Source organism: Scatophagus argus, chromosome 7 (assembly GCF_020382885.2).
Source record: "Scatophagus argus isolate fScaArg1 chromosome 7, fScaArg1.pri, whole genome shotgun sequence".
NCBI classification, from domain to species: domain Eukaryota; kingdom Metazoa; phylum Chordata; class Actinopteri; family Scatophagidae; genus Scatophagus; species Scatophagus argus.
The window spans coordinates 18,626,257-18,881,173 of NC_058499.1; the positions used below are offsets into that span (position 1 = coordinate 18,626,257).

The 254,917-nt window shown below is 40.4% G+C and overlaps 4 protein-coding genes and 1 long non-coding RNA gene across 12 annotated transcripts; 2 read left to right on the forward strand and 3 right to left on the reverse strand.

Annotated features, from left to right (window-relative positions):
- Positions 1–1,275: 1,275 nt before the first annotated feature.
- On the reverse strand, positions 1,276–155,720 carry tspan9a (tetraspanin 9a). 6 transcript variants are annotated; one of them, XM_046395299.1, is made up of 11 exons: positions 155,283–155,720; positions 136,687–136,744; positions 113,227–113,282; positions 110,847–110,912; positions 64,633–64,712; positions 19,517–19,708; positions 16,555–16,629; positions 7,174–7,275; positions 6,670–6,801; positions 5,331–5,414; positions 1,276–2,418 (listed from the first exon to the last, which is right to left on the reverse strand). In XM_046395299.1, exons 5-11 carry the CDS (start codon positions 64,693–64,695, stop codon positions 2,347–2,349), a joined length of 720 nt encoding a protein of 239 aa, XP_046251255.1. In that variant the 5' UTR covers positions 64,696–64,712; positions 110,847–110,912; positions 113,227–113,282; positions 136,687–136,744; positions 155,283–155,720; the 3' UTR covers positions 1,276–2,346. The 6 variants fall into 6 exon arrangements, with proteins under 6 accessions (XP_046251255.1, XP_046251257.1, XP_046251254.1 ...); XM_046395301.1 differs by lacking the exon at positions 113,227–113,282; XM_046395298.1 differs by lacking the exon at positions 110,847–110,912.
- Positions 155,721–200,120: 44,400 nt separating this feature from the next.
- LOC124061983 (protein arginine N-methyltransferase 8-B) lies at positions 200,121–223,095 on the forward strand. Its single transcript, XM_046394378.1, has 10 exons — positions 200,121–200,260; positions 203,935–204,180; positions 205,785–205,940; positions 210,373–210,436; positions 211,700–211,842; positions 213,546–213,633; positions 214,843–214,958; positions 217,805–217,955; positions 220,600–220,721; positions 221,218–223,095. The coding sequence occupies exons 1-10, from the start codon at positions 200,192–200,194 to the stop codon at positions 221,299–221,301; spliced, it is 1,239 nt and encodes a 412-aa protein (XP_046250334.1). The 5' UTR covers positions 200,121–200,191; the 3' UTR covers positions 221,302–223,095.
- A 148-nt stretch (positions 223,096–223,243) lies between these two features.
- cracr2aa (calcium release activated channel regulator 2Aa) lies at positions 223,244–238,437 on the reverse strand. Of its 3 annotated transcripts, XM_046394377.1 has the most exons (20): positions 238,304–238,418; positions 235,648–235,771; positions 235,477–235,578; positions 234,275–234,671; positions 232,652–232,763; positions 232,361–232,553; positions 231,184–231,330; positions 230,762–230,852; positions 230,554–230,649; positions 229,486–229,673; positions 228,943–229,014; positions 228,154–228,199; positions 227,957–228,030; positions 227,439–227,787; positions 227,066–227,198; positions 226,193–226,274; positions 225,662–225,776; positions 225,318–225,419; positions 224,829–224,905; positions 223,244–224,313 (listed from the first exon to the last, which is right to left on the reverse strand). In XM_046394377.1, exons 4-20 carry the CDS (start codon positions 234,482–234,484, stop codon positions 224,226–224,228), a joined length of 2,175 nt encoding a protein of 724 aa, XP_046250333.1. In that variant the 5' UTR covers positions 234,485–234,671; positions 235,477–235,578; positions 235,648–235,771; positions 238,304–238,418; the 3' UTR covers positions 223,244–224,225. The 3 variants fall into 3 exon arrangements, with proteins under 3 accessions (XP_046250333.1, XP_046250331.1, XP_046250332.1); XM_046394375.1 differs by lacking the exons at positions 235,477–235,578; positions 235,648–235,771 and having other exon boundaries at positions 238,304–238,437; XM_046394376.1 differs by lacking the exons at positions 235,477–235,578; positions 235,648–235,771; positions 238,304–238,418 and adding an exon at positions 237,828–237,964.
- LOC124061984 lies at positions 238,333–240,636 on the forward strand. The gene is made up of 3 exons (XR_006843847.1): positions 238,333–238,468; positions 238,999–239,063; positions 239,159–240,636. It is a non-coding gene; the product is annotated as an uncharacterized LOC124061984 (long non-coding RNA).
- A 12,528-nt stretch (positions 240,637–253,164) lies between these two features.
- Positions 253,165–254,257, reverse strand: LOC124062513. The gene is made up of 2 exons (XM_046395334.1): positions 253,932–254,257; positions 253,165–253,840 (listed from the first exon to the last, which is right to left on the reverse strand). Exons 1-2 carry the CDS (start codon positions 253,951–253,953, stop codon positions 253,218–253,220), a joined length of 645 nt encoding a protein of 214 aa, XP_046251290.1. The 5' UTR covers positions 253,954–254,257; the 3' UTR covers positions 253,165–253,217.
- Positions 254,258–254,917: the final 660 nt, after the last annotated feature.

The window sequence follows — 254,917 nt, forward strand, 5'->3', positions numbered from 1 at the left end:
GAAAGTAACTGAAAACACCTGTGTGGGTGGTGCAGGTCTTTCTCAATGGCACTGCGCACAGCTCCTAACGGTCACATTTATGCCATCTGAAAGAGACACTGTCTCATCAAATAGATAACTCACTGCTGATTGAAGGCAAAATAACATGCCTCCCGTGCAGAAAACAGCCAACTAGTAACGAAATGAAGCAACATGGCAGATAAGCCTAAATTACATGAGCAGTCATATATGTTTTAAATAAACTCCTGGAACAGTCAAATGTATCTGGCAAAGAAAAACGAAGTTGAACAAGAAAATTATTACTTAAACTGTTTCCATTAGTCAACAGACCAATTTTCAGGTTCAACACTGACCTGTTCTGCTTGCTGTAAAATGTTGACACAGTTTAACTGCAAAATGAAAGGTTATTACCGACACTTGGAGAGCATTTACATTCTGTTTTGTGAATGATGTGTGAGCTGATCTGGCTGAACTGTGGGCTTTTTTTAACCACCTGTCTGATCATTGGTTTCTGTTGTTGTTGAAATGTTGCAGCGATGACCTCTGCATTTACTTTGGTTAGTACGATGTCATCATAGTTGTTGATAACCAATCAGAACCAAATGATGGCCTCAAGTAAACTCATCCTCACATCCTCTCATATACTCACAGACATCATCAAGACTAGAGCAGACACACTGGAAGGCATTTTCTATAAGTTGCCATAGCAGATACAAAGTATTTTCAGTCTCAATGAGGCAGTCTGGTGCTCAGGCCTCCTGCAGCGAATCAGAAGTAAACAGACATGTCCTACAGGGCATGTTGCTATACCTATCTGTCTAAGCTTTGATCTGCCTACATTCCCACCGCCCCCTTCTTTGTGGCTGCAAGCTTACATAAAATGGGTGAAGTTGCAAAACTGAGGTGTCAGCTTGTGATGAACAGGAATGTCAGCAGAGGTATTGTGTGTACGTATGGAGTGTAAAGCTCATTGCTTTCTGACATGTGGGAAGAAAATTGGGGTGAAAAAAGAAAAATGGAGGCATGGGAGCCAACAGCAAAAGAGAGAAAGAATAAGGAGGGCAGAGCAAAGGGATGAGATCTCAAGAACACAGAAGAGAAAGTCTCTAGCTGCCTCCACTAACACAACTGATGACAGCAGAGAGTCAACATGTCTGCTCTGTTTTTGCCCTCATGCCCTTGCTTCTCTGCATTTCCATATGCAGTTTTTTTTCCTTCTTCTGCAGCTTGGACAATGTGATTAAACACACCAACAAAGCTACACACAGACACACATAAAATTCAATCTGTATTCTCAAAGCAGGAACTTCATCACCTTCTTCACTGGACAGTCCTGCAGTAACCCTAATAAACAGCCATTTTACACTACTTGTATTTTCTCACAGGTAAAAGGAATACTGCTGCTGTGTGTGTGTGTGTGTGTGTGTGTGTGTGTGTGCGTGTGGTTTATTTGCAGGCAGATTTGTGCAGTACAATTTATTATTCAGACAATACTGTGGAATTTTGAATAAAATAAATCCACTGTTGATGCTTCGTGCTTCCGTGACGTTCTTCCATCACACTCAATTTACCCAAATCTGTGCTGACAAATGAAAATAATATCAATCAAACAGCACCCCAACATGTCTCTGTCCCTCTGGAGCATCATCTCTCTCTCTCTCTCTCTCTCTCTCTCTCTCTCACACACACACACACACACACACACACACACACTGCATTCTGGGAGCTCAATGCACTAATCTGTTCATCCTACACATCCCACATGAGCGTCAACATACAAAAAAAAAAAAAAAAAAAAATGAAGACATTTTGACAACAATCAGTAAAGTAGAAAACTAGCATGCCGTGTTGGAACTTTTTTCATTTACAAGTGAAAAGGGGGCTTGATTTTAATCAACATGAGAAAAAAATATCAAAAAATTATCAGTTTCAAGTTCTCTTTGCCTCAGAGTGGGGTATGTGGGCATTAGGAAAGTAATTATTGTCTCATCCTTCCTTCCAGCAAATTGTTAGTTCAAGCAAAAAACAAAAACAAAAACAAAACAAAAAACAACAACAACAACAAAAAAAAAAACAATCTCAAGAGGAGAGACAACCAATGGGATTCTCTTCCTTGCCAAAAGTAGGTGTCCCTTCTCTTCCAGTTGTGTTACTCTTTGGCAAAATGAATGGTGAGAGGAGAGAGCACAACAGAGCGGGGACATAGTTGGAATCTGTACAGAATATCCTGGGAGGAGGGGAGGGGAGCAAAGGAGCTTGTAAAGTGGGGGGTGAAGGGGGGTTTAAATCAGAGTCTCATCCCATCAGGCAGTGGGGCTCCTCTCCATTGGGTGCCTCCTTTCAAGGCTAAGCGTCGTACTTCTTCCCCGTTCTGTGGATGTGGTGGAACAGCGTCATGGAGAAAGCCATGCCCAGAAGCTGTGGAGGAAACGAGAAGGAGATGAGTGAATTTGTGTCTGTATGTTTAGCATATATGTGTACATGTGTGTGTTTATGTATGATGTATGTGAGTCTCTGTGTGGTCTTTTTGATGTTGACGCCTTGGGCTGCAATGCGTTTTTGATGCACAATAAATCCTGCGGTGAAGCACGAGCACTCTCTTTTTCTCAGATGGCCTTCAAACGCAAGCTCTGGAATCTTTGTGATGGAAAAAAATGTACAGCATGCACAAGCATTAAGTCAATGAAGTAAATTGAGATGCCACTGAATCAAAGTAGCCAGCTATCGCTTTGAAGTTCCCATTACCCCTGATACTTCTACATCAAACACAGTCACAAGGCTGATCCTAAAACCATTATCTGGCAAAGTTTTCATGGCAGGGAAACTGGTAAGTATGGTGCATATTCTTTACTAAAAAGAAAACACGGACTTCCTGCAAACAGCCTCCCCTGGGGATTCCTACAGGATGTGATTAGCTTGGGAAAGCTGCTGATTCTATTGCTTTGGTTTCAGTCAAAACCTAATTCATAGGGCTGCTTGAGAGAAATGCTACCTTAAGCTGCTGTCAATCAAAACATGAAGTGTCATTTGAGGTAAACATCCACCTAAGAGGGATTTAGGACAAACAAAAAACAATCTTAGTGCTTCAAAACCAACCCAATTATTTACATGCGGCTCAAAGTTCTTGCTGTCAGCTTTATTCAGTCTGAGGCAGCATGACAGTCACTCCTACAAGACTCTTCAAAGCTCATTCATCATCCACATTTACATATAGCAGACATTTTTCAAAACCAACTTGGTATGTAGACTTTTGCCAAAGTGTGTCATATGTGCTGCCAGTCTAAATCATTCATAAGTCAAATCTCCACGCCTCTGACCATTATGTAATGCTGCAGAGTTGTGGGGCATCAAGTTTTTATGATGCTCATCACCGACATGTCATCCACCTTGCTTTCAATTTTGCTAATCTGACAGCTCAAGGCCTGCCTCTCCCACCTCTCACCTGAATGTGAGTGAGGAGTGTGTGCGTCTGTTTGTGTGCGCATAGATTTTGGGGGGGGGGGGGGTCATTAAAATGAATGTCAGCTGAGTCAGTGTTGTGGGGTTTCACTCAGAGCAACTTTATTAGTATCCAAACAGGGCTGTCTTTGTCATGTGCATGCTGTGTGTGTGTGTGTGTGTGTGTGTGTGTGTGTGTGTGTATGTATGTGTGTGAAGAAGAAATAGAAGAATGACTAAACAGGGAAGAGATAATGGCAGACAGAGAGAAGAGAGTCTGTGAGTTCGAATAAATGCATGTGAGCACATACGAACAGTGTGATCTTGTATTGAATACAGAGTGATCTGAAGTTGGCTAATATGCTGACTTTCCCTCAGTGAGACTGTGAACTTGCACTAAAGCTCAAGCACCTTCTCCCCCTAAGGACATTAGAAATGTGCAGAATCTTCAGCAGGGAGATTTTATAGTGAGACCACCTTATTCTGAGTGAACCATGGACTCATGGATTAGCAAACTAAACACTTGTCTTGCAAGAGCACAGACACAGTCAGGCCCGGGAGGGCAGGGAAAATAAAGCAAGAGGAAATGTTGAAAGCACGGAAAGTGAAATGGAAGAAGCAGAGCTCAGGTGATGGTACGTCGCATGGACACAAAGATTGGTCGTGTTTCCATCCACCTGTTTGCATGCAAATTTTCAATTTAAGCATGGAATTTGAGTGGAATGAGTCTCTTAACAGAAAATTAAAACCAGTGATATGCGGCAAAATTTTGTTTTTACGCTTGGCTGAGGTGGGAAAGCTGATCAAAACAAAATGTGACAAAGTGCGACAGAAAGAGACGTGCTGTGTAAATCATAACATAAAGGAAGCATATGAGTTCAAGCATATGAAAATATCAGATATTTGTGGAATGATAAAAAACTGTAACACTCCTCAAAGCAATAAGTAAAACAAACGTACATTTCCATCACATTTTCTGCATCGTTTCTGTGCATTTAAGGTTTGATGATATCTCATTGTGCCTAACTCTTCTTCTACATCTTAATGGCGTTCAGCACCACACATTTTATCTTAATGTGGCCAACTCTTAGTAGTTGTATATCAGTAGTGGATGTTTACCCTTTTATTACAATTTTCTTCTGCTGATTTTCAAAAAACAAAGGCTGCAAGGACAGCACGTTGAAGGTACACAGACAATAGAGTTATCTCTTAGTTTGTCTGTGCGAGAGTAGGATCTGAAGTAGAGAAGTGGAGCTGTCTGGAGTGGATAAACACTAAATGCAAAAACACTCCAGCAGTGAAATTTGTGCAAATGCAAGGAAAAAAAATACACTTTATTTTGTTCAGTCTAAAGACATTTTCAGGACACAACCTCCAAGTAAGTGGAACGACTGCTCAAAGACAGTAAGACACCCACTGTACAAAGAGGGACAGATGTAAAGCAGAGTTCAGGAGAAAAAAAAAAACGGTATCTTCGGAAGAATATCTATCACCTCAAGCCTACTGTGCCTTTAATCTGCGACTTTACACCTGCTCCTCTGTATTCACTGTCTTCTGATGGCTCCTTATACATGACTACAGCCTGCTTGGCATAAAGCCAGGTGGCTGTGATTCTCCCAGACAGGATCAGGTTGCGGAAGACAGTGACTTCAATATTTCAAGATGTGTGGGTGCCCAGAACGCCCACTGAGCACAGGCCTCACGACTTTCACAGTAGAAGATGGTAGCACAGAGGCCACTGGATGCACACGTTTTTTTAAATCCTGTTGCCAGACAGTCCGACATGAACAAATGCACCGAGACACAAAGCAAAAAGAAAACGGAGGGAAAATAGATTGGAGAGGAGCAAAAACATGGCTAAGGGAAGAACAATTTATCACTGAACCTCCTACCTGCACTACCAAGATGACCATGCCTATGGTTCCCAGCAGGTGCTTGTTGTCATCCAGCCATTCCTCCACTTTCTCAAAGCAGCCCTAAAACAGAACAAAAGCTTGTGAGGGTGCCACTTAAGAAATGTGCATTTTCAGTGTGGCAAAGGAGTCCTGTCACCATCCAGATCACACTTTCCAAGAAAAACATGCATCTTTCATATACAAGATATATACTCTGATGAATAAATTACCAGGCGATATGTAAAACAAATGAATTACCCATGAGTGATAACTTTTATGCAGACTTATCATCCATATGGAGAGACGTGTGCACTAGCTTTGAAATGTATTCCAGAGGTCATTCACTTGCAGAGGTAGGGTGAAGGACTTAATGCTGGTTTCAAATGCAAAGCGGTGCCCTTTCTTGAATGTGGATGCTAAGGCAACACGGAAGACTTAACTATATAGTGTGTGGCCGTCTCCTCTGGGCAGGATTAAACACAAGCTTTTAGTGCTGCACTTTCCCTACGGACCGGCTCAATGTCTGCCTATTCTCGTTTTGGCAATTATATTACAGCTTTTAATCCCCTACTTTGGACGTGCTAACAAACCCCATGCCAGACCAATAGCAGATTAGACTTGTAATTAGGTGAGATTGTTGAACATTGTCCTGCAAGGTTTTTGAGGAAAGGGGAGCTGTTGTTTCTTGCATAATGGAAATAAATCCAATGTGATCCAATTTTTTTGCAATTGGATTAAAATTTTAAAACAACTTTAAATACACACACAAAGACTTGTCAAAGAAACCACTGAACAGATGGACCAAAGCACAAAGGTCTATATAATTTATTATATCAGTCATCATCCTAAATCAACATAATTATTATTTCAAACCACATAAATCCAGACACAACAACATATAGATCTGGCTAATGATCCCACTAGAGTTACATCCACCCACCATGCCTTCTCCACAGGAGCAAGACACCCAGATCAAAAGACAACAAGGAGTAACAAATGCAACAATTCTTTGTAGCTGTTTTTTTTTTTTTCTCTGTGGTCATTTTGTTTGTAGCTGTGCTGTCTCGGCTTGGCTGTGTAACATATCTTAGTGTCTCAAAGTCATTTTGTATCTCCTTTTTTTCGTTTTGCATCTCCTTGTATTTGTTTTGAGTCTCTTTGTATCTTTTTACTTGACTTTCCAACAAGAAATGTTAACAGTCACAGAAGTTCTCTCCCCTAAGACAGGGCGCCTGTGCGACGCCGGTAGGCAGTGCAGTAATCCTTCCATGTTCATATCATATTGAGTATAAACAAATGTGTTTGTGCATTTACATTAGAGTCAATGGGAACTCACCCTGTTCCAGAACATGTTGGTGGAGTTACGTCCACAGTTCTGATAATGCTCCTGGCAGCAGCGGTCAGGAACTACCTTCTCCTTCAGGGCCTCATGCCAGTCGGTGTACGCTATCACACCGCAGCACTTCCACTGTCAAAGCCGCACACACACACACACACACACACACACACACACACACACACACACACACACACACACACACACACACACACATATATATCAAAAGCAAGATTAGTTAATGCTTCCTGTCAATCCAGGGAGACCTCAAACTAACTTTGGTGTAACAAGTATCTTAATGAGTCCCTTTGCTTGAGAGGACTGCAATAATGGAATGAAATGCACTTCAACAGCCACTTCTAACTTTTAATGTTGCATTAATGCCACAGCTACAAGCCAGGCAATACATTAGCAGGAATTTTAAGTTAAACTTTGCTTTTATCTTTCACTTCTGGTGTTGTGTTTGTAATAGTTGATGTAAAATATGTGGTAATTCCTGACTACCTCTGCCTGTATGATGTTCCAGGCATTTCGCAGGCCTATGTTGTTCTCTGAGTTGTAGAGAGCCAACCCATCCTTCAGATCCTGCTTGGCGTTCTCACTCACCTGGAAACAAAAAACACAACACCAACCTTGGTTAGAGACCTTGGTTTAAATAGATCAGTTCAACAAGAACCGTGAACTGAGTTATAGCATTAATTATAGTCTTTATGATGAAGTAGGAGGTTGAAGAGTGTTTGTAAGAGTGCATTCACATTATTCTGCTCTCTTCAACCGTGCAATATCTTTTTCACTCTGATGTAGATAGTGATGGCAGTGTACGTGACATGCAGTGAATTGCTTTTTCAAGAACTATGCATGATTGATCATGGATTACTTTTGCAATCTGTCCAATCATAACGAAAACAGCACATAGAAAGACAATTAGAAAGCAAAGCTACAGGTAGTCTTTTTTTCTTGTCATCTAAATATAACTCTGCAACAGTGACTTGGACTTTTGCATGATGACTACAGATCTAACACATGTCATGTGTTGAACCGCTCCACACACACACACACACACACATCTTCAACATGCCCTTGAGCAGAGCGAGCAAATCATTTTCTACTTGACTGAACCTCAACGATGTGCTCAGGGTTGTGCCATGTCTGATGGAGATTAATATCTCATTGGATGTGTTAATGAGATACAAAATCAGAGCTTTAGTTCTCCGGCAGTTCACTTTGCCTGTAGGGGTTTGCTAACTGCCAGGACAGATTGAGAGGGGCTTCAGATAAGGGGTAATTATTACTGGAAAAATGACACGCACTGCGAGAGCTATGCTGTACGTCTTCACAGGCAATACAAGTTATATCACAACAAAAGGAATGTACTTGCTTTAATATTTAGAGCTTCAGGCCTCAGACTGGGCCCAGGAAAAAAAATATATCTGCACACAATGAGAGAAGGGGCATCATGTCTGTCACAGCGTGACACAACAAGCTTTTCTCAGTTATCCACCAGTTTCTTTACTCAGAGAGGAAAGACTGATGTTCGGTTGTTTGGAAACTGCTCTGCAAGTCCCTCAGTTAAAGACATAACAGAAGAGGGAAAACTGCAGCAGCCTGTTAGATAATGTCAGCCTGCTTTCATGAAAGGAAAAGAAAAAAACTACAGTTTTAATATCACTTGACTAATTGCCAGAGCAGCTCATTGGAAACCTATATTCTGTACACTGAACTGTATATGAAAGACAGATCAAAACCTCCTTTGATCATACAGAAAAACAGATTAAGCTTTAAATTAAATGGTTCAGCAATTAAATGGTGGGAAAAAAAACTCCCCAACCCTTGTTTTCTAAGCTGCGGGCATAAGAAAACTATTTGCTGAATTAAACATAAAACTGAAACACAATACTTTTTTGATTAATTAAAGTTTCCCTGGCAATAAAATGCTTTAGTGATCATTAATCATGCACAACCCATTTAAAACATCCTCTAAATCCTTTGAAATAAGATTAGTATCAATTCAAATCACATTCTTCATTCTCGTTCTGTAACTTTGCTGATGCAGAGAAGCGAATCTGTGTATTGTACCTCGGGCTACAGGCCCTACCATATCTGTCCTTGTGGAGGGAAATGAGATGAAGAACAGCATCATCAGTCTCTGCCTTGTACTTTTTTTTCTATTCTCTGTCTTTTCCTCTCCATCTAGGCTATATGTGATGCTGCTCGCTCATTACTGACTCCTCATGCTAACACAGTCACTAGAGATTAGTAGGGGGGCCCCCCAATAAAAATCATCTTCTGAGTCTCCAGCAAGTCTCTGCACATCTTCCAGTTCATGTGTGGAAGCCTTTGTTACAGCCTGAAATGAAACTTAATGATCCAGATTTACCACTAACGAGAGTCAGACAAATGACTGCAGAACAAACAGGGATTTGATCATGCAACACTCTGCCCCATTTTCTTCTTGCAAAAGGAGCGCATACAAACATGCCTTTGTTGCATTACCCTATTTTTTCTAAAAAGGAAAACTAACTTCTTGACTGAAGCTCATGTTGCTGGTACTGGAGACCGTTCACAAATAAAACACTGTTCTTTGGCAGCATTTAACGACTGGTAGGCTTTCTCTACAAAGTTGCCACAGGACGTCAATGCAATACCTCAAGTGTGGCAAACTGACACACCACCCCTACCTGGAGACATTGCTCATATTTCTCATTAGGTAGATAAGCTTGTGGTTTCCTCTGGACTGAGTGAGTCCTTCCTCAGCAATACAGGACAACACATTTGTTATAGAAATCTAAATGGTTCAGCAGAGCCAGCTGGGTGAATGCACAAGAGTCACAGAGAGGGAGAAAACAGGAGGGGACGTGCAGGCATATGTGCTGACAGTTTGAACGCAGAAATAGGCTTTCTATCCTGACTGGTGTGTGTTGTCTGTTACTGTGTACAAAAGCAGAGGGAGTGGGTGCTTGATTGTCTGAAAAACACCTGTCTGTCTGTGCAGATTCTCAGTCATCAAGGTCAATTTGTGTAGAAGGGCTTAAGTTGAGGCAACTGGACTTCAGTTTAATGTGAAGGTTTACCTCTCATCCAAAAGGCTTCTTCAGTTCTAGTAAACTGGTCAGGAGTCCCAATTAAACCTACTGGCTCCATCTAGCCAGTAGGTTTAGTACCTGGCTGTCATTTGAGATAGACATGTACGAGTCTTGAGTAACTTGGTTAAATCACTTAGCTCCAAAAGATAACCAAGATTCACAACTCCCCCTGTTCATTAACCTGGATCTGTTGTGTCGTTGACTACACTTGCTGCTAATTATAATTATAAATTGTGCTGTTCATAATCACTTTATAATCTACCCCACTCCTTCTAAGTAGTTGTTAGCAAGAAACTGTTGTATAATAGCATAAACTAAATGGACAAGCAGTTGCTGCTATCTCATTTGTCATCAGGGGACTCAGGTATCCGATCGAGTTGAGTTAGAAAAACTTCCTGTCTGGCAATGTGGAAATGGAAACATGGCCAGGATGTGGGACTCACAGTGCCAAACAGACCCAGATCCACAGGACTCCTGACTGTAACCGAGAGCCAGTAAAATCTTGGTTACAGTCACGATGAGTCAATTAAGTGGCACTTAATTACATTTTTTCTGCATTACATGATTTTTCAAGTTAACCAAAGGTATTACAAGCATATTCATTGGTTCTATCTGATCCCAGCACAGAGACATTAATAAATCCAGGACAACCTTGTGTCAGAATTGTGCCCAAGACCTTGGGGACCAGGACTTGTCAGCATATAAAAATGGGGCCACGTTGCTTACCAGAGTACAAAGCCGTGACAGAGCTGATTGCCAATTCTCAGAAATCTAAAAGATCTGATGGTTGGTTGCTGTTTCAGTGTTGAATACACACTGCAAATCCACTTTTCCTGCCCAGACAGCAAATGTCACTTTCGTGCCCTGTACTTGATGAATTCCTGTAGTGTAGAACACATTTAGAGCTGTGTGAGCTAACCCAGTGTTGATTCCCTTGTTGGGGTTCAAGTCCCAAAGGAGTAGAAGTGTTTCAAAAGGAATATGAGCCCAATCAGCCACATGGCAGCACTGTAATTCAGGATCAAGAATGAAAATTTGGAAAGGTCATGTCTCTCACACAAGTCTGAATGATGCGGAATTTTACAACCTATGTCACTGTGCTCTACAGAAAGCCCTCAGAGTCCGCCATGATGCACTTTCTGTCATTTGATTTTATCTTCTAAACAGTAAATTGACATCTACTTTTTGGATTCTGACTCAGAAGATACATATTTTTATTATGAAAGGGTAAGATTGGATGAAAAACATGGCTGCCATCATCCAAAAAACTTTTGAGCATTTTGAAGCATTTGAGCTCAACTACCAAGCTCAGGGTGCCAAAAATGCCTCTGAACCTGCTCAAAAGAATTTTACAAAGTTGGGTGCGCATGCTCCGAGAGAAAGTATAGAGCAAAATCTATGTGTCATTTCGGTGTGAGTGGTTGTGGCCAATCGCATATTTGCCCATAACTCAAGATTGTGATCAGGAAATAAGTGTGCAGTTGGTCTTACGTCTTTGAACAGAATGAAACTTGCTGAAGTGACTTTGCTCAGCTTTGTGAAGCCTGAAACTCACTTGTTACTGTATTAATTTTGACTCATTGAGCTGCTGTCTTGTGCTGAGCTCAAATGAGCTTAAATTCAGAATAGCTGCTTATGGTTATATTATTTCTTCACTTATTCTCTTTTGCCTCTGAAGACAACTAGCTAACAACTGGTATCTCAGTGGGCAGTCTGAATTCATCACAAAACACAAGAAAGTACTACTTATTGCTTCATTTACAGTAGATGGTGTGTTGGGTGTATAAAAGAGCAATTAGCGTATTGGAGTTTTATTCAGTTTTATCCAACTGCTATTTATCACTTTGAGCAATTACATTCATCAAATGATGCCACACAGTCTCTGCAGTAGAACACAAACTATGCAGGTGGTTTACTAAACATAATACCACTCTGAGAACGAGAACGAGAACGTGCACGCTGGCACGAGAACAGAGCTTGGAGCTAAGCTGGAGCCAGCCATGCAGAACTAAAGGAGAAATGAGGCATTGACCAAAAAAGAACAGTGAAAAATCTCTTAATTTCACCCTTCACATTTTTTGAGGGTACATGGGGCAGCGGACACAAGCTGTAAACAAAACACCAACATGTTATCAGATGATAAGATGATGTGATTACAGTGTTGGCAAACAGTTGCCTATTTACATATTCAGCAACACTGTCACTTGAAATCGAGCAAACATAAGTGCAATATTTCTCTCCATCTAATGCTAATTTTGTCTCCACCAACTCTGGAGAGAAATATCTGGCTTTTTAGCTGCAAAATGCTCCACCACATTCACCAGCAATTCACTAACTTTGTCTGTCTGCCATTTGGCGCAAGGCATGCAGCATAAAGTGGGTTTTTAGAGGACGAATCAATACTCTAAAGTTGAAGGTTGGAAAACTATAAATGGAGAAGGAAAGAATTATACAACTCTGTAGAGCTGATGGGAACAACAGAGAAGAGTATAATCCTCAGTGGGTAGTCACCCTTTCCATATAAAAGTAGTCATGAGATGTCATGTTATGTTGTTATGTTATTATAGAAATATTGATTACAGCCACTTTAAACACTTCTTCCTTTAGTTATGCATTTATTGCCATCAATATGTTTTGTCTCAGCAAAATGTGGCTACATTTAGGTACATTTAAGTTATTTTGGTTGAAGTCTGCGTAAATTTTGGATGATGAGAAGATAAAATCAAATGACAGTCCTAGTACATTCACAAGTAATTAAGGTGCTGTACTTTCTAGAAAAGTGATTTACAATTTTCAGTTAAAGCAGGCTTCAGAATAATGGCAGTGCTGAAACTAGAAAACTGTACTAAAAGAGGACTCTCGGCAGACCACATTTCCGCTTGGCAGGACTATTTTTCAAATTTCTAATCCCTGTTGTACTCATCTCCCTCCTCTCATATTATCTTCAGTCTTTAAACGTAACTCATTCTCAAACAATGAGAAACAATTCAGAACAAATCGTTAAACAAATTTCAAGTTTCAGGTTTCTTCAAGTCAAAGAAAAAACGTCTTTCTGTACTGTCAGATCACAAACACTCAGTTGGCTTATCTCCAGTCAGCTGTACAACAGTAATAAAAAAGCGTTACATCAAAACAAACACTTAAATGATTGTCAGACATCTTCCATTATTAGCTGTTCAGACAAGGACAAGCTCCTGACAACCCAGCAAATCGTCTTTATTCACATATGATTTTATACACTCATAGTAAGGTACCTCTTCCAAAAGCATTCAGCTCTCTTATACTAATAATTTTGGGGGTCACATGTATACAGTCAAGGTACAATGGCTCCTAAGAACCGAAGCGAACAATATTTTGCTGTTGCTCTCATTGCAAAGCTCTGGACAAGTCCGTTAGCTAATTGTGTAATAAAAGATGTGAAGAGAAACAGCATCAGAGCCAGGGGTCCCCAGCAGCACATCATTAAACATGATACTTTATTCCCCCGTTTGTTCTGCAAGCCTGTGCCGGGTAGCCTGAGGCCTGGGCACTCAGCAGAACGAGGGGAAGGCCTCCACTACCTCTCTGTAATTGGTCTGGGAAAAACAAGACCAGCGATTGAACAGAAATCTGCCTGTAAACAAACGCAAAACATGGCTTGATGTGTCTCCTGTTTTGTTGGTAAAATAATTCAGTGAGGGCGGCGCAGTGGTGCAGTGGTTAGCACTCACAGCAAGAGGGTTCTGGGTTCGAGTCTGGGTCTGGGCCCTTCTGGGTTCTCCCTGTGCCTGCATGGGTTTTCTCTAGGTACTCCGGCTTCCTCCCACAGTCCCCAAAACATGAATGTTAGGTTAACTGGCCCCTAGGTGTGAGTGTGTGTCAGCCATTGGTGACCAGTCATTCGCAGGTGTACCCCGCTTCTCGCCCGTAGTCAGCCGCCCCCCTAACCCTGACGGATAAAGCGATATAGAAAATGGATGGAATGAATAAAATACATTTTTAAGTATATCTTCCTCACTTCTCTAATTAGGGCTGTGATATCTGCAGGACCTCTATGCTTTGGTTATTTGAGGCCTACCATGGAGTTCAGCTTGTTAATGGCATCATTTTAGATTCTTTTATGTTTACATTTAAGAGCAGAACTGTGATATGGCCAGTCAGGAAGATAGCCCTTGATTGGTCAACAAGTTGAGAACACGACACCTGACTGGTCAACATCAAGGCAGGCAGTAGATTACTAAAATTACCACAAACCACAAAAGTAACTGTGATGGCAGCTGAGGGTGATGGAAATGTTGAACAGTGAAGCAGAGCAGTGCAACTCCAGTGTGCTGGCTGCTCTGATGCTCTCTGCTCCTGTGATAACTGTCAGTAAAGTTCCTCCACTTCCTCCACTGCTGTCTGCTGCAATTGATTTTTTTGGCTGATAGTAGTATCAGCAGCTAAGCAGGAGAGATGCTCCATGGTGCGCTGGGATTTTATATGTGCAGGACACACACTTTTACTTTCTGAAATCTGATGGTTTCATATCACTGCTAACAGAGAAAGTCGTACCTAACAACTTCTCCAACACATCCTCCCTTCCTACCTTGCTTTAGATATCTCATCTCCCTTTGTCTCTCACCTGTGTCCACCTGCTTTCTTTTTGTCCCCCTTTCCCTACAACCCCTGTACAAATGCTGTGGTGGTTCCCTTTTCGGCTTGGCAGATTCTGCTTCCTGATTCTGAGCTAATAACAATCAATAGCGTTCAGCTCGGTGTGTCAGGTTGACGGAGGCACAATGAGGTCACAGCATTAAAGACGGATGAATGTAATCTGGTTTGTGGCCCAGCCATCTGCTGTAGTCAGCTGGTTGCTAACTGCAGGGCCAACCTTTATTATACAAAGGCCTCTACATGCCATTTAATCAGACAGCTTAAAACCACTGGGCTGTGGATAGAAAGAGGGAGTACCTACACACAGGCCATACCTGTAGGCAAGAATGCTGGGCTGAGGAGGAAGAGAGAGAGAGAAATTCTCCATTAAGAAGAAAGAGCAGTAACTCTTAAGCAGGATTAAACCGGTGGAAATGCAGAAGTAAGGGGAGGAATTAGGGCGATTACAGGAAAGCTGCAAAAAATGTGTTCCTCCAGCAAAACCAGATAGAATACGTTCTTTTCTTCACCGCATCTCGTAGACAGCTTGTCACCCAGAAGAACCAGAGTTCGCAGAGGCATCACTCATGACTTAAAGATGACCTATTTGAATGACTAAAATATCTGTTTTGCAAGCCTCTGTCAATGCACGTTTAAAAGCTGCCAACTACTGTAGGTCTTCCAGACTTGTTAATAAATGCCTTGTGATTAGAAGATCAAATAGGAGAAGTGAATTAGTCATTCCTCTGATCACAGCCTGTAGCAGGGGATGAGGAGAGCCTCATATGTCATACAAGATCTCACTGGAGAGAAGCAAGCAAAGGAAGAAAAGAAAGAAAACAGAGCAACATCCAAAGATCATGTGTGATGGACACCAATTGCCCTTCATCTAGCCTGACATTATTTAGCTAAAAACGCCATCTGAGTAATATCACCACACAATTTCCTCAAATTTGGAGGACCTCTCATTAACTGGCAGTCTGGAAATGCCATCTCCAATAACATATAATTTGCAGCGATGGCCTTTCTTTCCAATGACATTTGAAGACCAATAAAGGGAAATATATTTGGTAACGATCAGCATTATCTTGGTTTCACATCCCATTAGGTCTAAGCCAAGATAAACAAAATGTAATTTGACAAGAATGGAGAAACATGAAATACAGTTGCCATTCATTGGAACTAGTGTGAATGAGACTGACGTCCTACTAATGCAGACTCACTTGACTTCAGCCTTACTTTTCTTTCTCTTCCTGATTTCACAGGTGATGGGAAGGCGAAGCTGTGGAGTCAAGAAGCTCTCAATTTTAATTCCACTGGAGGGATCAGTTTTTCCCCAAAGTTAAGCTGGTAATATTTTGGAGATAAGACAGCAGACATATTTACTCGTGAAGGGTTGTGCCTCCGAGACCTGATCCACATCTGAGAAAGGATTGGCCGCTAAATGAATTCCTTTATCTGTCTGAGAGACTAAGTTTGAGAAATAACCTCAGAACAAAGGGAGAGAATTAGCCGATGTCTCGAGGGCCAGGCGACACAGAGACTTTGAATATATAAACAGATGAATCTATTAACAACGTGTCCTTGAAAACAGATAATCCTGTGGTCCTGCACAACACATTTGTGGAGCGATTTAATTGAACATGGAGAAGAATCTAGTCTGCTCACGGATACCAAGAATCTCCAGAGCTTTACATATCGTAACTGTTGTCACCATATAGACGTACACCTGACTCGAGCCTGTGCAGAGGTCATGGGAAATATGCTTGGGATCAATTACAGGGAGCCAACTGGTGGGGATTGGCCTGCATTTTTTGGTCTAACCTTTGACAGCTGGGTTAATGGTGGAACAAAATCATTAAAACTCCTGCACAAGAAGCAACCAAATATAAAAAGAAACTTGGATCCGCAGAAGCAACTGGAACATGAATATGTTTATCACACTAACACTTTTTACTCTTTTATTGCTTTGTGCGGTTGTGTGTGTGTGTGTGTGCGTGTGTGTGTGAGCTGTGTGAGTGAGCTCTGAAAACGTATGCCTCACAGGCTTGGAATTGTATGTACACACTATGGATAAGCTGTGGTGCAGTGACTGACTTCATAAAGAAAATGTTCCTGAGTTGAATGGAACAATAACAAACATAACTTGGAACATTCAGACATAACATGAGAAACAAAATTAACTTACCCTATCGGAGTACACGAAGAACAGGATGAGTAATATCAGCTCTGCCAGGAGAATTATCAGCAGGACAATGAAGAACTGTCAGACAGAGGTGTGAGAGCCTTGTTTAAAAAACTGCTATTGGCAATGTTCTAAATTCACCTTGGCATGCTGGTGAAAACGTGTTGAATATAAGTCTGAGACACTAGGCCTCTATTGTAGCAATTTGTGTCTGTGAGCCATTATACAACTGTAGATTATATACATGACAGCTTTATACATTTTATAATAAGCTCTGCATCTGTGATTTGTAGTCCTTTGACTCATACTTGACCCTAAAATTAAATATGTGGGCGCATGATTCCTTCTCTATGTGTGCATAGAAACATTAACAGTCAACTTGGGTTAAAAGAATAGTTCGACATTTTGTGAAATATGCTCATTTGCTCTCTGATGAGAGGAAGACTCTTGTATCTGTGTGGTAGATAGCATAGCTAAGTTTAGCATTAAGACAGAAAGCTATATATAAAAAAAAACCAACAAAAAACAAAATGCACCCACAACAGCTCTATAGCTCACTAATTGGCACATTATATCTTGTTTGTTTTATCTGTGCAAAACCCACAATATAAAAATGGCACATTGTGGTTTTATGCTGGGTTATGTGCTGGAATCGAGTCTCTGCTGGCTGAGTGTCAGCCTTGCTGATTGTGACAACAAGCCTCTAGGAAGCTACTTTGTCCGACCAAGGAATAGTCAGACATTTAAATGAACAAGATATAAGCTGGTAGACAGATTTTTTTGCCTTTGAACAGAGCCAGGTTTCCCCTCTTTCCTCTGTTCTAAGCTAAGCTAACTGGCTGCTGTTAGTAGCTTCATATTACAGGCATGAGAGTCAAATCGATCTTCTCGTCAAGTAAACAAATAAGTGCAATTTGTTAAATGTTGAACTATTCATTTAAGGTTACAGCCGGTCGATCTCAGTTTGTGAGCAGAATACATAGCAACCAGGATTTCCCATTAATAGAATAAAGCAACGTACAATGAAAAACAGTCAAACAGGATAAAGAAAGAGAAAAAGCAAGATGAAGGAGGACGTGGGAGTGACAGACGGAGGAAAGAAAGGAGGAATCCATGTGCTGAAGGGTTTGTGAACGTGTGAAAGGAGGGGAAGAGGGTTTTATACCTCCCTCGATTAATTTCCAACGCAGGCTTGCGTCTCATCTATTATTCTCCCTTCCCTACTTGACTCCTCTTCGACTCAGTATTTACCAAGCTCTTCTGTGCAGCATGGGAAGAAGAAGCCAAACCTAGATCTTAGAAAACCCCACTAATTCGCTCTCATTTGGGAGGTAGGGGGTAGGCTATTATTTGTGTCACGGCCCAAATGAAATAGTTCAGACAGTTTGCTGATATCTGGGTTGCCAGTTTAGTGTATCACTGTTGTGCCTTCACAGTTGGTTTGTCACATTTTCCTGGTGGTGAAAGTTTAAGGGACAGCTTCAGTACACTAAATTGGTGGTGCTCTGATGGCTCTGCGTGAAAATATGTGTGTATGTCTTCACATGCATACACAGCTTGTGGGCGTATGTTCTCATTTGCTGGCATTTCAAGGCTTTAAAGCACTGACATCTCAGCCAGATATTTCCGTGTTTCTCTCCCACTTTGTTTTTTTTTTTTTTTTTTTTTTGATTTGTCTCAGTAAACACTTTTTGGCAGCAAAAAAGAGAGACTGAAAATTTACTGCAAAGGCTGTCTAAGCTTTGAATATACCTAATCCAGAGAGAGCTGTCCACAGAGTAACTTCAGAGATAATATGTCAAGGTAGACGCTCAGATCTGTTTGCTCAGGAAGATCTAAACCCACTCTGATGTTTCCTCGTCCTGGATCCCTCCACGCCCCCTTCCATCCCCACCCTTGGGTTTACTAAGCCGGACCAACAAGAAAAACAACAGCAACAACTGGAGGATCCCTTTGCACTAAACAAAATCATTGTGGCCAAATATAAAATCCTGCTACACACAGATGTAGCAAGAGACATAATGAGAAACGTCTGAACTTGATTTTTCAGTCTCTCTTTTTCCTTATTCCAGCTGTCCTCCTCAACCCCTTCACCTCCTCCTTCCTGCACTCCATTCTCTAACTCTCTCTGCTTCACAGTTGTCAGGCAGGTGAAGGAAGCCATGTCGAACGCTGAGGATTTGGTGGGGCTTTTGACTGATGCAAGAGCTTCAAGGGATTGAGCTGTTTGTGATGTTAAGTACCCAGAGCCCTAACTTCTCTTCTCATTTAAAGTTAAGCTAAGTTTCTATACATGAAAGTTCTTTTTTTTTTTTTTTTAGCTCAGATCCATGAAAACCTCATTCCATTGGGTGAACTTTTATAATTAACTTGTCCTTAAGATAAAACAGTTGTACAACTTTGGGCAAACAGTGCAACGTCAAGACAGAGGAGTCTTTGTAACGAATAATAGAATATTCTCAGTGTGCTATGTACATGCAATAACTCAACCACGTTGGAGACACAAAAGGCCTCCTGACTGACAGCTCTTTCACTGGGCTGTGACCAAAGCCATGGAAATGACATGAGTGCGTTGGTGTTAATTTGCAGAAAGGGAGAATCCCACAGCTCTGCTCTAATTTTCTTTTGTGAGCCCCCGAGGTTTGATACAATGCACACTGAACTCCTCCTGTCAGTTGTCTACCTCCGCTGAGGTTCCGGCTGGAAAACAAATACAGATATGCTGCTGAATTCTCACTGGCCTGTGAACAGCATGTGTAGGAGTATAAACACATATGTGAGTGGCTGTCTCCACAAGACACTTCTGCCAATATTTGCATGGGTGATACAGGGGATGTGAGGGAAGAAAAAAAAAAACATCCAAAGAGAGAACAAGTAAGAGAAGAGCTCCATTTGTGCTTGGATAAATGTCTACGTGTGTCTTATGTAGAAAGGGTCATTGCATAGGTATTTAGATTTAACTCACGCTCAGAAGCAGGCACTTGTTCTCCTTGATGGCACCCAGGCAACCGAGAAAACCCGTTACCATGACGATGGCGCCGATGCCGATGACCATGTTGGCAGCTGACAGCGAGGGGAATGAGGGCGAGAAAGTGGCGAAGCTGCCCTGAGACACAGAGAGCCAGATGCCCACGCCTAGCAGCCCACAGCCACATAACTGCAAGGAAAAAGATAAGACAGATGACAAGGTGAGAAAACAAACAGCAAATAAGCCACTACTTTTTAAGGGCTGGCTACAAATATGATCAACAAGCAAGTCCCCCCCGACTCCCCACCCCTCGACAAACATTGCTCATACTGACAGACCTTCAAAAAGTAATCTACAGAGTAAGGTTAGCTCTGAATGAACACAAATCCCAACTCAAAAAGTCCAGTGCAACAGGCTCAGTTTCCCTCTGACTGCCTGGGGAATTGTCCATGCAGTCATCCATCACTAAACCCAGACAAGAGAGTTTACCCCAATTACAGCCATAATAAGCCAATAACAGCTCTGCAAGAGATTAGAGCAAAAAAAAAAATGGACTTAGGCCATGCTGGGGTTGCATGTTTGAGCTGATTATGTTAAATCCAGAACAAACACAGATGTAATTACTACCCTCCCCTAAAATGAAAACTTCCAAGCTTTCCAAAACTCCGTGCAGTAGACTTGAACTTCACCTAGAGGGAGCAATTCCATTATTCCTCCCTGCCACCATGCCAGGGTCCCACTGATGTGAGTGAGGTATGCAATGTGAGTCCATTGATACAAGAAAGTGTTTGTGAAAGGGTTCGAATAGAAAAGTGGAGTGTCCCACCTGCTGATGTGTTGGTCCATTTATCAAAGATAAGAGCCATGCAACACTCAATGAAATACAGGTGAGGAGTTAAGTGATGACATTTTTGCTGGCACCTAATAGAATGAAATACATAAGGCAAGCTTGCCATGCATAAAAAAAAAATCCCAAACGAGGTAAAATATGGAAAGGCGCCATGGTAAATCATCACGCCACCGCCATTTCTATCCTTCTATTCACATCACTACCCTCCTCATTTCTCATCTTTTCACTGCTGTTCCTTAACACTTTAATGCTTGTCAGCAATATGTGCATACAAACACATACTGAGGCACACATTCTTATGCAGTCCACACGCGTGCGCACGCACACACACACACACACAGTCATCAGGTAGGAATTATAAATAAATCAACAGTTTCCTTTTTCTCCTTCAAAATTAAATAATTAATTTACCACTAAGCACTAATTTTCTTGAGCTGACAAAGTTTAACTGACAAATAGCAGAACTGATAATAAACCTGCAAATGGGCTGCAGCAATTTCACAACAAACAGGTGTGGCTTCACTTTGACTAATGGCGCAAGGCCATCGATCAGCCCTGCTGAACTGCAGGCAAAGTGACTTAAAGCACATTACAAGCCCACCAAAAGGCTCTCTAGGAGATGTTAAGTGATGATGTGTAAGAGAAACTTTCCAGTTTCAGATGCAAGCCTGATGAGGCGGTGAGAGATGTCTCAGGTCTAATGAGTCCCACAGGATGAGTAGATACATAAACTGGGTTCAGTCAAACTCCTCTCAGACATTCTCATTAACCTGCGACCTTTGAGGCGTAAGATGTAACTTTGTGCAGGCTCACCTGATGAGAATGATTGAGCTTGTTTACAGAAACGCACTCAGGTGAATGAATGATACACATGCTCTTCTAAGGACCTCTAAGAAACCACTGGACTTAATTAAAAGTGAGAAACCAGGACGTCAATGATCCGGAATACACAAGACTGCTCAAATTCCAGCACTGCCTGGGGGGAGGGGTGAATCTGAGCAAGATCTGAGGGTGGAAAAAAAAGTCAAAAGTGAGGTATTTGCTGGGAGGCACCTGCTGGCCCTTTGTGCTTTCCTGATTAAAACAGGAGGCTAAAACACCTTTTGAAAATGCTGCTAAAGGTCATGTCCCTATGCAGAGTGGCTAATATATGGAATCATGGTTGGCACTCAGATCAGATTATAAAGAGTGTTAGGAAGGCAGCAGGAGAAGAACAGTAAGCTTAAGAGGCCAGATAGATGGTGTAGATTTACAGCTAGTGAGGGGAGCACTGGGAGGTTTAAGAGTCCAGGTGGGGAGGGATACAGTGACTTAATTGTGTTTAATGCCCAGTGAAGGGAGCTTGTCCAAGTGTGTCGCTCTCTTAAGTGACTATAAAACCACCCAACCCCCTGCTCAGTCTGTCTGATCTGGGCCTACCAGACTAATCTCAGCCCTGCTTCTACTACCACTATGACTACTACAACAACAAGCTGTTGTCAGACCTCGGTGTCAGTGCCACAGGAAATACCCTGATGTAAGCTCTGATCTCTTTGCTTAGCTGACCTTGATGTGTGCATCTGAGCTTGACCTCAAGCCTGTCCGCTGAGCTCCTTATCTACTTTTAATTGTTGGTTGGTCGTATTGGTTGTGATATCCCATCTGTGGGGGGAAGACCAAGGAGTCCGCAAACATTGGACAGGCGTGTAAACAGTCACAGAGAAGGCCTGCTATTCAGGCAGTAATTGTTATCACATCAATCAAAATGGGAGATGCTGCAGGGGTATGATTAACATTTGGGTTGAAGGAATAAATTGGCCTATTACCATACGTTCTAGGGATGTGGAAATATAAAAATAACAGCTTGCAGAATAATGTTTCCACTCACTTGTGGTGTGACTGATGCAATGCAAGTCAGTACACCAACTGACGGAATTACTTTTTCTGATCTAAGATCAGCACTCACGCTTATATGATCTGCTAGCCACCTTACACAATGTAGAGCCATACAAAGAACACTACCATGGGGGGTCACTATATATGCTTTATGACTGAGTGTGATATACACCAATTGTCTGTGCAGATAGAAACAACCAGCATGCACAGGGCTGTTACTCTCCTTCATGATGCATGTATACAACTTTGCAAGCTTTGGACACACTTTTAAACAACTGCGGTTGACACGTGACAGCTTGCCACATCCACAACTGTTTCACTTTTAACAAGCTTCAATGAAAGACTGAATCTTTTAGCGCTCTAGATATTTTTAGTCTCGTTGATATTTGCATGCATACATGCAGAGCAGAGATGCTTCCCTCCTATTTTATCGTTGTGAAGGTCACTTTCGTATTTGAGGCTGAATGGAACATATCTTCCTGCTGTGATAATGAAAACAGTCTTTGCAGTCTGGAATACTAAACTCTCCACTCTTACCACTGAATAGAGTTCATAAAGTTAACAGTACTTCTGACAGGAGGGGAGGATGCTGGGTATGTGTAATTGTGGTTGATACACAGGATTTTTTTGATAGATGAAAAGGAATGAGAGCAGACTGAGAGAATATGTGACCTGTAGTTTGAGAGCACCTCCATGACAAGACAGAATTGCGTCTCGTGTCGAAATGTCATTAGTAGAAAAAGTGATACTGGGAGCCCAGTAGAGAGAAGTGAGGTAGAGCAACATTAACTTTCTGTTGGAGGAAATTGAAGGACATGAGATGTGTCTCTGTCTTGCTGGATGAATGGGCCTCTACTGTTTGTGGCACCTGTAACAAGCTCAGAGTGAAAATAATTGCAATAACACTGTGTGAAGCAACTGTGAGGACACTTTCCAAACAGGAAGGAGAGGTGAAAGGGGTCAGCCATAAGGTGTGTGAAAGATAGAAAGTGAATTGAAGCCAGAAAGATTGGATGCACACGTGAGGTGTGTATAAGAGGAAGAGAGAAGAAGCTTAGAGGGACAGAAGAAAAAGAAAATAGAGGCTGACCCTTCATCCGAGTGGCTGGCTCAGAGAATTATCAGTTGCTGTGATAACTGGATCAGTGACACGAAGCCACCTGACACAGGGCACCGTTTCAGTCTCCCTACGAGGAAAAGGGCTCTGAGAGTGGAATGGGCAGTGTGTTTGCGTGTGGAGGTGGGGGTGAGGGTGAGGGGTGTCACATCCTGTTGTAAAGAATGACAGCTTTTGTCAAATTACTGCTGTCCTCTGTGGCTGCACTCATCACACATCACTCTATGCTCCTGTGAACGATTCTGTAAAGTTTGAGTGAGTGATGAGTGTGTGTGTGTGTGTGTGTGTGTGTGTGCGTGGCTGTGAGCAAACTGAAAGTGCACGTTGAGCAAATTATTGATCTTTTTCATAGGAAAAAAAAAATCCTCTGTAGATATTTGCTGTGCCATAATGAAAACCAACCCTTTCTTTAAGTAATTAGGAAGTACTTCTACCATTACAGCACAATAACACATAAAACTGGGGAAAATGCCGACGTAACTGCACTGCTTGAGGATGAAGCCACTTCACTTTATGATCCCCCCTGCCCTTTACTGAAACGCCTTTTTTTTATTGGGAAAAAAAAAAAACTTACAGCACATTGATTTTGCACTGAAATGAAGACGGAGGATATTCACCTCAGATAAAATTTTTCATTTCTCACCATGAGACCTCAAGCCTGTGATTCATGTTAACCATACAAGCAGTTACCATATAAGCAGTAAATAGCCGGCCAACTGCGAGAGGGAAACCGAATCACAGAACGACATGCATAAGAAAACAACAAACAGCAGTGGAAAAAAAAAAACAAAACTAAAAGTAAAGACAAGCTATTTGTGTTTTCTACCCAGCAAGGGGAAAAGGTCTTCTCTGAGGCATGCTGTGAAAGAAAAAGGAGTCATTTTGAGAGTTGGCTCTCCAGAGAGAGAGTTTGTGTGTGCCAGTCAAAGATTTCTTTAGCATTTATATAATATATAATATCTAAAGTATTTTTACTGTCTTTATCCTCCATGGTGGCCACACAAAAGCAAACAAAACAAAAACTCAGACACAGAAGAGCAGCTTATTTCTTATTTTTCAGATTATTGCTGTTTTTTTTTTACTGGGTTGTTCTTTGAGTCATCTTGTCCTTTTTCACAAACCTTAAGAAACCTTCTTCTTTAATTATTTTATCATTACTAGCCAATTCCAGGAAAAAGAGCATTTTCATCTTTTTCTTATTAAAGTTCAGTCTCCCAACACAGAAGCTGATAGCTGTATTTGCTCACACACAGTTCTCTAAGAGGAGTGATTCAATATAGACATCAATAGAGGCAATTTATGAATAAAAAAAAAGACTTGTCGGGATGGACATTTCTCAATAAAGAACGTTGTTATAGATGGAAATTAATCAATAACCCTTCCACTCTGAGACCCATGTGTTTCACTGCATCCCTTTGCACAATATTTCGTTTCAGATTTGCCCTACTCTTTCATTTGCACTACTCTTTCATTTTCACAATACTGCAATACTGCTGTAAATATCGCCATCCCTGCCACTGTTTATATGTTTTTTATCCTGGTTGTTTTAATATTTATATAGTGTTGTTTTATATTTATAGTATTATGTATTTTGTAGGTTATTGGGCTTATACCGGGACCAGGGAAACTAATTCGTTCCACCTCATGTTTCTACATGTGTGAAATGACAATAAAGCTCCTTGAATCCTTGAATATTTATCCCGACGATGGCAGACAAGTGAAGCTGTACATATAAAGCTTTCCAATAAAACTCACCAGCGCTCTCTATGCAGACTTCCTATGGGCATCCTAGTTATTCCCCAGTGAATAGTGTACAGCCAATGTGAGTTGTATAACAAGTAAATTATTCACACCGTCTGTAATAGTGGCTTAGGGAAACAGTGCTTTCAGGCTCAGAATAAACACTGCATGAATTCAAAGGGCTGGGACAGATGTGGAGCGTAAGATTAAAAAACTATATCTGCCTGGTTAAAATTTCATTCACCCACTGGAGTCCTGGTGGATTCACACAATGCGAGAGATTAGCTAGAAAATCACTCTGACTGATAGACCAACCGATAACACAGCATGCCACTTTCGACAAACACTTTTATTTGGGGACAACTGAGCTTTTATGGGGTCAAGTACATTGACTTTCAGCATCATACACACATGGCACAGACAAAAAGATTTCTCTTGCCAATTCTCTGATTTGTTTTCATAGAGGTGGAGGAGTTCCCAACTGTCCATCACATGCTTAGTCAAGCATCTACACTGGTGCAGTTCTGTAGTGGTTCTGGTTGAGTGCCTTAGTTGGACACTTTGGGGAGGGACCGTTGATTACCCTGTTTAGGGGTCTTCGGTGATGCACATTATCAATGATGCAAGACTTGATATGTCTCCCTCCCTTTCCATCTCTCTCTCTCTCTCTCTCTCTCTTTTTTGAGAAGAGCTGAAAAGCCTCTTTAGCACAAAGTGACTCTAAATCAATCGCGCCAGAAAGGATTAAAGACAGACAAGCGTTTCTGTGCCTGTCCAGACCTATCCCTGCTGTCTTCACTGACACATCCACACTCTTTCACACCTGACAGCAGCCTCTACTCTTGGAGGACATGACACAAAAAGAGAGAAAGGAAGGACAATGGCAAGAGAAATGCTATTAGACATCCATGACTAATTCTGCTGTTGGATCTCTACCATCCCAACAAGACTCTTCAATCAGCCTAAGAACCTACTGGCACTTCAATTATGCATTGCGAACAAGTAGGAGAGCACCAGGAAGGAGAAAGTCATCCCATGATTGGGGCCAGACAGCGAGGATGCTCAGCTTGTCAAAGTCAGTCAGAGAGAGTGAGAGCGTGGATGGAGACTGGAAGAGATGCAGAGGGAAATGGGGCCTGCAAGCCAAGTGCGGAGTACAAAGCACAGAGCCAAAGACCAAAGCCCTGGTCCAAATACAGACAAACACTGCCACAGGAGAGCAAAGCTCCTTTACCTCTTCAAGCTTGGGATGCGGGATGGCTGCAGGGATGGCAGCCGCCCTGTCTTACCAATATCTTTTCCTAGTCAGCTCAGAACCAATACCTCAGTTCTTCAAAAACATGAAGGATTATAAAAATCCCAGTGATGTTCTAATGAGGACAATGAGATATAAATACATAAACGGAGCTGATAACAGAGGGAGACGTTCCCGCACTAGGCCCTAATTAAATGTGAATATTGCAGCTTGCTGTTGACATCAAAGGTACTTATAAAGCTATCTTACAAGGCATTTGAGCACAATAAAAAGTCAAAGTGTTAAAATAAAATAAATATATAAAAACAAATATCTATTTACATGAAGCCAGTGCCTTTTCATGACTGCCTGTTTTCCTCTACATAAACTACCTCGTCTGTAGAGGCACACAAACATTTGTCTCGTATATAAATATATATATCTCACTCTGGACTGCCAGTGTAGCCATGCTGAAAATCCTCAGAGGGAGGCAGACCATTGGACAGTCTACCACTGAGTTTCACCAGTTGAAGGGCTTAATGAGTATGCTGGCTCAGCTGTGGTAGAGCATGGCCAGAGACTTGTGTAGAGCCTTGACTAGTTTCCTGCATAGTACCTGGAGCACAGGACCAAAGGGCTCAAGGAAATGGGAAATCCCAAATGTATTATATAGAGGCTATAGTGTGCTGTAAGTAAAAAGTGGAAGCCAGAGTGTTGACCTCAGCACATTTCTCTGCTGCTTGTCACCCCCTGCAGCATCAAAATGAACTCAAGCTCAGTGTCACTGTGCAGGGCAACACCTATATGGACTTCTATGAAGGCATCTGCTGCAGAGAGTAGCATATGCTTGATACACCCACATCTCTCCACTTGCATCCCGGTTTCAAAAACACAAATATAACAACCTCCACTAACAAAAACAATTGCAGCATCATTTATTTTTCCTAACAGGCATAGGGACTTTGTGGGATGAGCTAAGGTGACCTCGTCGATATGTTGCAGTCTGAGCAAAACACGTCATTACAAATGTATTTCAAGTGTCTGACAATTGCTGGCCTAAAATGATGTGAAAAGCAACCCTAGGATTTCTCCCTGCAAAGGAGAGAAGCATTCAGGCAACAGAACCACATTGTTATGGTTTTATTTACAGACTGCCTGACCTTGTGGAACAACAGACAGGCTGCTGGGTTCACTGTGAGCTGTTAGGGGAGAAAGGTGATATTAAGTGTGCATGTACGTGTGCATGCAGATGTGTGTGTGTGTGTGTGTGCTTGTGTAGGATGGTTTATTATCTCATATAATTTTGAAAAAGCAGGAAGGGGGCACATGACCTTGCTACAGGGCCAGTCTAAGTACTGCACAACCCACCAAGATCTGACCCCCTGCCGCACTTGGAACACAATATCCATTAGAGACACTGGCGCAAGCACATGGTCTAACATTTCACCACAATGTGATGAAGGCTTATCCACGCTCCTAATGAACAGGAAGGATTTAATTTGCCAAAGGGTGTGGTGGCTGGAACCCAAAATGAATATGAGGGGGTGAAGCGAAGCCTTGCAAAAACGATTCGTGTCTATTCACTATTTGTGCTTTCAGATGGTTTGCAGAGGGGTGGAACAAATTTTTTAACAAAGTCATAAGAGTAAAATTGTGAACATCTAAGCATATGTTTATTCCTGGAGCAGCGGTATTGTGAATGGAAACACTCCTGTTATGCAATGCGAGGCATTATGCATCCCTGGAGGCACAGAAGGAAGATGAAGATGCAAAATATGCACATCAGCTTAAGTGAAAACCAGAGCGCCAGGCGGATGCCTAGCAAGAAAAGAAAAGAAAAAGATTGAAAGACATATAATCAATAGTCACTCTGCTTGCCATGCCAGAGGGTACATGACTCTTTCCCTGCACTTATTGCGTAAAGGGTTTTTAATACCCTTTCTCCTCATATAGTAAATTATTCACCACATTTTTAAAGACAGAACTAAGGGAGACACTGTAGAGGGAGAGGTTAGCTCATGTTATTACACCCTTTCTTATGAGGTGATAAAGTAGCCTGACTGAGGCTTTCATTATTGGACCCGTCCCTTGTCCCCTCATTTCTCCCCCTGTTGCTTCTTTTCATGCTGTAAGAAACAGTTCTTTTTTTACTCTTTTCTACCCAAGCATGGTGCAGCACACCCTATAATTCTTGGCATAATTCATGCGGCATTATGACAGAAAAAAATGAATATTTTTCAAACTGGTATAAAGGAATTCTACAGAACACAGCATCTCCCTCCTTGTTTTCTCTTCCCTCAAGTGTCGAGTTTACAACAGCCCAAATCCTGAAAAAGTGACCCTATTCCATGGCTGGGTGCCAAACAACTGACTTCATTTTGGAGATAATGAACTTGGTGTGTGAGAGAACACAGAGTGAAAACAAGACCTTACATTAACCAATACAGAGAGCCATTCTGTATTCATGGAGGTGTGCCTGTGGGCACCGCTTGAATGTTGATGATGCTCTGCCTGCATCTGATCCTATTCCAGAGGGGAACAGGGTGGAACTGATTCTATTTCACCTTTGGCATGGCAACCAGAGCACCTGAGTCTTGTCTGAAGGCTAAAACCCTGCTCATCCATCATTATGAAAACCTTCAACTGATTCGAGACTGACAGGTAAAAAGAAAAAAGCGATTGACGCATGACAGATCCTTGACAGTTGTAGCATTAACAGAAATGACATTCTTGAAATCCTGAAAAAAATGTAAAAAGAAAAAAAAAAAAAAAGAAAAAAAGTCAGACATGTAAGTTTTATGTGCTTTAAATTTCATCCTCCTGCCACATGGTGTCCCAGTCAGCGTCCCCTGTGGTTGTCTCCCTCTACACCTCTCTCGAAGTGAGAATTAGGAGGTATTTTGTGGTTCTCGGGCTCAGTGAGGATATGAAACTTTTCATGGTGGGCTTCCTGAAGAAATGACCTTAAGTCAGCGCTTGAGAGAAGTAAAATCTTTCTGACAGTTTCCACTCAACACATACATACACACACTCATGCCACAAACCAGTGTGAACATAACACAACAATCTCCCACTCCACCACCAACAAATACACACACTAGCTTTTGATGGTGTAAAGGTCAGATTTTAGTGGCAGTTTGATGGCACAGAAAAGCTTCCTTGACTGGCTCTGGCCCTGGTCCTCTCTTTTCCTATCAACCCCTGAACGGCTCATTGAAGGCGCCTTTACAGTTGACATGCTAATTAGTGCAGAAAGCAAATGGACTGTGTAACTACTCTTTTCTGGTCAGCCAACCCCTGAATTCCCATCAACCTCTCATCTCCACTGGACCGCACAAAGGGACATATCACTAAATAATAGAAGGGCATCAATCCCTGTATTAATATTGTGATACAATCACAGATGTATTATTCACTGCAACACACCTCGTGCTGTAAGAGGAGCTGAGGACAGAGAAAAATCATGGAGAAGGAGATTAAATGAGGCTTCATTCAGGCTGTAGTGCTGCACTGAGGAGGCTGTAATACGACTCCATCTGTGACCTCCACTGGACAGTCATCAAGCCACATCACCCCCCTCAACTCCACCCTGAGTAAATGCTGAGTAAGTACATAAAAGATATGTGGTTGTAAGCACCAATAAAATAAAACTAAACTGCTCTTTAGAAACAACAGAGTATTCTTGTTTTCAGAGGACATAGTGTCTAGCGTGGATGACAAAGTGAAAAGGAACATTCTGATCAATGCCCATTCAATGTTGGAATAAATCAACACTCTGGACTAGATCTGCATTAAAGTCTGTCAGAGGTAAAACAAAAAAATACCCTATGAACTTTCCTCGAGCTTGTCATAGTAACCCTTTCAACATCATATATCATATACATCCTGAGTGAGTGTGTGAAAGATAAGGAGCCTGCTTCATGCCAGAGCAATCCGATAAGTCTTGGTCAGCTGGTGGAGAGCAGGGTGGGGTTTCAGGTGTTTCAGTTGGTGCTCTAATGTACACACTATGTGCAACAACAGTAAAGCCACACACTCTGCTGACTCCCCACACCCCACGTTTGAATTTTTTAATCACACTTGTCTAAAAAAATTCCCTGTAGTGATGGTTAATCTGAAATGAAAAGTCATGAACAGTCTTTCAATGACAACTTAAATCACCTTATTTTATAGTACTGATACTGGGAGTACTGGTCTCTTATTTTTGCCATTGCTGTATATGTTTCTCACATTTCATTGGAGTTTTTTGTTTAGTCAAACAAAAAAAGAACATACTTTTTGCATTCATCATAATCCTTGAAGCACTGTATTAAAATCAGACATTTCTATTCACCAAAAGCTTTTGTCACTTATCAATGTATGACCAGGCTTTGAGTTTCAGAATGAATAACTACAAACTGTATTTCCCAAAAGTTTCTTTGTTTAAAATCTAATGAATCACAAGCCGTTATCACAGGTCCAGATTTCTCCAGCTAGAATCTGAGACTTCCACATCCACATTTTCATTAGATCCTGCTTTGACTACTGTAACTCACTTTATTACTGTATCACTCAGTACAAGCTGGCTTAACTTCAGCAGGTTCAAAATGCTGCAGCAAGACTACTCACAAAATCCAGTCAAAATGTTCACATAAAGCCTATTTTAGCATCCCTTTACTGGTTACCTGTGTGTTTAAGAATGGATTTGAAATTTTCTGATGATAACTTTTAAAGCGAGTCTGGGGCTGGTACCTGATTATATCACCAGTTTACCAACCCCTTACGAGTCTGACTGCAGACTGAGATCCACTGGCAGAGGCCTCTTATGGAATGACCTGCCAGGGGAAATCAGGCAGGCTAGTTCTCATTCTGCTTTCAATTCTCCTGTAAAATTACATTGAAAAAAAAAAAAAATCTTTTAAGGTCGCTCTCCTGAATTGTTAATCTTATTATTACTGTATAAATTCTGCTTTTTATTTGGTCATTTCTCTTGTTTTTATGTCTTTGTAATCCACCTTGTACCTCGTTTTTAAAAAGTGCGATGGAATGTCTTCCCAGCGAAAAGAGACCCTTCATTAAAAAATCATGAGCTCAATCACAGTAGACCATATTGTTAAAATCAATGTATACTGTGGACTGAATAATTTAAATTTCACAGTTTAACATGCACAAGGCCATGTGTGTGCAAATGTGCTGATTGCATGTGTGTGTGTATTTCACTTTCCAGTTGCCACTAGTGACCTCCAGTCAGAGCTTTCTAGCGCCTGCAGTGGGGGCTGCTCTGTCATCAGACACGAGTTCAAAGACAAAGCTAACAGGGAGATTAGTTTCAACAGAATATTGTGTGTAATTTCTGTACGTGATTGCCACACCAACACACTGGCTGTTAGCCTGGTCTCGAGCCAAAGCGTGAGTCACACCCTGGAAAGAGTTGTTGAGGGCCCTCAAATATGAAATATGTCAATCCTAAGAGCCTTTAACTGTTCCTCTTCTAATTCTGTTTGAATACCTCAATAACAACATAATCACAGAACCACTTGTAAGGAAGACTGTTTAAAATCAAGTCAGGAAAAAGGCTAGAACCAGGTTTAGAAAAGAAGCAGTGGGATCAAACATTTTCAATACAAACTCATCAAATATGGAAAAGTTTCAATCAAGTCCTAGACACGGTATCCCAATTTTGTCTCTAAAATTCCCTTTTATCTATATTTATAGCACATACTGCAAAGCAAGAGAAATACACTTTCATTTACTAGTTGAAAGTTGATTATTCAAGCAAAGGGGGTTTTTCGAGATAAGACGCCACGAGATTAGATGAGATGATTTTGTTTACTCAGCTTCAAAAGTTGTGATGAACACAGGGTGAGCGACTCTCGTGTGGGTAAAAGCATGACGGCAAATGGGATTTCACACAGGCGGACAAACCTCAACAAATACAAAAACAAAAAAAAAAACCAAAAAACAAAAAACAAAAAAAAGCAAACATAAAAACTAACAAACAAAAAAAAGCCAAAAACATGATTATGGGGTAACATGACAAGATACAAATCCTTTACAAATGTCTCATTTGCCTCAAATCAGTTTTCTATCCTGTGTGTGTGAGAGAGATAGAGAGAAACAACACCAATACCAATGAAATGGAAAAAAGTTCTAGTTTAGAGTTTTTTTTCCTTTGGATTATAGACGCAATCTTTGCCTAAACTGAACCTTGTTGAGTGACAGGGCTGCTGAACAGGAAAGTGCCATTCCTATAGTGTATTTCTCATGCTCTCAGAACCTCCACCCCTTTCATTTTCTGGTGTTGGGCCTGTAGCGTTGGTATGCAGAGGTGAGGGTTCACGTAGGAGAATTTCAGGAGAGGTCATTTTTAAGTGTTACTTCTCATGTAGGAGCATGGCAGCTAATCTTCAGATCAATTTACTGTTTATTCTCTACTCTTTGTGCATGTGTGTGTGTCTGAATGTGCAAAAATCCCTTTCAGCCCCTCCTGCTTCCTAGAATAGAGAGATGTATGTCACTATCAGAGTGTGTTACATGCCTCTCTGGCTGCTTTTGTTAACAGTGTCCTCGTGGGAACACAGTGGCCCCCCTGGATAATTTAGAGACCTGCCAAGCACGCCTGTGGTCCAGGTCAGTGTTAAGGGGCAAAGCTGGGTCAGGTCCCCGGAAAGGAAAATGACACAAGTAAGCAAAAACTTACCATATTGTTTCCTGTCAAGTAAAGTTCTTCTTGTGCAATGACATCCAGTCATTTAAATGCAAAGTGAACGGGGAGGAGAAGCTGCAGGCTGTAGGTTTTATGTGGGAGTTGACAGCTGACGGGCTCATCATTTGTTGAGAGTCCCTTCAGAATAGCAGTTATAAATAAATACCTGGAGTACAGCCTGTGAGTTTGGAGGAGTTGGGAAACAGTTATTTTCTCCTCACATCCAAAAAAGGTACATTGAGCTCTAAGAGATGCTAACCTATGTTATTAAACTGAGTCAGACAAAGAGGTTAGTAAGATTTGTTTAAGGAATGCAGTGTTCACAGGGGCGTTCAAAGGACATGTTGACTGCTGCAATACTTGGTTTTCCACCTTGATTTTCAAAAGGGGTTATTTCCAAGGATCCGCTACCATTAAATCTATCTCGGCTAAGGTAGCAAGGACACAACCATATGGAAATGAAAGGAGACATAAGCTAAACTACAGAGAGCAACTAAACAGATGTAGTAATTATCCCAGATGTCAACTGGGCAGCCATCTTGCATTAAACCTCAAAATGTATTTAAAAAGTTGGTGTGGATACACTTCAGTAAAGTTTCATAATTAGGTTGGTTGTATTGTTTTAATAAAATGGCTTTGAGCTGTGTTGTCTTAATTATCTGATATTTCTTCAGCCAGACACTGTAAAGAGAGTGGGTAGAAGGCTTTTGTCAGGCAGCAGATCAACATCTATACAAAGGGGGAACATTTATAATTAAATTGTACAATAAAACCAGAATACATAAAGAAACTTTTTATTGTGTCCTTGAATGTAGTTTTGAAAATCTAATGAATTAGAAGTTATGTTGATATGAATATTCATGATGGATATATTATCACATTTTGGAGGGAGGCTGGCTTCCCTCAAGTAGTTTATTTCTCTCACAATCATTGTGGTTACAGTTTAAATTTTTGGTTGCATTGATTACATTAAAATCACAGTGGTAATGTACTTAATCAAAACTAACTCTAAGTGAAAGACTGAAAAGGAGGCAGGCTGATTACAAGCAGCAAACGTTTTACAATTTTTTTAAGAACAGTTGCTTTATGCTTTTCTTCACTGATTATCTTCTTAAATTTCAAGTAGACTTGCTTGCATTGCTACCAAAAGCGGCCTAATGATGACTGTCTGCATTTGTCACATCAACGGGATCGGGAGAAAAGTAATGGTTCTAATAAGGAAAAGGTAAGGATGATCACAGTGGTAGTTTTTGGTTGTAGTTGAAGAGCAAAGAAATTAGCATGTGAAAATTGAGCTGAGCCATGTCGTCTGCCTCTATCCAGTATAGTTGGCTGTTTGCCAGCGTTTCAACAGGAGGACCTGAAGTGCCACTCATCACAGAGAGCATTAGGTCTACATGCCGGGTCAGTAAAACCACAAGTCCCTCTGGCCCATATAATGCAGTAAGGTCAGCTGAAGTCCAACCAGCCGCTTAGCTGATTGAGGTGGTTATATATAGATAGCACTGGCAAGCTAACTCATACAAGGGACCAGACTGAGGCTCTGTCACAAGGCCTGCCGTGATTTAGTGCAAGATCTTTATTCTAAAACCAGCCAATGGCGTAATGGGGCCACCCTTTTCCATGATACAAACCAGAACAACATTTCCCTTGTGGCTTAAAGGGATAAAGTGAATCAATTCAGTATAAATGGCGAATTATGAGAAATTAATTGTGGATGCACTAGGGGAGGGAAGTGGAGAGTTTAAGAGACAGATCTCAAAAGCAGGGCAGTAGGGGGCATGACCAGGAGGTTTCTGTGATCCAAAGGGAGCATGCCTGTGGGATTCAGGGTACATGATCTGAATAGCCCAGTATTTTGGAAGATGTTAATGTGAGTGAGGCTATGCAGTGTATGTGAGCAGAGGGTTTTCAGTGGAGAGGGGCTGTGTGACCACCTTTCCAATGCCACAGGCAAAGTGAATATTACTCAGACCAAGGCAGCAAAGTGATATTCTGGATTTGTACATGTTCTTATCCCTGTCATCAAAATGTATTGACTGATGGCAGAAGCGGCAATCACAAAATGCAGAAATTGAAAAAAAAAAAAATTAAATCAAGTCAGGAAGGTAACTCAATAACATATGTTGCAGAGTAACATATCTCTCTATCTTCCTAATGTCAGCTTAGGTTAGCCACCATAAGCTGATGGTCATACCAGATGAAGGAAGGATGTGGCAACAAAGTTGGAACAGGGATTGGTTTAGATGAATTTAACTTTTCAAATGTGTGTACAGAACAGCAGATGTCCAGTCATAGTGACACAAACTGATCAACAATCCTCTGAGCATGTTTCCTCTGAACGTCTACCACATATTTGACACGCTCTGTCCTCTTTACACAATATAACCAACTTTACTTTTCGTTCTCTCTGGTCCTGACTCAGAAAGACCCTCAAAGACTGGGTCTGCTTTATAATTGGTTGTCACATACTGTTAACACAATCCCTCAACAGATTTGGAATTCTTCAAGAAAATGTTAAATCAGCAACTCTGTAAAGTGATGATGTTTCACACACCTCTCTTTTAGCCCCAAAACCTATTTTGTTAATTCAGAATTTGGCTTGTCTGCCATTTTGAAGCTAATGTTGGTGGAACCATTTTCAGTTTTTTTGGTGCTTATGTTGTGTTGGTATTTCTTTGTTGTGTTTTTCCTATGTTAAAGCATCTTAATAACATTAATAATTAATGTCACTGTAATTTGCTCAGTATATAATCTCCGGTGCTAATTTACAACTAATTTTTGTCCAGCTGGTATATTGGCTGTTGAGGACAAATAAATACACAAGCCACAAATATTTCAGTGGTCAAATGCATATGAATAATATGAAATGAAACTTCCTTACGTTTTCAATTTGACCACACCTTTAAAGTTTTCAAATCAAACTACGATCAAATGAAAAGTGTGTAGTTAATCTTTTATTAATGTTCTATGGTTAATGTAGTCATTAAAATTAACATAAAACACTTGATTTGATCTCTCATTTTTTCTGCATAAAACAACCCAGATATGTTATATGCACCATAATTAAAATGTTATGGATGTAGAAGTTCATAAAAAAAAGTTCATGAAAAGTTCCTTTTATGAATACATGAAAGTTAGACGTGAAAAAAAAAGATGTGTACCTTTTAATGCACGTAAGCACTCTTGATTTTCTCTGTCCTGAAGTGGAAAAAATGTTTTTAGGCTCACATAATGTGACAAGATGATGCACTGACATTGTGCAAAAGTTTTAGGCAGGTGTGAAAAAATGCTGTAAACTAAGAATGCTTTCAAAAATGGAAGTGTTAATAGTTTATTTTCATCAATTAACAAAATGCAGTGAATGAACAGAAGAAAAATCTAAAATCAAATTAATATTTGGTGTGACCACCCTTTGCCTTCTTAACAGCATCAGTTCTTCTCGGTACACTTGCAGTTTTTGAAGGAACTTGGCAGGTAGTTCCAAACATCTTGGAGACCTAACCACAGATCTTCTGTAGGCGTCCTCAGATCCCTCTGTCTCTTCATGTAATCCCAGACAGACTCGATGATGTTGAGATCAGGGCTCTGTGGGGGCCATACCATCACTTACAGGACTTCTTGTTCTTCTTTACACTGAAGATGGTTCTTAATGACATTGGCTGTATGTCTGGGGTTGTTGTCCTGCTGCAGAATAAATTTGGTGTCAGTCATACGCCTCCCTGATGGTATTGCATGATGGATAAGTATCTGCCTGTATTTCTCAGCATTGAGGACACCATTAATCCTGACCAAATTTCCAACTCCATTTGCAGAAATGCAGCCCCAAACTTGCAAGGAACCTCCACCATGCTTCACTGTTGCCTGCAGACACTCATTAATGTCCCGCTCTCCAGCCCTTCGGTGAACAAACTGCCTTCTACAGCCATATATTTCAGTTTTTGACTCATCACTCCAGAGCACCTGCTGCCATTTTTCTGCACCCCAGTTTCTGTGTTTTTGTGCATATTTGAGTTGCTTGGCCTTGTTTTCATGTTGGAGGTATGGCTTTTTGGCTGCAACTCTTCCCTGAAGACCACTTGTGCCCAGGCTTCTCTGGACAGTAGATAGGTGTACCTGGGTCCCACTGGTTTGTGCCAGTTCTGAGCTGATAGCCCTGTTGGACATCTTACGATTTTGAAGGGAAATAAGATTGATGCGTTTTTCATCTGCTGCTCTAAGTTTCCTTGGCCGACCACTGTGTCTACGATCCTCAACGTTGCCCGTTTCTTTGTGCTTCTTCAAAAGAGCTTGAACAGCACATCTTGAAACCCCAGTCTGCTTTGAAATCTTTGTGTGGGCGAGACCTTGGTGATGCAGTATAAAGACCTTGTGTCTTGTTGCTGTCTTGTCATGGCGTTTCTGTTTCTGTTAATGACTGTGTTTCAACCTACATATGAAATTGATGATCATTAGCACCTGTTTGGTATAATTGGTTGATCATACACCTGACTACAATCTATAATCTGCTTAAAACTGTTAAAACAGTACTATATATATATATATATATATATATATGTACTGCACTTAAGTCACAAGGGAATCAGAAGGGGATTCTTGTTTCTTTCTGACTGATGGGCTTCCTTATAATAAAAATGGAAAGACATCATTAAGCTTGATCTTCAGACTCCAGGCACACACTCATCACTTGTAAATGAGTGTGGAAAAGAAACTCCATTCATGCATAACTCATGAAAATGAAAACAGAAACAGAGGAACTAGTGAAGACTTTAGACAGGCTGTAATTGTTTTCTCAGCCATTCAAATAAAGCAAGAATCAGCCATGGATGAGAAGACACCAAACATCTCTAACATTAATTTTTAAGTCCATTACACACGATATGCTGAACCACAATGGGCACAAACACAGAGACGCAAAACTTTGTTAAGTGTGTAAAATGGATAAATAGACATCTAGATAATCAATGAAGGAATAATATAGCAAATGTGTGTGAGGGTCATGTAAACTGTATACTGCAGAAGGACTTACAAAGCAACAGAGGAAGTGGAGGAGAGGTGTATTTCTCTAAATGTCAGGGCTGATTAATTAGATTACTTGACATCTGTCATCCATGCTGCTCATAGTTAGCTTAGTAAACAGACTTCCAGTAGTAATCCCTGTTAGCTGAGCACAAATAGGAGGGCTAAAGGAAATGAAGACCTTCATGGCAGCAAGCCAAAAGATTGTGTAGATGTGACTCGAGAATTTAGACAGACTGAATGAATGGACCTCTTACACTGACACTGATCGCCACTAATTAAAAGCTAAGACTTTACCTTAGATTTTTAATTTGAATTGAGCATAACTGGGTATGCCTCATGGAGAAAAAAGTGAAAGGCTCTGACCTTTTTTTATTCCTTTCATCTGATGTTTAGAGCAGCATTCAGGCTTTGTGTCCACATCCTCCCTGGATAAGTCCTTAAGTGTGAGTGCTACTGGAAGGCAAATCAGGGTATTACTGTACATGACAAAGTGGTTGAAAACCCTCTGTGAATAACTACTTTTATATGTCAGTTGACTGATAGGGCAAAAGGCAGCCTTTTATGTTGTGAAGGTTTCACATGTGGCAGATGGCCTCTAGTCAGAATGAATAAAGATGAGAAAGAGAGTGAAGTTTCAGTGAGGGGGAGGAAAACTCAATTGATTTGTTTTGAAAAGAAAGGTTCCATCTGAAGGCCAGAGAGTACATTTTTGTAATTATGCCTTTTCTGTTAGCTTCTCACAAAATGTGCATTTCCAGACAGCTAATTTCTCAATAAAACTTTTAAGTAAGCAAAACACATTTTTAACGTGATCAAAATAGAACAAATTAAATGACCTTTTCCCATGTTCTCTGGGATCTCTGACACCAAAATTCAAAAAGTCAGAGATCCTGGCATGATGAATCTTTTATTTGTTGTCTTTTCAAACCAAATACCAAACCTACTCTGCTCTCTCCACAGAAACATGCACAGAAAAATGTTTAATCGTTACAAAGCAAAAGCATAGAGCACAAAACAATCTCAAAACGGCACAATGAGAATGCTAATTTTACAAAGAAGAGCTGATCTGCTGTACTTTGCTCAGCAAGAAACATAAGAACTGGAGCTGAAAGACTGCAGAGGAAACGACTGATTTGACCTCTTTGGTAAATTATGAAAAAATAATGCTTAATTAAGTTGAGTGCTTCTACGCTATTTTCCCCAGCAGCCTCACCCTGCTTTCCTTTATCCCAAGTCACAAAATCACTTCTCTAAAGGCAATAATCACATCATTCTGCAGAGCTCTCCATTATGATCCTCCTCGAAAGGTTAAACTGCATCCCCTGTGTCACCTCACGAGAGGGCTTCAATAATGATGGAGCAGGCCTTTCAAATTATCTGATCGTCTCTGTGGTCTTGGCGTGGCCAATCCCATGTAATCTAGCATGAACTCAACACGGGCAGAAAGGCTTTTAAATCAGTGCCCCGTTGACTAAGTGGGAGAAAGACAGAAAAGTCAAAAGAGACAATAAAAGAGTCGGAAAGAAATAAAACTGTGTGCCTGAGGTTTAGAGTGATGTCACAAAGAGGTCTCATTAAATCAGATCAATATGAGATTGGCTGTTTGTTTTTTCACCAAAAACACAGCAAGACAGAAATGGAAACTGCCTTCTAAGTTTTTTTTTTAAAAATTGCCAGAACATTACTGCTCATTTTACTGGGAGCTGTTTTACACCCGTTAAAATACAAGAAGCTAAGTAAATGTTTGCTAATACAGCTGAAAGCATATTTAAAAGAAACATCAAATTATCAACATCTGCAGTGGGAAAGATATTGCTGAATTAATTGTTATCCTTAAACATCATCCTTATGCATTACTGGCGTTGTCTTTTGAGCAGTTTCATTTAATTCCTTCAAAGTGAACAATGAAACATAAATATAACAGTACTGTTCCAGTAGTGTTAAAAAAAAAACTCAAAACATAATAAATTTAGCACACAGAAATCTAGTGCACCATAAAGCAACAAATGTTTCAAGGAAATAAAGAGCAGATCTGCGTGCACAACACATGCCACATACGCCTTCACTTTCATTCCTGCTGAGCTGCTGAGCGAATGAATGCTGTGATGTTTTGTCAGTGCGTGCAGAATTTAACCCCTGACTCGTGCTCCCTTCAGCTCCATTAAAACAAAGATTTCCTGAGGCTCTATCACTGAGTTAGCCTGGCAAAACAGTGTTAACCCTGTAGCCTGTTTGAGCAAAGGCAACAGCACAGAGGAGGGATACTGAAGAGTGCTGAAAACTGATTTCAATAAACTGCAGCCCAACTTCATTTCTGGAGACTATAGATAAAAGTAAAGAAAACACATTTGTAAATGTGTGCTGTCTCAGTGGACATTGTTCTGTAAAAAAAAAAGCTAAAAAACTCCAATCTTCATCACAAGAAAGAGGTTTTCAAATTGGATTTGTGTGGTGCAATTCCTGAGGGCAGAGGACAGAGATTACACAGTGAGAAGTACTTAACATGGGTAACTACTGTGGAATGTGAGCACTATTGTGGCGCTTTAGCGTGTATGCGGATGATGAGGCTTAATGTTGCTTCCTGGGCAAACCAGGCAGGAAGCCGCTGCTTATGGACTCGACAGAAATTCCTGCTCAGAGAAGATAATTTTGTGTGTATCACAGTATGTCGTTGAGGTGTGAGGAGTGCATTCGAGGGTAGCACCTTATTTGACACTGCCAGTCAGTAATGGGTCATTTCATAAAAGTACCGCAAGAAACTGCAAAAAGACACAGAACCACTGAAGCTGCTTAGAAGTTGATATTTCTTTGTCTGTAAAAGTTTGGCAGGTTGTTGTGTGGCAAAAATGTGTGTGAGGCAGAATCTTTAAAACGGGTTTACAACATTCATGCATATTTATTACTGCTGCTATGCATCTCTGCATCTGTGCTCCTTCTCTCACTCCCCACCCCCCTCTTCCTCTTTCTCTATCTATCTTTCCCTCTCTCTCTCTCTCTCTCTCAAACCAACCGGTCAAGGCAGATGGCTGCCCATCTTGAACCAGGGTCTGCTCCGAGGTTTCTGCCTTCTAAAAGGCAGTTTTTCCTCGCCACTGTTGCCAAGTGCTTGCTCAAGGGGGAATGTTGGGATCTCTGTATTACAACTTAATTAAAGAGTTTGGTCTAGACCTGCTCTAATTGGAAAGTGTCATGAGATAACTTTTGTTGTGAATTGGTGCTATATAAATAAACTGAACTGAATTAAATTGAAAATGCGCACTAGCATGAAAATGAATCACTAAAGGTGATAAAGAATGGCTTTAATTATGTGATGTAGCAGAGGATTAATGCTGTCACATTGGTCACTGAGTGAGCTGTGATATTTGCTTTTAAAGCACACTCCTCACCATTTTCTTATGCAGAGGGTCTTGTATCGTTTCACTGGACAGAGGCTAACAATGCGACAGCTGATTTGAATTAAGGAACCGATTCTCATTACCCTTTGGAAATGGGTTAATTGCAGCGACCTTTGCTATAGTGTCAAATGCGGCAAGAGGAGCTCTATTCTGTGGCTGATAACTATGCAACCAGAGCTGGTCAGAAAAAAGGCCTTTCAAAATGTGAATTGATATATGCATATGACCTTAAGGAAATGTAGTTGACAGTCAAAATGCTCATCTTGTGTCAGAGATAGATAGATTTCCAAGGTGGGATGTCTGTGGTAGCCCCTTTGTGCTGCAGGTTAACTGGCTTTTTTGCCCCTGTGTGGATGTCAGGGAGCAGTCACAGTGACGGAGATCAGGTCCTCCCAATGTGAGGCTGGATGTATTAGAAGAAATGGGAGCCCTCATGATTGACGAGTTGCTCCACTTCATCCATCAGGCCTGGCACACAGAGGCCTGATGCTGCCATATCCCTCCCATGTGGCCTGGACTGCTACAACCCTGAGCTATATTTGCTAGCTGACATTAATGCCTTGCTCTTCCCTGACTCTCTCTACCCCTTCCCCCCTTCTTCCATGACGCTGCAAATATACAGCTATCCTATCCTGCACTATTCATTTCAGTGGCTTCTATGCATCTGATGACTTCCCAAATTCTAGGAAGTAAGAGCAATTTAATGCATTAACAGCTATGGTAGCCCTCACTTTCCTCCAGGGGGTTCACACATCATGCACATACAGCACATTTGCAAAGAGACAGATGCACACAAGAACATATTTAACACATAGGCTAAGAAGTAAAGCTGGGTCTATACCATCATTTGATTTCCTCTCAGACAATAATTACAAGTGCAAAGCTAGCATTATGCAGAGGATATAAACATAGAAAACAAACGTTTTACAGTTCCAGTTCGGGCATTCATTTAATTTTCAAATCTTCCACTATTTGTGGGGCTCTGTAAAACCTGTCATTTTTATCCAGAAGTAATTAACTTTGCAACACAGAAATAAGGAAGCCACCGGGGTTTGTGGATGTTGATGAAAAACCGAAAACAATAAAATGTGAAAAAGAAAAGGGGAGAAGAATACAGAGGGGAGAAACACCCATAGTGTTGGGGTCATGGAATTTGTTTTATGAGAGCTGTCTGGCCTGTTTACTTGCCTATTCTGTCTTTTTCTTCATTAGAGTGTACTTGGGTATTGATCCATGCTATAATTTTAATTAAAACCCATATGTAAGCAAGGCATAGAGCAGCAGCACAAAGAGTGCTTTCCTCCATTTTTAAAACCGGGGAGAGGCAAAAGAACTTCTTCACAGTGGGGAGTCATGAATAAAAGGAGAAAAAAAAACAAAAAACAAATGCTGCTCTAAATTCAGGTCAGGACTAAAGAAGCTGCAGTGTACACAGCTCACCTTGAACCTGTAATTGAAAGGAAAAAAAAAACTGACCTAAGTGTGTTGAAAAAACTATGAGAACCTCAGCACGTTCACTAACATTTCACACAAAAAAATACAGAAAATTACACACCATGAATTTATACATGGCTGTGCTGCATGCTATGTTATGAACTGGACTAACAGCGAGTTACTAGGTCTTAAGTGATATTTTATGGATTGACATTAAGAACCACACAGCTTTAAAAACCAGCTTTGGCATGCTCACACTTCTCATATTTAGTGAAAGCTCCAATTAAGTGCAACATGAGCAACATTCAGCCAAGCAACAGGAAAAGGTCCACTATGGGGAACCTTGCATAATTCTAGTGCACAATTTCCCTGTTTAAATCCTCCTGCATCATCTTAATGTGGTGTAATTAATGAGGACAACTCTGCCCTAGCTAATTGAAAATCTGCAGAGTCAGTCTCCCAATGGAAGTGGAAGAGGGGGGGGGGTATCTCTATCCTTAAATGAACTCAACTAAAAATCCCCTGCAGTATATGTGGAAAGCTTCTCCTTTAAATTTGTCACAACCTGAAAAATATCGTCTCTTAGGGTTTTTTTTCAAATCCAATTTGAGATGGCATCTCCTGCCTCAGGCCTGGTGTTTGGGTCGTACCTCACACACTGACTGCTTAGAGAGAAAGACAGGCAATTATGATTTTTTTGAAGGAAGATGAAGGGTTGGATAAAAATACCACATGGGATAAATTAAACCTTGTGACTACTATCAGGAAAAACTGCTCAGATGGCCACGTCAGTTTGTCCGTTCTAATTGTACACACTGTCCAGCCGATAGACGTGCGCTACCTTTCTTTCCACTCGTCTTCAGTGCTGTCAACCGAGCTGGTAATTTGGCTGATGAGTGTCAATGCATCTTAAGAGACACGTGAAACAAGCAGGCCATGAAAAAATGGGTTTAAAAATAATAAAAATTACTGCTTCTCCATCCCAGAGTGTAAACTCTGTGCTTTGGAATTTTTCTAACAATTTTGCTGACACAAAATCACACAAACTAATAATGGATTTATTTTTAACTTCATTCATTTCTACTTCACAAGGCTTTTAAGCTTCCCTTGCTTGGCACTCGTTCAAAATGAGGCATTTTGGTTTGAATGTGTTATGACAAGAATGCGGATAAATGCATTTAATGATCAAATAATGGATTCATTCCAAGTATGTGCACACAGCTGAACAAGAAACCTCAACCTGAAAATTTAGACAAATGCAATAAAAGAAAATCCAATTCAGTGGGAGTAGAATACTGAAATGTATTGCGACCATCACACTATCCATTAGTCGCATGCCCCGTCATTTCTTCTTGACTTATACAGTCATTACAGGAGTGAAACACTCCATTTGGCATTGTTGTGCACACTTAATTTTCCTCTTGATTGAGCCTGCCTATTAGTGCTTTCCAACCCCAATATGGCACACTGGGGATAGAGGCATTGCTGAAGAAAATGTACAAAAAATAAGACTGCATGTTGGAGCCAGCAAAGCCTCTGGGGCCGCGCAACCACTTCAGCTTGCAGTTAATTAACGCTATGTTTGAAATGATTTTGGTTCTCTTTGTGGGAGGAAACTTTATGGTTATGAATAAAACATGCCGTTTACCTTATCATGATTATATGAGGACTGACTGAGGCCAAGTGGTGTTGCAGCAGGCGGCTCTTCTTTCATTTCTGCCTCTCTGCTGCAGATGCATGCACATTAGGATTCTGCCGGATAACTGCAGGTAGGGATTCAGAAACAGTACGCTTGTCTGCCTGCATGCCAAACTCCGAGCAGGCAGTGTGGCCAGATGAAGAATAACCTGCTGTTATCCAACAGTCACTCTAATCCCTGAATCCACAACATTCAGCTGTTAGGTGCTGGTAAATGATAAGGCACCAGAGGAAATAACCATTTTCAGCTATATCATCTCTCTCTCTCTGCTGCTATTAGACAAGCAAGACTTCAAAATAAGACAAAATCACACCTAAATTGGCAACTTTTGGCTTATTTCTGCTGCACAGCCTTGAAATATTCCCACACATCTTGTATACTTTATCATGCCGAGTCAAGAGGCGTTGTGATTTAGATACCAGGAAGAAGATTCAGCTGCTATGTCAGACTGTAGGCTGAACTGAGGCTAGAGATGATGCAGACTACTATAGCAGATGTGAAGGAAACACAGAAAGCAAGAAAGAATGCAAGAAGGGAAGAAAGTGTCTCAACATGCAAATAATAATTGGTCAGATGTGGTTTGTGTGCAAGTTCTCTTCATCATTACTGTGGTGGTTTGGTTTTTCTTATAATGAGATCCTCTGTAATCAGTACCAGATAAGTTCCTTTGGGACACAACAATGAGAATTATATGGTTGGACTAGCCACAGAGGATGAAAATGGAAATCACAGCTGATGAATCAACAGGCAGCCATCACCCCCATTGTGCATTTGTTAGACATCATTAAAATTAAAACACACAAAACACACCAAAATCTAGCACTACTAATCTGTGCATCAGACCCAGCCACCCCGCCTGGCTCTGTTCTCATCCTTTGATTACTTACATACTAGTATCACATATTTTCACTGTTGAGTATGCATTTAGAAACACACACACACACACACACACACACACGCACCACAGATGATGCTGTGCTTATAAAAGAATCTGTGTCAACATGTCAGGACTCTATTGCACTCCGTGGCAGCCTGATCACAGCTGTACAGTGCAGATAATTGGGTTGTAATTAGATGGGAACACAACATAGAAGGTCATGTAACGGTAAAGTGAGAGCATCGCAGCTGGACACACTGGAGCTGTTCTGCATGGTTTCCTATCAAGAATAGCTGCACACTAAACACACCAAAAACATACACAGATGTATGAATGCATACACACACACAAATAGATCCTTCTGTTAGTGGGCTGAGTCGCTTTGACACATCACTGCATTCGGTTTCCACATCCTGCCCAAAGGGAAGGGTGGCATCTTGCCAAGCTGCTCACTTCTGAAATATTAAGGCTAAAACCCATTGTATGTTGCTAATTCGAGAAAGTTCTGAAAAGGAACACCAAGGGAAGGTAAGAATTATATTCCCATATTTTTTTCATACTCCAAGTTCTTTTCCTTTCATCTGTGCACAGAAATGATAACATAGCTCATTATTGAGATTAAATAAAATAAACACAACTAACCCTATCAACATCCAAACTCTCATTATCCTGCCTTATCAACAGGGGGAAAAAGATGAGCTTGTCTCAGTAAACATGACTCCATACACATTTACATATTCTCAGATGTATGAAGTCATACTGTAAGTGTCAAAGAATGGCCATGGCTTGTAAACAACTTTGGGCAAGAATGTAGGCTGCCGATCTGAGGCACTTTCAATTTAAATTATGTGGTGCAGAGAAGCCCTGCAGCCATTTAACCCAGCTGTCTGATTGCTACGTAATCTAAAGCGTGTGAAATATAAACATTTCCTTGTTGTTTTGCCAGTCTCATCTGGAAATAAACAGGTCATTATTAATAACCTTTACTGCTCCTGTAAAAAGAGGTGAGGGCATAAAAAGAGTAAATAAAAAACAGAAAGAGTAAATAAAAAAACCAACCCCCCCAAAGAAAAACCCAAAAGTGTGAAAATTACCCATTTACCAGAACTTTTTTCTTTCTCTCACCTGCACTGACAGAATTCTCACTTCTCTGCTATCTGTCTGCATGGCTACAAATAATTAATGATCGTGCTTTTCACCGCAGGTTAACTACCACTACAGGAAACTGATGCATGCCTGGAGTGCTCTGTTTTTATTTTTAAACTTTGTGTTCATCATAATATTTCATTATACTTGGTCCCTCTGGAGTGATGAGGCTGCAAGAACAAGCAAAGCAGATGCCTGGTGGTGGATATCTCTCCGTTTTGCTTATTCACAAGAAAACGGATAAATAAAAGGTGATTTATATTCCGGACAATGATAAGGTAAAGCCTCTTAACAGCTCCTGCTCTCAGTGAGAGATAACCAGAGGCTGCATGTGAAGAGCATCCCTTCTGGTGCAAAAATGTTGGCTGCCTAGGAAACTCGCTGATCTGTGAAGCACCACTCTCGAGAAGAATGATCAATACACTCCCATCTTACTATTTTCTCTGTGAAGCTCAAAGACATCACTATCCGCTGCACCGACACAGAGGAGGTGTGAAGCGAAGGCGGATAGCGGTGGGTGGTGAAGGTGGTCAATTCAATTATCCCTCTGTCAGAGCGCATTTTCTATTCTAGACAGCCTGCAAACTCCAGAGGAAAACGGAATGTCAAATACTTTGGACTGCTTTAAATATTTCTCTGTCTCAATCACGTCATCGTCTTCATCGAAATCTACTGTCATGTGAATTTAGAGTGACATTAATCTAATTTTGATTAAATGGCTGTCAAAATCAAAATTTCAAGAGCTGTAAAGTGTCAACAATGCTTTTCTCTCTGGAAAGTTAATAGGGTGTTTGTTTGCAGGCATCATGCTTTGATTTATGCCTTCACTTATGTCTCTGTTGGTGTCTGACTCACTGGATGACATGGAGGGCTGTGCTGTGTGATAACAGCAAATGCTGTGAAGCAGGCAGGGTAAGGCATGTTAGCTAAAACCACAGGATGACTGAGTCAGAGAGAAAGACGTTTGGATCGGTGACATGACCCAGACTCTATGTCTCTGTGAGGAAATGTCAGGGGCACATGAAATCCTAGACACAGACAAACTATAGGTGTTGATCATCAAATATAAAAGTGCACGGGTCTCATTTATGAGCTTCTGATCTACAAAAACTAACTCTGACACATGCACACAAACATTTTGGATAGAGAGAAAATTGGTGACACCGGAGTTGTGGAGCACACTGCAGCAAAAGCCAGTGACAGCTCTGACACAAACATTACACTAAACAAATTGTGTTCAGCTATTCAACTTCCATTTGCAAAAGGTATCCTGGGTGAGGATACTACTGATTGTCGCAATCGCTCTTTCAAGGTGTGAAGCAGTCAGTCTGATTGCTGTAAATATAAATATTGTGATGACACTTGTGCCCAATTCTAACCTCCGTCTCAGCCATTCATAAGTTGCTTTGCATTGACCCTTTATGGTTGAATGAGGGAGAAACATATGCACACATACACTTAATAAGTCAGTGGGAAAAAACTGTCAAGCTTATCAGGCTAATTTCCATCTGGCAATTACTTTGAGGAGAGCGAAGCATTAATGTTAAAGCAATAGCTGTGACACTGCATATCTGATGTTTAGTTGGGATGTTATAAAAAAATATAGAAGATGCAAACTATTACACTTATCTGCAGCTGCATTTTTCAACTCTGACTGGCTAAATATTTACTGAATATGAAAAACATGCCACCAAATGAGAAAATGAAACCAGATATGTGAGGTACAAAAAGATGTTTAAAGAGTTTTTAAATGATTTAAGATGAATCTTTAATATCTCATCCAGCTGAGAAATGATCTCATGAGAAAAACATGAGAGGGTGTGTCTGTTGAATAAGAGTTATAAATTAACATCAAAGAGGAATGTGTGTTGTTAAACAACACTTGGACTTTGGTGAAAGCACGGATGGTGGTTTCCCAAATTAATACATTTTTTTTCATTACATGCAGACACTCAACTCCAATCTCACTGACAAATGGGGTGGAAAAAGTCACACAGAGGTAATAATAATAATTCTGACAAATATGATGTTGATGTTTGTCGTTTTTCAAGCAGATGCTAATCCAGTCCAGGTTCTCTGTATCCCATTACGGCGAGGTCAGTTGTGGTTAACCAATAATGTAGTGCACATCAGAGTGGAATACAGGGATATACAAAGCAGAGGGCTGACTGGTAATACATCTGACCGAGAAGGAGGCCGCTGTAAACAATATTTTCCAATGACTCCCCCCCAACACACACATGCGCACACACACACATTTATATTGTAAACACCTTTCTCCGGTCTACTCCTCCTTCTACTCGCTTCATACATGAACAGCTCATCATCCCCTGCAGGCCTTTCTGCTACACTAGTTATCAGTTTTGGCTACATTGCATATTGCATTCAGACTGCATTCATGCTTCATGTGGCCCAGATAAACAACATGTGACATTTTTGGCTCAAATTCTAATGAAAGGCAGAAGGATGACACAAGGCGTTGCATGCTACATGCATACATGATGAGTTTTGATTTAATGTGCGGCTAAATCTCAGAAACATTGTTTAGGTTGTACTGTTTAGTTCTACATGGTTGAACGTACAGCTGTGGGTAGAGCTGCAACTCACAATTATTTTCATTATGGAATGTATTCTGGATTTATTGTTTTATTATCGTAAGAGAGAATTTTTGAAGTTTTTACTTGGATTGTGACTTCATCAAAATAGTTAGTACAGTATTTGAAGTTTCTTTTGATTAAGTACAAAACCAGCTAATCACTGCGGCTCCATTACAACAACATTTTCAAGAGCCTGCAGTCATGCCAGAAGATCAGAGTACTAATGGACAGCGGTGCACTGAGCTTAATGTTAACTTTATCATGCAAACATTGTGTAATATTTAACAATGTCGACCCTTCATCATCTTAGTTACGCGTGTTACCATGCATGGATTTCCTAAATAGCGGTAAACAAGGAGCTACTGGGGCTGGTAGAAATATCATTAGTTTTGTAGGTTTTTGGTCATAAATAACAAATTCAATTTTGACCTGATGGTGGCACTAGATGAACAATTGGGATCACCAAAATGGCTAGAACTGATCCTGATGGGGACATAAATGTGTCATAGCAATCTATTCAAGAGTAGTTGTGATATTTTAGACTTTCCCAAAGTGGTGGACCACCAACAGACAGATGCTGCTGTTCAAAAGTAAACAGGATTTTCATAGTCCTGCTGATTAAGATCTTTAGTCTCTCATGGTTTAATATAAAAATCTCTACACTGTGATTTTTTTTTTTGTGTTATTAATTATGCAACTCTAATTTACTGATTTTGAAGTGATGAGAAGGCAAGTAAATATACAGTTGACACAACATGGATGAATAAAATTTGCATTTAGATAGATTTTCAAACATGTCTTTTAAAGACGCTGTGGCTATTTGAATATTGCATTTCTACAGTACAAGATGATCTTCAAGACGGGAAAATACAATTCACTGAGCCTGGGTGAGTTTGTGTGTGTGTGTGCAGTAACATGAGTGTGTGCATTTGTGATTGTCTGTCTCCTCGTTAGAATGAAGTTTGGCCCTGAAAATTTGCCACCTATTTACAGTCAAGCTGCAGCAAATCCAAAAACTTCCGAGGTACAGTCTGATCTTTCACCTACAGAACACTGTCAAAAGACATACCACAAAGCAATCACACTGCAAACAATCATACACTGAGAAATAGCAGTGGTGGCAAGGAGGTGTTGATCCAGTGATTACAGAGCTAACAGGAAGAGGGAGGAAGACAAATGCAGCACATGCCACAGCACTAAAACAATATTTTGTCTTGCTTAATCCTCAGTCTTGAAGCAGCATGTGTACTGAGCAGAGAAAGTGAAGTTAACATTCCAAGAACAAAGCAGACGTTCACTGAAAGCAAAGAACGCCTTCCTACTTCCTAATCACAGCAGTCAGGAAACAAAAAGATCCCATCTGCAGCTGCGGGTGGAACTTAATTGAGGAAACAAATCTCCTTCACTCCTTCACTTCGGTCGGCACGAAATAAAAGTCTCCACCTAAAATTGTTTATTTGACTGCCCTGACCTCTCACTTTTCATTTCCAGCGTAATGGAACGTCTGTGGTGGGAAGAGTGTGCAGAAACGTGGATAATATCAGAAGATTTGCCACCACTGTTGAGTCTGGTCCTGCTACGGCGTACGACCGCTGGAGCTGATAACCTCGGCTGCTGCATGCGGGATGGCGCATAAAATATCAGTTTGCTCTTCGTGCTATTAATACCCAACCAGCAACCCGCGCTCTAGTAGACTTTGACAGATTAAGAAACGGTCTACTTTGAGTCACAGCGGCAAAGTGGTTTTTGCAAAGCTTTAAAATCTGTGGCAAAATGTAACCTTTACAAGAAACTATTACATAGAGATGGTGTTTGGCAAAGATGTTCTGATGGCGACATGACATTTTAAGAGTATGAGTTTTCACCTTTTTTCACTGAGTTTTGTTACATTATTAGAATGACAAAAAAAAGGTTTGCGCAAAACTTACTGTCTAACAGTTAGAAAAATGAGGATGGAACTGGCGGGGTGAAATTATATTAAAATGGTGTGAAATCACTGGAAAGTAGAGACACATTAAACATGTACACTTTGTGTTAAATATAATTGGACTCGTTAGTTGCTACGACTCAGCTTTATCTGTGCTTTGTTGCCTCACTATATCCAGGCAATGTAAAAGAAACAGTAAAAAGTCCTTTGAAAGTCGATGAAAAACACTCAAATCTCAGGAGTAGCGGGGAGAGATTGAACCACACTGTTTCCCCTCATAAATCAAAGCACATCACAGACATCCACCAGCCACTGCTGCAACAGGTGTCTCGCTCCTCCCTCATTGCTCCTCCTATTCTTCTGCTTTAGCATGCAAATAACACTCCTCAGAGTGGGCTTGTTTACCAAGGAATGTCTCTAGATTACACACACATTTAAACAAGTGCTGTGCAGAGCATCTCTCAAGTAGGCCACCCTCAGATGGATCCAGATACAATGAGTGTATAGGGAGTACTGCTCGCTGCAAGGCAGAGGTGATAAACATTCTGCTCGATCCTACGCACTTCCCCTGCGATTGCCAAAGTGACAGGAACATTTTCAAGAGGAAGACTATCTGTCTGTCCACCTGTCCAACTACGGTAACAACATCAGAGGTGTCAGCTCATTTAATTCGGTCCGTGGCTCCCTGCTGTCTTGACGCGCTCCTAGCATGCCCATCACCGGTCTGCCTTGTCCTTTAATTGTCCTCAAACCTGGGACGTAGGTCTGGATAATGGTGGAGTGACAAGACTGCTGTACTCCACGTGTACCACACAGGTGATGCCCCATCATTTTGTCACAGTGTCACCACAGGACAGCAGCCAGCAGATAGTAGGCCTATCTCGTTTAGACAGGAACAAATGAGGCAGACGATAGAACTAAAGCTGATCTGTGCCATCAGGACTTATCACTGTGTCCAGAGGCCATTTCAAACTGAGGAGGTCTGCAGATTATACTACCTGTTTCTGTGTGGGTGTGTGTTTTATATGTAATGTTTTATATATGTTTTAGAAACATTGCCTGAAAGCATACATCAGTTTATACTCCATTTATTTTCTATTTCTATGAGATAATGTCAAGGAGCATGAGGAAAGGGTATGATTGGTACAGCTGCCGGTGGGGGCCATTTGTTCCTTTTGTGCTACTTGAATTACCCCCTGTGTGCCCACATGTGACTGGCTATCTTCAGTATAATGAGTTAGTGTTTATGACATAGAGAAAGCTGACTCAGAGGGAGCGTTGTTAGGGGTATCTATTGTGTAGTAACAGGTCTGTCAGTGAGAACCCGTGGGTAATCAGCATGACAAAGGGGCAGAATAAGATGAGGGCATTCTGATCGATAGAGTTCACCATTGATCTCTAATAGCCATTTGTCACCTCAATTTGACTTTCTTTACCTGATCTCACTTTACCTCATTGTTTGTTAGTTGCTTATCATACATGAACTGACTTGTGACATTAATTCGCTTGTAGAGCCCCCATAGTCCTTTGTCAGCTTAAACGACACATTTCTTGGATCAGTCCCCAAAAGAACAGCCACATGCCAACTTATGCTAACTGGAAGATGACAGGAAATGAATTAATAACAAGTACTGAGAAAGAAAAGAACAACTCAGTAAAGGATGTTTTTCTTTAAAAGATCACAGCGTGATAGCCTGTTGTAAAAAACTGTATAATCAGAACAAGTGGTTTATGCAGTAGATTAAAACCATGGTATGCAGTCTGAACCCATTATTTAGAACTTAGATCACCCAGTTTATCCATGCTGCTTGTTACCAGAACAAACAAAGGTCAATTTCACTGTGTCTCTGAGCTTTAACCACTTATTTTACCTGTGACTATAAAAATATAGGTCACATTACTGGTGAGGTTAAGACAAAGATCTAAAGTGTATAAGAAAAACATACCACACTGTGATAAAAAGGGCAACCTACTTTTTCATCTTTCTCCCATCATTCACTCTCTCTTAAAACCCATTTTGTTTGGTGTGCCGTACTGATAATCTTTCACTAAAAAGAACAATGAGAGATCAGCAAATCAAAATGAAATGCACCAGAATGACTACAATAAATGTTTAGATGCACAGTCAGCTAGGCTAGTAGGTGAGCTCTGTCTGTGACTGACAGTACTAAAGCAAAGCCATTAATTGCACTCCTATGCATGTAGGGGAGTACAAACAGCAAATGCAGCATTTCAGTGCACACAAATTCAAAGCCATGAGTATGAATATACATGGGCTACACTTTCCTGACCTTGACTGCCTTCTTAGTACACTGGAAGTCAAGTGGATGCATTATGCAGACACGCAAAAATGTTGACAGCAAACTGCAGGCAGCTCTATGATTATACTCTCCTGCAAGGCCTCCGTGCACACCATCTTCATGAGCACAAGAGCTGTGAATCTCTGCGGACACACCAGCCTGCATCTGAGATGGACTCTGACATAATGAGGATCTGGATCCCTGCAGCTGCACTCTCTGTCTTTCTGTAACCAGCACTGATGCAGAGTGAAACTACTTCAGAGCATATTGATGTTTTGTTTTTCATTCTTACCAGAGCACATCCTCTGCAAATAAATGTGTCTTTGAATGAAGTTATTCTTCGTCTCACCAATGCAAATGGAAACTGCTGATCACAAAGGAACTCTACTGGTGATAAAGCTGACTGCCCACCAGAGTTAACACGAAAAACAGCCAGATTCCATAGCCAGAATGCATTCTAAGGCGATATTGCCTCTGCAGCTAAACCAGGCTAATAAAGCCATTATGTTGTAGGCCAGCATGAAATGTGATTGCTTTTGAGGAAGATTTCTCACTATAATCACAGCCAGAGCCCCTTATGACTTATCCACATTAAAACTTTGCTCATTTTAATGTTAAAAATGAGAAAGATAGGGTCTAAGCAAAGGCCAGGTTACCTTATTTGTCGGAAATGTTGTAATTACTTACTTGTGGTTTCACCTATCACACATGTGAGCCGCAGAAAAGACTTATTGACCCTGCCAGCCCATTTTGGTTAAAAAAAAAAAAAGCAAGACTGCAGAAACATTTATCATCTCTCTAATAGACTATGGAAGAATTAAAGGCAGTCCATGCTCCAGGACAGGATTTTTTCCCCCCTCACATCTCTTTTGCAAGGTAAGCTCTTCAATGAAAAATGAATTACAAGGGGAGGAAGCTGTTGAAGATGGGAGAACGTTTTCCAACTAAAGCAAACAGAGACATGCTTTTATGTGCCAATTACTGGGCTCTCAATAACATCGATGGAGTCTAGCAAACATACATTTCATTCTTCATGTGAGATGAGGGCTTGTCTTTATTACATGAGACCCCTGTTCAAGCTAAAGAAGTCACTGATTCTGTTGCTTACATAAAAAGTAGCCACAATTTCAAATACAGCACATGGACCATGCATATACAGGTGTATGCTGTGAAATATTTAGAGGCACACTCTGGCTGAATTATCTATGAACAAATAAAAGAAGGAGGTCTATTCATTAATCTCACAAAGCCCAGCACACCATTACAGAATTTTAAATCCCACACGTTATGGACGAATAATGCAGAAAATGAACCTAAGCAAATCAGGCAGGGAAATTCAGAGCTGTTGAAAGGGAAACGCGACTTACTTATTTAGTGAGAGTTTAATTCTGCTTTCTGACTGCTTCTCTCTAGGTACACCTGTGCTTATTTTTCATCTGTTCATCCATCCATCCATTTTCTATACCGCTTATCCGTCAGGGTCGCGGGGGAGCTGGAGCCTATCCCAGCTGACTACGGGCGAGAGGCAGGGTACACCCTGGACTGGTCACCAGTCAATCGCAGGGCCAACACACAAAGACAGACAACCACACACTCTCACACTCACACCTAGGGGCAATTTAGAGTAGCCAATTAACCTAATGTGCATGTTTTTGGTATTGTGGGAGGAAGTTTCTGCAGATCTATAATATGGGTATATTGCTGATGTCAGTCACTCCAGAAGTGATATCTGACTAAAACTTCACACAGGCACAACATCCTGCATTTGGCAATGGCAGCATTTTATGTCAACATTTTATAATTGCAGACAGTGGCTACAGACACAGTCCAAGCAGTGGTTGTGTACAGGGTTTTTTTATGTAAAAGCTTTGGGCTGCCTAGAAGTCAATAATGGATGAAATAAATAAATAAACTGGCAAAAGGGGAGCTTCTTAATATCCTTAATGATTCAGAGAAGATCACAGCATTGTGGAAACATTAGGACCATGTTGTGATGACAGATTTAAAACCTTTAACCTTCACGCACAGCTCTTAAAGAGCTCAGTTCAAATGGGAAGGATGTTCTGATATCAGCAAACATCTTGTTATTTCAAGGCAAATTGATCTCTTAACTCTTAAGGTAAATAATTTATTCTTTTGAGATACCGGAAAGTACATATTGCCATTGAGCGTGTAGGTTATTTGGCTTACTGGTGAGTAGCAGCCGGGTTCAGAACTGGGCTTAGACCCAATGCAGAGCTCCTGTATGAGGGACAGATGTATCTGTGACCACAAGAACAAGACACTAAATCTGATCTGATCATTCCATGATGAAAACACATACTTATTGGTGTGCTGCAAATTATGGGTTAATAAGTGACAATTCACCAAAGAGAGACACGTCATTTAACCGAAGAAGAAGTCAGAACATAAACCCAAACTATTCTCTTGTTTGCTGTTTTGCTAAAATGAAACAGACCAAATGGAGAAAAACAAATTACATGATATGGATATCAGGGAGGGAGGGAAGGAGGGAGGGAGGGAGGTGGGACTCACCTCTCTGGGAGCTGTCATCAAACATCAATGTGTTCACCTCTCTTGCTCATGGGAAGAGGTCCCTTCCCTCCCTCCCTGCCTTCATGCTTCGCTTCTTCCCACCCAGGAAAAGGACAGCATTTTGGGTCTGCCAGTCTGTCCTCTCAGGAGGGGGCTGGGGAGAAGAATCTGGCCAAATCCATCTGTCCCAGTTTACTTGTGAACTCTGCTCAAGAATAGGCTGTGCAAGAGCTAACATGAAATAGTAGATAAGTGTGTGAAATGGAAGGGCCATTAATGGGCTGACCCCACACGTGCCACTGTGTGTCCTTTTGATGAAATGATCAGCAGACAAAACACAGAGATGGAGATTTCTCTTTCCACACACACTGATGAGTGTATACACAGGCAGAGGGTGTGTGTTAGTAATTACTCTCACTCACTATGGATAAATGTGAACATTCATTGAGGGTGCTGATGATCCCATAATCGATTCCTCAAATTAGACTCCTTTCCATAACCCCAATCTGCCCACACTGCGCTCCAGCCTGACTCACTCTTTTGTATTCTGCTGCCATCCCAAGTCACCCATTACTGAAGCCTGGGTGGCTTAATAAGAGAAATGGAGACATCTGTGCAGAAAAAAAAAATCACGACTGACGGAGACAGCAAACATGGTGAGTGAGGGGGGTCTTGATCTTTAATTATGAACTCCTTACAATAGTAAATGGACAAAATAAATTAGTATTTGGTCTTCAATGTTTAGGTGGGTGGTGTGTGTCAAAGAACATCCACACGATTGCCAGAACCCAAGGTTTCCTTGCAGAACACTGCATTGTGAACAGATGATTAATGTTATTCACTTCACCTGTCCGAGGTATTAATGATGTGGCTGATTGGTGTAGATGGCCAAAGTTTCAGTCATAGGATGTTGCATTGTTTAAGAGAAGATGTTACATTATAGCAGTAGTTTGGTGCATCATTTAAGAGACTCATATTCTGGGACAGAAGGAATTTCCAACACATATGTGAACACCCTGATCAGTCATCATCTAAGGTGAGTACTTGCAATCACTGACAACTTGAGAGCGCAGCTCTTACATTTCTCACAAGCAATAAAACTGTCAAAACCTCTCTAAAAAGTAAGACGTGAAACATCCTTCTGTGCCCTAGATAGAATACCAAATTGACGGAACAAGGCTGCTTCTACATGCTTCCGTTTTATATTAGATTTTTTTTATGCTGCAGGCAACTGGACGGCTTCAGATGTCCAGTTCTAAAGACAAATAAAACCCTCATATATTCTGAAACAGAACAGATAGCCTACACACAGCAAATGCTCTTTCATGGCAGACAATACGGCTGACAATTGCAAATTGGTGCAAAATACACAACAAGCAGAACCATTTGCTTTTGTTGAGTGTTGTGACTCGGGCAAAGTCAAGGGGGCAGTTTAAACCATGGCTGTGATAAGGAAGAAGAAGAATTTTCATGCACAAAGGACCTCCCTATTAGGTTTACACATTCTGTCTGCCACTCACTTATCTTGCTACTGTAACAGCAGAGAATCTTGACTCGTTACTGCATCTTCCTCTTCAGGGAGAATATTAGAGATGGTTGTGAGCACACCTCATGCACATCAAATAGCAGTCGAGCTCAAATTGGATCAGACATAACGAGAGCACTGCAACAAACTCCTGTGATGAAGATCTGGGTTTTCGTCTGAAGACAACAAAGTAGGCATCCATTTCAAATCACAACAAACAGTCAAATATGTTGGCTGATGGTCTGAATTGTACAGTAAATTCCATGTAGTATCTGAAGTCGTTCCATTAAAAAAAAAAGCAGCAAAAACATGCCAGGCATTCACAGACGATCATTTAGTCAGCATATGTGCTGATGCATTCTATCTAGAAAGCTACAATATGTTGCATTTTCCGGCTGAGTTATAAAGCAGCAGTAATCTGCAGTGCTTCAGCTAAATAAATCAATACATGCTCTAATGTTTAAGGCATAAATCTGTCTCTCGTTTGTCATGGCTAACGATGTGGTCGAGAATGTGCCTCATTGCATGTTGGGGCTTTACTGGAGATGTGATCTGAGCTCATTACCATTCAGGAGGTGAGTTCCTGACCCAAATTCAACATGACACATGTAAAATACAAATATTCAAAGACAATCTGCTGCTCATGTGTTGTATGTATTGCGATGTGGTTGCTTAGTGTGTCCTGGGTCTCTAAATGTTGTTTAGGAAGGGGAAGGACATGTGGAAACAAGCTATCAAGGATGCTATGTGGGTTGTTTGAGTGGGTTCATGGTGGGAAAAGAATCAAAGCCAATTGAATCAATTGAGGTAGTGGCCCTGGGGAAATGGGTCTTAGAGTCGGTCAGCGATCCCGCTGATAACCTCTGGAGAACTTGTGGAACTGGATGCAGGACATTAAAGCTTGTGATGGACTCAACTGCAGCTTTAAAAGATGTGTAGTACTTACAGGGAAACAGACTTTTCACGTTACTGTTTCACTAAGAAATTAAAACCTGTGCGTTGCTAAAACAACTATTTGAAACACAGTGTGTGCACAATTTAAGGATGTGCTGTAAGTTTGTATATACATCTCATATGCTGTAAATTAAACATGAGCAGGGTAATCTAAAAGGAATTTCATTTAATGATATTCTCTAAGCCTCCTCAGCAGAGCCTGGAGGTGGACACTGACTGGGAAACATTGATTTCACTGTAATTTAGCCTTTAGGTGTCAGGAAAAATGCTGAGTAGCTGAACTAGCAAACTAACATTCCACATTAATTCACTGCTAAGTTGTAGATTAGCATTGATTGGTCTTCCTGGGGTGAAAAGAGAATATGGGGATAGATAGTGGTTTGTAGTCACTCCTTCAGCACAAGGACACGCCTAGCACTGATGCATTTTTTATCCATAACACTGCAATCTCCAATATGTTTTGCTGCACCAAAACTGAATAAAACATTCTGTGGACCACAAATTGAAATAAAGTGGGAAATTTCTGCAGCACTGGTAAAAGGCTAACAAAGCAGTATTAAGGGAATGTGCATTCAGAGATATTTGTCACAGACACACACTGCAACAGGATTTCAAAAGCCTGAGATGACCAAATCACAGTGTGTCTGTTGTATTGACTCGCAGCTATACTGGATCCCTACAAGTCCATAGGCACGACAAAGTGTCACTGCATGATATGTGAAATGTTCTAAGTGAGCTGAAAAGCAGGAATGATTGCACTCAATCAATTCGAAAAAAAATGAAGTCCATTATGAAATATGAAATCATCATCAGCTGTGAGGGTGAACAGAAAGGATTGTTTGTGTGCATTAAATGAATGTCTTCCTTAGGCTGTTCAGATATAGACAAAATGCTATAAAGAACTGATAGGACCTTTTTGATCAATAACCCAACTACATGTCCTGTGAGAAAACGTTCTGATTTTCAGCAATATAAATACATTATTGGCCACACAATGCTGATGCACTATTGCCCGAGGCACACAATGTGGCACATAGTCTTTACAAAAGATCCTGCTTATGTACGCAGAACTAACGACACTCATCTTGTTCTTCTCTCTACTCTGAACTCCTTTGGCCTATATTTAGAGGAGCAAGATCTCAAAATCTCTGTGTTTTGCATGCAAAGGAAAAACAAAAGAGAAAAATCTTGGGGTTGGTGTACAATTTATCTTGATGGGATATTTGACTATCTGACAACATGATGACAATAACAGAAGCCACTAGTGTAATTCCTTTACTGGGTGGCTGTTATTTCATCTGTTTTTCAGGTTGTTCGCCTGTCAGTATGCATCAGTACCACACAGCTGACTCGGTAGCAACTGGGTTAAACTGCACCTGTAGCCCTGTTGCTTCATGTTAACTTAGTAACAAGCATAGAACCTACATGTCAACTGATAATTTTTTACACTTTACACTACATTCTAATGTTTTGAGGAACGTTCATTTGATCTCCACCTTGGTAAGTTATTAACTCACTGAAATAAAAGGTTTGCAGTTTTCAGCTTTTCAAGGGGATTCACAAAACCAAACAACTGATTAAGTCTGAAGCACACCCCATTCACCCTCCAAGTGTGATGAGTGATGGGGTGGGAGACTTTAAAGCACCATCTATCTGCTGAGCCCAAGTGAAAAAACACACCTCCAATTCTCCTGCTCTATTACCACGACCCCCTAGAGTGAAACACAGCAGCTCAGTATCCCAGCTGATCTGCAACATAAGCTAATGAGCTCAGCGGCGCTAAACAACACAGCTGGGAAAATCGAAACAGCCAAAGAGAGACGTGTAAATTAGAGTGATATCCCCAGACAATTTGCAGGACAAAGGCAGGCATATGGAGATATTTACCAAGGAGTTAGTCAATCAAAATCAAAATCAAGGTCTTTGGTTAAAATGCATATAAATATTGATGTTCTCTGTATAAAAGTTGCAGAAATATTAAAAGCTCTCAGGCTATACAGTCTATCTACTATAAATTTCATGAAACCTGAGCAAATTGTATTAATACTTGATATGGATGACACAATCTGCGACTGGTATATTGACCATTGATTAATTCCTCTGCCCATCATATCATAGCTAGAGGCATATAATGATGGTGGACAGACCGGCTGAGGTTGATGCTTCATTACAAGCCGATTCAACAGCCAGCCTTTCACGATAGACTGATGGAATTAAATGCATGTGGCAGCACAGCACATACAGCTTGTTTCATCATTGGGCAGAGCACATTCAACCTTCATCTATTTTCCTGTGCCCCAATCCTTGTTTCATCTGCCAGTGGCAGTTCAGTTGTACCTCTTGTGAAAAAGAGGAAGGAGAAGATGAAGAAGCAGAAGAAGAAGAAGAAGAGAGAAACGCTTGTTATAAAACATGCTCTCTTGAGCCATAAAAGATGACTGGACTTCTTAAGTGCCAATATGGAGAATGAAAAACAAGCAAATTGGTTGAATAACTTTGACTGAGATCCCTGTGGAAAGGGACAGCTTGTGTGAAATGCTTTTTGGAATTCAGCTCAACCAGACAGAGACATACACTTCTTACAAACCACCTTGAGTCAATAGCTGTAGTCTTTGTAGCATCAGAGCAAGGGTACATTTGAAACCTTAGATGTCAAATTCAGTGATTAAATCAATAGAGAAACTAATCTTCTGTTGCCTCGGACCAAATGGTTTGTAAATCCTGCAGCAATCCCCTAAGTAAGCACAGGAATTCATGAATGCTGAACACATTTGTTTTTTTCTCCTCTAAAAAAGGAGCTTTGATACTATCACCCTTCTTGTACTTGTAGGACAAGACTGCTGAGTTGACACTTTTCTTTTCAATATGAATATCAAATGATGTTTAGCTTTTGATATGGCACGATAACAGTACAGGTGAGATGGGCTCATTTAGCTACTGTACAACAAAAGAAATAAACTTGTGTGTGATGCCGCATCTTTCTGTTGTGTTTTCAGGTTTACTTTCAAAGGTGTTCAGTGTCATAAATAAGTGCAGCAGCGGACAATAAAATGAATCTTGAATGGAAGAGTTTAACAGTGGAGACTGCGAGTACGCAGGACACACTGCAGAGTAAGAGGCTGAAATGCACCAACACCAGCACTGATATGCTCACAATGCTGACACCAATAGGAGTTACATTAATCAGGCTGGTCCAACAGCCACCATGTCTTTGAGAGAGCACAACAGATCCACCTCACTGCTAAACCACAGATTGTCACAGCACAAAAGCCTTTTGCTCGGATGATTGTTGGCTTTATCACAGAGCTGTCCGAAGGAGCCGTGCTCTCAATCCTAGCTCCGCACCACCCAATACTGCTCTAATCTGCCTGAAACTCCCCCGACAGCTCAGACTCTTCTAATCCCTCATAAGAAAGAGGAGCCAGATGGTCATGAACAACTGCTGGGGGGCTTGAAGATGAGCGCATGTATGGTGATGCCTGGAGTGCCTGCCCCTGTTTACCTTGTGCTTCAAGTTACCACCGTAAGCTCGTAGAGTGGATGGTGTGTGGGTGGTGAGTGCACTTTCAAGGAGACTGTGTTGGTGTGTGCAGCGAGTGTGCTCATGCGTGTGCACAAAGTCAGAAAGAAGAGACCCCTGCCGTACCTGGTGTCGAGTTACTGCAGCACACCATTGCCCCTTTGGTCCTCATATGGATGTCAAAGCTTCAGACGCAAACCTCCCTACCAGCTGCAGTAACCTTGTGATTCCTGGAGTGTCAGAGGTAGAGAAGCACAGTCCCAGGGGTGTCAAGATACAACATGTCTTTCACCCTCCCGTGCTAGACCCCAGAGTGCTCAGGCACCCTGTCCTGACCCCTCACTGACGAAAGAACCCTTTATCCTCAGCTCCAGGCGCACTGCTGCCCCAGAATCCACCATGCTAGTCAGCCAGCCGCCGAAGAGCCTTGAGCTGTCACATGCTGATGGACAGCCCCACCAGCCACATGCTGCATCCTAACCCCTCATCATCCCACTCTTTTCCCATGTGACATTGATTAAACTGTCATTAAGATGATCAAGAGGTTGGAGGAAAACAAGAGTCTCAACCTGGGGGAATAGGAGGGAATATGTATGGTGGGTGTTCATTAAGTAAACATTACTAGAGTAAAAATTCAATTATTGCACAGCAGGGGATGCGCTGCACTGGGGAAAGTCCACTTAAGATCCCTATACCCACACACACATATACATTTACACGCATGATGACAGCGAAAGTCTTTAAATCTCAGACTAAAGGCAGAGTTTCTGCACACTCTCAGGATGCATTTCTATGGAGGCCAACAAGAGGCTCCACATGAATCAGAGGCCACGAGCCTTGAAATCCAAATCCTCTTTTTCCACCTCCTTATTAGCTGTGTTGGTTATTGGTGGCAGGGTTTTGCCACTGAAAAGGGTTAAGCACAAACTGAGCTGAAAAGAACCAGAGAAGTAAACGGCTTCACACAGATTCCCCTGTGACTGACCCTCAAGAAGATAACAGATAACAATGTCCTTGTGACCTCTGCCAAAGATTGACCTATAACAGCACTTTATTGGGTGGACCGTGACTATGATCAGGGTCTGGGATAGCTTAGAACATGTGGTTTTCTTTTAACATTATGAGAACAGGTGCTGGTCACATTTTCAATGTGTTGATGATGTGCTGCCTTAAATTCCTGGTTCAAACAAGCCTGAGGCCATGAAGACATACAGTATCACTGACTCCAAAAAAGAGGTGCTCACCTCAGGGTAAGTCAATGTCTGCATTAATTAATCTGACATCAGCTAAGCACTTTCTAACCCTTTCAACCTCTTATAAAAACATTTCCTCAACATGAGGCACAGGGAAAAGCCCCTGAGCCATTTGTATGTCTTTGCCAATCACTCTCTCCCTGGTCTCTCGATGGACAGGCTAATGATATGAGAATGGTACGGAGATATTGCCCTGAAGCAGCAGAGAAGTCCACAGCCTCTGACCTGAGCCTGGCTACTGGCAGTGATGTTAGTTTTACTATATAGAGCAGATAATGGGGATAGAGCTCGGTTTGTGTGGTGCATGTATATGAGTGTGTGTTTTCAGTGCTGGCCCGCTCACAGCTGGGCTCGACCTAATGCCCACTCCTCCAGTGTGCCCCACTTAGAAGGGATCACCATCCAGTGACATGGTGGGCTGGGGTTGGTCCCCAGTGTTGGGATGTTTTTACGCTTCACGCTTCGCTGCACCCACACAAAAGACTTGGCCTCATAACCCATAAGCCCTTTAATCTGTTCTGTAAACATTCAAGGGATGCCCACTTTTACAACAAATACCCATGGATGGGTACACAGCAGGGGTTGCCACATGCTGGCCAGGTTTATCATGGTGTTTGTGAGTAAATTTGGCATGGACGGCATTATGACTTTTCTGTTGTTATTACCATAATTACTATAAACACAGATGATTACACAAATTTTTAATTATACAAATTGACCCAAATGTGTTCTGGTGCAGAAATTCTGAACTTTACCTAGAATCTTCATCATTGTGGATTACAGCTTTATCCAACAGCAAAGACATTGCATTAAAAGAGCAAAAACTAAAATGCAGCACATAAATCTGATCACCTCCTTGAGGGTCACTTGAACCCACGTGACTATTTCAACTCATACTCCCTCGGTGGATATTGCATTACACTTCAATCTAAGTGTACTGTAGAGACATTTACTCTTCGCTGGCATGCCAAAAGCAGCATCTCAACTCCATGCTCACTGTAAATCATATGACCATCTGAATGAGTGAACGTAATGAACTCATGTCCTCCCCACCCCTCAGCAGTCACATACAAAAGGAGACCTGGTGCATTGCCACTGACTCTGTCATGACATCCAGGAATAGTAACATGCACAGAGAGCACAGGCATAAGCAACCTGATGTAATAATTAGAAACCCATGATTGCACTGACAACCATCACTTTGGCATAATATTTCCAAAAAAATAAACTTATCACACTGAGCCGTCACATTTGTTATCACGGATGTGGATAATTGATGACTGATGGTGATTACTGCAGTTACTAAAGCCAGACTGACACTGTCAACATCAACCTTTAAGCTGTATCTGCACATATGTATATGTACGTATGATGCATGATGATGACGTATGATGGGAAAAACATTCACAAAATGATAAAACCACTTACCCAGAAGATGAGATTGAAGATGAACATCATATACTTCAAGCAGCAGAGGCAGCCTCTTGCCATGTTGCACTTCTTGAATTCTAAAAGGAACACAAAGGATAGATCCAGGTAAAAGACTACGTATTTGCTGCCTTTGGGTGAGCTGTACTTGCTGTTGGTCTTGTTTCCTGTGCTGGCGTCAGCCGGCGCTCCAGTCTGTCCCTGCTGTGCGTTTTTGCGCGGCCCCGTGGAGCCGTAGAATGCGCCGGCAGTGAAGCCGCGGCCGCCAAAAGGGCGGCCAGATGTGGAGGCTTGAGCAAAGTCAGAGTCACGGCTATCTACAGAAGGGCTACGGTGAATGGCTGACTCCTCACTGCTGGACTTCTCCATGCTCTAAGGCTTCAGGTGCTGATGAAAGGCTCCTTGACGCACAGTCTACCATAGTCTCAAAGATGACAGGACAGGACAACTCAGGCTCCAAATCTCCACTGCTTCACCGAAGCAAAAGCACAAAAAAAAAAAACCAAACAAACAAACAAAAGAACAAAAAAAGAAATAAAAAGCCTCACAGAAACACAACTACATCCACCTTAAAGCACACAGTTTACAGAGAAAGTCTTCAGTATAGAAGCGAACAGAACTGCACTGTCCAGGCACCTCTGCCAGGTTCAAGTATCTTCTGTTGGCTGCTGCTGTCTTGCTGTGGTAGTCCTGAAGAAGCTGTGCAGAGGGGTCCTGTAAGGAGCATTACTCTTGCCTCACTGTCTCTCCAGGAAGAACTTACAGTACCCCTTCTATCCCCTCTGGTAATAGCACTCTCCTCCTGTGTTTCTTATTGCTATGCCAGGCTGCTCCAGAGGGAGAAAGACCCCAGTGAGCCTCAGCTGCTCCACTTGCACGTTCTCCTGCTGACCCGGTAACTTTTCTCGTTTCCACGCTCTCCTCTCCTCTTTCCACCGCTCTGCTCCTTCTCTGTCCTCCACTCGTCAACGTGCTCTGATGCACTCTCTTTTCCCTCACTCACATCTCTCTCTCTGCCTCCTTCTGAGTGTGCCTGTCTTCTCTAGTGTACCATTCTGTGCTCAGCGGCTCAGTCCTCCGCACTGCCTGTGCTGTGCTCTCCCAATAGCAGCTCTCTGACTGATATGCTATTATCGGAAGACGCAACTAACGGGCATTCCCTATCTCCCAACAAGAGCACTGCTCTCATCCCTCATCTCTCTCTCTCTCTCTCTCTTTCCCTCAGCCCCTCCCCACTGCTGAACAGACAGCCAATGCAGCTGCTGCAGCCAGACTCAGGCTCCTCCCCTCTGCTCCCTGTGTCTTTAATAGGCCCACCTTGGTGTGTGCTTTGGCTATACGTGTTCAGCAATTTCATCTTTGATGTCAGGGGAATTAAAAGGCCAGAGATGAATTAAAAAATATCAAGTAAACAAACAAACCAAAAAAACGAACTGTCAAGGTAATTGTAGATGGGTAAAGGGTTGTGTGTGGAGTAGGAGGGTTGGGTTGTGTGTGAGATACAAATCGCTGACAGACACTTTTGCATGCGTAGACCTTTCACTGTCAGTCTGCTGTCTGCTGATGAGGGATGTGATTTCACACATGCTCATGTAGTTTCTCACAGTTTTAATTTGCAGTCTGTAAGTTAACTGATAAATGCTACCAAAGATAAAACACAGTTAACTCTGATGGCTTTGATGGCTTATTTTATATTTCTGAAAACCAGCCTGAAACATTAGGCAATCATCACTGCAGTGATTATTGAATCTGATGTGGGTGGAGTGATAGTACTGAGCTGCATCTTGGTAATGCTGTTCCTCTGTGTTATTCATCACTGCACTGCCCACAACCATGTAAGGGGACCCAATTAACTGGCAGAGTCCATGCTTTGGAATTATGGCACCATCTGAAGCTTGGAAAGGGGATAGTGGCTTTAATATGCTGAACACTGTCCGACGCAAAGCCAGGGTCAAACACTGACTAGCCCTGCTGATTCACACACCAAGCTGTCAAGATATTATACAGCTTTGATTTTAAATTTACCAAGCTCTCCAAACAGACCAAAGGCTAAATGGTAAAAGTCCAGGTAGTGACTGTGAGGGTGGCCATTGTCACATTTCAATAGATGACACTTGGATTAAATTAAAATAAATTGAATTAATTAAGTGATTTTGCTGCCTCCCAGACTCAGCTTTCTTCAGGACTGTCAAGCTAAAACAGGTGCACTGCGGGTCTACTCATTGTTCTGCTGTGGTAATGGTCTTCTGTCAGCTGAGTGCCAGCTATGGCTCAGGCTCCAAACAGATGGAGGGAGAGTTTCAACTGAATGGTCTTAAAGGTAAATCCAGTAATACCCAATCGACATAGACAAGCAAATCCAGCCCTCTTGAGTTTCACCATTGTAGAGGAAATAACAGCCTCAAGGAAATGTCTGTATTGTTTGTTGGACTGCACAGAAAATAAGATTTCTACAGTTGCTTCAGCACCCTTCTGATTATGATAGCTTTACAAAATACTAAAATCTTTGCATATTAAATATTATTTACTCCTGGATCTCGCTGCATTGATTTAAAAAGAACTGTTGATACCCATCTCATGTCTGTACAAATACAGAGAAATACAGGACTAGAGCCAGTAGCTGCTTAGCTTAGCACAAGAACTGGAAACAGGTAGAAATTGCACCTCATATCTAACTCTCCACAAGAATACCAATAGATGTATGAAGCAGTTGCTATCGAGAGGTCATCACTTCAAGTACAAGTTCTGTTATAATTGTCTTATAAAGAGATAGTAGATACTACGTGTTACAGACACTGCCAAGAAGAAATTCCAATGATACAATATATCTCTCATGAGCTCTGATTATAAGTATTTCTGTGTTGAATTGAGTATTTCTGCTGTCAGGAGAAAACCACATATTTCTACATTTTCAGCTTTTCAGCAGCTAATAAAACATGTGCCCATTTTTCATCTTGACCAAGCATTTTAAAAGGTTTATATGTGGCTCTTAAAAGCTTTTGTTTGCTGAAAGATGACAGAAGGTTCACAATCTCACACACTGAAGAAACAGACTTTGATGTGACAGCAGTAGTTTAACAGATCACAAAGCCTTGCGTGTCCTTAAGCACACGATTCAGAGATGTACTATCTGTGTAAGGCAGAAACTCCAAATGATTAAGGCAAATTCATCATTAATACAAATGCCAAAGGTAGACATGTCATATTACAAAAATAGCTATTCACAAGTGACAAGTGACAAGGTTTCCCATCACCAGCTTTGTGAAACTATGTGAAAAGTTGCAAGTACTGTCAGAATCCAGGCACTTTCTATCCAGTGAGCTTTCAGGCCCTTAACTCTAAATTCAATACAATCTACGTCAGTGCTGTCCTCTCTGAGAGTTGCACACATTTATCAGAGCTCGGTGGGGCTCTTAGCGTGCATGTTGGTGATTCCTCAAGTATCCCCAAGGACACAGCCGAGCCTATTCCCTCCAGAGCCATGCGCAGATCCATCCATCGACTCAGAGCAACGGAACTCTGAGCACCTGCTTTAGTTTGAGGGGGTAAAGTGAGAGAGCAAGATACAAAGACAAGACTCAGGAGAAAAGGACGTATGTAGGATGAAACAGAGGAGGTAAGGCTCAGAGAGAGGAGGAAAAATATGCAGTGCAGTACAGCAGACCAGAGGAGAAAGCCTGGGCTGACATGCAAGGGGGTGAGTGGGATGAGATTGTATTCAAACATTCTCTATGATGCGGAGTTAATATGACAGCTCCTTCAACATGAGTACGTTGCAAACACAGACAACACAGAATACAGAGGGAACCAAGGCCCAGAACTCCCCACAAAATGGTAATGGAATGTAAATACTTAACCCCAAACCTGTCTTAGGATACTGGGACTATAAACTAATAATAAGTGATGCCAACTAATGTCTCAATTACAGGAGAAGTTAAGATTAGTAATTTAAAAAAAGACTATAAATACATTATGCACTTCATACTCTCACTTGGTTTGCCCAAGTGAGAAACAATCTTGAAATCAAAGTTATGTCAAATCAAATCAAAGTTTGATGCTCTGCTACCTTTTTTTTTATTTTTAAAAAGAATCAACTTTATTGACAGGATATATATTTTTACATACACACACTGAATTCGTCTTCTGCATTTGACCCATCCTTAGTTGAACACACACACGCAACACCCGGCAAATTACATGCAGTGAAACACACACAGGAGCAGTGGGCAGCGTCAAGCGCCCGGAGAGCATATTAGGGGGTTAAGTGCCTTGCTCAAGGGCACATCAGCCAGCTAATAATCACTCCACCACACCCAAATATTTCCTGCCCGCCTGGTGGGGGAATCGAACCGGTGACCCTCCGATCACAAGCCGCTTCTCCAACCTCTAGGCCATGGCTGCCCCCGAACATTGCTCGTCCCTGGGTATTTCAAAGCCATCCCCTCCACTCAGGTCTTACACCTTTAACATAACTTCTATAATCTTCTTCTCTGAAACTTTTCCTGTCACAACTTCTCACAGGGACACCGGTGAGCTATTCACATGCTCCATTTAAGTCACATAATTAAAAGAATATATCTAAAACAGTTAAGTGTTGAATGTCACATCACTTTATTCAGTTAAATTAAAGTAAGACTGAAATAGTTCAACCAGCCTAAGTCAAAAAATCTGATCTTACACGAACAATGTGACTTATGGAATATCAAGCCTGTGGCCAAGAACTTGATTTTTGACCTTCAAGAGACAGGTTAAAAGAGATATGCTGTCCCGCTTTCTTCAACTTAGAAATATATTAAAAAATGAAGTCATTTTTATCTCATCCTAATGCATGCTTTTACTTCATCATGTCTAGACTACTGCAACTCTGTATACCTATTTCAGTCAAAATCAATCTCACATCTCCAGCTCGTTCAAAATGATGCAGCTTGAATTTCAAGGGGTACTAAATGTAGGGAACACATGACTTCTGTATTAGCAGGTCTGCACTGGCTACCAGTGCCTATAATGACGTGGAATTAGTTAACTGAGCCTTGAATGTTTAATAGATTATTATATTTCTTTGTTATGACATCTGTGGGAAATGAAAAATTTAATTAAACTCACCTAAACCTCACCTTATTTACTTCAGTGAGTAAATAAAGATGCTTCACTTGATGAATACACCTCAGAACTTGCTGATTCAGTTTTTACAAGACAAATTTTATGCTGCTGGAAAACACAATAAACAAACACTGTAAAATAAAAAAAAATATACTCTTTACGATTATCATTTCAAGCCTCGCATTACCACTGTACGTGAGAAAGTATCTGGCAGGGTAGTGACTTTACAGTGAAATGTTGTTTATTTTATTGGTTATTTAAAATGATTTATAGCAACTTTAATTTTGGCTTTATCTAATTTTATATTTCATATCTTTATCACCATATAGCTTTTAGTAACATGACACACTTTCATAAAACTGGGGACATGCAAGAAACAGACTTAAAAAGGGAATGGTCAGCACTGAAGCAGCAGTGACAATGACAAGCTGAGTTTAAGGTCCTCGTATGGGTTATCCCATAAGAATACAGGATCCTACATTTCCCATAATGCAACTTAATTTCACACTTTTGTTTGACATTCCATGACCGATAAACACCCTTCAGACTACATGTAAACTTTCAGCTTTAAGTTCCCAAGCTCAGGCGCAGACACCCTTGATGACAACGCGAGTACATCATCAGGGTTATTTTCTCACACTTAAGGTTCCTGCAGAGGCACAGAAGACATCACACCAATGTTTTTCAGCAGCTGAGTAGCACTTCTCAAAACAAGTATAATGACCTTCATATGTAAAATTGGTGGAATGCTTACTTAATGAAATGAGAGAGCACACCACATCCAATAAATGTGTAAATCTGGTAACAACGAACCATTTTGTCACAGGATGAACACTGTGGGACTTTATTGGCTGATTATACCCTTTCATCGCTGTTAAACTAGAAGCCACAACTGGAATTCTTCATCTTCATCACAGTCCAGTTTACAGAAATAACATGTTGTTTACAACAAAACATTTCTTTTCAGAAAACACTATAATTACATACATAGTAAATCTTATGATTTAAATACAATCTGCTCATCATTGACTTCAGTGAGTATATACCACAGAAGATAGAATGTACATGGAAAGAGCTAAAAAATAAATAAATAAATAAATAAAAAGGAAACCCACTCATATAGTGCTTTGTATTATGAACTGAAGTATGCTTTTGACCAAATGAGCTCTTGGTGCACTTTATCTGTGAAGCCTGGAAAAAATGACAGAGTAGTTTGTTTGCACAAAAGCAGGGTTGGTGTGAGGGATGTTTTGTTGGGGGGGATAAAATGACACATGGAAGCGTCTGGTATGATGGGTGTATCATTGTGTAAATGCATATATCTTTTTTAAGCTTTGGGTCATTTCTTAAAAAGTTTGTTTTGACAGATTTTGTTCCTCGATGCTTGCTTTTCTCAGATTTTATTTATGCTAAAATGAATATATTTTCTGTTGCTTGTTGGCTATTTCAAGACTTAAGACTCAGGTTACTTGTACCAATATTTGTCTTTTTTTGACATTTTATAGAGTGCATGGTTAGTCTTTAAATAAAGGAGTAATTGATAGATTTATCCATCATGAAATCATTAAATATATCCTCCCTTGTTTATGATACTCATTTTACCCCAGCGCCACTGATATAAGACCAGCTGAGAGTATTAAACATGAACATATGAGATGCAGGAGTGATCACCTGAGTCACAAACAAGCGTCTGGATATGAAAACATTTGAAGGTGGAGATGATCTAAAGTAAATTACACTGAATTAGTTTTAACATTTGACTAGTATGATAAGGAAATCTCCTCCCCGGATGAAATCTTTGGTATTTGTGAACTCAATTCAATCAAGTTTTCTTTTTAGTTCGATGCATAAAAGTTCTTTTCATTCACCTTCACGGTTCCAAAACCTTGGGAGATGCCTCGAGGAGGAATAAAAATTTAGAACCACTATTTTTAGCTGAATTAATGAACACAATCACGTCTTTCATGGGGAAAATATCAGTATTTTGTCGGATGTCTTTGAAATCCTGCCACTAAATGTCTCACCAATTTACTGACTGAAATTTAATAATGACAATCACAGCCAGTCACAAGTTTATCTCACACATGACAGCATCCCAAAAATAAAACACTGGCTCCATTTAAATTCCCACTGAAGAAACTTTAAGAAAATGTTATGTGTCTTTAAAATTTACATTATTATGTAAGGGTATAAGTAATTCAAGCATTAAAAAAAATAGGGGGCATTGCTTTTTATAAAAATGAAAAGAATGTCTACCAGATAATTACTTGCTAATTTGTCTTTGCTCATATTACACAAGGAATTAGTGCTGCACAGCTCTGACCAGTCGATCTGAAACCGTATCAGCCATGCAGACATACAGTTTAAGACATGCAAGAGCACATGATCCTGGTGTGAATGGAGGATCAAGGTCTGAGCATAAGGGGAGGATTAAAACCACAAAGGGTTTCATCCCACCAAAGAAGTCACCCCCAGTGACCCTTAGATCCCCTGAATGTTTGGTCGAATCTGTTGATGTGGACGCAAACGGATGCCACTGGCAACATAACATGTCCTATGTGGACCTTGTGGAACTTGAGCAGTAAAGGGGCAAACCAAGCAAAACAATAAGTGAAGGACATGTTTGCACTAACTCCTGGTCAAAGAATATGATGTCAAGATGTGTTAACAAACTATATGTCAGCCTCATCTTCCAAATCAAATTAAAATCTGATGTCAATCTGATGTGATATTTATGGTTCCATCTTGCCCTTTTATGATGCTCTGAATATTACCGTCTGAGATGAGGCTGCCCAGACAGTGCCGCCATTCTTCAGTCACTCTCGGATGATTTGCAATGGAAAAGTCAATAAAGGTGTCTGGAAAGGGTGTTAATTAGGAATTTATGACATCACGCTCCCCCTGAAGATCTAGTTGTGATAGCATGCGAGGGCTCCAGATAACGACACTAAAGCTGAAAAAGATCAAGCAATGTTTCTTAAAGCCAAATGCTTCAAACACTGACCACGTTTGGCATGATTAAGTTAGTGCGGACTGAGCATTTACAAAGCTAGACACTTTTTCCCCAGACATACAGTACATCTTGTGTTAACAGTCTTCTGTTTGTTTGTTCTTTCAAGTGGGAGAACCTTCGACAGTCACTGTGTGACAAGTGAGCCTACTGCTGAGAAACACTTGTTTTTGCTCTTATCAGGGTTTGAGTGAAAAAGCATCATTTATGATCAGTCCACACACTCTCAGACAGACACAGAGGTTCACTCAGGGCACCCACACTACACAGTCACACGCCCGTAGAAAATTAAATACACATAAAGGCCAAAAGCCCCAGTAGTCAGTCCAGCAGCCAAGCTCCAATCTAAACTTAATTCCCTCAGGCATGTCTATCAGAGCTGCGGGAGATAAGGTAGGACACCAGAGACAGACGGGGTTTTACCAGTAAAGTAAGTATACTAAGACTAAGCAATACTACATTAGCATTTAGATCAGAAAGTGTCTCTCACCATTGAAATGCAACATAGTATCACAGTGCAGTAAAGTCTAACTCAATAAAGGCTGTCGCAGAGAGGTCAAATGCCTGTGATGTCTGAAGCAGTATGATATATGAATCCCAGAACAGCCTCACACGCAAATCAAGAGTGGCACAGTGTTCTGATAATGTTGATCAAAGGAGTGGAAGAGCTAAATCCACTCATGTCCTGAGGTTTATTTAATATTTAAGAGAACCATAATCAAGTGAATAAAGATGGTATGTCAGAAATGTGAATCATATCCAGTAGACCAGGAACGTATGGTGCGAGCTGCTGAATTCAGGGCTCAGTCATCGACTGGCTGTGTGCGTGTGTGTGTGTGTGTGCGTAGTTGTAGTATTTTCAAAAGCTGATACATTAATGCAGATATACAGATTAAGATATAATGAAATCTTTGGCAGATATGAGGGAAAATCATTATGAACATCAAATTATCATCTACTATCTTTCAGCAAAATCATATTGTACTGACATGAATATAAGGGTCAACTACTGTCCAATCTAAATAGCAATTTGTAATTAATCATATTATATACAAGGAATGAGCTCTCATGCAACACATACATAGTTCTTTGCTTTCAGTTACATGGCTGTATATGTAATTTCCAATACAATTGCTTTATCAGGAAATATACTGACACTGGAAAATATCTTTACTCATTGGGTATGTACAAAAAAAATGCTAGATAATAGAAAAACATGCTAATTGAATCATGCAATCAGAGGTGACAGTTAACAGCTTTTGCCATATGCTGACAGGAACAACACATTCAATGTGCAAGAGGGGTACTTAGGTGGGATCACACATATAATAATTAGAATCAGAATCAGCTTTATTTGCCAAGTATGTGTGACCATGCAAGGAATTTGACTCCGGATTTTTCTGTCTCCTGTGCACCATAAAAAATACAAAATAACAAATAATAGTAATAAAAAATAAAAAGTATTTACAAGAAAAAAAAACAAGATATAAATATATGTACATAAGCTATGTCGGTAATTCCTGCTATGCTTGAGCCACTGTACCGAAATTTCGTTCGCACATATTGCTAGGCCATGTGCTGCTGTATAGGTTACTGAACCCAACCAATGATAAAGAGAGAAAAAGAAAGCACGTGGAGGAACAGAAATATATGGTGGTTGGATCTATTTGTTCTGGAACCCTTAAGCCATGTGAGTGAGCCTGTGTTCATGTGGTGCCTCACAAGCAATCCAACACATACTAAATCTCCTCCTGTGCTTCAGGAAAACAGGTTATAGGACATGCTGGAGTGCTAAAGGACAAAAATGCCCCCTGGGTACTAAATGGGTTGGACAGGGCAAGATGAAACATTCCAAAAAGCAAGGAGCAGGAAAAAGATACACAGAACGGCCATTAGAGACAATCAGTCATGCAGCATGTGGTGTTTTCTGAACTTATAGAAGTCCCTGTGTCTCCTTCATGTGGCAGTAAAAGATGCCCTTTTGCACCATGTCTGCTCAGCATGGCTGTGGATGGTCTGACTGTATGTTGTCTGTGGCAAATCAGTCAAAAGCTCAATCTTCATCTATCCATGTATGGGGATTAAAGGGTCAGTCTCTCCAGGGAGGTAGGTCACATCACGGTTTCATTTCTGGTTTCTAACCCACAAGAGGATGGAGAACAGCTGGCACATCGTACAGCATCATCATGTGCAGTCCATCCCACAGAAGTGCTAAGCAGATGAGCACGTTGTCTCTCTTAAGGACCGTTAAAGAAGATGCTGACACAGCCATGAGGGGTCAGATGTGGTTCATCAATATTTTAGTTGGCTGCTGCTGAAACGCAAACAAAGGAGGGATGGGTCGCACTGCAGTGCTGAAGATAGAGAGAGTTGACAAGCTGTGAGAAGAAAGATGGAGCATGGAGTGGCAAAGTATCCCTCCTGGCTCCTGGCTGTGGATTCAAAGGCAAGGATGGATTAAAGGTACAACAGAATGCCTGAGGAGTTTTACCATTATGTGCACCACAAAGACATCTCATCTCCATCTTTCAGACTGTTGTATCTACCTCAGGGGTATTGATCACTGCATGATCTCGAGCTGCCTGTGACATATACCATTTTCCCATTAACATAATCTCATCGTAAAACACTATTTGTACACCCACGTAAGACAAGAAAGAGAGACGGAAAGAGGTGGGTGGGGAGGGAAACTGAATCAAAAAAAAAAAAAAAAAAAGATGCAAAAAGCAAACAAAATATGATCCAACCAAACCTGCAGAGAGATGGCCCACAAGAGCTCAGCTCCAATCTGACCAGCTGGGCAGCACCTCCCCACAATATGGCGAAAACTGACTAATGTCAATGTGTGTGTGTGTGCGTTTGAACTAGGGGACATGGGGTCTGGCCCCTGGCACAGACACTGTCAATATGGCTGTGGTCATTCATGAGTAGCTGTTCTGTCACTGTCATCCAGAGAGAGTCGGGGTAACAGACCAGCAAACAGTTATGTCACAGAGGAGAAGAGAGGAGAGGAGAGATGAAGGTAGCAGAATGTGGCACAATGCCCTGGATACCTTCACTTTTTACAGGAACTGCCCTGCTACGGATTAATGCCCTCCTCTAACGAAGCAGCTGCCATGTCATTGTGTGTGTGTGCATGTGTGTGCATGTGTGTGTGTGTGTGTGTGTGTGTGGGGGGGGGGGGTCCTCTATATGAATCAACAATTGCTGTTAAAGCAACAGATGAAGCCTCACAAAACAACACTCGTAAAACATACAATGTCTGCACACTTGTCTGATTTCCATAAAAAAATAAGTTCCCTCTGTAGTCTAAGAGGAAGAACATCGCTGTGATAGCTTCTGTCTACACAGACCAGAATATGATACAGCAAGAAGAACAAACTAGAGATGATGGATATTTTATGTAAACAATACAAAGCAATGCACACAGCCTCTTCCCCTCTGCAGCAAACAGCAGATGTCTACAGAGCTGCACAAATGGTGTGGAACAAGCCACGAACCTCTTTAGTAACCTGCTGAACACTGAAACACACAGCCTGACCGTCTTAAAAGCACAACGTTACGTGCCAACACAGCATCCCAACATATGTTTCTGTATGAGAACATTCTACTACATAAATAATGTAGCAGATGAATACGAAATAGAAAAACAGTTATCAACCCACAGAGTTACACGAAGGACATCCACATAGATAAGATATATAATTACAAAGACGGACACCAAGACCGACCAACCCATAATATAAACACTGATAGAGTAGAGCACATTCCCTGTGAAATCCCATACAGGGTTATAGGTTCCCCAAGCAGAAAATGGATTTTGTAGCCCTCCAGCAACATAACACAGACAGCATTAATAAAACAATTTAATTCTAGTGTTTAGTAAAGTAATCTATTACTGCAGCCTACCAAAAACATCTGTTACACGCTTTGAAAGAGAGCACATGCTCAGCTGCCAAATATTCTTAATTAAAGTCTACAGACAGCAAGTCTCCTCAGAGTCCGAGCTGAAATTAGCTCTGGCTACTTTTCTGATTTCACCTACTTACACATTTTGTGCTGATGGCTCCCAATTCTGCAAATTCCCTTTGAGGACTGATGATTATAAATCGACTCAATATTCTCACACCCCATGCCATGCTTTTGGCAGCATGATTCTGGAACAAAATTGCCTGTAGATGATTTAAGCGAAAATAATTTTTGTTTCAACACAAATCCCAAAACATAATGAAGAAGGCAAAAGCAATTTATGCAGGGCATTAATGAGTTGAACATTATTCATTGTGTCCTTATACATATAAAAATACACTATGCAAATAAACAGCATAAATGAACGTATTTTCTCTGAGGAGAGGACTGAATATGAATTTTAATAAGATTACTATGACATGGCCCAAAAACTTCAGAGGTGGAGGGGCCACTGAGAAGGAAATATGATCCACTCTGCCACTCAGTCATCAATTTTACATCAGTCTCAAGAGCACAAGGTCTCCCTTAAAATGATTTAAAGCCAGAAAATAGCTTTCCTCTGACCTACCACCAATGGCAATGGATAATAATATCAGCTTCTCCTCCAGAGTGTTGAAATCATAATCTGCACATATCAAAAAGTAACATCATCTCATATAATGGGACGCTTTGCATGGAAAACAGCTTACTAAGGGAAACTACTTATTGCCGGAGAGTCTGCACATTATAGGTTTAATCTCACACCAGGTGCTTTTTATATACCTGCGAAGATGTGTTAAGATACACCCAGTTCCATGCACATCTGAACACACTTGCAACATTATCACTTCCCCGAGACACCAGAAATAGTTGCTTGTTAAGCAAGTCTGAGCCAAGCTACATATGTTCAATTTCTCTTGCAGTTTCAGCCAGGTAAAAACTAATACTCTGCAGCTGTTGTAGAGGGGTGACAGCAGACCTTATGTAAAGACTCCACCACTCTCAAAGCAGGGCTCTACTGTTACACACTCACAGCACAGCAGGAACAGAGGAGAACTTAAATTCTATATCTCATGATAAGAAGCGTAGCCTGTCTGCAGAGTTACGCTTAATGCAGTAACTCTCACTGCTCGCTGGTTTTCAGCATACACTATTCAGTGACTGTATATTGTATGCAGTGACTTTGCCCCCCCCCCCCTCCGTACACACACACACACACACACACACACACAGTCTGTCCATATTCACAAACTGACTTTCAGCTGACTGAGAATGCAGCCTCAGTAACTTCTTCACTCCAGTAATTCACATGTAAAAAAAACATTTTCCTTAGAGAAACAAGACACCAAGTCCAAGTTTAGTCAACAGTAGCAGTGAGCTTATCATCATGCACATCTACCAATAATACTGCATTTGCAGCTCAGTGGGTGTTTCCAGAGTATAATGGTGAGAATAAGGAAAAAAATGATGAACAAGATTCCCACCAATCAAAGTGTCATGTATGAAACAAATCTCTCTCACATCATTGTCACAGCGTGGCCTTCATATTAACTTGCTAAGTGCACTCATGTTCACTCTGTGCATCTGTGTGTGGCCTTGTTTTTGCATGGAGGCTTAGTTGTGGTCTATACACCAGCGTAAAACATGGAATGTGGAAAAAACAGATCAGTCACTCCTAATTAGGTTCATCAGTTTTATTTCCTGTTGAGTGTGTGCTCGGCTCCCGTCTGTCTCCGCTGTGGTATTCCTGCCACATCACAGGTGGAGGCAAAGAGCAACTGCACAGAATATAAAAGCAGTAGAAACCATTAGGGGGAAGGGAACTGTCCTTCATATTTAGTCTTTTAACATAATACACAGCCATCATCCATTTTAACAAGCCTGCACCTCACATAGTGACAAGTGAACACCGGTCTGTGATGGCTGAAGGGTCTGTCAGATTAACAAATTCTGTAAGCGTTCAGAGTACAGGGAGTGGAAGACCTTTTTGAATTGTCCTGATTTCTCGGCTAAGGCAACACAAAAAATCATAATTTAGCATTCCTGTTAAAACCACAGGCTGTTCACACATATAAGGAAGCAGTACCAGCATTATGACTCATGCCAGTTTATAAAGAGGCAGCAGAACAAATAGGAGTGGAGTTAAAGGTCTTGCTGTTGTTTATTTAAAATACATTTCTGGGACCAGGGACAGCATATACATGACTTTCAACAATTATACTTCATTCTCTCAGGCTCCGTGCTGCATCCACATTAATATTCATAATATCTGCTCAAATTTCATACTGCAATTCATTACACCCAAGCATTTTTTACTCAAGGTGACTGCGGAGGGGAGGGAACGTGCAAACATATATTTGAGGGTAATGTTTGAGCAAATATTCACCACACAACACTTCCAGCCTTCTGCTGCAACGTAGTGCTAAATGAAATTAAATCTGTTGTTACTGCTCATGCTGGTAAACATAATGCTTCATACTTTATGTATCCCTAAACACCAAAGTTAAGGAATTGAAAAGCACTGGGAATGGCTTCACTCCTGCACTGGTATTGTGAGTATTACTGCCATGCGTTCTAATTATGATTTGTTTATCATTATTAGCCTCGTTAATAGACACTATTTTTGCCTTCAATCACCATTGTTTTTGCTCAATGTCTTTTTTACATGTGTGTGTGTGTGTGTGTGCGTCGTTGTTGTTGCTGCAATGGTTTCAGCTATTTCCAAGAAATCATCAAAAGGCAGCGTCTGTGAACTGTAATTGTCTCCACAAATCACAGTAAAGCTGACACATTCAGGCTAGGTGCTTTAATGGATATGTGATGCACGCTATTAAAAAAACCTCTGGGCTCATATTTATAATGCTACCTTAGAACAGAAGAACTGAAATCAGTGTTTGGATGATGTGGCTGTATTTACACCACTGTAAGATCCTGATTTGTGTCCAGGTCTTGGTGAGACACTCAGAGGTTTGACTGTCACCACCACAATGACACAATGGCCCACGTGTCAACATTTGTGAAAGCCTGGAAATCAGGGTGAGAGGTCTATCCTGTGTGATCCACAGCTGCCTGCAGCTTTACATCCCACACTTTCATTCTGAATTCTGGCAGGCCTCTTGGCTAAATCCCACCCCTCTGACCCCAAATATCACCATGATATTTCTGCCTATTGATGCATCTTTCCAAACACTGACTGATTTTAAGGAGCTATAGTATGTAGTATGAGGAACACACCAAACTGAGCAAATTGAATTTAGTTCCAAAATGTGTTGACAAGGAGTTGGAACAGAGAGCAGAGCCTAATAATGTCTTCCATCTGAAGTGGGTCTGACACACCAATCACAACACTGTTATGCTAAAGGCATCTGGGATAATGAAATGTCTTCATGGAGTGCTTGTGGGTTGTTTTTTATCCATCCATCCATCCATCTTCTATACCGCTTATCCGTCAGGGTCGCGGGGAAGCTGGAGCCTATCCCAGCTGACTATGGGCGAGAGGCGGGGTTCACCCTGGACTGGTTGTGTTGGCCCAATTGCAGGGCCAACACACAAAGACAGACAACCACACACTCACACTCTCACACCTAGGGGCAATGTAGAGTAGTCAATTAACCTAATGTGCATGTTTTTGGTATTGTGGGAGGAAGCCGGAGTACCCGGAGAAAACCCACGCAGGCACAGGGAGAACATGCAAACTCCACATAGAAGGGCGCAGACCGGGATTCAAACCTGAAACCCTCTTGCTATGAGGCGACAGTGCTAGTTGTTTTTTTATTGATTTATTTATTTGTCAGAAACGAATGTTGAAATAACCAAGAACATTGTGGGAGTCCAGAGTCATCTATTGTATGTAACAGAATGCAGCCAGCATAATTAGTAAGTATGCTTCAGTTTGTTACACAGATTGCATTTTCCAATTTGGAAAATAAGGTTGGGGTTGGATTTCGTCCATATGGAACTTCCAGAGGGACAAACATAGCTGCAGGGCATAGTTACTTTGCTTAGTAAAACAAATGTGGAAGATACTCAGTGTGAAACTTATTTGATACAACTCATAATGAGAGACGTAGGAACGGGATTATGTTGTAAATATGTTGCAATTCAAAGCACAAAGCACTAGCAGTGGATTTGGAAAACAACAAGATAATCACTTGTGACTTACTGTTTACTCTATTTGGAAATACAGTAGGCTATGTACAACTAACAAACATTAGAAAACATAAAATCATACACACCTGCCCATTTAAAAATGTAACTTACACTATATAGACAAAGTATCCACACACCTCTTTATGGGACTGTTTCTCAGAGGTTGGCCTGGGCCCCTCACTTCCAGTGAAGGGAAATCTTAATGTTTCAGCATACCAAGACATGTTGGACAATGCTATGCTTCCAACTTTGTGGCAACAGTTTGGGGAAGGCCCTTTTCTATTCCAGCATGACTGTGCCCCAGTGCACAAAGCAAAGTCCATAAAGACATGGATGGATGAGTTTGGTGTGGAAGAACTTGACTGGCCCACACAGAGCCCTGACCTCAACCCCATCCAACACCTTTGGGATGAACTGGAACGGACACTGTGAGCCAGGCTTCTTTGTCCAACCTCACAAATGCTCTACTATGAATGGGCAAAAATTCCCACAGAAAACCTTCCCAGAAGAGTGGAAGCTGTTATAGCTGCAAAGCCGTCTATGTTTTGAGGCAATGTCATGTCCCTATTTGTGTGGTCAGGAGCCCTAATATTTTTGACTATATGGTGTAGCCATGCTCGCACAAGCACACACAGCACAATGTGACAACTTAGGGGCGGATTAGTCTGTCTGTGCTGATATTTTGTGGTCTGGGTCTGCATAACCACAGCACAAATGCAGGGTGTTTAGCGAGCCATAAGGAATGATTTGTTAGTTTTGAACAGCTGTTAGAAAAGACAAGTGCTCCTAAATAACCAACACTAAATGAAAGAAAAAAAAGCCTTTTGATCTGTACAGGCACTTACAGCTGTAAATACTTACAGAAATGAACAAAACAAGTGTGAGATTTTAAAGCAACTGCTGGTTTGAGCTGCCTGATGCTGGTCATTTTTCATCTAAGATATAATTATGAACAGTTACACCATAATTTAGTTGTAATTAGGTACATTATATTTTGCATGGCGAGGTTGATTATGTGAATGATGTCAGTCCTTCACATGCATTACACATGAAGGCAAATGAACTTTTAGCATAACTCATTACTTACTGCTATTAGCAGGCTGATACACAATGGCCTTTCAGGAGTGTTAAATGAACTACAAATGAATGAGAGAAGCCCTCACTATTTTATGTTCTCTTTGACATCTGATAGCTATGAGGACATCGGGGCTAAAGGTAAACATTTGAAGCAGGATGAACCCAAATGATCTCTGCGAACTAAGAGGGATCACCGCTTGTGTCATCTCTGGAGATTGAGCCCTAGTCCACATGGTAGGATTAATGCAGGGGTTTGAGCTGAGTGCCCGCTGGACTATGCCTTTCCCTGATAAGAGAAATCTGAGCACAGCACACAGCACATGCAGAGCCAGATAGAGTTGTGATTACAGCGTGGACAGGAGCTCTCTGCCAGGATCTTCATTTAGCTGGCCTTCACCATCCATGCATCCACGCTTAACGCAGCCTTGAGTGCACATTCAGGCCCAGGCCCAGGGGATACTCATTTCAACGCTGGCACACAGATCTCTGGCCCATCCAAGACCCAGGTATCAACAATTTTAGAAGGGCAAATGCAAGATGACAGAATAATATAGTTCCACTCTTGTGAAACAATACTGCAATGCAGTTTTCTATACAGTTCTGTGGTATTTCCCACAATATACCCAACCACCACACTAGTGAATCACAGTCTAAAATGAGACATAGTTTTTGTCATGCATGAAAGAAAGACTATTGAATATTGCAAAATGTAATCTGAATTTAGACTGTCCAGTTTTTCACCAAAAAAGCATGTCAAGAAAACGGTAGGCTCCAGACAGAATAGAAACTGTCATTTCCCATTTTTAAAATTTTATGATGTTGTCTTAAATATACCATGGCTGAGGATATAAATAATCTTCCCCCAGCCACCAGAGTCTACATTGCAGAAAGGACTGTGCAGCACATGAGGTGGACATATTGCCCTGAAGTGGCCTCATTTCTTTGACAATTTGTCTTTTACATATTCGTTTGACACTCGTACACACTACCACACAGTGTGATATTAGGCCAGTGGTAACAGCATATCACTAAGTTAGGCACCTATCAGCTGGCGACTTTTTCACCTGCTGATTCCCAGTACTTTTTGGGGTAGTTTTAATGCATACTTTACTCTTGAAAAAAATCATTACTTTTACTGCTTGTTACATTTGGATATATTCATCATGGAACATTCTGTTAAGAGGCAGGTGGCAAGCTGATCCCACAGGGGTGTATACTGCGAAGCAAGCTCGGAATAGGCAGAAAAAGCTAAAACCCCACTCAGAAAAAAGCAGTATCATGACAGTGGTTATCAGCTCAGGCTTTCTGTTCAGCCTCTGTGTGCATACACACTAAAAGGGAGGTTTGGTGCATCACTTAAGTCTAACTTCAAAACTAAAAAGGCAGATCGCGTGCCGCCTGCTTCAGTCAAGAGCAACAGCCTGCTGTAATAGAAAATTGACTGTGGAATATGTGGAAATCAATTTGGAATTTCACTGATTTCATATTATCTGTGATAATTACCAATAGACTAATCAATTTTTAATCAGTCTTTTGGCAGCAATAGCAGCAGTGTAAAACAAGGAATCTCCTCATACTTTCAAATTAATATTATTGTCTTAATGTAGTTCTGAAATTCAGCCAAACAATTTTAGGTTTGGGTAGGACAGTTAGAAGAAAGGGACCTATGGGGAACACAACAGAATATGGTTGCTTACCTTCCGATCATGGCTGTCCAAAAATACCAATCCGTACAAATTCAGGTCACTGTATAGCTTAAATATTCCTTCCTTTTTGTTTGTGTTTTTTTTACATTTTTTTTTTAAAAATCACATGGTTATTTTGAATGTTTGGGATAAAGTGAAGGATTAAATGTTCCTTTGTGTGCTAAGAAAATTCTCCTATCCCTTAAGCTAAATCAGCTATTTAAGATCCCTCCTGGATTAGCTGGAAAATCCAGAAAATCCAGAAAGAGAGAGTTGTTTATTTCTGAGCTCATGACAAGTTGACTTTTTAGAGAAACATGGTTCTCACAGGGCAGCCACAGATATGATGATCTTATAGAATGTGATGCACTGTTGTAAATTACAAACAATGAGCCCAACCTGAAACATCTACTGTTGTAAAAAGCAATGCATACATTAAGGCAACAGAAATATTAGTTTTTGAATGTTTTGAATGCAGGACCTTTACTTGATGTCGAGTATATTCACAGTATGGTGTTAGTACCTTTGTTTAAGCATAGCTGCCTTCATGTGAAGAAATCAGGCCTCTCCTCACCATGAGGTGGAGTCCAGACAAAGACAGAGCAAAGCACAGGTAAATGTCATCAACATTTCAATGTTTCTTACTTTCTTCGGCAAGAACACATAAGAATTACTATATGCCTGCGTGATGGGATTTAATGTTACTTGGACTTGTTTACCGTAAACTGATATTCTCCAGTCACTGACTGTTTATACCAGGGCTGGGCAATTAATTTCTATGTGCGTCCATACATGCGTTTATACATATATAATAAAAACGCCAGGCTTTTCACAGTTGTATACACAGTTGTATTTCATGCACAACATAAATACTTGTTCATTTGTGTTTATGACTGATATACCGTGGGACGGACAGGGATGCCCAAAGGGCCGTAACATGCCCAGGTCTGGTTATACAGCTGTCCCTGTGTCTGAAAACAACTGAATTTTTTTTTTTCACCACTCTCTGACTTTCGTATCTGCATGTGCTGATTCTGTCACTCATGGCTCTTATCTCATTGGTTGCGCCTTTAAAGGTCAGCGATAACCGAGGTTAAAGCTGAAGTAAGTCGAACTCTCAGCAGCAGTTTTACGTGCCACACCAAGAGTAGCACTTCACTGAGCTGGACATCCAGCTGTCCCGTTCCATCACTTTGCATCTCCATCTTCCTTCCTTAGAATATCATCCAGCCGCTCCTGAATAAAGCATCACATGGCTAGTTAAAATAGACAACTCCCCTTGAATATGTGTCTTAGATGGATGCAACAATTTTGTGACTTTCCTCTGTGTTACCCATGGGTTTCTGAAGTGCTGCCATTCTCACTTTTCTCGCTATCTCGCAGTGACTTTGGTGATATGAGGTTCAGAAGAGGGGTCATTTGAGGAAGCTCTTTTACTGGAGAATGAATGATATGAGCTCCATAAATCTGTGATGGCTTGGGTGGGAAATGGAAAATAAGGAAATTGAATTTGTAATGCGCTTATCATCACTTTAAAGACAAGTCACATAGATGCTTTGTTGATGGCATCTACTGCTATTTAAATCACACAACAACACCACAGGAAGCAGTACCTACTTCCAAACAGAAAACTACAAAGGAAAGGCAATGGCAACTTTTTGCAACTAGCCAGTAAATTCACAGTTCATAATGAGTTACAAACAGGGAAAAAAAAGATTTTCAGTCATGGACCCTTAAAATGCCTAAAACAAACAGGCCTTGTGGTTATAGTCAACCACTCTGCAGATTTGTGCCAGTGAAGAAGAGGGCCGTAACTGTGCTGGATGAGGAACAGCGCTCTTGTTGATGAGGAACAGTTTTTTTCCTCGACAGATTAAAGGAGTGTGTGGCTGCGACCCTGCACTGTGATACAGGTTAAGTGGATGGTTGTCAGACATGCTCACTGAGGCCAACACAGCAGCCGACATCGCTGGCATTCGATGCTCCTCTCTCCTGATTCCTGCTTCCATGTCCTTTGTGCTTTCCCAGCTCTCCTTCCTTCTCTCATCCCTGTAACGTTCTGAATAACCCAATTTAATCCCCAAAATATATCATCCAATTTCACTGTCTTTTTCATCTCTTCCAAATGCTTCCAGCATCCCAATTTCTCTCCTGACATCCCTCTTTCCCCCTCCATTCAGCTCTGTTGGTGTCCTCTCTGCTTGGAGATGAAAGATGGTGGTCCTGCTGTCTGTTGGCTTGAAAGAGGCTGCTAATGTGAAAAGTGAATGTACAACACTGCAAGATCTGAGTCACTATGATTTAAATTTAATGATTCATTATTCTGTGGTGCCATAGCGCCACTCATTTTAATTATTCTTATGTGAATTACTTGTAAACAAATAGTATGTCATGCTGTGAACAGTATGCAAATGCATGTAAGAGAGGAACAAAGAATGTGCCTGCTTGTGACTCTTGTGTATACTATATATATGTATATTTTACTCTTTTACTTTTCTTATTGAACTGCTCTATGCTCACAGATTTGCATGTGCATCCACGTGGATTTTCTTTTTTTGTCTGCCTGTGCCTGAAAGGTCCCATACTGTCACATTTGTGAGGCTCACTTTGCCTGCCTCGTGTGTACTCTGTACACAAAAAACTCTTGCCTTTCCCTGCACCACAGCGAGTCACGCATGCTTTCTGCCATCTCTGCAGCAAAAGAATAACAATCACAATGGATGCACAGCCACAGGAAGAAAAAAAAAATAAACCATTTGGCACATCACAGGACTTCAACACCTCCATACAATTCCCTGGGAACAATGAAGCCCTAAGGGTTAGAGGGTAGGAGGATGCGATGGAGGATGCTACCCCCTCACACTCGTGTGATTTCCAGCTACTGGTTTTAAGGTGTTGCTTCGCATCAGAGCCACATGTTCAACATCTACCATTATGTCTTGCATAGCCGCTGCAGACTTTTTTGGCTGTTGTGATTTAATTACCAAGGTTTCTTTCAGTTCTGAGGTGGCAGCTTGTCAAGTGACTCCAAGGTGAGATTAACAGTAATTCTCCAGTTCCTCACCTATTAGAATGGAGCACTGCCGTAAATTTTATTCAAAGGAGAAACATGTTTACATTTGAGAAATTCCTGTGGGGGTGTTTTTATTTGTCGAAGAGACATTGGAATGCTGAATGAAGAGAGAAAATAACTCCTGAGTTGTGCACACATGCAGCGACACACACAACACCAGACCTCCTTCACCTACTAATGTTTATAACAGCACCTGTTCCCTGGCCTGCACAGTTTGCACACAGTACATTAGTACATCAATGAAAAATGATTGGTCATGCTTCCAGCCTGTCATGTCACTCAAGAGGCTGCAGAGCATACAGACATTTACACAAGCACAAACATTAACACACAGACTGTGTTTCACTTCTTGCCAAAATGCCATTTTTGCACATTTGCATATCTCTATCCTCACTGAACAATGACTATGGCACAAACGTGCTGTGAATACAAAGACATGTTAATATCTGGGTTAAGAACTAAGCTCTCTTGACAAGGGATCTACAAGGCTTGGAAATTTGATACAGTGAAAGGGCTTATGGCGAAATCTCATTTTTTTCCCCTCTACTGCACACACTGCTACCACTTAATGTACTCTCCTTTTGCTTCCCCCCGTCTTCATTACAAATTCAGCAATAAAATGCAAGACCAAATTGCAAAGATGCTGTATGCATGCCAGTGTGTGTGTATGTGTGTGTGTGTGTGATATGAGCCCACTAAAGACTCTTTCATGAGACTGGAGTCAGCACTCACACAGAGTCCAGTCTGACATCCCTGCTACACAGAATTACACAGAATTACATAAGTACAAAACAAAGTTTCAGTCTCACTTTTCAAAGCAGTTTGAGACAATTGATTGCCCACTTTCTCTCTCTCTCTCTCTCTCTCTCCCTCCCTCTGACTTTTAGAAAAGATTCATAAGCAGATACTGTTTTAAGACCATGAAGTAAAAAAATAAACTGTACCCATAATAGAAGCAAATGCCTGCTCACCAAAGCTGATTTCAGAAGATTCCAAGCAAGCTATGGTTGGGAGCCTGCACCAGCTGTGCAACATTCTATATTAACTCCTGTTGAAAGTCAAAGATGCAACACTTGCTTGTCATAGGATGTACTTATGACAGAGCGCGGGCAACAGCTCAAGGGTGGGTAGTCAAAAGAGTACGAAAAGTCAATATGAAGGGTAATCATGTTCTTATAGGTGGTGACAAATAAGAAGCGACAGTAGCCTCAGGGCTGGTGTGACACCAGGACATAGACCTGAAGAGACAGGACATACTGCAGCACATCCTCCCAGAAGTTTGCCAGCTGGAAAGGTTACCTAAGTCCATGTGCATTTACAGACATGGAAAGAGACATGACACACATCCATATATGCCCATTGCACACATTCAAATATGCACGTGTGAGGTCCCGTTAGTCTCAGCTAGGATGGGACTACTGAGATTTTTTTCTCTCCCACAAGCCGTAAGAGCAGGAACATCTATTCTCCCTGATGGCAAAATGGTTTTACATAACATGATGACTGATAGCTTGTGACATAAGGGGCAGTGTAATTGTAACACTTTGTATCGCAGACTTGGAAAGGCCTGATGGCACTGGTGCTAAAATTTCCTCTGTGGTCATTTCGGGGCAGGGGCTGATCCACTTAACCGGGCTGGCACAATCACAAGGTAGGACGTGGAGCAAAGCAACTTGGGAAGGAGCTTTTAGGAAACAGAAATGTGCTTTCACAGCTATTACACATCCCTCCCTCCCCTCTGCTCTCCCCCATGACATTGCAGTGCTTTATGCTTGCAGGGGCAGGGCTGGGTGGATGGACAGATTCACTACAGTTCTGTCTAAGAGCCAGATCTCATCTATAGGCCCATTACTCTGAACGATGTGAGCTGCAATGTAAAATAAGTCCTGCAGTCAGCAAGGATAACCCAGGCCAGTCCACATGCTGTGTAATCGCTGAAATATTAGGAGGCTGAACTGGCTATTTATGAAATTACATAGCAACAATGAAATCATAGAAACGAAAAAAGATGACTGGCTGTTCCCCACAGATTCTGAAAGAGCAATGGCCAACAGGGAAACTTTACAACTCTGCTGACCAGTGCTATAACTTCATCACATCACTTCATCACAGAAAGCCAGAGAGTGTCAAAGGCCTGGCTTTACTTTGCTGTGGTCCAGGCAAAAAGTGATGGCAAGGAGGAGGTCTACCTGGAGCCAAAAAAATCTTTAAAAACTTCAAAGTTGTGAGTCAAGACAACCCCAGCTGGCTATACACTTTACTCAGTGTCTCAGTGACTCTTTTACTTTAAGATGATACACTGTCCAGAGAGCAAACATCTTCCTTGCTTTTGCCCTGGCTCTGTCCTTTCAGGAGGCACTACAAATGGACCTTGGGGAAAACTTGGGACATGGATTCTTAAACAAATTAGATTGCAAAGCAAAGAAAAAAAAAAAAAAAGCAGCAACAACTTTGGGGTGTCCTGGGGACAGAGTACGTGGTAGACATCTTTTCTATCTTGTCAAATTAAAAAGAGGATAAATTCTCTTTGGGCTTTTGTTTAATCAATCACCGGTTCTAATTAAACAAGTTACTAAGATGCAGCCAAGACTTTTGTTTTATGTCTTTCTCTCTGTCTAACCCTAATCCTCTCCCTCCATCCCTCAAGTCTGTTTAAATGCCTAAAAACATGGCACAGGGCCCTGTACACAATTTAATTATGCAGGGCATAAAATTTTAGTGGGGGGGGGGGTCACAGGTATTTCACAGAATTTCATTGATTCCCACATAATTTATATTGTATATAAATGTGTTTATTTAATTTTGCAGTTTTGTTCCCATACAGCACAAACAGTCAAATGCAACTCCTCCCTCCCACACCCACAGCATTGGGAAAATTCAGAATACAGTACCAGAAATTCAGAAGTGAAAATAAAAACAAACATACACACTCTGTGCAGGAATCCCAGTGAGAGGAAAGAAAAACATACTGTGTGTGTGTTTGTGAATGTGTCTATAAGTTCATATTCTATAGGATTCTATGACTTTAGTTACCACTGCCCTCTGGAACAACTGTTCATGTCTTCAGACCAAAAAGGTGACTGAGTTTCACAGTAAACCTTTCATGGTTCACTGAGAAACTGAGAAACGTAATACACCAATCTGCTGTGGGTAGGCGGTGAATCTGACGTGTCTTAAACATATGGACCAGGTCAGCAGGTGACACATCAGTTACATCTCTTGTGCCAGGAAATATCCTTGCTAGTCTAGCATTAGTATAATAAGCACAGCGTAGGATCTCGACTTGTATACGTTTCTGGCATATATTAAGGATGAGCGAAGCAACCTCAGTATAGTCCTCCATGTCCTGTTCATCAGCTCCATCTCTAAATCCTGCTCCCTTCAGGTTGTTACGCACTTTGGCCTTAATGTAATCTATTTTCGTGTAAATAATCAAAATAAATAATGCAAGAAGAATAGAAGAATGCAATCTATTTCAGAGTACAAATTCTGGAAATTACTTTAGTAGAAGTCCTAAATGGGAAGGAAAACAAAACAAAACAAAAAAAAACACCAAAATCCAGGCAAACTGAATCTTTCAGACAAGTCTGAAAATGACGAGAAAGTTCCTCTGTGCTCTACGGATCATCAACAGTTATGAGTCCCTCATTAAACCAGGTTTGAAAGGCGAGATCAGTACACAGTTGTTTAAACGGGTGAGTACAACATACTGGTGAATGAAAGGATAGTAGGATAGTCTGTTAAGTGCTAACTGAATTGTTTCCAAATCATTATATTGTGTTTGTAAGTGGGCATGGATCTCACAACTAAGCATACAGTCTGAACATACTCAGGAATAAACAGACTGCTGGGAAGATGACATTCTCTAGATTGGCCCAGTAGGGAAGCTTCTGCATATTGCCATCCCCAACAAATATTTCCAGCAATGTATAGTAATGTTTAGTCAACATTTGCATCAGTGCAGAGTGCAGGTGGACTGGCCAGAGCGCTGCATCAGATGGACTGACTTCCACTCTGGTCAACACACTTGGTGCACTGTCTCTCCTTCTCTCTACAAAGCTACAAGCCCCCTCTACAGCCGTAGCATTTCTCACTGGCATGTTTCAAGAATACCAACTTAAAAGTAAGCAAACCTCTGGCTAAAACAAAAACCTAACATTAAAACACCAGAACCTGAAAGCACTAACATCAGACACATCAAGAGCTACCATAATTAGAAAAGTCTGTCAGAAGTGTCCAAAAGCCTCACGCATAAGTAAGTAAAAGTAAGAAAACAAGATTAACATGAAAATGTTGAGGAACTCTGAAACTGTAGATGGAAGAAGATGCACCATTTATGGAGATATGCAGTTTCTGGCCAAAAAGACAATAATACTATTTAAATAAATAATTTTGGAAATCATTCCCTTGCATTCTGCTCCTCTGGCAACAGCACTGAGGCCTTTCCTTGTCTTGCGCTGTGTGCAATCTGTCACTAGATGTGGCATGTGGGGCAGCAGGAGGATGCTGTTCGCCAGAGGAGTGACAATTCAGTCACAGTCAATTTCTGTGGTTAAATTGATGCTCTTGCTCCACAACAATGTGAATCCACTATATAAATGATAATTATTTAAAAAACATACATTTTTTTATTCTATTTTACTAAAGATTTCTCTATCTACCTTTTATATGGCTTTTAGTGATCTTTCTGTTACTGCTACTGGCACAAGAACTTCTGTCAATTTGATGCTGATTTCAGGCCATGGCCCTCCGGACAGCATTTCCAACTGCAGTTTTACAGCGTTAAGATAGAGGCAAACTGAGAACAAAGTTCAGTGTACAGTGGGTTCAGCACATGGCTGAACAGCAAATGTTCTGGCTGGACTTCTTGTTGGTTTGTTTCTCCTAAATCCAGCAATGCAAAAGCCCCCAAACAACACAAGATTAACAATTTACAGCCTGAAGGTAGCTCAAGCATCAAGCGGCCCAGTCAGTTTACACATCAGTCAGCCAACAAACCAACTGCTGCTTGTTAATGTTTGTCATGGTGGAGCAACACAGACCAACCCTCACTCAGTGAACCAAAGAGCCAGAAAATCATCTTCCTCTGATGCATGCTGACAACACTCAAGCATGCTTTTCATACATAATCGAACATTCATTGTTTATTGAAACACGTATTTAGCAATAATTCATAACGAGAATTAATTATCGGTTGTGGATGTGACACCATCTGCTTCCACGCACAGTTGGTTAGTTACATGTTCTCATCGCTCAACTTTTCTCTGTTTAAACCACTGATTCAGTTCCATTCTGTTGATTCTCCGGCTTATACATTTTTACCATTTCAAATCACACTTTATCATACCTTTCCTATCTTAATGACTAAGTAAATCTTTCAATTTCATTACAGTGCTTTTTCACTGTGTTGCATTGTTTTTCTCCTAGCAAGGCACTGGAAGGTGGCAGTACTGAAGGCAGCCTGAGTTTCAGAGGTACACAGTAGTAGTTGCCCTGCTTGGCTAGCGGCTGTGGTGCTGTGTGAAACCTGTCCAGTTGTGGGACCTCACCCAGGTTGAATACTCTATCCAGCAATGCATAAACAGAGGCTGTGGACCAGCTCCCTGGGCACTTTGGCACCCCTACAATCCTAACATTATGCCTCAGTGCAGGGTCAGTGCCAGTGACCCACTCTGATGTCACTGTATTTAAATACTTCTTTGGGTCAGCTTTGGCCACATTAAAGCTTATAATACAATCATTGCCCTTTCATTCTCGAAAATGGCCCTGGTCTGGTATCTGCAAAGTCCTTTGGCAGGAAGGAAGTTATTTGGCCCTTATTAGCCACGTGTTGAGAACTAGACTCACAGGGGATGAAGCAGGACTTCTGCAGACTTCCCACTGACCATGAGCCTGTGATGGAGCAGGGGAACCAGACCTTGAAGCTGAGGAAGTGGTGTTTTATCCCTTTGGGCTGACACGACTCATTAAATTATACAGATGGTCAAGCAATGAAATCCTTTTATACCTAAAGAAAATGCCTCAATATACACATATTTATTTCAAAAAGGTTTGATGTTATGATTATATAAACATTAAAAGCATAGCAAGTATTCCTTTTTGTATAGGAAGAATAAGGATTTAAGATATTATGGGATGTGGGGTTTTCATTTCATTCATTTGTCGAAAATGTTACCTGATGAACTTTGGCAACTAATAGTTCAGAGGGGACCAACAGCAGCTCAGTTTAGCTTGAGACTGAAATTTTGTTCTCAGTCTGCAGAGCCATATACATAACATACAACAACACATTTGAAAATGACAAGGTTCCTTTTGGCCTTTTGGCTCCATTATTTTTTTTATACAATATGAAAAGCAGCACACACAGACTTGAAAAGTGCCAGTTTGACAATCTATTGCAGAAACTGCATACCTTTCATTTGGATTTTGGTTTCATCACTTTTCCCAGAATGTAACGGTCTCACATCAGTGCCTGCATTACAGTACAGTCTGCTTGCTGTCAGTCACCTGACACCCACAGGGAGAAAGTGTGGGTCTCTGCCAGGACTTAATCCCTCAGAAAAATAACACCTTACATTCTTATTGTTATGTGCTTGTCTTCGCAGTTAGACACTGTCCATACAGTCCATATTGCAAAGGCAAAAAAATAATACATGATGATTGCTAATTGATTGCTTTTCCTCATTGTGTGGTTTATGGGCAAACTGTCATTCATGTTCTACTATTAATAAGCACCATATCACCTGAGCATATTTTCTCGTTGCACATCAAAGTCCTCTTGGAGCTATGATTACAGCACCTTGTGTATTTGCCGTAAACACACTGAAACTTCCAGCAAAAGCCTTTTTATTTACACATTACTTTTACATAGTATGTTGTACTGCTTTGCCTTTTTATACTGATGACAATTATATTGATTTAAAGAGCAGACGAATGTAATTGCTCATATTAAAAGAGGGTAGAATGTGGCCATTGACACCTGGACCGATGATATTTGGAGCCATTCAGGCCCATAACATTTGCCATATTCAAAGGCTCAGGAGCACATTGTTAACTCACTTTGCATTAGTTTGTGGGAAAGACTAGCATTCCATGACTGGCTAATGTGTCTGACTCACAGACATCCACAGAAACGTATTGTGTCTTCCATGACATTGCTCTGTCTGGCCTGCACTGAATTAAGTTTCACTTTTTGTTTGTTTCAGAGGCTTCTGACATACAGTCTGGTCTTTACAAGTGAAACACATGATCAGCTGAATTGATGTCAGATGACTGATGTAGCCAGTCAAGAAAATTTCCCTTTGCTGCTTAAACTGTCTTTACACCTTAGCCTTAATAGTTCTGTCAATCCAGTATAGTCAAATACAACCAAAACACATCAGTGTCAGACCTTTCTGACCACACTGTTGTCAATGCACAATGCATGTGTCAAGGCACAAGATTCGCGTTTATTTTGAAGCAATTTAAAAAATATATATATACTAATTATCATCAGAGGTGCCTTTGTGTTTGAAAAGGTAAATCAGAGCCCCTGACCACAATCTGACATCTTCATAAACCACACAAAAACACACAAGCTCCCCACAGAGCAGAGAAACACTGGCTAAGAATTACTATGCAAATAGAATGCAATGTTCCTCCCTTTTTATGTAGTTAACTTGGCTGTTTATGTAACTGTACCATATCCACTTTGAAAGAGAGTCCACTCTCTCATGTGGATCAATTATTCGGGATAATCACCAGCCTGAAAACAGTTCAAACTATATAGAAGACCTTTTAATATCTAGACTGATCAAAAGAAAGAGTAAATACCAGCATGGAGCCTAATTCTGTAACTGCTGTCAAAGTAGTCCTGGAAAAGAAAAGAAAAAATAAACGCTGATATGACAACTTTGAAAAGTTTTAAAATCTCATAGACACAAAAGATACACTAGACATAGAAACAGACATGTGAAGAACACACAGCTGATGACAAAATCAAAGAAACAAAAAAATGAAGAGCAGGCAACGTTACAAAGCTATCTATCAGGACATCTCATCAATTTGCTTCACCTCCATCTCCACTGAGGAAGGAGACGACAGCTGAAAGCAAAAGCATGGGCAGAGGGAGGTGAGGTCAGAGGTTCAAGAATGCCCATGGTCTCGATGTCGGGGAGCTAAAGAGTGACTAAAATGAGCTTCAGCTACTTTTTTTTTGTCCAACTCTCAGCACATCAACACTGAGTGAAGCAGAAACTGGATGACTTTTTGAGGGTATATTCATGTCAGTCCTGAGTCACCCATTTAGAATGACACATTTTAGAAGATTGAGTTTTCCCCTTAAAGTTAGTCCCCTGAGAAATGCTGTGGGCCAATTGTGGATTCATCCCTCGCCACGACTGCAGCATTGGGTAAGAATGAATGAGAAAATAGAGAAAAGGAAACACACAAACACACAAGTAGTGGTGTATGGAATACAAAATGAACGGAGGCACCAGAAAAAGCAATTTTTGATATATCTGGCTTGCACATCTTTGTGGGGGAAGCAAACTGTGTTTGAATGAGAAAAAGAGAGCAACTGAGAGAGCAAAAAAAAGGGAGACACAAAGGGTTGGACAAAATCTCACGAGACAACAATCGTACTTCCAAATATTAGGTACAGCAGGAGATCCTCTCATGTGAAAAGGGTAGCTGATGATACAGACTGATCTGATTTTACTAACATGATCAGAGAAAAAAAGGGTGCATTTAGCTAATGAAACCTCTCAACATGGTGGAGCATTACTCTAATGAAACAGCCCTGTCCTGAATACTGGTTGTCTGATTCTGCAACAAAACAATTGAGAGAAGCTCTCCCAAAACGCTGCCGCAAGCCTTGCTATCTGCATCTGAGTCAGCCAATGAGGGTAGCTCTGTCTGATATAAACTACAGAGCAGTAACTGATTGGCTGACCGCTGAGGAGACTGGCGGCAGGCCTGCTGAGAGCCCTGAGAGGAGAGCTGGTGTCTGTGTGTGTGTGGCAGTTGTGTAAGTTCAGTGTGGCATGGTGCTGGTAGGTGGTCGAGATGAACACTGTGTAGAATGATAAGACCTCAAGCTCTGTACACTGAGCGTCCGTGTTACAGACAGACAAGTAAGTGAAGTAGCAGATACTCTTATGGCAGAGAAACACACACACACACACACACACACACACACACATTGGGCCTCATGTAAAACCAAACGTAGAAGTGATCTGTTTTTACGCACATACCAGTAAACTTGACACAATCACCAATTTTCTCATTCTTAACATTTTCTCTAATTAATTCACTCTGAATTAAGAAGTGTGATGTCTTCAAGGGGCCCTGCACTCCTGGTTACAGCAACAGACAGTAAATGTACAGTTAGCTTGATTACAATTACAAAGTTCTATGGATTTGAACATTGTTGTAAACAATTGGGACAATGTAAGTACGCAACTCAAAATACAAAACACATAATTAAAGATTAGACAACCTTAGACATTTCAGTTTAGAAATATTACATATTATATCTTTAAATTTAACGATGATGTACAACATCACTAAAGCAGCTCTTTCATCTGAACAACATGTTGTTAATGAAATCAAGTCAAAATAAAAAATAACTTCATTCACTTTACCATAATCACGCTTTATGAAATTGCTTTTTATAGGTATATTTTGACACGCCAATTTCCACAGTTTCAAAAATTACAACAAAAATATTCTCGATCCAACAGCTGCTTCAGGGTCTTTACAGAAGTCGCTGCATATAATCATTCTCTGTTGCACCTGACAGTGTAACCTCATGCTGAATAATCTGTCATTTGTAAGTGCATGAGCACAATGTTTTTTAGCAACTCATTTCACTCAGACTGTTCCCTCTTTATTTGTGACACAGCATGGTGCTGCTCTAATGACACGCTGTTGGCAGCTGTATTAATATTCTTTACAGTGACAACTGAAACTGCTAAATTTGTTATACTTTGGTCTGCTGTTTTATGACAGCCGGACTTGAAGATCCACAGTGCAAAATTCCTCTTTTTACTCCAAGTAACTTTGAACCCCAGAAATGGGACAGATCAGGCATTGTTACATTTTGGGAGAGTCAGTATATGTTAATGATCTCATATGCATCTCCTTGCGAATAGGTGGCTTTTATTAGGTTGAAACAAGTAATCCAGTTTAGGCAGTTAAGTTAGGCAGTTTGCGTTACATCCAACATGTAACGCAAACAGGAAGCAACTCCACAGGAAATAATAAGAGAGATTCAGACTAAGAACATTAAAATGGTCTTACAAGAGCTCCAACACTCTAAATTATACAATTATATTTTTCTATAATTGCTTCTTTCTTTCTCTGCCCTCTCTGCTGCTGCAGCTCATGTCTCTCATGCCTCAATATTTTCTCTAAAAATCTGTCCATGGTTTGCTGTGATTCTGAATAACACAAATGGGAAAAAAAAAATCAATCCAAAAACATCTGTGCAAACCCGCACAAGTGCTTCAAACTTACTATCACTGAACACAATGCAAATAAAATATCTGTGCAACCCTTGTTGACATGCATCAGCAAAGTGAATGAAACTACCTCCTGTCTAATGGGCTGAACTACCACCAAATATGCAGGCAATGAACCTGTGTTAATGAAAAGGTATTATCAGCATTCTCCATTTAAACAGCACAGGCCAAATCAATTTGGAGCATTTTATACCATATGCCCCAGGCTTTGTATTTAATCCAGCACCACAGCCGCTGCACCCTGTGCTTGCTGCAGTTATTCAGCTGCTTGTACCTCTATGGGCTATTTGGTGGGCTGACAACAGTCACAGCAGAGTTATGGAAGGTATTCTGTAATCTCCAGAGAGAAAACAAGATCCCATGAAGCATACAAATGACATGAGAGAGAATAATCTGTTTTTGTAAAGAACTCATGCTCAGTGATTTTTAAAGAGCTCCGTTCTCCATGGGAGGTGAAGGACTTTCTGTGTTAAGACATCAGTTCATAAAACATTAGTTTCAGTCAAGATATCTCAGCGGTACAGGAGAGGAGACAACAACAAAGTGATCTCAGACGTGCTGCACACACAGATTTGTTTCATGTGTGGAAGCCAGACCCATCTGAGCCAGCTGGACACAACTGAGGCTCGCCACTGATTTCAAACTGTTGGGCCAATCTAAAAGTCAAACGCACACACTCCTTAAATGGTCGTCTGTTGAAATTATACCCCAATACTGCATCCACAATAGTTTTTCACATAAGACAGTTAAGCATCTTTAGCACGTGTCTGTGCGTGTGCCTGATCCCTGTAAACATAGCACAAATCATACACAGGTGTGGCCGTCACTGCCTGTTACTGTGTGCATGTATATGAGGGCCTGGTAGAACACTCTAACAGAGGAGACATGACTCTCATCAAGATGTCTGGCTGAGCAGTGCCAAGACCACACCAAGCCTTGACCAAAGCCACTGAGCAGAGGACATAAATCACTGTTTAGTCAGTCCAGGGACAGACACAGACAGTCTCCACCTGCTGTCACACTACCCAGAACTCCCCTCACAATTGCCCACAGCTTTACATACAGACACAGTTCAACGCACACACACACACACACACACACACACACACGTATGTGCGGTACATTCACACACATACACGATGCTGTGTTCATGAAGGATCTGGCACTGTCCACCTAATAAAAAAAAGAAAAAGAGGTTTATGGACCTAATGCAGATGTCAAGGGCATTGTAGTTTTGATTTACGGCGGCCCTGTAGCCGGATTGTGATGTATTGCAGAGGTGCAGCATTTTACATTGTGATGAATACTGCAGGGTGTGGGACCAGATAAATTCTGAGGACACTTTAGTGTGTGCTGCATGCCAGGTGCTCAGCTTCGAAGGTTGCCAAGGAGAAACCAAACCATTATACATAGAAATACTAGCAGCTATTTTCTTGTTGTTTTTCTTTTATGCATTTGTTCGCAAGCCACAAGATAAACATTAACATCTTTTAAAAAAGGAGCAAACAATTGGAGGAGGACTTCTCACAACGGAGTAATATGAAGGAAGAAAATAATAGGTCCACCTGGAAGACAGGAATACATGACCTGAAAACAATTGCACACTAATGAAAAAGGAAAAAAAGCAGATATCACAATGGATTTCTAGTGGCCAACTGGAGTTTCACTTCCAATGCATGTGGCAGCTCATAGAAAATGGAGCACACACACGCTCCTAACTAAAATAAAAAGTCTACAATTTCCAATTGGTTTTCCCTCTTCTGCCTCTCTTTCATTTCTCATCGCACTTTTATCCCTGCACTCCACCCTTTCATCTCTCCCCTTTCTGTCTTCCTCTATCAGCTCTACGGGGATACGAACACAAACAAATGTGTCGGTATGCATGATGCTTTGACCAGGCACAGGAGGCGAAGGAAGAACCTTGATGTGATGTGCACCGCAGAGATACAACAGTGGGCGCGCCTCATAAATCTAAATAACTACACAGTCCTATTTTAGAACGTATGCATGTGTAAGGAGAGTAAAACAAATGACTGACACTGATTGTGCTGCATGGAAATCTGTTTACATAACATCATGAATCAAACATCCCAGGTAAAGTGAGGCTGCAGTGAACTGCAAGCACCCATTTCTCCTGATATATGTGCTCGGTAATGTACAGCTGCTTGTAGTCTGCTTATGCGGCAGAAGGCTTGTCATCAGAAGGAGATGATAACTGTGCTTCCAGTTTAATGTCATAACATGTGGTAATCCTCTTAAGGCTGGGATAATAGATGATCTCCAGATAAAGGGAGCCTTGCAAGGGACGAGAAAAGCTCACTGCACCTTATCATCACTCTCACTCTAATAGGGGCAACTGCCTCAACAAAGAAATGACACATAAAACATTAGTACACATGTTCTGTGAGAATGTGCACATAGTATAGCAGGTGACCCCACTCCAAAGCTTATTCTTCAGTTCAATTCAAATCATTTATACAATGTCAAGAAGGTCTAGAATGTACTTTAGTCTTTAATATAGAGAGACCCAACTGTCACCCATGAGCAAGCACTTGGTGACAGTGGTGAGGAAAAGCTGCCTTTTAGAAAACAGAAACCTATATCTTCCCATTCATAAACAGAGTGTGTGAATCCCTCACGGTGCTGAAAGGGCCTGGCAAACACCTAAGCCTGGTGCTCAGGAGAGAACCTCGCCGTGTGGATCTACATCTGGCCCCAGAATCTCATGCATGACTCACATTTCTGGCACCTTCAGCAACTCATGATAGCAATATGAAGAGTGTACATATTTCAACTTCAACACAATTGCAGTCTCGTTCCCCCGGGAATTTTGTCAATGTTGGAGAATTGCACACCCTGTGATTTATGGCTGAGCCACTGCCATAAGTACTGTCCCTTTATGAAGTGGAGAGTGTGAAAGTGACGGGCGGGGGTCGGTGTACGAGACTGTTTCAAGTTTGAATTTCATGGAGAGGAGCCGGTCTTGGGCATGCAACAAATACGGCCTTTCTTAGGTTAGGTAGAGTTTACCAAACTTCACATGACTATAAGCAAGTTGCAATATGTTCAAAGAGGACATCATTTTTTCTTTTCTGCAAACAACAACTGTTCAGATGCAGTAGCTACTTTTGCAGTGGCTGTGTTCTTTATCCAACCTTAAAGATACAGTTGCAATGTCTGTAAAATATATAAGGCAAGAATTCAAAACATGTTTGCACTGACAATTCAATTTTCAAAATCATTTAGTATGACTGACGGAAGGGTTGACCCATGGAGATTTCAGGGTGACTACGCTCAGCCAAGCTAACACAAACAGCAACCAGGTCAGACTCCCTTTGTCACGGACTTTTTTATTCTGAGGTGAAAGGTTGCCTCTGATCTCCGTTGATCCTTGGCATTAGTGGCAATATTAAAAGGCATGACTGAAAACAACCCATCTGTCTGTCTGTATGTAGACCTCTGGGATTCAGAGTGTGATTGTTTCAAATTTACCAGCCCCCAACATCTACCCCAATACAAACACAGACACACACACACACACACACACACACACACACAAACTCCAATCCAGTGAAAGATTAAAGCAGCCACAGACCTATATCACTACATAATCCTTTATTTATAAGAATTTCAGCATGTCAGATCACAATAGTGTCAACATCCTTTCCAGGAAAGCATTTCAAAAAAAGAATCAAAGAGATTATATCAGTTATTATTCTGATCGGAATATTACATTTAGATATACAACGGTGATACAGGCAAGATTGTGCCAGCAATAAGATAAAGATACGAGGATTGTCTCTATTGTCAGAGGATTAGCATGTAGGTGAGCATACAATCCGAGTGACTGTAATGGGTACGTGGAGTAAAGCTCATGATGCAGACTTGATTCCAACAGTTACACTATTTACAGCAAACAGATGTGAATGAGACTTTATAGGCTGAGTTTTAGTGGGAATCAGGAATTAAGCTGAATGGATGAAAGATGTTTGTAATCATCACATGTTCAGATATACACCAGGAGGCACAGACGCATACACACAAACACACACATGCACAGACACGCCATTAGGGCTTCACAGAGGGCACCTCTACAGAAAAAATACCCTGGATCACTGGGGGTTGAAATCTCACATTAATCCTTACTCACCCCTCCAGCCCTGCACATTAAACACCAGTCTGCTACACACACACACACACACACACATAACAGCACACAGCAACTCCATGATGGCTGCCCTATCATCTCACCATGGCGACACACAGATCTGTTTGGACATCATGCAGAATCATAACCTGCCCCACCTGCTATTACACACAGTCGTGTTTCCATTACTTCACAGGACATAACGGTTTGCTTTATCCTGCCCAAGCCCCACCCCCCGAAAAAAAAAAAAACCCAGCCTACATTTTAAGCAAAGATGTAAAGATATTTAATGTCCTCTTACTTCTGTTTCCAAGCTTCACATAACCTAGTTGACTAACAGATCTGTGTTATGTGAAGATAGCAACAGACTGATGTAGCCAACTAGATGGCTATTCTGATGGAACAAATTACTTCCGTAGGTGACGAGCTGTAAAGAACAGAATGTGAGATCTTTAATGAAATATTTAGCTTTATTTTTTTTTTTTTAATGGTGAAAATGGAGAAATGTAAGGTTTATTTCAAAACTGGCTATAGTTTATATGTCCTTTCACAACTAAAGAAAAAATGTAGCAATTATGATTTTTTTTTATCATGATTGTGATTCAATAAGATTATGATATTATTTTTTGGCCAGACTGTCCAACCCTGATGTTTTTAATGTAGTTATTTTAAGTTGAGTTTATGTTTCAAAAACACTCCTGCCCATGTGCAAAAATAAACATTTTTTTCAATAGTGCATTGAAAATACAACTACAGTAACTCATAGTACAATAAATGTATTGTAATTTTTATTAGTTCCCATATTTTGCCATTCACATTAATAATTAAAGACCCTGGTTCAATTTATGGGTACCTTAGACTTTATTATTTATTTATTTATTTTGCAAGACTTTTAAGTAACTAACAACATATTTATCTATTCACATACCAGAGAGGGTTCAGAAGAAACTAGGCCACAGCAGTTTAAAGCAAAGCTGTGAATTTTAGCAAAAGTGTTTTACTCTCTCAGAGATTTGCATTACATTTTTGGTTAGATCTTTGGAGGAAAAACAAACAATTGGCTGTCAGTTTACCAGTCTACCATCATCGTTTGAGACTGAAATAGGTAGGAATTGTGTGAGGAATTCTAAAGACTTTGGTGATGCCTGACTTTTCCTTTAGCATCAGGTCCAAACTTTAGTTTGCCCAATTCTCTGGCTTATGACTGAACACCTGCAAAACTGTCATTATGAAAAGTTTACATGCTAAACCAAAACGGTCAGTGGTAAAAACTGTAGCTGCTCTGTATGCTGTGCCAGTCATCTGATTCCTAACCTGGATGACCCGAGTTCTCCGCCTGATGGTTTACTGTGCGTCACAGCCTTCTGTTTGCTTGTCTGTGCATAAAAGAAATGTTTATGGGCTGTCCCCCCTTTGCCCCTCGGTCTTGTTTGTCTCTCCTGTCTGCTGTTGCAGAATCTGATGCTGACCAAACAAACACTTTAATCCAACAAAACCTGCCTGTTCCTAGCACTTTAAGGTTTTATATCTGTCATTATGTTGGAGAGGTCATTTTGAGACCGTGTTATACTACAAGAAAAACGAATTAAAGCTGAAAGCATCCAGCTGAAAAAAATAATAATAATAAATAAATAAATAAATAAATAAAATTGCCTTTATGGTCCAAAACCCAAAGATATGAAATTTACAAGCAACATATCCTCTCATTTGAGAATGTGGGACTAGAGAATGTTTTTTTTTTTCATTTATAAATGCTTTTGTTACTTTAAGGGTTTTTTAACTGATAATGATAATAATCGTGTAATTCTGTGGAATTTTGTGGTCATGGTGCCATTGAAACCCAGTTCTATTCTCAAGACTGCACTGCACTCTGCTATATCACCAATAAATTTAGACAAGCTTACAAAATTACTTACACATGAGATAAAGGATTGCATGAGCAGATTAGCACTCACCATTACAGTTTGAAAACACCGTTTCTTAATTATCTCCACTGAGAATCAAGAACTGGATCAACACACAAGAGGACTAAATGGGGAGAAAACACTGTAACAGTTAGCATGGCAAACAGGTTGCAGTCCAACATAGGATATGCTTTCATATGAACGATTAGAGGGTTTAATTTCCTTTAAGTTTGCAGCTCGGCTCATTTTTTTTTCCATTGTGCTGATGGGACCTTCAGTTCCAGTACACATTATAGGTTGGATCTTGATGTGTTATTTTTCGTAAGAGAAGGTGAATGCACATTAAACTTTAGGTGAAAGAACTTCACTCTTTGACTTCAAATTGAAATCATTTAGTTTCAAATACTTTTCTATTTTCTCAATACTAATGGACTGGTGTGCTTTCTCCCCCTTCATTCTTATTCTGCTTCTGAAATTCCTGAAAAATGAAGCTGCATTATAAACACTGGTCTCCGTTCCCGACAGGAGCATATTTTTCATCGCAAATCGCACTTTTACGAGCAAACGCATGACGAAAACGAATTGATGTGTGAAAATTGACATTTTTAAAGCGAAGTTTGCTGAGTAATTTAAAAGTGATAAGTTGTATTGTGCTCTTCAATCGATATTCATGCATTTCTGTGACAAATAAGATTATGTGTGCCATCTTTGTTGATCCCTCAGTGGTTATTGAAGCTCTCACAAAAGGCTCCCGCTCATCTCAGCCTTGTTTTCGGTCAATACCTCCCTGCAAGAGATGGTGTTGATTCGGTAACCTGATGTGTAAAATGAGTTATCTGCCTCCAAAGGAAGCAACCTTTTGTTATCAGTGTTTACTTCACAAAACCACATGCTGTATTATTACCAGACATATATAAGACATTTTTCATTTTAGCAAATTAGATGATTAGCTGAAACAGTGGGGAGCATGAATAATAGGCTCAAGAAAAATGGATTGTAAATTCCAGTCGGAGGAAACATAAAGATATAGAAATACGACCTGCACGTGATTATAGGCATGCAGCCTAGTATGCATAAAGTCATAATAACATAAAGTGTTATTACGGCGGGACATATAGAGCAGGAATTTATTAAGTTAGAGTTTACAGCCACATCCATCATTGGAGATGTACAGCGCAAATCATTTACACAAGAAATAGAAAACAGTGACTCATAAGAAACGCCTTCATTTTCCAAACCTAACTGAAAGTGAATTGAACCTATTTATGCAGTATTAATGTAAAATCCGTTAATGAAAAAGTCCCACTTTATAAATGGTTGATAACGCAACATTTAAAAACTCATGATGGTACATACTACTAGGAAACAGGAATGATTTTTACTGAAATTATCACAGTAGTTCAGGCAGTGCCTCCAGCAGCACAAAGGTTTTCAGCTAGTGTTTTAACTAGGAGCACAAGATAGAATTTCTGAATGTGGCATTAATGGGATGTCATGACAATTAATCAAGTGACAAGGTTTATAGGTAATAATTTGTTTAAAAAAATATTTTTGTTCTGAGTAACATATAAGTTTGAGCTGTTGTATAAGGGATTTTTTGCAACCCTGTTTCAGGACAGCTAGCAAAAGTGACATGTGACTTTTAGGTGGAACTATAATAACATACCCCCTTTAGACAGTAATTAACATTTATCAGCATCTGTGGTTTCCCAAGTCTACCACAAAAGGCCTTTGTGTCAGTGCACCAACAGCTCATTTATGCATTAGCTGGGAGAAAAAGGCAACAGACAAACAAATACAAATGGGCCTCTGTCTATCCATTATCGACAGTCCTACTTTACGAGTCTCGGTAGCACCCACACTCCGAGGTTGGTGTCATGAAACGTTTAAACTGAAACCACACAGAGACCCATCAGCATGTTAAATGTGTGGTGGGAACAGATTTAGAAGATTTAGGGTGATGGAATAATGACTGTGAAGGAGCATAGCGGAGCTGAGTCACGCAAGACTGGTTGTAGCAACCTTGGATTTCATCAATACAATCAGCTGTGTCTATATCTATACAAAACAACACGGGGGCTTGTTGCCTTCAGACAACTTAAAATCAAAATCAATCTAAGTTATGATTACAATGAATGGATTTTTATTTTTACCAGAGGCCTGTGAATGAATACCTTAACAGAGGGAGCCTGAAAAAATGACACTTAAACAAAGAAATAAAATGAAGAATGACTTTAGGTTGTATGAGGGAATAAAGAGCACTGAAATAAGCTAATTTCAGTCTTTATCTTAGAAAGAGACACTGCAACCTTTGAAGACATTTACAGTCATTGTGAGTGTAGTTGCGATACCTTCCACACATGATTAAGGTTTATTATTTTTCCCTGGAGTTGTGCACACGTGTGTATAGATTATATACAAGGTTGTTTATGTGCGTGTAATTTAGTTGATGTGGAAAAGTGTTTTATGCCGTCTGAGTGGTGTGTAATTGTGTTGTCACTGAGGTGCGGAGAGAGATGTGGGGAAAGACCAGAGACCCAGTGAGGAGTGTGTGTGTGTGTGTGTGGGGGGGGGGGCAAAGTACATGGGTGGCCATGGAGGTGAAAAGGTCAGTGCTGAGTGTTCAGCCATGGGTCCTAAAAGAGTATCTGTTTGCCTCAATCAACAAAGACCTTGTAGGAGTAAATGGAGGGCAGCTGTACCGCTCAAGAGGTAAAGCACAACCACAAACACACGTACATGCACGCACGCTTTATCTTTCAGCTCTTATTTCATGATTTCAGCATCTTTCTATCTTTCTTTGCTCTCTGCCTGCCCCTCCTCTCTCGAGCTCTCTGAGCGGGATTTGTGATCCAAGATCGGTGCGGCTGTAATGCCCTTCTCAGTAGACTGACAGATGATACAGCCTGCCCTTTGGGCTCCAGTCGGAATGGCTACAGATCAATACCCAAGCTGGCTGTCTGTCAGCATACACACAAACATGAATACATGCTCGCAAACAGCACATGCACACTATCCGCACACACACACACACACACGAAAGGCGTTCACGTGCAAGGCTAACATCAAAGCCCATCTGAGCCAGCTGGTATTTTCCGGAACAGGACCTGGATGCGTGTAACACAGCAGGAGGGGACATTCCTGAGATAGTTCCCAGCCTAGAAGAGCAGCATGACTGGAGGATGACGGAGCTGAGGAATTCTGCTCACAGACTCCTCTGGCTCCGCCAGGCAAAGTTACTGTCTGACCACACAAAGGAACAGGTTAAAGAAATAATCAAAAGGTTGAAATGTTTGTGTGTGTGTATGGGAGAATTTGTGTGGGGTCATTTGTCAGTGATGCCTTATTTTGCTCTGGTGCGAGCTGTGGGTGGCTGCCTTAGCTGAGCATGTGCAATGAGAGTTTAGATTTAAGAAGATTAAAGCAAGGATTCATTCACTAGTCCATTTGTTTTCTGATCATATAGCATTCTCACTTATTGCACAAGTATGATTGTGTATTACAATGGGTTTATCTTATTTTTGTCAAAGAAATTTAGAAATAATTAATTACACAGTGGATGTTACTTGATAACAGTAATGAGTTAATTTTTTTTGTTTAGACAGAATAGCATTTGGGGATTTATTAGAGACTGAATAAAAGGTTAAGATGGCCGATTTTTGTTATAAGGCTCTGATGAGCTCCTCGACATCAGTCTCCACTCAGGCACGAAGAGGCAGAATAATAATGGCCCTCCTGGTTCACAGAAAATCCTTCCTGTGTACTTTACTAAAAAACTGCCATGAAAAGCAAATGTGAAATGTGTGTCAGGTACAACCTGAAGAAAATGTTCATATTTCTATTTTTTGCATTCACATTCATTTAGAGAAACAGATCATTGTATTGCAATAACAGTTTCACATCCATCCAGTTGTACAGCTGTATTATTTCTTTTGTCAGTGAGAAGTGTTGTGGGTGAAGTAATTTACTGTCAAATGAAGGTTCTCAAACCCAAGCCGAACCGCTCATCCTTTCCAAATATACAATGCCTCTCTCTGTCCGCTTCCACAATCTTTCCAAACAGCCCCAATGCAAGCTGACCTATGCTAATAAACCGTGTCCTAGAGGGAGCCCGAATTGCCATCTTTCCATCACGTATTGCGTCACCAGTCCTTGCTACATAAATAAAAATGAGCAATGTATAAATAATGCAACCACAGATTAGATACTCAGTGAATAACACTGACACCCCCACACTCAACTTGTCTGCACCTCCTTCGCCCAAGCAGACAGTAATTTATTGTCTCTCACTGCCATGGCAGAGTCAATCAATAGCCAATTAAAGACAGACATATAAAGTCTCCAGTGGCCACAAGTGCATGTGGTGCTGTTTGGCTTGGGAAATAAACATGTAAATGCTCCACTGGTGGAATAACATCAGACAGTATCTGCCACTAAGCACAACAGGAGGGATATCAATAACACCATCCATACATATACACAAGCCGACACTCTGTCAATATGTTAACCTCCCTGTACTGTCCTCCAAGGCCACCGGTGGTCAGAGAGGCTGGAGGGTTATGAGACATACTGGTATGTGTCCTTGTCCGTCAATATAACTGAATGAACTGCTGCTTGAAAAGCAGAATGATTATTCACTGTACTGTAGGTACTGTAGAACATAAGGAATATGGGTGTAAAGCAACATGCACACTGCCAAACAACCCTGTTTCCAAATGCTCTGTTGTTGTTTTTTGCCTAACTGCACATTTAATCACATTGAACACTAACCTCATAGGCCTAATTATCATAGGCTCTTTTTCTCACACAGTTGTTTTTCTGCTACACAGAAACACTCTAAAACCTTCCATGGTGAGAAGAGGACAAGAAGGATACAGGTGGTGCCAGAAATGTAGAGTCAATCTCTGACTGTTGGAAAGAGTTCTTAAAAAAACGGAACCACAGAAAAGCTGGAGATGTCAGAGCAGAGGAAATACTGTCAACAACAAACAAATGAAAATGCAATTGTTTCCCTGGAGAAAACACTGGAAACACGGTAGATGTGGATGCTATTATCTGATTTCGCAATGTCTTGAGTTGCTATTAAAATAATACAGACACTTTGATATGCAAACAGGGCTGGGAAGTGCCCCTTCAATTAAATACAAATGATCATAAAAATAATTACTTTTTAATCCTTTATTCACAATAATAATCTTAGTTAAAGATTAGAATAATATGGAATTTGCATTATCTCATTGCTATATTTGAGCAATACAGAAGACTAATTTAATTTAAAATGTTGTTTGATCTGCTACAAAAGAGTGTAGAGTGTCTAATCCGCTGCCACTGCTTAATTAAAGCAGGAAGTCAATAACAAGATAGTATGATTATATGTATTGGTCCTTCAAGGAAAATACATTTGATCTTAAAAAAAAAAAAAGAAGGATTTACTGAGGCTTAAGGCTACTTAAAACCTTTAAAGTGCTGGTGTAGCTCAGATGCATCTGCATCCGGGACCTGGCAGAAGAGAATTCTAACTACATTTACTCAAAGACGTAGAATTTTAATGTACTTTTCATTTTTCTGTTGGCTGTAGTTACTTTGTAAATTGCAGCTACAATTTTAAAATCTTAATAATACATCAGTGTATCAATAATTAAATTGATTCATTTTACAAATTAATGTACTCTAAAAGTGTTCACTCTGATTTATGAGTACTTTCACTTTAGATACTTGAAGTGCATTAGGTAATTATATTGATATTAGTATAGGTATAGTATCTTTACATTGTGGTATTGCAAAGTAAAGCAGTGACTTCCACACAGAAATTCTTGTGACGATATGGATAGGGAAAGATAGTGAAGTAGCTCAGTTAATTTTTAAAAATAGAAATAATGACTTTTAAAGCAGCAACAGTAACAGCAGTAACACTTCAATACCTACTGTGACTGAAGGTGTAAGAAAATGAACTGGCAAGTGAACAGAGAAGTGTAGAATTATTGGTTAAAAGTAATGGATAAACGGCTGAAAGGTCTAGCTTCTGCCACTAGTAAATCAAAAGCAGACATCACCTAATCAGCATAAACAATGACAGATCAACTGTCTGAAAAAATGTAATTGGAAAAATATCTTTAAAAAATATAAATATAAAAATATCTATCAAGAACATCTGCTTTAAAATCTAAATCTAAAATCTAATCTTTAATGATCGTTGTAACAAAAGAAAAAGAACTAATTCACCTGATAGGCCTGAATATCCTGTTGGGAACAACTGAAGTGAAGATGTAAAGAATGGTTTAGAAAGAAGTATCATACTGGTAATGCGCTCTCTCACACACAGTACATACACAAATATACACTATATGGGCAAAAGTAATGGGACACACTTCTTTATTATTGAATTCAGAATGACATGAGGCTGTTTTTAAGGGGTTGGGCTGGGCCCCTTACTTACAGTGAAGGAAACTCTTAATGCTTCAACATACCAAGACATGTTGGACAATGCTATGCTTCCAACTTTGTGGCAACAGTTTGGGGAAGGTCCTTTTCTATTCCAGCATGACTGAGCCCCAGTGCACAAAGCAAATTTCCCTTTGGGGATAAATAAAGGAATTTTGATTCTGAAAGTCCATAAAGACATGGTTGAATGAGTTTGGTGTGAAAGAATGTGACTTGCCAGAACAGAGCCCTGACTTCAGCTCCATCAAACACCTTTAGGATGAACTGGAATGGAGATTGCAAGCCAGGCCTTTTCGCCCAACATCAGTGTCAGACCTCATTTTTGCTCTACTGCATGAATGGGTAGAAGTTGCCACAGAAACACAAACACACCAAAAACTCTGTCCCAATACTTTTGTCTATAAAGTGTATACACTCTCTCGACTGCACAGCCTTGTACTGGATGCTTCAGTTTCTGGGCAACAGACATGCACTGTGGGAGCAATAGCATGCTGTGCAACATGCAAAACCTTGACCCCTTCAATTCAAAACTGCTGTGCATAATCTCCTGCAGCGATACTTTACACCTCAATACAGGGCCTCCTGAAAACTCATCCCCTTGCATGAATAGCATTGCAGTCCTGCTTACTCTCTGCCCATCACTCTCTCTCTCTCTCTCTACATTCCTCATTCTACTGACTCTGCCACCACAGGCGCCATCGAAAAGCCTGACAGTTCAGCCCTGCTTTGATCTCAAGGCACAGGTTATCTGTTACCTGGCTAATTTTAGTTAGCCCCTTTAAGCTTCGCTTCACTTTGAAGAGGTAGGTATCGTGCAGCAGGGAGTTGTGGGCGGTTATTAGAGTGGCCCCCACACTTTCAGGAAGACAGATTCACCCTCACGGCTCCATGAAGGCCTACTGTAATCTGGACAAGATTATCCACTGCTACATCTGTTTCCTGATCAGCTTGGCGTGTACAGCAATCACTGGGGCAATAACTTGGTCTAAAAGTAAAGAAATGTTTTAATGTAGGCTGAAAATCCAAGGTAGCACGTTGAACAACTGGAGTAATATACATGAGATGTTCCAGGAGGAGTGCTGTTGAATCCTCCTGGGAAATTGGTGGCTCACAATTTCTTTTCTGCATTGTAGCAACAAATGGAGGAGTGGTAGGTCAGGAGAAAGCAGATATCTTACCTTTCCTAAAAGGATGAGAAGTAAGAAGAGAGACTTTCTGCAGCTCAGGCTTGAGAGGTCAAAAGTCTGCAAAAATAAGCAGCAAGCAAGTAAGTCCTCCTGTCTGACTGTGAAACCTTGGGTTCGAAATCTAATTTTTACATTTACTTACTGTTATTTAAATAATCTATCATTTATTAAACCAGTCAGCCATTGAGCATTTTCCTACAAGTTTGTATTCCCCTCCTCCTGTATACCCAGTCCCATGAATTTTAATGTCATAAACAAGAAACAAGCTTATTCAGACAATAAAACAGGAATATAAAAACTTGTATCTGAACAGACTGGAGTTCTTATTAAAATTTGAAGAGCATCCACAATGCAACCTCTGGCAAACTGTGTTTACAGCACGTTACACGGCAGTACACTAAAGTTGTCTCCCTGTGATTTTACAGGACGGTCGGCCAGCTGGCCTGAATTTCTCTGAAGACAATAAAGCCCTGCAGCAGAAAGCCAAGTTACAAGGAAGCATGCGGCAACATGTCGAGGCGAATGGGTGAGTCTTGAAAGCAAATGCGCCTGACTGTTTCTCACATATGTTGCAGTGCACATATGCAATTCTCTTTCTTTATCTTTCAATGCTGACTTTATCGAGAGCACCGCTGAGATCAAACACCCAAGTGCACAAAGAACTGCGCAGACAGCCAAGGCAAGGTACACAGAATATCAGAGTGTTACACTTGCTCTCAAGTATGAATGATGGTTCTCCAGGAGCACCTTCAGATGAGACGAGCAGGAGGTGTCTGCAGGCTGATTTAGCGCCTCAATCTCTTACAAGAGGGGTCACTTTTCCCCCCGCAGGATGACTTATTAGGGCACAACCGTTGCTTTCATTTCCATTTTCTGTGAGGAATGGTGGCTAAAGTTTCCCTCGATCTGCCGTAGAGGCTGTTGCATAAGCCCACCGAAGGACAATAGCAACTGCCACTGCCAAGAGGGCTATTTCTGTATGGCAATGTCATGTTCTCTACAAGGATAGTGATGGTAGTTCAATATGTCTTCAATTTCCAGCACAATCTAGTGAAAGGCTTGTCTTTCTTAGATTTGAGAAGACCTGAAATGTTCATATATATGCAGGAGGAAGTCTGAGCTGGAGGACATTGCAAAGTCAGTGTCCATTCAAGGATACTGTCTGAGTTTTCTGAGCCTGATTGTTAGGGATCCATGAGCATGCACACTGTATCCTACCACCAAGTGTGAACTTAAACGCGCTAGTCAGAATTATCTACCTAGCCCTACAATTTTTTCCACACCTTTTTAGAATTTCTCGTCATCATAAACACATTTATTGTCTGAAGGACTTAAAGGTGAGGATGGGAGAGAATAAATTGGCTTTAGGGTTTTCAATTTCTATCAGAAAATCAAAGGATGCAACCAGACAAAGAGTGAAAAGCACTGTGTGGCTGGGTGGGGAGGCACAACAGGAGAAAGGAACAAACAGACGGTAAATGCGGGGGAACAATGGTTGTGTGTGAGCGTAAGGACTGATAGATTATCAGGAAACAGAGAAAAAACAAGAAGAAGAGAAAAAAAATAGAGTGATCAATGGAGCGAGAATGTGCCACCCGCTGTACAGAATGAATCCAGAACAAACCAAGGAGTGACACAGCAGGCAAAAACAAGACAGTATGTTCCTTCCATTAGTAGCCAGAATTAATTGGGGCTTCATTGACGCTCTGTGTAACAAGACAAATGTAATTACGTTACATCATTACGAGCTTGCCTCATACCTATTCCCTAGGGCACTATGGACAGCCAACTGGACAGTAAAACCTAAACAGTGGCCATGAAAGAAAACAAGATGGCTGTCAGCATTCATTTAGCAGCACGATGGAACAATATTTCCACAGTAAGTCATGCTCAGCGGATGCATGTTGGTTTCTGGTCATCAGGCATCAAACAGCAGAGTTAGAAATGGTCCTACAGCTATAAACAGACTGTAATTTGGACTGAGATGTAATCACTCACTTCCAAGCTATATTTTCCATCTGTGGCCCCTTAACCTGTTTATACAGCACATGGAGCATGTGTGTAGGAGTGCATGTGCTCAGATGTATGCTGCAACCATGATGATGGCTAGTAATCCTGACAGGCATACATGCATTTGAACAGCATTCTTTAACCCTTTGATGTTCACTCCAAGAAAAAAACAATGTAAAAATTATTTTTGTATTTTTTCATGTTATGTTATTTTATTTATCATTATTATTATTATTATTATTATTAGCATAGCATACCTTGACTGAATGAGAGAGATGGCTCAATAAGGCTTTTTTCAATGAGATATAGTGACTCAAAATGACAGTCAAAGGGTTAAGATCCGACAAGGGAAAAAACTGACCTTTGTATTTCAGCACACACAGTCTTCTGTTTGCAAGGCTGAGACAAATCAAGAATCTAAAAAAAAAAAAAAGATCAAGTTTTCAACTCAGGGGAACACTTTAGGCACTCCAAGTATCCATTTTTGACAGAAGAAAAGTACAATATGTGGCCTTGCAATGAGGACTGTGAAAACAAATAACCTTGTTTTAATAAGAAAGAAGGGGGAGAGGCAGAGAAAAGCCGCTGCTGTGCTGCGTGTGGTAACGAGGTATCATCTGTCTCATGGGAGAGAGCAGAGTCCTGCAGCTGCGGTGTGCGCTGAGCTAACACAGCTGTGAATGAGGCGGTGTTGGCCAGCGTTGGCACACATCAGCAAGTCAGCTGAGAACAGCTGGATTTCCAGCAAGCGTTCACAAAACACAGTGCTACTGGAGGTAATACTTGGCTCTGGATAATGTTAATGTAAAAGGTACATTTAAACAACGTACACAGTCACAAAAACTAACAACAGTTGGCCGACAGTGTTAAGGCTATGCTGTTGACTTAATTGATTGGACTGATTTCAGTAGTTCTTTAGGAAGAGATGCCAAAAAGTCCATTTACTGAGCAGACTGTTTAGGGTTTTTTTGTGGCCATTACTGTGCTTCCATGAATAATGCCATCCTAGGTTTAACACCCTGTAAGGATTAACAGGGTAACAACATACAGCAGAAAGCGTTCCATCCATTCCACGCTCAATCTGCTTTTGCACAATTGAATAAATTGAGACCCTACAATCCTTAATCTTTTATTGCATGTGCAGTTTGGGAAGGGACAGCGAAATTGAAATGACAGGATGTGGAACGAAACACATCCAAGTACAATGAAGGTATCACTCCTTCATTTTACAGAGCTGACAGGTCATTGATTGTTCCTTGGCTAAGCCTTGAGGTTCAAGTCCATGTGTCACAGCCGTGCATGTGTGTATCTGTGTGTGAAGGCAGGTGTAAGAAATCTACTGTGTATTGCAGTTGCCATGCTGCTGACTCTGCTGCGTTAACACGGCCCTTGGGGTAATCCAAAAGTCAATCATCTATAGAAGTGACTCTGGATAAGTTTCCCCTCCTTCCCCTCCAATTACTTTAATCAGATTAATCACTGCTCCTGTATCAATCAGTTGGATGGTCATCGTTACAGTCAAGATAAAAACAGTCATCTCATGCTACTCGCTTATAGAACTCTTCTAGAGAAACTTCCAAACTACCTCACTTCTCTTCTGTCATTTAAAACTGATAACCACAGGACATGGTCACCTACCTCTAACTTTAGATATCCTTTATGTTTGCACAAATGTTGGCAGATCTGCATTCAGTTATCATGCACCTTTTAAATGGAACGAGCTATAAACTCCACTCAAACTGAAATTGCACTCAAGCTAGAAACTTGTATTCCCCTTGGTTGTTTTAAATCTCTGCTTTCTGATATTTCCAATGATTTGTGTAATTGTTTTAATCACCTCTTTGCTGTTTGGTGTTTGCTGATTGTGTTCCTGTAATTTCTTTTATTTTTTGTCCGCAGGCCTCTCTTTGAAAAGTGGTCTTATTCTGACTACCTGATAAAAAATGATTAAATAAATCAATCAGTCCTTCTCTCACTAGTTTTTATTGTAAGTATTAAAAAGGATTATAATTTTCCTGTAATTACTCTTTCATATCATATCCTTTATCCTGTTTTTAACACTATTTTAACACTATTTATTTAGGCTTATTTTTATGAGTTGAAGAGTTGTTTGTTTTTTGATGTGAGCTGCTGGATATCTGCATTTTCTATGTATGTATCTATCTAGCTATCTATTTTTGCAAATAGTTATATTCAAGCACAAAGCAAAAGTACAGTTCATTATTTGCAGAATAACTAGATTTAATGGCACTATTGACCCATATACCACAATATGACTGAAATCTGTGTACTTGCAGCTTCATCATGCTATCACCCATTACCAGTGAGCATTACACAACTTCACAACTTTCCCAGGCTTTCATTGTCCTTGTCTCTTCTCACTGGAAACAAGTTGCTGGCACCAAATTCAGAATAAGCAAATATTTACAAAAATTACTGAATTGAAGTTTGAACATTACATATATTGTCTTTGTCCAGGGCTCAACTGTGTATATGGTGAAAAAGACTAACAAATTATCACATTCCGTTTTCTTGGCCTTTGCTTTCTTTTTATGCTTTACACAGCGTTCCAACTTTTTTGGACTTAGGGTTGTACTATAAGTCCTGTCCACAGGTGACTGGCCTTGGTATAGTATATCAAACCTAAGCAAAATTTTAATATCAAGTACACTCTCTGTAACCTTGTGGATGTTCTAACAGAAGGAATTTAATATACTGCAGTCCCAAGAATATGATGAGTAATATTCAAAAAACCCCACCATCTCCAGCAAGTTTTCTTTCCTGAGCTATAATAGGTGGGTTCCATGTAAATACATTATGTTGTTTCTCTCTCTCTAACTTTTTAACAAGACTAGGGATTCTGTTGATATTAAGGGAAGGTACACAAATTTGGTTCATTCAAAGGCTGTGCAGCACCTCCTTTGTCACTTGTATAGCAAATGAAAAGCCTTCTCAGCAAAAACATATCAGTAACACACTTCAGTGATTCTTTCAAAATGGACCTTAGTACTGTGAGAGTGACGTGGAAGCTCTGAAGGATGGTTCTGTCTCACACAAAGGAGAGAGCCAGTGAAGATACTGAAAACAGCGAGATGCTTGTGTTATCTTTCGTTTAAATCACTAGTAATCAAATTGGGTAGATTTGTTCAATATGAAAAATACAAAACCAATAACGTAAAAGTACCTCAGACCTGTCTTATATACTGCTCCTCTAGTATTATTTTCAATCCACCTCCTGTCATGTCTTTAATTTCTTTTGAGGGTGGAGAGCATCTAAAAGACTGGAGCTTCTCCTTGTAGCTTGAAGCAGTACACTGTTAATTTATGTCTACTTTTCCCATTGCTGTATGCCCATACATCTCTTGGTAAGAGCTGTGTAAGTTCATTTGAAGTCCCATTTGTAGGTAATTAGAAGCATCAAAATCAAAATGTTACTTCAGGGGGTTCTCCAACAAAGTTGTTGTAGTGGTGCCATCTTCCATGCACCTTCCAAGTCTGCCTTGTCCTTTTCAGTTGCTTAGTTTTTAAGTTAGTATGAATGTGAGTTTCACCTTCTTTAAATCTGTTGTTGATTTCATTTATTTCTTCCTTTAGGTCATTCAATTGATGTTGATTGGCTACTCTAAATCTTGTGAGTTCCCAAAAAATGTCTCAAGGCTAAGCCTGGTGTGTTCTGGATCTAGACCACCATTAGTATTAACATGAACTGAGGTGGGGTTTGTTCAATTGATTTCCTCTTATACGGGTCAATGGGACTTCTTCTATTGTCCCTGTGTCATCATAGTTTGCCCTTTTCTTTCAATATGCAACAGATACAATAAATGATTGGCTTTGGGGTTTCTTTCAAATGGTTTTAGTGAATGGTGTGTGTTCTATGCTGCTTTTTGTTTTGTTTTGTTTTTTCTTACCAGGAAGTCAGTCAGTCAGCCTAACATCACTCCCTCCCTGCATCTTCTTCTTTGTCCATGACAAAGTTTGTCAGACCTGAAGCCTCTAAGTGCTGTCTTGGCATAATCCTTCGCTATAACGGCAAAGGGGATAACGCTTCACGTTCCAAATCCTCGACAGCTGCGTCGGTGAGATCGAAATCTCTGCCCCCCCATCTCTTTACATTGTTGTCGTGCCTCGGTCTCACCCAGTTTCATCTCTTCACCCCATCGTTCACAGTAGGATAGGGCACGAAGGACATGACGCCTCTGCCCAGGAATGCTGGAAAGGAGCCAAAACAGATCCTGTTCCATGGAGCGTACAAGCAGCATGGATGCTTGAGGAAGCATGTTCTTCAGTGCAATGCACATACATACAAGTACACACACACGTTTCTTCTGGCACCACAGGGATTTGAAAATGAAAAACGGAAACAGAGGGATCTTGGCCTGAAGCAGACGGCTTATCTTTTGCTATACTTTACACTACTGCATTTTCAGCCCAGTATGGAAACTACATGACTTCCATCAGTCTGCATAACTAAGGTTCAGGTACTTATCAGAGTGAATGGCTATGTAATTCAAGACTGTGGGCGGCTTGGCCAGGCTCTGATTGCAGGCAGATGTGTATGGAAATCAAGTTGGGGGGCTGCTGGAGAGTTACTGTTGGCTCCGACAGTGAGCTAAACTGTGTGGCATTGCTGAGTGATGAGATACAAGCCAGGAGGTTCCTGCAGAGGCTGTATTATAAGGGGCTGGACAGAATTAAATGGGCATTTTAACCGCACAATTACTTTCTACACGGAATGTGAAAACGCTGGCAGCATAGCTACAGTACAGAGCATCTTTAAATGGCAATAGAACAGAGAGTTTGGGCTGTCAGTGTGATTGCAATAATGGCGTTGTTTCTATTTAGTTTGCTACTACATGTTTGAATTTCTAATCTCTGTCTTCATGTGCAGTACGTAGGAAGCAGGCATTGGTTTCAACAGTTCATTAATTTACCTTGAGCCACAATTTATCAGCTCTTCTTAATAGTCAGTTAAAATGACTATAGTGCCTTGACACTTTCATTCGCTGTGTATTGAGACGTTGCCTCTATCACTGGACACACACACACACACACTTATACACACACACACGTACAAGTACACAATCGCTATAAGAAAGGGTTCAGGGGTCAGCTGTGGGCCATGGTTCATTGTGTGCTGGTGAGTTATGACAGCTCTGCTCCATCTCATCAGCCTGATTGTCGACCCATACAGCACCATTTATCTGTGAAAGCTTGGCAGTTGAACACACAAAGCCATGGGGGGACAAATCACCACCACAGCTATGCGTCTTTGCCACTCATGCTTCTAAGCAGCCACTGTAGAATAGACGGATACTGAGCTGATGGGCCCATGACAAATTATATTAATATAGCCCATGAGAGTAATATTAATAAGATTGGTCTTTTTTCTGTATGTGAGGTGTGTGTGTGTGTGTGTGTGTGTGTGTGTGCGACATTGCAGAATTCAGAATATATGTGGGCTTCTTCAGACGGCCAAGAACTGAAGATGGATGGGGCCACAGGAGCCTGATTAAAAATAAAACGAGCCAATTAAAAACTTCCTTTCAAGAAAGATTTCCTCATAAAAAGCACAAGACACAAACAAGGACAAGGAATAAAACTTAATTGAACAGAGATTTTTATGGTTAACTGGCTTGACAAACTGGTTAAACACACTTCACAACTTTATCTTGTAAGAAAACAATAACCTTTTCTGTTTATAAGATAATGCTTGCCCTCCAAAACAATCTTATGCTTCCAGCAGAATATCCAGGGCTGCGGAACAGATGGTTATCAGTTTGTGAGACATGTGGCACAGAGTGAACCATGTTAGCAGAAGAGGGAGATACTGTATGAAGGCCCTCAGGCAGGCTTGTTGTGATTATCGACGATTAGCCTCTCAATGGGAAAAGAAAGGAAAACAAATCTCCAAACATTAAGAACGGCCTGTACACCCTACAGCAAGGTTGTGCTTTGTCATCAAGACAGAAAGAGCTGCTTAAGTGCTAAATGCTTTCCATTCTCCCTTTGTTGACACTCAGGGTGTACAGAAAAAAGAAATCCAATTAAATTGCCTTGCAACGTTACTGCTTTCTGAAGCTTATTTGTGTTGACACATTGTCAGAAAGGATTACGATCTTACAGCTTATGGTTTTCTTATGTGTCTCCACATTTAGAAGTAAAATATTAGCCACACCTTCTGTGCTCAAAACCAAGGTATGTCAGGGTCAGTGAATTGTGCTGTAAACTCTGAGGAAAAACCCTCTGCAAGGTAGGTATGTTTTCTAAAATGAGATATTGGAAGAAATTTTTTTTGTTTGTTTGTTTTCAGGCATTCCCCTTTTTCTTAATTCTCCATGGTCTCTGTGTCTGAGATGTGTTTGTATGTGGGAGTTAAATAAACAGATGGATCCAGAATGCAAAATCAAATCACAAAGAAGCAGAAAAAGGATACCAAGCTATGACAAGTGAAATAGAAAAACTTATTATAACAATTGAAATGTCTTGTGTAATGACATGATGTCCAAATCCATAAATCCCATTCTGTGGAGTCATTTGTGTGGAACACACATCTGTGCATGTCAGATATATATGCCACACACTCATTCCACATGTATCTTGAGTTAATTAACAACCCAGTGCTATTGACTGAATTCAGTAACAATACAAATGTATTATAAATGCAGACCTGCTCTCCCAGGTGTGGGTGTGTGTGTTTGTGTGTGTGCGCGCACAGGAAGGCAGGGTGTGGGGGGAGGGGATGTGCAAATGAGAGAGTGTAACTATTGATCCATGTTAGCTCCTCCACAGCTGCAAGTTGTTCCAAACCACTGTCACGTTTTTAATGTCAAATGCCAATTCAGCCCACGCAACGTTAGCTGACATTGCTTTTATTTTCACAATTTATTGCCAACTGTGAAGCACCAAACATCCCGTCCTATAAGACCCAGCATACACTCCTCAGGCTGTGGTCCTACCCAGAAATTGCATCACTGGTTGTCAGCTCCATGTTTCCCTGACACTAAGGCACATGATGTGTGCAAAAGGACAATTAGACTACTCTAGGTGTATACTGCTTGCATTAAAGAAGTCTTAAGATAGGTCAAAACACTTAAGCAATTTATAGCAGAAAATGCCAAGAAGATTCCTTTTAAATGCCAGTTCTATTGATCCTCACACACTGCTGCATCTAAAGACCGAAGCCTGCAGATTTCTCGAAGGTCGGATGAATCCCAAAAGTACTCAAATCTTTCCCTGCGGCCCTGCTTCAACAACTAATCTTCTCCATACTGATATCCCCTGTGGCCCTGGCCAACCGTGACTCTAATGCACAAGAGAAGGTTTAGAGTCTCGGGGGAGTCACAAGAGCAGATTATCACCTCAGCCAGTAGATAAACAGCGGTCACCATGTAGACTCATCACCAGGGGTTTGGAATGGACCCAGATCTGAGGTCCGTGGTGTGTGTTCCTACGTGCCTGCATCCACCGTGTAGATACGTTTTTCCTGTATTTACTACACAAGCCATGCCAGATTGGCCTGGCAGTCTCTAGCTGTTGATCCTCTGTCCTCGTCCAGGAGGAATTTCCTTGCTGATCCACCATGCAATCAGAGGCATCTGCAGTGTCCACTTTGCCAGAATTCTTCCACCCCCCCCCCCCCCCCGGACGCACACAGACACGCTACAGCATCTGTTAGGACCCACCCATGCCAGGGAGAGGTGCAGCTGTGCACCCATCAAGCCACACACACACACACACACACAAATTTTTGAAAACACACTCAACAGACACCACTGTGCACAGAGGGATTGGGAAGTGAGCAAGTGCTCCAGTGCTACTGGGGTGAACTGTCATCATGCATGACCTAACAAAATCCATCTCATCAGTGACAAAGGCATATCATCACCAGTCGGCAAAGTTCACAGTCTTCTGCTTTGCTGAGTTCAGGACTTCAAAGGCTGCCTGAGATTCCAAAGAATCTGAGACATTTGAGGTATGATTGATTTCATTTGCCTCAGTTACACTTTTGAATGAGCCTATTCACTTACAGTTTTTTTTTTTGATGCAACACATAAACAGTTTTCATGGGAAAGGAAAAGACAAAAAAATATCCATCTTGTTCCTTCCCTGCTAAACATGCAGAGCCTCTGCCCATGCCCTGCCTTCTCTGGCAGCAGGATAAAGTGAGTGGAAAACGGATGATCAGATTGTAAAAGGACGATGAAAAACACATCGGTTTTATATAAGAATGTGGCTCATATCTTTCAGGCAAATTTTTAGTCTCTGTCTGCTCTAAGCAATGCCACACGGGATTTATACAAAGCTGATAAAACTCTATTATTTCATTTCTTTCCCCTCATTTTAAACGATGGTAATAGACAAGCTGGTAGTACAGTTATAGAAAATTAAAGCGGGGGCCCAATGAGCAGGGAGTACTATGATAATTGTGGATAGGGAACAGTGAGCAGCAGATGAAATATGTGCTTAGAAAACATAATTAGCAAAAAAATGGTTGTCATACAGTCATGTCCCTTTACAGTAGAGAGAAGAAAAACACAGTAGGGATGTCAAATTCAGACATAACAGCCTAAAACAGTTCAATAGTTTCTCCTCTTAATGCCCTACACATCTTGAGAGGGGATTATGTGCACAGATCACCTATAAAATGGCCTTTGACACAGTTTCACAGTAGTACTAAAGGGCGTGGACAAAGTGTAGGGGAAAGACAACTCACACTGATCGCTATTTCACCCACATTACTTTGGTCCACAGAGTGTAGTTATGTCATTGTGCAGATGAAATCCTTGTGGTGCATAGCTCCGTTTAATGCTTAATAACTGCCTTATGTGCACATAACAGAACTATGCTTAAATTGAACTTGTACCATTAAATTTATAATAACAAATTATTAATTAAAAAATATTATTATTATTTTTTTTTTTTTACAGTTAATCTACTGAAATATGAATTATCCATCCATCCATTTTCTATACCGCTTCTCTGTCAGGGTAAAAATTTTTTTTTATAAAACTCTTAACTTAAATTTGACCTTTCCTGGTAACTAAGGCATGAGCTCAGTACACAAACAAGTTTAAGAATTAAAATTCAGGTATTCAAAAGTCCTGTTTAAAGCCTAACTTGGATTTGGCTGTTTATGGATGCATCACTTCTGTGAAGCACAGGATTCCTTGCCAAGTGCTACATATAGGTGTGGGAAGCTAACAGGTGTATGTGGAGGTGCATGTGTGGGTTGGGAGGGCAAACCTAGTAGTCATTAATTAACACAAACCATGTAAAAGGAAGTAGAATTAAAGAGCTTGAATAACAGACAGAGCAGAAATAATGCTATATGGTGTAGGGATTCTAATGCTCGAAACATATTATGAGCCAGTGAGTTGAAAAGAATCTGGTGTATTACTGATGTTAGTAGTGGAAGGGAATCTGTGGTTAATCTTTTAACGCTGGTTTCTAATAATATTGTACCAATATGTGAATGGAAGGTGAACCAAGAAGGAAGCATAAGATTTCTGAAAGTCATGTCAGAGTGATGATAATATCTACATGTTTTGGACAATATTTGATAAATAAGTAAAAATAAGACAAGGTACAATATCAGCAGATTGCATTCCTAAAAGTAAAGGCAAAATAAAGAGAAAGACAGTGCCATGGTGGTTTGAACAATGCAAAGTAGCAGCGAGAAAAAGAAACAACGCTTTTAAACTAGTGAAAAGAGTAATTGCCGGCACATAATTCAGTACAAACAGGCTCAGGCAGTGAGATACTTGAGAAAAACTGCAACTCAAATGGGAACACCAGTCAGGTAGCAGAAGAGTGTGTGATAATTAAAAAGATAGGCGGTAACCAGAAAGGAAAAGGCTGACTTTATGTAAACACTTTCGTTATGGCACACAGTTCCAATAATTTGTCTGAGGAGAGAAGAAAGGGCAGAAAGATGACTAAATCTGGAAACATGGAGGCACTAAAGATGATCGAGGATGAACAAAATGCCCCATTTAGAAAGAGAGAATTAATGAAGGCACTGGATTAAACTAGGAAGACTGCGCCAGGAAAAGATGAAGTAAGTTACATCACATTGAAACATTTAGGCATGGGGGAACTGAAGAAGTTGTTGCTCTTATTTAATGAAGGGTGAAAAGAAGGAAGAATCCTAATGAACTGGAAGGAATCAATAATTATTCTGATAAGGAATCCTGTGGGCAAGTGCAGCTGTCTGGACGCACAATAATGTGTTCCAAAGTGCGATCGTGCCACGTTTGTGAATGTCTGTGTGTCTGTGGACATTCTGGCAATGTTCTCAAGTCCCCTGCAGGTGTTTAATCCCCCACTGGTCCCCACCAGCTGAGGCAGGGGCCACGAGGCTCGTCGCCGCTCATCCTCCAGGCCATGCTAAGCAGGAAAGAAAATGCTGCCAACCCCAGGTGTCAGGCATCCGCTCGGCACTGTGTCAGCAGACATGGGAGAATGTGAGAGGAAAGATGAAGTGCATGCAGACAAGAGTGAAGGATTTAAGAGGGAGGGGATTCAAGAGAGAGAGAGAGAGCAAATAGATGTTAAAAACAGCACAAAACAGGAGGAAGTAAGGTGAGACATAGGCCCAGAGAGATTTAAGAAAGAGAAGAAACCCAAGGTAAGTGGTGGTGAAGCAAAGGAAAAAAAGAGAGATGTGTAAAAGAATGGTAAAAGTATATGTGACCTTTGACAAGTAATAAGTTGCACTATGCACCAAAGCCAGCTCCAGAGGGTTTTCACAGATCTGGTCAGACATTTTATGTGTGCCCTCTCTCAGCAAACACAGACACAGTCACATTCACTGCAGCCTCCACTGGGACTATCGTGGGTCTGTAAGTCTTCCATTACAAATGGATGGCCGGACTTCATATAAATTCACAGTACACCAGCAAGCTAGACTTAACAAGAGAATCTGGAGTCAGGTAGCACAGCAAAGACACTGGGAACATCTGTCATTTTCATTTGAAGCTCCGTGTTTGTGTGTACGGAGGAACAACTTTTGCATGATAAATTGCAGACACACATGCAACATCAGCTTTCTGTCATTTGTTTATCTTTTTTTTTTCTCTCAAAACATCCTGGCATTATTTAGGTTTGCAGCTGATAAGGGCTGAAATGAAATATAGCTTTAGGAAGCCTTTCCTGGCAGAGACATTAATACTGGAGTCACCGCTGGATGGATCCATGGGTGGTGTAATGGTATACTTCAAAACTGAAAATTGAACATTGAAAAATCTGTGTGTGTGTTTATATACATATACACACTGGGATTCACTGGACAATACAGAAAGGAAGGAGACACAGAAGAACAAGAGGGGAACCTATTCCAGTAAACTTGGAAGATAAGACCATATACAAGGTCAGGTGACTGAAAGCTACAGCGCTTGATGATGAGTGTTGAGCAGTCATCCAGAGAGCAAGAGAGAGATTCATTCACTTCTGCAACTGCCCTTTGACAGAGAGAAAACCAGTTCTCAGGCATGTCTGCACATCATCACACAACCCCTCCTGCACCCTCTGCCTCTTTCACTCTGACCTCATCTTTTCATGATCCATTTGCAAAAGGAATAACAGGCTACAACAGTTACGCAGAGATCATGCCCATCAAGTCTTCTGTCTTAATGCTCCCCATCTCTGCGGTTCTTATTTATCACGGCATTGACAGACACGGTGTGAAACAGAGATATCTGGATCCTCTCCCTTTTGTGGCTAAATCATGTTGCAGGTGGGACAGGTTCTTTCCCGTGGCTTTGATCATCCCTCGAGGACTGACAGAGTGACTGATGGGCCCAAGTCAGTCCCACTGCCTATTCATCTCCCCATGAGATGAGCAAGACAGGAGAGACAGAGAAAGTAGGCAGAAAAGCTGGTTGCACCAATGCCATGATAAATCCAAGACTGTAAGCATTTTTAGTTTTTGCATGCGAGAGCCTGGAAAGAAGGAGGTGGCTTGCAGCAAAGGATTTTTAATGACACGCTTCATGTGCCCCGCTAATTATGATATTGCCATGTTAGCCTTTTTTGAGCTACTCCATGTAATGAGAGAGGGAGATGGAGAGACAGAGGAAGAGACAAGCCACGGGTACGGCACACTATGTGTGAGTGTCATTCTAGTCTATCACTCAGCAAGGGGTAGTGATGAATTAGGCGCCTTGCTGTCTCCCTGGCACCTGGCCACTGTTTGTCCTTTAGGTGTCCTGGTGACCAAAATGTGCCTATGAGCTCCAAGGGGGCTCTTGTGGGGGTGTAGACACACGTTGCTCTGCAGTACTGCAACATATGTCTGTGACTGGGATGACTATTCAATCTCCAGCTGTGCATGTTTGTGTACATGTGTTAAGTCATTCTTATTTATATAGCCCAATATCACAAATCACAAGCATGCAACCCCTCTGTCCTTGGTCACCAGGTGTGTTTGTGAGGTGGTTTCTGAGTGTTTTTCTCATCTGAAAGGATTCAGTCCTAAGTCAAGTCTCACCTTCATCACTCTCTCATGTATCCTGCAAATTCTCTAGGGTTACTTGGGGAAATACCTAATGGAGTTGTTAAGGAACGGAAATAAATGAATGCAAAGTTGACTTGCAGAGACAAGAAATCTTCTCAGAGGACTAGAGTTTGGCCAGGAACAAGCTATTAGGAACTGCTCAAAGGCAATTCAGTACAGAACTCAGAGCATAAATCACAAAGTGATGGAAATCCATTAAAATGCCATACAATTCAAGCCCCAGATGGTAGACAATTGTATTGAAATATACCCACAGCACGGAACATGTGTGTTTTCTGAAGGAGGATCCCTCTGTATTTGTTGTGGGTGTTGCTAATGGAGTTATGGCATTCTGTGAGTGACAGAGATGAAAGACGTGGCGGATACACGATGACAGAAGGTGCACACTGAATAAAGGCTGACTAAAAGTGTCAGGATCAGTCCTATCCCTCATCGCTCACAATCCACTTTCTCAACGCTACTCTTCACAAAATGCCAGGTCTCTACTTCCACACCTGAGTGCTTAGCTTTAATGCATATTAATTCACTGTCTGGCACTGACACACAGGCAAAGATTTAGGACCAAACTGTTAAAAACAAGGGGAAGTTTTGCATCCCTGAGTATGACAAGATTGTACTTTAGTTGATAATAACAACAAATTTCAATCGGTGGCTCGGTCATAGTTACGGCATTGTTGTGTTGCTGATCAGTCATTCCTGTAATAAAAGTGATTTATCATAAAATCAAGCGGAGGTTGGACCAAAATGTTTGTTGAAGATGATGCTGTCTGTCTATAATTCTGTGGCATCTGTTACTAATACTCAGCAAGAGTGGTTTGAAGCATGCTGGCTATGTGAACTTAACTTTCATTAAGATAATGAACAGCACTGCACTACAAACCCTGACCATTAAGTACTGCAGTCTGTGAGAGCATCAGTGACCACCCGGGCACTGACCAGCTGGGCCTCGCAACGAGGAGATGGAGAGAGCTGGAGATAGCTATAAAAAGCACCTCACACACCTGTGACTTCAGAGCTTTACACACCGGAGTCCACAGTCTGGTTGAGAATGTCTTGACAATGAGGTATTAGAGGAACTGGTCTGTCTTGTGTAGTCATGGCAGGAAAAAAAGCAGAAACGCAGCAGCTGATGATGAGCTATGCAATCTCAGCTTCTGCAACAGGTTTTAAGACAGTGGGATCACTCAGATGGCCAAGGAAGCAACTGGACCTGCCAGTGTTAGGGTTAAAAATAAACCTTACGACGATGTAACATTCTTGTACCGTCATCAAAACACATTACATTACTGAGAGCTGATTAGTCGTCATAGAAGCAGCAGACAGCCTACACTATGTTTAAAAACAACGCATCTCACTGGTGGTGATCAAATGAATGAGCAGCTACTCTTAACAGAAAGTCCCTGTTGGAAACGGATGCATAAAAGCAACAAAACTGAATAGTAGAGACCAGTGCTGATGAGCCTGAGGAGAAAGACTAAAAGCTCTGGTTCAATTAATAATATCTTGGCTGCCAAGGCTGAGATAAAAGAAAATCGGTGACATGGAGGCATAACGTGTTGCTAGTTATAACATGATGTTTACAATGTGTGTGTAATTTGCACGTCTGTTTTGATAATATTTGCATCAGTGTGAAAACATTGGCTTTATACTTGTGTTTTTTTGATGCTTCATGTTTTATAACGCAGAAGAATTGAATAGCGTTATAGACTCTGACACATCAACAGTACTCTGTGTTCTCTGCAAAAATCTGCCCTGATTTTGCCTCCACTAAAGATGAAAACTGATTTTAACTGCTATGCAATTGTCACCAAATGGAATTTATTTAAACTAAAACTTTTTTCCTCAGTGCATTGTTCATTTTTGTCAAAACGTAAGGTTTATTGCAAAAGTGACATTTATTTCCTGAGGGGCAAAGCTTTTTTTTTTTTCTTCTTCTTTCCGTGGATTATTAAAAAAGCCAAATAATAGGAAAATATTTTCAAAAACTTTCTGTACAATTTTGCTTTCACCCCCAAAACTCAAATAAGATAGGAAAAAAATTAGAACTTTTGACTGAACATGCTATGGCTGTAATTAAATTGTGTGGCGAATTTTGGGGTTACTTTAGCCCACCCATATACTGTACACCCATACACATGTAATGAAGCCAAAGATGCCAAGTGTTTTCATCATCTGTTCATCACAAAACAGGATTACAGGACATTACACACATGACCATGTACTATAACAAAATTCATGTGGAATTCAGATTTACTATCTACTTTATTTCCTCAAGCAAATTCGTAATCACAAGAATTTGCCAATTCAAATGAAAATTAGACTGCCAACAGCCAAACCCAGGTATTGTTCTGGGCTGTCAGAAAGATTTGAAATTAAAATTCAGGCTAAGGAGGCAAAGACTCTCTCCTGCCAAAGACAAATAAGAACCAAAGAAAAAGAACTAAAGCCTGCTGTTGACAATGCATTAAATCATACAACAAGCAGAGTGTCTCATCCAAATCCAGCCATTTCAAAGTCTGTATCCTTTGCTCTTTCAGCGAAAGAAAAGTGAGGAACATTTGGTGAACAATGAATTACTTTTTATAGCCAAAGTGCTGTCTGCTTTGAATGGCTAAATCATTTGTGCCACCAACTGCACAGATGGTCTGCACAGTCTTTGTTATTCAGTCCTCATCAGAGAAAATACAGCTATACCATAAACCTGCGATTATATGCAACAGGCATTACAGTCTGCAAATGGTTAGTAAAAAAGAAAATCATGTGAATAATTGACTGCAAATGGAAACAGTTGAGACCAAGGTAACTGACTCAAGGGACTTGATAATAAAATGGTCAGATGTTCTATAGGTTTAGGAGAAAGTAGGAAATAGCAAAAAATGATTAATGTTGGATTGTTTAGATGCCAGCTCTGTGTAATAAGACCCATTACAGAGGGAAATATTATCGCCTGCTGTGCTACTTGATCTTCAGCAAAGCAATTTAAGTTCAACTGTCAAGATAAATGATCATAAAAATACACAAACTGGTGAGGAACAAACCTCTCCGAGCTAATTAAGAGTTGTTGTTTTGTTTTTGTTTTTTTTGTTGTTTACAGCATCAGTGGGGTACAAGCTTTGACTGCTGCAAAGAGCTGCATCACAGATGTTTTTAACTTCTTAGTTTGAATGGATAAAAAAACGCACCACAATATGACATGAGATATTCACACACACCTTAATCTGGTCTAACGCTTTGACAAAGACAGGGAATGACAATAGGCTTTTATTTTGGCTCACCTAAACAGTGAGCTTCACATTAGTATCATACCTATCAAAATAAGCTCCTTTATCGGTGACAGCATCAGAAAGGACGTGAAGCCTTTTTTTTAGTGACAAAACATCAGAAGAATAGGTAATCATTTCAAAGTGCAGAACAACAGATTTCCATGAACTTGGATGCACTTCAAAGTCACGATGCCCTCTTTTGATCTTCATCTGATATTGCTTAAGGAGGTATTAATAATGAGTCAAGAAGGGGGGAGGCAGCAGGGCTCAGACAGGACTCATCGCAGAGGGAGGAATGTGTGATGTATTTAAGGACAAAACCAAAGACATTGAGAGACATCATATCTGAAAAAAATAGCTTTATTGGAGCTTAACTGGCTGAATGACTGACGATACAGACACATCTGTAAATTTTTGATTATCGTGAACAATCTATTCTATCATAGAACATCAGTTTATGACATGCGCTATTGCTTTTGAAATCCAATAGCTGCACAAGCCAACAGATGCTCTCCTAACAGAGCCTGGAAATAAAGTGCGGCTGACTTCTCCCACCCTACCCCCGCTGCCATCACACTGCAAGACACATCTCATCATTTGGCCATTACATCTGCTCAGGTATGGAAAGGAGGTGATTCATACTGTGATTGCAGCAATGCCCTCCATGACTCTTCCAGAACAGCAGAGATGGCCAGAAATCGGTAGTCGCTGAAGGTTCCAGAGCTGTGCACAGCCCCTCCCCAGTCCTGCTTGTGGCTGTGGCTAAATTTACTCCCCCCTCCCCAAGCATCCAGGCACATCACGTATTCTATTACTGTTCAGCGTCCCAGCATACAGATAGTCATGTGAAAGCCGGCCACAAGCCTCCCTGGCTGGCAGTGCCCTTCCTGCCCCTGCATTCAGTCCAGTTAATGCCATTCGTCTCTACCCAGCTGCCCAATCGCTCTCTCGCACTTTCTCTGTCTCTTTATGTCCACTCTTCCTCAGTCATTCACGCCTCCTTCTATGGCTTGAATCCCCCACTCTCAACCTCATTCCCCTCCAATTACAGCTCCTCTCATCCCGAGAGCAGGGGTCACCGGTGGACGAGCTTAGGACTGAGACTGACGGCAGGTAACAGAGAGGGAAGAATGAACCCAGGCCAAATGAGGATCAATACGGAGACAGGGCTGAAGGGTGGCTCCTGTTATGGACAGGGAGGTGGTGGAGGATCGGGGGGTGAAGAAATGCCACTGCTGCTACATCAGGTCAAATCACATGTTTGATATCCCAGTACATCTCCTCCATTAGTGGAGTGCTTTCAGCAGAGTGACACAAGGCTAGAATATACACTTTCGTGATGGTTCACAGGCATGAGGATAAGGTGCCATCTTCCCCCGTTTAAAAAAAAAAAAAAAAATCATTCTCTTGACTAACCAAGCGGTAGGCTGACGTCGCAAGGCTTCTCCTGCATGCCACTCATAAGCTCTTACTTAGCCATGTATGAGAATGCTAGTCGTTGGGCCTGAAATAGACTGACACGCATCAATGAGGGCAATGAAGTCATTAGCTATTCCTATTGAACAGCCAGCTCACACTGACTGAGCAATACACAGGGGTAAGCACAGTTTTCTGATGCCAGATTATGCAAATTACATTAACAGGTTCAATCCGTTGCCAGGCTGAAATGCAATGGAAGGAAAAGATTTAAAAAAAAAAAAAAACAGACAGACAGAGAGAGAGAGAGAGAGAGAGAGAGAAAGAGAGAGAGAGAGAGAGAGAGAGAGCGCAACGGGGAAAAAAATAGTGAAAGAGATTTTGTGCAGAGAAAAACAGCCTGAGCTTTGCACCATGCAGTCTTTCTGCAGAGCTGACCATAATGCATGCTGCAAACTCCTCTCCTACCCATCCAAGCAGTCTATGACATCTTCACTCCCTCGTGTGCACACACTTCAGGGTCACACTGACCTCTAGTGGCAACAACAAGAACACAGGGCTTACAACAGCAGGTCATGACAGAGATCATTTGTTCTTAAAGTAATTTTGTCAGAAAATTGATTTTAAGTCAGTGACGCTTGTCTTGTACCTCTCAGGTGATGTGGATAAATGGCCTCGGGGAACAGCTTGTTTTAACATCATGTGAACTGCCATCTCAACCTTCCTGCTTTCCAATTATCCACTAAGTGAACAATCCCTCTCTGTTCCTCCCTCACTGTCTCTCCTTTGTCTCTCCCCTCCCCTCCAAGATACCTTTGGAAATTTTCGATTTGAACACTATTGATTCTGTGGGTCATATCTGCCGCAAAACCCTGACAGGACTTAGGACCACTCTATTTGGCAGGGGGATAAAAGTGTGACCTCTCCTTGCTGTAGTTTCATGGTCTGTGCATGTTGCTGATTGCAGTGGTAGATATTTCTAAACAACTTAAGAGCCTCATGGGTTGGATAATGTCTTAAATCGAATTTCTCCGGAGAGACTGTTCATGAGATAAAACATTCTTTATCAAACTCAAACTGCAAACTGTTTTAACTCTCCACTTATGCCTGTATCAAAGTGCAGCGCTACTACACATTTGATCCGAAAGACAGCAGGTATGTATAAAAATCTGTTAGCGTGCAGTAATCTTGTGGAAGAAATAACTGTACACTGAAAGGCAGAAGTAATGATGCTGTTATTAAATGCTATGTTGCTCAAAGTTCACTAGATGGCGCACAGTGCAAAGAAACATGTTCATTAGTGCTCTTGTTCCTTCAACAATAATATTAATAATATTCTAACATACAGCTAATATTCCCAAATATTACAGTAATCAGTTATCTTCTAGTTTATGTCTTGACACTAAATATTTAATTGAGCAAAATAATATGCAGAGGGTGCAGCATACGGTATTTCACTCCAGCCCTTTGACTAGCACACGTCAACTTGGCTGCCACAGATACGTGATGAGGTTGTCATGGTACCCTGGTTGAAGCACGCTCTCCCCGACTCAGCTTGCTTCCTGCACCACTACCATAAAAGCAAACAGAAAATGTGGGCATAATTATGTCAGAATGGGAGTCCTGATCTGAGGCAAAGTTCTAGATGTTTTATGTGAAGCATGTCCCCGACTGCTTTCTCTGTATCCATGTGTAACTTACATAGGACTGTTATTTACATGACAGTTTCCTTATTTATCTGTGCAAAACGTACTTAAACATACAACACAGGATGCAGAGATTTCTGCTGTATGCTCTCTCTAATGTCAGCCTCACTTAGGATTGTTTCATTACTTGCAAGATGACTATATAACTGGGATATACGACTATGATATATGATTGCTACAACGTTAACAATCTAGCATGAATATTAATCCTCTTGTTCTCTCTCCTGTCCACATTCAGTGAGATGAAGAGGGAGAGGGTATGGAAATGCTCGTAGGCAAAGTTAAGAGCCCTCCACTAGCCACTAAAACGTCACTTGTCCGTGACTCTGGATGCCTTAATATGCTATTCAGGCCCTTACAGGAGACCGAGCCTAAAGGTTGAATAAGCAATAAGTGGCACATGAGCAGTGAGAGAAAGTTTTGAGAGGAAGAGTTTGGTTGAGGTACCGCTTTTAGCTCACTTGATTCTACAGGCAATGAATGAAGACCAATCATTACGATGAGGGCTGGCAGGTGCTGCAGTGATGTTATGCAAGCAACGAATTAATGAATTAAAAAAAAAAACAAAAAACAAAGCTTTGGAACAGTTTTAGAGAATGTACTGCATTGTGTAGAACTTGTTTCCTCAATTTTAATACATCCTTTTCACCTTTTCTTATACATTTTATATTTTCTTTTATCACTTGTGCTTTAGGTCACTAAGCTCTCCCTAAATGGCTTTTGAAACACATGACCACAAATACTAATTTCAGCTGGAATCAAAGAAGCAGAGGAGATGTCATGAGCAAACTATTTCTGTTGGTGAGGAAGACAAAGAAAATAAGCCTGAGTAGGTGTAGCAGATTAATACCTGCTCATCTATGTTGATTTGGAAACCTCATTAGACACACCTGAAGATATGGAATATATAAACACTACATTTTATCATCATCCAGAGCCACTGTAAATATTTCAAAGTGTGTTGACAAGATGCCAAGAAGTTTTAAAAGCTAACAGAGCAAAGTGGCTTACTTATCATCTTAATATCAACAAACTCTCAAATTTATTAAAATGAAGACCCAGTTAGATACATCCTTCTGTTCAAGGTGGGCATATTCAATACTTTGAGTTTCTACATGCCAAATATATTCCAGCTGGGAGGTCGACACACCTTAGACAATTACCTCTGAAGAGCAGTTTAAAACCATAGTAACACTTCTGACATTGAACCACAACAGATCTAAACATGTACCGCTAATTCCAAGGACTTTCAGATATCAAACCACAATACTATCTTACCAACAGGCTTTGTGTACCTTTTGTATAGCGAAACAAAACAAAAAAAAAGGTCAGACATCCCTTATAGTTTGATTAAAGGCCAGGATCGTCTTTGAACCCATTTGACCTGCCAGAACAGCGCTGTTGTGTTGTGGGTTGTTAACCCAGCCATCAGATGGTGCAGCTGGGGAGCCATGCTGTGAGGCGCAGTGAAGCAAAGCCTTGATGTTTTTACAGAAAGAACATCACTGGTGCTGTGAAATACAGTGCCCTTTTCCCTCTCCTTCAACCTCCACTTCCTTCATCCTCCCCCGTCCCCCTACTCCCCCTTTTCACTCTCAGTTTACTGTGTACTTGAGTGGTGTTGACTGAAACATCCCCCAACACTTTCCATTTGAGCCAAACCCATCACTCCTCAAACTGAAATCCAGAAGACAGCCTCACTAATGTCAGACTCAAGAGTTCATGTTCGAATAGAAGAAGAAGAAAAAAAAAGTTTCAAATAAAATAAATAATTGAGCCAAATAGTTTTGCAGGCTTGTGATTAAAAGGAATGGAGGCCAGCAGAACTTGCGCACCACTTCGGGGAAACAGCTCAGACTAGCTGTGTTAAAAGTCTTCAATCATTCACCTCTACTCTCCTACTTTCTGTATTTTCAAACCAAATATAACAGCAAAGAACTGAAGCTGACTGAAACAAAAACAGGGGAGGATAAATGTGGTGAAAGTAAATCAGAATGTGACTGACAGCAGCTGTGCACCGTTCCAATCACCTACTGATCACCTTCATCAATTTCATTAAAAGTAAAATCACTTTAATGTACTACAGCAATGATTCCAACAACACTGGGATGCTGTGTAAAATGTAAATAAAACAGAATGTGACATTATATATTATTTTTCTATATCTATATTTATTTTTATTTTCATAAATATCTGCTTATTCTGAATTTGATGTCAGCAACAGGTTTCATAAAAGCTGGGATCAAAAGACTGGGAAAGTTGTGTACTGCTCAGAAAACACCTGTTTGGAACATTTCACAGGTAAACAGGTTGATTGGTAACAGGGGATAGGATCACGATTCAGCATGAAACTGTCGAAAAGACCAGAGGATCACAAGAAGCACAACTATGCACACACATACACAACTGAAGGTGCACACTTTGAAATCCAGCTAAAGTATCAGAAGTGGTTTCAGTTAAGTATTCAGCTGGCAGGATAAAAATAAAAAGGATTTCCCTTATTAGAGCAATTCACAATTTGAAGAAATTCATCCTGAACGTGAAGACCAGACTATTAATTCTTGTCCTTGTTGTACCCAACCTACCGGAATGAAAATGGTGAGCAGAATCTAAAAGTCAAAGTGATTAAGTTTAACAAAAAAAAGCTTCTCCTCAAGCTGAACATCTACACAGCCTCAAGAGGATTTACGACGACAACCTTGGACTATTAATTTCCCCTCTTTCCCCTCCAGAAAAGGCCTGTCAGGACCAACCAGTCTCCATGGACGACCTCCTTTATTACCCAGAGCCAACTGAGGGCCCAGATGTTCCTGCGACATTGAACAGAAATAGAAAGTGCAACAGTCTGCTGTTGGAACAGCTAAAAACTTTATACACTACTGTAACAATATCCCAATTAAAACATAAATGAACAAATAACGACTGCGGGCCCCACAATGCCTACCAGAGGTCGCTGCGCGGTCCACTACCGTCACTGGCCATGTGAAACCAAAGCTGCCGAGCCTGATTACAATCGAAGCATTTGACCCAAACTCAGAACATTTAAAGAACACAGAGTTTTTGGAGCAAAGGACCCTTAGAGACTGCACTGCTGCTTACTGCTGACAAGAAGCTTTCGTCCTGAACATCATGACCCAGAACAGCTTTCACACTTTGTGCTGGCTGGCACCTGGTAGTGCCTGTTTTACAAGGATAGTCAGGATCCAGAGTGCTTCATATTCATGTTAGTACACCTCATTCAGCCTTAGGATGGCAGCAGGAAAAGAGGTTGGCAGCTTCTTTCATTTTCCCTCTTTAGCCATCATACCCAGCGTGAATCAACAGAAATAACCTGCAGGACACACCAGTTATGCTTCAGACTGAAATGTGACTGTTAATACACCCGTTTCAGTAGTTCTGATGTCGATTCAGGTTTATGATGCGTTTTGCGGATATGATGTGGAAGGTGAAAAAACTTTGTTTGGGCCAGACAGTTCAGATTATCTTCCTCATACGATCTTCAGTGCAATTCAGTGAATAAGGTATCTATTTTAAGAGTGCAATCCAGATTAGGTTTTATTGATGGAGCAAAGAACAACAAAACCAAGTTGGCACCCAGACAGCATCTGACTTGATTTGAAAAGAAATTCACACTTATGTTACCCTACAGACATTGTTTCTTTTTTCTCTCAACACATCACTCCCATCACTCCTCCTGTGTCACAGCGTCAGCTACATTGTTGTATGTGAGTTTACATACCTTTTGATTACACACATATTGCTCACATCCTCCAGATAAACATTCACCTCAATGCAGTACTGGAATGTATTATATTATAGGTGTTTCTGTTATTTTGTCTGCATCACTGATAAGATGTAGAAAAGGTGTTACCTAGCCTAGCTGATGTTTGCTAAAGTCTACTTGGTACTTTCCCTCTGATACACATTATTAATGGGCTCTTTGTGACTGGCCATGCAATCAAATAACTGCCGCTGTTGTTGGAGGTACATGTCTCAAAGCCTCCAACATTGAGCCAATCAATGGTGTCCATTGATTGTCTGATGGTTGATCCTTGCAAGTTACTGTTGTAAAAACCAGTCAAATGTATATTTTAACCAGTGGCTCAGCTGAAGTTCAGGGTCAGATTTTGATAACACATGGAACAACTGCTGCTTGGCTGAATCAAAAAACTTTATATCCTGCACCTTTCAGTTGTTGTTGCTGATGTGTGCTTCCAAACAAGTATGTTCCTCTGCAAGCAAAGATACTGCTTAAAGCTGAACTGCACTGATCACACAATGTACATAAACAGATGCTCAGACACAAGTAGCTTAACAGTGTGACTTTGCGGCTGTGCCATTTAGAAATTAACACTCCGTCTTTGACACATACATTAGCTTGCTGAAATATAAGTGATCTGCTTTTCCATGTGTGTCTGCAGCCCTCACAGTCCAGGATTATTTAAAATTTTGTGTGAGTGTGTGTGTGTATATGTGTGTGCACAAGGGCCGATTTCCCGTAGTCACTCACCCCAAGGTTTGAAAGTAGGCGGACAGGAAGCAGACCCATGCCAGAACAGCAAGTCAGCCCTGAACAATCTGTAATTTAGTCCCAGGAACGTGTTTCCTGGAAGTTCTATTGTATACTCACTTACAACACCCCCAAGCAAACTGGGAAATACCCACACCTCCCCACTGTAGTAGACTTGGTCCACCCTGTCTCCTCCTTAATATGTCTTTCCTGAGTGTAATGACTCGAAGCTTATTCATGAACACATTCATGCTTCATTCCCATAAACATGTGCCTCAAAGGATCAGAGTTTCATGAACATCACTTGAGAGAAATCTTTTGCAAACAGTCACTTAGCAGTGATTACACTTTGTCAGGGTACAGTACAGTATTAGGCTATCCAAGAGGGGTGGAACATGGTGTAATTTCTCACCCGCTCAGATGTGAGATGGAAACAGAGGCCGTTGGCTCTCCTGGTCGTCTGCGACAGCCTGTCCAACAGAGGAAGAAAAACAGGGGGTGAGAACAATTCCTCAAATTAAATCAACAGCTAACAGTACAAATTCACAGAATGATAATGGTGTACACACATAAAAAATGGGGTGTTAAAGAGTTGATGTTTGAAGAAGAAAAGCTCCATGACAGTTATATACAGTTTGGTGAGCTTGTGAAAGACAGAGTGGCAAAGTGTAACAGTGAATTCATCTCAACACAACAGCAGCTCTGACCCCCAAAAAACTGCAAGTGATTAATATGGACAATTGCGTGAGTATGTGTACACCTTTATTGCTATTATAAACACACCTATTAAACATAATGCTACAGCACAGCACAGGAATAACACGCAAAGCTTGATGACCATGCACAGCCTCCTCCTGCATATGCAGATTCAGCATCTGCACAAATCATTGCCACTGAACATGTATACTTAAAGAGACAGAAAAATAACAGCCCATGCTACTACACTTCCCAACCTCTTCTGACCAATGTGGATTTAACTGTCATAAGTCCAACTGCCTGATAATCAACATCGCAAGACATTTATTTTAGGCATGCTAGATGAATAAATCACTGTGGTTTTCATGCATTAGATGACTTATAAATAAATAAATAGATAAATAGCAGCATAGTATGCACATGAATCAGGGGCTACATGGAGACTGCAGGCTGACAGTGCAGACAAGACCTGAATCTCTCCTATGAGCTCACACTAAACCACAGACCACAGGCCACTGTCCGACAGGCTGTGCACCAGAAAGCCACTCTGTTGGCTTTCCTGGGGAACTCTCTTCTGTTAGATGTCAGCTTGTACAAGACAAGAGCCAGCCGCCTCTGAAGCTGCCGAGCATTTCTACAACCTGCAGGCCTTCCACTTGCTGCTTTCATTGAATTTCTAGTCAGGCAGGCATGCCACCACAAAGCCAGGGTAGGTGCTCCACTTAACATTTTACTGTCTATTTCTGCTGTAAGACAGATGACTGGAAAGAATTACAGAAAGACAAAAAATAAAAGAAAGAGGAAGAAGGAGGAAGGACAAGGGGAAATATCCAAAAATATGAGCAAAGGCAGGGAAAAAGCTGAACAAAGCAAATGTTAGCTGGAGACGCTGCATTTATTTGCTCAGTTTTCCCTATGCTTGTCACCACAAGCTTGCAGTCCAGGTCATAAGGCCATGAGCTGACATTTCCTTCCACATTTTCAATCTTCCATTTGTGAAAAGAAAATGTTTTCTTTTCCTCAAAAACAAAGAGGGAATTACCCTCCACTTCTTTTGTTTTCAGAGGCAGTACTTAGAACTGTGAGAACCACATCTAATCTAAAAGCTGTGAGCCATTTCATTAGGGGCCACAGGGCGAAAATTGATCCAAGATCTCAGTTACTGTTCAAGCCAACAAAACGTGACTCTACAATGCAACACCACAACACGCCAGGCTGATATTTTCTCTTTTAAAAGTCAACCTTGTCGGTGAATTAATGCTCTGTCACACATATCTGATATTGAGGACTTAAGTATCAAAGGAAAAGATGTGTGCAGTCAAACATCTGAAGCAGCCACTTCACATGATGACAAGAAAAAGAAGAAAAACCTACCTTAAGGCCATGTACTGTAAGTGTTCTCTTGATGCAAGTTTGGCATTCACAAGGAAGTGCGCGATGTGCTAAGAACGACCCTGGCAGTCACGTCTGCTGAGCTACTGTACATCTCATCTCAAGGATCACCGAGTCATGTCAAAACTTGCTATAATTACACCACCTGCAAATCGCAGAGAAGCTCCTTAGCCACCTGGAAATCAACTACCACTGACTATTGAATGTTTCACGGAACATCTGACATAACAGTCGGGTATGGGGATGCATGTGAAGTTGAAGTGATTTCATAATGCTAACAGTACTCAGAATCTCTCAGCTCTCAGCATAAATGGGTACACTAGGCAGGTCTGTGGGGTATCCCTTAGAGGTTTGAGCTCTTGGAAAAAGACGAGAGCGTGAGAAGCTCCAGCGTTATATTCTTAGTATTGCCTAGTCTCATTCCCCCCCCACATTCAGTCTGTTTTTCCGGCTTTGCACATCAATCTTCCATTTTTCAATTTCTCTGAGAAACTGTAATCTTCCAGTAAGATTTCTCAATGTAAAACACACCAATGTATAATGTGAGAAAGTAAAAACTCACTGATGACTTTGAAGATCAAATTGTATATTGATTTATCTTTGTTACTTATTCAGATTCATTTTGTGGGAGACACATGCACTAGAGCTATTAATCATTAAACACAAACACAAAACATCTTCTGATAGCAGCTTCTGCTTTTACCTTATTTGTCTTACTTGATTATAAATTGAGTATTTCATTGTTCATAACATTTGAGTAGGCTTTAGAAAACTGTGATTTCTACATTTTTTAGTTTCTAACATTTTATTGCCAAAGAAATTGATTAATCAAGAAAATAATCATCAGACTAATCAGTAAGTACAATAATACTTGGCCACAGTGCTAACACATATACTGATCAGGTCAAATTGGTAAAATAGTGATACAATAAAAAACAGAAATGATGGGAAAACATAATGACATCTCCTTTTAGACACTATTCCTTTTCCTCCATTTAGCCGACTGTAAGTACATGCAATTAGAATAATTCTGATCTGGGCCTTTCGGGCTGTGGTATTGTGGTCACACCAGATCAGTGGGGAAAACATCCGCCTGCCTACACCATTCTTCCCCCTGTGTAACTACTGTTCTGCAGCTGCTGTGTTTATTTTTTTATTTACCCCATCTACCAAACTATCTACATGTGAGCCTGCCAGAATCCCTGTGTCCTTTGGCCTTCCTGCCCATTTGAGGTCATTAGGAGTGAAATTTTAGCCTGAGAAAGCACTGCAGTGTGGCCAGACTGAGCCAGACAGCCCTGCAGCCTCGGGAGCAGTTCACGTTCCAAACAGGAAGACTGAATCAGGCGAGATAAAACTCTATTTATATTTGCCCAGGCAGGCATCCTGATCACATCGTCAAACATGATCACAGTTTGGGCTACTGTGTGCCGTAGGTAATGTCATGGATAATAGCTATAAATGTAACGTGATATAACTGTATTCGCAACAGTGTTCAAAATCAATTGCAAAGTATGTGATGTACTAAATAAAAAGGAAACACAAAACACTGACTGACAGTTAGACAACAGTTAGAGCTTTTCTTTTCTCCTAAATAGCCAGGCATTCCATTTTAATGACACACTATCATCTCCAAGAGAAGTGTCCTGGACACGCACGGCTTTGGACACGCGCCAACACAAATGTGGTGGTGATCAATCACTAAAAGGATCTGGTATCTTTAAGGACAAACATGAGTGGCATACAACTTACATCAATTACTCGGAACTTTCTATAAATAATTGATCTTGATGCCGAGAGTGCAACTTCAAAAATAAGATCACTAACTTTAGCAACTGCAATTGTATCTCAGAACATATGGTGTTTTAGATCACATGCTGCAGAGGCTCTACTTACACACTCAGCCTGTCTAATACAGACATGAGTATGTCAGGAGGAAGAGAGGAAAAAAAAACAAAAAACAAGATGGGGTCACAGCAGGTCAGGCTGTTGAACAGGAAATACCTAATTGATGCCCAAAGCCACTCATGACCTCTGTAAGCAAGAACGTCTTGTCAGACCCCAAGGCAGACTGATGGTGATGGTGACGCAGCTCGGTCCATCTGAACTCCTCACCGTAAAAACACTTTGTCATAACGGTGAGTCATTCAGTGTTATACTGGCTTGCTGTGACACTACAAAGTTTCTATCAAGGCCTTCAGGGTGCGACTTCTGTTCAATAAGGTGCAAGCACAGCCCACAGAGGACTTTCCCACAGCTGTTAGTGATCAACACACACCCCCTCAAGCACTTAGTGGCTGGTCTAGACTTTAGTATAGTAATTTAACATCTATTTAAAAATCCCCCAAGTGGTCGTGCAAATGGGGGCAAGAATGACGTTGTGTTTGTATGTGCATTTTAGAAACATAAGAAAAACATGACCTGACAGCTTCTTGTAGTTTAACCTGGAATTGAAGTGAAAAAGGCACGCAATTAATATACCATTTAAACTGTGCAGAACAGATCAGTCAGCAAGAGAGGGGGTGAAATCTAAAGGTATTAACAAATTAACAGCTAAACCAGGATAAAAAAGAAAACCTGACAGACACAGTACTATAACATCGTGAATGTCAACGAGTTCTGCTTTGCATCTTTGCGCATTCTGCATCTTTCTTTCCGCAATTTTGTTAATATGAACTTTTCATTAGCCTATTATGCCTTAATCTCAAGTAGAAACACAACTTGATGACTCAATGAACCCATGACTCAACAATTTGAAAACATACAACCAAATTGTTTCAAGTGTTCGAAACTCAAAGATGAAATATTCTAGTTTATGATGATTATTAACAGCTTTTCAAAGTGATATTTATAATTAAAACAGCAAAATGTAAATGCGTCTTGTTGCAGTCTGTAACATTCAGAAACAGCAAACACAAACTAACACACAACGACTATGGGGATAAAACATAGCAGAGCAATCACTGACGCATTGAGAATTTGCATTGGTAGTAGAAATAAGATACTTCTATAAGACCTTCTCACTGCTTTTTTCATTATCATGATCTATCGTCTGTATGATGCTCAATATCACCCATGTAATAAAACAGTAGCTACTATAAAAAATCAATATCATATGTAGAGGGTTAATTTCCAGTATCATTATTAAAAGAAAAATAAAACTAAACAGAAAAGAGTCCATCCATTTTCTATACTGCTTATCAGTCAGGGTCGCGGGGGGCTCAAGCCTATCCCAGCTGACTATGGGCGAGAGGTGGGGTACACCCTGAACTGGTCGCCAATCACTCTCACACTCACACCTGGGGGCAACGTAGAGTAACCAATTAACCTAATGTGCATTGTAGGAGGAAGCTGGAGTACCCGGAGAAAACCCACACAGGCACAGGGAGACTCCACACAGAAGGGCCCAGACCGGGATTCGAACCTGGAAGCCTCTTGCTCTGAGGCGACAGCACTAACCACTGCACCATCGTGCCGCCCCAGAAAAGAGCCTTAATGAAAAAAACGTGTTTGGATAAAATAATAAGCATAATAAAAAACACAAAAAATCCCATAATTCCTTTGAGAAAACAGCAAATAAACAGCAGTCACAGTTTGTTGGCTGCAAAAATCATTCTTCAAAATCACCTAAATAACAGCTAATAGACCCTGACTGATATACAGCACAGGAAAAGTAGACAAAGGTTTATGACATCCATATAGTGCATAAACCTGGAAGAAAAAAGTACATTGTTTTGAAAAAATACAGAGCAGTGCTTGGTATAAGTGAAATGCTATGAAGTGCCATATGGATTCTGGTGTGTTTAATAAACCAGTAAAAATATAAGACTGGAACTGATGATGTCTCAGAGTACAGTACATGTTGACTTGATGTATGATAGATACACACAATCACACAAGTGTGAATGCAATGAGCATGTGAATCAGGCAGCTGCATATATTGAAGAATGAGCCTGGGCAGTGAATGGAAACATGTACAAATACAGTGATGAGACATACTGATTTAGTAGGACACGAACAATTAACCAGAGTCAAGAGGAGCCAAATCTTGAGTCAAATCCTACTTAATGGGTGATCACAGTACACTCATTACCCAGGTTGGTCAGGGATGTTGTTGAAAAGCTCCCACTAACACAGTGACTTGACCACAAACCCAATCATCAGAACAAACGTCAGTCTGCAGTGGAAACTGGGTTCAACGGGAGAGCTATTGTGCAAAACCTGGACATGATTCAGCACAGTACTGTGTCTTTTAAGACATCAGTTATGTCCTTTGACTGTTTACAGGAGTTATTACAGTTTGATTGTGAAATAGTAGTTAGTGAAAACATCTGTAAACAATGTACATTCACTTAAACAAACTGTATCCTGTCTTGCCAAAGCTGGATTCAAACACCAGAAATGTTGCCGGGATCCAGACCCCTAAATCCAAGCACTCCACCAAGCTAAGTTGAAGATGGAAACAGAGTGTAACAAGTTGACTATTCAGTCTGATTGAGTGAAGTTTGGAAGGATCATTGTGTGTTCTGTGCAAGTACTGCTCACACTCCTGCAATCGTTATCTATTCTCAGGCTTCATGGTCATAATCAAAGTAAAATATCTCTGATATACAATTATACAGGCTTGCCTGACAATTTCATGCTTATGGGCAATCCCCAAAAACTCAAACGCAGAGAGCAGCATTCAGATTCAGTTTATATTCTTCAAAGTGCTGCAGTATCTTGGACTGTGCATAATTACATCTTCCTGGGAAGAAAACTTGAATAATATACTGCAAGAAAGATGTTAAGGTTACAAAATACAGCATTCTGTCAAGTGCTGCACTGAGACACCAATCAAAGCCAGACAGTGGTGGGCAGATGTCATCCCACATGGGATGTATCAGTCATAACTTGGACTCCCCAGCTGAAAGCTTCAGTCATTAAGCTCAGTCTACTAAGTGTGCTCAGTCAGAAACATAAGACACCACTCTCTACCACGCTAAAATAACAGAACTTATGGAAAAATGTCTAACTTTCACATAGTTCAGGCACAAACCAGTGCCACTCTGTGTGACCTATCACGGCTGCCATTTCGTATTCTCTCCAAAAAGGTTAATACAAATCTAAAAATCTCAGCTTAACTTCAGCAAGTGTCCTCAGACCCACAATGACTACATTCACACAGTTCATTGGTATCCCATTTGTAGCCCCAATAGTAACCCTGAAAACTGCTTTCTGAGTTAGATGAGTGTAGGCCAGTCTATTAAGCATGCATGCTTGGGGTCCATCTAATTTGCATGTTAAATGCAATCTCTCAAAATATGTGAATGGAGATGTCAAACAAGCTCAAGGTGGGGGCAGAGAGCCTGCCAGCAGTATTTGTTGAGAAGGTAAAGAGAGAAGAAGGGAGGAGGTCCATGGGTCAGACAGACTTCATCATTTAAACAATGCCAAGCACTTTTGTGGGCCTGGATTGGAGAAATAATAATAAAAAAAAAACGCCTGTGTGCATCATATGTCCTCCAGCAATGCCAGTGTCCTATAGGTGTGGGTAACTCTAGCCTTTCAGTGGAATTTTGTATGGATTTACATAGGATGTCCAGAACCCAGGTATTCAGATTACAATCACATACAACAAAGGAAATCAGAAACGGCTACCGGTTGCTGTAATTATTATTTTGACAGCCTCTTGTGGCACAAATTGTGTGATGGGAGTCTGAACAGACAGAGATTACCATATAAATATTTTTGTATCAAATCACTATTTAAAAAACAAAACAAAACAGTCCAATACTTTTCTTAATCATAGTCTTTTGTGGACACTACGACTCATTTTACATAGTCCCACGGGCCATGGACATATTAAGGATATATAATTCGTCTGAAAATTGCTCAGTGGCAAATAAAGCAAAAGAAAGTTCTACCTTCCATGTATAAAATTACCCAGATTTTCTGCAAAGCTTTCTGAATTGTGCTGAGCACAGAGCAACTGACTTGAACGGGGTTAAAGCGAATTTAATTGTGCAGCTCTTCTTGACTTTACAAATATGATCGGACCGAGTCGATCAAATTCTGCGTGAAATGAGCCATTTCGTAGGAGTTGTGAAGAAAAAAAGAAAAGTTTTATAGCTCCTTCTTTCACAGTGTGAGCTAATAGTAAAAAGTCTATTTGGGCCAGTGTGCATTTGGCCTTTATGTCAAAATGGCTTCAAAGCCTGGACATGTTTCTGGGGATTTCGCTGCAATGAAGAACAGCATCCCAGTAAAACTGTCCTGACCTGCAGCGAACAAAATTGGAATCATTAGATCATTTCATCACACTTAGATAATCAGCATGCAAAACATTTCACTATTCAGACTCGGGTTTCTCAACAGTGGCAGTGATGGCCATTTGCTGCCCATTTGCAGCCAACAGTGTGCAGTGCAAAACTTTGCACAGTGCAGGTTGCAACAATATGCACTAAAATGTTGTTTTATTGAGAGAAGGTTGTATTGTTTGCCAAGCCAACCATTTATAACCATCCTGGGTAACTGAGCATGAAAAAGATGTTCTGAATGTCCTTGGCAAAAAGGCACAAGGCTCAAGTAGACTTTAACAGGTTGACAGTTTTGATTCCACACACAGGCAGTCATTTCCATTCCCCTCAATACAACAGCACACTGAAAGCTTGTCTTGCTTGAGCATTAGAGGTGCAATTTGCTGTGCTGTGTCTGCTATGTATGCAATATCCCTGCAAGCTTGGCTGGCGAATCTCATTTTGTAACAACAATGTAGAGAAAGTGCCAGTTATTCAACACAATGCTCTGATTCATTGCCCTCAATTGAAAGGCTTCACTACTTCTCAAAAAAGCATTCATTCTCAGATTGGAATGCATTCCAACCTGTAAAACAAAATAGGATATCCACTTCTTCATTTTGAGCTTCAACATGAAATCAACATAGCCTGTACACAATTGAAAAGGCCGCAATGTATGCATAACTATTGAAATTTGGTATTCCCATATAGTGAGAGCATAAAACTATGAAGGACATTTCAGGGGTTTACCAGGTGTCCATGCCTCAGGGGATGGACTTATGTGTGGGTGAAGCAGGTTAATACAAAATGTTAATCTTGGAGTTACTGAGGGCAATGGGTGCATACAGCCCACTTGCAGCTGAAGGACATAGTCTCTTAAATGCTCATTTACAAAATGATGGTAAGGCTTATTGGAGATTTAAAATAATCTACCTGACATTCAATCACATGAAATAAATTTCTTTTCAAAGGCTAGCTTCAGTCACTTGACTCTGTGACATTAATGGCTCTATCGTCAACATTCAAAACCCAGTTACACATACCAGAATATACAGATGAATCAAAATCAGTCAGGAGGTATGCAATTAGGCCAGGAACTAGAAAATCCCTGAACTGTCTGACTTGTTATGCAGTTAATGGACCACAGGAAATTCTTCATTCTTCTTATATAAATATGAGATGTTTTGAATAGATTTTGTGTAAATACAAATAACATAGCAGGAAATTGGAGAACCAATGTAGCTACCCTGAAATAACAGGACGTGGATAAATAAAGACTGAGATTAATCTTGGAGAAATGTATTCAGTCCCTAATGTTTTGTTTTTTTCGTTGTTTTATTTTTGCTTTGTTTTTCGTGTAGAAAATGTCAAAACATGTCAAATGTAATGACAAGGTGAAAATATCATACCTATCAAACACCCACACCAAGCCCCGTTCTTTGACGTTAAAAGGTTAAACTGTCACCTGCTCTTTGGGGCATCATACTTGTCAAAGTGTGTCTTGTGTCTCTGAGGTGAGAGGCTACACAAAGAGCAAGCTCAGGAATAACTTCACCAAAGAATCTGTTCGCAGCCTTCCACCGGCTAAATAAACATGTCACTCATCACACCCTCAGATGCTTTTACTTTCACTTTTTCATGTTATCACATTCTCTGTTTCGTACATGTAATCTTTTTGCGTCTCTTCTTAAAAAGCACATTGCTGAGTCCAACTAACTGATATCTAGGGGTTATACAAGGACATCCACTTTCAGCTGAGCAAGTCAGAGAAAAACAGGAGCACATCAGCAAGTCAGAGAGTCTACACCCACGCTGGCGGCTCTGATCTTAGACAAATTTGAGCTAAAAGTTAAAATGCTGATGTCAAGCAGGTATAGTGCTTACCACAGTCACCATTTTTGTTTAATTTGTTTGCATGTTAATAATTGATAATTAGCCCAAAGCACAAAATAGAGATGAAGTTGATGGGAATGTCAGTAGTTTTGCAGGAATGTGGCCATAAATTGAAGTACTGAGCAAATTAAAGCGGTGTCCTGATGTTGGCGCTAGACCAAAAGTCATGCAAGTCACCAAAGAACTTATCTTCTTGGCACCGTGGATCTATGTGTCACATTTCATGGGAATCTATCCAATAGCTGTTAAGATACTTCACTAACAACAAACAATATCAAATTCCTTCTGGAGCTACAGGGGATTAATGTCAAGACGATCAACATCCCTTTTGTTTGTTTGTTTGCTTGTTTTGTTTTGGGTTTTTTTGCTAACATGGCAAAAAACAAACAAAAACATACTAATAGTATGAGTAAGATAAAGTCTGTTTAAAGAAGAGCCTTAATGGGTGGATGATTGTCACAATGCTGGTTACTTGTCACAGGAAGTCAACTGGCAAAAAAGGTCCAGAAGCATGTATGATTTCCACACAGGTTCAGCTTGCCACAGCATGACTGAATACAAATCTAAATGAAACTCAAGCTCAAATGGCCCATGAGACAGAAGCCTATAATCCCCTGATGGTACAGAGCAGCCAGAGAAAAAAGGCAGCCCTCAGTGTTGAGGGCAGTGAAATAACCACATCCAATATATTTTATGTCCATCTGTGATCTTTAAATTCATGATTAAAACGGAACATTTGGCAAACGCTTTCCTCAGTGTTCAGTGTTGTGGCAGATTCATATGCAGAGGTTATGGCAAATGTTTTTACCACAAACTTGAGCTGAGATCAGACATTTAATGAAGGAATTCAGTCCAGTGCTAATGTAGTGCTTGTTATGGCTTTTGCAAGCAAAAAAACATTATTTATTGGTCTACTAAGTCTGTGCATGCATTGAGCTTAACCGCATTATTGGAATTTATGGTTTCTTCATTTTAATAAAGCAAATGTGTCATAAATAACTGGGTAAGATTTCCATTTTAATGATGACTTAAAGTAGTTTACACACAATGGCCAAAAACTTGAATCAGGCATGTTTTAGAGTGATTATAATTTCAGATTCTGCACTCTTCTCCACAATAACTAACTGAATGGAGCCTACCCAAATTCACTGCATGTGGGACAGGAAGGAGTAGTATTCCCACAAATAAGCTGCGTAAATGCAACAACTTCCAGACCTGTTTAATAACAAGTCAAAATGCTGGGTCTCAAAACAGCATGCCGCCGCTGGACTGGCTAATGAGCATCTAAAGCAGGGAGGATCATGTTTATGGAGTTCGATTGCCATGGTGAGGTCAGTCCAAGTGGCACCAGGCTCTGTCGTGACTCACAAAGGTGCTTTTGATTGGAGCACTGGCATGAGGCAGGAGGAGAGCCTGCTCTGCCTTGCCAATGAGGCTCACTTGTGTACAATTAATTACAGTCGGTTGAAAACTGGTAACGAATTACTCTTTTGAAGAGTTTTTTTTTTTTTTTTAATTATATCAACAAGCATTGCGGAGACAAGACAAGACAAGACAGGAGAGGCCACCCCTGAAGTTGTGCCAAGAATAAGAAATGTGCCATTGACTTTTTTTTTTTCTTCTCTTTTCTCTCTTGGTCTCGCGGAGGACATTTGGTTATTGCAACGCACTTGGAGTGTTTCTCCAAGAGCAATCCATTGATGTCAACTTACAACAACAGGTTTAAACAGGTTGGTTGATGGGGTTATTTATTAAGTAAAACAAATGTAACACTATTGGTGAAAAAAATGAAATGCATTGTTTTTCCTGAATGGTACATTGTAAATTGCATGGCATACTGTCAAAGGTGAGCTTTTCATCACACAGACGCATTCGCATTCTGGCCTCTGCACTTTCAGCACCGACTAACCAGGAAAGTGAATGTACTGAAGCATGCTGGGAGGTACAAACAAAGGTGTGGCGGTAATTTTGTTGTCAAGGATTACTGGTTTTCTTACTGATGTCGATGGGTGGCCGAACAGGTAGGTCTTTTCAGCAGCCTTTAATTTGATGGGTTAAGTTCAAGTTGTTATTTTATTTTTTTTTTTTAATTTTCCATCATGGCGCCCTTTCTTACCAGCAAGTCTCAAAGGAGAGAAAACTATTTATCCAAATGTCTGTGATTTTGCACCCACCAGAATGGGTGGGTATTTTAAACAGCATGATGCAAAACAGCCACATTGTAAGTCATCAGAATAAAGACAGCCCTGACCCACGGGATATTTTATTTCTCATCACTTCAGAACTATCATTCCCTCAGACTGTTGTGTCTGTAGCAGCCAGGTCCCAAATGTTGTTCTTGAAGCTTCATAATTTTGTACTAGAACAGTGAGAATCCCATAGTTTGCTAAAGTATCAGTCAGCCAATAGTGAGCTATCACAAATATATTGATATATATTGGTTAAGATGTATATGTTGTCTGATACTTGCCCAGAAGAAAACTTGTTTTCTGGTTCACGTGTCCTGGAAGATTTCCTGGACAAATGGGGGAAATTACATTCAAATATGTTTAAAAGCAATTCATAGAGTCTGCTGATGCTGTGCAGCAACCAACCTAAAGGGTCCAAATTTGACAGCCTGGGGATGAAACTCAGCAAGCAATGATCCTTCTCCTTTAACACAATTTCACTTGTGCCTGGTTCACACAGAAAGCAAAAGGAAATTTTCAACTCGCTGTAAGCTGTTTGTGTCCAGCATAGCCTCCCACTAAACTCACCTGACTCTAGCTCTTTGCCACCAGATGTTTTTGTCCCCTCCTCTCTGTACATTTCCCCTCTAGTCAGGAGTCCACAAGGAACATGAGAGAATACAGTATATGCTGCAGATAGGCTGAGAAAATAAGTCCACTTTTTAATAACATATGTTTAAAAAAAGTAACCTGTGAGCTCTCTGGACAGATAGGTTGTTTATTACCCCAGAAGCCCCAGCTCTGCCAGCGGCTCTCTCCGCTAAAACTTGTCTCCGAGCCCCCGTGACAGACCAATTTATTTATCGGCCCCAAAAATCATTGCTTGATAACATGCAGCTGAATGTGCAGTTTGTTGACATGTCTCATTACAGTCAAAAGAAATGCTGACCACCTATATAAATGTCATTCAACATTAAAATAAAAAGGATGCCATTCGTCCTTGGTGTTATACATGAAATCTCATGGATTCAATATTTAGTGCCTTGAAACTCAGATCTCTTGTGAATTTCCATTTCAGAACAGTCCATTGTATACAAAAGAGCATTGTGCTGAAACAGGAATAGAGGAGCAGATTTTTATGGCTATGATTGATGCCATCCTCTGTCACAAGTAATAATAGTGCAATCCTTCCAAAACCAAAACAAGCCCTTCACCACTGCAGTGCAAATGCTTCTGGCTACAAAATTACAAAAAAATACACGCCAACCCTACTCCTCAACACTGAGGCACACAAACAGGCACACGAAAAGGAACATTAGTCTATAACGAAAGTCCTGTAATAAGAAGTACGTTTATGAACTGTGGACCTTTGTCAAACAGCTGTTTGTTGTTAATATAAAAATCATGTTTATGTGGTATTTGCTGCAGTCTGTACCAAATAAGCATAATCCCTAACGTCTAGAGGATATGATTTGTAATGCTTTCTTTATAATGACACGTTAGGACACTTTAAGCTCTTATAATTCTGATAATATTCCGATGAACTGTTTAGCACTAGTCTAATTCAACTTTAAAATAATTCACATTTCTTATGTGAAACAAATGTGTCTGTGATGACAATTTGATGTGAAAATGTGATGAAAAATTTCTGAATTGTTAACAGCTTAGACTTTTCCCAGAATATGACATCATTTGCACTCAATAAACTGTCATACTTTTACATTGCAGTTACAATTAAAATGCTGTTGTATAGTATTTGTCACATAATGCATGATCAAAGTCCTACTTATAGTCACTGGAGCCATCTCTCACACATAAATGGTCAAAATGGTCTGGCAGGATAATGAGATTCATCATACACATGAGGAGTATTTTTAACAAGCCTCAAGAGTCATATACAGTATGTCTCCAGTCAGCAGAAATGGAAACTGCTCCCAAATTTGAAGCAAATAATGACAAATAAAATCAACACCATACCATCAAACATAATTTATGATTACAGCAATGTGAGCCATTGCATTCAAAATGAAACTTTACACTACAGCTCTCCTCCATGGCAGTCACACCATGACTTATGACTCATGGTATGGACATGCACCATTTCTAAAAGAATTTATGAGATTCAACAGAAATGTCATTAAAATGTCATTAATTGCAGCCAGGTGCTCACTTTCTCCTCTCATTTCAAAAAAGCATGCAGTCCTGCAAAACCTCAAAGAATATAAATCATGCAAAAGACAGAGATAGATGAAAATTTGGAGGAAAGTTGGGATTTCATTTTGAGCTCCAGCCTTCACCATTACTCAACATCTGCATAAGGTTGTGGTGAAGAGAAATGTGTTCTGTTCTGCCACCAGCCACTTCTACTGAAAGCACAAATGACACAGTGCAACATCATCTGATGAGATGGCAGGAAACGCTCATCACAAGTGAAGTTTATGTATATCATAACACAAAAGACAAATAGCCATATCCTTGCTTACCCAAAGATGGAAATATTACATGCTATTATGTTTCAGTATTTGCTTCATATCGCATGCTAATAAGGTATTTAATTAATGAAAGATTATAAGCTTCTTGCAGTTTTTTGTAAAGTATAGGTTAATTTTTTGAACACTTGTGTATTATGCATATTTTTAGACTTTGGTATTCCAAGTTGTATTTTCATTAATATGTGTTGAGGTGACATGTATTTCATGTGTTTTGCATTTCCTCTTTTACACATGTACTGTCTGTCTTTTTTGGCTTGTGGCATGTCTTACAGTGAATGAACATTTGTGTGTTTTAATGGCATGCCATGTCAAAGACAAATTTCCACATGAATGGACAATAAAGTTTTCATCTGCATTTGTGTTCACATCTTCCTTAACATTTCCTCCACTACCATCATCAGTTGAAAATTTCTTAAGTCCAATAGTTGATGACTGAAAACTAAGGACATAAATAATGACCTGTTGACCTTGCATTTATTGCTATTTAGCAAACATTAGCATGCTAAAATGTCAAACTAGGATAGTGAACATGCTGCCCAGTACAGTAAACCTGCTGAACATCAAAATGTTAGCTGAAAGCTGTGCCTATTGTCAGTACAGCCTGGCACAGTCACTAGCATGACTGTAGACAGGGGTTATCAACTATATTAGTCCAGGGGTCAGGATTTTTTTAAGCAGGCAGTGTGTGGGCCGGACTTTGAAAATAAAGATATTAATTAAATAATTCATCAAATACAGAACTGGAGAATAATCTGATTCTGTGGAGTGAGTGAACTATGATTAACAGGCTTTGAGTTAGTAAGGTAATCAATGATCACTTTCTGGATGAACTGGGCCAAAATAAAATAATAAATAAAATGTTCATCAAATGATCTTATATTTCTTCTTCTGAACTCTCTAATAAGCCACGATAAAATCTTAATAATTTGAACTAATTATTTCCCCATATGTGAGTATGTTATCTATTGCCGAATAATGGGATGTTTTTGGTATAATCTCCATTATTATTTGTTGCTATGTATTAATGTTTTTTATCATTGAAACAAAAGACACTAAATAAATTCTAATTACATTTTTCCCAGCATCAAATTTGCAAGCAGCATTAACACATTACATCATGTTAGAAATACTTGGCATGTGAGACTCTCTCTATATCTGCCACTGGTGGATCCTAAGATCAGATCAGATCAGATTTTTAAAAAAAAATCTCACACATCAGCATAGTAACACAGACAAAGACAACTGACACAGGCTATTGCTGCACAGGCTGTCAGGGGATGAAGCCCAGCCTGCTAAAGACAACAAGTCTGACGCTACAAATCCCTCTGTGCGCTGACACAAAACCATATGATACAGTGTGATAGCAGAGCAGATAACACCAGTCAAGACCTCACTTCCAGGTGTCCGTTTACTGCACATCTGACCTACGGATAACATGTGCTGACTTTATGGCAGTGAAATTCAATAACTGCACAAGGTACAGCGTGATGAGTTCAATCTAAGTAGGCAGACCCACTGCGTTCTGTTAGAGGCTCTGGTTTTAATAAAGTTTTACAGATCAACTCTCCCAAAGCGTGTTTCGGCAATGACGCGCACGAACAAAATGCTTGAAATTATCCAATATGGCAGGAACAAAAGACTCCCACAGAAAATTTAGATGAAACATGACGGGCCCCCTCTGGCTGGCACCACAGACTCAGGCAAAAAAGTCTGTTTTGGTAAGAGAAATCCGCTGCACATTCAGACAGAGCAGGCAGGATCCTGGCTCTGAAAGAGACAACAACGACCTGCCATTCACATAGCAAGGTCAAAATATAGGTACAGAATGTGCTGCTCACAGTGAATGTATTTGGGTACAAGTTAGATATCTCATCTGCATCTCGCATATCTTGAGTAAGGCACACATAAAAATGGGTAGACTCGCCCATAACCCTGAAATAAGCACTATTTACAGGCTTCTCTGACACAAGATGCAAAGTCAGAGTGAGTCATGGCACCCACTACTCGGTAGCATGGAACCAGCAATATCTCACACAGACAAAGACAGCGAAGCAGAGCTTTGCTCTTCCTGTTGCTGATTGGCCCAGAGGGAAGTGATTAAAGTGGCAGAAAAGAGGGAGGGAGACAAGAGAGAAATAAATGTTGATATAGCAGCACAGCTCACCCATTGTGAGGCCTGGCGGAATGAGATCTGCCCAGCACGGACCGTCCTGCCCCCCTCGTCCCATAGAATAGGAACTTTCATGAAGGGACAGAACAGAAAGCTGAGCCCTGTGGCGACTGTGTGGGACACAGAAAGCTGAGGAAGTAAACACAGTCGGAGGCTCACATTGCTGCTTTTGTTTACCACAGCAGAGAATCAGCCAGAGCTTCCCACAGGGAAACCTTGTGACAAAGGTTATGATTGTTGCTGATTCAAAACAGTCATAGATAAAGTTAACTGTTGACAGTAACCTTTGATGTCAGTGTCTGTATGACATTTTCTTGGTGTAAACTGAGGCCTTACTGAAGAGCTTCACAAAATGAGTGTACAAACCACTCATTTTTTTTTTCTCCTTTGATGGTAGTTTTTCTGGTGGGTCTGGCAGGCGCATGTGACTGTGGAATGAATCCAGCATTTAATATCTAGTTCACTTCAAGCACTCTTTTGTAATTAAGTAGATTATTGTAGATTTATATGATGAGAGCAGAAAAAGACACATTTAACCCTCCAAAGTTTTAAGAAAATAACTGAGTGCAATTAAATACGAAATGTACACATTTCTTCCCAGCAGTGGGTCATGATGAGGGAGCAATGACCCCATGCCATGAGACAAAATGGAATGTGGGGTCAAGACCTCATTTTTCTCCCGTACACCAGAACAGACATGATCCCACAGCATACCATCACATGAGGTAAAAAGCTGCTGTTATGGTATGGCCTTCTGTGATGGTTCTAGGAGGTATATGACTTTCCTAAAATATGCACTGTGGGAGAGATATTCAATTTTAACTAAAGCATGTGATAAACTCTGGACAGATGGTTATTTCCTCTGCCATAATGATTAATCAAGATCATAATGATTAATCAAATAAACCAAGAAAAAAAAGTAACAAATGTCGTGCCATTGCACCTTATTTAACCTAACCAGGCCTGAATTTGCAACTTTTTTTAAAGACAAAAATGGTGGTCAGCACGCACAGGTTTCTCCACACCTGTCAAATTCATCAATAAAGACGATGCACGGTTAAGTTTTCGCTTCTCTCTTTCAATCACCACTCTGCTTTACAGAAGCTATTAAACACAGAGAGGAAACTGAACTCGGGATTACAGACAATTAATGGCATTATTCATTTCCTACATGATGCTAAGTCACAAACAAACACAATCATGGTGATTGGGCTCATCAGAGTGTCTGTGCTGTCTGTCCAACGCTGAAAAGAAGAGACAACCAGTGATGAGCATGCATATTGTTGATCGAGGTGGGTGCAGCGTTCACGGATCAGAGCAGCATCTCATTCAGCTGATGCTGGTTTAGATATTCAGTTTGCTGGATGTTTAATTTACACCACATATGACAGGAACAGAGCAACTTCGCTTGCTTTTCTTTTTTTAGAAAAAGAAGGGCTTTATATTCATGAAACCTCATTTTTGTCACTCTTTAAGCTCATAGTCAAAAACGTTTTGGCATATAACAAAGTCCTGAATCCCTGCCAAAACCAGTCAGTAGTCGTGTTAAAGGTAATATTACAGGCCTAACAGGAGTTCGTTAAAGGTATTAAAAACACTCAAAGGGAACTTCTACAGACACTTACAGCAACATTATAGCAATATTCCCACAGTCGTTAAAGAATACCTTAACGCCACTACAAAGCGGTTGCCACACTCGCCTTTGTGCAAGCACATTGTATTGTGGTCGTTTCATTTGAACACACCAAGTCACGTAGATGTAAATTATTAAAAAAAAAAAAAAAAAAGCAAAGCTCGCTAAAAGCACGTCATCAGTGGATACATCATAAAGTTGGACGTAATAAACTACGATGTCATCACGTTACGCTGAATATGAGCTAGAAACAAACACAACAACCTCAAAGAACACCGTGTCTTACCTGATAAACCTCCTTTACGGTTCAGCGTCCGCAACCTGTCAGACGACAGCAAACCCTGGAAGAGACGAATCACTGCCAAGCAACTTAAACACAGCAAGTCCAGCCCAAACTTTCCACTCGGGACTGTTCAGCGTGTCATCCCACCGCCGTGCCGCAGATAAACCGTCAGGGATTGTGCTGCTTTCCTTTCAAAGACAAAACAAAACAAAACAAAACAAAACAGGATCCTTCTTCACCACAACTTTCGGCGTCGGCTATGTGTCTCTCCTGATGATGATTTGGGAAGAGAGTTTCGGGTTGGTTTGGGAGGAAATGAAGTTTGAGGAAGAAGAAGGAGCTCTTACTGACTCCTACAGGCGCGTTACAGCCCCTGTTCTTTATTTGAGAACTACAGGGCCTGGGGAGCACAAAAAACTTCAACCTCTTTGATTTATTGAGACTATAGTCTCAGAGGTCGAAATTAATTTTATTAATTTGGCAATTTGGCAAAATCGACAGCTGACCACAGGGACCAAGGGATGTAAAAACTTTAAACATTAAGTCATTTCCTAGTTAACACATTTTTAAAAAGTACAAATGCAGCCAGCACACAGTCTGTTTTAGTGTGATTAAAAGCTGTCAGTGTGTGGTTGGGATAAATCTTGAACAGATATGATGAGCTTTAAATCTATCATTTAAACAGAATTTTAGCTTTTTCCTTCAGCCATCGGGTTTATTTTTCTCTCTGCCATGTGTGCCATTGATGGATGAAAGTAAGTGAAGAGTATCAGAAAGTAAATGTAAAGGCCTTAACGCCAGCATGTTGGCCCAAAATGTTCCTCTGGGTAACATGTTTCAGCTGTGGCGAAGAGATGCACATAAACACACTCTGTTTGAGCAAAGTTATTTTGGCCACAGTAGAGTACAGGAGAAAAAAAAAAGTAGAGAAATGTGACACAAGTTCAACACTCTGCATGACTATTTTAAATCTGTAACCATTAAAATCCAGTTTTTGTTTGCATGTGCCTTTGTGAGCCCATTGGAGCTACAGGCCCTGGACAGGCGTGATCATAATCAGATCAGAAACAGAACTGCTGCAATCTTCAGGTGCTCTTCAAAATCATGTCATTATTATTATTATTATCATTATTATTAATAATAATAATAGGAGAAAGCCTACAGTAGGGAAACTTGAACTCATCATTTGTTTTGAGTGTCTGTGCTTTCCCCCTCAGACTGTTCTGGTTGCACTGCCGTTACTGTTGCTGACACAAATTAAAAAGACATAATCATTAAACTGCACATGCTGGTTCCCTGATGGATGGGATCATTTGAGCAGAAAACAGACCTGATGTGTTTAAACTCTGTGTAATGACAGTGCACTTAAAAGCTCTTCTCTGTACTGACCCCTGAGACTGCTGTTTTTTAAGGTTAATATTTCTACATTTGTTTTCTTTCTAGTGTAGAAACACTTGAGAAGTTCAATACCAACTCTGTACATGTCTGCTAAATGCATGGTATATAATCTTGGCTCTTTTAACAAAAATAATAAAAACTAAGATGTAATTTGGCAATGTCGTGAAGAAGCGTGGCATCATGGGGATTGTTGTTTGTATTCTATCAACAACAATTACCACTAAAACTGTAACTGATGTGACTGAAACATTCACACACAAGAAAATGTATAGTAGTTTCATTCATGTTAAAATGTAAGAATGTGTCAGGTTTAGTCAAGCTTGCTGACTTCCTTTCGCATTTTCCCGTCACAGCGACAGGCCGCCAAATAAAATGCCTCATTAATTTGAACAAAAGTTTGGATTTTTCCCTGTTTGAACATTGTTGGAAACATTTGGGATGCTGTAACTACATAATTTAACAAAGGTCTAGTCGGTTTTACACAATTTAGTGCAGAAATGTTACATATTGTATCTTTATATAGATACAGCCAGCAGCTGTTTAGTTTAGCTTAGCATAGCAAAGCCACCTACCAGAACCTCTAAGGCTCAGTATCACTTTCTTGTTTAATCCACATTAAAACTGACATGTAAAAGCAACAACTTGCAAAACTGTCATTTTTGCAGGCTCATCAAGCCAAAACCTGGCAGAGAGTCCTTTAAATGCTTAGGTTTTTGTTTTATTTATTTTTTAATCCATTGTATAATTGACTTTCATCTGGGAATTCATCATCTGACATTAGATGACTTGGGATTCACTGGAGCTTACTTCCCACCTGCGTTTGGCCAAGAATTCTTTGGAATCAGGAATGACAATCCTTGGAGTTATGCATCATTCATTTCCTTGTCATTTCCTGTGGTGAGTGAGAGGAGATGAGTGTCACATGGCAGTGTCTCAGATGGCTGTCCAGGAGAAAAAAAAACCTTCCCTAACTGTACATCTTGATATAATCACTAATTTGCATCGCAGCAGGGGCCGTAATATGAATCTAGTTTGACCTCCCCTCTCAGCAGCAGTAATATATACAGCATGGGAGAGCAGACCAGGTGGAGCATGCTGGGTTAATGACTTGATAGCTGGCATGGGATGCACCTGGAAGAGAGCCAGATCTGCACTAATTACAGTACCTGCACGCCCATGATAATCAGTGAAGCCTGTCGCACATTTGGCTCTCACATGAACACACACCGCATTGCATGCTGGGAAAAAAAGTGCATTCAGACTCCTAAGCAAACAGAGATTTGCTCTGCTCACCTTTTGAGGGGTGATTTCTCTTCAGCCATCATGAGAATCTGGCAAATGGCATTAGTCATTCACCACTGCAGTAATGAAAAAATGCACAGTGAAATTTCCTAAATATGTATGATATTATATTAAGTTAAGATGTGTATTCATTCTTCCCTGAGTGTGGAGTGTTAGATGGAAAACATCTTGAGCAGTTATAAGATATTACAACCATTAGGGAACCTGTCATCATGCTTAGATTTTAAGTGACAGATTTTATACTCAGCAGCTGCCCATTTAGAAAACACTTTTATCCAAAAAGTCTTGTCATTAATGTGATTTAATGACATATTTTTCAGTTTGTCTATCCTCATGAGACCTTGAGTCCTCTGTGTCATTCTCTGTTCTCTTCGTGTCACATCGTGTTTAAATCTGTTGATGACAGGGTTGAGCGAATACTTGGTTGAAATGAGTCTCTAGTGCAGATAATGGACTTTTTATGAGTATGAGTATCATCTGAGTAAGATGTGACAATATCTGTACTCATGATGAAGTATGAGATGTGTTTTTGTCATTATGTCCACATCTGGGCCTTTGTCCTCATCTCTTACTGTACATTACTGATAGGTTTTTGTTTAGTAGATCACATTTAATCTTCAGCTGATGAAGGCCACAGTGACTAATTCAACAAATGTACTTTAACGGTCTTAATCAGAGCCAATTAGGTATAGCTCATTAATTTAAAGCCTGTCTCAAATCAGAGTGTATTTGTTGTTGTAGCTGTCGGGCCCTCTGTGTGCACTGGTGGCTGGAACAGGTGTGAGGTGTTCCTCCTTCCAGCTTGGCCAGAGCACAGACAGGAGTGACGACCTTGAACAAACTGAACTCCTCTCGACTATTGGTTTTGCTTCTGTTTTGGGGAACCAGGCTGCCTTCTAAAAGGTTGAAAAGCATTTGACTTTTATGAATTATAGCTATGAAGGTTATGTATTAGATTAATGCTCAGTGTGCCTGAGGCAAGCACTGGAGAACTGATACCCTTGATTGTTTTTTCTAAAGGTCAAAAAACAAATGCTTCATGATCCTGGTACAGGGAGTAGTAGGGAGTAGGGAGTTAAAATACATATATGCCCCAGTGATTGTCCAGTTTATTTTATTGTTTCATTTTGTAGAACTTTCATTAAAAAAAATTAATAAATAAGGTTTACCCAATATTACCCACATTGCAACTCACCGGCCAACAGCTCCATCAGACATTCGGGTGTGTTGTGCTAGCTCGAGCTGCTAGCCTGCAGGCAGAGATGAACAGCAGACTGCAGAAGTCTGGTAAACTCACTTATTTCCAATATTGCTCCCCCAAATTTTTAGCATTTTCAGTCCTCTTGCCTTCTGCCCCAACTGATACTGACTCAAGTGACATCAGCTGAGGCTTTTTATTTCCAGTTTGTGCAGCATCTTCTGTCACTACAAAATGCTTAATACAACATTTTCCAATATGCTGTAGCATTTGCCAAAACATGAACACATGACTTGTAAAATTGGTGTATTTCCCCTTTATTGTTATTACCACATGCTTCAGTAAAAAAAAAACAAAAAAACCTATAATTTCCAAATAGTTTGACATGATATTGTGTGACTGGCAGAAGATCAAAGTCACAGTGAAACCTTGTTATTAATTATTCACGAAGCTTGTGTCACTATTGTATCTCAGCTGTCCAAACTGATGCTCTTCAAACAACATGGCTGTAGATGCAGCTCCCTATCTTGCACCTCGCACAACAAAGAGCTGTCAGCCCTCTCTGGTCACTGCAGGGTGGCGTGCAAATCAATGGGTCAATAGTCAATCAGTTCTCCAGTGCTGAAGATTTCCTGCAGCGACTAATAGAAGATAGACACAGAATCACATCTGGGCTCAGGACACATTAGGTCTCCATCACAGCATGTGGTAATGAGCATCCCAGCAGTGTCATTGTCTGAGAAATGAACTTGGGGACAAATAATTCCAGATACATCAGTTTCTCAACCAGCCATGAAGATCTCACACAGAGGAATACAAAATGTCAACTCATAAAAATACTAGAGCTCAGTTTTCTTTCATTATGTTTTGTTTTTTTTAAATGCTTGACTTCCTTTGTGTTCATATGTCAGTGCTTACCTCTGTGGGAGTGTCCTGGGGACCAAAGGCCTCTGGCTTTGCCTCAGTAGTTAAACCCTCACACTAACTGTTGATTGCTGGGTGGAAAGGGGCTTTGGATTTATGATTCAAAATCTCAACAGGGACTTCGCCATGGCAGCTCATATAATATCCTAAATAGCTTTGCTCATATTAGATTACATGCTGCATTTCCCTGGTTTTAACATCCAGCAGTTTGTGAACAACGAGGTTCTATACGCTTGCAGTTGACACTCCCTCTGTGGGAAGCTACTTTAAAACCTATTACGGTAATACACATCATTTATTCTGGTCACCACAACCCTGAGGAAAATGAAAATGGACCCTATATGTCTTTGGGCTTTAAAACACATGTAACTGACATTAAAACTGTAATACAGACAGTGAATTCTGACATACAGCAGCTGACAGTTTAACATTAAACCATTAAGTATAACAAGCACAAAAAATTTTCTCAATTCTTCCTGAATACATTCTGTGCCACCACTCAAAATGAAAGACTACTTCATTCATTTTGCAGCTGTTACAGAATGAGGGTTATTATGTTTCAGGAGGCGTGCTAATTTAAATAGAAAAGAAAATGTGAACAAAATGAATTTATTTCCTATGGCTTTCCGCATTAGCTTAACTCCATTAAGCAGCATTTTTCTATGACGGTAGCTGCTTTGTTATGCTGGGTTTTTTATTTTATTTTATTTAATATCTACTGTAGAAATCATGTCCATTTTGGACAATTTCACAATTCAAGACTGACCTCCTATTCCAGTGCAGTTTTCCCTTCATGAACCAAAATTAAAAGTACAATTGTGAAGGTCAAGTTGACAGTCTGTAGCACCACAAACTTTCAGGTAGGAGACTAAAGTTTGCTTTCCATCACAGACCTGAAATGAACTTTTGTGTTTTTATTAATCTTAATCAGGACATCCATTTCTCTAAATTAAGTATAGTCAAATCAAATCGACTTAGCAGTATACCTTTCATAATCACAATCTTTCTTTAACTGTAGCTGTGCCTTGGTTGACATGCATTGTTTCAAAACTGTTGGAATTAAATGCAGTCTGGGGTTCTGTAGAACCATGAAGTGATCAGAAATAAAGTTTATTTACATTCTGCCCTCCTGCTCCTGAGTTATGGTGCTGAATGATGGACAGAAAACATGGTGTCCTTTTGACATTTCAGATGTACAACATCATCACTTCTTCATTTCATCCTGTTAGATATTTGTGTGAAATGTATTCATGCAAATGAATTAATCAGTTCATCATTGTGTCCAAATGGATGTTTGTGCCAAATTTAAAGACAACCTTACATAGCATCCATACGATATTGCATTCACAAAAATGGACGGACAGACAACTCAGCAACACAATGTCTCCTTCCACGGCTGTAGCTGGTGTGGAGGCATAAAAATATGATTGTGACGAAAGAACACAGGAAAGTGGATGCTGCTCGATGTGAAAACAGTTACAGCCTTTGATGACAGACCCTGTTAAGTTGTCATGGTATTTTCTTATTGCTGTGAGTGTGGTTTACAGTCTACTCTCTGTTCTCTAAAACAGGAATCCCTTAATGAAGCAGGAATGTGACAAAAGAAAAACAATTTACCTGCTTTAGACATCCATCTACTGATCACCTCCACTTTAAAGCCTTGCAGCTAAGACGTTCTTCCTTGAAAATAACACACAAAATCGATTCAGGCTGAATTAAATGCGTATTTTGTGGCAGAGCCCGATTAGGGGTAACAGGCTTTTCCCTTGAGAAAAGCTAGATAAACCAACATTAAACACCTGCGAGCGAAAGGTGGGGAGCTGAGTTTGCTTAACAGTAGTTCTCTGCAGGCTATCAAAGAGTGGTAAGACACTACCCTGCACACTGCAATAACAGAGTTGAAACCTCTGTAAATACTTAATTTTCTGACCTTCTGACAGGGATACAGAACAGGCAGTCAAGACTTTTTGTTCTGCTTATTACTGAGGTGATTTCACAGCCGCGGCGGCTTCATGGGTTATTGGCACGCTGAAACACAGCAGAGTGAAACTGACAGACTGTGACTGAGTTTAAACAGAGGGAAAGGCAGCATCTATTTCTCAACAATGTGAATGAAGTGTATGAATCTGCCAGTGGTGTAAGCGACACTGAGAGAGTTTCCAGCCCTCAGGGTGTGATCATCAAAAGCAATTTTGCTGAGAATAAAGTCTCCAGTTGACGACAAATGACACAAGCTTCAAATATATTTACATATTTACATATAAATCATCTGCGAACGCTGCTTTTCATGCTGTACAACAGATGAAGCTGATTAAACGTCGTATAGATAACAGAGACTCAAAAACAACAAATCAATAAAGTGACACAAAAGAGTTAATTACCCAAATGATTGGGATTTGTTTCTAAGCTTGTCGACTTCCAAAAGAGACAGCGGAAGGTTAGTCAGCTAAACCTTATGGCTCCCTTGAATTGAAGCTCCCTGGTGCTAAGCCCAGTGATTTTTTTCCTGTTACTGTAAATCTGACTCCATGTATTTTCTGAGGAACACACCGGGAATTCCATATAAAATCTGATTCTGCAGTGAAAGCCAGGGTTCTCTATAAAATAATGCGGGCGGGTGACCAGGGAGACTTTTTATGGTATGAAAGCTTGCACATTATAGTTACTATGGGAACTGAAACTCTGTGGTCATTCCAGTGGAGCAGTAATTAGTTGTTGAGAAAGGGAAGCTAGAGGGAAAAGTAAAAATAATGAACATACACAAGAAGTGAGCTGCATATGTGTTCATGTGTTAGAACAATCATGGCTCGAGGTCAGGTTTAAGGGCGAGCCTGCCCTTCCCACTGCGGGGCTATATGACAGATGCACAGTTGCAGTTTACACTCCACTGTTCGTTTACTGTGTTCTCATGATTGTCTCAGATCTGTTTTCTTTCTTAAATGTCCACATACAGTCTAATCTAACCACAGGGAGAACTGGGACTGGGAGAAGTGCCCATTGCCATAATGAGGGGAATTTAATTTTTCTCACAAAATGCTCTGAAATGCAGCAGAACTTACTCGCTAAACAAAACGCCAAACCAAAACTTTTCAAGTCTGACAAGACAGTAAAACTGAGAGCCTCATAATTATGACATCATATTCAAACTAAGCTCGCAGGCAGAAATTTAACTCTCCAGATGATTATTTAGCAACATTATCACCACACTGCGATCCCTTCGTGTTGCGAACAGTGATAATGCAAATGCTGTCTGGGGAGCATTAAGGGTCCCTCACGGCTGACATCATTAAAGTGCTGCCTGGATGTCCCTCTGTGTGTGGGGCCCCTCTGAGAGTGTGTGTGCATGATAAGGAGCATCTGGAGCACCAGGGTTGTACCTTGGTAGCCATGCTCAACTAATCACCTTGTGTAAACATACAGTAGTGTATATGTAAGCTGTAATGAGTCTGTTGCTACAGCCTGAGGATGGCAGCAAACATTCTCCTCGTCTTTGATACAGATGGCATGGCTAGATAATAAGCTGTCAGAGCCTCAAGGGCTTTGGCTGTTTAGATCCAGATCTCACATAGCCAAGTACTGGGATGTCCACAGCCAGAAAGCTCATCTGTGGAAAAAAAGAGTGATGTACTACGACTTTTAGGAAACAATGACGTAATATATGCCTTGTCCAGATCAGTAGTTAGTAGTTGATAACAGGCTCAAGTTTTTAGGGTATAACAAATCATTTGCTCTCAACTTCTATTATCAGAAAAGGTGTCTTAAAAATGTATTAACCTCTGCACAGGATTAGCAAAATGTAGTATCACTAAGAAAAGGATTTAACACTAAACCCTTTCTCCACATAGCTTGGTGGTCTAACATAGTCTTTGGCTGTTTTAACCTGTGCATATGTATGTCTGTAACTGCTGGTTCGAGAAATGCAGGAGCTCTTGTGGCTCTCTGCCTTGCTTGCAGTTTCTTGAAAACTGTCACCCAAACATCCTCACACTCAACACTGCACCTTCTATGGCCTTTGGCAATGCACCCCCCGAGTTAGAAGTTGACTGGATGATTGGAACTACAGACAGAGACAGACAGACAGAAATGGCTTCAATTTTGGTTAGGTATTAGAACACAGACAGGCTCCTAATAACATTAGAATGGGAGAAATACAATACACTGTGATAGGACCTAAGGAGATATTGATTTAATGACACATTAGGAATATGGGTTACTCAACTAAAAATCTTATTAGGTTTAAAGACAGAAGAACTGGGGAGTAAAATTATTTCGCTTTAAGTCATTATGTCATTAAGATATATTGCTGCAGGTCATCGAGCTGATTTCAGTTACATACAAGCGCATAACAGAAGGACTAGCAAGTCTGAAATGTTTTGTCGAGAGTTGAAATGAAAGAGGAATGATTTTTCTGGTGTTGGGAGGTGGAACTATAAAACAAAATAACAGTCATTATTATTGACTTTTTTTTTTAAACTTTTCCAAAGCATTAGTCATTCACAACAGCTATGTGAGCTTCTCTTCTCATTTTCTGTGCTGTGCTTTCATTTGTAGATTATGCGATTCAGTAAACACTTGCTTTAGATTGCAGTCAGCTAGCAAGGCTATTGGATTACTACCTCCCAGCAACAGGAAAGTAATTTCCCACAGTTTATCAATAATAGATATACCATTGTCTCCTGTCTCCTACCTGTCTGCAAGACAATTGCTCTTTTATGGAGCAGTTAATGATCTAACGGAGGAGGATAAATTTCACTGGATGGCGCAAAACAGTTAATAAGCTATGACAGCATTCTGCGTTTTGGCCTCGCTGACTCCACATTACCTCAGTGGCCAGCAATGTCAGTGGCTTGCTATTGGTCAACACCAAGAGTTTGCAGGCCCAAGGTCACCCAAGTTAAACTTGGGATAAACTGAAATTAAGTGAATGTGCTGCAAAAGTGTGACCTTCAGACTTTTTCTGACATAAGCAAGAATGATTTCTGTTGAACTTGACCAAAGTACGAGTCATTACAGCCTAAACGCAACTGCAACAAAAAGATCACCGTGACGTACAGTGCCAGGGCAGTGTGTCACTGTAGAGCTGACCTGCTATGCTCTTGCAATGTTTTGCAATATCAAAATAACAAAACACAAACAGCCAACTATAACATCAGAGCTCCTTCATTCCTCTGGATTTCCCCTTTATAATGACAAGTACATTTCACTGAAGGTCAGTTCTTTTGCACTTCCCTCCTTTTCGAGGCAGATGGGAAATCATTTTTTCTAAAACTTGGCAATAGCACAAACTCAGGTGAAAGTGTGCTGCTCCAGCTGCATGTCAGAGCAATCAGGAAATATAAAAGGAGTAGGAATGATACATTGTTAGAGCAGTATACTGAGCTGAGGAGGGCTTTAATAATGGATCATCTCCTCTCACCCCACCTAAAAACAGTCTAGGTCCACACCATAACGAACTGACAGTTCTGTAATGGGCTGGTTTCTCCAGTAAAGTGAAAGTGTCCTTGTCAGGCATGTTGAGTCCCAAGGAACAAATATACTAAACCCCCAAGGGAAATACACTGCATTCTGAAATTTTGGCAAGCGTGAACGATGTCTCTTTTGAAGTTGAATTACTGTTTCTTGTTGAATTACTGCTTCTCTGAGCCTTGTAACCTAGGAAACCAGAAAAATCAGTGACATGGCATGATTTAAGTACAATTTCAATCACTGTGATCAATTCTGAACTTTGCAGCTATTAACATTGAATAAATTTTAATTTTCAGATAGTTACTGGATGAACTGGTCAGATAGCCTGGATATTTTCAGCTAATTACTCCTGTAAAAACTTCTTCTAGTTTCACTGTCTTACTCTGAAGATTTTCTGTTTTTCAACACAAATGGAATATGTGTAATTTTAATTAGGCAATCAATCTTTCACATACTCATGTAATAATTTCCTTTGATGGCCGGAGTAAGCCATATAAAACAGGGAGATCTTGGGTTTAATATTTCACTCAGTAAAGATATTCAAGATCTATAGAGAGCTACAACAATGTGATAGACAATATGTTACTGTGAGACAGAGTTTCAGATTCAGATTGTATTTCCAGTGGAGACATGACGCTCCCCCTCCCCCTCCCTCCGTCACCACACACTGTGTGTCACCATGCCCCTGCTGTCTCTCTCTTTTCTCTCACTCTAACCCTAACTGTGACTTCTCCTCATCCCTTTATTTTCTGTATGGGTTTGGTCTCATTTCCTTTCTGGTCCTCTTTCATTTCCTCTGCAGCTGTCCCTCAGACTCAAGTTACCAGCTTCACCTTGGCCACATTTAAATCCCATATTTTAGTCCTGTCTGCGCACCGTGGTAGTTGATTTGGACATCCAGTTTCACGCAAATATCAAACACACTTAAAATTAAACTTTTAGCATCTTTTCAGTTATTCAGTTATAAAAATAAATCAAGCCTCACTGTCATAATTTCAAAACTTCGTCACAGGCATGTGGTTACTGAAAGTTAAACTACACTTTCCAACTTGTCACTGGCCATGGTATAATCCAAATGGACATCTGTAGTATATTGTCAATCTTCCAGAAATATTTGAAGTAACTTGGTGTTTGATCATTTTATGTCAAAATGAAAATGAAAAGCACCCGTCAAATCTTCTGACAAACAAAGAAAATAAAAAATCAGTCAGTGATGTTTGGATATTTAAAATTCACTTCTGCTGTAATGTTTCACATATATATTAAGCATGTTGCACTATTTTTATCAATCAAAAATTAACTTAAAAGTGCATCAAATTAAATGTCTTCTCTCTGTAGATTGGTATGTAAAACCTTGGTGGTGCAGTGAAGGCTTGTGATTATCTGCATGGTCACAAGCACTAATCACTCCTTTGTTCACCTTCACCTTGTTCATCAAGTGTCAACACCGAGCGACTGGCTGATTGCACACGTAATTAACAGTTACATACATATGTCAAACTCTTTTGCTCTTTCGCACCTTTTCTGCTCCTGCAAGGGTAAACTGGATGTTGATTTTGAGCAGAAGTGGACCCCGGTGTAAGACACTATAATCACATGTAACTCAGTCAAATGTGTTGGCCATGATTATATGATACATGTGAGTTTTCAACTTAATTTAGAGGAAAGTCAAGTGTATTGTTATGAAATAATGAAGTGTATGTGTGGAAGTTTGTGTGTGTCAGTATGCTACAATTGTGGAAATGTGATTTCCTCTCTGGTATATGTTAACCTTTCTTCACTGCTAATTAGTGCATAAAAGAAAAGAAAAGTGAGAAAAACATTTGTATAAGCAGGACAATGAGGCTAATTGAGCAACCGGGTGAGCACAGTTTTCACCTCAGGACACAACAGATGTCAGCTGGATTCAAATCAAGACACTTCTGGCACAAGAACGAGGACCTGTGAGAAGATCTGGATTTATGCTGGCTGGATTGTGATGCACACAGAGTATTTACTTTGCAAAAGACCACAGTGTGCCTCTAAATTAGCCAGTGGTACAGAGATGTAGAAATCTGAGATACTGATTGCCATTAAGAGCTAAAGTGGACTGTCACTATTTTCAAGCAGTAAAGCAAACTCATTTACAAATACAGTTTTAAGAAATAAATAAATAAAATGAAATACAGATTATCTAAAATAGATTGTATTTGGAACTAATCCAGGTCTAAAATTATAGCTCTCTATAGCTACTAATCAGTTGATTTACTGTGAATTTTATATTAAATTTTCAATTGCAATCACTGCCTAAACAGACCTTTCTCAAAGAGTAAGAGTAATGAGAGTGTGATACAAGAAACAATGTCCCAGAGTGTAAACCCGTGGGATTCGTGACGTAAAGGCATAAGAGTCACTATTCTTCACTGTCTAACAAAGCTCTATTTATATGTCCTTTCAGGTGACAACGTCATCAATCACTGCTATGAGTAAATGGATCTCATTCATCAAAAAGTGATGAGTCCATGAAAAAGCATCACACATATGTTAAAACTACAAGTGTAATATTGGCATGCCAATATTTACCAGTTTGTTAGCAGCAACAGACACAAACAAACACACACGATGAACAGTGAAATTTATACCACTGAATAAAAATTGCATTCAGTCACATCACTATGCACATACCAAATAACCTCTGTTCTCCAGCTGTATACTTGTTTCCTTGCTCTTGCTGTTGTTCTGAGTAGGTTCCAGTTAATGGTGTTACATACAGAGAGTAGAGCATGATGTTTTCTCTTACATTAATATCTGCCTGAAGGGAAGAAAGTTTAACAAGACTTTTGTGTTTTCTGGTTGCCTATTAACCTTCCTATTCATTTGGTTCTTTTCATCGCTGCCCTAGTGCATGCAAGTCCAGAAACAGAGGTGAGCTTCCATTACTTTACCCTTTACTATGGATGCCCTCGTTGACAGCAAGGAGAGCCTTGTCAAATTATGGGTCTCTGTCAGTGGAATTCCTACATCCACGACAACAAGCTCTTGAATAAATCTAATCAAACCCAGTTTGATCTCATAAATTATCTTTTTGGAACCTTGTATAGCAGAGCATAATAGTTATAATAGCAATAAAATACAACACAAAACAACAACAATTCTCTCATGCTCAACCAGTAAATGTGGAACTGCTACTGAGTACATGAAGTGGGAGACGAAAAGTGGCGTTTTACTTATTAAAGTCTTTAAACTTCAATTAAGGAGTCTAATTATCTGATCCTTCTGGAGTAGGATTAATGGAGCTGTTCAGCTCCCATCTGCTGGTGACAGCGATGTTGTGTGTATGTGTGTGTGTGTGTGTGTGATAAAGGTGATTTTGGAAAGACAGAGCCAAGCAGAGGAGAAGCAGAATTTGCAGGCCTCCCTTCCCCCACAGCTCTAGTCACCACACTGACATGTGGATACCATCAACAGAAGACATTTTAGAGACATTTCAACATTATCAAGAAGTCCCACAAACAAACCTGCAAAAACTCAAACTAGCATTTTCATCAGTTAATCTATTTCTTACTTTCCCTTTGTCATTCACATGAGCTATTGGCCCTTAGGAATATGAGCTGATTGACAAGTTCTTTCACATTTAAATAGAGCATTTAGTCCGACTGAGCAATAGAGTGGCCTTTAAATGGATCCATACGAGCTGAAGAGTTTTGGTAACCAACAACAGGGACACCAGCCATAGCACAAACTCTCTACATCAGTCTGATTAGTCACTGAGGAGGATGGAACCATCATTTTGTACCTAAGCACCTTCAGTTGGAATGAGGCCACACTGCTCACCTTCGTGGAACAAAATATAAGGTTCTAAGTGAATGTTAGGAGAGAATAATTCAAATATTTAATGGTGATACGTTCATCTAGTCATACTGTCAAAGGTTTGTTGAAGGAGTGGATCATATCACCTACATGTATGCAAATTTCTCAATATGTAAAGTGAGCGAAATATGGGGGTTTAGAGGTAATACTATATTAGAGGTAATACTATAGAATAATAATACAATAATGCAATACTACTACTACTAATAATAATTACAACAGAGTCCACACAAAAACTCTGCGGGCATATCTCAGCCTGTAGAATGGCCAGAAAGATCAATCATGGTTCACCAATGAGCATACAGGGGTCACCATTCAGTCACTTACAACACTGACTGTATTGCTCAGTTGCAGTAAGTATAAGCTCATTTCACTGGCTGGTGTTGCTATGAAACTTGGCACTCCTTCTGCAGACTCACCAATGAACAGAACATTACACAACATTAGAACATGTCTCGATCGACATCACATTCTGCACTGTACTACATTCCGTTACGAGGAAGGTGGTGGTCTCACCTGACTTGCCAAATGATTCTTGAATTAACCATGTCATGTTCTTTGAAGGGAGAACATGTAAAAACAAAATGTTGTAGGTTACCGTGGTGAGTTGCATGCTGGAACAATTTCTTGGCTAGGCGAGTTTGAGTCACTGCCAAACAAAATAAAGAAAATAACGTATTAATTAGTGCGTCTCAGAGGTACTGGTAGGCAGATTTCATTTTTTAAATTTATTTTTATTTTTTTCACTTTGGATACTGCCAGGCTACTTGTTTCTCTTTGTTTCAAGTCTTTACGCTAAACTAAGCTAATTACCTGCTGGCTGGATCTTCACATTTAGCCTGCAGACATGAGAGTGGTGCTGATCATCTCATCTAACTCCAAAGCGTGTAAGTGCATTTCCCCACAATTATTCCTTGAAAATGGAATCCAAACAGTACAGTAACTTAAAACCACCTGAAAATAATGTCTTTGCTGATCTGCAGCAGTTTTCACCTTAATGCAGTGATGTAGAGGATCCAGCCACATCACTGTTGGGTGTGGTCACTGGAGCAAAAGAACACATTTCTGCCTGTTGTGTCAGATGTGAAACAAGCCTGAAACCTTCAATCAGCGAGAGCAGCAAAACAGCTTTTCAGCCTGATATTAAATTACTCTTTAAGCCAGACAATTAAACTTGATTCAATTAGTAAGGACTTCTTTACAAAAGCGATCCATTGAATATAACTTACAGGCACCGGGATTGACTAAAGGTCCATTTGGATTTAAGGAGCAGTCAAGTAAAGATCTTATCATACAGCATGTTCCACTAGTTTTATGTGAGCCTTCTTAGATCATTCTGGGGCCACTGTGACTTTGAAAATGATAAATAAACAGTAAATAAACTGTGTTCTTTTAATCATGATGCCTTTTTTCTGTCTGTATCCTATTGGACCCTCCTGTGTTGTGTCATGTTTCTTGTTTGCCTAGGGTGACAGTCCTGTCAACTGCTCTGCTGGCAGCAAGACGTGATTGTGGTCCATTTTTCTTAACTTCATTAGCAGTGTGTCTGATGTGTGAGCTGATGTGAATGATGATATTACCTTATACCTTGAATAAACTACTGCAATCCATCTTCAAAAGCACCTCATCTTTAGAGGGCAAACAGACAACTGACAGCAGGAGTGTATCTTCAATCAGTCAATGTATTGACGCCCAGAAACCCTCCGTATAGTACACCACACAAAGTAGTTCAGGAGTGGTTATGTGAGTTTTACTTTAGAATCAAATCAGTTTCTTCAGCTTTGTTTAAACCTGTGGAGTGTAATTTGATAGAATTAACTGGGCAGAGCTTGTAAGTGGTTCCAGGGAGGGAAACAGGGGGAGTGTTTTGACCTGGCCTTGTGATATACCTTAAATAGGCTTGAACAGGGTCCAAGGGCCAAACCATTGAAATGATGATCAAAGACATGGGTCACACCTATTAATGACTGGCTGTGTGGCCAAAGGCTGTACTCCAATGAATACGGTATCCTATACAGTCTAGTCATGCATCAACATGACTGGACATGACACTAAATTTGCCTCTACTACACTGTTTTGGTAAAAGCTGCACTGATGTGGTGACTGTAGAGAAGCAAGGTACATATGTGTGTCAGCATTGCTTTAGCTAACCAGCCTGTGGTATCCAGCAGTGTAGTCTGATGGATTGTATCTGCAATGTCACGGCTCTACAGCCAAACCAGGCTGCCCCACAGCTAATGGCTGAAGTCCAGATGGCTGAGGATTTTGTATTATTGGAATGTCCTTGAAATCATTTGGGACTGTAAAGATACATTTACGCAAAACATTACTGATCATGCTCATTAACTGTTCTTCATTAGCTTATAGCTTATATCATTTAACTGCATTGTTATGTATTAAAAGAATATACAACTAAAATGTAAATGAAAGAGTTGTTTGGATTGGTTTACTTATATTGGATAACCCTAAATCTTTTAAATCTGAAGGTTTGCAAACATACTGAAATAGGTCTAGAGTTCTGAAACATGATCAGTTGAGTAGCACAACAATAACATTTGTCATTCATAGTTCAACCTTTCTACATTTGGGCACATAAATATACAATGATATGTTCAAGATTAGTCCTTTAAACTCCTCACAGAGTCTGTCCTTCACTATGCTACTGTGAGCGAGAGCAGGAAAAGATCAGGTGAACTCATAGTTACCTCACTATTTAACTTTTGTGATCAAAGAAATAGACACTTCCCTTTAAACATTTAACACACGGCATATAAAGGAAAAGAATGTTCCTTTATGAGGAAAACCCATTCTCCGCTCCAGTTTTGACTGTTCATGTGTGTGAGCAGCAGTAAAACCCGGCTGTGTTAATGACTACCACCCCTGTGTGGACTGTAAATGCTGGGGGGCCAGCAGGTTTGACAGCCTGTGCTGACAGAACTGCAGCTCTAGTCTCTTGTAACAAAGCCTGCTGGACCCAGAGTTGTTTTGTCTGCTCTCTGCATCCATGTTTTACCGTCTCTTACTCTGTTAAGGTCCCTACAATGTCTAGTCCCTCTTTCCCTGCACTGGTATTTAAAATCTGTCTCTTCAGCATACAGTGTGCAACCTTTCTTTGTCTTTGTGCTTCTCTTTTTTTTCTTTCTCAAAAACATTTGCTGTCTCTTATCAACCACACAGAGAAATCTGCTCTCTCTCAGTCGTAATGCTATGAGACAGTCTCAGTTTTCTCATTTCCTGACATGAATGCTAATGACTGCTGTGTGCAGAAGCTTAGGAAAACAACCTTAAAACAGCACATGTTTCCAGAAATCACTTCACTTTCTATTGTGATTTGGTCCTTAAATTAAAAAGTGTTACTGACAGGCAATGTGACTTTGCTACATAGAGAGGGTGGGGTCAAATCTGCCAATTTCAAGTGGTCTGACTCATATCACCAGGGTAATAACACAAGCTATAGGGCAAAATTGCTGCTTAGAGACACAAGTGTCACTAAATTCTCAAGCAGAGGCCTTTGTCTGTTCTGTGGGATCACTATAGCATCAACCAAGTCTAAGGGTCTAAGTTCAAACTGAAACATGGAAATCTTGTTTTTGCATTTCCTTAATCCAGCAGTGTTAAAGGCATTTTTAGGCATTTTTTAAATTAATGTTTCCATCTGACTCCTACCCTAAAAATATTACCAGAAAGTAATTTAACACACAGGGAATCTTTTATTAATAAAATGAAAAAAAAAAAAGAAAAAACGGAATGAATTTAGAAGCCAACGTAAAACATCTGTGTTTTTTCACGAGTGTTTGCTGTAGACCACTGCTTCATATCAGTTTAATGAAATTGTGCAGGCTATGTGAGAGATCAAGGCAGCTCTGAGAGCAAAAAATAGAGCACTCAAAATGCAAGGGTAATCATATCATATCAGTGATAAATTACTTCACAAACAGGAAAAGGGGAAAAGTCCTTAATGGGCTGAACAGAAGTTCAGGTCTGTTAGACAACAAAATAGTGTTACAGCCCCTGAATCTCTTTTTTAAAGAAATAAAAAGGAGTTTCCTGAGGAGATGTGAGAGGCTGCGTGGCTCTGCTGAACTTATGGCCAACTACCTACTGCTGCACTTTCACCACGTATGTGTTTATGTGTATGAACATGACCCTGTGTATGCATACACGTGTGGCACAGTATTCACTCCAGTATACATTTCTTCATTTGTTATTGCGTCTGTACAACCTTGTCAAGAATACACTGAAGACTTGCTGTTAAGACAAGATTTCCTGTTCCCACTGCTATAATCTGCACTGAAGACGTTATGCGTATTATATGCCCTTTGGGTGCAGAGTTTGTTTTTATTGCCACTTCACCACATACCTTAAAAGTGCAAGATGATAGAACAAGACAAATCTACAGCATGGTGGCTGCTCTGTGAGGCAGTACAGCAGTGCTTTTATCTAATGAGCTAATGCTAGCCTCACGTTGCCAACATCTCACAATGACAATGTTAACACCCTAAGGGGGTTCACCAACTTAGTCTATCATGTCAGCAAATATCACAAAAACCAGACTATGGCACAAAAGTTAAAACTCGAGGATAATGCTAATGATAATTAATTTCAACCTGGAAAAAAGCGGTGGAAGGGCAGACCAACACGGTCATCACTGTATAGAGCCATGCATCTAGCATGGCTAAAAGTCTTTTTCAACACCATAATAACTTATATAAATATCTCATTAGTGCACATTACTGGAAATGCAAGTGACCCTTACAATTTTTACCATGTACAGAGAGTGTCAGGAGTTCTTCTGCAAAGTGTACACGGTCATCCTTATTAGGCTTTGACTTAACTTGACTGTTCAAAGACACAAGCTGCGCATATAAATGGAATGACACATGCTCATAATTCTGCACCTATACACACATAAAGGCGTTGTTTACACATGGGGCCTCCCAGACTGATGCTGATGAGGCATAATGTAAATAAATTATGAAGCCATTAAACAGCACCATATGATCAACAATATTTGAGCTCACTGCTGTGAACAATAATTTAGACACACTGTATAAATACATATGGGATCACTGCATATGATCGAGCACATAAGTGTTAGCAGTGAAGCTCATTAGAGAAAAGGGTGAAGCTTAAAGATACATGTGAAACATGGAAGCAGATTTCCTCATGATTGGTGCTCTCTGGTTTCATGATCCTGCTCCATAATAAAGACGCTTCATTTACTTTAAAAGAACTGCTCCCTCAAGCTGGCTAAATAGGAAAGTCTGTGGAATACATTTAAGGATCACAGTGCTTTAAAGACACAGCTTTGAGCTCCAGAGATGTCTACAGCATATCACTGAGCTGATAAATATTTCATTCAACTCATTTATTGAACTCTTGCTTTTGAGGCACATGAATAGAGTTTCATCATCAAATTTATTCTGTTTTTAAAGTAACAACTTTAGTCATGTTCTTCTGACAAATGATGTTCTTCCAGATGTTACAATAACTATCAGTTGTATACACAAACAAGACTGGCACGGTTGCTTTCTGACTTAAACATTTGCATACACTATTCTCTTATGCTAGTATGTGTTACAGTGAATCTTACAGTGAGTTTTTGAGTTGCAAGTAAACTGTGTATTATTGAGCAGAACTGTAAAAATATTAATCATGGTATGTTGGGAATTTACATTGCCCAAATTTCAATCTAATTTATGGTATTTTAAGCAGCAGTCAATTCACTGTAGGAACTTCAGTGCCCATAAAGTTCCAACACGATGTGAGGGAAGAAATGAAAACAACGAGAAACATGGGGGAGTCAGCCATCAGTGGATCAGGGGAAATAGAAAGAGATGGCTAGGAAAGAGGCAGGTGGAGACAGTAATAGACCAGAGGGTGCTGGGAGAGGCTGGGAGAGGCTGGCAGGGATGCTTGGCATTGCAGCCTCTTGTATGCAGTTGCCCTTGCAGTGACCCACTGGAGCCTTAACTGCTAAATTTATCAAGCAGCTGAATGATGATATGGATGCCCAAGTTTCTACTCATAATATTCATAGTAATACTCAGTCCTTTTAGCAAGAAACACTCGCTCTGAGCAAACATGAAAAATAAATTATTTGTATCTTGCTCATTCAGGAAGAAGAGAGGTTGTGGTCAATTTATATTCAAGACATCACCAAAAAAACTTACAACCCTAACATAGGTCAGTCCACCGCTTTGGTCAAGACTTAAATATCTCAGCAACCACTGGATGGATGACCATGAAACGTGATGGAGACATATGTAGTGCCTGAAGGATAAATCCTCCAACATTTTATTCAGTACCACTGTGAGGCTGACATTTGTGGTTTTAAGTGAAATTTCTATTTGAGAGATTACTATCAAATCTGGTAAGCCACATATGTCCCCTCAGGATGAACAGTAAGAACTTTGGTGACCCCTGAATGTTTAATTAAGCTGTTCCAGTGTCCACGCACAAGTTTGTGTAGTTTGTACGGTTAGTTTTTCCTGTGCTTTAGTGGGTGCACCTTTGCCATTCCAGAACCATGTGTTTATTCATAAAGCTTTTTGTAACATAGAAAACATTTCATCTATGGCTGACAAATCGCTATAAATAATGCAGCTTCTCCAACAGCATCTGAAGAATCCGACATTAAATAGTGAACTCAAATCCGTCCAAGCTGCCCTGCTCTGGATAACAGCTCCCATCAATGCTTTGAATTCCCCCAGTACTGATATCAGGGGGCACATTAATACACAACACTATGAATGGAGATGCATATCATACTGTAGACAAAGTTGTTTCTGACATGGCGAGCAACGGCAGACTGAACCTGCTTCTTCAGTCAGGGCATCTAAAACCCAAAGTTCCACTGCTAGATTCCTCCTCATCTCTGTATACTTTCATTTTTAGAGATTTAACAAACCTTTGAAAGTATCTCGGCATGAAAACTGCTTTCTGGATTTTGTGGATTTCAGCAGCAACTCAAATATGTAATTGAATGTGAATCCAGGTTATGAATGCATGTTTCAAGAGCCATGTGGAAATGCGGAGCAGATGGTCTCATTTTCCACTGTTTGTTGTTCATAAAATTTCCAACACTACTTGCGTAGAAATGGCACCAATTACACACTTCTTCAGATAACCTTTGAGAAAACCACAGAGAAGCAGCCAACCAGCACACAGGAAATTAAACAGCCTATAAACCAGCAGTCCGACATCAATTGTACATGTTCTCATTAGATTTGAGTGAAATGCCACGTATAAACTCAAAGGGGAACACGGTTTATTATATAAATCAAATGGGTATGACAAGAGGAGTGTGTACAAATTCAGGTATATCTGTGTGTGTGTATCAGATGGAAGATCTGATCTGTGAAAAAAAAGTGAAGAGTCTCTTTATAAATAATAACTATTGACAGAAGTGTACAATACACTGCTTGTCTGCCACTGTAAACAAAACAAGCCCATCTTCCTGCTGAGCCACACTGAATGACACATAGCACTGTCATTAACAAAGTGAATGGGACCAGAGATCCAGACCGCTAGATCACCCACTGAGCCAGACAATGAGAACACAATCTGTATGAAAAGCAAATGGATAGGACACCAAGGAGAGGGAAACTGAGACAGGAGTGGCAATGAGAATGGAACCAGAGTGGATAGAGGACAGATTTAATCACAGTGGATTTCCACTTGGTGACCAGGTGGTGCCAGAGAGCACAGGGATGGCTTGCTGATCGGTTCTGTTGTGACTGTGACTGAAAACTGTTGGAAAACTATACTTCTACTGCTTTTTTTTTTTTTTTAGTTTACTGCTACATAAGGACTGGTTTTTGAGAACAATATTAGGCATACCGATGCTGAACGACCGCTTTATCTGTGGGAAGGTCATTGTTCTAAGGCCAGTGATTGTAAAAGCTCTCTTTCATTGAGCTTATTCAGACTGTGGTGACCCCCTGTTCACTTGGCAGCCTTTAAACTGGCCTTACACCACACCAACCTGAGAGTTCACTGTTCTTCCAGACCTCCATTCAACCCTGCTTTTCCAGTGATGTTTCTGTGTCCGCCAGTCATTCTCTTCATCTAATTTAAACCCATTTTGACCATGATGTCAGTTCCATAGGCAGCTCGCTGGAGGGCTTGCTGCTTGTCCAACAGAACACAACATTATCCAGACCAGTGGGACATACATAATAACAGGAAAGACACTTTTTTGGGCAGCTTTTGGCATTTAGAAAATGTAAACAAATGAAATGACACATAGAGACAGCAAATTAGATTTTGTCAGATTTTTCACCTTTTAAGTACTGCAGCTGAACACTTGCTGAGATGTACGAACACTTCCACTTACAAACAGACTGCAGGAGCACTCAAGATCCTGAACTTTTATCTTTTTCTACTTCAGCACAAACTGACAATTTACACACAGCAAGTGAGACAGAAGAACTTTTCCGTCCTTTCTTTTCTGCATTAAACCGTTTACACCTTCATCTTTATACGCCCACATTTTAGATGTGGGTTGATTATGGGCAAAATAAAATAGAGCGTCCATGGTTACAGAAAGGAAGGATAAAACAAGATGTCAACAGCCATTGTAGTCTGACTAAAGCACATGCTGTAATAATATCCACAGATGGAGTAAGTCAGTGTTTCTTGGCTGAGTGAGGGAGAAACATGAATTGCATTTTACAGTATTAATTCTGCCAAACACTCTGAAGTGCTGAGTGATAAGCTGACAGAGTTGAGTCTCTTACTGGCAGGAACAAAAAGAAAATAAAATATTAACATGACAGCAGTTCACTTGATAATGATTTTACTGCATTACCAGCAGTGGCAGAGACACTCATAAGCACTACTTTGGGGTCATAATTGTATTCCCTTGATGTATTATAGTCAACATTTACTCTCCTTTAGGCTCTGTTTTGGTCTTAACTAACTCCTTGGAAATATTAAGTTGTTTAGCAACTAGATGCTCCACAATTTAGTTGATGAGAAGTTTAGGCTTAGGCTTGAGGAGTGATGATTCATTCAGGTTAGGGTAAGAAAATGAGGGTAAGCCAATCACGGGAGAAGGCTATCCAAGGGGGAAATAAAAGATCAAAATATTACCCCGGCTTCATCCTCCACCTCAGTCGGAGAGGATGCTGATGGTGACAGAAGAAGCTGTCTCTTCAACTCCAACTTAGAATTAAGACATCAACCATGATGAGAACTTTTTAATAATAGGACACTGTAAATGACGTTAATAACATATGTCAGATGTCAGGGTTCGACGTTACCATTTGCCTGTTTGTGTATGTCAGGAGAGAAACAGTCATGCATTGAGGGAACTAATTTCTCAGCAGGGGATTTAAGGCAGAGTGTCTGGCTCTGAAATTAGCTGCAAACAGTCCAAGTGGACAGGTCTTGTATTCAAAAGATAAAACACAACATTTGAATGTGCCATTCCATGCAGTGAGCACACAAATACTTATGAAAGTAAGTATTTATCAAGTATTTTTCAAGTAAGTAGAATTTTTCATCCAGGGCTTTTACTTGTAACAGTATTATATTATATTATATTATATTTCTAATAAATTTCCCTTGTGGTTGAAAATCAACCCTGATGCTTCCTGTAGAGATGATAGAGACACTTTGAGAAATGTTTGTGTTTCTTTCAGGTTCATTAGAGCGTGAGGCCGCCTGTTGTTTGTGCAGATCCAGCTCGTGACACTTTGACGGGTTACCGGATTGTGTTTGCGGGCAGTGGACCACATTATTATGTGCTCTGATTGTAACTGGGAACACTTACTGTGAGCAGCTCTTTTTCCTGATTTTTCCCTGCCTCACCCCTGTTAAGAGCTAAACGCACTGCTGTGGTCATACAACATAAAAGTGAACTGAGTCATTCAAACACATACGTGATGAAAATCGGTGGCTGGGTTTGCAAAACTGGCACTAAATACAAGTCCTGTCACTGACCAAGCACGCCAAGTTAAGTCATTGTGAGTTGAATTTTGGTTATGAAGCCCGGCTGCGGAGGGCAGGAAACAGGCACTTGAATCAGCAGACTGGAACTCTCTCCTTTCACCCTGACTAGAAAACTAGACTTTGTCTTAACTGTATTGTAAAAGCCTGTATGATAGATGTTGAGGAAGCATTAAAGTTCACTTGATACCAGAGTAAATTTCCCTTGACCGCTCCATGTTTCAAGTAGAAACCCTTTTAAAGTATTATTTCACTCATGTCACAAGTCCTAGATGAGGATCATTCCAATTTTAAGACCCACCGGAGCTCCAGGATGAAGAGCATGTCTGCTGATAATGCGTTTTCAGTGCTGGTGTGCCAGAAGATCCAGTCCAAATCAAGTCCATATAAGCCACAAAGAGCCAAAATGGCTGACTGGGGCCTGGTTGCTAATTATGCTGTGACAACCTCGGAAAAGTAACAGGCAGATTGTGTTGTGGTGTGAATGACAAGCTTGCATGAGCCAAGGTATATCTATATATATAGATAGTGTATATATATATATATATAGTGTTCTATAGCTAATAATGTCTGGTCTCATAGCTCTGAATATCTGCCAAAGATGTTCTTCTATGTTTCAGTGATGAGAATCAGTCATATGTATACTCACCTAACAAAGATTAAGCAGTGAAGAGAGAGATATCCTAATCCTAATCCTATTTTTCCTGCTGGTTGAAGAGATCAGTTTGAAAAATGCTTTTCTGGCCCAAAAGATGGAAGATAACAGATCTCACAACTTTTTTGTCAGGTCAATTTACCACAGTTCAGACATAACATCAACTGCAGCACAATGCTGGGCAAAATTAGAATTCAGCTTCAACAAGAGAGGACAAATAAAACTCTGGATGCTCAGATGGAGTCATTGCAGCAGAGAAGAGAAGAAGAAGAAGCAGAGAAGCAATCAGCACAAGAACTGGCTGTAAGCAAACACAGTGTATTCTCTCATCGTGTGTGTTATCTGTCTCCACATTTTAATGACATGTCTTGTGTTAGCTGTATCCTTTGCTTCATTACTCCTTTTATCTCCATCAAGCTCATTCTTCTCCTCCTTCATACTGCCCCTCACCTTTTCCATCCCTTTATCTTTAACTCAATCCCCCCCCCCACCTTAACACCCCTAAGCCCTCTTCTCCCTCTTGTACCATCTCAAACTAATGGAGCACATTACAGGTTTACTAAAAATAGCCCTGCTGCAAAGTCAATTCATTTTTTCTTTCCATCTTTCTCTCTTTCTCCCTTCCTAATGCACCTATTTTTTCTCTCTTCCGTACCTCCCTCAGGAGGGAAATGAGTAACGGGGAGAAGGCTTGTCAGCTCATTTATCAGCTGGCGGTGTGCGTGCAGTGCTCTGTGCTATCAGGGCTGAGCGGCTGAGGCTTTGAGACCGAGCGCCTGAAAGCGGCTCCCTGGCTGTCTGTCTGTCGTGGCTCTTGCTCTATGGCCGTGAAGTTGGGGCACAGGGAAAAAAATGAATGAGTCGTCAGTGTTTATGGGGAGCTGTAGGAACCTTGGACATCACCTATTGGTCGGGCCAGGGGTCTTAAATCTCTGGGCAAAGCTGGTGGCTGAAAACACAGCTAACAGAATATATCACAAGGTGAGAATGGATGAGTGATGGTGCAGGAGAAAAGCTTCAGGCAGAAGCATGAGTAAGGAAAGATAACATAGAATCTATCCAATCCTCTGGGGGGAAAATATCAAAAAAAATAAAATGAGATCCTGGAAAGCACATAGTTTTCCTGGAGAATGTGAAATATCAGCAATTAATGTGGTGAACGCCGCAATATCGTAAAGACCAAGCCTCTGCTATAAGGGCCATGAGAGCTCAGTGCTGTACAGCTCAACTCACACAAACATATCAGCATCAGTGGTGGAAAATAAGAAAGAGCTTACAAATACTAGTTATTTTTCATACTAAAAACATATGCTATGATGTGATGCAGAACTAATCTACCTAATAAACAGAGCAACTCAAACTGGCTTAACAGACTGTAACATGAAAATGCTCTTAGATTTATACTACTTGTTCGTGACAACCACAGAATAATATGATGTTCAATAATTCTGTAATTACATATCACTATGAAAGAATTCATTCAGCAAAATGAGTTTTTTTTTATGAAAACATTTTGCTGATAATACTTGTGTACTTTTAATTAAATAACATTCTGAATTCAGGACTTTCACTTGTAATAGACTATTTTCAGATTGTGGTATTTCTACTTTTACTTTAGAAGATGAGTACGGGTGAGTACTTCCACCATTCAAAAACATGCTGCAGTATAAGAAAATGTAACCAAATGCAGATGTAGGATGATCAAGCATGTTTGAGTTTGGAGATGAGCTAATGAACTTTCTCTGTCTGATTGTCTACACGAGTCCCAAATGGTGGTTATGTAAAACAGGCTCTACAAACATTCCTTGAGGACATCAAAGAAGAATTAGTGACAAATGATAGGATAGTTTAAGATGAAATGAACCCCAGAATCTGATATGCTGTCAGTGCTCCACACACGGCCCAGAAGCCACAGGAAAGTTTGAACTCAGGAAAGCAAAGAAGAAAGAGACAGGCTCAGCTACATCCAATCGAATGTGTATTAACTGTTATGATAGGCTTTGTTGGTACTAAGAGAAACTGTAAAATTTTGATTTAACATGTTGGTTTCATTTTTGGTGCAGAAACAATAAGAACTGAACCAACATTCCAAAGGGAATGTCCTTTTGAGATGGGACCAGAACGTGCATGTTTTGATTTTGTTTTACGATATCGTTTTTCCTGTGCATCTAACGTACTCCTCTGCAAATACACATAGAGCTATCTATCTACGATATTAGCATACTTACCAGTTACAGCATTTACACTTACATTCAATCTAATGTTTACTCACTTGATTACTAATTGTGTAATATGTTCTTCATTAGACTGGCGACCAGTCCAGGGTGAACCCTGCCTCTCGCCCGTAGTCAGCTGGGATAGGCTCCAGCTCCCCCGCGACCCTGACGGATAAGCGCTATAGAAAATGGATGGATGGATGGATGTTCTTCATTAAATTATAACGAATCATAAATAATAAATTGACAATTAACTCCTTTCAAAAGCAGTGGGACTTGTGCATTAAAATGCTGTGCCATACTTTTTTCCCCAACTCTTTTTTAACAGCAGCTGTTTTTTCTTCTGTACATATTATACGCTTTTCTTCCTCGTAGCTGTTCCTCATTGCATGTAAAGTATATGGCATGTGTCTTCTCCATTTCACAATCTATCAACACGTGATCGACCTTGTGGACTGACTGAATCAAGTGCATTCATCTGAATTACTTACACCTTTCTTGACCTACTTGCATCATATCAGCCTGGATTGGCTAACGTGAAACAGATGAAGCCAGGATGCATGACTAGACTAGGTCGAGCCTTGCATTTTCTGCTATCCTGGATTTCTGAATTCTACTTTTGTAAAACAGTCCTCTGGGTGATAGAAACATGTTGTTGTTTTCCTTACAATATCCACTCCTGGCCACTGATGCAAGTAAAGCACATGGTTAAGGTTAGAGAAAGAAAAGAAAAGCTCTGTTTATTTAACACTGAAAAAGTCATCACTTTTATTGATGCCTGAATCACCACAGGGGAACAGATTATTATTTCAATATTTACCCAACAAGGGAGCTACAGCTTTTATGTGGTTCAAGAATGTTGTCTAACTTCACTGGGAAAAAAAATATTGCCAAACATACTCCAAAGACCAACTAGGTTTCCTCTAAATGAAGGCTACAGAAGTATACCCAAGTTTTATTAAACTGTGATTATCCTTTTTGAAGTAGCTACAAAGATTTTTTTTTTTTTTCTGAATTGATGAGTTGTGCCAAAACATGTGAAACAATGCTAACCACTTAGAAGCAAAGCATCCTTTGATGAGTGTGAGAAACCTAACAAGAGAGGAAAAATTGTTAGAAAAGCTAAATTAAAACTTCTTTCCAGTGCCAAAAATTCATGGCTGAAATACCACCAAGGCTGAAGAAGCGACAGCGGCAGCAGCAGAGGTTAATGATGCTAATCACTGAGTGATGGCTGACTCATTACAACTGTCATCCCAGTGCCTCTAATGAGGCTGCAAGTATCTCACACCCTTCGTATAGTCACACAGTGCCAACAGAAATGGATGCACACACACACACGCACACACACCAGCACACATACATGCAAATGTTCTGGGCAGCAATACTCCAGCACAGTCCAGCACATTAACTTCTGTCCTGGGTCAGTAGAAGAAAGAGTTTCTGTTTTATTGCACACAACACTGGTGGCTCTGTCCGAGCACGTAGCTGTTCGTGGCAACAAAATATGGTTAAACAGATCTGTTCATGTTGAAAGTACAGTTACACACACGTACTTTCTATTTTTACATTTCAATATATTCAGATTAATTAGAGGAGGAAAGGACTGAAAACTCCTGGAAATAGCTTTATGCAGAGGATGGAAATTGGATTCCCACTCGCTCCTGATGGTGAACATTAAAAAGCACTTTCTTGTAAGATAGAAGCTGACCATTATTACTATGTGAAATTGTTCAGTCATGACTGAGCATTACCACAGTTTAAGTCTGGTGCAATGTTAAATGTTGGTTGATTGTTGGCAGCATTCAATGTTGTAGTGATTGATAAACAACCTGCTTTTCTTTCCTCTGTGCACTGTGAAATTATTATTGTTTTTGTTTATTTTTTTCTAGGATGTAGCTATAAAAACATCTTTGTTTAGACTATGTAAAATAAACTGACTGCATCACTGACTGTTCCCTGCTGACTTTGCTGTGAAATCAGCCTGTGATGGTGCTACTCTGGCTAACAAACATGATTGTTGCAGCAAATGAGCTGCTGTCATTCCTTCACTTACTATTGATGGATTTGTTCAACTTAGCAAAAGTAATCGGAACAGCAGCCTTAAAAGCAAGGGAAAATGTGTACGTTTGTGTCAGTGTGTGTGTGCGTGTGTGTGAGAGCCTTGGAGGAGAGCATCTGCAGTGCCCTGACTGTTCCTCTTGGCAAACGGCGGCTGCGTCCTGTGAAACGATGCATCAACATGGAGTTGACACAGTGAACATTGCGTTCACCACCACCAGGCCCAGCGAGCCACCTGCTCCTTCTTACCCAGTGGCACCTGGCAGATGCTGCAGTGGCCAAAAGGCTGCAGAGCTAGTATCACAATGAGCAGATGTAATGAAAAAGGATGAAAAATATTCATGGTCTAAACATTTCAAGACAAGACAATTTTATTTGCATATCTCATTTTTACAGGGAGTTTGTCTCAAAGGGCTTTACATAACATCACAGCAACATCCTCTGCCCTTCGACCCTCACATTTCAGAAGCATTTTGAAGAGCAGGCATTTAAAGGGATAGTTTGCCATTTTGGGAAGTAATTGTATAGACAAACGTATTTGAACATGTGCTGTTGGACTGGCCCTCTTACCACCAATGAAGTCAAGTCTTAATGGCTCAGCATGCCAACACATTTTGGACAATGCTATACTTCCAACTTTGTGGCAACAGTTTGGGGAAGGCCCTTTTCTTTTCCAGCATGACTGTGGCCCAGTGGAAAAGGCAAAGTCCATAAATGGCATAATGGCTGGCTGCAGGTCTGCATGGAATTCACTTTCTTCAAACAAGGCATGAGAAGGTGCTATGAACATGTGTTGCATTTTATGTGGTATTAAAGAGATCTGTGCTGAGTTTAACTTGGTGAAAAAACATGTTCATATTTGACAGCTATATGAGAGATGTCAAACTTCAAATTCAGTTCTTGGGGAATATATATGTTTTACTAAATAATGATTCAAAGAAGGAAAAAGTACAAAATGAAACAACGGTATCCTGAATCTCACTAAAGGATACCTCACTTCTTCAGCTGTGTACAGTATTAGCTTAACACTGAGCACTGAGCTCAAACAATGTTACCAATTTCTGAAATATTCAATGTCCATTTTCCCCAACACAAAGGTCTACCCTACACCTGGTGTGAGTTAGGATCTGTTTCCCCAAACCACAGAATGAATTCCAATGCTGCTTCAAAGCTTTTTCCTGAGCTTTAATCAAGTTAAAAACAAAGTGCTTTATCCTCAGCGGGTAGCAAGGGAAGTGGAAGCACTCAGTCTGAGCTCTTTGACTGAGAAATCACAAGCTCACCATGCATCATCCCTTTTCCCCACTCACTTTCAAGCAGAGTTAAACCTGATTAGAGATGATTGGTAAGATTGGTTAGGAGCCACTGATGGAGAAAGAGCTCTAGGAGCTCATCTCTTCCCCGTCAGCACCACTTTCCAATTAACTTGTGAGAACCTGTGTGTGTGCGTGTGTGTGTCGTGGGGTGGGGAGGGGTGCTATGAGGCTGATTCGAACTTCATTATTCAACAACATTTATTTTATTTAAACTTAAAGGTAGGGTTTTGTCTGTTTGTGTTTGCATCCATGTTACAGGAAAAAACCATGTTTGTGTGTATCTTTTATGTCTACAATACATGCAATGGCAGGCTAAATCCAAATGGCAATTTGGAAAAGAATATTGGGTGTGTTGATTCACTGCTTTAAACATTTAGGAAATCACGTATCAGCCTGTTCTTGGGTTTACCGAGGCACTAAGAGGAGGTACAGTCTGATCATCTAATACCCGCTGTACAGCTGTCACATGAAAGACTTGGATTAAATAAACCAGTGAGAAGTAGGATCACTTTACCTTCCTTTTATATAAAGAAAAAAAAGAAAGATTGCTCTTCAAACAAAATAGGTACAGTGACGCATATAAGAATCATGCATTCGTCAGACTTGCAGACTTGCAGAATTAGTATGAAACCCTTGACTGTGTCCAATCTGAAGTAGTGCAGTTATCTACAATAGGTTACTAATATGTTTCAGTCTTCATTTTGGCTAGTTTTCTGTTGTGTGTTGGAAGATGAAAGAGATAAAATTTTGCTATATGGAAAAATGCAAAACAATAAACAACTAGATCAGAATTTGTGTGTTACATGTTGTTTTTCTACAAGGTCGACAACAAACCATTGCTAAATGACCGGGAAGTTAGAAACATCTTGGTGTTCCTGTCCATTTTTAAGTCAAGGAGATTGAGTATCCTCAACGTCCTTATCATTTAACCTCCAAAGTCCCTAGTCTGTGAAGGACCAAAAACTCTAAAACTGTCACCAGAGGAGAAAATATCAGCTTATTTTTAGCTGGTTGAGGTCAGGTATCCTTGGTCCTACCACCACTGATTCACAGAGCGTACTTGTCTTTTATGAGAACATTTATCTGGGAATATTGTGGCCTTTATCGCTGAAGCTCACAATGCCAAGATCAGATTTAAGAGCCATGGAGTGGCATCTTGATGCCTCAAGATGAATGATCCACTTTCATGTGAACCTTTTACATGTCCGAGAGCCGCGCCTTCCACCACAATGAACAGACCGAAATGCTGAGATGTCTATTCTGAATGATGCTGTTAAAAACTGATGACTCTGTTCAAATAAGCATACAGAGAAAAACACAAAAGCTACAATACTGAAAATAGATTTTGTTTCTGCTGAAAAGCGAACTTTAGTATCTCTGACAGTGATTCCTCATTTTCAATCAATGCCTACATAACAAGACTTTGTCTGTCTGGACTTTTATCACTGAAATCTGTATCAATGAAGTCTGAACAAAATGACAGAAGCAAAGCCCCAAGCCTCGTTAGACTGATGCAGGACTCCAGCAGACAGTCAGACCTCAGCCTTCATCAATGCCCTCTGAGGCCTTGCGTCTGTACTTCTGATCCCCCTGATCTGAATGTCAAATCCATAATAAGGTTGGCTGTCCATCATCCTCTGTCATCTGCAGTTGTCAAAGTCACAAAGATAGCAGCCAGGTAGCTCTTATCTTGCTAAGGCACAGCTGGGCCCAGATAGACAGCCACCACCTTCACTTTCTCCACGGGCGAACAGAGAACCGTCAATACACACATCAGTGATGCTGTCGCTAGCCGGGATTCATAATCTGTACTGTAAATACGTCCGTTGAAGTTTGGAGGGTTTCAGTCAAATTATGAATTTTATTAACTCATATCTAGATGTTTTCAATTCACAAAAAACCAAGAAAAAACATTCAGAATGTGTAACTGCTTTTCTTCAGGGAATGAAATAGAACAAGTGATAGAGTTATCTTATCAGTGTCTTTGCTTTTCCTTTGTACTTTAGTGAATTGTAACTATTTGCAATGAGTGATGTATCACAACTCGTAAGCACAGCATTTCTGGCAAACCCACTGTGCACTACCAAGTGCACTATATAGACTAAGCATCTACCAAGTTATGTGTACTTGAGCTAAATAATAAAATATTTCTCCAAAAAGTTGGAGGAGACCAAAACAGAGTGTTACTCTGACAATCTGCCATTTGTCTTTGTTTACTGGTGAATTTTAAGTGAGCTGGACTTTCTTAAAATGTGCCGGTCTGGGAGTAGATGCAGGAGGGGAGAGAAAAGTAAGTAATGGCCGAACCGCTCAGGCGACATGAACAGAGTGTGGGGGCTGCGTCACTGTGGCTTACATTGCATGTAAGATATACACACACACACACACACATATATATATATACAGAGAGAGAGAGAGCACTGAAAAAATAATGCATCTCACCTGATGATTTTTTTCATTTCTTTGACATATTTTGCAAATATATATTACAATGATACTGAAACTGCAGTGATGCTGGTAAGATGTTGATTTGACTGTCCAAGTGTCATGTTCTATTCCTGGTGGAAACTGCATGTGTGACTCTTTGGTTGCAAGTGCTGCATGTCATTGCAGAGATGCAACATAGTTGTTGAAATGACAATGAAAGATTACCCTCATCCCTCAAGCATTTCAGTTCAAAGTCTCTTTATGTCTATTTGTTAACCCATATCAGCTGAAAACAAGCATACAAGCAGACATGAGCGGTGTTCGCCTCATCACACATTCGAGTTGACGACGCTGTGGGCATAGAGCAAATTGTGCATACTTTGTATTACTGTAAAGTAATTAAAATTAATTGTGTCTCCACCGGCTACAACATTAAAGTGCTTTTAAGCTGTTGTATTGGCAATTTTATTATTATTTTTTTTAATTTGCAACAACAAAGATGCATTAATGACATACAGATGAAAAGGTACAGGAATATTAAAACATCCATCCATCCATGTTCTACCGCTTATCTGTCAGGGTTACAGGGGGGCTAGAGCCTATCCCAGCTTACTACAGGGGAAAGGTGGGGTTCAACCTGAACTGGTCGCCAGTCAGTCACAGGGCTGACACACAAAGACAAACTACCACACGCACTCACACACTCACACCTAGGGGCAATTAACCTAATGTGCATGTTTTTGGTATTGTGGGAGGAAGCCGGAGTACCCGGAGAAAACCCACACAGGAACAGCGAGAACATGCAGACTCCACAGAGAAGGGCCCAGACTGGGATTCGAACCTGGAACCCTCTGGCTATGTTTGCTAACCACTGCACCACCGTGCTGTCCAACTTAAAAACAGGTGAGAGAAGAGGAGTGGTGAATGACTGTTGTAGGGAAACAAGCAGTTCTGTGTTTGAGCCAGAACTGCCCTGCATGAGGCAGCTGGTCTTCATGCCTTTCAAAACTGGAAAGTAGTTAATAGTTCCTTGTGTGTTTTCTTACAAGAGATTGTAATAGAGACACAATATAACCATGTGTTGCCAAATCAGCCAGGAATAAATCTTAAGAAATCCAACTTTAAGCAGAGGATTTAAATGCTTCCTAAATCAGTTCCTTTCAAAGCTTAGTGAAAAGTGAGTTAATTTGTGTAATGTGCACATTCTTTCTTTTTTTTTCTTCAATCCTATACTTGTTAATGTCACCCCCTTTTATAGTGACCTATTCTCCCTGATGTTCAACCTCTTAATCCTTATCCTGTCTTCACCCAGGCTCTCTCCAGTCCACACTGAGCCCCTGAGACACTGACAATAATTAATCCAGTCACATAGGAATGCAGTTATTGCTGATGGAAAGAAACAGTTGTGTCCGCATTTTCAGGCAGTCTCAATCAATCTGTCATGTTCCACAGATGTGAGAAAGTAATGAATATGAATCGGTGCTCCAGAATGAATGAGTTTTCAGGTTTTATATTTGGCAGAATGCCCTCAGGAGGATGTCACCTGCAATGAGCCGTTTTATAGCCTTTCTCATTGCTGAATACCAAAGGGGGCCAATTGGCTGTTAAAGCTTGATGGATGTGTATATACATTGTTGGAGGTTTCACACCATATTGTCAGGGTGATAATCTCAGTCTAAATTAAAGGTGATTAACTTATCTCTCTTACATCAGCTCAGATGAGCCATCACATGTTAAAACTCAGACTGGGCACTTGTGACATACACACTGACCAAGTTTCCAGTTACTCACTAAGTAATGGTTATGTGATCATAAAAACCTGTAAGCGTAATTCACCCAAGAAGCATTTAAAGCAGACTGAAATTTGACTGACAAGCATTCTGGCAACATGATGAAATAATGTAAATATGTCCATTTCTCCAACAAACATACCTATACCTTTAATCCTCCAGTAATACATTGCTAAGCATTGCGCTTACTTACTGATTTTCTTAGTACAGCAACAATGGCAGCTGAAGTTCACACTTCAATTACACTAAAATTAGCAATTGTTCTTTGTCTCATTAAAGTCATTCTGGATACAATCACGCTTTTTGCATGAATATCATACGGACAAAAATGTTGTATGACTTCTACTACTTGAGTCTGCACAATCTGTATTAAACTGTTATTTAACTTTTATCCCTGTGTCAGTGTTGTGGAATTCAGTATTTTGGGGTCCACAGTCAATTTTAGTAATTTAACAATAGATACTGAAAATACAAGCTTTTATCAGGCCACTGACTAGAAGCTGTTTGTAATAATTTCTTCCTTTGTTTAAGTTGTTACATTTAAGGGGAACTGAGTCTTGAAAGTATAACACCAATGTACTACAGCCTAGTGCTAAATGACTCCACGAGGAGAAATACCAAACATGGTGAATGTCTGCAGCACATCGTAGTCTGGGTTTGGGGCTCAGAGGGATTCATACACAGTTACACACACACACACACATAATAGTGCCACACCAGATTACATATACATGGCCGTGCAATCATGCACGTTGCTAGTCATCAAGCATTCATTTTTATTCTTTTGACAAATGCGATATGTGAGATCTGGTCGAGATCATAGCCAAACACAATTTTGGCACATTTTACATCATTCTGGGTCCAGTCACTTTATAATGAAATGGAGATCAGTGATGATAGAGCTAACAAGCAAACAGCTGTGACAGAGCCACACTTGCACATATACACACATACAAATGTGGACAGCTTTCATTGAAAACAAGTGAGCGATAAGAGCTTCATTATGAAGGCTCACAATAAATAACAGGTCAGTGTACAGAGGGAGTTGTTCTACCTGATAGATTAAAAGCATATTGAAGAGGCTTTCTATTTCAGATATGAGGACTGACTTTTGCAGCACCCATTTCATCCAGTCATTGGAAAACAATGAAATGGTTATCATGGCAAAACCATACAGCATGAGTGCCAGTTGAGTGACAGTATCTCTCAGTCTCTCAACCCACCCCAACCACTGTTTATACGGGCAATCGTTTGTATCTGTTGGACACATTATTGCCTCAGCATTTGAAAGATCCGAGCTAATTCAGTACAGTCCATGTAACAAATCAACATGCACAAATATAACAATTTTATTAATTCCAAAAGCCAAATGAGGTATAATTCTGCTGATTTCCACTGGATGTATTAGTGTGTACCAGTGTGTGTTTTGGGATTGGTTTACAGCTGAGTGTGGTGCAGCTGACATGAAAGCCATGTCAAGCTGAATTGCCCTCACAACACCGCCATGTGCTCTGAAATGGACTTAACTCCTAACCCCTGTGAAAAGGAAAGTTGAAGCTGGACGAAAAACTGTTTAGTTTATACTTTCCAGTCCTCAAATGTGGTTGTGAGATTTCTGACTACTGGACTACAGGGCCAAAATGAATTTCAATCACATGATATATTAAGCTAAAGAGAGAGAGAAAATTTTACATCCAAGAGGAAGCCATGTTTTGGTACATCAGGGCTGTTTGAGCAGAAGGAGACCACAGAAGCCAGCACAGTGAAGAGGACTAAACTGTTTGGCAATGCCTCCCCCAATCAGAAGAGGCAGGAAGATGTGGCTGGAGAAAACACCTCAGAGGCACACACACACAAAAAACTGAACTGAGAATAATCTGTCAAGGTTCATGTGTTCCACAAGAAAGTCCAGATTTTTGTGATTAAAGAGGGTTCTCACTCATGGAAAGATGTATATTACAGGTCAACTATATAGCAGGAATTTGTAGTTACTTTAGAAATTGGTACCTTATGGAAAACTGAAAACAGGACTGTATTTTAATATTGTGTTAAAGCCACTAGCATGCAGTGAGTCCAGTGCCTTCCAGAGCATTGCCAGGCCACTCCTTCCCTCTATGGATATTTTCCCAGGCTGGAGACCATTTTAGCACACATGTTGGCATTTATCATCTCTTGTTCGTTTTCAATTTTTTCATTGATTTCATTTTGTTTTTTTTTTTTTAGCTTATCTTGGAGTTGTATCATGCTAGTGTGTAGGAATCACAAAAAACAAATGGCACAACTTTCACCATTGTATCTGATTCTAAAGCTTTATATTCAGATTAATAAGAGTTATACTAAATATCCAATACCAACATTACATCATTAAATTAGTGTTAATACACGGCCATTTTAATGTCAGCTTTTCCCTATAGTTAGTGATAAAACAATATGGCAGACAACACACAATGTGTTTTTTGCTGTGGAAATTTGCAGCTGGAGGCAGAGTGATATTTTAATACAGAGCAGATACAAGTTCAATGTCATTCATATACGTGTACCAAAAATCCCTTAAGTTGCCCTTTCACTGATGTATGGCAAACCCAAAGTAAGGTCAGAAGGACAAGCAGAAAGTTAATCCTCCTATCTTGTGTGCGCTCAGCTGTTTAGTATTCTCAGTTAGTGACCAGTTGAAAAGTTTAGTTAGCACCTTGTCATTGTCGGCCCGTCGGGGAATTGATACAAGTTTTCCGTCTTCCTAAAATATCTGTGCAGCATTAAAGTGAACCAGTGGGCCTGTTGGTGGGTTCTACTGTGGCCCATTTCTGTGCAAGTACTGCTTGGGTCATTAAATATGGATCCCCTCCCTAGAGAGTATCACAACTGCAGGAAGTTGTGAGAGAGAGGAAAACAGGAGGTAAAGAAGAAAGAGAGTATGAGCTGAGTGCGAGAAAACTGCAACAAGGAGCAAATATTTAACCCACTGTTCCCCAGAAACATTTTGATACCAGTGAGACACTGTAGTTGCTCTAATCATCTGTATTTACCATAAACTTTGCTTTGTGGATTTTATTTATCTCTCTTATAAGGACAGACTAGATATATGGCCTCACAGTCCAAGGTTACATCACATATTGTTTTATTTTTATGTTTGTAGACTCTGTTTCCAATTTTCTTTCCTTGGTTCCTAGCAAAGCACTTTGATTATTTGTCAAGTGGCCTGATATTGACCTAAAGTAAGTGACACTTAAATGATAAAGGACAGTTAAGTGTTAGTGCCAGTAGTGATGAAAAAAGGCATGATTCAAGAGTATTTTCTTCACTCCGACAGTGTCAAGATGCCACATGAAGGTCCTCCCTCCCTCAAAATCTGTTATACCTATAGACCCTGGAATTGTTGTGCTAAAAGATGTAGGTCATGCCCCTAATGCCCTCCTACATGGCTGTAACATCTCACCTCATCGCTCAGCATGACCTCAATTTCTCACAGAGTGGTTGTGAAAAAGGCCAAAAACAATGACTGGAGCAGTTTCACCAAGACTAACTTTTTAGCATCTATTTCTCATCATTGATTTTATTTTTTAAAAAAAATACCATATGGCCATTGCATTTCGTCTATGGTGGGAGCACACATTTTCATCTTACATCTTACAATATGTCTGTAAAATGTTTAACATTTAACTTGCCCAGTACATTGCTGGCCAGGGAACAGCAGTGTCAGGCACAGAAATTTCAGGATATGTAGATGACAAAATTGATACCAGTTTCACATGTTTGCTTTCAATACATAATCCATGATGAGGCCTAATTCAGCACAAAGACAGGAAGTGGATCTCGGCCTAAGTCTTGGTTTGATAGTCAGTAGTCATTGTAGGTTCTAATTCCCTGCAATAATGGTAAGAATCTAAATTTCTGCATATGTTAACAATATTTACTGTATAATTCTCTCTCTCTCTCTCTCTCTCTCTCTATGTGGGTGTGTGTGTGTGTGTTTCCAACTGTCTATTATACAGTTAGTTAAATCATCATAAAAATCCTTAGTCTATTGTTATATAATCTTTAAATCAAATGAACATCGTGCATCTGCTGTTATATTTTCATGTTGTCAGTCGTTTGACAGCAGCAGGTTTGTTTCTTTAATCTTCAGAGTCATGTTGAGCAAGAAAACTTGTCAATTTGCCATGTATCTTCCAGTCATATAAAAGAGGCAAAAACAAAGAATGAAAAGGACAAAAAGATACTGGAAAGAGAAGAAACTTTTGTGTGGGCATGTGTGTGTGATAAGTTAGAACTGATTTGCCATATTTGTGTGAGCCTGTCTGCTGGTATGCGAACACTGACTGTATGTGCCTGACTTTTCTGTTTCCTGTTCCCATGTGAATCTATTCAAACTTACCTCATCAAAGTCAGAACATGTGACAGTCAGTTAATTCATCCGGCTCCATTTGATGCATTTCCTATGCAGAGAGCTATCCCACTGAGTGCTTGGTGAAAAAGCTGATGATGAGATGGAAACACAAGGCTTTGTCTTTGAAAAAATAAATAAATAAAAAAAAACACTTGTAATGTGGGCAAAAGTCTGTGAAAGTATGATGCATGTAATCTGCCAAGTTTTCTGGCTCTGAATTACAAAAATAAACCAGCATATTGTTCGTACTCACAATGCCTCCAGCTTTGATCAATGAATTCTGTTCGGAATGACTGATGTGGTTATCACTTTATGGTTCCTCACATTGATTTGATCTCATCCTCATTAAGTAGGCATGTGAGCTGTCATGTAACTTCCACCATGGTACCCAGTGTGGCAACAGTCCAATAACAAAGTCTACATCAGCTTCTGCAAACCTCAAACATCGCCATGACGCATTTAAATGCCAGTGTAAACAAGGTTTATCATCAGAAGCCAAACACTGTAACCAATGCATGACTGCAGGGTATCTAACAAACCAGCTAAAAACACTCTCATACAATCAGGCAACATTTAAGCCACAACACACAGAAAGCGCTTAATAAGGTTCTCATTTGAACTTTGATCTGTCAGTCATCTCATCAGACACCGTGTTGCAGAAGGCATGAATAACGGCTACATCCGTTCTTATCCTCAGCTTCATTTCCCAACACTGCGGTCTAATCAAGACGGAATTAAAAAAAAGAGCCAAACAGCACAGCCACTGCAACAAAAACAGCAACAGCGTTTTAGTGTAGTGGATGTGAGCTTTTTCAGTGTTATAAGGCTCACCACTGAATGTTCAGTATTTGTTCTAACGCAGCTGTAACTGACAGCAAATGCTGGAGATGATAGCTGCGCTGGTCTTCAAGGGAAGCAAATTTGAAAAAGACACTATCTGGTCTGCTATTCCTTTGTTTCTTATCAGTGTGTTTGAGAGAACACGTGTGTGTGTGTGTGTGTGTGTGTGTGTGTGTGTGTGTGTGTGTGACAAATCGTAACAAGAAAACTATCAGCAACTGGGCCGATTGTTTTTTGGACCTCATGGTGGGAAAACAACACCCTGATGACTAGCAATAATGAGGTTCCAGGTTTGCCTGCCTCTCTAAGGTCAATGATGCACCTGGGTACCTGTCTGACTGTGTGCCCAGCTGTCTGACGTCTGATGCAAACATATATTCTTTGACTGTTATGTGTGTCTCTTTGCACTTGGTCATTCTTCAAAACCACTTCTAGTTACCTAAATATCTTACCTTACCTTATATAATTATCTTGCCATGACTTATCCTCTGCCAGCAGCCCAGCATTATGTGTGTTAAAATGTTAAAACAGGTGTAGTTTTATGACAGCCATGACATTCTATCAATCTTCTCATCTAACTCTCAACATTTTATTTTTTTCATTTTCCATAGCTGCTTCGAAACAGAGTTTGATGAGCTACTATGATTTTGGATAACACAGTTATTAGTTTGTACAACTTCACATGTACCATTCTGGAAGACCAAATAAAACAGCATTTTCAAAGTCACTGTTGAAAATAAGAAACCATATGCACAGTATTAAATTAGGTTGGATGAAGGCTGTTTATGTGGGGGAAACAAGGTACCCTCGTACAGTAGCATGATAAACACGCAGTGGAAATTTGCATCTAAGTCCCAAACCAAATCAACAAGCAGTTTGAAGACCATGATTTTCCTTATAGAGAATGAATAGGCTGGCTCACATTAAATTAATATGTGGAAAGCATAGACAGCACAGCGTCTCCTTCTCCCTCTGTGATGGAGATACATTTGTGAGGACTCTGGTTGTCATGAGGCTGCTTTGTTTGCTTGATTTTAGGGATTTTTGTATTATTAATCACCTGGTCAAATATTTCTGAGCTTTCAGAAACAATCGTAATTGTGACTTTGATGTTGACATGAAGACTAGACGTCTGAAGCTGTTAAAACATGACCTCTGATATGGCATGAATGTAGCATTATGTTGCCACAGTAAGAGTTTCCTGTTCTCCTCCGTTCTATGTTGTTCATTTCTGAAAACACGGACAAACTCTAAGGAGCAACTTGGCATAAAATTTGATAAGGTTCTTGCTTTGTCTCTTTCTCTTTTTGCTTTCCTCTATTTATTATAGAGTACATATATACTTACATATATCCTGACAACATGTTCTTTAGCTTTTTAGTTGGCTACTCAATAACAATGAGCACTGATATCCCCTCGTCGCAAAAAGATAGGGGACTTTTGAAATAATAAAAAGCTAATTGATATCTAAACGCTATTTTTTCAGTCTGCAAGTTTATGTGGTGCTTTTGCATTGTAAGGACATTATTAACTGGATATAACTGGATGTATCAGACATATAGGAACCCGGCTGGCAAAGAGAGGTAAAAATAAAATATGAACGAAAAAAAACCAAGCAACCCAACCTTTCAAGCTTTGCATATTTGAATTTTTCTGCCAAGCTAGGCAAACATCAGCCCTCTGGTTCTCTATCAAAATGCCTCTGTCACATTAGAAATGTTAGTTTGTACAGAAAATCTGCTTCACCTTCAATCAGTGCCACAAGTCATATCATATGTGCTCTCAGAAAACTGACAAGAAACATGTGAAACAGCAGTAACAGTCCCTGCTAAAGATGAGCAGATACTGAACACAGGAGAGAAGGTTGGTGGGCAGATGAAATTCAATTTGAATATTTATTAAATTTGACTTCTGTTGAGCTGAATGAATAAGTAAAGCAGCAAATACAAGAGTGCTATTCCTTTTACAACTGCCTAAGCAGAATAATAAACTGTAAGCACATAATTAAACAACATCTGACAGTTGTTCCTGTAGCCCCCACTGTACACTGAAGTTAATGAAGTCCAAGCCATTTGCTGCCTTCTTTCTTTAACCTCCGAATGTTTGTAAGTGTGGTACTGCAATTCAGAAAGTTCATGTTAAAATGAAAGAGGCAGTGCTGCCTAATTAGGCTTCACAAGGCTGTAGTGTCCTCTCTCTCTCGTTCTCTTGCTCTCTCTCTCTCACACACACACACACACACGTACACACAGCATAAAAACGCATCCCTCCACTACATCAGAGAGGTGGAAGCAATTATTGTAACTCTGGACAATAGACTGTTGCCATTGATCTTAGCTTTGCTCTTTTATCAGAAAAAAACTAACAAGGTATTTTCAGCAGCAATCAGCCGTGCAATGATAAAAGACCACAAGATACACATCAGAGGGAGGCAAAATGAGGTAATTGAAGTGATTTCGGTGCATTTCAGATTCTGATCCACTCACTGTGAGAGTGAAGAGGAGCAGCAACCCAGTGAGAAAGCCAAGTCATCAACTGCCATTGTCTGAAGTGATGCTGGACATTTTCGGAGAGTAATTAGACTGAGATCAAAGAACATCTTAATCGTAATCTGCTTGAAGGTATGATCAATTATCTGTGTGCCAAAATATTGATCCTCAATTCTCTCTGGCAAGACCCTGAATCTGTGGGCTTGTCAAGTGTTTAAGGCCACACTAGTGACATCACAATGTTGGTACGTCGACGACAATTTGGTCTTGACTTAAATTTCTAAATGATATTCATGGGCTCACTTAAACATGTCTTTGAGATGTATGGTAGCTAATGAAAACACAGTCAACTAGACAAAACACAAAAACACCCGTTTTACAACGCATGCACAATATATAGAAAAAATGCCGCAAAGTGAGAAACACAACCAAGTACAAACGTGCTGCAAATACAGAAAACAGATATGTTGCAAGTAGGTCAAACAACAACCAAAACTATGGAGACACTAACACGTGATGTACGCAGCTTGTCCTGCCCAAAGACTGTATGTATAAAGACGGATGACAAAAGAGCTTCCCAAAAGTGAAATCAAAACATCTCAGTCACCCCCTGGTGATGGACTCCAGTATAGATCACAAGCCCCTGCCCCTCCATGTTGACAGAGGGCAGAAACAATGTGGAACGTCCTGCTCCCTATTGGTTCAGGTGGGTCCTGTCCAGTCCTGCGGCTGCGAATGATGCCATTAGCGCAAGAAGACAGCTTTTCTATCCAGAATTTTCTGGCTTCACTTTGATATAATCATGCATTGTCCATCTTAATATATGAATAATGAAAAAGCAAAAAAATACATACAATTTAGCTAATACCACTTTATGATAGCTGACTCACAAACCATTGCAACAACTTTTGGGTCTCAGTCAGTCGTTTGTGTCCCCTGGAAACAGTGCCGCTTGCACTGTTTATGTATTTGGTCATATTTTGTCATTTTGAAGTAATATGCCTGCTAATTGAAAATCGGTATGTTTGCATTGTCAATGTGTGCATGTTAGCATGCTAAACTTAGCATAAGATGTAGCTAAAGTAGACTTGTGTGTAGACCTGCATGACTCTTGTTTCCTTACATGCAAAGATGCATGCATTACATGCTAAATGTTACTTGTGTAGCTGCCATGTTCATATGTTGAATAAATATCTGTATCTGTATAATGCACGCACCCACATTTTCACGTGTAGACGCAAGTGCGGAACAGGTGATTTACAGGTGTGTGTTTCATAATGCTACAAGGTGTGGTCAACAAAAAGAACATTTGGCCAGGCTGCTATTCTGGTGACTGCTCGCTGCCTGGTGAGTCTGCCTACCGTCTCTGTTGAATAATGTAACAAGTGGTGAGTGGTGTGGGTGGTGGAGAGGAATGGCCCTTACTCAAAATAGACTCCAGTGCAAAAGCAGAAGATTACAGGCGAGGTACAGTAGCACATGCTTAGTTAGCCTACGCTTAGTTATCCCATGGAACAGTGCTGATAGCAATGGCAGACTGCAGTAATTTTACAAAGTCAAAACCAGGGCAGTTTGTGCAGTCATAGGTGTTATGGGCCTAAGGGCTATCACAAAATATCTCAAGAAACCATCCTGGGTCAAATAAATTTACTTCCAAAAATTTGCAGTAGATTATGAGGTTGTCATTTTTGTGAGAGAGGTAACAGCTGAGAGAAGGAAAAGGCATCAACGAAAAGAATGCATGCATCTGCTTGTATGTGTGTGTGATGTGTGTGTGTTTAGGTTGTCCTGGTTCATTCCTGGAGTGAGCAGATCAGGTGAAGCATATAACAGGCGAGCAAACAACATGCTGCTCCGATAGTGCCCCTCTGGCCAGTGAGGGAGGGGTGGTCGTTTCATCTCTCTCTCTCTCTCTCTCTCTCTCTCTCTCTCTCCTGTATGTGTGTGTGTGTGCGTGTATGTGTGTGTGTGCCATCTGAGCACACAGCGTCCTCGCTTTTCAACAGAAAGTGAACCAACTCCAACTTTCTCCAACGTTCAGCACTTTGTGAGGACGGACAGCGAATAAACGGAGCAGAGGAGTTACGCTGAAGATGATTAGTAGCATGTGTTAATGATAAATTCGTGGGCACGTTTTAAGACTCCTCACATTGCTGTGCATGTACTCGGTGGCAAATCATTCCACTCTGTGTGGTGGCAGCGGATGCGGGACTATTTTTAGAAACAATGTTGCGGTGGAGGATTGAATAAAACTGGGACTAAAACAGTACATTGACAGTCTGCTGCTTTCAGTGCTGCTACCTTCTGAGATCCTCATCCACGCTCGCAGGGTCATGGGATAGTACGTTGCTCCCATCCTGTCTGATGTGAAATGATGCCTTTTCCTCTAATGCTGTCCAGGAAAGCACACCGGTGGACTGCAAACTTTTGCACCATGGAATCCACTACACTTTCTGGCAACAGTGGCTGTAATGATTTTGGGACCTCGTGCAGTTTCGTGTCTTTTTACTGTCTTGAAATTTCCAAAGCACACTGCTGTTTGGGATGTGAATAAGAATTCTGGAAATAGGGAGACAGGCGCGTACTGTTTTCTCATCCTCTTCACTTCTCTCAAGTGTAAGCACATTTTTGCTGGCGCTTATGGGAATTAAGCACTCGTCCCGCTGCATGCTCCTCCGGAGAAAAATGGCGGAGTCTGAGAGCAGTGAGGTAAGTGTGAGAGACACCTTTTGATTTGCCAAACTAAAATCTGAATGTTCCGGTTCTCTCTGTCCCGAGCCCTAAATGCGTCTCGCAGCATGCGTCCTACCTTTTTAAAGAAGTTGCATCTCGGACAAAATGCAGGACGTCAGTGACAGGCTGCATCTCTGCAAGGATGTTCACCCCCCCATCTCCCCCGAAACAGGCATATTTCCAACATCGAGTACACTTGAAAATAATCTTGCACCGTCTCACTGAAATTTTTAAAATTTATTTTAATAAAAGCATGTAGCTCCTCGGCTCATGGTGCTCTGCAGGGGTTTCAGCTTGGTTTCACTTATACGTTTGTATGTGACAGGCCAGTGGCATGATGTTACAAAGACGATCTGCTCAGAGAGGAAACCTTTAGACGGTTTCTTACAATTTTAAATTTATTTGAATCTGTTTACATGAATGAAGCACTGTGATGAGGAAATACAGTGTGGGCACTGACTGGGCCAAAATGTGTTGCTGCTGCGCTCTGATCGTTATGACTTGCGCTGTCCAAGGTACTGCAGCACCTCACAGGCGAAGGGGAGCACAGTGGGACTTGATGTGTGGAGCTGTAAGAAGGGAAAGTGGGGGAAGGTGAAGAAGCGATGTCAGCCACATACCAGTGTACATCATTCACAGGGTCTGAAAAGTTTATGCAACCCTCCTCAAAATAAATTCGGATCCAGACACGTTTCACTGAAGATTTCTTCTACTTTGGCTTGCTTTTGAGCATAGCATCAGAACAGCATAGTGTGAGCCCTTTGCCACATCCGTATTCACGATGTGAAATGAAGGAGCAGTGCTGATTCATCTTTGAGTAATACTTAAAAGATTAAAACACTATGTGAAGTTGGAGACAGCCCCATGTCGCTTTGTTAAACATTATTCATCAAATAAAGTTCCTTCAAAGCCAGGTAGGAGCCTTTCCCCTCAAACTCTCAACATTTTTATCAGTGCGCTCACCTCTGAAGGCAGCAGGCACCAGATACATTATAATGAGATGATACTTCACAGATGGATGGATCTCTGTCTCCACTGCTCTCTCGAATGTTTGTGTGCTTAGAGGCGCCTAAGTACCGTAATGGCAGAAGACCAAAGTGTTTCTCTTTCCCGAATGTTTGGGGACTTTTTCCTATGAAATGATCAGTTAAGATTTCCTCTGCCCTAGGTTTAGGCCATCTGTATGTTACCTTTACCTGCTGACGTTATTACTGACTTGAGGAGCAATGGTATAGAAAACAGGGGTCACCCTCAACAGTCAAACAGGTGCACAGTGATTGTGACGCGAGTACCACCTAATGTCCTTCTCAAATAACAAACCTTATCTCCATGTGGAGGTGAGGGTTCAATCTGAAACTGAACCCCAAATGTGTTTATCTGTCTGGAGGGTCAGAGTCAAGGACAACTGCCACCCTCTGTTTCCTCTTTCCTTTCCAAGGCATCTCAGTTACGCTCACTGCAGCTGCTCTCCCCTGACCGTACAGCACCTCAAGTGAACTTTCATCTGTCGCTCAATGACAGCTTGGACACGTTTTGTTTTTCTAAATTGCAACTCTTAAAAGTCCACATTGATTCTGTATTAAAACTGGCAGCCCTCAACACCTCCTCTGGACCCTTCTGTAATTATTGACTCTTAGAATCTTGTCTTGGGGCCAGCTGTACACCTGGGAGTGTATCGTAGCTGAGCTTTATGGAACTTTAATTCTGTTACCAAATAGAAACATATGCTTGTCATTTCTGAACTTCATGCCATTAAAAATTAGAAGAAATATATAAAAAGTTACAGTACAGTCCTGGTAAACAGGTTTAGAGAATATGCATAATTGCAATAGTGGTTTAATATGTTGCACTGTAAGTGTCCTCCCTCCTTGGATAAACATCATGGCTTAAAGGATTAAGAGAAGTTCAACAGTTGTTCTTCCCTTTTTAATGACAAGCCCCCCACCCCCATCCCAAAATGCATGTAATCTTGTACTGTAATCCCAATGTTCTCATGCACCCTGCAATAATGTTTCTCTAGTCTTACATTAATTGAAGAGCTGATGTTACTGTGAATTTCTGTTTCTTTTTCAAAGACAATTTTATGCACCATTGCATCGTGCTTTATTTACACCAGTTAATTTCAAATCCATTGAAGTCAAGGAGGCAGCAACTGATTGATTAACAGTTGATACTGTAGCTCATTCTATAGCAGTTTAGAATTTTAATTAATTTTGAATGATTTAATGATTATATCATTCATTTACTTTCACATTTCAATTTTGCAGCTGTATTTAGGAGGAGAGCGCTCTGCATGTGAAGTAGCCACAGGCTAGCTGGCTGGCTGTGAAATGAGATGTCATTCAGAACATAAAAGTCAGTGTGCATCCTATCAGCTCTGTAAATAAACATAGCAGTGCTTTCAACAAAATGCCAAAGACAGTGTGCTAACATGCATGGATGTTCATCAAAATTTCATGAGAATCCATCCAATAGTCATGGAGATATTTCAGTCTGGACCAAAGTGGTGGACCCACACATGGCTTAAAATGCTTCTATAATAGCACAAATAATGATATGTAACTGACCAAGGTCAGATTTAAAGTGAATGCACTATGTTGTGGCCAGTTATTTTCCACACTGTTTTCTTGGACAATGTGACCCAGTCTGTGGCATTTAAGCTCAGCAGGAAAAGACAACTGGGGGCTGGTAGTATGACTTCATCTATTTATAAGGTAATCCACCTTAATGACTCTCTTATGCACACCCTTGTTAGATTAAAGTGTAAATGGAAACAGTAAATTGACCTTTTTTGTTTAAAAAAGACTTCAGTTTGGTAAGTTATCTGAAAATGTCCAGAATCATAGATTCAAAGTTGAACTTACCTTGGTTTATTGTTGTAATCTCAACACTTAAACTGAACATGTTATATGCTGCCCATCACATCAAAGTGTCTTTTGAAACTCTGAATGGATGGATGGATCAGATGAAGCTTATGCTTACACCCCCATTAGCTTTCCTGAAATCAGACACTCTCAATTGTTCCTCTTCTTTTTTTCATCTCCCAGATTACACCACTGAATGCACTGTGGTGGTAATGCTGAAACATGGCTGTCAGTCGACTAAAAACACCACCTATTTTGGTCCACATTGCCAATTATTTATCATTTATTTTTAGAAGCCTGAATGTTGGAATGAGAATAAACGCCAGAATGGCTTACTGGCTCAAAAGTGAGATGCTGTGAGTCTGTTTCTCCATCTCTGTCTCACTCACAGTACAACACCCTCACACGCACATACCATGGCTAGATCCCCTCAGCAGGCCTCAGAGGTGATAATCAGGACATTATGGGTGTACCCTCCGTGCAGAGCAGAGCCTTCTTGCCTCTGCTTTCTGACAGACAGGCTGAATTCATGTCAGTGATCAGAGGACTCTCTCAACCCAATGGGGCTCCCAGGATTCTGTGAACTCACTGAACTGCTTATGACAGGCGACCTGAGAGGTGTTAGAGCAGATGAAGCCACCCGCTGCCCATGAATAGAAATGGCAACATGTGATATTGTCAATGCCAAGTTACGTCCTTGTTTTGCATCTTACTCCAAAAGTGATGTGGGTAGCAAGAGTCCTCGGCTGTAATGAGCCCTTTTCTTCTTTATCTCTCTCTTTCTAGCAACCACAGTCACAACCACAGCCAGTCCGCATAATTCCATCCCAGTCAGCACAGCCCACCTCGTTGCCCAAGCCTGTGCCTTCCATCCAGCCTGCCGCACGGCCTCCTCTGCCGCCACACACGCCCCATGCAGCCAGCCTCCCCAGCTGTCCCGGGAGGGGCAAGATGGCCAAGTTCCTTAGCCCAGAGGAGATGACCTCACGAGACTACTACTTTGACTCTTATGCACACTTTGGTATACACGAGGTTTGTCTCTGGGTCCTTTCACAGTCAGAATCAATGACAAATACTTGTTTGTGTTTTCTTATTCCTGTGCCTGCACTTGTTGGTGACAATTGGACTGATGTAAGTTATGCATGATGAATCTCAGGGACTAAAACAAGGAACTAAAGTTTCTGTTTGCACATTCCTGTTTGCATTTCCACCCCATCTTTCACAGAAGCTCCAGGGAGACCAGGTTGTTTGTTAGCCTACAGTTACACCCTGTGGAAAATGCTCCTTCCTTCAAACACTCATTTTTCAGCATATAGTTGTAATCACAGCTCCACATGAAACTGCATATTTTTTGCATTAGTGCAAATTCATGAATACAACTCAAATAAGTAAACGTACATATCCATACTTCAGAGTTGTATCAAAAACATCATAACAACTTACTTTTCGCATTAAACAAGATGATTTTAGGTGTTAACTGCCACACAGTGAACACAAGTTACTACACCTGTGGATCATCCATTGCATCCCAAAAGTGGGTGAAGATGTGGAAATCATGAACTGGCCTCTGTTTTCTACTGACGTTTGTCCCCATATCCTTCAGATCTTTTTCTCTTTTGTACTTAGGTAAGGCACTTTAATGATGATTGTGTGTGACATTTTATCTGAACTGAGCCTCCCAGGTAGCTCATCGTCCTGCTCTGCACTGCCCTAACAGCCCATAACAACCAAATGCTATATGTCATAGATGGTTAGAACAGTGGCTGGGGTTGCGGTCAGCCATCCCATCCCAAAGGACATGAGATGCAAACCCAGCCCGAGAGAAATTTCTGCCTGGGATGCAGATGCCCTCCTTAAGCTCGACACACAGTGTGGGCTTTATATAGAATGGTGGAGGATCAAAGCAGTTTTAATTAAGATTTACTTTAAAATCTATCAAACTTCAACTGTCAGTCAAAGTGTCTCATATATCCACTAGTCAAGATGTTTTAATCTTTTCTGTCACAGCTGCAGCATTGTAAATACAGGAGACAGAAATTATTGGTCAAGTCGGTTTATTTATATAGTGCAAAATCACAACAAAAGTTCTCTCATGACACTTTTCATCTAGAGCAGGCCTACACCGTACTGTTTAATTCACAGAGACCCACCGTTCCTCCATGAGCAAGCAGGTGGCGAAAGTAGTGATGAAAAACAGCCTTTTAACAGGCAGAAACCCTGAACAGACCATTAAGAGACTGTAAAAAGGGAGCATGTTCCTGACCTGTGAAATGATTTTTTATATATATTTGGAATATAGGTCAGGGTATTTTTGTCATTTCTGAATATTCTTCACACTCACACGTGCATGCAGAAGAGGCAGAGTCAGAAAAGAGATTCAGACAGGCTGAGCCTGCAGGCTCTTGGGATTTATTTAGAAACACCAAGTGTGGATTTGAAAATACGGCTGAGGAGCAGCAGAGTAAGATTAGGTGATACCTGTTTGTTATTTGTGTTTGGATCCTCTGTTCATACCATGGCAAATATACAGCCCCATTATCAAGCCATGGTTTTACTTCAGCAAAAATATTCTCTTTCTCCATAGGGGCTAGCTGTGTCAGCATCTTCCTGATTTTATTTGTCGTATGTTAAACCAGGAGATGCTGAAGGATGAAGTGAGGACACTCACCTACAGGAACTCCATGTACCACAACAAGCATGTCTTTAAGGACAAAATAGTGTTGGATGTTGGAAGCGGAACTGGAATCCTGTCCATGTTTGCAGCCAAGGCAGGGGCAAAGCATGTGTATGGGGTAAGACGTGTTTCTTTTTAGCGCATCTTAGTGCATCATGCTGCGACGTCAGGATCTATCCACTGTAGAGCCCAGCCCGACAAGTATTCATGCATGTACTGTATGCATACATCCGGTTCTCTGCAGAGCCGTACATACATTTAAACCATTTTTTGACAGACTTCCTATAATCTTGGAGGAATATTTTGTCTGACAGGCAGGTGATAAAAGTGTGTGGCCTCTCAGGCAGTTTGACAGGCTAAGCCATAGCGATTTGAATCCTCTCTCTGTTATCGTGTACTGGTGCAGAAGTAATTGGTAGCCAGGGCATGTCTCAGAACGCATGCTGGATACACACTCAAAGTTTGGGATAACCACATGGAAGTTATTTTTGTACATTGGTTCCAGACGGCCTGCATTTGGTTGTGGGGACGAATTATTAACTTGGAACTGCTAAGAGACATGGATTCTACTGGTTGGCATTATGTGTTTATGTATGTGTGACTTTGCCTTGTGTCTCGTGTTTTGTTTTCCTTCCCTCTGCTGTCCCACTCCGTTCTTCAATTTTTGTCTTTGTACTTTAAACTGGAATATCACTTCAGTTTGTGCTGAACTCACACTTGTGTTACTGCTGTCCATCTGGCAGGGTTTTATCCACATAAATGTGGCTAAGATTTCAGGGATTTAGTTTGCCTTTGACTCAGATGTTCTTGGTTTGAGGCTCTACGCCAAAGCCCAGTACCTTTGTCCTTGGATGCCTGATTATGTTTTAAAATGGGGAAGCAAACTTGTATAGTTAGCTAATCAGAAGAGGAACTGGGGGTCTTCCCCTAGAGAGAAAAAAAATAATTTAAAACAAATTTCCTGCATTTATACACCACCAAACCACATAGATTAGGTGAAGAAAAAGTCACCTACACTAGGTTAATTAATTACACTGAGGATGCCATAAAACCATCATCATCATATTAGTAATTGGAAGGATGAGGAAAGGAATGATTTTTAGACGAAGGGCTGTTTCATATTTGAAATTATATTCATAAAAACATTATTCAGTTTAAATTGGTTGCTTGATTAAGGTCCTTCCTCGCAGGGACTTAATGGCAATAAGTTTAATTTTAAAAAGATAAAAAGTGGTGTAGAAAAACCATGACTTTGCTTCCCCAACTGAATAATGGGAGTGCGTTTGCTCCTCTTGCTTCACTGATCAGACGTCTATGCCTTTGTCTTACTGAAAGCTTAAAAAGATCCATGTGAAAGATGAGCTTGTGAGGTGTAAGTACTGGGCTCTCAGCCAGTAAGAACACTACTCTATCATATGGACCTCGTTACAAAAAGAAAAGTGGTAACTTGTATTCTGGAGCCCATAAAACACTCTCTGGTGCTGAATTCCATATATATACAGATTCATATAATCATGAGCCCACATTTAAAGTGGAAACAGACAACTTTTCAACTTTCACCCCCCAAGTGTTTAAAAGTGACATTATCATTGGCACCGCTGTCGCAAAGACAACCAGATTTCTGAAGCAAGATTGTGAATGCCAACACGTGTTTATTTCCTTGCAGCTCCTGGTTTGTTTTCTGGCTGCTAGCATTAGTTAGTGTTAGCGTCAGCAACATGGTTACTGCTATGAGCCTATCTTCTGTAAAAATCCCAATTTGAATTCAGAATAAAACACCCTGTTAAGTAGACAGGTTTTGTTTCTTACTGATCTAGTTGAAAGAGTGCCAACTCTATACCAGTTCTGAACCCTGTCAAGCCCTGGTTATAAACAAATATCAACTGGGTGTCAGACTTCAAAACAATAGTGAAGCTCTCTCCGTTGAGAGAATGCCCGTCCATTCAGTGTTGTTTTATTTTGGTTTCTATCACTCTTCCTCTTTGCTTTCCTTGCATCCTCTGTCAACAGAATTCTTTCTCTTTCGCAGGTTAGAGTCTCCACAGCTCCAGTTGTTCCACCTTTACCTGGGGACATGGTTGCATACTTGGTTGCACAATGGCAGACGTGCCTACTTTGTGCCATAAATAGGGCCCTTATATCAACCAAAGTGAATGAGTGGTCTGTGTATAAGGCTGCATGTACATGTAGCAAGCCAAGGAGACTTGCCCCCTTAGCAATGTTTTATTAGCAATGCTATTAGCTAAAGGGCTCGAATTATATACATATATGTGATGTGGCTGGGAGGATGTGGTTGGGCCTACAATGGTAGAAGAGTTATTAAGGTGGGGGGGGGTCTACTTTTCATTAAAAATTGTTTCCAGCAAAGAGAGCCAGACACTGCTGTCATAATCTGATAGATCATATATGGGCCAGAATGTGATGAATTGAATGCAACTCCATGGGGAGATCTTTTAGGAGTTCTTGGGTGTGATACTGGGTCACTAACTGATAGATAGTTGATAAGTTGATGGTATATCAAAACTTGTAGACTTTAGTTTCTGCATCTTGCAACCAGAGAGACACAGAAAGACCTGAACTAATATAAAGTGAATATGAACTGATAAGTATGTCTTGTGTCTTGCTGAACTCATTTCAAACTAGCTGTAGTGCCATGTCACCTGGACAGAGTTAGAAAATTGTACTTGCTGTGTCTCCCGAGAGAAGGACTATAGTGGGATGACTACAGTGACAGTTACTATTCCTGACACTAGTGAGAGGTGCAGGAGGCAGCATGCAAGGTTGTGTTGACTCTAAACATGGCCCGAGGCCTCAGCTCTCCCGCTGAAGCGTGAATCTGATGGACACATGGATAATGGCTGTCTCCTCCGACATAGATGAGGAAAGAGATGAGAAATCGTTGCCAATTAGAGCACTGTCAGTGGCAGTCCTATTATCATATACTAACAGTACAGCAAAACACACATGCACCTGTATTCCTGCAAGTACACGCACATACATACACCTGGTGCAGGATTATGCATGCTTGTCTGTTTATACAGTTGATCCTAGTTTTAGGCTGTAGGTGCACTGGTTTTGTGTGTCTGCAGGCCGTGGGCACCACCAGGAGCATCCTGACCAGTCCTCCGCTAATAGGCAGCAGAGAAAAGGGCTGCTCGAGGGAGGTGGTGCTAATGTTAAATTCCCCTAACCTGAATACGTGCTCAGTGGGAAAACTGAGCTACAAAGCAGCTACAAAGCAAAAATATCCCAAATGATATCGTTATGTGCCAGAAGAGTCACAGGCAGAGCTGAATGTTTCCATTTTTCAGCCTGTTTTCTGCACAAGAGTCCCAGCTAGGCTTTACCTTTTTAACGATCCAGAGCACCTAGAGTTCATTCAAGAGTGTGCTTGATTACGACCAGATGGGTCTCCTGCAGCATTAGTAAGTCCACATATCTCGAGTCCCAGGGTAGGCGAAATAGAATGTACACTCTCAGGTGAAAATCTATACTCTCAGACTCCCTGACGCTATAAGAGGTTGGTATTGACAAATACCTCCTGCTGAATTACGTTACGTTGTTTTGTTTGGGAGCTGCTTAAATAAGTGTCCAGAGTTTATTCTGATGAATGAAGGGCCATTATAATGTTCTAAGCTTCAGACACCTCAATAAATCAGCCAGCATTGGAATGAAAGACAGAAAGAGCAAAATTTGTCAAGCAAGAAGCTCAAGACACGTAAAGGGACGGAAAAGAAAAGGTACAAAAAAGAGGCCAAGGAGAGAAACGTGGCAGAGATGCAGAAGAGAAATGGGACAAAGAAAAAAGCAGTGGGGTCAAGGATAATTTAAAAGAATTTAAAATGTCAAAAGAGTAATGAAACTAGAAGTTGGAGGTCCCGTCAGAGCTAAATGGCTGGTTGCAGTTGAGCAGTGACTAATCTTCCCTTTAATTACTTAGAATAAGATGCTGTGACAGGGCCTGGCACAGAGGCCGATCACCTTGTAATTTCTATCCCTTCATATTCTTTAATCGTCTGCTATTTTCAGCTCTACTCCAGGACATATCTTGCAATGCTAAATTAACCCCAGTGCACAAAGTCAGATGATAATTTGTCCCTTGCTGTACCTGCTGCTGTCGGGTTCACAAGTCACAAACACACTTTAAGTGATAAAAACCCACTTAATGCAAAAAAAAAAAAAAAAAAAAGTCCTCTGACAAAATGCTTCACAAACTCACATCTCCTTTGCCTTTTCTGGAAACTTGTGAGATGACTTTGTTTTTAACCTCAGAGAGCACCTTATGAAGGCTGCAGCGTCAGTCAGACATTCATGTGAGAGAAATAAAGTGTTGCCACTGCCTTTAAGGGCCACACATTTTCTAAATTATTGCACTTAAGTGCAGTTACGAGGAACTTATATTTTACTGGAGTGGCCCTGTTATTATGACAGCTACAGTTACTTTTCAGATTAAATGAAGTATACACTTCAAAAGATTTTCTTCCCAAAGCATCACAGTGCTTCATCTTTGGTCAGTTAAGTCTTTTTTCCATTTTTTTTTTCTTTGGCAGATTGAATGTTCCAGTATATCAGAATACTCAGAGAGGATCATCAAGTCCAACCACCTCGACAGTGGTAAGAGCTGCAGCTGTTCCTCCACTTCTGTTCCCCCGTTCTGATGACACCGTACTTCATCTGCAGTGAGGGGTTATAGTCCAACGGACATAGTGAATGAAGAGGAAGGAGGAAAGATATGCAGAGGAGTGGAAGATGGGTGGTCATGGGTATTCCACTGCTCAGGATTTTGAATGATTCATGTGTGAAGATGGACCTGTGTTTGTCATTCCGTACTGCACTGGACTGGCTCATTTATATTCATTTGCATCAACTCACTTCTAACTTATATAACTTCAAAGCAAATGGATTTATCATAATACGCCTGTAACTTTGAAAACAAACTTACTGACTGTGCATCTACCGAATGATAACTCCATAAACGCCACTGTCAGTCGGTGGCCTATATGTTAACCTATGAATATTAAGTATGCACAAGTAGTTTAGAGTTTTATATGGTGAACAGGAAACAATCACCAGCTGTAGTAACAGGGTTCACATGTTATCCTGACAAACACTATCAGCAGGCAAAGCTGAAGTCAGCTAATCTCAGGTAGGGCAAAGATGAATTCCTGCACTGCAAACCCCAGCTGGACTGATTTCCATAAGAACACTCTGGCTGCTATGTTAGCTCACACTGTCAAAATGAAGTGTCACAATTCTTTCTCTAATGTTCACCACTCCCTTTCTTGCACACACAGATATTACACAGAACACGGAAACTTTCTGTTTGCTGTGGTTTAAGAGATGGTATGATAAGTCTTTTTTAGTTTTCATTATGTGCTATTTCATGCTGTGAAAATGGGAAATGGTAATTCTAGAGTTGCATTTGCATTTTGCAGTGTATATATGTATATAATCAATGTAAGGATTTGACACCCAAATCTGCTTTTCAACATGACCTCCATGCTCATTTACACATGTTAAGCATTATTATTCCTAATTTAAGGGGTTCTTAAAGACATTTTTGTACGCCACAAGACAAACATTCATTCATACATTTTCTATACGGTATATCCATCAGGGTGGGGCTGGAACCTATCCCAGCTGACTACAGGCGAGAGGTGGGGTACACCCTGGATTGGTTGCCAGTCAACTGCAGGGCTGACACACAAAGACAGACAACTACACACTCACACTTACAGGATAATGTAGAGTAGCCAATTAACCTAATGTGCATGTTTTTGTACCTGGAGAAAACCCACGCAGGCACAGGGAGAACATGCAAACTCCACACAGAAGGGCCCAGACCTGGCTTAAAGATTGATATCTTGTATGTTGCAGTGATCACCATCTTCAAAGGCAAGGTGGAGGAGGTGGAGCTTCCTGTTGAGAAGGTTGACATCATAATATCTGAGTGGATGGGCTACTGTCTCTTCTATGAATCCATGCTCAACACTGTCATCTTTGCCAGGGACAAGTGGCTGGTAAAGATTGTTGTGTGCAGTGTGTCTCGATGTGTGTATCAACTTGATATTGTGTACAAGTTTATTTTCAATAATATCAGTAAGAAATTTCCTAGTGACAAAATAAACCACCACTGTAATAACCATGAAATAAATCACAAAGGTAGTACTGTTAGACAATTATGTAATGATCACACCAATGCATAGAGATCTAGGCTGAAATTTAACTTACGACTCTCACTGGTTGAATGTCGAGTTATGAGATCTTTGTATAATATAAATAAGGTCTTAAAATGTAATCAAATAGTTGAGAAATATTAAAGGTGGATTTGGTAAAATCAAACAAAGCAAAATCAAGTTAGATTATGAAAGTATCCATCTGAAAGATCTCACCCACACCCTTCAGGTATGCATTGTGAAGGTCATGAGTGTATTATAAGAGATTATCAAAAAACTATACGCTAAATAAATAAATAATATAAAAACTAAATTAATTCAGTATTAATATTTAAAATACATCTATGGTGGAGACTACAGATACATTAAGCTACATCAGAGCCTACGCAACACATCTTTAAATGAATATGACGACAACACCCCTTTTCTTTACTGATTTGAAAAATGATCCAATCATTCACTCGAAACTGTGATGCAATTCAAACTTAGTTTTGTGATTCATTGCACCTGTAATAAGTAAATAATATGAATAAATACACAATGAAAAAATCATTACATTAACATAAAAAACACACAATATGGAAGTTTTATTATATTAATAACTGATATTTCACGGAAATGTTTTCTTTTTTTAACGCTACACAATACACAAAAATGGGTATAGTTAGTGAGGAACAACTGAGGAGTTAATGAGGAACAACCTGCTAATTAATAAAGCACAAATTGCCAAAAAAGTACGGCGTCACTGACACAGAGGGCTGAACCCCGATGCAGAGTCCTAAAAGGGCGGGAAGGTGGAGGTCCAAAATAATATTCTTTTAATTAAATCAAAGAACCCAGAAAAGGCACACACTGTGGCACAAGGATCAACAAAAAACTGTGGCAAAAACCCTGGCAAGACAAGACAAAGATAATCCTGACATGGCAAGCAATTCCTGACATGAAGGCAAAACATCAACCTGACAAAGAGTGACGGGGAAGACGAGGACTAAATAGACAACATAACGAGAGACAGGTGAAACACATTAAGGGAGGAGAAAGCAATCAAGACAAACCAAAGCAAAGCTACACGGAAAAGTGACACACAGGAGAAGTGACACTTTCAAAATAAAACAGGACATGACAAAAACCTGGAACATAATACATGGAAAGACATGACAAGACACACGAATCATGACACATGGATCAATAATCAAAAGACAGAACATAACTTAAACACAACGCGTGAAACAAATGGGTGTTTTCTAAATAGCTGTGATTCAGAATAGTAGATAGTGATAAATTAGTACAGAACCAAATGTTAGATTCAGTTATAATGACTAAATGTCATTTATCTCTTCATTGATTTGTTATTGGAAAGTAATAATCATAATGTTATACATCACAAACAATTCTGCCATTCAAATCTACAAGCAGGTAGAACAATAATGCCTCCATAATTTAAACTTGTTCTTGGCTGTAAATGTCACCAATGCTGTAATGTAGACCTTTTATTATGCCTTTCAGGATTAATTGCTGTTTTACTTTTTGCCTCATTTGTAAAACAGAGACCCGGAGGATTAATGTTTCCTGACCGTGCCTCCCTGTATTTGGTGGCCATAGAGGACAGGCAGTACAAAGACTTCAAAATACACTGTAAGTTCAGAGTGAGAGTGTGTAAGTGAGGATGGATGTGGGTAATACCTGAACCTGGATTGTGGAATGGCAAATACTTGTACTGTACTTGGTGTACTCTGTGTAGCTCTCGGGTGGCTTTAACCTCAATAATGTCTTCATGTTGTAAATGATCCGTGGATGTAAAGCACACCTCCACACCTCCGCCTTGTACTCACACAAGTGTGGGTGCGCTCACACAGTGCATACACAACCTTTCCTGCTCTGCAAATGATTTTGAACTTTTCCTCAGGTATAACACTGGAGGCGGTAATTGATATTATAAGTCAACATGCCTCTCCATCTCCGTGTCATCCCACTCTAAACCCGCCAGGAGGACTGTGGGCGATGTTTTGCAGCGTCAAAGCCAGTGTGAAGCCAGTGCAACACACTTAACAAAAGGCATACAAACACAACAATAGCCAGTTGGCCTCATACCCACACTTCGTCGTACATCAGGGAAGATATACAACCTTACTGCACCAGATGATCTACTGAGAGTCATATCACATTTGTTCACTGTATTCCTGATCTCTTCCTGTATCTGAATACCTCAACTCAGATCACCATTATTCTGTGACGAGTGGTGAGACAAGTGCAAGTATTGACCACAAACTTCTTTCTCTCAAGGCAAGATGACCTTTAGACTGACTTAGAAGAGGCCTTCTGAAGCACTCCAGTATTCTAAGAGCATCCTGTGGTCATTAGTGCTACTCTGGGCTACACACTGCCTTTGTTAAGTGTGCAGCAAGAGATGCAAATACAGTACATTACGAAGTCTCCAGGGGTGTGTGACCTGTTCATTATCACCAACTCTCCAGCTCACTCAAGTAGCTCTCTCCTTTGGGTCATGATAGAGATGTTTGCTCACACACTATCTAAGGGAGCTTAATGAATAATGCATGGTATGATTCTGCCGAAGCTGCAAGGCTATCTGAGGAAGGAGGGGAGGCTGCGTTCAAGGAGGCTCATGTTTACAAATCATCCCTGAATACAATGTGACTTTCATCTCTCAAAATGACAATTGTTCATCCAGTGAGGTATATCAGAATTTGTATCTCTGTGTTAAGAGCCAGACTAGTGCAGTTCAACTCTTTACACCTCCTGTGGCTTTTCCAAACCTCTTAAAAGGAAACAGAATAGAAAACTTGGTGGGAAAGTATCTCAATGACATTATATTTACTGTACCAGGGTGGGAGAACGTTTATGGCTTTGACATGACCTGTATCCGTAATGTGGCGATGAAGGAACCACTGGTGGACGTTGTGGATCCCAAACAGGTGGTGACCAACTCCTGCCTCATCAAGGTGAGTAATGCATAGACAGTAATTGGTCTGATGGCAGATGATCGCTTCATCACAATGCCTGAGTAAATGTCAACTGCAGACCCAATAGAGAGGCAAAGTCCCTCTCCTTCTGGTGACCCACGGTGGGGCCATATAGTGGAGAAAATGTTAACAGTAGTTGATAGTGAGAGACAAGTAGTTTCTTGATCCAATTTGAATTGTGCAATGAGGGACACATATTTTTGTCAGTTTAATTTTATCAAGATAATTTTGCATCTCAGGGACGTCACATAACTTTTTTGAGAATAGAAACATGCATCTAGAAAGACACCCAACAGTCATGTAAGTGATGTCAGCTTGTTTAACATTCAAAATAAACCAGTAGGTTCGACCCCCCCATGCTAGCTTATGAAACAAGCTAACTCTCCCTTCACATAGCTGCAGCTGTCAACGTGGCCGGGCTCAGGGATTTTGAACTCTTTTAGTCTTTCTGTGGTGTTTATAATGAGAGATGTGAAGCAGCTCACTGAATGGTTTCACACAAAACTAAATGCAAGCTTTGCTGCCAATTTTTTGACATACAAAATTATCTTTTAAATTGACGTCACATGAGAGAGTGGCAATTCATGGCAGTATTCATATAGAAATGTATTTGTTTCCTAGTATTGATTTTTTTCTGAGGTAAGGTCACAGAAAGGTGGCTTTATACTATACTTTTACAGTGTCAATAGTGGCCCTATGGTACTGTATGTGGCATGAAAGCAATGCAAATGTTGTCTTCAAGAGAATTCATGAGCCTTTTCCTGCTCCAAACTGTTGTTATATATGGGTCTTTAAAAATTCACCATCGGTCAACCCATAAAATGGACCTGATTCATTCCTGATTATTACCATGGTATCAACAGTAACATTACCCCATCTTTCTTCACTTGTCAGATGAAAAATCTGTACCTAAAGTGAATAAGCTAACCATACAGTACGTAATAAAGAATGATTAGTCCAGACAATATCAGTATATTAGCAGTTGTCTCATAGTGAATGCTAGGGGTGAGGATTATAGACTGTAATGCAGAGATGCCGGCATGATTACAGTGGTGAAATACACACACACGCACACACACACACACTCACACATACAATAACTACTCAGTGACAATGACTGATCGGTAAACATATTGTATGACATGCTGTGGCTGGTATGATATGACCTTGATGTGTGGCTGTTGCCTTTGTCTGTGCCTCTCCCTGTGTGGATTAGAGGAACTGAGCTGATGTGCCATGCATGTCAATTGCAGTCCGTCTGGCCCTACTGATTGTGTTCCTTGCCACAGTGACCTTATGGCTGTCGTTGATTAGAAGGCTCTGTCTCTGTTTCACCTCTGCTCTGGTGGAATATTGGTTCTTGATCATTACCAGTGCCACTTTCTTTGTGTTGCTGATTGTCAAGCACCCAGTTTTTGTTTTCTCTTATATCAGATAGCCTTTAATTTTGAATGCAGTGAGATATAAAGTCAGCATATCTGAGATCAGTCATGAGAGTATAATAAGAATCTCAATGAAGCTGATGGGAATGCTGCTGATCTTTGGATCTTGTATTTGAAAAAAAGAAGCTGTACAACAATGTTACCCCCCTGACAAGCTTTATTGTCTTTAAATGGATTACTGAATGACCTCATTAAAGTTGTATGGCTGAGGATAAGTACACATAGGACCTCATGTTATTAAACTACCGATTGAAACTTTGGTAGAAATATTCCGTGAGGATGATATCAAGCATAATCCTGCAGAAAATAATTAATATAACGTTAACAACAACCTGCATGATTGTGCTGTTCAATTTTTTATTGTGTCTTTAGAGTAATTGCAAGTGGGTAAACATTGCAGTGTGTTATATTGTTGTCTTAAACTTTGAAATGTGACTTTGGAAAGTTTATACTGCATGACCAGGGTAAATACTCTTATCTGGTGTTTATGAGAGTGGTTAAGACAGCGGGGGAAACCTGACATTAATGTCATATAGTTTTTATAGCCGCAGCAAATGTGACACCTGGCACCAAAGCCAGCAAGCAATGCAGTGAATATTTATTGGCACTGATGGTACATGAAACAAGATTATCACACCTTTGCCTACATGTTAACCCTGTAGTGCACTGCAGGTTTCAGGTGAGCTGCACTCCCTTTTCTTACTCAGTAATCAAAGCTGATATCCCATGACAGTAAACCAGGGTCTGGAACAACATGTTCTTCTCTGAACATGGCCTTGAGGGGCAATGTGCTGTCAGATACCCTGCTAAAGTGCCTGGAAGCAGGGGACAGATTTGGGTTGATAGCACCATGCATGAAGAACACTTGGAGGTTGACAATAGTTAAAGCACACAAATGACCACAGGACCTCCATCCTTGTCATCCCTACACAAGGGTTACCAGCCTCATTCTGGATGGTTATTATCTTGACACAGCCCCAGTAGGATATAATGGTGACCCTAAAGGTAGAGGCTTTGTGCTGTTTCTTAATGATTGTTGTTGTTTTGTTTTTGGTTTTTTATTTGTTTGTTTATTTGGTCTCCTTGATGTATTCTCCATTCCCCATTTTCAGTTGTTGTGCTAAGCTAAGAGGCTACTGGTGGAATGATATCATTTCAACCATTTCTTAGGACTAAAGCAAATCTTTTCTGAGCCGTTATGTCTACTTCTGCATAAGTACGCTCAGAGCAAATGACATGACAAATCCAGAGCCAAATGACAATCCGCATGTTCCCCAAATTGTCAAAATATAATATTTAAGAAGGGTTAATGAGGGGAGTTTAATAATGATCATTGACTTGTGGTGAGTTTTGTTTATGTGATCCATCTCTTTACTCATACAGGAGGTTGACATCTACACAGTGAAGATTGAGGACCTCTCATTTACCTCAACATTCTGCCTGCAGATCCAGAGGAATGACTACATCCATGCACTGGTCACTTACTTCCACGTAGAGTTTACTAAGTGTCACAAAAAGACTGGTTTCTCCACAGGTAAGAGGCCTCATATTGTCTCTTACTTTACATACAGGGCAGCAGAAAGTGCACTTTTAAGGCATTAGAGCTACAGTGTATGTACTAAAGTCATGGTAATGCTAATCTAAAAAAGAAAAAAAAAATCACGAATCACTTTTTGAGTCAAATTTCAGCAGTGAAAGAGCATCCCCTGGTGATCAGATTCAATTTTTCTCTCAAAGCTTAAAATGGAGCAAAAGGGATACTTTACTGAAGGTGTGGATGCTCTCAGTGCCCTATAGAAGTGAAATATGTAATGTAAAAGAAGCAAGTCCTGCTGGTTTTCAGCAAAGGTACAAGGGAATGGGCTGAATTTGAATATCAAAAGCCTTTATGAGAATAGTAGCAGTCCTCTCCTCTCACTCTCGGCATGAAAGTGAATATGCATATTTTCACTGCAACAAAATACTTTCAGTTTCAGTTTAAACATTAACTCATATTTGCTGACAGATTCCCTTGCAAAAGGTCAAAAGGGCAGAGTATGAGACCTCAGCGTAGTGAATTGTGGGGAATATTTTGATGTCGGTAGCAAAATCTTCATTCACCAAGAAAAAATGAGGGAACAAGGGAGGATATTGCTGGACTTGTTTCATATAACCTGAAAACTTCACTTTATTAGGGCAGGCAGAAAACATGCACAAACACATTTTATGTGTAAGCTAATGTTCCCAGGGACCTGAAATCAAGACCCTCAGTTGGAGGACAGCTTCACTACATACATGCAGTATTAATGTAGCTGAAATGGGAGTAACTGGCCTCAAAATTCTTAGTTTATACGGCAGCCCATTTCTCAAGTTTATTGTGTTTCATCCATTTAGTAGCTGGTTACTTTTCAGAGTAGGGTGGGGAGTTTCTGTGTGTTTCACACTGTTTTTAGAAAAGCCTCTCCTCACTGATGAAAGACCATTTATTTCTTGCTCTTTGAGAATGGAAGGCACCTTTTATAATAGTAAAAGAGCAGTTCACGTCAGACTGATTGACAAGACTGGACTAAATTAACAGAGGGATTTTGTGTCAAAATCTGTGCGTGACTGACCTCTAGTGGTGGTGGCAAATATCATACATAGTTATGACTTGTAAGGCACAATGCATCTGTTAGCCTTATGGTTCTGATAATCTTGTATTTATCAAATTTTTTGAATCACCAGTCTTCTTTTCCATAAAGAAATAGATGTAAAATCATTTCCTAACCTTAGCTGTCCTGTCCACCTGACTTCTAATAATTACGACTGTTTGTCTAGCTAAAGTTTGCCAGCGATTGCCCATACAGTGCTGTAAGACAGCATCAGACACACACAGACTCTCAGCCAGACTATATTTCATGCTGCTCAGTAAAAGTGCCATCTTAACCACTGAATTAGCCTAAGCAGCAGAGCTAGCTTGTCAGTGTCTCTATTAAGCTAAGAAAGAGGCAGCTCTGTGCAGCCACCATGCTTATCAGAAGGCTCTTTTATCAAGAGACGCATACAGAGCTTGTCTATAAAGGCAGAGCTACCAAGCTGCACCAGGACAGCTGGCAGAAATTTGATTTAAGCACTACTGACCTTATGAATCATGGTCGAGCTATCAGTAATGGTCAGTGCACTGGGGGATGCTCACATTTATTTTGGGACTGTGGTGTCAGATTCTCTGCAACACAAACACACAAGCATACATTCACAAAGATGAATGCACATAAGGAAGCACAATAGATATAAACTGTTGACTGCTGATTGATTGGTGATGAAAGAAGACTGACTCGAGCAGCAGTGGAGAGGTCAAGAATGCAGTCATTGATTTCCTTCTTCAGCACTGACATCTTGAGCCCGAGTGGAGCTGCTTTCTCTTTATGCACCATCGCTTCACAACAAAAAAGATACAAGCTCAGTTCCCCGTCTCTGCTCTCGCCTGTACAGTTTATTCTCTCCATCAGGCAGATGGGAGTCTCTGTTAGCCTCATGATGGACTGGCAGCCTGTCCAGGGTGTCTCTTTGCCTTCTGCCCAGTGTTCAGTGGTGTACACATCACATCCTTGGTACTCATCATAGACAAGGAGATGATATGCTGTCTTGCACCCGAGATGTTTCTTTAGTATGTTGCCAGCATTTAAAACTTAATAAAGCATTAAATTTTAACCTGTGGCTTTATTATTATTTTATAAATCATTTACTAATGTTTCATATATCGGTAATAAGTGATTGATGAGAGCAACTTTTGTGTCAACAGGCTGTGGAAAAAACCCTGTTAATTAATTCTCATGGGTTTCTCACATTCCAATAAGTCAGCAGTTGCAAATGTGGAGTAATTCATTAATTAAAGATTTTTTTTTTTTTTTTAGAAATCGTACCTGCTGCTGGAAATGTTAACTTAGATGTTGGTCCAGATTCACTACAGTCACTGTGAGCGATTTTTCACAATCTGGCAACGAGTCAACAGTTCTGAGTAAAGGCTTATGACTCATCTATTAAGAATCGATAAATTATTTATTTACCACTTCTTAAGTCATTAGTAACAACTTATGAACTTTTCATAAAGGCTGCCTTATTAGAAAGTAGCACTCTTAGGATATATGTAAAATGTAAAATGGCTGATGTTCATTTTAAAAGTGTGTGTGTCTCCGTGTGTGTCTCTGGGTGTGTCCCAGCGCCAGACGCTCCGTACACCCACTGGAAGCAGACAGTGTTTTACCTGGAGGACTACTTAACAGTGCGGAGAGGAGAGGAGATTACCGGCAGCATTGCTGTGAAGCCCAATGAGAAAAACACTGTGAGTATTTTACAATCTAATTGTTCGTATTGAGGAAGCTCTGTGTGAAACGATCACTTCAATGCTGATGACATCTGTCTTTAAGGGATATATTGTATTACATGTGTAGTTATGTTTAGTAGCAATATACTAAACAGCTCGTATCTTTCTATCCTCGCTAAGAAATGATTCATTTCCTGTACTGTCTGCCCACAGCAGATTGTTGTCTCCTCAGTGTTGGACAGCAGTCAAGCAGGCAGCCGCACTGCAGTGACTTCCAGACAAACAACAACAGATTCTATTGTTGACCTTGTCAGTGTCCTCTCCTCCCCCTCTGGGATGGAGAAGCTGAGCTCGCTTCCTCCTGTTGTCTAACACAAACAGTGTGTGCTTATTTAACACCATGTACTGCTGTCGGGCAGAATTGGGAAACCTGATAGTACTGGGAAATGTTTGTGTTGTTATTACCTCCCCTCTGTCTGGTGAACCTTTCTTCTCTCCCTCTCTTGACCTGCAGCGGGACTTGGACTTCACCTTTGAGCTGGATTTTAAAGGACAGCTGTGTGAAGCTGCCATAGCCCACGACTACAAGATGCGTTAAATTTGACTGAGAGACTGTGGTGCTCCATTGAATATAAACCCTGAGCAGTGGATGGTGACAGAAACACTCCTATGACCCCAGATGATGTAGAGGGGCATTGAACAAAACAGGAGACCCGGCCAAAGACAAAGCAGAGGTGGCCCCACTGGCAATATCACTATTGTCGCTACGATATCGCTATGATGAAGACAGGAAGTTACTGATGCCGACTGTTAAACAATCCTGAATGTAATGATGACAAAAAGAGCACAGGAATATTTTCTAGAATGCTTTTGATTCTTGATGTGTGTGTACATGTGAGACGGAGTGATGTACCCGTGTGTTTTGTTCTGTACTTGTTTTCCACGATAGCCTGGACCTTATGGAGGGATTTTTAAATTAGAGTAGAGCTCATTTAATTCATTACTGTATTGTCCATATACTGCTATAGGTAGACGATCAATTTAAAGTGTAATTCTTCTGTCATGTTATGTACTGTAGGGAATGTTATCAGAGAAACACTTTAATTTATAGTTGTATCAATTAAGCAATGTTGGAACACTAACAGCCAAGGACAAACCTGCGTAGGTACGTGTATGTGTACTGTGAAAGGTAACACGTGTTTGCATAGTCAGTGTACTAGTAGCTTCCTGTGAGTGTGTAATAGAAGGCATCTGGTGCACAGCTTGGATTCCGGATGTGTCGTCAGTTAGAGTTGTGACATTGACATGCCAATAACATACTTTCCCCATCCTCAATGCCTTGACCAAGTGCCGAAGTGTACCTAGTTCTTTTACGCACTGCTGCATTTAGCATTTTTCTATAGTTTCATATACACACTCCAGCCACTCTCCTTTAATTGGTTTGAGATTAGATCTTCATAAAGCACAGGCTCAAGCCATCAAGCTTCTTTAGTCGGACATGGACATGACCCATGTCAAGCAATCGGACCCACAATTAAGTCCTAGATATAAGCTCTGAACTCGGATAACAGACTAAGAGGAGTCAAATAAATACTGATGATGCTGCACTTATAACTTAGCTATAACCTGATGAGACTTTTTCTCATAGCATGCACATAAATATGATCACATGATGCTTGAGTTTACACACTGTAACCTGCAGTTACTGTAGGACACAAAGCAGTGCGTTGAAGCTGATGAAAATCCACTTCACCTGTGCTCTTACTGAGGTAATTGCCAAGGTATCCGCTTGAAGGCTTTTCTTCAGTCAAGACCTGGATCCAGGCAAAGGTTACCCTAATATTCACTTTATTGTTCCTAGTATTAGCCTAAAACATCAACAAGAGAAACAAAACTGTTTTTCTTTGAAAATCACATTGTCTTTCCCAGATTTTAACTGAGTATTCTATGGTATTGTTATGTCCAGAGACAGTCAAGAACTGGCCTCAAATCCCCGGTCTCATACATCGACCAGAGGCCCTTTCAATGCTGAAACCAAAATGTACAGTTGCCTCACACTGTACAGCAGCTGGGGGCAATGGAGGAAACTGATAAATTATAAAGCCTGCAACTAATGCTTATAACAATCACTGAAAAGTGCAGTATCAAACTAAGTGCTGTTTTCTCAGAGCAGACAGTTTCTCTGACCCGGCGTACAGGGCACTGACTGGTACGGATAAGCAATACTATGTTATGAGTCATTAATGCTTGCAGTCAATTATACATGATAAGTCATTAATTTATTTAGTTATTTATTTAAAATGATACTTGCATTTAAAGAGCATCTTTGAAATTTGTCAGGTAAAAAAAAGATGGCTGCTCAAATTAAACACAAATAGATTTGTCATCTGGTTAACAGTCATAAAAATTAAAAAAAAAAAAATTGGCATGTTCAACATTACTATTATTATCTTATGAAAAAAATATACTGAATATGTTGTTTCACATGTTGTCATGTCAACTTCAGAAGTGAATAAACAGCAATGTCCAAACTCATCCACTGGGTGATGCTGTATCACTTATTTTAATGTCATCATAGCAAAAAGTAATCACTTTGTCACCAGGTCCTTTAAAAATGATATTAACAACAACAATTCTTTATTAATGTGTTTTATGTTATTTACATGTTTATGCATTAAAGTGGTACACAAGACAATGGCAGTAGTGAAGCACTACTGAGTATAGTGCAATATCAACAGTAAAATCTGTTTTTACCAAAATTCTAATTTTAACCTTCTTGATTACCTAACATACAATACAGATGACATAACATCTTATAGTGACACCATTTTCATAAAATACTTGGCACAGAGGCAGGTTAGGCAGATAAGAAATAAATATTTTCAGCACTAAACTACATTTGGTCTATTGAGGAAAAACAACAATGATGATGTACAGGGGACAAACTAACACAATCCACCTCTAAGGCCCTCTGATAATGTATTCATTTTTACAGTTGTTCATGTTGTTGTGTCCATAAGTACAAAGGATGAAGAAGCAAAACACACACACAATACTGAATGAATATATTAACACATACAATAAAGAGCCCCTATGTGCCCTATGTGACAGGGCCTTAGGATGCTAAATAAATATTTGAGAGCTACAGTCAGACTTTGGAGGAATATCCAACAATTTGAAAAAGGAAAGTCTTAGTTTGAGTCAAAGTGGACTTAGTTTGATCCAATTTGTTCATTTGTTTTTACATCTAACTTTTCCTTCATAATGTCAATGATGCAGGTAAACATACAGAGTAGACTGTTTCTAACAGTGCAATAACATCTGTAAAACATGACTACATAAGTTAAGCATTGATCCTGGTGCTGGGTGTACCCAGAGTACTACATAGTGGAAGGAAGACTGTGTGAGAAACAGTTGTGCTGACGTTCAGAATAATGTGTCCTCTGTGGCACATGTGGTCACACCATCGCGTGTATGTTAGTAAAGGGTAGTGCTACTGTGTATGTGTTAACTGTTTAACTGTTAGCAGCAGGATCTCTTCTTATCTGAGGAGCTGCTGTCCAGCTGGACCGTCTTCTCCTTCTCTCTGTCCTCTTGCTCTTTCAGAATTCTAGGAGACATAATGAGGCATCATGTAAAAGTGAACCATTTGCAGTACTGCACACAGACAGGTCGGTGACAGTAGACTTACTGACAGTTTTAGCAGTAACATAGATTTAGTAAGACACTGGTGCAGTTTCTAATGTAGAAGAATGAAACATTATACAGCACATTTTACACTGCATCTCTAATTGAAAAGAAAATCACTGACATTGTCACACAGAGAAGAAAAAACATGGTTTACACAAGGACATATACTTCCTATTGTGCACTGTGAATTGTTTTCAATTAAACTTTCTGTAGTGTTCTCCATAATCAGCTAATAAGAAAAAGTACTTTGTGCCTGCAACAGAAAACAAACAAAAAATTTGGCTCTCTATGATATGTCTTGTTTCAGTGCAGAAATAATCCCACTTTCAAAGCTGTTCAAGCAGCCTGCTGCTCCGTATTTAGTCATGACACAATCATTATTTCTTTATTCTCCTGTTAAATAAACTCACACACCAAGCCATTACTGTTACTCACCTGGCTAAATGAACCATGGACTGCGCCACATTGTGTCCGGAGCATGCACTGCACTCATAGAAAGTCAGCTGGTTGTCCTGAAAAAGAAGCAAATGAGCAGGATGTTAATACTGCATGTCTGAACATGATTCAACTTTCTGCACATACATCATTGTAGGCTTGTCAAGGAAAGGAAGTTCTACACTAATTCAAAAGCACAGAAAAAAAAACATCTCTCATCTAACAATATTAGCTCACATGGTCACCATGGAAACTACAGTACAGAGATTAGAGAGAAGGATAAGAAAAGAAAGGTGATAAAAAATAACCTTAGAATCATACTCGCTTCCACTTAAAACTCATATTACATAGTTTCTTATTCTATATTCAACTTTCTTCCATTTATGAAAGCAAAAAAGCACCACTGTGTTGCTGTGGTCTGATGGGTGAGAAACTGAAAATGATTTGTCTGCTAAGAGCCTTGAGCTTAGTGTATAAAAGAGAACAGACCTCGGCAAGCCTCTGGCCCAATCCTTTCTGAACTTGTCTCTCCATCTCCTTGTCGGTTTTGTTTCCCAACAGCATGATGGGAATGTCCTCGCCTGCACTCTCCTGTCAAAGAAGAAAATGAAGGAATACAGACTCAAAGAAACTTAAGACTTAAAGCTTCATCGCTAAAAGGACTAGGCCCCAGGCTTCCCTGTAGCAATTGGCTTCCTAGTGGGAAATGAAGCATCAGTGTATAAGCATGCAAACAAAATCAGCATGTGACCTATATTTGTCCTTTAAATTTGCAACTACTGCACAGACACACAGAATAAAAACATTAGTTCTGTGAAACATGTGACTATTACCTTTACACTTGTCAGCCATAGTCTGACAGCTGTGAAGCTCTGCTCTGCTGTGATGTCATACATCACAACAACACCGTCAGCCTTTCGAAAGAACTGTTTGGTGATGCTTCGATACCTGCAGGAGGAGGAAGTAAACAAAAAGGGGAAGTGCTTTGCGTTCTCACTAGTGTGTCAAAAATCCGTGAAAAATCCCTCTTGGCTTTACATGCATCTGTACAACTTGTGAAAATACACAAATAATCTGTTCAAATGAGAAGTCACTGAGATTAAATGAGTTAAAAATTTTACCGTCAGTGTGTTACCGAATGAAGAAAGACAATATGTGATTTTATTCTTTACAAGAAACAAGGAAACTGTTTAATTTAAATGAACTTCTAGAAATTCAAATACATTTTTGAAAGAAAGTAGTGGCACACAGGGACTTGAACAAACATTATGCATACTGCTTACATTAAGTACAGCCATGTTACAGTAGATTATAGACTTTGTGGACTAATCCACTTTCCTTCACCTACTCATGTCATTCCTCACCTCTCCTGTCCAGCTGTATCCCACATCTGCAGCGCCACCTGGCTGTTGTCCACAGTTATTGTCTTCACACTGTAATCTATACCTGCACATCCAGACAACAAAATGTTATTCATAATGTTCTGTTTTTATTATTTTTTTACTGTATCCTGACCCGAAAATAATGGAACACATTATACATAAATATGTATAAATATGCAATGTGTAAATCTAAACACTGGCCTTAAATCATGTGATTCATGCTCAGATTAGTGGAAGAAACTATAACTAGAGCTGTGTTTTATGGGTGCTTCTGTGCTATTTCCAAAGTTTTAAAGCATTTACACAATGAAAAATTTCAAATGCTTAGCTGAAGCTCTTTGACAGCAGCCTTGCAGCACATTTCTTCAACCGCACTGAATGAATTTCTTACATTAGACTTGATAGAGTGTGTCACCTGTTTGTATTTCTAGACAGTTGACAGTATATCTGGAGTCAGCTGGTTAGCTGTTCACCCTGAATGCACAGGACAGTCATATACTGCATACACAGTAATTGCGACTATTATTAAACAAACAATGTTGTGCTTCTAAATGTTAAGAGATTACATCATTTACACTACTGTGGGTCACAATATACAATGTAGTGAGGAGACCACAGCATACAATATATACAAGCTAATCAGAATGTTTGGCGCTGACTCTTTTAATGATGACTGACAACACAAGTCGTACAGCCTGTGCTTTCACGCTGCCGCTGTTGCTGCTGCTGCAGTTAAACCAACATTCAAGTGCTTTGTAAGTAGACACATCCAGAACGTGAGGTCAACCACAAGGGTGGGTGTTCTGCTGCCTTTGCTCACAGAAAAGTGACAATCACATGCTGTATAATACACACCCACAGTGGCAGAAGTGCCAGGTTGGAAGCTGTCATCACAAAATCGTCGAAGGAGGGAGGTCTTTCCCACACTGGAGTTCCCCACCAGGACGATCTTGAAGAGGCGATCAGGAGGCGAGGGACCACCTTCCTCCTTAAGAAAACCGGGAATAATGGTAGCAGGGGTTAGAGGAAGATTAAAACTATTTAAGGAGCTTTTAAGGAGCTGATTCCTCTTTGTGTTTTCATACATAATGATGGTCTCCTTCTTATACCTAGCAGGCAATTTAAAAAAATTATGTAAATACAGTCATTGCATCCCTGTTATCTTTAAATGTTGATTGCACATTTTCAGCCTGTGATACAGTATATCACTCGATGCCCACATGCTTACATTTATGCTGGTCTCCTTGCCAACAGGCTGACCCCTTGGAGATGTGGGGGTTTCCATTTTCTCCACAGTTCCTTTTGACTTTTGCCGCTGGGGAGAGGATGCACATGGGTAAATATCGCTCATCACCAAGTCTATATTCTCTTTGTCTGAGGAGTCCTCTCCCTCACTACACTCCTGAAGTGGATCTTGGGCCTGACGGTCACTCTGCAGCAATTGTGGGAGGTGGTCCTCCTCGATGGAGATGATCCTCTGCAGGTGTCCTCTTGTCTCTGCTGTGTGAGTGGACTGGTACGATCCATTGGCTAGGTTCTGCTTCACAGAGCTGCTGGCCAGGTCCTCCTCATCCTCACTGCAGACAGAAAGCAGTATTAAAGCCCTTACTACAGTGCTGATGGAAACAAAGCAGAACCAATAAACTTAAAATGACAACAGAACACATATCATACAAACTGCATGTATTCCCTACAGTCTTGATAAAGACTAATGAAATTTGGATTTATCGTTTGGTGATGGTTTACCTTTTGAATAGATTTGTGTGCTTCACAACATTCATTACAGGCCTCTGCTTCAAACCAGGTGGTTTCTTTGGTTTCTGTGGAAATAATAAACACACAAGTTTTTCATCATATTCCAGCAGGTTTCAATCTCAGTTTTTGGGTGACGATTCTGGGCTCTAGAGATCATTGTTCCTCTAATCTTTAAAAAGAGAACATACCTGATAACACATGTCCTTTTCATCCCTTAAATGTTTGTTCATTTCCCTGGATACAGCAAAGACACAAAGACAATAAAGATAGAGTGAGAACCTAATGCATTTACACAATTTTCATAATGGTGTAATTGGCCAAAGTGATCACTCATTTGAATTCCTAGTCTTGCTGCTTTCAAGTCATGGTGGCTTAGAAACATCTCCCAGGTATACAGGAAGAAGTCTTTCCTCAGATAGGAAGCATGATTTGTCATATAATTAAAGATTAATGAAGCAGGCTCTGGCTTGAATTCCAGGATCATGAGTTTCTATTGTTGGGAGAAGGCTTTAGAAAAGCAGGTAGAACAGCCAACTGACTGATAAGCTCAACATTTCAGAAAAGGGGCTGACATGCTCAACGCGTTTTCGATCTAAATATGTTTTGAATCTCAAATACAGATCAGACCTTTACACTGTGATCACTCCACCCACAGGAGGTGGATTACTAACTGAGCAATACTGTTCTGTTAAATGGAACAAAAGTCCATTACAGCAATGAGAAACAGTGACTGAATTTATTTTCAGTTATGTGAACAACAGCTGGTGTGAAATTGGACATAAAACAATGCTTTTTTTCAGTTGTTGACTAGACAGGGCTATATGAATGCATTTTTCTCAATGATTTCAATTCATTAGGTTTAATCATTAAAAGTCTAATGATTTAAAATTACAAGATAAACATTCATGTCATATCCCTGTATTGTGGTTATTCTTTCTCAAGTGGGGGCCAGTACAGCTGTCACTTTAGGTCTGTACCTCAAAAGGTCCAATTGTTTGAGGAGAGTGGCTCGTTCTCGATGCAGTCCCTCGGTCAGTCTGTAGATTTCACTGTGTTGGACAACAATATATCCTTTATTACAAATACTTTATGGCCCAGTAAGTGCTGTGGATACTCCTTATTAAGTGGACTATGGGCCAAAGCAAACAAAAGCTGAATTAGTTGTCAGATATAATGAGTGCATATGACACAGTGTGTTTTCTTTTCTATCCTCTTCTAGATAAAGCATCATACTTCTTTTTAATCGAATGCAGATGTATAAGAGAAGTGTCATTCTTATCAGCTTAATGGGAAAGATACACAAACATAACAGTGACCATATTTACTGTGTCTGTCAGCATCAGCATTTAAATGATCCTAAAGGTTTTACAGCTTGATGACAGGGACAAGTTTGTGAGGGTCAGTTGGCACAGTTATAAAAATGTCAGCTCTTGCTCACTAAGATGTGTAGAGGTGTATTTAAAATGTAACGCAAGGCCTCTATTTGTTTGCAGCAAAAACACATAATAGCTACAACTCACATCTCCTTCTCCTCGTGAAGCCGTGTAGACTGTTCCTGCAGCACACTCAGCTGTTCTTGAGCCAAGATCAGCTCTTGGCTAGTGTGCTCCAGCTCCCGTGCTAACTCGTCATTCATCTGCTTCAACTTCACATTCTCCACCATGGTCACATGCTGTTCACTGTGAAGCTCCTGGTACTGATGCTCCAACTGAAGACAGAGCAGTGGTGGAAAAAAAAAAGACACTTTGGGATTTCTCTGGTTTCACTGAAATGTGTGTCATGGTGCTCCACAAAAGAGGCAGTACTAACATTTCCAAATTACCAAATTATGTATATCTAATTATCAGCCAATCAGTGTTATTCACATCTTTTAGATTGGAAATCCCTCTCTGATCACATACGTATAAATACAATCTGTAACATTTTAAATTAATTTATTATTTAAAAGTCCCTGTCTGTAGGAACTGAAAGATAAAAAAGTTTGAAAATGGCATGGCTGTCAAACAGTGCAGTGACCTGTTAACCCACAGTGATATGAATGTGAGAGAACAACAGTGTGAGAAGAAGAAACAATACCTTTAAAAAAGTAGATTGCCTCTAAATATTTTCTAACAAACTGCAAACATGTATTCAACAGTGAACATAACCATACTATATGTTTCTGAAGCTGTGCCTGCCTGTACTTTATGTATTGTGCGGATGACTCTTCTCCACAAGCATTAAACTAGTTGAACAGCTGAATAAGAGGTACTAAGGAGCTGTGAGGAGAAGAAACATCTTTGTTTGCATGACCAGAATTAATTTCAGTCCTCTAATTAGCCTTAAATGATCAACTGCAAGTCTGCAAATGGGGGTGTGACACAACCTATTAATATCTAACAGGATCTATCAACACAGGCTGCTGTTGCTGCTTCAAAAGGAGTTGGCTGGAAAAGCATTGATTAGATTGTGTTTGATAAAACTGACAAAGCCACAAGTCTCTATATGCTGCTTGGCAAACCTGACAGAGGGAGTGAGTGTGTGTGTGTGTGTAAAGTCTGTCTCATAGACTGTAAATACTGCAGTGCACCATAGGGGAAATCACTCACCCGTCTCTGTTTCTGAAAGAGCTGTTCCAGCTCCTTCTCCTTACCGGACAGCTGCAGCTCCATGTCTCGACTGCGAGACAAAAACCGTTCATAGTCCTTCAGGGATAAAAGAGGCAGGCATGAGGATGAGTATGATGAGGAAGAAGAACATGTATGGTAATTTGATAGAGGGAGATAAACTTGTGTGACATCCCTAATAGCTTTTTACCTGCAGCAGAATCCTGTCTTTTTCATTTTTTATTTGCTGCTCCATTTCCTCATAAAGGCGCTGGATCTCATCATCGTGTGTTGCTGCTTTCCTGTAAAATGTGACAATGCCCAGTGTGTACAGCATGTACCTCACAATACATGCATAAAACAACTGCATAGATCAATTCACTGCAGTATGACCCATGATGATACAACCTAAGAAACAACAGGTCTATGATAGTCATTATTCAAGAGCACAAAGCATAATGATGACTGCATGGAAAGAGCTTATTTAAGTGATGGGAACACACTAATTAGAGAGGCACTTCACAGCTCAGCCAAATGCTCCTTAGTGCAGCAGACCTGGAAAGGTAATAAACCCTTAATAACCTCTGAAACCTCTACATTGATAATTAAATAAACAAAGATGCCCCCACAGACCTTTTGAGAGCGCTCTCCATCTCCCACTTCTCCTGGTTGGCCTCTAAGATCTGGGATGTCACTCTGGCCAGGAAGTCCTCAAAATTGGATAATAGGTGTGGTTCATCACGGCGCAGCTGAGCCCACAAACTGCGCACCTCAGCAGGACTGATGGGAGAGAATGAAGAAGCAGGTGTAACCAAGTGCGGAGTCAACGTCAATTTCTTTCATGACATTTTCAGCCCTTGTCATGATGTTTCAAGAAAAAATCTGTATTCTTCTGGAGGATATAAATAGAAATAAGTTGGTGAGGACATGGGTGCAAGCCCAGCACCATCCATCACTAATACATACATACATAGAAGCAGCAGCTCAGAGACCAGATAGTAGGGAATGATGACCTTTGCCTTGAAAAATCTATTTATTATTACAGCAAAAAATGCCTTTGTGTGTTTCAAGGTCTACAACCAAGGCCCTGACCACACAGCATAAGTACTGAGATTTGCCTTAAAGTCAGTTGTGAGTCAAAACTTTATGATGATGGAAAATCATTGAACAATATCATGAAGAAGAAAAAGTTAAACACATGCCTGGAAAGCTTTTTCAACTTCTACAAGGACGTATCCTTAAACTCTGTTCTACATCAATATCAGTGCTGCACAAACTGGTTTGATCTAAAACATCAAGCTAACCAGTTAGGCAGAAAGTCAATAGGATGAGTAAATCTGGCATCCACCTCCAACACTTTTATTGAGTTCTAAGTTATTTGTCAAAGGTGAGTCTGGTCAGGCAGTTCATAAGATCCGGCTATTACATACAGAGTAACTTAATGACTCATGATTTCTGTATGAACAGAGAGTTAACATTAAAGGTCCTGAGAAGTTTGTGAGGGCATTTTTACAAATGCTAAAGTTTAATGCTTCATTTTTAGGTTTCAAACACAATCCTCTGAGACAGACTTGAATATCTAAGTAGTCACACTTTAATACAGAGAGGCAGAGCACAGACTGCTGGGAGAGGGAGCACAGGAACAGCTTTGCTTGAGAGTGGAAACTTTTAACTCTTGTTTAGTGTACACAGCTGATTATAGTCTCAGGCTAAGTCACTTAGTGTAGACTTATGACCAAGTGTGCAAAGATATGGAGCAGACCAGACAGCACACAGTGTAATCACAAACGCACAAACATACTTTACTCACTCTTCAAAGACACTGTTGGCTCCGAGGCTCTCCATAAGCATGCAAAAGTGTTTCTCCTCTTCTTCATCCTCATCTCCTCTTACCAGCCCCTCCTCCCACTGGGTCTGGTACAGGACCTCCGCAGGGCTTTTACAGGAGGGTTTCTCTGTCATGCTGTCCTCTACAGAAACCTTCTGCCCAAATAAAAACTCACCTAGAAAAATCGAGTCAAGTTGTCAGTCGAAACATCATACTGAACCTACTGCTGATAAAAGCAGCATTGTTTTAAGTAGAAACAATCCTAAAACATACTAAAGCCAGAGGAGAACTCGTCGAGAGTGAGGTATCCATTGCTATCGGAATCAAGGGTGTCGAATACATTCTCCAACTCCTCTGCACTGAGAGGGAGCCCGCCGTTCAGCCTCTATTTAGAAGACAAGACACAAAACACAGCTGCTATTGCCAACAGCAAAGCCTCAAGGACATTAATTATACTGTAGCTATAACAACTGCTACTTTAAACTTATAAGGGCAGTCATTTATGCAGTGGCTAATGTGAAACACTACAGTCTGTGCTCCTTTCACAGATATTTTTAACAGCTGAATTTAGACTTAATTAACCCCAATAACACTGGATGCAAGATTCCAAATAACATCTTTTTCATTCTTATTTTAGCCAGAAAATGTTTAGTGGACATGCATCATCGTCAGCAACACAGATATTCACACTCATGCAGTAAAATACATTAACTCCTGGGATTTTGTGACTGACTACTGGGTAGCCTCAGCAGAACAGATGTCCACTCAGCTGAGATTAAGAGCCCTTAAACATAAGTAAACTGAGATACTATTTGAAAGAAGAGCAGTGGGATATGACAGAGAGAGAACCTTCCAAAAAACCCACTGACCATGTCAGTAACTTCTGGACCATTTACAAGACAAGCCAACACAGCCACACCTCTGTATGCAGCTCGTTTTTTATGTGTGTTGACACTGCGGCAAATGTTGACTAAGGTCGCCCTTACAATCCAGGGGAGGGACAGGGAAAGGCAAAGCATCTGTGTAAAACTATCAGCTGTTCTTGTAAAGTGAGCTATCAGCACAGAAGATGTTTCTTATGTCAGCAAACAGTAGTATTGTAAAGCTAAGCATGTGGGTGGTCACAGTGTCAAACATTTTCTAAAGCTGTGAAAATCCAGTGACCTGTAAGTACAAATAAATAAGCAGTACCACTCATTTAGCTCGTCAGATGATCTACAAACTTTTGAGGGATACAACTACCAATGTCAAGTAAGCTGCTTCAAATACAGATTGTACACTTGGGTAGAGATGGTAATTAGAAGAGAAAAGAACGGAAAAGCGGCCCTGCTGACCATCTTATTTCCAATCTATTATCATAAACACCAGATCAAAGCTTCCTCTCTTTGTATTTATGCTTCCCGGGGCGAGAGCCTACAAGTGCTTCATCAAAGGATTAACTGTAGCAGGGATGAATATCCAAAGGGGCAAGTGAATCTGCACAATAATGTGAGTGAAGGAGTTGCATGACAAAGCTTCCGCACGGCTCTCTGTGTCTCAGCCTTTTTCATGTTGCCTTGAATAAGGTGCACACATCCTCTCCATGTGCTTTTCAGCATCATTAATGAATGTACAGACTGTTCTTGCATTTTATGCTAATTCTGGATGAATAAGGACTTTTTATTTTGGAAGAATGATGAAATTGTGAATGTGATGTCCTGTATATTTTGGGCGTCAAAAAATGGTCCAAAAAGTGCTGATTCTTTGTCAATTAGGTGTCTCCACAAGTTTAAAACAAACTTAAATATAGCCACGATGACCGTAAGTCACTCAACTTCTTTGATGTCAGTTAATTTCATGCAATCAAAAACTGTCTGACACTACTCATGGCAGTCGCCCTTGTATAAGCAACCTCACCTGCATGTCACGTCGGGTGATGAAGCCCTTGTTCTCAATGTCACACATCTGGAAGAACTCGTGGGTTTTCTCCAGGATAGTGTTTTGTCCCACGTGCCCATTTTCACATTTACTCGCTTCTTCGTTGCTCCCTTGCCTTTGCCATGCAGTTTGGGCCACCATGGTGGTCGCAGTGTTTCTGGTGGCGCAAGCAGCAGTAAAAGCTGCCATGGTAGTTTGTGAGTCTGTAGCTATGAGAGCGATTCTCACGTCCTTCACATGAGCCAGGTACACATGGAGGTGTGGAGGGAAGAGATCCTGGAGAAGTCGAGCATCAGGCTGCTCTACATCAGTGGCTCCCACCAATGTCACCGATTGCCATCTCTTAGCAACCACCTCTTAAACAAGTCGATGAAACCTAGGAGAGACATGGGAGGAGAGTCTTCTGTTTGATAAGTACAGCCCCTTGCCCAGTGAAATGGTTAAAACTATTATTGGAAATGTGTGTACCACATCAAAAACATTAATAAATCAGAAAGAGACTTGAAAAAAGTATAAATCACCACTGTCTCCAAGACATTAAAAACTCAATAACACAAATGTATTATAAGAACAGATAATATGGTTAGTATATTACAGCATACTTCAGTTTTTAATTAGTTAGTAATTACACATAACAGTAAAAAAAAAACAGCCAGTGAGTAGGTTGTTATGTACATTCTTTTATGTTATTTCTCTCTCTTTCTTTTATTCTCTCACATACGTTTGTCTGATTTAAATATAGCTGTACAATCTTCCTGTACAATCCCTTCCCATCAGAGTGGAAGCTGTTGTAGCTGCTAAGCTGTCTATGTATTTAGAATGCCATGTCATTAAAGTCCCTGTTGGTGTAATGGTCAGCTGTCCTAATACTTTTGTCTATATGGCGTAGTTTTGAAGCCAGATGTGGTCCGATACTCATCTTACACAAGTGTGACGTGCAGAGTCAGAATTAACTTTTCAGTGAAGTAGGAGACATTGTGTGTCCAATGGTTAAGTTATGGAAATGAAAAATAATTACATATTCACAGATTTTGGAATTGTAATAAGAAGTAAAAGACATATTAGGAATTTCAAAAAGATAATTTCACTTTTTTTGCGGACAAAAAAATATCAGACACAAACTACAATTCAAAGAAGAGTATTTTATAAACATCTTCAAACATTACCAGAGAGAATCTGACCTTCTGTGCCCTCTACACCTAAAAAAACTGCTCATCCTCTCCTGTACTTCAGGGGCGATGGTCCTTGCTGAGACTAATATCATCTGACAAGCAAACCCAGAACTGAAAAGAAAGTTGTGCTATGACAAGAAGGGTCTCGTCTGCCTGGAAATATTGACTGATATAACTCACTTAGCAGTGGGTTGCATGCAGACTACAGTTCTATGTGTACTGGTTTGGAAGACTGCCTTCCACAGGCTGTCGTGAGTCGGCTCAGTCGATTCATGAACAAGACCATCAGACAGTGTGTGCTGACCTACGCAGTACAGATATGTGGGACTAGTATAAGACAAACAGGAAAAAATAGACATGCATGTGGGCAAGTAGAATGACAGAAAGAACACAGGGTTCATAACGCACACACACACACACTAAAGCATTTCTAATTAATATGTTTAATCTAAAATGGGTTTTGCTGTCTGTGTTGCTCTTTAAATAAATCTATATCATGTGTTAGTAAAATTAATATCTAACAAATTAAATATATGTTTATTAAAACATCACTTTCATAGAGGTACTCTCAACATTTCTACAAAGTGCTCTTCGTGAGTAAGTCATGCTTGGTTATTTCAGCCAAAACATTGTGCAACATATTGCAAGCATGACAAATGTCACAAGAAAAGTCACCAACCCACAGTGAGCAACAGACAAAGCTGAAGCATGAGATAGTAAATAAGAAAAGGAACTAACGTCTGTTTGGACAGAATGAGGTAGTCTTTTTGTCCACAGGCACAAGATAATACATAACAATTGCGTAACCCTTACAGACTATCCTATTGGCCAGAGGCCATGGTAAGGTTTGTTTAGTTTGCGTTGTTAAAACTTGGTAAGTGTGTTAAGAGAGGTGGCCAATGACAACAAGAATAGAAGGATTATCAGATAAGAAAAACACTCAGAAGGAAAAGACATTTTGTCCAGGAACCACATCTGACACTTGAGTTAACACTAAAGTGTCTTGGTCTAACTTCACTGAACTGTAATGAATTATAAGTTCTGGAAATATTGCATAACATTTAACATTTTTCCTGTGATCCAACCTTTAAATGCTGGAGCTTACTGCTTTGCATAGTGTTACCTTATCTGTTTTAGGGTTTGACATGTAAAAACTGTTAGAGCTATAGCACTTACTACCAGCTAAGCCAAATAAGTTCAAGCAGGAAACTTTAACTGCATTAAGAGCAAAACAAATTAACTAAAAAGCAGAGAAATTAAATGTAAACTACACAGAATTTTCTAAAAATGCTCTAATTTTTAAGAAAAAAAAATATCCCTCTCAATTATCAATTATGATCCACTAGAAGTGTGCTGCAGAGTCTGTAAGTGCAGAGACCATGCCTTCTGATTGTATTTAAAAGATAACCTCATTCCCAGGTTGTCTGTATTTGACAACCTGGGAATGAGACTCATCAGTCAAGTATCTTTTTTGCTTACAGCACCTTTGAATCACGTGTTTATTAAAAACATATATACATACCCAACAGTCTGGTTGAATTAATGATCAGGCTGACAGAGGACTGTGAACCTGTAGCTCTAAATAGTGCAAATGAGATTGCATTATGAGTCTCTCCTCTCTTTGTGTACCGAGAACACACAGCGCACACATTTCAAGCAGGCGCTGATATTGTGGTTAGACAGAGTTAGTTTAGTTTTAATTTAGTTTGTGGTCTGAAGCAGGGACCACAACAGGTTTCTGAAGCATCTTTTGTTCCTTCTGCACCAACTTTAAAAAGAAGATTATTTTTGTCCGAGTCACCACCCACAACAATTTGGTTTATGTTTTTTTAAAAAAGCCACAATCAACAATGCGCTATAAATTATAGTGCCCCTGACAAAATGACCAAACTGCTGAGTAAAATCCAACTGTGATAACACATTGGGTTATGTTGCATATTGATTTATTTTCCAGAAAATTAACATTGTGTGTTGATAGACCCAGATGAAATTAAAGTTGGTTAAAACAGTTGTTTGTGATAACAAATGACAAATGAAAGAAACACTGGGGAAAGTCTCACAGCATGCTGGCTCGTTTCTGACTTAACTTTCTGTCATCCTAAAAGTAATATTAAAAAAAATAAACAAATTAAAAAAAAAACAAACTAGAATGACGATGGTGCTTTTGTCTCATACCTTAAGATGAAAATGTCATGTCTTGCGTAAATGTTGCAGTTTTTAATAGCATTGTTTTGCACAATCCCTAACTTTAACAGGTCATCCTTCCGTGTCTATACTGTCAGGCCACGCAATGTTTGCATCGTCTTATGCATACACTAACGGACTGCGAGGCAAGAAATATCCAGCACTGAACAACAAACCTGGCAGCAGATGATCTTCAAAACGTGGACCTACTTAGCACTACCCAAATACTTTTCTAACCACAGCCGTCTGGTACGCTGAAAGTGTTTCAAGTAGAACAAGTCGAGTCACTAAATTAAAATTTATTCCACTTCCTGGAAAGAGGTCATCTGCCATCTTCACATATAACAACAATCACTCATCAGTTCCACTTTCACAAAACACGTGTGACTCTATCAACACGTCCACTTCCTTCTCTATAGGCAATGTAACACTTTGTTTTATACGGTCACTTCCTGTGGCAGTTTAAGCCTCTTTGACACTTTGCGTAGGCCAAAATAAAGCCTTTATATAAACTCAGTTAACGATGGTATGACAGTCAGTTGTAACGTTAGGCTAACAGCAACAGAAAAGAGCAAAATGTCAGGTTAAAGTGCTTACTCGTGCAACGTAAGTTTAGCTAGCGGACTGTTGGGAACAATAGTTTGTTACGTACCGGTAAATGAAAAAGTGAAATTCAGGTTGGAGGAATTCGCTGGCTTGCTCCGTATTAGTCTTATCCGCTCTCAACTGAACACTGACGGGACAAACTTGGAGGGAGGGACCCGAACAAAGTCATCGTTAGTAACCATAGCAACAGCGACAAGGAAGTCCGGCCACAGTAAGAAACAAAAAGGCTTCCACCTTCTTTCTCTTACTGTCTTTATCTTTCTTTTCTTACCGTTCAGTCACATGCCAGATGCTTCAAAATATTTATTTTCCTATTTAAAGCCCAGGTGGTATATTTTTATGTTTATTACTTTTGACTTAGTAAAACTTGTTGAACGTCTTTCATGATATTAATCTTTAATGGCAAAATATGGGGAAATAACCAAAGCTAATTCCAACAGAGCCTACAGTATACTAAAGACGCGCTCCTGTAGACTAAAGCTCTTTGCAGCTATTTGAGTGAAAAACAGGTTTTGCCTGAAATAAAATCAAAAGAAGGATCTACAGTAGGTATTGTACTGGTGTACTGTACTCTGGTTAACTATACACTACATACTGTGCACTGGCATCTATACATGTTTGGGATATGAATACACAAACACAGTATGAGGCCATGTGAGCAGGATAAATATTTTAAAAAATCAATTATGGAAACTGTGTATGATGGTATGCAATAAATGCCCATGTTCTTTTTTTTTCAAGCACTATAAACACTGCTACCAGCACCAGGAAGAAGCGTTCAGATCCTTTACTTGGATAAAGTAACAGTGGACGTATTTTACAGCACACATTTTCACACATCATAGCAGGAAAACCACAGGTGGAACTAATAATCTCAATCATGCTTCTCTGCTCCATTTAGGCGTGACAATGCCACAATCCTGAAACTTGACACACTTTAGAGATGCAGCCGTCATCAAATTAATTGGATACACTTGTGTGTTTTTTTGTTTCTGTAATGATATGTCAAAATATCTGCCATCACATTAAAAAGGTTGTTCAAATGAAAGTGTGCAGTAGCAATGTTATCTGAAAAATGTCCAAATATGTACAGGTTTTTAACACGGAAGCCAGTTTGAGATGTCCCAGAAGGTATGACATGTGTAAATGTTAAATTTAAAGGTTTAATTCCATTTAGCTGTGTCAGTCTCAGGGTCCTGGTATTGTGCGTGCTGGCTCGCTGTTGCTGACTCCTGACTAGCCAGTACGAACCACAAGTGATCAACATCTACTTCACTCTGGAATCATGTTTCTGTTAGAGATAACAACATGGGTTGCATTTTCATTTTGAAATTTTCATTTTTCATCAGTGGTGTTTTGGAACCCAAGCATCATCCCCCCTCATTTCAGTACTCTTGTGAATTTACAGCCGGATAAACTTACAGGCTGGCCTGCACTCCCTGGTCCACACCCACATGTCGCCTGACACGCCTGGTGGACATTTGCACTCTACTGAACACACTCTTCTAGTATTACAGTTTAGGACATTGTTTTACCACTACTGATGTGTTAATGCATAAGCAGCAATTAAAGTTGTTGGTGGTTGAGGTAGAGTTAACTTAAACTATTTAACATAGTGTTAGGCAATTTATGATACCTTGACCAGCTTTGCATTTCTTAAGATCATCATAGATTTTGAATGTAACATTTTCTTAATTTGATTTTAATTTATGAAGACCGGTAATGAAATATAGTACATTTACTCCAGTTATACTAGAACCTCATTACAATTTAAAGTCAACTATTATACCTTTTTACTCTGGCAAGATTTTGCAGTGCAGTGATGTACTGTTATGGACTTAACTGACCTATAAAGTAGTTAACATTTTTGACCAATTATTTGACCACTTGTCCAGCTACAATAGTAACTCATTAATGGATCATTACTAATATTGTAATGATAAATAAGAGCTGCCACAGTAACGATTCACTTTTTATATTGTCATAATTTTGCTGATAATATGCACCTACCAACTCTGACTTAAACTCTAGCTTAAAGCATGTCTTTGTAATGGAGTGTGACTTTACTACTTTCACTTCAGTAATAAAAGAAAAAAAAATCTGTGAGATGTGTGTGGATGTAATTCAGAGACATTTCATTGTAAAACAGTTGTAGTACCAATAACCATCATATGATGGCAGTATATGACCTGCTATTAATTCACTGAAATTAAACGAATTTCAACAACATTTTTTCCACTGAAATCCAGGAAACCTGTGTTAAATCAGATGCTTTTTTTCCTCTCTTTTTTTAATCATTTCCTTGGATTGTGCCTCCACTCTTGTCACTCAAACCACTAGGAGGCCCTCTGAAGCAGGTTAATGCTGTTAGAGAATCCAGATCTGAACTTAATTTGCAGCCAAACTGCACACACTAATGAACCCTGGATATGGAGACAGAGTATGTCATGGTTAATTTATGGCTGCTAAGTGGTAGGAATTATTTTATGAATGAATTATCTAAGTTAATTCATTCTATTGTCTGCACATAAAAAATGTATCCATCTCAGTTATCACCCATTAGAAGTGTGTGACAGTGTCTGTATGTGCAGAGACCCTGCCCTTTGATTGTATTTTCAGGATGTTGTCAATTCTGGAGTAACATAGTTGATTGATGAGTCTCATACCTAGGTTGTCAAATACTGACGAACTGTCAAGTATCTTTTTTGCTTACAACAACTTTGAATCATGTGTTTACAAACGAAAAACAACAAATTCTTCGTAGTACACAGCAGTCTGTCTGTTTAAATTAATGATCGGGCTGACGGCTGACTGTGAACTTGTAGCTCTAAATAGTCGCAACATTCAAAAGGATACATGCAAAAGAGATTGCAAATAATACGTACCTTGCAACTTTGGCTTGAATAACATTTTAAAAGCAATTTTTGTAATGGAGTGTGGTATTAATTAATACTTTTACCTCAGTAATTAAAAAAAATAAATAAAAAATCTGAATACTTCCCTATGACCCCTCACTGATTTAGATTATTTTTACAATTTAGGTTTTTTATTTTTCATATAGTCTCTTATAATTATTGTTTTAGACAAAAGACATATAAAGATAAATGACAGAAAGAATAAGCCAATTAAACAGAGTATTTTTCAGCTCAAGATGATTCATCATTGCTGGCAGGTTAATACTGAATAATGAAAAGCCATTTTCCAGTACTGTAAGATGTGTGTGGATGTAATTCATAGACATTTAATTGTAAAACAGTTGTAATACCAATGATCATCAGATGAGGGCAGTATACGATGTGTTATTAATTCACTGAAATTAAACAAATTTCAACACCAGTTTCCACTAAAATCCTGGAAACCTGTGTTAAATTAGCCACTTCTTAAATTAATAGTATGCATATCGACCTTCTAAGATTGTGTGACAGCTTTAATACCGTCCATCTGGACAGATACAGTCTGATAAATGGTAGAGAAGAGCTTGGGCCCATCCTTATAACAAGTGGGTCTTTCTTATAATGTACCATAAAAATGTGTCCGCTCCACAGCACAGCAGCCAAGCAGTTGTAAAAACTTTCCCAGGTCATGTCTGTTGCCATTTGTCACTTCATGGATTGAAACTACACGGATGCTCCACATGTGTGGGCGGTGATGAGGACCCTTGAGATTAAATTGTCTCCTCTTCAAGTTGTTTTTGAAAGGCTGATTCACAGTAAACAGATGCATGTGAAGCTGTGTTCCAGTTAATATTTCAGAGCTGGATGTGTTTATTTTTTGAAACACTGAGTAATTGAGACCTTTGGAACGACATCTAATTTTTGCATGAGTGAAAGCAGAATACTGCAAGAAAATTGTTATAATAATCCTTTATTTGATCACGCTGGTTTTAAATTCTGTACTTAGTGATTGTGATATTTACACATGCATTATTTATTTTCATTATATACACAGAGAAATACTAAGTAAAAAAATTGGGTTTTATCACCATACAGAACTTATTGATTGATTGCCTCCTCATGGCATCTTATGAGGGCTACAGTTCTTCCAACCCATCATCCGTGAAGCTCACAAGTGGATAGGAAACTACACCAAAGCATACTTTAAGTTGAGCAGAGATCCATTAATACGGGACTTCTGGGAGCCATTTCAGTCAATGAAGAGGAGAGTGGCAAGAGAGAAAGAAGAGGGAAAGACATAGTGAGGGTATGCAGTGTCACCACATTGCTCTGGTTTAAGAACTTGGAAGGACTGACATCACACTTGGAGAGATTCATCCTGCTCTACATGTCACAGGACGGGTGGGTGTGTGGCTGTGGGCTTACAGTCATCTGTGGCACTGCTTTAGAGGTCTTTCCGTGCTTCTCGAATCACGCTATGTGGATATGATCAGAGATATGCCAGCGGCTGGAGTTGTGGCTATGCATGTGGGTAGTTCTTCCATTCGAAGATATGGCCTTTGCTGTATCACTGTTTATCTTTGTGGCTGTGGGTTTTGGGCTTAGGTTGTCTAAACGTGATCTTTTGTGCTTTCATTCCCAGATTTTTTTGCCAGGGAAAACTGAAGAACTCATTCACATTTTTGGGCGGCTGCAGAAACACTGTAAAACATGATCTTTTGTCATTGCACCTCTGCAGTCTGGGTAAACAATTGAAAACTTCCATGTAGGTCAGACCTACTTTGAGAGGTTGTTGTTGTCACCTACAAGGCCTCCAAATTTAGACCATTTCTGACAGCTATGATACAGTATGTTTTATTTTCACCAAGAGGTTCCCAGCTGGCATTCAGTACTCAGCCTTTTCTTAAGGTACACTGCCAATTGTTCTGTCACAGCCTCAAGATGACTTTAGCCTATTTTTGTCTACAAATCAATATGAATCAGGAATTATGTAAATAGGAACTTTAACAAAACCGATCACATGAATGAACCTTTTTCTGTTATGTCTAATTTTGTAAAGAAAAGATTGTGCCTCCATGGGGTTTCTCCTTGTCGCTCAAACCACTAGGAGGCCCTCTGAAGCAGGTTAATGCTGTTAGAGAATCCAGATCTGCACCTGTGAACTTAATTTGCAGCCAAACTGCACACACTAATGAACCCTGGATATGGAGACAGTGTATGTCATGGTTAATTTATGGCTGCTAAGTGGTAGAAATTATTTTATGAATGGATTATCAGAGTTCTTCAGTTCCCTTATCTGCATATTTCAGCAAGAGAAGGAAAAAACATCAGCATTTGCTTCCTGCATTGGTTTACTGGTTAAGTAAATATGAAGTGGAAAATGCTGATTTGTTTTGAAGACGTTGTCTGGGAGCTATGGTTAATTTACTGTTAGAGTAAAATACCACAAGTGGCATACTTCTGTCACAAACAGCTCCCTTCTCCATGTTCTCCCTCTGTATTCTGCTATTTCTGAGTATTTTTACATTGCAGTGATGAAAGGTCTGACCAATCTGACATATTTTCCAAGGATGTGGTGATGGTTGGTGTGCACCCATGTGGCAACCTGGCCCCTGACGGTTGCCAAGTGGGAAATATGGGGCAGTGTGCATGCAAAGCAAGCATGCTGCTGCTATCGCTTCCTGTTACATTAAGTCTAGACAGGAGACAAGCTAATGCATGCTCCATTTACAGGATGGCTGCTGATACAGCGTGGGCCAGAACGTGTAGCCTTATGTGTGACATAATGGAAAGCTTTCAAAGTTGCCATTCTGATGTCACACATGCATTCCATTCAGCCTCAGTGGATTCCATTAAGATGAACAAATTGCCTCCGATATATTAGAGTAGCTGTTATGGTCACTAGTGTTGCATGTGTGTGTTCAACCTGACTGTACATTTGCTTCAGGGACTCTTTTCCCCTCCTGAAACCATCTTCATGCCATTAATCATGATTGCATGTAAGAATCACTTGCCATAGGCCCCTCCCTATGGAAATACAGAAACATGTGTTTTCCATTGTTTCATGGGTTACTTCATGTGTCAGTGACCAAGCTGACTTCCCAATTATCTCACTGCACTTGGGCACCTCGACAAAATCTCTCATCGACTTTGCAGTTTGTGTTCAGATTCACCTGAAGTAGTTACAACAATAAAGCAAAGAAGTAAATGATTACGAGTATAAAATAAAAATCTTTTGTGATTATATTCTTTTTTTCTGCTGTCTGGCCCCACTGATATCAATGCAACATTTAAATCATTCTACTTTGCTCTACAAATCAGGTTTTTCCACCACTATGGATGGAGTTTTTTAAATTTTTTTTAAGATGAAATAGATGAAATAATAAGGGCAATTTAGTCAATGCAGGACAATAAAGCCGCAGGCCAAAATGGCTGTGTTTTTATAGAAATTTTGTGATAAATAAGCCCCACTTCTTTTTTACAGCAACTGGAACTTGTTATAGTGCCACCCACTTTTACTCCAACCTCAGTGTCTGTGCTACTTTAAAAGGAAAAAAAAAAGATCAAATATATAATTATAATTTAAGAATCAATTCAAATCAATTTTTTCGTACACTTTATTTGTTTATTTTCAGTTATTTACTTGTTCATTTTGTCCTTTTCTGATCAGACACATTTATCAAGTGCAGCTGCAACACTTTCTTGTCAAGTATTCTGTTGAACGTTACAACTGATCGTCATTAATCATTTAGTCTGTGGTGAGTCAAAAATAGTTGGGGGTGTTTATCACAACTTCACAAAGCCCAAGGTGTCATCTTCAGATGCTTCCTATGTCCCCACAGAGGTTCTTCTTTTGCTGTCATAAATTACAAGGAGCAGAAGCAGCAGAACCTTGCAATTCAGAGGCTTGAACCAGTTGAATGTTGAATATTATTATCAAGTATATTGATGACAATACAGCTTCCTAGAACGACTGACTGATTCTCAAACAGTTGGCAGTTCATAGCATCGTCTTTGGGCAGTGGATGTATAGCTCTTGGGTGTAGGTATGAGACTACAACAACTTAGAAACCACCACTGTCTCCGTTTCTCTCCTCTGCTCTTGGTCTGGCGTGGATGTCTAAGAGCTGCAGGTCTGTGCATTTCTTTGACCAGGGACAAATGGGAGAGGCAAACAACAGACAGGATGAAGCATGCACTTTGGCTGCATTCACACAAAATCAACAGGGTTGTGCAGAGGTGTGTGCATATTTATTTGTGTTGCTGTTCTCTCTCTCTGTCTCGCCCACTGAACCAAGTAGGAGGGGCCAACTAAATCACAATCAATACTTCTTGCATGCTATTACCAAGATAGCGAAAACTGCATTTTTAAAATTATTCCTTATATTCCCAACTGGATAATCTCTTACTTTCTACCCCTTAGCTAATAATTTTATTTGGTCGACAAAGCTGATTCCAGCCTGATGAACTGTAATATGAAAAAACAAATTGACTGAGATCAGACCTATAATACTTTTAACTTCATAAAAGAACACTTAAGCCTCGCAGAATCATTTCCCTAGTTACTTACCAAATGTGAAGTTTGGAACATGTGTCCCAGCAGCTTTATTTTCAGCCACTTCCATAACTTGTGCAAGTGAAAACTTTATCTTTTTATCTTTTATTTGGCTCGGGCTGTCACAAGTCCCTTTTTACTACCCACAGGAGTCAAATTCTGTACTCAAAGGAAGAAAAAGGATAATTTTCTGGCCTACACAGCTTCAAGATAAATGCTGCAAACAGAGGTGAACTGCAGGTGTTATTTCAATCATGCCATGGCCCTCCTTTAGAATAAATGGTCTGAATTTGTTGTTAAGGTGGACCAAACTAAGATTCCTTTTGCTGTCTAACCAAAGAAGACTAGAGACAGAATGAAATTGCATCTCCATTTGTCATGTAGTAAAGGTCAAAGTTTAGGAATACACCCTGAAAAATGATTAAATGGAATTTGGCACTTTTTGTCAAGTGCAAGCAGAATTTTGCATTGTAATTTTTTTAAATTGTCAGAATAGAATACATTTGTATTGTGTGGTAGAAATGTAATAAATAAAAGCTAAAAAACGTTGGTTGTACCGTTTCTTAACTCTTTCATCAACCTGGTTTTACCTCGTGAAATCAATTATCCGATCTTCACTGACTCATCTGCCACAGTCACTTATGTCCAGTATGTTTCTAATCATTTTCCCTTCATCTCTGGTTTATTGCCCAGTTGTGAGTGGAAAGATGATGTTTTGGGCAGAGAATAAGATGACATCAGAGGTTTCTCTTTGTAAAATGGAAATCTGACAGGTTTCCCTGTAGTTGTCTATTAGTTCTGGTCGCTGACTGATAAAATGAAGCAGGTAGTATAGGTGGATAAGTGAAATGAAACTGAATGCCCTGCAAGAACTGGCAACACTCCACTTTTTGGAACTTAATCTGAATACAATCTTGTAACAAAGCAATTAAACACATTTTTAGAAGTATCAAGGCCCTTGAAATTATGTGCATCTGGTACAAAATAAAACTGAATTCAGCATCTAACAGCATTTCAACAACCACTTACTTTTTTATCAATCTAACCTTGACTTCTTAGAATAGCAGGTCTCCCCAGTGACCCCTAAATGTATCAAACCTACCTATACTGGTGTTATACAGAGCAGTATGCAAGGTAATAAAAATACTTTCCAGTGCCATTATTTTCTTTACAGGCCTAATAATAAATACATGATGGATTTATGAAAATGATCCATTGCTCTCTTTTAGTCCGTACGTGTCCGAGTCTCATTCTGCAGCTGACTGTTTCAAAGCGTACTCACTGCAGTAAATACACTTAAAATTTTGGTTTGGTTGGCCATATTTCTTGCTTCAATATAATACAAATTATCTTTGTGTCCATCAAGGACAAATAGTCAGAGAATTTGATAGGGTGTTGAGGATGACCAGATCAAAGTCACATTGGTGTAAAATAAAGTATGTGTTAACAGGAAACTCTTGAAGAGGTGAATAAGATGAAGTAAAGTACATGTCAATATACTTCAGACTGCACTGCACATCTTGAAATGGTTGTTATATTCCCCTTAAGTCAGCATGTGTCTAATGTGTCTGTGTGCTGCAGCACATGTTATTTGGTCAACAAAACCCTGGTTGTGACAGCCCGCTCTTTAAATAGGGTGTTTGTGAGTACAGTGTTAAAAATCTGTCATTCTTCTGTTTCCAAGAACGAAACGTTTAAGTGACAGGCTGCTCAGATGTTCTGTATGTGTTTTCTTAAATAAATTGCTTGGAAACTTTTCGCCAAAGTAAATAGTTTATCAGCTGCACAAGGCCTTAGGGGTGAAAGAACAAACTGAGCGAGCAGGCCTCACCTCACTTTTGTATGAGACCATAAAAACATGTTCACAGCTAGAATTAATCATGACAAACAATTGAAATTATTATACAAGACATAACGACAGAAGTAGCACTAGATGTGTAATGAATGTGATTGTAAAATGTTGACTTTAATTGTAACTATGATGACTTTTGGTTCACATGACTATTTGGATGTGAAAGAGGTCCCTCATAATTGTGCCAACTGTTTATTGGAGGCTTTTTGCTTTAACTTTATTTTGGGCCACGGACAGGCAGGCATTTCCTGTAAAAGAACAGCCCAGCACCAAACAGCAAAGTTAGCAACTAGCTGGTAAAGAAAGTGGAGCATTTAGCAGCTATAGTGCTATAGAGCCAGGTACTTTCATCACTACCGGAGACCAAAAGACCACAGCTAAATGAAAGCGAGCACTGCACTGCACATTAGCAACTTAGAATCATAATATGTCATAATTTGTGTTCTCCGCTTGTTCCTGCTGCTGTAGATGGCAAAGAAATTAGGTTTTGCAAAAAGTTTCCAACAGTATACAAAAAATATAAAAGAGATATTTTGCACTTGTTTAAATTCAGTTGTAAAATCATAAGGAAAACAACATAAGGTTTGTATTTTAACAGTAAGAAGGAAGAAGAAGAAACTTTTCTTCTTCTCCAGTTTGTGTTTCTTATAGGCTTATAATATTATTGTGTGCGATACCTTTATCAATCTTGCTTTCTTTGGAACAATAAATACTTCATCTTGTGACTGAAGCCAGCTGTGGTTTCCAAACACTAAAATGAGAAAGCCAGCTTACCTATTCAGATATTTCAGTGTATTCCTTACTAGACATTTTTCACTAAATAAAGCTGAAAAGACTGGAGGATTTGCCTTTTTTTGCTAACTTGTGCAGAGGACGTATTGATCATTCAATACGCTGATGCCAACATTTCATATAATATACATCCCCTGACACATGTATATTGCAGTATATTTTGTTGTCATGGATGCGCATTTTTTCCTACTTTTGAGAGGCCACATTACATACTACCAACCTTGTGGAGAATACTAACAATGTGTCTTTTTCTCTCAACCTTGAATGTGAATTGGATTGCTCACATACAAATATAATGTGCTATCACTTGAAAAGTTTTTTGTAAGAGCAGCAGGAAACATCACATTGACTTTCTCCTGTGAGAAATGCCATTGTGTAGCTGGTTTCAAAGCTCTCTCACAAAGTTTAATTTGACCCTGAAGCTCCGCAGAATAAGAGTGTGGTGAGAACTGTATCCTCCTCAAGGGATCAGGGGGCTTCGCTTTAGAGCTGCAGCTCCTTTTCCACAGCCAGGCTCCTACTGATACTTTCCATCCTGGCCCTCTGTCAGCACTCCTGCCAAAACGCAATCTTGTTCACATAGTCTGTATGCCGGAGAGCACAGCACACATAGCTCAGCAGCTTCAGAGACTTTCAGCTGTCCGCAGGGGGCTAAAACAACTCTGACTTCTGAAGGTTGGGAATTGGTTTTAGATTGAGTGCACAGGGGTTGTATATTATAGTTACACCTAATCTGAAGCCTGCTAGACACAATGCCATCATTATATTTTGTAAACTGTAACATGGAGTCATAAGGAATGTGTATTTAGACACTGTCAGATAAGACATACAGGGAGAAGGACAGAGACAGACAGACAGAGAGACACTGGACCTCCCACTGATAATCACTGTGATGAATGGGCACTGGCTTCTCACTGGGTGGCACATCTTGTAAACGTCTGCTCCGACCAGAAGGCAAATACCACAGAAGTACCAGCCACGTGTTTGGCCAGGGCCTCTGAAGGCCATGGCATTAGTCAGACTGAAGGCCAGAGAAGAAAGGTTTTCACGACCTCACCCAAGGCGGCTGATGTGGTTGTTATTCTAACCAGCCTGTAGGAGGGTTGAAGACTTGGTGAAGTGGTTTCTTCAAAATTTTAATTCATTTGTATGAAACTAGAGCTCATTTTTGCTGACATGATATACGTCCCATTCCTGAACTAGATTTGATTTCACTTCTAGTATGTATCTATTATATAGTGCAGAATTCTATGAAGTCAGTCTATTTTCCAGGGAGCTCTTTTACACCAGAAACATTCTGTTATTCGTGCTGGTCATGATTTAAGACAGCGTTCTTTCGTCCAACTCAGACCCTAAAAGATAATTTAAAACAATTGGATATATTAACTTTTGGCTTAGGATGATAGCTGTAAATGTCAGCCAGTGAGCCATAACTTAATTACGTTTTATGGAAGAGCTTAGCAGTAGTGGTATGTACAGTATTTTATAGATGAGAGCATTGCTATTAATCCTGGTTAATGTTTCTGCTTTTTATTTATTTATTTATTTATTGCTATCGAGAGCCGTAAGGAAGTCTCCTTCTCGTCCTGTTGAATATTTACTTTTGCCTCCTGCCAACTCCACCAAATGTTATCAAGGAGGCTTTCAAGGCTAGCAGATGGTGGTGTACTTTTACTGATCACATTTAAGTGGGTCACTGATTTTGCATGGATATCTTGAAGAATCTATTTTAGAAATTCCAATAAAAAAATTGAAGGGTATGGTAGTAATGGATGGACCTGACAAACCTTGACTTTGCATGGAGTGGTTCTCTAGTTTACACCTACAATCATCCATTACAATCAGGTATTATCTCTTATTTACAATGTATTACTCTACTTGCTTTAATTATTTTGTTAATTTTATCAGTCAGTATACCTTTATCAAAATGTACACACTCACACACACATATTCTGGGTTTAACACAAGTGGAAATAAGACATTGTTTGACAAATTGGTGCAACAAGCAGCCTTCACATGGGAGTTAGGTTTAAACAACAGAAGCACTTGGCTTAAGGTAAGGAAAAGGTTTTCTGCTGATGAAACACTTGTAACATTTAATTTCTAAGATTCATTTTGGTCAAGTTTAGGGAAAAGTTCTGACTTTGGTTATATTTTAATAAAAATCAATTGGTGAAATTCTGAGGATATTAAATCTTTGTGTACATGGAGGCAAATTCCCTGTGTTTAACTTATGACATAAGTCATAGAAAAGTTGATTTGTGGAATTCTACTGATTAAATGTTGTCACTGTTTCACAGACTGATGTAATATTGCATTGGGAAGAAGCTCTGCTGAAGTCCAGTTCTCACAGTTAAGCTGTCGGTCCACGCACACCTTCCAACAAAGCTGTGGGGAGCTGGGAATGTAAGTTTATCAGTGGCTAATATCAGCAAGTAAGCCAAGAAAATAACATGTAACCTAATCAAGACAATTTGGAGCTGCTGGAGTCACGTTTCTCATCTTTAGCCCTAAACCGCTTCTGTCACCTTAGTGTAAATACTTTGTCCTTTACAGCTTACTGGTTAGATTGACATAACATCATCCTTCAAGGAGGAATTGAAAAGTTGCTGTTGGCTACAGTGGCTGGCAGGACAAAATATCATAAGAATAAAAACGTCTACCTTTATGCAATAAAAAAGACTAATCCAAATGCTGCTGTAAGTGGGATTAGGTGCTTCGTAAACCACGTGTTTACTTCATTTGAAGCAAAACATAACACTCATATGGATTGGCCTTTCATCCTCAGGGGGTCTGTCTCAGAGTATTACATTCAAAAAGGGATATACTGTGAACAATATAGTTCTTGGTCAACATTATAATGTAAATTCGGAATCTAAATACAGCTGTTTGATGTGTTTTACACCCGTCAAAATGTGAAGTGAAATGGGAGCCGTCACAACTCTCTATCTCAAATCCAAGCCACTTAGCTGCAATTCCACTCTGCCCAAACATAAATCTAACTATAGTGCCATTTTCTAGCCCACATCCTGGAACAGTTGCAGATGTTCCCCTGAATAGACTGCATGTGAAGAACTCTGGTACTTGTTATGGATTATTTGAATAGATGGCCATGTAGACATCCACATGGATTTTACAGAGCTGCAAGTTTTACACAAGTTTATGCTCGCTTCTCAGTTCACTCATGGGAATGTCAATTTGAAATGGTATTGTGTGAGTCATGAATGTGAACTCATTTGTTCTAGAGGGAAACACTAGACAAAGAGGTGTTCTGTGCACAATTACTGAGCCATTCTCAGAACAATAACAATGCACCCATGACCATGATGTAATATCAAGTGAAATGAACCTTCTTTCCAAATAACGAGATTTTCAGACTTTCTCAATTCAAGAATTATAGAGGTTGTTTTTCATAGAGTGTAATGTGAAGAAAGCCTAACTGAATCAAACCTGTAACCAATGGAAAGAAAAAATACCTTTTGCATTACAGATGTGCATTGAGGGCTTCATGGTGGCACAGTGGTTAGCACTGTCGCCTCACAGCAAGAGGGTTCTGTATCCCGGTCTGGGCCCTTCTATGTGGAGTTTGCATGTTCTCCCTGTGCCTGCGTGGGTTTTCTCAGGGTACTCCGGCTTCCTCCCACAATACCAAAAACATGCACGTTAGGTTAATTGACTACTCTACATTGCCCCTAGGAGTGAGAGTGTGCATGTGTGGTTGTCTGTGTTTGTGTGTCAACCCTGTGATTGACTGGTGACCAGTCCAGGTTGTAACCCACCTTTCGCCCGTAGTCAGCTGGGATAGGCTCCAGGATGGATGGATGGAAGATGTGCATTGATATTATGTCTGCTATAGAGAAGAAATGGATTTTGATATAATGTATTCCTGGTCACACCATAATTAAATCTATAAAATAAATATGCTGTAAACAAAATAATGGATGTCCAGCTTTAGTCATTACCAATAACCACATTCAGCTTAACTACTTTAATCTAGCATGATGTAAGACTGACTTTTAATTCTGTGTGTCAGTGCTTGTAACTCTGACAAATATGTCCAGAGATTACAAGATCACATTAAATAACTTTGGTTGATGTATAACAAACAGAACACAAGTTATGTCTGGCTAATTTTCCATTTATGTGTCAGGATCCGGCAGAATAGGACTCAGATGCAGAGTAAGGTTCGCAACAGCAGTCTTTATTAAAGCTCCGTTAAGAAATACACTACAGAGTGAATAAATCAAGTGGCTATCAAATTACCTGAGATTCGTCCGAAGACGATGCGCGACTATAAAAACTTACCAGGGGTAGAAACAAAAGAGCTATCAAACTTACCGTGGTGAATATCTGCTCTGTCTACAAATGAAAGCGCTCCCAAAGGAGGAGAGAATAACTAAGGGTAAAGATCTATCTGAGAAACAAAAAATCACTCACAAGGAGGAAAAACTACTATGGAACTAAAAATCACTCTTCACGAGGAAAAAGAAAGCAGAACTCAAAATCCCTGACTCAAAACTTTGGGCAAAAACTCTATACTATGAAAACTTAACAACAAAAAGTCACTCTGAACAGAGGCTAGAATCATAAGGCAAATAGAGAAAATTATCAAGACTGTGGCTGTGGCTATGGCGAGGAAATGCTAGGGTGAACGCACGAGGACGAAACACACAGGCACAAGACAAGGGAAACGCAGACTATTTGAACACAGGGGATAATAGGGAACAGGTGGACACAATCAGGTAATCGGGTAGACAATCAGACCGGAGACACAAGAGGAAGGGCAAGTGACCTGAAACGAGAGGAGAGTTACTTTTCAAAATAAAACAAGAAATGACGAGACATAAAACCAAAACGAGACAATACCTCACCGCTGTGTGACAGTACCCCCCCCTCTAGGGCCGACACCTGACGGCCCAGGCTGACCTGGATGGTCTCGGTGAAAGTCCACGATAAGAGTCCTGTCTATAATGTGGCGAGAGGGGACCCATAGGCGATCTTCCGGGCCATAACCCTCCCAATCCACCAAATACTGTTTACCACGGCCCCGGTTCCGTACAGCCAGCAACCGCTTAACCTTGTACACTGGCCCCCCATCCACCATCTCCGGAGGAGGAGGCCGAGGGACCGCAGGGACCAAGGAACTTTCCCGGACGGGTTTGACCTGGCTGACATGGAACGTGGGGTGAACTTTGAGAGAACGAGGCAGGCGAAGACGAACAGCGGCGGGATTAACAACCTGGGTGATAGGAAAAGGACCCACGAAGCGCGGTGCCAGCTTCCTAGAGGAGACCTTGAGGTTGAGGTCCTTGGCAGATAGCCAGACCCTCTGGCCTGGCTGGTAGACCGGAGCTGGCCTCCTCCTGCGGTCAGCAGCTGTCTTGACCCGATTCCCCTGGCGGATCAAAACTTGCTTGGCGGCTGCCCAGATTCGCCGGCAGCGGCGTAGCAGAGCATAGGCGGAAGGAACCGAGCTCTCTGGTTCACTGTCTGGGAAGAGAGGGGGGTCATAGCCAAACACACATTTAAAAGGCGTCAGACCTGTTGCCGATGTAGGAAGGGAATTGTGGGCATACTCTACCCAGACCAGGTGTTTGCTCCATGTTGACGGGTTCTGGGACACTAGGCAGCGGAGGCCGGTTTCCAGCTCCTGGTTAAGGCGCTCGGTCTGGCCGTTAGCCTCCGGGTGGTATCCCGAGGTCAGACTGGCTGTAGCTCCGATGAGCCGGCAAAACTCCCTCCAAAAGCTTGACACAAACTGGGGCCCCCGGTCTGACACTATGTCCCGTGGGAACCCGTGGATCCTAAAGACATTTGCCATCATAATTTCAGCCGTTTCCTTAGCTGAAGGAAGCTTGGGCAAAGCTATGAACCTGACCATCTTGGAAAACCTGTCCACTACTGTGAGCACGGTGGTGTGGCCTTGGGAGAGCGGGAGTCCTGTGACAAAGTCCAATGATATTTCGGCCCATGGTCTAGAAGGGATAGGTAATGGCTGTAGTAGTCCCATACGAGGTCCGGTCGAAGCTTTGTTGCGGGCGCAGACCGAGCAGGCTCCCACGTACTCCCGGACCTCCGCTCCCATGGATGGCCACCAGAACCTCCGGGAGATGACGAACAACGTCCGTCGAACTCCCGGGTGGCAGGAGAGCAAAGAGGTGTGAGCCCAATGAATCACCCGTGATCGTAGTTCTGCTGGGACAAACAGCTTGTTATCTGGACAATCACTAGGTGGTGGAGCCACACCATTAGCCTGCTCTACCTCCTTTTCTATCTGCCAAGTCACCGATCCAACCACACAGGAACGCGGAAGGATGGAGTCAGGTTCCTTGGCAACAGGTTCGGGGTCGTATAGCCGAGACAAGGCGTCAGGTTTGATGTTTTGGGACCCCGGCCTGTAAGACAGAGAAAAGTTAAACCTATTAAAAAACAGCGCCCACCTGGCCTGGCGGGAATTAAGCCTCTTGGCTTTGCGTATATACTCTAAATTCTTATGGTCCGTCCAAACTATGAACGGGTGGCTGGCTCCCTCCAACCAATGCCTCCACTCCTCCAACGCCAACTTGA

What these genes read in the sequence shown, in the direction of transcription:
- LOC124062513 (XM_046395334.1), bottom strand. Translation starts at nt 253,953, where the DNA reads ATGGAGCAAACACCTGGTCTGG. An exon ending in GGAGCAAACACCTGGTCTGG is followed by an intron (nt 253,841 to 253,931) that starts GTAGAGTATGCC and finishes CTCTCTTCCCAG; the next exon opens with ACAGTGAACCAGAGAGCTCG.
- cracr2aa (XM_046394375.1), bottom strand. Translation starts at nt 234,484, where the DNA reads ATGGCAGCTTTTACTGCTGCTTGCGCCACCAGAAACACTGCGACCACC. An exon ending in TCACCCGACGTGACATGCAG is followed by an intron (nt 232,764 to 234,274) that starts GTGAGGTTGCTT and finishes TCTTCTAAATAG; the next exon opens with AGGCTGAACGGCGGGCTCCC. An exon ending in TGGGCCAGAGGCTTGCCGAG is followed by an intron (nt 224,906 to 225,317) that starts GTCTGTTCTCTT and finishes CTTCTTTTTCAG; the next exon opens with GACAACCAGCTGACTTTCTA.
- tspan9a (XM_046395296.1), bottom strand. Translation starts at nt 65,001, where the DNA reads ATGGAGAAGTCCAGCAGTGAGGAGTCAGCCATTCACCGTAGCCCTTCT. An exon ending in GGAACATCATACAGGCAGAG is followed by an intron (nt 6,802 to 7,173) that starts GTAGTCAGGAAT and finishes CGGCTTTGACAG; the next exon opens with TGGAAGTGCTGCGGTGTGAT. An exon ending in CCAACATGTTCTGGAACAGG is followed by an intron (nt 5,415 to 6,669) that starts GTGAGTTCCCAT and finishes GTTCTGTTTTAG; the next exon opens with GGCTGCTTTGAGAAAGTGGA.
- LOC124061983 (XM_046394378.1), top strand. Translation starts at nt 200,192, where the DNA reads ATGGGAATTAAGCACTCGTCCCGCTGCATGCTCCTCCGGAGAAAAATG. An exon ending in GGGCAAAGCATGTGTATGGG is followed by an intron (nt 205,941 to 210,372) that starts GTAAGACGTGTT and finishes TTTCTTTGGCAG; the next exon opens with ATTGAATGTTCCAGTATATC. An exon ending in AAAGACTGGTTTCTCCACAG is followed by an intron (nt 217,956 to 220,599) that starts GTAAGAGGCCTC and finishes GGTGTGTCCCAG; the next exon opens with CGCCAGACGCTCCGTACACC.